The 269,155-nt window shown below is 44.2% G+C and overlaps 2 protein-coding genes and 1 non-coding gene across 21 annotated transcripts in view; 2 read left to right on the top strand and 1 right to left on the bottom strand.

Annotated features, from left to right (window-relative positions):
- Positions 1-99,703, top strand: part of KIAA1217 (KIAA1217 ortholog) — a 460,197-nt gene extending 360,494 nt beyond the window's left edge. For 7 of the 15 annotated variants that reach the window (XM_047755381.1, XM_047755371.1, XM_047755374.1 and 4 more), the window contains 16 exons: positions 27,085-27,914; positions 48,456-48,560; positions 49,059-49,108; positions 55,440-55,606; positions 67,067-67,242; positions 73,316-73,446; positions 74,089-74,236; positions 77,903-78,317; positions 82,982-83,165; positions 83,915-84,078; positions 84,766-84,930; positions 90,098-90,217; positions 94,912-94,989; positions 95,105-96,703; positions 97,227-97,349; positions 98,050-99,703. In XM_047755381.1, coding sequence (XP_047611337.1) covers positions 27,085-27,914; positions 48,456-48,560; positions 49,059-49,108; positions 55,440-55,606; positions 67,067-67,242; positions 73,316-73,446; positions 74,089-74,236; positions 77,903-78,317; positions 82,982-83,165; positions 83,915-84,078; positions 84,766-84,930; positions 90,098-90,217; positions 94,912-94,989; positions 95,105-96,703; positions 97,227-97,349; positions 98,050-98,544 — 4,950 coding nt within the window. In that variant the 3' untranslated portion in view covers positions 98,545-99,703. Of the gene's footprint in view, positions 1-3,029; positions 3,411-27,084; positions 27,915-48,455; positions 48,561-49,058; positions 49,109-55,439; positions 55,607-67,066; positions 67,243-73,315; positions 73,447-74,088; positions 74,237-77,902; positions 78,318-82,981; positions 83,166-83,914; positions 84,079-84,765; positions 84,931-90,097; positions 90,218-94,911; positions 94,990-95,104; positions 96,704-97,226 lie in introns of those variants that run through there. The other 8 variants (XM_047755375.1, XM_047755376.1, XM_047755383.1 and 5 more) reach the window with 7 other exon arrangements.
- Positions 99,704-117,199: 17,496 nt separating this feature from the next.
- On the top strand, positions 117,200-117,271 carry TRNAE-UUC (transfer RNA glutamic acid (anticodon UUC)). The gene has a single exon. It is a non-coding gene; the product is annotated as a tRNA-Glu (tRNA).
- A 9,485-nt stretch (positions 117,272-126,756) lies between these two features.
- Positions 126,757-268,352, bottom strand: ARHGAP21 (Rho GTPase activating protein 21). 5 transcript variants are annotated; one of them, XM_047755607.1, is made up of 26 exons: positions 268,035-268,352; positions 266,225-266,676; positions 215,344-215,523; positions 212,168-212,192; positions 182,528-182,620; positions 179,167-179,245; positions 176,307-176,361; positions 169,830-169,859; positions 166,607-168,500; positions 158,058-158,216; positions 157,814-157,916; positions 154,207-154,243; positions 151,177-151,302; positions 149,359-149,643; positions 145,870-145,934; positions 145,649-145,788; positions 143,412-143,554; positions 142,500-142,655; positions 142,323-142,401; positions 141,238-141,311; positions 141,071-141,160; positions 139,082-139,207; positions 138,846-138,887; positions 138,418-138,523; positions 136,453-136,484; positions 126,757-129,234 (listed from the first exon to the last, which is right to left on the bottom strand). In XM_047755607.1, the coding sequence occupies exons 2-26, from the start codon at positions 266,300-266,302 to the stop codon at positions 127,561-127,563; spliced, it is 5,871 nt and encodes a 1,956-aa protein (XP_047611563.1). In that variant the 5' UTR covers positions 266,303-266,676; positions 268,035-268,352; the 3' UTR covers positions 126,757-127,560. The 5 variants fall into 5 exon arrangements, with proteins under 5 accessions (XP_047611563.1, XP_047611565.1, XP_047611564.1 ...); XM_047755609.1 differs by having other exon boundaries at positions 145,649-145,785; XM_047755608.1 differs by lacking the exon at positions 268,035-268,352 and adding an exon at positions 267,490-267,512.
- Between the last annotated feature and the right edge of the window lie 803 nt (positions 268,353-269,155).

Below are 269,155 nucleotides of genomic sequence, written 5' to 3'. Positions count from 1 at the left end.
CTTTACATGTTATTGAAATTAGTCAACAACCCTGCAAAGTAGGAAAACTGACTCAGTTTTCACAGATGATAAAATTGAGGCCACTGACATCTTTCCCAGGACCGAACAGCTACAAAATGTCAGACATCAGATTTGAACCCAGTTCTTTCTGATTCTTTGTACTCAGCCTGCAGCCTCCCTTCCTTGACATTTCCATTCAGGTTTTGCAAGTTTAAAAAAAAAAAAAAAAAAAGATGCTCTTAAGATTTTAGAGCTCGTAAAATATCCTTTTTGAAATGTTTCACTTCTTGCTTCTATCATACATCTTGTTTCCTGGCATCTTTTTATATTTAACATGCTCCATTCTGTTCTTTTCTGACTGGGCCAAGAAAACACCCCCCCATTCCCCCCCCCCCTCAAAAAAAAAAAAATAGAAGCAAGCCAAGGAAGATCATGCCATTTAGTACGTGTGGCTGGAGTGGCCAGGCCGTTGGACTCAGAGCCCCCTTTTCTACAGGGCGGTGCTCTGGTTGAGCAGAGAGGTTGGGGGTTGGGGGAAGGATGAAATGGTCTTATAGAAATGGAAGACAAGAGAATCCTTTAAAAATAGAAATGTCAGAAAACACTCCTGGCTAATTTTCTTCCATTCACTCAAGCTCTTCCTTGAGCCAACCACCCCAGTGTCCCCTTCATTCACGATGGTGACAGAAGTGTTCATAACTAACATTCGTGATATGCCTACCTTGTGCCGGGTACCGTGCCAAGCACTGTGCTTGTTATCACTCTCACTTGGTTCAAAATAGCTTGGTGGGAGAGGAGCGCTAATGCTCCCTGTTTCAGATGTGGAAGCTGAGGATCAGAGAAGTTAGGGAACATGCTCAAAGCCACACAGCTCATCAGAGGTGGAGGAGCTCAATTCCAAGCCAGACAGGCCTCCTCCAGAACTGGCCTTCTCCTCACTCCAGTGGTCACTTCTGTCCTTCCCCACACACGTGTCTTCATGATCGGTGTCCATGTACCACCTGTTTTTGTTATTTGTTTCAGGTGTACAGCATCTGTATACATTGCAGAGTGATCACCACCACACATCTGGTTTCCATCCGTTATCATGCAGTCGACCCTCTTCACCCATTTCACCCTCCCTCCAACCCCTGCTTCTCTCTAATTACCACCAATCTATTCTCTTTATCTGTGAGTCTGTTTTTTTTTTTGTTTGTTTCATTTGGCCTGTTCATTGATTCTTGTGTTTTTGTTTGTTTAGATTCCACCTATGAGTGAAATCATTTGGTATTCATCTTTCTCTGTCTGACATTTCACTTAGCATAATACTCTCCAGGTCCATCCATGTTGTTGCAAATGGCAGGATTTCATTCTTTTTTATGGCTGAGTAGTACTCCATTCTGTGTGTATGTGTGTGTGTATGTATATGCATGTGTATATTTCCCGTCTTTATCCATTCATCCACTGGGGGACACTTAGGTTGTTTCCATTTCCTGGCTATTTATTGTAAAGAGTGCTGCAGTGAACATGGGGGTGCAGCTGTCTTTTCAAATTAAATACCCATAAGTCGAAAAGCTGGCTCAAGTGATATTTCTATTCTTCTATTCTTCTTTTTTTTTTTTTTTTTTTTTTTTGAGGACTCTCCACACTCTTTTCCGTAGCGGCTGCACCAGTTTACAATCCGGCCAGCAGTGTGCTGCCCATTTCTGAAGACCTAACTCAAAAGCCACCATCTTCATCAGGCCTTCCCCTCCCCGCTCTTGTCCCAGCCCCTCTCACCACTGTCCCTCCTCTGATTCCAAGGGCCCCTCACCTGCCCCCCTCCTCTTAGCACACTCACCTTCTCCTGTCTGCACTGTAGTGACTGGTGTTCATCTCCTGAGTTTTTTTCTACAGCCCAGGCCTATTCCATATTTCCCTGGGACACTGTCCTGCTTCGAGGAAATTCTCTTTAAGTGTCTTGGATGGAAAGGGGCTCACGTCAGCACAAACTTAGAGTGAATGCCTTCTCTGCTAAGACCACGACGGTGATTTGCACATGTAAACGTTTTGAGGTTTCCAGCGCATTCCCTTGTTTATCCCAGGAGTAATTCCTGACCAAAATGAGAAATAAGAATGTCTATTCTAACCAAATTACCCATCCTATAAATATAATTTTATCACAGTTAATTACCCTATAATTTAAGACGAGAATAACAGATTTGTCAGATTAAACTAAGTGACTGGGAGATGCACACATTTCTGCATTTTGTTTTCAAGAGTTAAATGAACCCGTGGGGGAAAGCAAGAAGATCTCTGGAGGACAAATTAAATAAGACAAATCTTTGTGTACAGTAGTTATCACTCAGCAGGACACGTCTAGCCTTTCAATTGAATTGGTAGCCAGTGTTTCAAACACATCCAAACTTATAAAATCGGAGTGATGGTTTTGGAACAGTTAACCTGCCTCAGGGATTGTGAAGTTTCACTAATTCACTCACCCAATCATCAGGCATTGAGTCCCTGCTGTGGTTCAGGCTCTTGTACAAGATTCCGAAGGGTAATTATCATACGCGATCGCTACAGCCATAACTACCCTCGCAGACCATACAGTCTAGTAGAGTCAGTAAGCGATAATGATATTTGTAATTTTTACAGCAGTTGCAGGCTTTGTGACATCTTGCCTCCTTGCTGTTATTTGCTTGAGTTAACACTGTGGAACTGGAGTATGAGGGAGGTGCCTAATTATGCCCCTTTTAGGATGAAACGACGGTTCTGTTGCAGTTTGTAAGGAATGACTCTTATTGAAATGGTTAGCTTGCCAAACCAGTTTTATTACAGTGGCTATCCAGAACAAGGGAGATATTTTCTTCCTTCCTTGCTGCTTCCAGCTCTATTTTATTTTTAAGACGCAAGAAAGAGTAATATATGCATATCTGATAGGCAGCCTCCTGGTGATACAGATCTCATCTTCCCTACTGTGTAGCTGCTTGCTTTTCCTCGCGCTTTTTTTCCTTTTTGTCATTGAGAGGTTATGACAACATGAGCCATATTGTATTTATAAACATCACGTGTTCCCTTGATATGGCTTGCAGTTTCTGCCAGACGGAACACATGGAAGAAACATTTCTCGTTAACTCAGCATTGGTTTTTAGTTATGCTGATTTCCGGGACAGGGAAAATGCCTTCCTACTCAGACTTAACTTTCATAGAGTGGAAACAAAACCTCTGAATGTCCGTGAAATAGTTTTAACAAGGGTGGATACTGCTCCTTTAAACCACATATTTTGACTAAAAGCTTCCTTCTGTACAAAAAAAAAAAAACCCAAGCCTTGCATTTAGTTACCATCAAGACAGGCAGAACTGGAAGCATTCGAGAGATGGGTGGTTTCAAGGTCTCTGCGAGTCTAGAAAGTTTCTTCTAGAGGAAAACGATCCGTGGAAGATGTAAGGTAAGAACTGTGTCTTTCTAACAAAATGTGATTTTCAGAATCTTCTTGGTCCTGCAATCACACTTTGACATCCAGGGCGGTCAACGTTTCAGTGCAGTGTGGAAGTGAAATTCTCGGTTTTGACTTTAACGTCTTACACACTGCTCGGAAGGAAGCTTCTTTGTTATTGGGGTTAGTCTGTTTTTTAAAATCCACTTAAGTTACGTTGGGCAGTCTCCAGTCTGTAAATCTTGTGATCTAGTTTCTGTTTAACCTTATAATTTAGAAAAGGACTTCAAGTGTCAACATTGTTTGCTAGGACAGATCTCGTTGATTTATGGGTTTTGTGACAATTTTCGGTGTTTTCACGAAGATGTTGACTTGCCTTCGGTTTCTGAGACAAATGAAAATTTGAAGGCGTGGTACAAACTGGGGAGGGGGGAGTGGGAGTTAGTGTTTGTCCTTTAACATTCAAGGGAAAAATTAGGTGTTGTTTTCTCCCTTGTGGAAGAAATTTTTAAATATAATAAAATACATATTTTAAATATAATATGCTCTTTTATCATGATTTTTTAAAAAATTATTTAAGAAGGATCAATTTAAGCTTTATGTAGAACCTTAAAAACATCTACAAGTTTTATATAATAGACATAAGCCTGTGATATTGGGTTTAATGATTGCCTGGGGAAAAAAATCTTTGGCAGAAATTATTTTTACTTGAGATAATGCTTCTGTCTTACTCTTACAGTAGTTCAGTCATCATATGTGCATTTATTTCTTTTAAAGAAATTTAATAAGAGCAATGTCCTTTTAAATCAGTCTGTTGCCCTTTAAAAGTACATGGGTGCATGGATCTGCTTATCTTTATCTCATTTTATAGAGGAGCTAATATGGATGAGAAGTTGTTCACCAGTGTGGTCTAAATAATATATATTAGTTCATGTAGTCATCATTATAACCCTAGGGCATAGGTACTCTCATACCCATTGTAAGGTTGGTAAACTGAGGCTGAGAACAATTAAGTGATACACCACACCCTAGTAAGGAACAAAGCTGGGACTGAGCCCAAGGCTGACCTTCTCTGTAGTTCTTGTGTTTGAACCCCACACTGGGTACCCTTCCTGACCAGTAGCTAAGAGCCGCCAAGTCCAGAGTCTATAGATACAGATAACTTAGCTTGAAAATAATAATATAAAGAAGCAGTGCTTATTTGGCTTCAAGAGAGATTATTTTGTACAATGTTGGAAATGTTTTTGTTTGATCTGTAGCATCCAGAGCCTAGTATCAGATCGGTAATTTAATCCAGGGACCTGGTTGCAACTTAACTCAGCGTGAAAAGCACGCAGTCAACGTCAGAGAGCGAGCGGGTCGCGAGAAGCACTGCGGAGGAACTACCGTGTCCTCCTTCCTGCCGCCTTCTTTGCTTCATGTGCTGTGTCACTCAGAAAAACCGTTTTCACGGGGCAGGGAGCTGATTCACAAGCCTGATTTGGAAGTGAGAAAGTGTCTTTGAATGGAGACTGCCTACATGTGCCTGCCTGCTGCCCTTCTGGCAGAGCTGTTAGAGGGACAGGAAGAATGTGTACATGGAAGGCGGAGGGTTCTGGAGGCAGGGCTGCTCGCGGAGCCACCCCAGAAGCAGAGAGAGACGTGCCCTCCTCAACGACCCCCACCCCCAATCCCCCGCCCAAAGATTGAGACCTCCGCTTGGCTGCAAAAGTATCCTGGTGATTTGCGATGCGAAGTAATTACTGCCAATACCATCAGCAGAGATGCAGCTGCTTATCACAGCCCTGACCTTGTGGGGCAGGATCAAGGCAACTTGCTTCCAACTCCATGGCTGCGTAAAATCCAGGGCTGGCTAACCACCAACCCATTGGAAAGTCTATCTGAACAGGACTTTCCTCTTCCTGTCGGCAGGTGCTGGGGTTGTTAAGCATTGCCAGGGAGCCCAGCAGAGGTTTACACCACACCCTCTGCCCTTTGAGATCCAAACCGCATCTCCAGGCTTGGCTCTTGTGAATATAGATGTTAGCGGAAATTGCCTCTGATGGGGAGCTTAAGTCCTGGTATTTTCAGGTTGTACCCTTTGCACTTGTGTGTTGCCTTTACCTAGGGTTTAGCTTTTCTGTCTCTCTGCGGGTCCCCGTCGGGTAGCCCAGACTGTATCGCGCCACTCAGCACGGGCTCCCTGGGCCCAAGATCCTCCTTTGTAGATGGCTTCCAGGGAACCAGCCTGTTTTTCTTTCTTTTTTTAAAATTAAAGTATAGTCAATTTACAATATTGTGGTAGTTTCAGGTGTACAGCCAAGTGATTCAATTATATAGAGAAATATATTTTTCCATATTCTTTTCCATTATCACAGGATACGGAATATAGTTCCCTGTGCTCTACAGTGAATCCTTGTTGCTTATCTATTACAGTGTAGTAGAATGTATGTGGGGACTATTCTTTACAATTTTTCTAAAGTTTCTCAGCATTTTATATAAATGCTTTTATGTAAATTGTGTTACATATATATGAGTATATATGTACATATATATACTTTTATATATATTAAAAAGTATATATACATATATGCTTTATATTTATATATGTATATATCCACATGTGTGTGTGTGTGTGTGTGTGTGTGTGTGTGTGTGTATGGGGGAAAGCACGTGTTAATTTTTTTAAAGAGAAAAAAAAAGCTATGTATCACCTAGTGCTAAGCCAGTTCCTCTCTGTGCTGCTTTTTTTCCCATGGGGTCAACATGTAATTTGCAGGAGTGATACCTTGGCTCCTGAGACACTTGTCCTGCTCCTGCGGATTTGTAGTCCAGGAAATACACCAGATTTGTGTCACTGATGTTACTTCAAGAAACAGACCTGGCTGACTTGGAATCCTGGGGTTTCAGAGGTGGAAAGAAAGTCTCACACGTCTTCTTTTATAACCCATTCACCTGTCAATTGAGAGTCGGGAAGCCTAGCGTGGATGGAGTGACTTGCTCAAGATAACAAAATAAGGAAATGACAAAAACAAGGCTGGAACCCAAGCCCCCAGTTCCTCAGACCAGCTCTTTCTCCATCTCCAGCACCTCCCTGCTTTTGTTCTCGCCCCACTGGGTTACCCAAGGTGTGTTTTCTTGGTTGATTTAGGAAAACCCTCTATATCTGACTTTCCAGAGCCATCCATTGTGGCTGTTAACTACGCCCAGGGTTCCCTTCCCGTCCAGATGCAGCACAACCTGCAGTGGGGCCAGAGCTCAATAATTGGAAATGCATGGGCCTGGACCAAAAATAAATGGATTTTGAACTAACCAGATTTAGATTATCCAGTATTTTTATTGAAGGAGAATAGGCCATCAAGTCAACTGAAAAAGAGCAGCTGCTTCAAATTATGAGATGCTTTGAATAAAGCAATCCTGGCTTAAAAGGGTTGGGTAGTAGTATAGCATTATTTGCAAAAGGCAGCCTCTTTGCTTAAGCAAATGGCTCCTACAATAACCTTGGAAAATTTCACGTATCCCTGTTCACAGTACTTTCAAAGTTATTCTTCACTTGGAACCAGTGATTTTCTACACACAAAGAAAAATACATTCTTACATTTTAATGATTATATGATGTTGCTGTATCAAACATTGGAAAGATAAGTAGCACCAAGAACTTGAGAGTTAATGAATATTATTGTTTGTCTAGACTAAGTAAGAACGAAAAAAGTCAATTTTTGTTTCTTTTTTACAGCTGCACCTGCGGCATATGGAAGTTCCCGGGCTAGGGATAGAATTGGATCTGCAGCTGCTGGCCACAGCCACAGCAATACCAGATCCAAGCTGCATCTGTGACCTACATCATAGCTTGTGGCAACGCCAGATCCTTAACCCACTGAGCAGGGCTAGGGATTGAACCCGTATCCTCATGGATACTAGGATGAAAAAAGTCAACTTAAAATTGACTTAAAGAGGAGTTCCCATTGCGACTCAGTGGGTTAAGAATCCCACATAGTATCCATGAGGATGCGGGTTTGACCCCTGGCCTCACTCAGTGGGTTAAGGATCCGGGATTGCTGTGAGCTTTGGTGAAGTTTGCAGATGCAGCTCAGATCTAGTGTTGCTGAGGCTGCAGTGTAGCCTGGCAGCTGCAACTCCAATTCGACCCTTAGCCTGGGAACTTCCATATGCTGCAGCTGTAGCCCTAAAAAGCAAAAAAAGAGAGAGACTGTGTAATAGTACAGCTGGTGTGAAGATGTGGCCAAAATGGTGACAGTCTCTTATAATTGAACAAGGTGGAGAAACCGAAGCTTTAAGATAAAGCCCAAGTTATGGAGGGGACAGATGAAAACATCACTAAAGATTATACAGTTGATAAACATAAATCATTTGACTGTCAGAGTAAAATCTAGTTCTTGTTTAAGAGTCCTCCAGACCTTTGGCATCTTGTTATGCGGCCCAAAAGAAGAGCTGTTCCGTGCGTCATTCTTGAGCCCACTTATTAAGACCTGTTCAGATAAAAGGTGTGGAGGTCAAGTGTACCCTTTAGCTGGGGCACCGCTTCCCGTCTCTCAGGCAGCACTAAGTCCCTCCATACTCTTGAAATCCAGAGAATATGTTTCCCCCAGTTGGTGGATCAACACGTGTACTTGATTTCTTTCTTTCTATTTTTTTCCTCTTCCTGCGAAATCAAAGGTCACGCTTTCCCTTGTTCTGATTGAACTCTTTGAACCTGTTTCTTTTTGTTTGCCGTTGACATGATAGCAAGATCTGCCAAAGAAAAACCCAAACAACAAATCGTAAGGATTGTCAGTGATGAGGTAATTCAGAATAGCAGGGACCTAATCGACAGCTTAAACTTCAGAGCATTTTTCTCATGAAGCACGCCTCTAAAGCACTGGGAGTCACGGTTGGAGTCTGATGTCTTCATCTAGATGAGCCTCTAGCGCTGTTGCTTGTGTTCACTTCCAAAGAGGAAGGCAACTGAATGGAACATTCTGTAGGTGGGTCCCTACTCCTTGCCAGAGGGACCAAGGGAGCATTCTGGATACATATCCACGAAGTGGATATCATTTTTGCTTGCCTTGAAAAGCAAATCTAAAAATATATTTCCTAGCAGCTGTGTAACTGCAAAAAAAAAAAAAAAAATCTGCTCTACTGCAGCGCAAATTACTCACTAGATATCTCCAGGGTTCAGATCTTAATGCTTCAGAAATTTGCTGCAGATTTTACTGTATATATTTAGACCAAGGAGCCTATTAGCTTGCGATCGGCTAGAACCTCTGCATTCACATGAAAATGAGAAATGTGCCACTGCTGGCAACCTCAGGCTATAATTATGTTAATCTGACCATTTTAAGACTGAAATATGTTGTTTTAAAATGTTTCTGTATTTTTTCTTATTTGTAACAATGATCTGAAGAAACCTGATGAGATGCTAATAGGTTTCTATTCAGTATCACTTTGTGACTAGAGCATAAAAATGAGTCAAGTGTGGTATTTCGATATTTTTAATTTGGGCAGAGAATTTTTATCTACAGATAGGTACTCATATACATACTGCATCTTAATAATATGAAAACTACCCAAATGTAGTTTTATATTTTAAATGTGGAGACAGTGGATACATATGCAAGGCCATCTTGATGTGTTATGCACAATTACAAAGCATTTCTATGTTTGCATTAAATCACCACACTTTGCTATACCAAAAAAAAAAAAAAAAAGGTCGAAAATTACTTTTTGAGTAACAACTCAAGATAAATGCTTTTCTATCTAGAATGATTCTAAAGCACACAAGTCTCTGTTTTTAATACAAATGCAGGACAGGATTGCGTAGTTGAAATTCTGAGCACATCCCAAAACTTGTCATCAGCTAATTGGTTCAGCTTCCTCCTCACCCACAGGCAAGTGATGACAAGCATTCTCTTTCCGTTCCCCAAAGAGAGGTTTGCCCGGATGATAAGACAGGAAGGGAAAAGAAAGATGAAGGGAATCGCCCATCCCTTAATTGTTATAAATAATTAATACTTGCATCTTCTAATTGAATGGGTATAAAGTGGATGGGGAGGCTTATAGAGCCTGATCTGGGCTCAGGACCACCAATTCATTTGGGAATGAGAATAAGTAAAAGCACCTCCTTGAATGATAGCCTATAATTGGACTTTTTTCTCAAGGATGAGGTCTGGGGGATTTCATACAGTGTGGTGTTCTGATGTTGGTTGCCTTCAGAATCTTCATTCTTTCATGAGCTCCCGTCTCTCAAGAAGAGAATCACACTCTTCCCCCTCCTCTTGTGCATCTGTGAAAGTGGGGGTTATCTCTTCTGTTTGTTTTGCTCTCAGGGTTCACGGAGTGAGCCCGAGAGCATTCATTGGTGATATGAGTGATCCCGCATGTTGACACTGCTCTTCTGCCGCCCCTGACATGCAAGGATCATTTAGCTTATTTGAGGTTCACAGCACCAGATGGGTAAGAACAGGTGTTCCCCAACAAACCCAGCAGCAGAACCAGAGGCTCAGAAGCACTGAGTGACAAGACCACAGCCCTGGCCATGAGACCACAGCCCCAGAGGGTCCCCAGGAGCAGAAACCAAGTTTCTTCATTCATAATCCACTGTTCTCTCCACCACACCTCACTCTTTTCCTCCTCTATCATGTGGGGAAGGGTACTGATCGAAGAGGGAGGATGATTAAATACTTAAAAAACAAACTTCGGTTCTCTGGTGGCACAATAGGTTAAGGAGCTGGCTTGTCCCTGTCACAGTGAGGAATCCCCTGGCCCAGGAACTTTCATATGCAGCCAAAAAAAAAAAATTAAGATGTTCCCACTGTGGCTCAGCAGGTTCAAAACCTGATGAGGTCTCTGTGAGGATGCAGTTCGATCCCTGGCCTTGCTCAGTGGGTTGGTGATCTGGCATTGCCACAAGCTGTGGTGTCGTCTGCAGATGCAGTTCGGATCCAGTGTTGCTGTGACTGTGGCATAGGCTGGCCACTGCGGCTCCGATTCCACCCCTAGCCTGGGAAATTCCATACGCTGCAGGTTCAGCCCTAAAAAGAAGAAGACAATCTTTGAAAACTAATTTGTAGGCTTCAGCACATCATTGAGATGGGTCTTTGGAATCAAGCAACATCTTCCAATTTTAGAAGATGTTGTTTAGAAGACAAAGATCCCTTTGTCTGTTTATTGACCCATATCTTCCTGTCCTCTCTGGGAGAAATTTTGCCCCTGGGTTGCTTTTCAGAGAAGGGGAGAAAAGGAAGAGAAAGGAAAATACAAAGAAGTGGGGGGAAATGGCTGGAAGTTGGATTGGACGATGAGGGAAAATTAGCCACTTTGGAGCCTCTTTCTCTTTTTGTTTTTTGTTGGGTTGGTTGGCTTGGTTTGGTTTCTTCTTTCCTTTTTTATGGCTGTACTTGGCCCCTGTGGAAGTTCCTGGGCTAGGGGTCAGATCAGAGCTGCAGCTGCTGGCCTATGCCACAGTCACAGCAACGCCAGATCCTTATCCCACCAAGCAAGGCCAGGGATTGAACCCACATCCTCACGGAGACCATGTCAGGTATTTAACACGCTGAGCCGCAATAGGAACTCCTGGAGCCTGTTTCTCTTTGAAGTGAATTGCAAGCTCTTGCTGCTAATCATGAACCTTGAAAGGCGCTCTGTAGGTGATGAAGCATTTTTGTCACCTGCCTCACCCACTGGGGGACAGGGGATCCTTTCCTATCAGGACCAATGTTTGAGGGTGGGGACAACTAGACCTGGTCTGCCCTTTTGCCTGAAGTGGGCATTTTGTGGTGTGGAGATGACTTCCTTACCTACTGGTCCAGTTGCTGTCCTTGTGGTTCCTGTGAGCTACTCTGTGTCAGGAATGCAGGTGTCCCTCAAGCACGGGGATGCTCAAAGGCCTGGTGGTGTGTCCCCAGGATGCAGGGAAGCAGAACTTGTCTCTGGCAGGGAGGCTCCTGGCAGTGTCAGAACCTGGTCGGGAGCAGGGCCCGGACGACGACTAGCCAAACGCCCCCAGCTGTCAGCACAGAGCAGGGCCTGGCAGGGCGTGGGCGACAAGCTGGCCAAGCTCAGCCCCAGGGTCTGCTTGACTCCCAAACCCGTTGTCTTTGAGGCTGTGATTTATCCAAATAAGGAGAAGCAGTGGTTTTGCTGACCATCTCAGATTTCCGAGCCATATCCACTGGCTGGCTGGCTGGCTTGATATTTGAACTGAAAACACAGAGGTATTCCTTTGAAATGGAGCACTCTTGTGGGGCTCCTGAATGCCCTGGGGTCATCATTTGGAAGGCGGTTTGGCCCCACATTTGTAGATAACAGTAACATGGTCTGCTCTATGTTACTCTCCTCTTGTGCCTCTTGCAGCATTCAATCCAGATGACTTTGTTCGAGTATTTCTGGACCTGATTTTATTAGAATAATACTGACCTTAGTGATGCTTAAACCACTGCCCTCCTTTGAAGAGTATTCAGAGACGGCCAGGTCTCCACACTGATGTCTTAACTCTAGCGTTTGAGGTTGTTCTGGCCCTGTTATTTGCCTTTGGGGCCCCAGTTTCCTCATCTGTCAAATAGGGATTATATCGTTGATCTGAAGAGTATGTGCTGGGAATTAAATGGGAATTTTGGAAAGCATTTGGTAAGTAAGAGGGCTCCAAAAATATGAGTTTCCTTCCCCCAGTTCTACCTTCTCCTGGCAGATTCAATTGAAAATAGTTACAGGGGGAGTTCTCATCATGTCTCAGTGGAAACAAATCTGACTGATATCCATGAGGACTCGGGTTCGATCCCTGGCCTTGCTCAGTGGGTTAAGGATCCAGCATTGCCATGAGTTGTGGTGTAGGTCACAGACACAGCTCAGATCCTGTATTGCTGTGGCTGTGGTGTAGCCTGGTAGCTACAGCTCCAATTCGACCCCTAGCCTGTGGGTGCAACCCTAAAAAGACAAAAGACAAAAAAAAAAAAAAGACCAAAGAAAGAAAATAGTTAACAGCAGTTCCCCTGGCATCTCAGTGGGTTAAGGACTTGGTGTTGTCACCATGGTGGCTAGGGTTCGATCCCTGGCCCAGGAACTTCTGCTTGCCTCCTGAGTGCACTACCCCCACTCAAAAAAGAAAAAAGAAAAAAAAAATAGTTGCAGGTAGAGAAACTCTAGGTAATTATAATGGTCAACCAAAGTTTAGTGAAGTCAGCTTTCTGAATTAGGATTAAACCTAGCCCACAATAGAATGGAGATTTTGATGTGAGATTACCTCTTTCTTTCCTTTACTCCCCAGAGCAGTTTTTATCAGAGTGGTCCCTGGGTCAGCAGGTCAGCATCATCTGGGGACTTGTTAGGAAGGCAAATTCTCAAGCTCCGCCCCAGTCCTGTTAACATTAGACACTCGGGAAGTGGGTCCCACTGATCTGTGGATCAGTAAGCCCTCCAGGTGATGCTGATGCAAGTTGAATTGTGTTGAATGTGGAGAACCGCTGCCCTAGAATAATTTGCTGGCTAGGTCAGAAGTTTGTCCATCCCCCAGGACACTTGGCCCTGCTCCACCCCTTGTCCGAGGCCGTGCCTAACTTCCTGCCTGAAATACCTAAGAGAAGAAACTTTTTTTTTTCCTTTCGTTTCTTAAGGGCTACACCCACGGCATATGGAAGTTCCCAGGCTAGGGGTTGCATCGGAGCTGCAGCTGCCGGCCTATACCACAGTCACAGCAACGCCAGATCCAAGCCGTATCCTTGACCTATGCCACATCTCACAGCAGTGCCAGATCCTTAACCCACTGAACAAGGCCAGGGATTGAACTCCCATCCCCATGGATACTAGTCAGGTTCTTAACCTGCTGGGCCACAACAGGAACTCCAGAGACTCTTTCTTCCCTCCTGAAATGCTGCTATGGACTCCCTTAAATCCTACCTCCTCCGAGAAGCGTACCTCAGCTCTCCCAGCCGGAAACATCTTAGTCTTCCATCCACTTGGGTCAGAGGATGTGTCCATTACGCTCATCTGAAACTTGCCAAAGTTATTCTTGCTTTTGTCTTATTTTTAACATTCACATACATGCCTCATCTTCTCTGCTCTTAAAAGGTAGGAGCCATGGCTGAAAGATTCTTTTCCCTTCATCAGCCTTTACCCTGGGCTTTTCATTCCTAGTGACTATTCAGTGACCCACTATTTCATGGACCCACAAGAGGTTGTGGTTGGAATGGGCCTCTGAGAGGTCAGACATCCTGCTTACAGGTAAAGAGCCGATGTTAACTCCTGGATCAGAAGGCAGGCTCCATGATGCTGGGTTGAGTGTTCTTCCCCCTCCTCATGCTACATTGACAGGTGAGAGATACCTGGATGGGGGCATCCGGGCCACTGGCCTGGCCCAGACGAGCAGATGCTCTTTTTCTCGCCAGCCACTTTAACCCAAGAAAAACAGATGGGTTTTCAACTGAACATTCATATCATTTATAAATCTGGATTTTCATTCTTCCATAATTAATGAGAACGGGAGAAGTTTGGGAGCCTATATAATAATATATCAAATAGCATCTATTTCCAGTCGTCCATGAGGGAATTGTCCCGGTTCACATACTCAGTGTACCTGGGATCCCCACAGAACTTCTTTTCCTTCTGAGTTGCTGTTCAGAGGAGAGAAAGTGGCTCTTCTGAACCCAGGAGTAAACTTGGCGCAAGGGCTGTTTGGATCTGGATCACCAGCATTGTTTTCCCACCTTTATCATGAAGGAAAGATCAAACTCATGGTCCTTCGATGTTGTCCACTGGGGCTGTTTCCTCACCCTTTCTTCCTTGGACACATTGGTTCATATTGCTCAGCTGAGGATCCAAATAATGGCGCGACTCAAATGCCTTTCATCTGAAGCCACCCATAAAATTCCCTTTAAAGCTGGCTCTGCTGCCACAGCTCCTCTGGTCTTTGCGGCTCGTTCTATGACCAAGTAATAGGAAGATGGGAACACAGAGCAGGATGCAGGTGACGGGATGATTCCTGGCGAAGAGCCACGGTCATCACCCAGTGTGGACTCCAGAAAAGCTGTGAAGGAAGCGGAGGAGGCACAGTGGGGCAGGAAGCAGGCCTGAAAGGGTTAAATCTATCAGGGACCCCTCTGGTGAAGAAAGCCAGGCTGCTTGAAGCCCTGGGAAAGGGGGTGACATAGATTTGAGCAGCTACATTGTGAGAGGACAGTGGCAGCCCAGCAATGAAAGACCATTTGTTTTCCAACTTTCCATCGTCTACCGTCTAGTCGCTCGTTTGTTCACCAGCATTTTCTCTGATGGTCTCTGAAGGGTATCAGTCCTTTAAGCTGCAGCTGGAGAGCATAAAGTTCTCGTTTGCTGTTTCAGGGTAGACATGGTGAGGCTATGTTATATCGTCAGACGGAAAATGTTTACATTCTTACACTGTTATGATCGTCCTAAAGCTCTAGAATATTGTACCAGCACTTTTTCACTTAAGCATAATCAACTGGATCCGTTTCCTTAATGAAAGGTAAGAGGGGCAGAGGGCACAGAGGCAGAGATGGAATGCATCTCCAGGAGGTGTGGTCAGTCCCAGGAGTGTCACCCAGGAGCGGGACCAGGGCTGTGATGGTAAAGTATGCTAATCAGATGAGGCCCAGATATTTTCTTCCGTAAGTGATCTGGTGTCTGTGACTGACGAAGACATGTCTGTGTGTATACATCGACATATGTGTGTGTATACACATATTTACACATATATGATTTGTGATGTAGTGAAACCTATGTAGTGAGACTTAACCTGGAGTATATAATACTGGAGTATATGTAAGTAAATTACATATAATCGGAATATGTCCTAATATGTATATGAGTTAAGTACACCGTAGAGTTCATTATATAACTGATTTTGAGGCAAGAAGATAAAACTAAATAGTAGTTAAGAGAGTACCTGGATAATTAGTTCGTAAACCCACCAAGATGTCCTGTAACTCAAAGTGGAGCAATTGAGGAACTTCTCCAGTGGCATCCGCCAGACCGTCTGCTCAGGGTCAAAACTCAAGCGTATAAAACCTCAGGAATCTCCACAGGGAAGGCCTTGGGAGCATGGGTCCTCTCAGAATTGCTCAGTGTCCTGGGAGACACGAGAGTTCACCCTTAAACAGAGAAGAAGCGACAGTGGTGAGGCTGAAGATGTGAGTCCTTGCTGTTCTGCTGCTTGATACTGTCTGCACTCAGGCAGGGTGCTTATCTGCTTACACCTGCACTTTCTAAGCATTCAGATGGGGATGGTGACATAGGACCTGTGCTTTTCACTGTTCTGAGACCTGTGAAATAAAATCACAATTGAAAGCACTGTGTAAACTGCAAACTGCTGGATGATTAGATTCTGTGTGTGTGTGTGTGTGTGTGTGTGTGTGTGTGTGTGTGTGAGTGTAGCCATCTAAAATCATTCGTAGGATAAAAAATGTTATAAGTAAATAAATAGGAGCTCCTGATGCAGCTCAGTGGGTTAAGAACCTGACATAGTGTGCCTGAAGATATGAGTTCAGTCCCTGGCCTTGCTCCGTGGGTTAAGGATCCAGCGTTACTGCAAGCTGCAGTGTAGGTTGCAGATGTGGCTCAGATCCGGCATTGCTGCAGCTGTGGCATGAGTCAGCAGCTGCAGCTCCAATTCAGCCTCTAGCCCGGGAACTTCCATATGCCCCAAATGCATCACTAAAAGGAAAAAAAGGGAGTTCCCGGTTGACGAATCCGACTAGGAGGTTGCAGGTTCGACCCCTAGCCTTGCTCAGTGGATTAAGGATCCGGCGTTGCCGTGAGCTATGGTGTAGGTTGCAGACGCGGCTCGGATCCTGCGTTGCTGTGGCTCTGGCGTGAGCCAGTAGCTATGGCTCCGATTGGACCCCTAGCCTGGGAATCTCCATATGCCGCGGGAGCGGCCCTAGAAAAAAGGCAAAAAGACAATAAATAAATAAATGGAAAAAAGAATGGTAACAGTTTAAAAATAAATAAATATATATAGAGAGGGTGATAATAGTATATCATATATTACAGAATGTATGCTGATTAGCATAGGAGTTTTGGAGAACTGTCTTAAAAAGAAAAACAAAATCTCAGGCACTGAAAGTTTACATTTGGGTGACGGAGATGGCTTATCTAGAAGCACCAACAGGGAGTTGTGTATAAAAGTGTCTGTCCAGGAAATGGGTGGATATGCAGAGAGATGGAGATAAATAATGAGGAGCGCTTTGTACTGTCTGTTGCAAGTGGCAGCAAGAAAATATCATTTTGCAAACCGTAACTATTTAGATATAAAAGGAGGTTGTCCTTGGCCTGGATAATACAGGAGTAACGCAACAGAAGGTTGGGTGTTGGTGAGAGGAGAACATTTTTCTTTTATCTGTGCAGCAGCTCAGCACAGTTAGTGATTGTGGCTTGGAAGTTAAATGATTTATTGAATGCTGACTGGTTTATTTGTTTCCACATGGAGATCTTGAATCACCTTTGGGCATAGTATTAAGTCAGCCAGCAGGTCTGGACCTGGAGGGCTCAGCAGAGGTCACCATGTCAAAATATTTGCGGGAATAACACTCATCTTAAATATAGCCATAAGCTAACCATCTCTTGCCTGAGAATTAAATAATTTTGGCAACAGCCTGTCTGTCTCGTGTCTGCAAGCCATTCCATTTGTGACCAAATGAAACATTAATAGGTTAGCAAAGACCTCCCAGACGACCACCTTTCCAATTTTAACAATGGAAGCAAGATGAAGTTGACATTTGTCCAGCATCCAAATCACTTCCCCAATAGTATCTTCATGTCTACAAGAACCATTTAGATTTTCTTTTAGCATGTTTTTTTTTTAAATCCAATAAAGAAGTGAATGCAAATGGGGAAATAAGAATAAATTTCACAAAACCTTTAGCCTTACTAGAGCATAAAAAAAAAAAAAAATTTCCTGTTGGAGTTTCCTTGTGGCTCAACAGGTTAAGGATCTGACATTGTCACTTCAGTGGCTTGGGTCACTGCTGTGGCGCAGGTTCAATCCCTGGCCTGGGAACTTCTGCATGCTATGAGCATGGCCCCAAAAAAGTATTTTCTGTCAAGGTAATGCTGACTATTTATTAGCATATCGTTTCTTAAGCCTCACTAGAAATAAATTCTTGTACTTTGCTTAGCATGCTGGTCAACAAAAAGAACCAAGAGAAGGAAGGATAAGATGCTTAACACACCACTGGGAAGAGCAGGTTCACAAAGGGTGGAGCAACCCAAGGCAGGTGGAGTTAGGAAAGCCGGGCCTGAGATGTTAGTGGTTGGGGGCACCCAGAGTGAGCCAAACTTTGCTCTAAGTTGGCCTGAAAGAGCCATTCTCTAGAGGGCAATAGCCACCCAAGTGAAGCTGAGTTCTAGGGCCCCAGAATATTGTGGAGGAAATTAGCTTGCCTGGTCCCCCAGCCAGCTCGGGGTTCCTGAACTGCCCTCTCTTCTGGATGAACTGGGTGTTGAGTCCTTGCTAGAGAGCCTTTAATTCCCCCTGATTCACTGCAGGACTGGGCCAGCTCTCCAACTCCTGAGAGCGGATGCCTGCTCTGGTCCTGACAAGCGGTGCGTGTCCTCCCCAGACGGTGCGCTGAGGCATCTTGGAAGGGAAAGGAATTGCTCTGACCATGGCAGGGAGGAGGAGATGGGAGAGGTGACCAGGACCATCCATCCCTCCCCTTGGACCCGCTGCCACCCTCATTAGCAGTCCGCAGAAGCACCTGCCTCTAAAGTGGCTGATGTGGACCTGAGTGCTGAGCTTGGCGGGGTTCACGGAGCCAACAGCAGTGACAGCGCAGTGCTTCTATTTCCTGGAGGTGGTGGCAGCGGGGGCTCAGAACCCAGACACCTCACATTCATTCGCTCCCCAACAGTCCTGCACGTATAAACCAGGGTAAGCCAAGTACAAGAGAGGTGCCGGGCGGGACATCTTGTGCCCTTAGAATGGGGGCTTTGGGGATGCAGCAGGCTGGAATCACGGCGTAATCAGAGCAGGGAGGCCCACCTCTCCCTCCCCTTTCCGTGAAAGCACGCGTTTAACCAAAGGGACAAAAGCTGCCAAATGCAGACCAGATGCGTCAGGGGCCGACACCGCGTGCTTCCCATCCTCGGGTGAGAAATAACAAACTCTTGCCGATTAGATTAAAAATCCAAACAAGGCTTTTCACATTCCATCTCCTCTTTTCCAACCTCTTCAGTGCATCTGTTACAATCTCTTGGTCCAAACATTGTTTCAAATGAGATGTCCTGATGGGGGCAGGGGCGGGACCGGGGGTCGGGGGTGCACGGCAATGTCCCGAGCTCCAGGTTCTCCCTCCTTTAATACCGCAGAGCTTTTCGATGGCAATAAGCAGTTTGGGGGTTTTTTTAGGGAAGCCTGCAACGCTCCCTGGATTTGAACTTAAGAGACGTCATGGAATTCTTTTGGTCGGCAAGGACCACCTCTAAAGGCCCTAAAAATGTCTAAAAAATGCACTGGCTGCCCAGAGCGTGGTCGTGGGGTGGCGGGCGGCCAGCGGGGCCTCTAGCCCAGAGTTTTGAGTCATTTCTCACCGGATTCCCACTGGAAGGGCTCTCTGCTCTGTTCAGTCCCTGAGGGCACAGAAAGCATGAGGGGGATTAAACGGCCTATCTGTGAGCTAAGGAAAGGCTTCCTTTTTCTCGCACCTTTTGTCAGCAATGTGTTAATACCTGTCTCCGTGGAGGGCTGTGCATGCCGCTTCTTGTTGGGAACACCCGCCTCCCCCACCCTGTTCCCCTGGAAGGAAATAGCTGTGTTAACAGCGGTTGTGCATGGATTGGGGGGGGGGGGCGGGGGGTGTCTGGTGACTGCCCTGGCCTTCTCCTCCTCTGTCTTTTTGGGTTTTTTTTCTTTTTAGAGCCAAACGAACCTGTGGCATGTGGAAGCTGCAGCTGCCAGCCTATGCTACAGCCACAGCCACACCAGATCTGAACCACATCTGTGACCTACACTGCAGCTTATGGCAATGCCGGATCCTTAACCCACTGAGCGAGGCCAGGGATGGAAGCTGCATCCTCATGGATACCAGTTGGGTTTTTAACCCACTGAGCCACAATGGGGGGAACGCCCTCCTCTTCTGTCTTGTCAAGGATGGGGCAGAAGGAAGGGCTCTGGTTATACCCTTCTGGAATACCTTCTGTGCTTAGCATTGGCTGGCCCTCCCTCCCCGTCGCTCTCATTTCAGGCATGTTTTCGAGACTAATTGAAGTTGCTTGCCTGGTGCTGCATGGGACTGATCCGTGGCTGCTACTCAAAGTTCAGCTCGGTAAAGCCAGCCTGGTTAATTAATAGACAGCCCTCCTGTTTTCCCTCCAGGGTTATAAGCCCAGGGAAGAGGCTCACATTTCCTTTGGTTGCCAACCCACGGACTTCAAAAGTCTGGCAGCAGAATGGGTGTTGGGCGCCAGCCTATCTGGGTTTTCTCAGCAGCCCCCAGTCCCTCGAGAACACGGATCTGAGAGTTGGTCCTGTGGGTGCTGAGGCTGTTGGGTTTTCTGATGATTTCGTTGGCTGGCGGCAGGTCGTTGGCTTGTGCTGGTGATCCTCTTTGCCTCAGTAAGCTCTGCTTTGTAATATTTCCTTCACTGTTCACCCATTTACCTAGGCCTCTCGGAGTTCATTTGTTGGTGTGTGTTTTCCGGGTAAGCAGTTGCTGAAGTTCTGAGTCACCAGCCTGTGGTTGGATGTGGCTGAGGTTATTCAGTGACTAATTTCCAAGGGGAGGAGAAATTGGCTTATCATAGGGAGGGTGACTTTTTATCCACGCCTGGAGCAGCTTCGCTCGGAAGACTGGGTAAAGCCAAATGGTCTTTACTGGTGGTGGGCACTCAAACTGGGAAACAACTGAGGATCTGTGGGATTTTTTGGGGGGAGGCGGGGTGATTTCTTCTGTGAAGAGAAAGCTGTCTAAAATATCCAAGTGTGGAACTGAGGATTTAGAGGAAGCCAGCAGACAAAGGAATCGCTTAATTGGGAGCTCAGCCAATGTGCTTTTTCCCGGCGTTTAGTTATACAGGTGATTTTCTTAAGAAAAAGTAAGTGGCTTTAATTCTTTGAAGTTGAAAGAGTCTCCTAAGAATCATTTTCAGTTTTGTCTGGTGACTCCACTAGATGGTCTGATTGAGTGGTGTGTTTACAAATTCTAGACTTGGAAGGGTGAGGTTTAAAATACAATAAACTGTACATCATATTCCCCTTCTACAAAGGATATGTATATTATTTATATATATTTATAAGAATATATATATATTCTATATGTAATACATATATATTTTTATAATGCTCCACAAAGAGACATGATTACATGAGACAGTTTCCCAAATGACTTGAAATCAACATTTTTCAAGCTAGATTTTTTTTTCCAGAACCAGTTTAAATTTTTTCTCCCCTTCTGATCTTATATTCAGGAAATTTGTAAATGAGTGATATTGGGTTTAACTTATGGTGTTTGGGGAAAAACCAAAGGTAGAGATCCGTTAGGATTCCTAACTGAAACTTCAGGTGGTGACTACCCCAGATTTTTTCTGGTCTTTGGGAAGGATGCGCCCACACAAGGTGTTGAGCTGTGTGCTGTGGGGAGGGTCAGCAGCATCTCAGCGGGGGCCCTGGTGCAGGGGCTCTGGAAGAAACTCTGCTTTTACAGGAATGGGAAGGACTCAACCCGGAGCCGGCAGTGGTTTGGGCAGCAGTGAATGGAGGGAGAGGGAGATGATGCCGAACGCAGCAGGTGAAGGATGGAGATCAGCCTCTTTCAGGCACTGCCAGTATATCTAGTGCAGATAAATGGACTTTTCCTTTGTCTGGGCCAAGGTTCAGGCCAATAAATATCCGTATTGTGTTCCGGGAAGGTGTTAAAGCCTTTTATTTGGGTGTTTAGGTCATCTCTTTCTTGCTATAAATGAAATTCTTTAAAGCTCACATAAAGACATGATGCTTGAAATCTTCTGGGCTCAAAGGGTCCACGGCATAACATATCCAGATACTCTCAGCTTTCTAAGAGCAATGAGGTGATAGAGAAGATTGGTGGCATCAGAGAGACTGGTGAGGAAAGAAAGGATTCAGATATATTAAGGTGAATAGTAACTGTGTATAGGGGTGTGTGTGTGTGTGTGTGTGTGTTTGCTTATTTATTTTACCTTTAAAGTTTAATTTCCTCTTAAAAGGCCTGAGTTTTGAGTAATAGTATAGGAAAAACCTAGTGTGGATTTAATGCCATTTCTTTTCTCATTCACCAAAACACTATTAAAAAACAAAACAAAACAAGACTACGTAGGTGCCTGATTCCAGGAAAATATCACCGTGGGAAGAACAGTAACGTAAAAGGCTGGGCTTTTTTTCTAAACTATGAATATAGAATTTTTTTTTAATTTTTTTTTTTTTTTTTTTTTTTTTTTTTTTTTGCTGTTTAGGGCCGCACCCATTGCATATGGAGGTTCCCAGGCTAGGGGTCAAATCAGAGCTACAGCTGCTGGCCCATGTTACAGCCACAGCAATGCCAGATCTGAGCTGAATCTGTGACCTACACCACAGCTCACAGTAACGCTAGATCCTTAATCCACTGAGCAAGGCCAGGGATCGAACCCGCAACCTCATGGTTCCTAGTCGGATTCGTTTCTGTGGCGCCACAATGGGAATTCCTGAATATAGAATCTTAATCATCATCCTGGTTCAGTCAATCAACCAGTGAGTATCTCCACTGGTTGGAGTCTACTTTTTTTGGGAATAGCAAGTGGTCTCCTGGGAGATCACGGAAGATTTGAAAAAGATTCTTTTCATCTCCCCAGACCTTCCACCTCATCCTAAGAGTGAGTTGCCTTTGGTTGATCTGTACCCTTTGGTGTATGAACCCCAGCTTTCTCATTTTAAAGGTTTATTCAAGTGGTAGATTTAAAACATTTTCCTACTATACCGCGGAAAGATTATATCATTGTCTTCTTGGGCTGCATATAGAGCCAAGGATGAAATTATCAAGGTTCTTCTCAAAACTCAGTCTTAGAAAGTCAGGTCTAGGTTGGCAAACCAACATAAGAATTTTGCCAAAAGGGAGTTCCCGTCGTGGCGCAGTGGTTAACGAATCCGACTAGGAACCATGAGGTTGCGGGTTCGGTCCCTGCCCTTGCTCAGTGGGTTAACGATCCGGCGTTGCCGTGAGCTGTGGTGTAGGTTGCAGACGCGGCTCGGATCCCACATTGCTGTGGCTCTGGCGTAGGCCGGTGGCTACAGCTCCGATTCGACCCCTAGCCTGGGAATCTCCATATGCCGTGGGAGCGGCCCAAGAAATAGCAACAACAACAACAGACAAAAAGACAAAAGACCAAAAAAAAAAAAAAAAAAAGAATTTTGCCAAAAGCTTCCAACCTCTGTGTTGCCTAGATTGATGGAGACATCCAACCTTTGATTACCTGTTCTATCTTAGCTGAATACTTGTATTCGCCTCTGATGTGGATAACTCTAGTGGACAGTAATTCATTCTGTGACTCTGTTGGATGATGGCAAGATTATTTGGAAGTGGACCAGGCAGGGCTGACATACAGCATTACCATTGGGTATGTGGTGCTGGTTGCTTACAGCTACCATCCATCCTTGCTGAGGTCCCATTCTTGTTGGCAGGTACCCATGTAGTACTGGCTACTGGACGTTATTTTGACAATCACCTGCATTCCCCTTATGAAGGCCCAGTGTATCTGAATTATTGTTCATTAATTGTTACATTCTGAATTTATCTGCACACGACATCCAGAAAGTCTGAGCTTTTCTAATGACTTTTGCCGCCTGTGTTTTATTTTAAACTTTATATAACTTCATTATATAATCTCATTTCATTTAGTTACATAACGTGCCTCCTAGCCATGTCTTTTTCACATCACCAAACATATTTTTAAAACACCTATGCTCACCTCTGTTGTTTTAAAGGAAAATTCGAACTTTTCGTTAATTAAAGTTAACCTTACATTTTTCTTTCGTGAATACTCTTTATTCTTCTGGACAGTTCTGTTCTCCTTGGAATGTTGATGTCTCTTTTTATTCTCTTGCCTGAAAAGGCCAGGGAGGGGGGTAGTTTCCCCTGTGTGTTAATTGGGGTCAGGATCCTTCAGATCAGGATGTGACCTTCAGCCAGATAGGGAGGAAAAAAGAGAACAAGGAGTGGTGACTAACCCCATTAGATTATTGTTCATCCTAAGTGGGTTCTAGGCCTTTGAAACCCTATTCTTTTTTTGGAGTTAATAACAATAATGACCATAATACCCACCGTTTGTTGCACCTGATTGGCCTTGAGGGCCGTGTGATGCCTTCTACACAGTGGCATGTTTGAATTTATCCTGATGTTTGTTTGGGTTGTTTATTGCATGGTGTGGCCTGATTGGGTGGGGGATTTGGCCAAATAGGTGCTGCTTATATTTTATCACTTGTGAAGCCCTGCCTTGCTTACCACCGAGCTGGACCTTTCTTTTCATTGAGCCCTGCATTGAGGCAGGCAGGGTAGGAGAGGTATTTATAGAGGACCTCGTTGATCTGCTGCAAAACTCTGGTCATGTGGTTGCCCAGCCATTCTGGAATGAGGATCGGATATATTATCACACAGTGACCTTGGCAATACCCTCTTGGTTGGAGGCCCTGAGCCCTTGAGTTATGGAGGTACGTGGGCTGGAGCATCAGGACTGAGTCATGTGGAGCAGACACACCTGGAGCCTGACCTTGACCTCAGCCTGGGTGTCACTCCCCAAGTGCTAGGAAATGGGGAGAGGGTCCTGGGATGAGAACAGCTTGAGCATATCCCGACTCCAGTTTAGAGCGGGGAGAACAGACTGGCCTATTGTGATGGGAGAGAGAGAGAGAGAGTGTGTGTGTATGTGTGTTGGGGAGGCAGGTGTAGTGGATAAAACCGTCATTTCAAGCAAGGAGCCTGCATACTCTGTGGTCGCCACAGGGGGCTGAGGAGCCAAGTAGTGCTCAGATACTGTACCCCCCAAAGGACTCTTTCAGGTTGCTTCATAATTGCAATTCGCTTTCCTTTTTGGTTGGTCGTTTCTATCATGAAATCCACCATAGCAAGTAAAACTGCCAGGGTCAGGGATTCTTCATTGCTGGATCCTTCCAGAAACAAGATAGGGAAGCCGTGGGAGTCGGGCCAGTTCATCCCCGGCATTCTCATGACCCGATGTAGGCAAGAACGTATCCTCTCAAGAGCAGAAGTTTCCCCTCAAGGGCAGGAACTTCCGGGGCTTGTTTAGAGCTGTGTCCTAGAACCATGCTTGGTGCCAGCAAGTGCTTGGTCCATACTGTTTACTAAGCGAATGGACTTATGAGATAAGGAATCGGTATGTATTCAGGGCTCTGGGCTCGGCTTCCTTTGCAACCTACTTCTGTTGCCTCTTTTACGTCTTCGCTCTTCTCCCACCACCCACGCTCTGGGTCTCTCAGCTGTTCGTCTTGGTTTACATCCATTTGAGCCCACCTCCTCACTCCTCATTCCCTACCTTGCCCACCCCGCAACCGTTTACACCCTCCTTGTCTGTCACGTCTTCCAGAAGTCCCCATGGGAACGTGGGCTCCGGGGATAGCACAAGCAGGACTTAAAGACCGGGCTTGGGAGGTGCCCCTGGCAGTCTGTCCATCCGTCCCTCCCTTGTAGCTATTTGGAGAATTTCCGTGGTCATGACCTTCTTGGACTCTGATCAAAACAGAAAGTATCAAATACTCACATCCTGAATTAATTTGTATTTTTTATTCTTTTCCTTTCTCAACCAAGTAGTACAGATGCAAATTAGTTTCCCCTTTCCTGTTAACTCGATTCTTTTTTTTTATTGAGATCTAATTGATACATGACAGTATATTAGTTTCAGATGTACAACATAATGGTTCAATAGATGGATATATTGCAAAATAATCATCACAGTAAGTCTAGTTGACATCCGTCACGACACATAGTTACCATGTTTTTTCTTGTGATTAGAACTTTAAAAATATATTCTCGGAGTCCCTGCTGTGGCACAATGAGTTAAGAATCTCAGCAGTTAGGAATCCAACTGGTTTCCACAAGTTTGCAGTTTCGATCCCTGGCCTCGTTCAGTGGGTTAAGATCTGGCGTTGCTGTGAGATGTGGTGTAGGCTGGCAGCTGCAGCTCAGATTCAACCCCTAGCCTGGGAACTTCCATATGCCACAGTGGCAGCCCTGAAAAAGCAAAAAAAAAAAAAAAAAAAAAAATCTGACTGCTGCAGCTCAGGTCGCTGCAGAGACTTGAGTGTGATCCCCTACCTGAGAACTTCCATGTATATACACTGGTATATATATTCTCTTAGCAACTTTCAGATACAATAGAGCATTCTTAACTGTAGTCCCACATCCCCATGACTTATGTATTTTATACCTGCAAGTTTGTCTCTTTGGACCATCTTCCCCCGTTTCACCAGCACCCCTGGCCTCCACCAATTTGTTCTCTGTACCTATGATTCTTGAGTCATTGATTCTTGAGTTTCTCCTGAAGGCGAGTTAGTGGGAGACCCTGTGGGAGTCCCTCCTCTCCTGACCTGGGTGCTAATGACACAGCCCGGAAGTCACTGCTGCCTGGGCAAGAAGCACAGGGCTTTTGATGGCCTATCCGGGCATGCTCTTCAGCATCACAGGGCAGCCCAGAGGGCATATGGTCAGGACTGTCCTCCCCACCATGCCTGGGGTGCCCGCCCCTCTTCTCTCCCTTGCCATCCCCGCTCTGAGTTCGCCTCCAATGGCACTCTTACCTCCTGAATCATTACTATCTCCCGACCTCTCTGAGCTGGTTTCTCATGGGCTTGAGTAAAGCATCAGCACATCAGTGAGACTTCCCTCCAAGGTCTTCCCATGCATCCCTTTTCCCTCTCTGCCCATGGCCCTACACTGCATCCACTTGGAAAGATGGGGAAGATGCTTACCCTCTATTTTCCAGGGCGAAGACTAGAAAAGGGTGCCTGAGATGAGCTTTAGAAAACATGGTTTTAGCACTTTTGATACATCAGACCTGCAGTTTCTTCGTGTCTCTAGGAAGTTGTGGCCTCAATATTTAAACCACTGCACTATTTTTCCCTCAAACTCCCCAACGTGGAGCTCTATGTCAGGTATATTCATTGCCTGTGGTTGCTATGATAAATTACCACAAACTTTGTGGCTTGAAACACCACACATTCATTTACTTTCCAGTTGTGGAGATCAGAAGTCCAGAATGGAAACCCAACAGCGAGGTATTGGCAGTGCCCCACTCGCTCTGATGGCTCTGGGGCAAGTCCTTTTTTTTTTTTTTTTTTTTGCCTTTTCAAGCTTGGGGGCGGAGGGCGGCTGCTGCCTTCCTTGGCTCAAGCTCTCTCCTCCATCCTCAAAGTAGGCAGCGTGCCATCTTCCCCAAACCTCTCACTCTCTCTGATGCTGCTTCTCTCATCCCATCTTCCATGATTCTGACCCTCCTGCCTCTTTCACATATAAGGACCCTTGGGATTGCATTGGGTCCACCTGGATAATCCCAGATAAGCTCCCCATCTCACGTCCCTAACAGGGGGCCTTGCAAAGTCCCTTTTGCCATGTAAGGGAACATGGCTTCAGGTTCCAGGGACTAGGCGTGGACATCTTGCAGGAGCCACTCCTCAGCCTCCTTCATCAGGGCAGCCACACTGAGATGTCTCTAAAAGCATGAGTCTCAAAGTAGATTTTCTAATCTCTTGTTTGACTTTCAGATGCAGAGAGAACTTGTTTATGCGAGAGGAGATGGTCCTGGTGCCTCTCGACCAGGACCTTCCGCTGCACCCCACGCCATTCCAAATTCTCCCCCGTCCACTCCTGTGCCCCATTCCATGCCTCCCTCCCCATCCAGAATCCCTTATGGAGGCACCCGCCCAGTGGTTGTTCCTGGGAACGCCACCATCCCCCGGGACAGACTCTCCAGCCTCCCCGTCTCCAGATCCATCTCGCCCAGCCCCAGTGCCATTTTGGAAAGAAGAGACGTCAAGCCAGATGAAGACCTGAGCGGCAAGAACCTGGCGATGTACCGAAACGAGGGTTTCTATGCCGACCCTTACCTTTATCACGAGGGGCGCATGAGCATAGCCTCTTCGCACGGCGGGCACCCGCTGGATGTCCCCGATCACATCATCGCCTATCACCGCACAGCAATCCGGTCCGCCAGCGCTTACTGCAGCCCCTCTTTGCCAGCGGAAATGCACATGGAGCAGTCCCTGTACAGACAGAAACCCAGGAAATATCCAGAGAGCCACTTGCCCACTCTGGGCTCCAAAACGCCCCCAGCCTCTCCTCACCGAGTCGGCGACCTGAGGCTGGTGGACATGCACGCGCACCACAATGCCCACGGGCCCCCCCACACCATGCAGCCGGACCGGGTCTCGCCCAGCCGCCAGGCCTTCAAGAAGGAGCCTGGCACCCTGGTGTACATCGAGAAGCCCCGGACCGTGCCGGGACTCTCCGGGATTGTGGACCTCGGCCCTCCTCTAGTTGAGAAGCAAGTGTTTGCTTACAGCACGGCCACCATCCCCAAAGACAGAGACACCAGGTAAGGCGGCGCCGGTGGCCGAGGGCGGTCTGGGCACACGTGCCGGGGCTCAGGGCTGCTCTGCAGAAGAAAAACCAAGAGAACTGTGGTCAGCTAAACACTCAGGGTGAGGGGAGTTGGGGAGTAGGGTCAGAGGCCATCCTTGTCAGCAAAGAGTCTCTAAATCTTGGCGTTCTCCTCTGGCTCAGTGGTAACCGACCCGACTAGTGTCCATGAGGAACGCAGGTTCAGTCCATGGCCTTGCTCAGAGGGTTAAGCATATGGCGTTGCCATGAGCTGTGGTGCCGGTCGCAGATGTGGCTCAGATCCTGTGTTGCTGTGACTGTGGTGTAGGCCAGCAGCTGCGGCTCTGCTTTGACCTGTAGCCTGGGAACCTCCATATATGTCTCAGGTGTGGCCCTAAAAAGACGGGGGAGAAAAAAAGAGAGAGAGAGAGAGTTTCTAAATCTGGTGGTCAGGTGAGGCTGGCCAGTAGCCAACCTAAAAGGCAGGCACGGACGCCAACAAGACAGGTCAGCACCGGCCTCTGGAGTGTGGGTCTAACTGAAGCGTCGTTAGTATAAATCTGGATAATGTGGAAGAAAATCCTGATTAGGAGAAACCATTCAGACAAATCCATCAAGAGTCAGTAAGAACTGATGTGGAAATTAGGAGTGCGTGGTCCTCGTGTTAACTGTTTGAAATGGCAGGTCGTGTTTTTCCCCCGTGGGGTGCGGTTTTGTTTTCTCATCTGGTTTTGGGAAATGGAATGAATGTGTCCTTGTCCGTCATCCAACGTGATAAAATATGAGTCTGTGTGACCGTAGGATGGGTTGATGTAATACTCATTCAGGAGTGACGCTGAGATCAGCACAATTTTTCTAGTGGATGAGACACTCGGGTAGCTCATTTCTTTTTTAATATACATGTTTTTACAATTTACCAGCCCCTAACCTTCCTACGACATTGTGAACACCCTCCAAAGTTCATAGAGTAATAGAAAAGCTCAATTTGATCGAGGAAATTCCTCTATCCTGAATCGGTTGAACGAAACCAACGTGATAATTATAATCGTAAAAATCTACTCAAAGAAACTGAGTCCGCTGCACCCCACACCATTCCCCACGTTTTGACCTTTATCATATAAGAATTCAGAAGAGAGGAGAAAAATAAAAGTCGCATATTCAGCCACTCAGTGCCTTCCTGGAACCACTCTTCCCTCCTCTGTACCACAGGGATCATATCACTTACTGTTACATAACCTTGTAAAAAGAAGGCCGGAATTCCAACTGGAAAATGTGTATATCTTACTGTCTTACCTTTCACACAAATCAAAAAAGCTCTGTCCTCCATTGGGAAAATTTTAGCATGAAAGGGCCACCTCTTCTTATCTGGTCACAGAAGAAAGATTCCAGAAAGATGGGAAGAGAATACACATGGAAGTCTGGGGTCATTAATGCACCCACGCATTCTCACCTTCTGCACAGCTTTAAAAACAGCAACAGCGACAAGCCCGCAACTGGTTTTTTGGGACCAGCTTCATTATGCAGGACGAAGAAAATTGAAGAATTGGAGAACAGTATTTATTCTCTGCTTTCCAAAGTCCTTAAGAAATGAGATTTTAAGAATGAAAGAAAAGGACACTTGGAGTTTCCTGGTAGCGTAGTGGTTAAGGATCTGGTGGTGTCACCGCAGAGGCTCAGGCTGCTGCTGTGATGCTGGTGCAGCTCCCTGGTCCGGGAACCTTCTGCATTCCACGGACACAGCCAAAAAAAAAAAAAAAAAAAAAAAGAAGAAGAGAAAGGGATATTTCCCATGACCACAGGAAACTAAGGGGTATGGGATACATACTGAGGCTCTTTGGAACAGACCAATGTCACAGCTAGAGGAAAATCTACCAAGATGAGCCTTAAGGCTAGGACGCTTACACCCTGCGCTTCTAAGAAAGGGTAACACATCTGTTGCCTGGGCAGTGAGGGACTGGTTGGGAAATACGTGTCACTGATAGGATGGGACTTGGAGGTGTAAGAATTTAGTCCAGGAAACAATAAAAACTATCCCTCTCCACGGCCAGAATCCATCCTACCCACCAGCCCCCACCCACCCCATGCTGACCTCTCTCTTGGGTAGAAGGATTGTGAGCTTGATCCCAGTGTGTTTCACATTAGGCTCTTTGCACCCTGCTGAGGTCCAGGCACGTTTTGGCCAACAATGGTGTATGGCTTCTCCCTCAGCACCTAGTTGACTGTCATGTGTGCTATTATCATGTGTACATAACTGAACATCACTGAACCCACTTCCCCGATTGGCTTATGGGTGGGACAAAAAGGAAGGCCCCTCTGCTGCCCCCTGATCAGAGTCTTGAAGAATTTTAGCCTCTAGTCGTCTCAATATTTTTTCAGTGCCTCTGCTTCCTCAGAGGTTTCTGTTTTACGGAAGCTCCGAAAATGCTATGGATTCCTGTCTTTACGTGTTGTAGAAACCCCTTTTAGAAAATCCAAATGATCTGACTTCTAGAAGAACAAGTATTAGAAGAACTGACTGAAAGGATTAATGTTCACCTAAAATATGCTGTCACGATCACTACCGTCCTCTGACATGTGGTTGTAATTTCTAATGTGATTTCGCATTTTCACTTTTTTTTTTCATTCCCGTCAGTGTGAGCTAGCAGAGGAAGAATTTTATCTCATACTTCTTGCTTAGGTAATCCCTCACCTGTTGATCAGCTTATCTCCAGAGGGTGGAATTGGCGGAGTTGGAGTGCTTGTTTATACGTGAGCAGGCTAGCTTCCCTACTTCCATAGCCCCAGACACACACACACACACACACACACACACATACACACATACACACACATACACCCCTCTCTACATTTAGAGTTGCTATAACTGAAACAGCTAAGCATCCCCACTGACTCAGCCCAGGCACATGACAAAAGTACATAAAGAACGATTCTTTAGTAGGAGTTCCCGTCACGGCACAGCGGAAACGAATCCAACTAGGACCCATGAGGTTGAGGGTTCGATCCCTGGCCTCGCTCAGTGGGTTAAGGATCTGGTGTTGCCATGAGCTGGGGTGTAGGTCGAAGACACAGCTCAGATCCTGTGTTGCTGTAGCTGTGGTGTCGGCCAGCAGCTGTAGCTCCGATTTGACCCCTAGCCTGAGAACCTCCATATGCTGCAAAAAAAAAAAAAAAAAAAGTGATTCTTTAGTGAAAAGAAATTGAATCTGGACCTTCTGTTGTCAGCCCCTTTGTCACCCCCTCCCCTTTGTTACCTGGACAGGTAAGAATGTGGGGCAAAGTGAGAAATGCCATCCTTCCTCCTCTTCAGTTGCAGTCCTGAACTCTTTGGGAAAGCTTAATGACTAGGCTGAAATGCAGTATTTCTGGGTAATATTAGAAGAGGAAGACTGATGGTAGCTATCATTTATTGAGAGCCTTTCATGGGGCCAAATGTTAAGTCGTTTCCATACATCATATGATGTAACCATCATGATGACCCAGTGAGGGACCTACTGTCATCATCACTATTTCACAGATGCAGAAAGTGAGCTCAGAGAAGTTAAGTCACTTGCCCAAGGTCACAAAGCCAGTAAGTGGCATAGAAAAAAAATCCATACTTTTTTTTAACCGCCGTGCCACATTCTGCCTGGTGAGTGAAAGCTATGAGCCCCACCTTCACCCAGCAGAGAAGTGAATTCTAAGCATTTTAACCAGGACTAGATGCTAAGTAGCTGCTCTGAAAGGATATTTACAATCATAAACATGGTATAATTTGCATAATTATGCTGCTAAATATATACATGTCATTTAAAATATAACTGCCCCAGCTAGTATATTAACACAATTATGCAGAAATAAGAGAAAAGGAGAACATTCTTGGTAGATTTTGCTTTGCAAAAAAAAAAAAATGTGAGCCCTATGTCAAAGGAAAATTTTAAAGACAAGAACGCCAGAAACAATTACTGAAACATAAAATTATAGTCCATTGTTTTACCTATACTGTGGTGTTATTTTAGATATATTTTAATCTGTGCAAGTAGTTTTAAAAAGTTTTCAACCCCTAAAAGTCAAACTGCATGAGTACAGGGTCTTCTAAAGTGCCAAACTAATCTCTGTTGTAATTTCATAATTTTAAAAGGCAACTAAATCTGAGTGCTTTTTATATAAAATTCTCAAGTGAAATTTTACATCTAAGATGTGAAGCTACAAAAACACAGGAAGGAGACTGAGAAATCCGTAGAGATGCTTTCTTTGGGGCACTGCTGAATTCAGATGCTCTTCAGAAGGCCGCTTCTATGAAATAGCCCAAATAACTGCGGGATATTCAAAATCAGAGAGAAAATTTTTCTTTCTCATCTGTACTCAGGAAACTTCCAAGAGTAGTCTTTTTGGGGGTTGTTTTTTTTTCTTTTTTTTTTTGTTTTTTGTTTTTTGGAATCTGATTTTGCAACAGCTCTATTGACTTGAAAATGAGTTACAGACAAAGTAAATGTCATCTTGATTCTTGTACTAGTTCATGTGCCCTGATTTAATGAATTTGGCACCTCTTATAAACATACTTCCACACAGCATCTAGTGATGACAAGTTATAGATAGGAGATCTGGAAAAAGTAATGTAGAACATATATGATAGCAGCATTCTGCTCCTAAGATGGCCATGGACTTTGGGCTGGGAGCGGATTACAGCTGCTTTGACTTTGGGGGTGGCACAGTCGTCCATCAGTATCCAGGAGGGGTCGGTTCCAGGAGCTCCCATGGTTACCCAAATCTGCTCAAGATGCTCAAGTCTCTTATTTAAAAGGGCATAGTTACAGAGTTCCCGTTGCGGCTCAGTGGTTAACGAATCCGACTAGGAACCATGAGGTTGCGGGTTCAATCCCTGGCCTAGCTCAGTGGGTTGAAGATCTGGCGTTGCTCTGAGCTGTGGTGTAGGTTGCAGACACAGCTCGGATCACACGTTGTTGTGGCTCTGGTGTAGGCCTGTGGCTATAGCTCCGATTCGACCCCTAGCCTGGGAACCTCCATGTGCTGCAGGAGCGGCCCAAGAAAATGGCAAAAAGACAAAAAAAATAAAAAATAAATAAAAGGGCATAGTTGGAGTTCCCATTGTGGCTCAGAGGATTAAGAACGCGACCAGTACCTATGAGGATGTGGGTTCAATCCCTGGCTTTGCTCATTGGGTTAAGGATACCGCATTGCCACGGGCTGTGGGGTAGGTCACAGACACAGCTTGGATCTGGCACTGCCGTGTCTGTGGCGTAGGCCAGCAGTTGTATCAGCTCCAATTCGACTCCTAGCCTGGGAACTTAAATATACCAAAGGTGCTGCCCTAAAAAAAAAAAAAACAGAAGAAAGGGGGGAGGGTGTAGTAAGTCATCCTTCCTTACCGGAGGTTCCACATTCACAGATTCAGCCAGTCTGAAAAATTAGATGTGCAACTGGTTGAACCTGGGAAGCAACACCTGCAGATATGGAGGGCTGACTATAATTCTCAAGTCTGAGCTTCTAGAAGGAAAATGGCCTTGAGTGATAAGGTGGGATTTTAGCCAGATGATTTTGCTTCAGCAAGGACTCCACGAGGAGAGTGTGTCAATGTGACCATAAGGCCCTGCACAGGGGAGACGGTGTGTGACAGATGACTTAAGGCATGAGGCTTTGTCTTCCCCCAGTTATAAAATTACTTCATTAAACAGCATCATTATCCCTATCCATGGCACATAAAACAGCCCTTAAGCATTGTAAAACTCTCGGACATTTATGTTTTGCTATTTTCTATTTATAGTTTGGCTCATATAACGTGAAATAGCTCTGTTGAAATAACACTCAAAATTCAAGGGTGCTCATTGCAAAGTGACTAATAGCTCTCCTTCCAAATATATAACAGATCCCTCCTAATGCCGTATTTTTCAGCACATGGGAGACTTGAACTGAGATCATATTTTTACACTGTCCTGCCTCTGCAGTAACTAAATTCAACAAACGTGTCAAGAATCCACTTGGGAGCAAATTCTTGCCTATCTGGGCACCTGTATCTGGAGAGAGGCCACGTGAGATCTGCCATGATTCCTAAGGCATTGCAGATTTAGAGAAGTAGAAGGCCTTGCCTTAGAAAGAAAGGGAAAGAAAATGAGTAGGTACATGATGAAGCCTGTGTGCTATCTGGTAGCTTGTGTCTGTGGGTAATCATTTATATTGCTTTCTCATTTTAGGAGGATTAAGTATGATTGTGCTGATAGCTTTGAAGGCTAGGAAGCATCCTTGGTTTACCAGTTGTTTGGGTGAAAGTGTAAATTCCAATTTGTGTCATTTAAAAATGTTCAGTGACCCGCAGGCCTTTGGAGGTCTTCTTTCTTCTTTCTTCTTCTTCTTTTTTTTTTTTTTTTGTCTTTTGGGGGCCAAATCTGCAGCATATGGAAATTCCCAGGCTAAGGGTCCAATCAGAGCTACAGCTGTCAGCCTATACCACAGTCCACAGCAATGCCAGATCCTTAACCCACTGAGCAAGACCAGGGATCGAACCCCCATCCTCATTGATATTAGTTGGGCTCGTTAGCCACTGAGCTACAATAGGAACTCTTGGAGGTTTTCTAAGCTGTGCTGAGTACCCTGCTGGATGAGTGAGTCTGAACGTTGGAAAAGGAATGTTTCATTTTTTTCCCCTTTTCCTGAATGAATCATTCAAAATAAGCCATATCAGATCTCTCCTAAGTCTCAGACTTGGGGTCTTCCTAGAGCAGTTTTCTTAACTTTTGCACTCTTGATACTTGAGTCTTGTCCTGGGCATCATAGGATGTTGAGCAGCATCTCCCACCTCTACCCCAGTAGAGGCCAGTAGCAGACTCCCCTGAAATGCAAACTCCCCGGTCATGACGACCAAAGATATCTCCAGACATGGTCAAATGCTATCAAATCCAAAACGTGGATTTTGACGATTGTTACCTCAGTTCTGCCCTTTCCTTCTTGGTAAAGCAGCTTCATTATTGTTAAAACTTGCTGTTGTTACTTTGGGTTCAGTCAACCTGAGATCCACCATTTATTGAGAGGCAGTACTGTGCAGTCTTTATGAACATGGTCTCAAAGCCAGATGGCCTGGGTTCAAATCCCTGTTTGACTTGCTAGGGATCAACCCTTGCTAGGGCTTGGACACTTGGACTGATCACTGATGCCTGCTCTGCCTCGGTTTGCTCATCTGTAAAATGGGGATGGTACCTAGCTCATAGGAAGGTAAAACTGATGACAATTAATTGCCTTGTGGCATGCCTGGCATAGAGTAGGTGCTGGAGAGTTCCATCTTCGAGCAAAGCACTCTATTAAATGCTGCTAAACCCAGAGATGAATTACACAGAGATGGCTGGGACAGAGGACAGTGACGGGGAAGCAGGGAGATGAACTGTTAAAGCAGAGAAGAACACAGAACAGGTGGAGTTTGGGGGGAGAATAAAAATACGTGTGCACAGAGAATGGAATTCACTGGGATTAAAGATCCACATTAGAATGTTTAGAATATCAAAGCCACTTCTCATTTGTTTATTTATTTGGCTGCACCCAAGACTTATAGAAGTTCCCAGGCCAGGGATCAAACTCACACCACAACAGCGACCTGAGCTGCTACAGTGACAATGCTGGGTCTTTCACCCGCTGTGCCGCAAGGGAACTCTCCAAAGCCACTTTTAAGTCCATTTCAGGAGAGTAGTGTGGGGGTGCACCTTTTTTTGGGCCAGGAGCAAAGAGGCCAGCCTGAATTGCAGGACACCCAACCTGGTAGAGCTGAAATTGTTAGGTCATCACATACCTGTCTTGATGCCTAACAGTGCCTGACTGATTCAGCTGTCGTCTAAACTGCTTTTCCATGTAGCTCTAATTAGGGATCAATAAATGTTTATTGAGCTGCTCTTTATGTGCTTAGCTATAGACTGGATGCTTTGCAGGGTACAAAGAAACTCAGATGTGTCCTCACCTGCAAGGAATAAAAACCAGGAAGATAGTCATAAAACATTAAAGCATCATATGAACGTGTCAGCTGTGCCACGGTTAAGCACAGGAAGTTTCTGAGCTACGAATGCTTACCGAATAACTGGTTTTCAGGGACAACCACCACAATGGGATTTCATTCATAAGTGATCCCCAGGTATGCTCTTCCTGTCACCATAAGAAGGGCAGTGTCTCCTAGTGAAGCAGAGAGAAGGGAGGAGGCCATGCAAGTCATTAAGGGGAAAAGCGCCTGTCTCCAAGGCTGGAGTTCCAGGGCCGGCGATCTGTTCCCAGCATCTCCAAGTTCAGCTGGAAAGTCAGGACACGTTTTCCTCGAAAACAATGAGGAACAATGAAAGGACTAATAATACACTATAGGTTAAAGAGGCTTCCATGGGCCAGCTGGAAATCCAACCACCATTTATTCCAAGTTCTAAACAATGAAAGTAGGAGAAAACTTTTCAATTACAAGCCTGCCATCATTTGGGGACGGCTTGTCCATGATTAATTCCAAAGAAGTGATACAGACCATAATTGCTGTGAATTCAGAAACGGGTGCACTTTGCTAAACTTGTGCCGGGCCGGGAACTTTCATGAGAATGCCAAGAGGGACTCAAATTTAAGAAATTTACATAATGGAATGAAAAGATTCCATTTGGAAAGACAGATTGATCTCTCTCCAAAATTGTGTATGTCTGCCATGATGCTACCTATAAAAATGAACATCTGGATATTTCACCAGTCCCAGAAGTCAAATAGGTGCTGATAAATTGAATTATGATTTCATTCACAGGAATGTAACTTCATGACTAAGTAATATTTGCTAATCATTCCTTAGGCTTCTGAGTTCAGTCAAAAGCTGTCTGATAAACTTGACATTCAGCCAACTGACAAATGTATGAAGATAGCCCCACTCTTAACACGAGAGATTCTATCGAAAATACCCACGGGATGATTGTCACAAGATCTGTGTGATGGAAACAAACCAGTGTTTCAAAAGGGAAAGCCATCGTCTGTCATTAATTAGATGAAATTCAAATGCACCCCTGGATCTCTTTTGAATATTCACGAGGTGTATCAATCAGATGCCTTGGGTCTGAGACCAGAAATGAAGTCGGAGTAAGCTAAATCCTGTGAGATTCAGTTAAGCCCCTTTGCTTGTTGACTAGAACTCTTTCTTCAAAGAGAAGAAGGAGTTTCCACCGTGGCACGAGGGGATCAGCAATGTCTCTGCAGAAGCAGGGATGCAGGTTCCATTCTCGGCCTGGAGCCGTGGGTTAAGGATTCAGCATTGCCACAGCTATGGCATAGGTCGCAACTCTGGCTCAGATTCGATCCCTGACCCTGGAACTTCCATATGCCATGGGATGGCAAAAAAAAAAAAAAAAAAAAGAGAGAGAGAGAAGAAGGATAAAAGTTTAAGGTCAGGTCCAGTCCAGCCAGGCAAGATCACCTCACTGCAGAGGCATTGTGGCTTCCAGCCAGCCTGCAGGTGGGGCTCAGCTGGGTCATCCTGGACTGTCATGATGTCTTGGCTGTTCAGCCTCTCCTGAGCTTCCTTGTCCTGGTGACCGGTGGAATTCACAGAGGTAACGTGTGTCTTCATTTGAATTGGGGGCTTCATTTTTCCTGAATGAATGAGTCAACAATCTAGCCAGGTCTAAGCATTAATTCAAACTTCCAGAAACAGCAGGTCCTAAAAAGTCTGTATTGACTCTTTGTAGAACCAGCTCGCATCACCAGTAACACCTCCTCTCCTTCCCCGTCCATCTTCAAAGATGAAGCTCTTAATTGCTCTTAATGAATTAAGATCCCAGCTCTTAATTGCTGCCTTTTAGAAGGAGAAAGAGACGGGACACTTCCCAAAGAACCTGTGACTGCAGCGCCTCTGGTCAAATGATGTTTTCACTCTCATGCTGTCTCAGGTTTTGGTTTTTGGTTTTTGAAGGTTGTTTTGTTTTGTTTTGTCTTTGTAGTAGAGGCGGTGTGTCCTAACTCTTCCAACAAGCACAGATATCTAAGAAGACAAAATTAAAAAAAAAAAAAAAGGGAAAGAAAGGAGGGAAAGGAAAGGGAAGGAAGAAAGGATGGACCGGGGAGAGGCCAAGTTTAGGACACTGGCTTCCTTCTTTTCCCTAAGAATCATTCTCTTACTTTATGGAAAGAAGTCGGGCCTGGGGAGCTGCCTTCCACAGCCTCCTTAGGTCGCTCAGGAGACCATCTTCGGTAGCCTCTGACACCTTTGCTCTTTGGAGGGTAAATTACAGGTATTCAGGCCACCGGAACATGAACAAACAGCTATGTATACTGGTTTGTACCTGCACACAAAAAAAGAGAGTGCTGTCACTTTCAGAGCAGGAATATTAACCATTGCCCTCAGGGAGGAGAAAGAAAATGCAAAGTAGGTGTTTCATAAGGCAGGGTGTAGGCTCGCCCTGGGGAGCAAAGGCGCTGTCACCTGGGAAGCGAGCCTCACCCCAGATGGTCGGTGAGTCACAGGAGGCAGCCCAGAGCCCCACCGGGAGCCCTGGGCCGGGGAGGGGCGCGGGCGACCCGCTGAGTTTCCTTTGACCCCGCCTGGCCAGGAAGCCTCAGGGTCCTTGTCGTCACCAGGGGGTCGCAACTAGGACCTCCTGAGGGTTCTCTTGAAATGAAAATGGGTGTCAAATCGCTCTGGGAGCTGGAAGTGTCTCCATCAAAAAGAATTTTTGCTCCACCACCATGAAGCCATCAGCCCTTTGCCCGGAGGAGCAGTCGCACGCTGGCCACTTGGGGGCTGTGTCTGAGACACTGTCCAGCGGCTGACTCGGACCCTGTTCTGGTCTCAACCGGGACGGCCTGCCCGGGAAGTAGCTTGTGAAATAGATTAAAGGCGACCTGGAGCTTCCCCAAGTGCAGTTGCCGTGCTGGGCGGAGCCGTGTCTGGGCGGCGGAGTCCTTGTTGGTGCCCGTGGGGAGCACAGGCCTGGGTGTGACTGAGCATCGCCCGGCAGCCTGCCCAGCCCACCACGCCTTTCTTTCCTTTTTTTTTATTTTTATTTGCTTTGTGCTTTAGTCAAGATCACCAGAATGGAAAGAAACTGGCGGGATCTAAAAAAGTTCCCTCCAACTTGAAAATTGTGTGAGTCTAGAATTGTGCGTCTGGCAGGATTTCAGGTGTGGTGTACCTTAGTTAGTGGTGGGTCTGAGAGCGCGGGCCCTGTGTGTCACATTCATTCAGTTTCTCACACTCGCCGCCGTGAGCGCCTTCGCTGGCTTCCCGTGTTTGAGCTTGTTGGGACTTTCCTCTCTCTGGGATCTTGCTGTCGCCCTTCCTCTGCCTCCTGCATCTTCATCTGCTTGACCAGATCCTCCTCAGCATCTGACCATCAGCTCAGTGAGGCCTTTCCCGACCATTGTATTTGAACTTGCAGCACCTACACACACACACACACACACACACACACACACACACACACACATAATGGTATAATTAATACATTACTAATAATATCTATTATAAATAAGTAATACATGTATAAGCTTACATATATTTTTTTAACCTATTTAGTTTGTTGTACCATTACCCTCAACCCCCAGAATGTAACTTCCACCACGGTGATCCCTTTGTTTTATTTGTCACAGTTAGAACTCTGCCTGGCATAGTCGATGCCAGAAAAATGGTTGTTGAATGAATGAACTTGAAAGGATCAAAGGAAGCCTTATACATCCATAACGTTGGGCAGCTTATCGTGTATTTGGATGTGTATTTTCTCCTTTGCCTTCCGTCCCACGTCCCTGTAGGAGGACAGGCCTGGGGGACAGGTAAGGCAGTTGTTACCCTAGTTTGACGGTTTTGGAAACTGAGACTGAAAGACATGAAGTGATGTAGGGGTGCTGATTCATGTCTCTTCTTGGATGTCTGTGGGTCAGCTCAGCTTGTCCCAGAACAAACTCCCGGATTTCCATCTCAGGCATGACAGCGTTTCATCCATGACTTGGGCTGAGGGCCTTGGTGTCTTATTGATGTTCTCTCTTATTCTCCACACCAGACACCAGAAGATGCGCCGATCTGTATCCACAGACCTCCTGACCCCAGCCCTTGCCCTTGACCTCATGGCCGCCATGGCTGTGGTATGGTCTGCAGCAATGGGCTCCCACGTGCTCGCCCCACTCTGTCTCTGCCCACCCGCCATCTGTGCTCAGCAGAGAAGCCAGAGTCATCCTGCTCAAATGCAAGCACCTTCACGTCTCTCCTTGGCTCTGACCCCCACGGTGGCTATGTCACATCAGAGTCAAAGCCAGAGTTCCTGAAATGGCCTGCGAGCAGGGAGAACGCGCCTTCCCAGATGGACCGGGATGGTTCCAGTCTACCTCCTTGACCTTCCATAGCAATCACTGGCTCCCCCTTTCACTTTCAGAAGTATCCTGGTTTAGAAGCTAAGTTAATTGACTGCCCCACAAGCCCTGACGAGGCCCCCCCTCATCTCCCCCTACCCTCCTCTCGTTTGCTCCACTTCGGGCACACTGGCCACCCCCCTCAGCTGCTCCGCAGCCCAGTCAAGCATATTCCTGCCTTGGGCGCACACATCGGCTCCTCCCACAGCCTGGAACGTTCCTTCCCTGGATAATACACCTGTCTTGCTCCATCTCTTCTTATGGGTCTTTATTCAGAAATCACTTTCTCAGTGAGGTCCTCTCTGGTCACCCTACATAAAATTTTAAATCTCCTTCCCATTCCCTGTCCAGCTTTGCTTTTCTCCTTCATATCATTCGTGTCTAAGGTTAATTATTCATTTTGCGTATTGTCAGGAGGACAAAACCTCCATGTGGGTAAGGATTTATTCACTTCTGCCACCCCAGGGGCCGCAGACCCTGCCAGGTACACAGTAGGTGCTCAATGCGTGTTTGTTGAATTAGTGGATGAAAGAACAGTCACACCCCTGTGAGTACCCCTGTGAGTGATGGAGTCAGAGCACAAATCTAGGTTAATTCCTGGCCCAGCATTTCGGCTTCCACAACACTTTATTTGGTCTCAGGCTTCTGCTCTGACCTGGAGCTCTCCTTACTCAGAGCTCCATTCACTGCTCCTTTCCCTTCTCCATCCAGCTAAATCCTGCCATGCGTCTCAGCTGCATTCGAAAACCTCCTCTGGAGTTCCCGTCATGGCACAGTGGTTAACGAATCCGACTAGGAACCATGAGGTTGCGGGTTCGGTCCCTGCCCTTGCTCAGTGGGTTAAGGATCCGGCGTTGCCGTGAGCTGTGGTGTAGGTCGCAGACGCGGCTCAGATCCCGTGTTGCTATGGCTCTGGCGTAGGCTGGTGGCTACAGCTCCGATTAGACCCCTAGCTTGGGAACTCCATATGCCGTGAGAGCGGCCCAAAGAAATAGCAAAAAGACAAAAAAAAGAAAAAGAAAAAAAAAACCAAACAAACAAACAAAAAAAGAGATTATTAAAAGAAAACCTCCTCTGCCCCAGCCGACTGCCCTGCCTCCATCATCCAGGAGCCCTTGACCCCTAAGAGCACAGACACCCCTCAGAATCCAGCCACCTGCGCCCATCTGAGCTCAATCCCCTTAGACCTGGGGTCCAGAAAAAAGACTGGCAGCATCTCCCCCAGTTGGTCTCACAGTGCTCACCCTCAGTAGCGGCTGCTGCAGGGAATTGAAGTTGCTGGTGATCAGACCGTCAGCGGAGGCGTTCAGGGTCAATGCCCTCGGTCGTTACGGTGCGAAGAACTGCTTATCCCAAGAAATACCATCATCTCCATGGCAAATACCACAGCAAAACCTCTTCACATCTCCTTATAAACTTTCCTTCTCTCAAAGCCTTGGTGAATTTAAGAAGAAAAAGTAGAAGTCGCTTTCCGGCCCCCCCCCCCAGATACTTGTAAACAGGGCTCCATTTTTGCCAGTTTCTGTACAGAGCGTCATTTGACACTGTCTTCCTGGATCATAACTAAACTGCAGAGCATTCCAGACGAACACTGCTGCTTGGGTCTTCGTCGCTTTCCTGACTTGGGGAAAACCTGGTTGCCAAGGAGATAGAATTCCCCCCTCGATCTCCTTGAAGTGTCACCGAAAGGAAATGACGGGCAGAAATAGAAAGGGACACCAAAAGGCCATTTCTTCTCATCTGTTCCCCTCCTCAGTCAGTCAGAAGCAGAGTCGTACCAGCAGAGGGTCAGCAAGGCCGAGACAGAGGCCAGAGGCAAAAGAATCAGTCAGGACATTGGAGAGAATGTGAGGGGTTCACCCAGTAAGGAGCAGGAAAATTAAAAGGAATTTCTTGACATGACTGATGGCTGGGGTGGAGGATGTAAGGCCAGCACGCAGGCAAGGGGCTGCTTTGTGTGAATAAGGAAACGAAAGACAATCAAAGATTGCTATACTTCAGGGGGATTTTGGAATTTCCAATCTAGAACCTAAAACCATACCAAGTAAGAATTTAAGGTCCCAGAATGTCTGGAGAGGAGTTTGAGGATCTAGAGTGCCAAATTTTGGAAAGGGTTATCACACGGCTGTTGAAGCTCTAAAGGATGATGGATTGGGGTGTGGCAGGCAGGAGGCCAGCTTCCCCTGTGCTGAAGTCATCCAAGGATGTGAGGGAATTTCCTGGATGCTGGTGGGGAACTTAAGGATGAGTAATTCAGAATTCAGAAGCAGGGGAGACGTTGAGAGTTTGGACAGATGCTGGATTAACATGCCAAAGGGAAGACAGAACATCCCAAGAGGAGAGAGAGCAGCCTTCATGGTCAGGGTTCTAAATGATGCTTCTTCATGACTTTCCATGGTGCCCAGTCCTCATCTAAGGACTGAGGGTGCAAAAAAAAAAAAAAAAGGTTCACGATGGGGTCATTATCTCTAAGGAGCATGCAGTGGGAGCAGGACAGTATTAATGCCTGTGAACTATCTGGAGGTACGTGTCATGGTAGCCCCATTGCAGTTAGCACCAACTCCATCTTTATCGGCTCAATCTAGATGTTTCAATGAGAGGTTAAATTTATTGGGTGTTTTTGGAAGAGGGTCTTTATTTACACAGCTCTTTCACCAATAGGGTGATGTTGGGCAGAAATAGAAAGTTCATGGCTCACAGTCCTATTTCAAGCTTGACCACAAATTCAGATCCTTTGAATTCCAGTGTTCTGTTGAACTCATCTAAAAACAGTGTCTTTAATTACTCTGGGTTTTGTTTTGTTTTTTTCCCCTCATACCAAAGAATCAAGACATGAACAAACAAGGGCATAGCCTAGCTTTAAACCTGTTCACTATTCAGTTCTGGAAAAAGCCTTTGGCATTGCCAGACTAAAGAGCTTTAGTTCACTTAGATTGCTCCCAGAAAGAAATTGACTTGGTGAAAGGAAGGCGTCACTTAAGTATGATGATACTTTATTCACTGTCGGGTCCACGGCAGCTTGCCTAGTGCCTAGCACATATGAAGTGCTCAGAAATGTTTGGTGTTTTTTTGTTTTGTTTTGTTTTTTAATTATAGTTGATTTACCATGTTGTGCTGATTTCTGCTCTATAGCAAAGCAACTCCATCATACATAGATATACACTCTTTTTTTTAATATTCTTTTCCATCATGGAGTTTGGATATAGTTCCCTGTGCTGTATAGTAGGAACTTGCTGTTTATCCAGAAATGTTTATTGATGACTCCTTGACCATTGATCACTTTCTAGTGAGAGAGAGATAACAGAGAATGAGCAGGAACCAGAAAAAGAAAATAAATCACAAAATATTAGAACTAGAACTGAATGCTGGGAGTTCCTTTTGTGGCTCAACAGGTTAAGAACCCAACTAGTATCCATGAGGATTTGGATTCGATCCCTGGCCTCTCAGTGGGTTAAGGATCTGGCGTGGCTGTGGCGTAGGCAATCGGCTACAGCTCCGATTTGACCCCCAGCCTGGGAACTTCCATGTGCTGCAGGTGCAGCCCTAAAAAGAAGAAAAACAAGTGAACGATGGCTCACCTAGTAAGTACTCTCAGAATGCCAGCTCTGGCTACTGCAGTTGGTGCTAACTGTGCTGCACCACTGGGCTCCAAAGTTAGTTACTAGTTAGTAACTAGTTCACAAGGTGAATGCAGACTGGGAGCCTAATCAGCCAGCCCCCAGCACTGCTTTTATATCTTTAAAAACATCCTTAGGGATTCACTATAGGGGAATTACTAGTTTCATACTCCTTTTTAATAGCCATTAATTCACCTAGATACACAATAACAAAGACTTAATTCAGGCTTAATGAGACCTCAGTCAGTCCAAAGACAAATCCTCAGTCAAAAAAAATGTTGAAGGTGAACACTTGAATCAAAAAGTTGCATGAATGGCAGTTCCCATCCTGGTGCAGTGGTTAACGAATCTGACTAGGAACCATGAGGTTGCGGGTTCGATCCCTGGCCTTGCTTGGTGGGTTAAGGATCCAGCGTTTCCATGAGCTGTGGTGTAGGTTGCGGGCGCAGCTCAGATCCCGCGTTGCTGTGACTCTGGTGTAGGCCTGTGGCTACAGCTCCGATTCAACCCCTAGCCTGGGAACCTCCATATGCCGAGGGAGCGGCCTAAGAAATGGCAAAAAGACCAAAAAAAAAAAAAAAGTTGTATGAATGGACTTGGTAGCTAAAAATATTCCCCCAACTGCAGGTCTTTGGGGGTTTTTTTTCTTCCTTCCTGGACTCTGCAGACAGAGAACAGACCACGAGCAGTCTGGGTTTTGCTTCATCTTCATAGACAGACATGGGGCTTGCAGGAAAGCTGGTTGTAGAAGCGGGAATTTAACACTGGGTCAGCATTTTCTCTGGGTTGGATTTGAATTTTTTATTAATATTACTCTTGGGCCCCCAGAAGATTCATTCAGCCAGACCGACATATAACACTCAATGACTAGTTAACCATACATGCTAATCACATAAATATGGTTTATGGAATGATATAAAATGGTTTATGAAATCACTTTTAAGCCATCTTTTCAACAGTAATTATGCCAGCCCTGGAACCTTAAACCAAGCCATATTGGCAAGAATTAGCTTGGGCATCTTTAATATTCTGATGATTATCGTACAAAATTGCCACTGCAGTAAAATGACGGGGTCGTTTTAATTTCTCTTCTTCCACTGCATTTCTCTTCTTTCCCCTTTCACATTAAAACATACTTCATAACATTTTATCATGGCCTAAGTTTCCAGTTGCTGTAATTTAGTTAAACCATATAATTGTTTCCAGATTACCAACCATGAAATGGAAAGACAATCTTATTTATGAATTTATAAATCAGATAATCTCCCTCCAGTGAATCCTGAAACCAGAAACACTTTGATGATTAAACAGGAGGGAAAAAGTGCTCTCATTACCATGTGTCAAAAGAGTTGTGTTTTCAGAAAGTAGTCTTGGCTGAGTCAGTGGAACACGCATGTGCAACCTGTGTTTGCCTGGGGCAGGCACGGTTCCCCGGGCAGGGGGAGAGCATCACTCCCCCCGGACCATCGCAGCTCAAGGGTACTGAACTGCCAAGGTTCTGACCAATCATGTCTCCTTCCTGGTGGCCCTCCTGGTGACATAGCCTGGAGGAGGCCACCCAAGCAGCAATTTCCCGTCCTCACGGATACAAAAAAGAGAACAGGCATGTGGATACCTGGAGCGATGCAAGGCTTTTGCTCCAAAGCACCCAAACCCTCACCCTAGGTGGTTCTGCAGTTAAGTCAACATCGCCCCTGGGGAGTCAGGAGATTGGGGTGCTGCTGTTTGGGCGTTTTCTTTCTCTGCATCGTAAAAACCATCATCTGGGGGAAAATTAGTGAGAAGCCAAATTACCTACTGAGCCAAGGAGCATGTAGGAAGCTCCAGGGATCCCCGTCTAGAGACGATGCAACCTGTGCTGTATCATTTGAGCATCTCACTACAGTGATGAATCCATTGAAGATCCATGTCCTGGGTCTGGAATGATTCTGGTGCTTCGTTTCGGTTGTTAATGCTGCCACCCTCTTCTGTTAGACCAGACAATGAAAGCTGGTGGGCCGAGAGGGACCAGAAAGAACACTGACTTAGCCCGAATGAGGACCGTGCCCAGGCCAGCGTTGGCATCGAACCCTGTTTCTTTACCAGACTGTTGCTTATCCTCTGCAGCCATGGACCTACCTACTGCTTACAGCTCTTCACCTTATGGTCTCCTGAGTGTCGTTAGGTTTTCAGCATGCCTCCCTTTCCTGTACTCCAGCCTCACAGAACCCATTAAGTCACTTCCTAACCAAAGCAGTCTAGACCCTTAAAAGGCCCTGCCACTTTAAGAGAGAGAAAAAAAAAAAAAAAAAAAACCTTTGCATGTGCCTGGGGTTGATGAGTGGTCGCTCTTAGGGCACAAGGTTGGCTTCCAGTATCACTGTAGGAAGAATGGGGGCTCTGGACAGCATCCACCCAAGTCCCCCCACCCCCCAACCCCCGGAAGTGGTCCATTTCCCAAGATCCCATCTGTGTGAGTCTCTACCTCCCACCCTTGGAAACCAGCCACCACCCATCATCCCATCATTTCTGAGCTGCCTTGTGACTTGGGTGTGATAAACCTGGACTCTCCAATAGGTATTTACTAACCTACTTTCCTGAGGGGGATTTCTTCCTAATTTTTCTCTCTGGCACATGCACTGCTTTATGGCATATGGAAGGCCAAGATCACAGGTATGGCGTAAATGCTCTGTGGCCTATAGGTTTAGCATTTGTGGCAATGCCTGGAAACACTTGGAAAGTCACTCCAGGTAGACATGTATCTCTTCTCACTGTTCGAGATTTCTTCTTTCCACGCTATTGAACAAAGAGATCATACTGCGACTATTTAACTCTCCCCCCCCCCCCCAGTGGGATGATCACCATTAACTCTCCAGAGTACACGATGTACTTCCAGGAAACTCAGTACTGTGGCAGAACCATCCATTCTAAACTAAAGAAAATGCATGGAATTCTGAAGTCAGAAACTTGTAATTGTGAAACGGATCTCCGTGTTTTATACAGCACGGAAGGTTCTATTCCTAAGGCAAAACGCAAAGCCAAAAAGTTGGGCATGAACAAAATTACCCTTGAAAATCCTCTTGATTATGAAGTTCAAGATACAGACATAGCATCTCTCGTTAAAGCCAACCTAACCAGCTTTTTTTGTCTAGTGAAAGAACAGAGCACTGTGACTTTTTCCATTCGGTACCAGATAAGGTAGTTGGCTTGTATTTAAAAGCCACAATGTCTGAATATGCTGTTTGTAGCCCAGGAATCCTCACCATTGCTCCCACCACAAGAGACCCACGGGACGGAGACCCCCAGGGAAGAGTGGGGTTCCCTCTCTGTATCAGGCCTGCACCAGACACTTGCTGATGGGGTACAATGCTAATCCAGGCATCCATCTAACTCTTCTCCCCTCCCTCTTTAATGGTCTTGCTACCCAGTAAGTTTAACTGAATTCACATGCTGTGATGTGTTTGGTGACTCTGCCCTTCGCCGGGGTCCCTCTGCCGTGGTGGTGACTTTATAATGTGGTGGGGAAATTGGTAAGAGTTCCACGAGACTACCAGTCATCAGAGGTACAGAAAGGTGACTTCATTTCAAAAGCCAAAAGAATTGTGTATAGCATTAGAGAGCCCCGGACAGGTGTGATATCTGTGCGTCATTTAAACCTTGGGAAGAGTTCTCATTCACGTCTTGAGGTAACCAGGTGGTTAGGGGTATGTGTTTTCCTGCCCGATCCTGGAAAAGCTCCCAGGCTCCCATGACATTGCTTTGAGCACCCTCTACCCTCAAGTAAGACGTTGACGTCAATCATACTTCTCTCTGCCCTCAAAGGACATTCCCTTGCGCTGCTCTTGGGCTGTGAAGCTTGTTTTACTCACTCACACCGTGAACATCTCCATCTTTTACGCCAAGATCAGTCAGCAGCCTCCCAGCTTCGCAGAGGAGTACAGCTCAGACGTGTGTGCCCTGCCCTGTCCTTCCCCCCCCCCGCCCCACTCCCCCATCCCCTAGCCCAGGCCCCGCTTTCTGCAAAAGCAGAGCGGAAAGGCTCAAAAACACAAAGATGTGCAAAGAGAATTATTCCCAAGGGAGAAGCTTCTCCGTTTTCCATGAGGCCTCTGTCAGTCTGTCCAGCGTCTTTTCAGTAAGATCATCAGGTTAGGAGTTCCCGTCCTGGCGCAGGGGAAACGAATCTGACTAGGAGCCATGAGGTTGCAGGTCTGATCCCTGGCGTCGCTCAGTGGGTGAAGGATCCGGCGTTGCTGTGAGCCATGGTGTAGGTCGCAGACACGGCTCAGATCCTGCATTGCTGTGGCTGTGGCGTAGGCCGACAGCTATAGCTCCAATTAGACCCCTGGCCTGGGAACCTCCATATGCCTCGGGTGTAGCTCTAAAAAGCAGAAAAAAAAAAAAAAAAAAAAAAGATCATCAGGTTAATACTCTGACCATCCAAGCTTGAGTTCCGTGGGATTTGCAGGCTCTTTAGCTTCCCCACGTGAGGTTGGGGTGAACTTTGGTGGTCTGCTAGGTGGAACCTTTTATAACCCTCAGATGATCATTCACCTAGACAAACCAGTCTGAAAGTCAACAGAGCTTTAACAAACAATTCTCTTGTTTTACAGAGAGAGGATGCAAGCCATGGAGAAACAGATTGCCAGTTTAACTGGCCTTGTTCAGTCTGCGCTTTTTAAAGGGCCCCTTACAAGTAATAGCAAAGATGCATCTAGGTAAAAAGAAGAAAGCGAGCCAATTCAAAATAATTCAGTCTGTTTCTCTTTAATGATTAAGATAATTCATTCATTCAATCATTTTCTTGTAATCATTTCAAGGCTGAAAATACCCACCTCTCTATGAATCATGGTTTGTTTGTCTCTTTCTGGTAATTCTTGGTCAAAGGTAGCACTTTGGCCCAAGAAGGGTAAATGGGCTTCCCAGTGCATGTGGCTTAATGGACCACTGCCAGTGCTTGCAACCGCCATTCACACGTTCCCCACATCCTCCATTGTCTGAAAGTCACCAGTGCGCCTCAGCTGCATTCCACCAGCAGTGTCAGATGCACACCTGGGAAGCCTTTTCCATCCCGGCCAATAGTGGTGCTGATGCTAAAATACCTTCATTGCTTAAGACCATCACTAGCTGCTGCTGATTGCTTAGAAAAGTGACTGGAAGCGGGGGGAGAGGCGTTGTGGCAGCTGCATAGCTGACTCTCTTTTTCTTTTCTTCAGTGAGAAAATGATGAAAACCACAGCCAACAAAAACCATGCAGATGGTGCAGGTAAGTCTGCCTTAAATGAGCCCAGCTTGCTTCCAGACCTACTAACCTCTCCCTAAGTCACCTATTTGGTGCAACTTTAGAGGTTTCTGGGGTAATTGCTTGTACCACCCCTTCCCTGCTTAATGCTGAAATACCAGATGTCATTGCTGGGGGGGAGGGTAAGTCCTTCAGTCCTCTTCCTTCAGTCTTTATTCATTTATTCACTTCCTCATCCATTTTTATTCATTTATGAGGCCAAACATCCAACAGATACCTATGTGCCTGCTATGGAGCAAGGACAGTGGGCGTCACTCCGTCAGGGCTGCCTATCTCCTAACTCTAGGCAGAAAATGGATCTGGGGGAGTTCCCGTCGTGGCGCAGTGGTTAACGAATCCAACTAGGAACCATGAGGTTGCGGGTTCGGTCCCTGCACTTGCTCAGTGGGTTAGCGATCCGGCGTTGCTGTGAGCTGTGGTGTAGGTTGCAGACGCGGCTCGGATCCCCATGTTGCTGTGGCTCTGGCATAGGCCGGAGACTACAGCTCCGATTGGACCCCTAGCCTGGGAACCTCCATATGCCTTGGGAGCGGCCCAAGAAATAGCAAAAAGACAAAAAAAAAAAAAAGAAAATGGATCTGGGACGGGTCATGCTGGATGTTAAGAAAGAGTGCAGGAGTTCCTGTTGTGACTCAGTGGTTAATGAATCTGACTAGGAACCATGAGGTTGCGGGTTCGATCCCTGGCCTCAGGCAGCGGGTTAAGGATCCAACATTGCCGTGAGCTGTGGTATAGGTTGCAGACATGGCTCAGATCTGGCGTTGCTGTGGCTATGGCGTAGGTGAGCAGCTACAGCTCCGATTGGATCCCCAGCCTGGGAACCTCCATGTGACATGGGTGTGGCCCTAAAAAGAAAAAAAAGAAAAAAGAAAAAAGTGCAACGTGCAGGTGAGTTTAAGCTGCAGGTTTAGCTTTGACCAAGGACATTTCCCTGAGGAAGTAACACAAACTGAGGCCAAAAGGATGAAGAGGGGCAGAGCCATCCAGGTACAGAGCAAAGCATGGGCAGATGCCATGGTGAGGAATTTAGATATTCTTTCTAAGTGCAAAGGGAAGGCACTGGAAGGTTCTACACTGGGAAGGACCTCAGCCGAGCTGCAGTGTATGAATGGATGTGAAAGGGCTGTGAGCTCGTAGGAAGCCCTCAGGGATGCAGGAAAAGAAGGTGTACTTGGACCAGGGCCTGCTTTTCAATGCCAGCATCCCCTCCCCCTCAAGAGGCCCCACTTATATTCCCTGTGGACTTTCCAATATCCAAGTGTATTTGATGTACATATTATCCTGCAGATTCAAGGGAGGCTTCTCTCAAGGATCTGAAGTCTTGGCATTCCCCGATAGCCTATCAGTCAAGGATCCAGCATTGTCACTTCTGTGGCTCTGGTCACTGCTGTGGCACAGGTTCAATCCCTGGCTTGGGAACTTCTGCATGCCATGGGTATGGCCAAAGCAACAACAACAAAAGACTATTGTTTTCCATTGGGTTAGAAAGAGAAATTGTTAGCACGGACATGTTTGACTACTAAATTACTCAGGAAGCATGGGGCAGGTTGAGTGACACTCCTAATTTGGGGAAGCCACGGAGTACAGTGCATCATGGTAGAACAGTCAGAATTGGGGACTTGAGTGTCTGATGGTCCTGGTTCTGCACTGGCCACGTTCCGGTGCTTCAGCTGTAAAGCCAGCAGGTCTGGTCCTCCAGCAGCCCCAGTCCTCATGGGATTGGTTGGTTTACTTAGAAACCAATCAGTGACTTTGGCTACAGCCAGAGAATTATTTCATGGAAATTACTACTGAGCCTATCTTCAGAGCAGTTGCCAGTTTGCTTTGGAGATATTCATTTATTTTCTGATCTGTTATGAACTTACAGAAGAAAAAAAAAAAAGGTACTCACTGAACTCATGGTAACAGCGTGGAAGGGTATTTGTCAGGAGTGGGTGGAGGGAAGGGCATGGGAGATGTTGGTCAGAAAGTACAAACTTCCAGTTAGAAGATGACTCAGTTTTGCAGAATCCAACGTGCAGCATGGTGATTATAGACAACAATCCTGAACTATATACTTGCAAGTTGCCAAGAGAATGGATCTTGAAGGTTCTTACCACAAGAAAGAAGTGGTAATTATGTGATGGGATGGGCATGTTAGGTAGTAATCATATTGCAATGGTGTTACATTGTATCAAACCCACACATTGTACACCTTAAAGTTACACAGTGTTGTATGTCAATTACATCTAATAAAATGCAGGGTGGGGAAGGAAGCTACCAAACACTGCAACTTTCTATTCTTCTGGATTCTATTCTAGAAATGATACCAATGTTCTAATCACTGTGTACCTACTGTTTTGTATTTGTTATTCCTTTGCACCTTGGATGAAATGATAATAACAATAATAGGAAGCACTTAGCGTTTCCTCCGTACCAGCCACTGTTCCAAGTGCCTCTCCACACAGGAGCTCGTTAACTCCTGCTTCATGGAATGATAGGTCCACTCATTATTCCCATGTCCCAGAGGAGGACGCTGAACACCTGGCCACACACAAGTGGCACACCTCAGCATCTCCACCAACCTGGCATTATGGCTCATCCTTTTGTGTTAAGGGGCCTCGGTCCCTTTAAAGAAATGTAGGCTGTTTCCGTTCTTTGTTTTGAAAATGTTTTGCAAATGTCTATTTTGAAGCATGGGATAAGGGAAGGAACAGGTGTAATTTCTTTAGGATGCATTTCCCAAAGTAGAATCAATAAGTCCAAAGGGACCAACAGCTGAGTAGCTCTGGCAACATGCTGCCAGTTTTCTCTCCCGCAAGACTGAGCCAATTTGCAGTGCCACCGGCACCATGCGTGTGTATGTTTGCTCCCCTGCGTCTCTGCTGAGTTTGGTCTTTCTCATTCTAATGTGTCAGGGCTACATGTGGTCCACAGGGCTTTCGTTGCCATAGCAGCCTTGTACGGTGTGCAAAATATATTAATTCTTCCAGAATCCTAGGAAGGAAGCAACAGACTAGAAGTATCATCCTTGCTCAGTGGAGAAGTACCTGGAGTTGCGTAGTTAGTCTAGAAGCTCATTTGGCCAAGAATATAACAAAAAGGGTAAACCCAGATTTCCCGTTACTTTAGGAATATTTGGTTTGCCATGGATATAAGAGAACAGAAGGAACTTCCCATTTCAAAGCCATCATCTGGGTTCTACAGTGTTTTATATCATTTAAACACATAATCCTGTAAGGAAGATGTTAGTCACAGAGCTGGTATGATTCATGGCCATTCTGGCCAACCCCCAAACGCAGGTTCCTCCTATCACAACAGGACCTATGAAATTCCCAGCAAATGTGTGCTTGATGAGATTTATATTAAGATACACCTTGACTGAAGTAAATAACCTAAGAGGAGATTTGGTAGGAAGAAGAAGAGGCCATTGCCTGGGAAGGGTGAAGTATGCAGAAGGAAGGCTCTGAGGACTGGCTGCAGGTGAACACCCCTCCCCAGGCTAGGGTGTGCCCACTCCACCTGTGGGTTCAGAGATCAGACCCCAGGGTCTGTGATTCTAATCTGAAGGGGAACCTGTTTACCCCCTGGCGGTCCAGCTCCATCCATAGATTTCAGGGCACCTGCCTGGAGATCTTAGTCTGTCACTGCTGCCACCTGCTGACACTCCAGGTGGGGAGGGGGAAGGCTGGCAGGGAGCCCTGCCTACTTTGCTTAAATAACAACCACAGCTCACCACAGCAGGGTCCCTCCATGCCACACGCCGGGCTGAGAGTGGATATGTGGTAATCCCATCATCCTGCACAATCACCCTTGTACCCATTTTACAGAGGAGGGAGCTGAGAGCGAGATAGACAGCTTAAGTCACTTGCCCAAGGTCACATCACCAGGAACTGGGTACTGAGAGTGATTTCCAGGTTTCTGGTATAAGGAGTTGAGTGGACAATAGTGCCCCTGGCTAAAATGAGTTCAAAAGAGACAGAGGTTTGGGGAAAATGGGCAGAAGTAATGGCTTCAAGCTGATTGTAGAAAAGTCTTGTAACATGAAGGTATGAAGAGAATCAGTCGTGTGCTGGAGACAAAGGTGTTGGCGACCTTAGCAGGTTGCAGTCTTGGAAGTGACCTCCCTTGAAATCATGTCCAGTGAGAAGAGAAGCAGCCCAGGATTCCAGTGGTTGGCCAAGGAAGAAATTTGAAAAGAGGTTGACCAAGATAGGCAGCAGAGTCAGACAACCACAAGGGAAAGGAAAGTCCCAAAGTGACCAGGAAGGAACAATGACCGCCAAAGCCCAGTGTCACATCAGGGTGCTGTCTTGGCCACCTTATAAAGGGCCATTGCTGCGAAAGATGGAGTCAGAAACCAGATTTCGTGGATTACGAGGTTATCAGTGAGCAAATTTATAAATGAACAGAGCTTCCATAATGAAATTTTGTTGTTACTTTTTTTTTAACCAGGGATGGGTATGTAACAATACCAGTGTGTGTTATCGGTACGTAACAACTCTCGCGGACAGTATGTGACTGTGAGCTTCTCCTCCATAGAGGATAAACGTGTGCCTCCATCGGGCTGAGGAATTAGCAGAGCAGTTCTTATTTTTAAACAGGAGTAGCTGGCTAGTGTGGTGTCACTCTTTTTGGAGAAACACCTCGAGGGCATCATTTGTTACACAAATGATGTTGTGTGGTGTGAATGTGTGTGCATGTACACACATGCCTAGGCCTGAGGATGTGGAGTGATGATAAAGTAACTTGGCCGATTCTTAAAGGGAGACTTTGAGTTGATTGTCATCCCCTCAGAAGACTTGGTCTCGAAGGTGCTAAGTTAACTGGGACCTGCTGCTCTTACTGGAAATGTCCCTGGGTGTCCTTTCCCTGGGGACCTTCACAGTCAGAGACTATCCTTTGAAACGGCTGCAGCGATGGCAAATCTTGCTCATTTGAGGATGATTTTGATGGGGTGTGGTGGCCAAAAGTTAATCAGAGTCATGACTGGTGATAAGTGCAGCCAGTTGAGCTCGTAAAGATAGCAGAAAGCTCACTGCCTGGACCATTGAGGTCCCTTTGTAAATCCTTAGCATGCATTCTTCTCTGTTCCCCCTGACTCTCCAAGGGGTCCATGAGAGCTGGGAGACCAGTTCCGTTGGGATGGGCACCCAGGGTGAGTGCCATCAGCTCTCTGTTGGCATTGCAGAGTCCAAGCAAGTAAGAGGACAGCTCCGAGGCAGTCCTCACTCACTGTTGTACTACCCACAGCCCATGGCAGCGGCTCTGTGAGGCTTGCAGGGCTGCACAGTCTAGGGAAGGAAAGGCTTCTGTGGTTGCTAAGCCCAGATGGAAAGAGGGTTCTGTCATGCAAGACCAGCTGGGAGTTCCCTTTGCAGCTCAGCAGGTTAAGAACCCGACATAGTGTCCATGAGGATGCCAGTTCAATCCCTGGCCACACTCAGTGGGTTAAGGATCTGGCATTGCCTGCAAGCTGTAGTGTAGGTCCCGGATCTGACGTTGCTGCAGTTGTGGCATAGGCTGGCAGCTGGGACTCCGATTTGACCCCTAGCCCAGGAACTTCCATATGCCTCATGTGTGGTCCTAAAAAGAAAAAAAAAAAAAGTTGAAAGACTAGCCTGGACTACTGCAAACCTTCCAGTTTATCCCTTGCAGGAAAGATAGCTGAACAGCCTTTTCAGATGTCAGAGAGAGAGAGAGAGAGAGAGAGAGTGTGTGTGTGTGTGTGTGTGTGTGTGTGTGTGTGTGTTCCTGTCTACTCCTCTGCTTGAAGCCTGTTCCCTAGAATTGCATTGTCCTAGAAAGGAAATAGCATGTCCTTTAGACTCCCACACCTTGCTGATCCTGTGAGTGTTACTTCGAATCCTTTGGAGGGGATGGGGGATGGAGGTAGATGTGGGTTTTTTAAAGCAAACTTGCTCAATCAGGCCCTTCCAGGATGGACTTAGGAAATCATGAGGGTGATAGAAGTTGGACTCTGGGAGCAAGTGTTTATGGCAGTGACAAAACTGTTTAGAAAGTGTTTCTTTCTGCTGCCTCTTTTGATTCTTCTCCTAAAGAATATTTGCCAAACTTCTAGAACATGACTTCTACAGACTGCCTACTCTAATATTGCATGAATGTTCCGAAATTTATTTAAAGCCAGTTCCATCTTTTTGCCCTTTAGAGAATCAACATCATTTAAATTTTTTTTTTTTCCTAATGAAGGAAACAGGCATTTTCAGGGTTACCAGTAGTCTGCGTTGGGATGGGACTTACAGCTTAGACTTTCCTTCCTGACATCCTCAGTGACTTTGCTGCTCTCTTCTCCTAGGAACTCCCCAGGTGTCCGGTGGGAAGACCCTTGGTGCTCTGGAGTCCTCGGGGCCACCCGGGCAGCCCCTGCCTGCCGGCGCCTCTGCCATCCATATGAGCCTGCTGGACATGAGGCGGAATGTGGCCGAGCTCAGGCTCCAACTGCAGCAGATGCGACAGCTCCAGGTACAGACCCCAATCCCCGTGGACCGTGTTCTCTGACTTAGCTGCCCAAAGTCAGCTTCCTCCTCCTCCTGCCCATCTCCTGCCTTAGCCCTAGCCCCACAGAACCTTCCTGGGCTTCTTTTCACCTTCCCTTCATAGGGTAACCAAGGACCAGGATACAAGCACCATGCATCACCCTCTCCCCTCTCACACACATGCCCTGGGTCTAGAGCCTTCTGCTGCAATAAGAGTCTTTCTGTAGCCACTTTGTTAAGCTGTGCATGCTTTTACACATGAAAAAACCATTAAGCATCTGACTTTTGGAGGAGAGCTGAAAGCAGAGGAGCCCCGTGGAGCATTCTAATAGCCAGTTATGACTTTCTGCTTAATAGTGTTTGGCTCTTTGCTCTTCTCCAGTGAGCATGTGCAAAGGTGCTGCTAAGGGTTTTTGCAAAAAACTATGTTATATTTAGAAATAGGAGTTTGGACCAGAGGATGAATTCATTCATGAATGATTTGAGAAAAACATCTGCACCTTTTTTGGATGGTGTGTGTGTTCCATCATATTTTTCTTACCCTTTCTCTTTGGTAAGAAATATATGAATCCAAGGGCAGGGAAAATGACCCTTGGTGTCACAGATCTTGGTGAACAAGTCCCATAAACCTGACGAGGCCGCGTAATGTGTGTCCTGGTTCAGGGTAATAAGGAAGAGGGAGGGGTGTCCCTTTATGAGACCATATGTCTGTCTGTTGTGTGTATCAGCCTCACACATCCCTGCCTTTGGTGGTCATTGGGGATGTAGTGCTGACGATACCCAGGCATCCTCCTTGACTTTGAGAAGCTCATCATCCAAACCCACCCAGGAGCCCAGATAGCCACACAGGCATGGCATCCTCAGTGGGACACAGGCATCTGCTGAGTCCAATAAGGAAAGGGGTTCAGGCCACAGCTACACCCCCTTTGGCTCACGGATGCATAAGCCCTGTACCCTCGCCCCTGAATTCAAGCTAAGAAGATCAGGTCCTCTTGCCCTCTACCCACTGGAGACCAAACAGAAGGAGAGGTAGCTTGAGCACAAAGTATTGTTAACTTACCATGTCATGTTAGCTTCAGGTATACAGCAAAGTATTTCCGTTTTATATATATATATTGGCAGTTATACACAAAGCCACTCTAAACAGTCATATCCAGGTTTTTGTGTGAACATATGTATTCACGTGTCTTGGGTAAATAACCTGGGAAGGGGGTGCTGGGTTGTGTGTTAAGTGTGTTTCATGTTTACAATGGACTGCTGACTTTTTTTCCAGAGTGGTTGTGCCATCACAGATCACGCTGCTCCCACTCTGGTCTCCAAGGGCTGCTTGGAGCAGCATCTCAGGCTCCGGGACATCCCTTGCAGATTCCCTTACATCCTTCTCTGAATCATGTCACCAGGGAAGTTCCCTACCCTTTACTACAATTCACTTTTCCTGGCTTTGCAATTTTAAAGACGCTCGGGAGTGAAGCGAAGTGTACAGGTTGGGCCAAGGCCGCGTGCAGGGTGACAAAATCCAGTGCCCGTAGTGTGCAGGCAGTCACTTAACAAGTGAGCAGATGAGGGACAAGGGCAAGCTGGCCCCTCTAAAGCACAGTTGCCACTCTGCTCCAAGCTGCGCTTCTTAACCTGCTAGAATTAGAGCCTGGTGTTTCTAGATGTTTCGGTATTTTAAGAGAATTTGGAAATAGAGGTTTCATATGAAGTTACCTGTATTGGTTCTAAAAATGACAGAAGGTAATTTTAAAATCAATTATTTCATACTCTGCCAGCCAGAGAGAGCCTGTGAGCTCCCAGGTTCTTACCTGGGGGGTGCGGCAGTGAAGCCCCCCTCACACTCTGTGTCTGCCTTTTAGTGCCACCTGCTGGCCATTTGGAAACTGTGCACTCCTAGTTGGACCCTCTCAAGGAAAAAAAAATTCCCTATGTGTCTTTTGCTTGGTAATACCTACCAGCCAATGGGATCAGTGGCATCTCTGCAGCACTAGGACACAGGTTTGATACCTGGCCCGGCAGAGTGGGTTAAAGAATCCAGCATTACTGCAGCTGTGACATAGGTCGCACCTGGGGTTGGGATCTGATCCCTGGCCCGGGAACTCCATAGATCACAGGCAGCCAAAAAAATTTAAGAAGTGGGGGGGCATTTGTTTTTATGGGGCAGAGGTTGAAATTCCCTGAAGTGTGGGGAATTTGATCCTCAGGCCATGATTCGTGTGGCTGCCGCATCACCCTGCTGGTGGCTGGCAGGGTTGGGTCCCACACCTTGCCACTCCTTGCAACCCTTGAACTCGGGAGGCTCAGGTACAGAATCACAGCTTCTCAAACAAAGAGGTTCCACAGTCAGGTCTGGGACACTATCTTAACCACACAGGCTCTCTTACTGCCCCAGAGCTGCTCAGCTTTCCTGCTTTGGGGGTAAAGAACCCAGAGCAGGTGTGCTGTGGCCCTGAGATGCTGGGAAACTCAGACAGGTGGACAAAGAAAAGCACTTTGTTTCCTAGCTTGAAAGTGCTTGGTTCTACCTCAGTCTTTGGATCCTTCGTGCCTCCATCAACTTTCAAGGGGAGTCTATTTAAGATAAAATCAGTTTAGAATAATTAAACCGCCTCAGCACCGGTTCCCCTCAGTCCCTGTATCATCCACCCAAAGTGAAGTGCAACCCCAAAGTGACGATAAGCCCCATAATGGAGCGATCGTTAGAGATCTCCAAAACTCTGGAATAGTCTCAAAAGAACAAAAACTGAATTAGAAATGCAAATGTTCTTGAAGCTGTGTTATAAAATAGTGAAAACGAATGAAGTCTTTTTGTGCTTGGAAGCCGGCTTCAGTAATTAGATAATTGAATCAATGGGGGGAAATCCTAGACTCTTTGAGCATTTCATTTGCAGAATTGATGGGTTCTGCTCAGAAGTAGAAATCTGATGCAGACACAGTGGAGTGGTTTAAACAGGGTAGGTTTAAACAGGGCCAAAGGAGTGTGGAAGGAGGCGAACGAGCCTGAGAAGATGATCAAGAAAACCATGGAAAGTTGGCTCCGGTCTTCCTGCGGTCCAGTCACACATGAATTATCAGTCTTAAGAGGACGTTTCTTAATCCTGGCACCCAGGGGAATCACCTGAGTGATATGGACAGCTGAGTACTGCTGCCAGTCTGACTTCATTGGTGTGGATCAAAACCCAAGCACTGGTGCTTCTGGAATGTTCCAGGGTGGCAACTCCTGCTCTCAGATATTGTGAGCCTCAGTCCATTGAGATGGCCTCTTGGAAATTGAGATCTCAGTCAGCTGTCACCAGGGGTGAAGCAGAAGCACTCCCAGCGGGGAATACACACCCAGTGACTTCAAAGCCCTGACGCTAAACAGTGTGCTTCCTTCCCGGTAGCGGATCAGATGTGTCATAACTGATGCAAGAGCTGTGTGGAACTTTATATTGTGACGTGCCCACTCCCAGGTAGGGGCTGCACCTGCAGTTAGGTGCCAACAGTGGAGAAAGAGACAGGGGGGAGGTCTTGCTCCCAGTGGGTGTGTCCCTCAAAAGATGATTGTCTCGGAGTTCCCGTCGTGGCGCAGTGGTTAACGAATCCGACTAGGAACCATGAGGTTGCGGGTTCGGTCCCTGGCCTTGCTCAGTGGGTTAACGATCCGGCGTTGCCGTGAGCTGTGGTGTAGGTTGCAGACGCGGCTCGGATCCCGTGTTGCTGTGGCTCTGGCGCAGGCCGGTGGCTACAGCTCCGATTTGACCCCCAGCCTGGGAACCTCCATATGCCGCGGGAGCGGCCCAAGAAATAGCAACAACAACAAAAACGACAAAAGACAAAAAAAAAATAGATGATTGTCTTTGTCTATTACCGTCTCTGGTAGGACTTAGGGGAAAAAAATGATGAGCTACATCTTTTTTCCAAAATGGCAACAATATTTAGGTTTCACCAAGATCAACCGGTATCCATAGAAGTGGCTGCAGTGCTGCCCCTCTCAGTGGGCTGAGGGGAACGTGAAGATTCTGGAAGAGATGGTTCATGTTCCATGGGCGGGAGAGACTTGGCCTAAAGAGAGAAGGGACACATCCAACTTATCCAGTTCCCACATTTTTTTTTTTCTTGGTCCCTTATCTCCTTCTTCTGCTTCCTGATAAATTAAAAATTGGATTCTTCTGAACATAGTGTTCCATTCTGAAGATGACCAAGAATTTACCATGTCCTCCCAAGAGAGGGAGGAAATAAAAAACATCAACATAAAGAAGAAACATAGCGGTACCCAGAGCCCTTGTGTTCGAAATGATGTAATTCAGTACAATTATCCTAAGGTGTCTTTTTATAAGATAGCGCCTCCTAGAAATGTGCCAGAGTCTCATTTATCTTCTGACATTCAAAATAATAGTCATGGGAATGTGTATCCCTGAGAAAAGCCCGCAAGAGGTTGGCCCATGCTGAGCAGAACTCTCCCCTCCGTACCCCCGTCCCCAGGCAGAAACAGTAAATGAAAGGGGCACAGGAGTTGACCATCAGGCTGCCCTTCAGGGTACCAAGCCCTTGATAGAGCTGCACATGGAGGCTGAGATGGGGCGATGGGGACATCTCCCAGATAACATGTGGTTGTGACCAGGCACCCTATGCTTTATCCCCTGCAGCCTGGGGACCTTCCCCCAGGTGGTCAGGGGTCCTTCTGGGGTCTGGCGATCATCATGAAATTTCCTGATGTGTTGTACAACCACTGTTTACTGTCACTGCCAGATGGCAAAATCGGTTCACCTCACCTACACTGTTGGCAAAATCGATAGGCTTAGATTTTACCTAAGACATCAAGATGGGTATGTGAGGTACAGATCCATTTTGAGGTGGGTGGAAAGAGGCTCAGGCAGTTTCCTGGCTGCTCCAGGAAGCTGATATGGATAACGTATTCGGTCCAATTAAATTTGTAATAGCCAAGAATGTACCTCTGTCTGGGTGTTTTTATAAAAATGCCAAGACATGGCATTCCCAACAAACTTAAGTTTCCAGAAGTGAGGGGATAACTACAGCAGTACTTTCCTTCCTGCTGTGGACAACTGGAACATTGAAAAATAAATAAATGTATGAAAAAACTCTCTTCACACAACTTGGAATAGATTTACAAGGAGATCCTGCTGAATAGCATTGAGAACTTTGTCTAGATACTCATGTTGCAACAGAAGAAAGGGTGGGGGAAAAAATGTAATTGTAATGTATACATGTAAGGATAACCTGACCCCCTTGCTGTACAGTGGGAAAATAAAAAAAAATTATAAACAAAAGAAAAAACTCTCTTCAGACCCTGGACCACAGACAACACAGGAGTGGGCTCCTTAGGAGAATGGAAGGAAGGAAGGTGAAGAGGGTCACTGCCCTTCCCTTTCTGTCTGGGGACACGTTAGGTTGTGATGCAGAGAAGGATATCCCAAAGAGAGCACTGGCCGTCCGACTGAGTTGAGGGTAAAAAGCGGAAACATCTAGAATTTGTGGAGCGGAGTACCAAATAAGAGGAAGCTCTGCAAAGAAAGAATTATATAAATCTGTGCATCTATTGGCAACTAATAAGCCAAGCATGCATATTGTGAATGACCACATAGCCAGGCACAAAGTGGGAGGCTGTAAGCTAAAAAATTCCCAGAGCTCACACAGAGCTGGGAGATGTTTATGTCTTGACTAGCAAAAATAAAGAGGTTTTACTGATCCCCTGAGGCATTCAGTAGCCATCAGAGAAAGGCCATGATTCAATCTTAGGACTAAACCAGCCCTAGAGTAAAAGCTGCCCTGGGTTCACCCTGACAAAGCTTAAACACAAACTTCAAAAGGACAAAAGTGAGGAGTTCCCTGGTGGCTCAGTGGGTTAAGGATCCAGCGTGGTCACTGCTGTGGCTCAGGTTACTGCTCTGGCATAGGTTCAAGCCCTGGCCAGAGACCTTCTGCACGAACAAGAGTGATCCACAAAGAACTAGACTGTCTGCCAAAGAAAGTCCAACATCTGTAAAGGAAAAGAACAAAATCCAGAACTCCATGTCCAGCACCCAACCAAAAGCTTCTGGACATGTATTGATGGCTGAAATGTGTGACCCATGTCATAAGAAAAATCAGTCAGTGGAAACCAATCAGAAATGACAGGGGTAATGAAATCATCAGCCGTGGACTTTGAAACAGCTCTGATAATTATTCTCAAGGATTCAAAAGAAAACATGAACAAAAATAGAAGATAAAATGGAGTTCCCGTTGTGGCTCAGCAGAAACGAATCTGACTAGCATCCATGAGGACATGGGTTCGATCCCTGGCCTTGCTCATTGGGTTAAGGATCCAGCATTGCTATGAGCTGTGATGTAGGCTGGCAGCTGTAGCTCCTATTCAACCCCTAGCCTGTGCCGTGAGTAAGGCCCTAAAAAGAAAAAAAAAAGGTAGAAGATAAAAAAATTCCTAAGTGGAACTTCAGAAGCTGAAAAACACAGTATCTGGACAGACTTAAAAGATTAGTCACTACTGAAACAAAATATCAGTCAGCTTGAAAACATAGCAATGGAAGAGTCTAAACTGAAGGATAGAGAAGAAAAAGGCTGAAGAAAATGAACTGAAACTTAATGATTTAAGAACAATATTAAATGGTCAAGGAGGAAGAGAAAATTACTAGAAGGACTAATGCCTGAAAATTTTCCAAATTTGATGAAAGCTATAAATCCGCAGACCAAAAAACTCAATAAGCTCCCTGAAGGATAAGCACAAATGTAACCACACCAAAGCATGTGGCAAATTGCTAGAAACCAAGAATAAAGAGATACATCTTGAAAGCAGCCAGGGAGGGAGTGGGGGACACACAAACTTACATAAGAATTAACACTGACTTCTCAGAGACAAAAGTTAAAAAACAATGGAATAATTCTTTAAAGCACTGAAAGGAAAAAAATTCCTTCAGAAAATAGAGGACATTTCCCAACTCATTTTATGAAGGCAGCATTACACTAAGAGCAAAACCAGTCAAAGATATTATAAGGAAAACCGCAGACCAATATGCCTCATGAAAATATATGTGACAAATCTTTAACAAAATATTAGACAGTTGAATCCAGCAATGTGTAAAAAAGGATAATATATTATTCTGGATTTTATCCCAGGAGTCCAAGATTATTTTAACATGAAAAAAAAATGAATCAATGTATTTGACCTTTTAGCAGAATAAAGGAGCAAAATCATATCATTTCACTAAATGCAGAAAAAACATGACAAAATTCAATACTGATGATGAAAACAGTCAGCGCTTTCAGAGTAGAAGGAAGCTTCCTTAAGCTGATAAAGGATGTCTGAAAATCCTACAGAAAACATTATAGTTAATGGTGAAACAGTACCATATTCTCCATAAAATCAGGACCAAAGCCAAAGAAGCCTTCTCTCACTTCTCAATATTTACTCTGTACTGAATATCCTAGCAGGTGCAGTAAGGCTAGAAAAAGAAAGAAAAGGCATACAGATGGAAAAGCTAAAAGTACAATTGGCATTACTCACAAGTGACTTCCCAATCATGATTGTGTACATATCAAATCAAAAAGATGCCTCCAGGAGTTCCCGTCGTGGTGCAGTGGTTAACGAATCCGACTAGGAACAATGAGATTGCGGGTTTGATCCCTGGCCTTGCTCAGTGGGTTAAAGATCTAGCGTTGCCGTGAGCTGTGGTGTAGGTTGCAGATGCAGCTCGGATCCTGCACTGCTGTAGTTCTAGCATAGACCGGCGGCTACAGCTCTGATTCAACCCCTAGCCTGGGAACCTCCATATGCCTTGGGAGTGGCCTAGAAAAGGCAAAGACACACACACACACACACACACACACACACACACACAAAATACCTCCATAAATAAGTAAAAGTAAGCAAGATGACCAGAATCAAGTCAAAAGGCAAAAACATAAAACTGTTATTATATACCATGTACTATATCCATCCAATAGAATACCATTCAACATGAACAATAATGAACTACTGAAACTCCCAACAGCATGACTGGATCTCAGAAACAGTATGCTGAAGGAAAGAAGCCAGACATAAAAAATTTTATATTGTACCATTCCATTTGTATGACATTTTAGAACAGGAAGAACTAATCTAGAGGGACAGAAAGCAGATTGGTGGTTTCTTTGAGCCAGGGGTGGAGAGATTGAATGCAATGTCATGAAGGAATTTTCTAGGGTGAGGACAAATGTTGTCTACCTTCTTAGGGGTGCTTTCATTGATGTATACGTTTGTCAAAGCTCATTGACCTGTGCACTTAAAATGGGTATGTTTTATTGTTTGCAAAGATAGAGTTTAAATTAATTGAAATTTAGAATCCCTGCTAAGCAAAAATAAGTGTAATGATTTGATGTGCTGGTGACTAATTTACTTGAAGCATTTAGTGAGAGATGTTGAGCCACGTTCTGCCTTCAGCACTGCATTTTACCTATGCCAGGAGGAAGTCCTAGAGACAGCAGCAAAAACTCCAGGCAGGAAGGATGAAGGATCAGGGGACAGTGGAAAGAGAACCTATGCACGTCTTTATTTCTTCATGTTAACTCATTGTTGCCCATGTGCCAGCCAGTGTGCTATGGAAAATTCCCTGTTTGGTCTCTCTTGCTGGCTCCAGTAAGCCCCGCTTTCTGGGAAGGAGAATCGTACAGACTAGAACTCCAGGCAAGTCTCTCTTCCCCTCCCTTTTGAGTAGAATAATTTGAATGTGATCTGACCCTGTTACCAGTTGAAGAATTTGAATATTGCACACAGTTTTGTTCTTCTGATATGTCCTTAGACTTCTCAGAAATGTTGTACATATGATCCATGGGTGATTGAATCCATGGATACGGAACCACAAACATGGAGGGCCAGCTGTAAAGTTATACCCATTTTTGACTGTGTAGAGGTTAGGCATCCCTAACCCCCACATTATTTTCCAAGGGTCAGCTGTATTGTCATTCACATAGCAGACATGTATTGGGTACCTACTATGTGCCAGGAAGTATGCTTGTGGCTGGGTATAAAACAGACATTGCTATGTAGTACTCTCTATCTCACAGACAGTGATTGGAAAACTACTAGGTTGAATTCAGAAGACCTGGTTCTCATGCCGAGTCGGCCCTGTACCTGCTGATATGCTCTAAACAAGTCACCTAACTTCTCAGGCCCTCACTTTTCCCCTTTCAAATTTCCATTTTAAGAATTTGAAGTATTTTAGCAATAATGTCCAGCTTGATAGGCACTGTCAATACCCACTGCTGAATGGACCATAACTTGATTAGAGCTTGACTGTGAGATTTGAGGAGGTGCAGAGGGCTGTGCCACACAGCTCATCTATCCATTCAAGAGCCCTTTTCTTAGACCACCATGCTTATCTTTGGTGATGCATCAAAGTCATCTGGGGAGGTTGAAAAACTAATGAATGCCAAAGCAGCATCTGAGGCCAGTTAAATCAGGATCTCTCAGGGAGAGACCTAGGCATCAGTCACTTTGAAACACATTTAATTGTCTACTTATTTATCCTTTACATACCCATTCATCCCCAACCCTCAAAGGAAATAGGTCTGTGGGATCCGGCATATGGTATGGAATTTGAGCGTACCATTTTGACAACAGCTAGTGGTGTTGTGTGTGTGTAACAACTGTAGTCAGAGCAAGTCAGGCCATTAGCACTGAGCTCAAGGCATAGCTGAGCCCATGGGTCATCCTGTATTTATGCCATCTAAGAAAGAATTTGGGATTCTCCATTGTCTGTTATTACCAACTTTATTGCCTGACTCAATTCATGCATTCAACAAGTATTTATTGGATGCCTGCTGTATGCCAGGCTCTGTGTCCTGGAGGCTCTGTGGAGAGCAGAAATTAACCAGGTGGGTAGAGGGAAGAGCACATGCAAAGTCCCTGTGGCAGAAAGGAGGTGGGCCAGCCAGAAGAACCGAAAGGATGTGGCTATAGCAGAAAGAACTCTGGCTGCATACAGTGCCAGGAGGACAGCAGTGTGGGAAAGGGCCAGACCACCCCATGCCCCACACCCTACCCCATGCCAAGCTGCAGCTGCAGATGGGAGGAGGCTGTCGTGGGTGCATTGTCTCCAAACGTGTTGCCTTTCAGCAGTAAACTGAGTGATGGTAGGACCTCAAAAAGAGGCTATTAGCAAGAACAGTGTGAAAGCATGGTCATGAGTCATATGGAGATGGTAACCCAAGACTGACACATTTTTCTTTAGTTCCCTCCCAGGCAAAACCACAAGCCCCACCCCCAGGGCCATGCTTCCCGATAAGAATAGCTCATAGGCGCTGAGACCTAGGTGCGCGCCAGGCCCTGTTGTTAGCACTTTATTGCCTCACTGAATCTCCATTACCAGGCTATCAGATAGGTACTATTATTATCCCTTTTTATGGAGAGATGTGAGAGGTTAATAACATGCTCACGATCACACAGCTACTGAGAGGTAAAACTAGGAAAAGAACCTAGACCGTCTCTCTCCAGGTGGTCAGGCAATCCTAGAGCCGTGTTGATGTTGGAACATGATGGTGGTTCTGCTTGGGGCTCATGTTGAAATGTGTTCTCGTTATTTGGAGACAAGGGAAGCCATCGTGAGGTTTCAAGTGGGTGGGAACACAGTCAGATGGCATTTCCCCTCCATTTACACAGAAAATGGACAGTTGACCAAGACGCCTTCACTCCTACGAGCTGATACACAACCCACGAAACCAGAAAACAAAAGAAACAATAACGGCCGGTTGAAATTTCAGGGGAACTATAGATATAATAGGTATAATATAATTTCTGGTTTTGAGGCTGCTCGAGTGAATTCACTTGATGTATGTGCTGTCAGAAAATTGTCCTGCCCCCAGCGAAGTACTTAACACCTTCTTGGAAACAGGACTCAAGTGTTTGGCTAGATTTTTGTGAAGCCTTCATTCAGACTCACCTCCTATACCCTGGAGTGAGAAACAAGTGGGCCTTGGAAACTGCATGGAAAGTTATATGGAAATTGCAGTCTTACATATGCAAGCAGCCTCCTTGTAATCCAAGGAAATTGGTTAATTGCCAGGAGCCTTGGGCTCAGCTGGAAATTATCATTGCCGCCATCAACACCCTGTACTGTCTTTTGATGGTCTGTGATTACATGGTATTTGGGACATGGACCCATGAACACGAGGGACAGAGTCTCTTTTAACTCATGCCCAACTAGTCTGTAGTCAAATCAACATTGGTTGAGTACCTTTCTATAGCAAACAGTATCTCATTCAATTTTCAGAATGGCCCTGGTCAGGGAAGTGAATCCTCACCCTTAGAGATAAGGAATGTGCTTAGACAACCCGGGCTTCCTTCCCTTTCTCATTGAAACGAAGACTCAGCTTCCGGGCTGTTCATCCAAACTTATTCCCAAAGATTGCCTGGCGCTCCAGTACCACCGGCTCTGCCGAGGAGAGGCAATGGAGCCTGATTTCTTTTGTCCAACAGCTGCAGAACCAGGAGCTGCTGAGGGCGATGATGAGGAAGGCTGAGCTGGAAATCAGCAGCAAAGTGATTGAAACAATGAAGAGACTGGAGGATCCTGTGCAGCGACAGCGGGTCCTGGTGGAGCAGGACAGACAGAAATACCTGCAGGAAGAGGAAAAGATTGTCAGGAAGCTGTGGTGAGTTGGGTCCTTTGTTGCAGGCTTAGCTGTTTAGCCTGAAGAGTAAACCAGTCTGTTCTCACCCTCTTTCTTCATTGGGTGCCTACCACGTACAGTTAGAGTTTTGCTGGTTTGGGTTATATGGACCCTTAGCCAGTGGCCCCTCCATCCAGACTCTGGAAATTGAACAGTCCTCAGGATCTGAGCCAGTCGCTTTCAAAGCTGGAGCATCACCCAGTCCTATAGAGCTTGGCAATGCAGAACGCTTAAAGGAGCCAATGGCACAGCCCGGTGATAAATGGGAAGTCTGTGTTTCATCTCAGTAAATTAAAACTAATAACCAAAATTTTAGTGGCGCTAAAATTATCCCCCTCTTACTCAACCGTAGTTAAAATCATGAAAGAAGAATTTAAATGTGAAGTGTGTCTGATCTGGAATGAAGGATGCTTCCTAGGATCTTACCCATCTTCTCTAAGGTTCTTAGTGAAAGCATCTATCAAGTCCCACTATTGAAATGAGCGAAAGTTTATGACTCCCCAGTCACTGGGGCAGGCCCGTCTTTTGTGTTAATGTATGTTTTGTTAAGCAATGAAGATTTATCATAGAACAGTTTCACCTTTTAGTATAATGAATAGTCATTGGGTTCTTCTAGTGTTAGTAATTCTCTCTCTCTTTTATTTTTTGAGTTTCACAAAGCCATTTTTTAATTAGTTAAACATTTTATTTTTTATCCAGTTTTTAAAAGTGACACTCCATTTTCAATTATGATAAAACATTGGCTCTCTTCCCCGCGTTGTACAATACATCCTTGAGCCAATCTTACACCCAATAGTTTGTCCCTCCCACTCCCTCATCCCTATGCTGCCCCCCCCCTAAAACTGGTAACCTCTAGTTTGTTCTCTGTATCTGCAAGTCTGCTTCTTGCTCCTTTTTTGTTATAATCACTAGTTGGTTATATTTTTTAGATTCTACATATAAGTGGTATCAGACAGTATTTGTCTTTCTCTGTCTGAGTTATTCCACTTAGCATAATGCCCTCCAGGTCCATCCTTGTGGCTGCAAATGGCCAGCTTTCATTCTTTTCTATGGCTGAGTCGTTTTCCATCATATATAGGTAATTTCCTGGATTCTTGGAACGCCCCCAAAATGGGATTGTAAGGAAGCAAACCTTTCAAATTCTTTTCATGACCAGAATCACCAGGAGGCTACATGATGGCGAGTTTTGGGATCTATCACCTCCTTGATATTTGAGCTATAGTTTGTCACCTCAGATGCCAACCCAATGTGTCTGATTAAAATTAGAATGTCCCGAGAGTTCCCTGGTGGCCTAGTGGTTAGGATTTGGTGCTTTCACCACTGCAGCTTAAGTTCAGTTCCTGGTCTGGGAATTGAGATCCCACATCAAGCCACTGCACACTGTGCCCAAAAATAAATAAATACAATGAAATTAGAATGTTCCTCTCAGTAGCAGTCTAAAGAAAAAAATCAATTGGGGTTATTATTTTCTTAAAGAATTAAATTTGACCACTGTTCATCAAGATCTCAAAAAAAGCCTCTAAATTTGTATTTAGCTCATGCATTTATAGGCAGTTAATGGCCAACCATGAGCTAATAAGACTATTATTTGTCCAGAATGTTTCTGTGACAGCCCAATTGTGTATCGCTAGGACTCAGTGTTCTTCTTAAAAACTTCTTTTAAATATGTAGCCTTTCGCACTCCTTTTGCAGCGCAGTAGGTTAATGATCCATTGCTGTTACTGCAGCATCTTGGGTCACTGCTGTTGCTCGGGTTCTGTTCCTGGCCCAGGCTCAGCCAATAATAAAAATCATAATAATGATGATGATGTAGTAAATTAAAATGTGGCCTTTTGGTAGTTTTATAGAATTTCCAGTTGAATTATGAAAAAGCAAATGTCCTTCCTTTAAAATGGTATTTATGAGTTAGCTGAGATAGAACTCTTGCTTCTGACCTAGAAAAAGCATCTCTAATCTCAATAATATCCTGAGACTAGTAGTCGAGCATAGGAATGAGTTAGGACGGGGAGTAGAACAAATATATCTTGAGAAGACTTGACATGGTTGGCTCTGTGGGTCAGTCACACCACAAGATGTGCAGCGGGCACCTGAAGTTCAATCTGGCCACGCAAAACATAGGAGTATGTGAGAGCACAAAACAGGTAATTTCCAGGGGTCAACTGCATCTACACAGAGGAGAAATTGCTTCGGGCCCCAGGGTTCAGGAAGACACCCTGAGTTCTGCCTTGCTTCACAGGCCCCCAGGCCAAGGGAGGTACCCTATGCACAGTAGAGCCTTACAAACGGTTTGCTAAACTGAACTGAGATGGCCATTACGCCAGATGGGATTTTCATCAGTGGAGGCTAGAGAGGGGGGCCTCCCAGGCAGAAGAACCCAAGGACCACTGTTTCAGGACCAGGGACCTTCAGGACATCCCTGCAGCATTGGGCATAGACCAGTTGGGCGGGAGAGTTGAGTGCAGGATACTAACCACGTCTGCTGCTTGGGTTGGGCCATTCCTGTTTGCATGGTGCCAGCCCATATTTAGATCAAACTCACTCCAGCTTGATAATCTGCTTGGCCTGTGTTTACCGAGATTGGAAGATCACACAACAGAAGCCTGGATTTCTGGCTTTTTGTGCATGTTCCTGGGTCCAGTGCCCAGATTCAGTATTTCTCTGGATGGAACTTAGGAGTGTGTGTCTTACAAGGGTGCAGGCGAGGTTCAAAAGCATCTTCTCATTTGAGAATTCCTGTCTGGTCTGGTGAGGAGGTCCCTGGATCTTTTTTTGATCAATGAAGTAGGAAATCAGAGCTGTATTTCAGATGCAAGCATGTGCAGGACTGACTGGGGCAGAGAGAGATTGGAATCTAGGAACGCATACTGGAAGCAATGATAACAGTCCAGACAAAATCCAGTCAGGCCCAAATCAAGCAGTAGAAATAGGAATGGGAAAATGAACCAAATACATGATGGACTAATGCAGTGGATCAGAGTGACGAGAAAGAGCAGGTTATAAAAGACACTGCAAATTTCAACTCTGGTATGTTAGGAAGGAGTTCTCTTGTGGCTCAGTGGGTTAAGGCTCTGGTGTTGTTTCTGCTGTGGCTGTGGTTACAGCTGTGGTGTGAGTTCAGTCCCTGGCCCAGGAGCTTCTGCATGCTGCAGGAGTAGCCAAGAAAGAAAGAAAGAGAGAAAGAGAGAGAGAGAGAAAGAAAGAGAGAAAGAGAAAGAAGGAAGGAAGGAAGGAAAGGAAGAAAGAAAGAAAAGAAACGTTAGGAAAACATTCAGTCACATATCCCCTTTCCCCATCCCCCTCCTCCTCTCCGTGTTCCTCTCCTTACACACACACACACAAAACTAATTTCTCTTGGGAATAATGGAAGTTGCTGGTGAGCCATTCAGATGGCAGAGAAATTTGGGTCTACAACTATGGAGAGAAATTAGATCAAGATGATTTCTCTTTGGTAGGTGGATACCTAGGATGTAATAGTTGGGCTTCTAATAACAGACAAAATCTATTTCAATAAATGAATGCTGCTTTCCAAAGTAGCATGGAAAGCACTTCAATGAGTGGAGTGGATTTACCTATAAACCATAGCATCTATAAACATCTAAGACTCTTGGGGGCAAAGTTTACACCTCGAAAGTCCTATTGATGACTAAGATGTTGAAAATGTATTCTCAGACCTCATTTTAGCTCCATGGCCTCTTTTATCACATTTTGGATGAATGTATTCCATCTGAATGCTATGTCTATAAATAGACACCATAAATACACAAATAGAAGTGACACTGTGCACACAGGAATACCCACACACATTTCTGAATGTTCCATGAGCAACAAACAAAAAGCTTTGACATTTACAGTTCTCCTGAGGGCAGGGTTGTGAAATCCAAGAGGCACATTGTGGAGAAGAGATTAAAACAGAATTTTAGGCAGACTGACTTTGGGTCAGGTGACAGCTCCTTGGAGTATTCATTGCAACTTGGCAGGCTTGTGTGTTGTTAATGGAACCACAATAATATATGAATCTTAGCTCTCCCATCCAAGCTTGGAAGGACTGGACAGTGTGTCCAGTCTATACAGTAAAACGATTCTGTTTGGTCATGAAAAGAACTTTTCCCCACAGAGGTACCATATTTGGGCTCTTATGATAGAGAGAGCACCTTCTTTCCAGCGAGGGGATGCAGTAGCCTTGGGAAATTCCCTCTGGGCTGGGAGCCTCTCCATGGTTTGCAGATGAGGACAGATGAGTCTTTCCCTTTTGGTCTTGACATCACAGCATCTCACGGGAAGGGGTCATGGGCAACTTTGGTCCATAACAGAATCAAAGACATCATCAAACCCTCCATCCCTCTCCTCAGAGATAGATGAATTTGTTGTTTGCCTGTTACTCTTGTTGGATACATGACATCCATCCTGCCTAAACCTCTCCTGCAGCTGCCACACCACCCATTGCTCCATCCACTTCTCCACCTGCTGGGCGGAGTCATCTTCCTGGTATCCGTGGTGCCTTCCTTTCTCTTTTTCTTCCCATTTTATTGAGATGTAATTGACATACAGCACTGTACAAGTTTAAGTACAGCATAAGAATTTGACTTAGACACATCACGAAATTATTGCTACCGTAAATTTAGTGAACATCCATCATGTCATATAGATAGAAAATTAAAGAAGTGGAAAAAGATATTTTTCCTTGTGATGAGAACTCTTAGGATTTACTCGTAAGAACACTCATATTTAACATACAACAGAGTTAATTATATTTGTCACATTGTACAGTACATCCCTAGTTCTTATTTTTCTTATAACTGGTTGTACTTTTCTCAGCCGGTAGCCCATTTCATGCTCAGAGCGCCAGTGGCGGCATAGCTGATCGCTTACTGCCACCTAGTGGCTCTTCAAATCAAAGTTTTTGTCCCGGGAGTTCCCACTGTGGCACAGCAGAAAGGAATGGGACTAGTATCCATGAGGATGCGGGTTCAATCCATGGCCTCGCTCCCTGGGGTCGAGGATCTGCGGTTGCCATGAGCTGTGGTGTTGGGCGCAGACACGGCTCAGATCCCACGTTGCTGTGGCTGTGGTGTAGGCTGGCAGCTGTAGCTCCAAATTGACCCCTAGCCTGAGAACCTCCATATGCCATGGTTGTGGCCCTAAAAAGCAAAAAAAAAGTTCTTTTCCCGTTTCTTTATGAATGATGTTTCAGTTGTCAGATTTACAGGCACAATGTTCAGAGTGGGGTTATTAATGTGCCAGGAGATAGGCTGTTCTTATTGGTGTTGTTTATTTGTTGAACTGGAACACCTTACCTTAGTTCTATTGGAACTGGCAGTACCCTAAGAGGGGGTGTGTGTGTGTATACACACACACCCCCCCCAGAAAGCAGGTTTGTGCTCATTTCCTCTCTTTGTAGCCTGGAGAGGACACTCAGTCCTTACTGATGGATGGAACCATCAGTGTCAACCAGAGGTTCTCAGGCAGGAGCAAGTTCGTTCCCTTGCTGTCCCCCAGAGACATTTAACAATGCCTGGTGACATACTTGTTTGTCACACGTTAGGGGCGGGTGCTACCCACCTCTGGTATGTAGAGGCTGGGGGTGCTGCTAAACATCTTACCATGCACAGGACAGGCCCGCCACAACAGAACACCTGCCCAGCCCCAAAGTTCAAGAAGGGTGACAGAAAGCACCTCCTGGTTTTGCTCCTTCTCCCCCTCTCTTTCTCCTCTGTCGAATCACAAAGCGCACACACCCCTTCCTTGGTTGGCATCAGCACCCTTGAAAATGAAGAGCAAAAATCAGCAGCTTTGCCTGCCAGGCGGCCAACCAGGGCTTCCCATGGACAGCCCTGGAAAAGCTTGTACCCTCCTTGCACCTCAACAGACTATCCTAAGCCAAACCAAGCTACTCCCCTCCCATGGGATCCCACCACCTCGGTGGGAATGGAGGGAGCTTCCAGGCCAGTACAGGAGGGGTGGCCAGGCCACGAGGCCCAGGGGAGCCCTTTGCTCCTGCATGGTCCTTACTGGAGGTCTCAGCGCTCACTCTCTCTGTGGTCTGCCTGTCCCCCAGCGACCTGGAGGACTTCGTTGAGGACCTGAAGAAGGACTCCGCATCAGCCAGCCGCGTGGTTACTCTGAAAGACGTGGAAGATGGGGCTTTTCTCCTGCGCCAAGTGGGAGAGGCTGTAGCTTCCCTGAAAGGTAAGCCGTCCTTCTTGGACAAAGTCTGAAGCCCGTTTCCTGGGTTGTTAAAAAAATCTGTCCAATAGTGAAGGAGTCATTCACGCATGTGTGCAGCTGTTCCTCCAATACCCACGTGTGCCAGGGGAAGGGGGTGTGTCCCGGGAAGGTTGGGGGTGGAGCTTTGGGGCTTCCGGCTTCCACCACGCTCCTATGTGCGGCTATTCAACCAACACCCACGCGTGCCAGGCACGGCTCTGGGCATTGTGGAAATATCACTGGACAAGACGGTAAGCGTCCCTGTCTTGAAGCCAATAGTTTAGTGGGTGCTGTAATATTTAGGACACATGATACTAATAAGTTTCTCTTTCTGGGCACTTACAAAGCGCCGGGCCCCCTGTGCTAAATTCATTAACCGCAACCCAAGGGACGCTTGAACTTATCCCAAATATACAGACAGGAAATGAGGCATAGAGAGCACCCCGCCCTTGCGCAAGGTCACATTAAACCCCACTCCGCCTTCCGAAGATACGTCACTGTGGCAGATGAACCCCAGGCTTCTCAACCCTGTCCAAGGTGGTCCGGAGGCGGGGCGGGGTGGGGGGGAGGGCTTGCTGTTCTGGCTTTTTCTTCTTCAGCTCACCAGCTGCTCTTGGCCCACAGGAGAGTTTCCAACCTTACAAAACAAGATGCGAGCCATCCTGCGTATAGAAGTGGAGGCCGTGCGGTTTCTGAAGGAGGAGCCGCACAGGTTGGACAGCCTCCTGCAAAGAGTGCGCGGCATGACGGACACCCTGACCATGTTGAGGAGGTGACCTGAGCTTCGCGAGGGGCGGGGCGGGTCTGCAGCGGGGCGGGGCCTGCATGCGGAGTCCGTCCCAGGAAGGTTGGAGGTGGAGCTTTGGGGCTCCTGGGACCAGTCTTCGTTGTCACTGCCTGTCATCACAAGGTATTGCCAGCGTTGAAAATTCTGTTGCCATATGGCTTGAGCTCCTGACTCTTCAGCACAGGCTTGCTGCCTTTGGCACATCCTAGGGCTTAAAATTAGTAAACACAGTAAACATTTTTTTTAAAATCATTTGAATGATCCTAAAAAAAATCATTTTTCATAACATTTTGAAGTTGAAGGATGGGTCGAATTATTTTAGCAGCCTCCTTCACTCCAGGGGCACACAGGACTTCAGTGAGAAGGCACCAAGTGGAAATAAAGAGCCTTTCTTGAATTACCTACTGAAAGAGAGATTGTTGGCCCCACTTAGAAAAGAGAAACACACCTCCTTAGGTGGCACCGGCCAGTCACCCTTACCGAGGGTGTGCCTGCCCACGAAGGAAGACACAATGGAGCAAAGACTGAAAGAAATCACTAGCCCATCATGATTTTACTTAAAAAAATTCCGGAGTTCCCGTCGTGGCGCCGTGGTTAACGAATCCGACTAGGAACCATGAGGTTGCGGGTCCGGTCCCTGCCCTTGCTCAGTGGGTTAATGATCTGGCGTTGCCGTGAGCTGTGGTGTAGGTTGCAGACGGGGCTCGGATCCCGCGTTGCTGTGGCTCTGGCGTAGGCCGGTGGCTACAGCTCCGATTCAACCCCTAGCCTGGGAACCTCCATATGCCGCGGGAGCGGCCCAAGAAATAGCAACAACAACAACAACAAAAGACAAAAAAAAAAAAAATTCTTAAAAAAAAAAAAAATTCCACAACTTCACACCCACATAAAAAGTGCTGTCAGGGAGTTCCCGCTGTGGCACAAAGGGATTGTGGCATCTCTGCAGCACCAGGATGCAGGTTCAATCCCCAGCCTGGCACAGTGGGTTAAGGATCCAGTGTTGCTGCAGCATAGGTCAAAACTGCAGCTCAGGTCTGATCCCTGCCTGGGGAATTCCATATGCCCTGCGGAGGCCAAAAAAGGGGGAAAAAATTGCTCTGGCAGAAGAACCATGATAGACTCCGTCTTTGAGTGACAGATCTCCTTCTACATCTGTGAGTGCTTTCCCTTTACACGAATTATTAGCACATTCAGTCCTCACTGACAATCCTGTGGTGGAGTTCCCTGGTGGTTAAGGTTTCTGCATTGTCACTGCTGTGGCACAGGGTCGATGCTGCCCTGGGAACTTCCACATGGCATGGGCCTGACCAAAAACAAAAAACTACCCAAAACCCTATAGGGTAAGCACTGTTATTTCCATTATGGGTAGACTCAGAGGTTTGGGGAGGCTCACCACACAGCTCAGAGGAGGGCCTGGGATGTGGAATGATAGTTTGACGCCAGAGTTATTGCTGGTTCTGACTCACAGTCAGGCAGTCCGGAATATTTGGACATTTTGTCTGTTCCAGCCCTGGTGCCGGGTGTCAAAGATATAATTACAAACCAGACCAAAAGGACCCCTCCCCTTATAAAACTTCCTTCCCCCTGTGGGAAATAGACATAGCTGCCTCGAAGAAACCACATCGCAGTAATGGCAATTCTGAATTTTCCATATATTTTTTTAACAGAACCAGGAAATGACAGAGATGTTACCCTTTAGCTCTCGGACCAGATTTGAAAGGAGGTCACGAGCAGAAGTAACCTATGAGAAACTTTCTTGGGAGAATCGTAATCACTAACTCTGATCTTTTGATCCAATTTGTAGGAGAAATGTGTTAAATGTGCCCTTGACTTTTAGATGAATTATTAACCCTAAGGAGCAAGTGAGATTTTTCTAGTAACAGTGACCTCCAGAAAGAGCCTCATTTGAGATACGAACACTATAAAGTGCTCTATAATTGCCTGCATAAATTTCAGGATCCCCAAAATCATCTGAAATAAAACAACAATGGCCTCCCCCCGCAGAGACTACATCTGCCTGGGTCCAGAAAGAAACTGCCTGGAGTACGTGTCCTCATAGGTTCACTCATTTTAAATTGCTGGAGTGGGCTTTTTCTTCCACTAGGACAAAAATCTGTTCAAAGAATTCTTTATGAAGCTTGTCAACTAAATATGACCATCTGTCCACAAAGCCTGCAACAAAGCCTCCTTTATTAAAAAGATAGCAGACTGGCAGGGAACACTGCCCGCCGTCCCTTCTCTTCCCTGAAAAACAATTTTTAAGAACTTTTAGAGCCAGCACAGATGAAGCTCAGTATTTGTCTTATCTCTATCTTTAAAAAGAAAAAAGAAAGGATTGTATGTGTTTACTGTTATAAGAGTTTTTGTCTCATAAATGCTCAGTGGTGAGAATGATAAAGCCAGTTAAGTAACTTTAAAAATAAAACTGTAAGTTCCCATCTTGGCGCAGCAGAAATGAATCCAACTAGGATCCATGAGGACATGGGTTCAATCCCTGGCCTCTCTTAGTGGGTTAAGGATCCGGCATTGCCGTGAGCTGTGATGTAGGTCATAGACATGGCTCAGATCTGGCATTGCTGTGGCTCTGGCATAGGCTGGCAACAATAGCTCCAATTAGACCCCTAGCCTGGGAACCTCCATATACCTTGGGTGCGGCTCTAAAAAGACAAAAAACAAAAAATAAAATAAAATAAAATAAATAAAAATAAAACTAGAGGAGTTCCCATTGTGCCTCTGCAGAAAGGAACCTGACTAGTATCCATGAAGATGCAGGTTCAATCCCTGGCCTCCCCCAGTGGCTTAAGGATCCAGTGTTACTGTGAGCTGTGGTGTAGGTTGCAGACCCAGCTCAGATTTTGGTGTTGCTGTGGCTGTGGCTGTGGCTGGCAACTGCAGCTCTGATTTGACCCCTAGCTTGGGAATTTCCACGTGCCACAGGTATCTCCCCCCGCCCCTCCCCCCGCCAAAAAAAAAAAAAAAAAGAAAGAAAAGAAAATGAATTAGAATATAAACCACCCTCCCAAGGTGTGTGGCAGGGACAGGAAGAGAGAACTGTGCATTTCTGATACCTGCCCAAACCCGAACTGGATGCAGGAGTTCCTGTTAGAATCATGCATTCACTTTATGCCACCATCACCCAAAAGGTGACAGAATTGTGTCATTCTGGACACAACAGTGCAAGTGGAAAGGGAAAGAGAGACCATCTCCTGAGGGGAAAAGTCAGAAAGCAGCTATAGAGATAACTGGGAGGTGATTAGGTTGCTATGGAAACCCTCAACTCTAAGCTGCTACTCCGTTTCAGAACATCTTAATTTTGCAACAAAATCTAGTCTGGCTTTGGGATGATACAGCTCTCACATAGACGGTAAAAGTAAAGCGCCATTCACCTATTTCAATGGCTAATGCTGTGAGTTCTCTGACGGCCTTGCGGGTTGAGGTTCCTGCATTCTCACCACCGTGGCTCTGGTTGCTGCTGTGTGCCCCAGGTTCAGTCCCTGGCCCAGGAACTTCCACATACCACCTGTATGGAAAAAAAAAAAAAAAAAAAAAAAAGGCAAAGAGAGAGAGAGAACCTGAAATAAACATTGCAACTCTCATTTAAAAAAGAAAGAAAGAAAATTAGCTAATGCTGCTGTGCGTGGTTTCTCCCAGGCATGTCACTGACGGGCTCTTGAAAGGCACGGATGCTGCCCAGGCCGCCCAGTATGTCGCTATGGAAAAGGCCACAGCTGCAGAAGTCCTAAAGACCCAGGAGGAGGGCCAGCCCCTCCCCAGCGCAGGCGTGCCTGGTGATGTGAAGTCAGAAGTGGTACCCTTGACTGTTCACCACGCTCAGAGCTCTCCTGTGGTCATCCAGCCGTCCCAGCTCTCCTCCGCGCTGCTGAACCCTGCCCAGCACTTGCCCGGGGGCATGGGTCCTCACCCGGCCAGCCCTCCTGCTGTCACAAAGGAGGCAGCACCAGCTCCTCAGTCCCCACAGATGCCGGTGAATGGTTCCTCCATGCAGAGCCTGTTCATTGACGAAATCCACAGCATGAGTGCCAAGAACAGGGCAGTGTCCATCGAGGTAGCGTCCTCTTTGCTTTGTTCCTAATTCCGTGAAGGAGGGAAGGTCATGGTTCTTTCCCTCCAAGAGTGTATAGTCTGGTTGTAGAGATAATGCATGTATGTATCAAAGATGTATTTTTATCAAATGTATATTCTTATCAAAAATATACATAACTTTTCAGGGCGTTCCCATCATGGCTCAGCAGTAACGAACCCAACTAATATCCATGAGGACGTGGGTTTGATCCCTGTCCCTGTTCAGTGGGCCAAGGATCTGGTGTTGCCTTGAGTTGTGGTTTAGGTCACAGATGCAGCTCAGATCCTGTGTGGTTATGGCTGTGGTGTAGGCCCTCAGATGCAGCTCTGATTTGACCCCTAGCCTGGAAACCTCCATGTATTTAATATAGAAATATATATATTATTATATATATATAATGCAGATATGATAGATTTTTCAAACTGTCAATGGGTTTCAATGGCCAGACGAAGAGAAAGGCCATCAGATTTCAGAGACGGGTCAGACACCCAAGCTGTAAGAAGAGGCAGTGGAGTACTGGTAAGTATTTAACAACTGGCTCTCTGATGGGAAAGCCCTAATTTATAGCACTTGCCAGTTTCCATGGTGAAAATCCTCCTATCATCGCTGACTTGGAGCTATGAAGTGACACCACTGAACATGCCTTGGGAAGAAGGGTGGCCATCAGCCCTCCTGAGCCAGTGCGCAGTGCCTCAAACCTAACAGTGGTGAACGCAGGCCTGCGGAGGGTTTGCCGGTGATCTTGAAAATGAAGTAGAATCTGGGGAAGCAGAGAAGGGTGGTGAGGGCATTCTAAGATAGAGGGGTCCTGGGACAAAGGCTGGACCTTGCGTGAACCTGTTTAACTGCAAGAAGAAAGAGGAGGCAAAGCTGGCAGAACAGGGTGGAAGCTGTGTTGGGCGAGCTTACGCACTAGTCCCGGATCGCTGAGATTTTTTGTGTGGGTGTCAGGGAAACACTGCAGCTGTGACCAGTGATTAAAAAAAAATGGCAACTTCAGAAAATCTGGAAACAGGAGTTCCCGTCGTGGCGCAGTGGTTAATGAATCCGACTAGGAACCATGAGGTTGCGGGTTCGGTCCCTGCCCTTGCTCAGTGGGTTAAGAATCCGGCGTTGCCGTGAGCTGTGGTGTAGGTTGCAGACGCGGCTCGGATCCCTCGTTGCTGTGGCTCTGGCGTAGGCCGGTGGCTGCAGCTCCGATTCGACCCCTAGCCTGGGAACCTCCATATGCCATGGGAGCAGCCCAAGAAATAGCAACAACAACAACAACAACAACAAAAAGACAAAAGACAAAAAAAAAAGAAAATCTAGAAACAATATGCAGAACTTACTGAGGTGGTGCATCTCAAATTAAGGGTGCGGGATAGGAGGTTGTTGTAAACATCTCAGAAGAAATGAGAAAGCTAATCTCAAGGTCACACAATATAGAGAGGAGCTCCTGTTGTGGCTCAATGATAATTGAGGACTAGGATCCTCAATTATCTTTGAGGACTAAACCCGACTAGGATCCATGAGGATGCAGGTTCCATCCCTGGCCTCGCTCAGTAGGTCAAGGATCTGGCTTTGCCACAAACTGTGTGCTGTGGGTCATAGACGCAGCTCAGATCTGGCGTTGCTGTGGCTTGGTGTAGGCTGGCAGCTGCAGCTCCAATTCAGCCTCTAGCCTGGGAATCTCCATATGCCACAAGCATGGCCCTAAAAAGACAAAAAAAAGAGAGAGAGAAAACTTGCTATGTTTGGGGATGGCAGGGGAGCAAGTTTTCGCCACACCCACAGCATGTAGAAGTTCCCGGGCCAGGGACTGAGCCCATTGAGCCACCAGGGAACTCCAAACTTGCTTTTTTGTTCTCTTTTTTGTCCTTTTAGGGCCTTGCCTGTGGCATATGGAGGTTCCCAGTCTAGGGGTTGAACTGGAGCTGCAGCTGCCAGCCTACACCACAGCCACAGCAACGCAGGATCTGAGCCGCATCTGCAATTTATACTCTAGCTCACAGCAACACCAGATCCTTAACCCACTGAGCGAGGCCCGGGATTGAACCCGCATCCTCATAGATCCTAGTCAGGCTCGTTAACCACTGAGCCACAAAGGGAACTCCTCCACTTGCTATGTTTTTAAATATTCTTTTCATCAAGAGCTGGTATCAGCGCTCAAACAGCACGTTTCCCTCCCAGCTCTCTCCTTCCTCTTCCCGACAGGGTTCCCCCAGTCAATACTGTGTCCCCAGCCGCCTGGGCCTAACCATGCCTGCCCATCTTGCAAGTCAATTGGCAGTGGGTAACCCTGGTTTTGAGAGATGACCTCTTAAGACGGCTAAGGCCACAGTCATGGCCACTGGGCCTCTGAACAGCAGGTCGCTCCCCTCCGCTCCAGAGACAGTGGCTGTGTCCCTAATCCGAGTTAGCTGCTTACAGAATGCGCATTACAAGAAGGGGTGAAATGTGATTGGCTGTGATGTTTGTGCCTATCAGAGTGGGGGAGGGCACTGAAAACACACTTCCTCTGAGACTTGGTGGACCTGCCACCTTAAACATCTCTGCATTTAAAGGATGTCAGTAGGATGACTCTTTTTTAAAAATCTGTTCAGGCTCAGCAGTAATAAACTAGACTAGTATCCATGAGGACACAAGTTCGATACCTGGCCTCCCTCAGTGGGTTAAGGATCCAGCCTTGCCATGAGCTGTGGCGTAGGTCACAGAGGCACTCAGATCTGACATTGCTGTGGCTGTGGTGTAGGCGGGCAGCTATAGCTCCAATTCGACCCCTAGCCTCTATATGCCACAGGTGCAGCCCTAAAATAAAAAAAAAAAGCAAAAAAAATAAAAATAAAAATCTGTTGAGAACCCACTAGGCAGAGTTCCCACTGTCGTGTGTATATTTTAAGGTTTTTTCGTTTTTTGGTTTTCGGTGGTTCGTTTTTGTTTTTGTTTTGTTTTGTTTTTCAATTTTTGGCCACCCTACAGCATATGGCGCTCCCAGGCCAAGGATCAGGTTTGAGCCATAGTCATGACTTAGGCTGCAGTTATAGCAGTGCCAGATTCTTTAACCCACTGTGCTGGGCTGGGGATCGAACCCTCATCCCAGTACTCCCAAGAGGCTGCTGATCCCATTGTGCCCCAGCAGGGGCACCTATATTTTAAGTTTCGATGGCACACTTACAAGTCACCTCTGAAAAGCCCTGATCCAAAGTAAGCAGACCTAAGTCTCAATGGCCAGCTCTGCCACTGAGCTTCATTCACTCAAAGGATGGCACTGAGCCCCAGTGTGTGCCAGCCCCTCACAGGCTCTGGGGGAGGCAGTGAACAGAAGGGACCAAGCCCGGGCCCTGGTGAAAGTAAATGGGAGGAAGGAAAAATAGACGAGGCTAAGGATGGTGACAGTGGTGGCTCTTATTCACATGGAGTGGACCTTGGGAAGAGCCGTCATCTCAGTGGGCCCCAGTGTTCTCATGTGTAAAATACATTGATTCTGTGATCTGCTGGGCCTCTTCCAATTCTTAAATCGTGGTTTTCCTCTCTGAGCACCCTGGCTCTCCTGGAATGATTCCTGGAATCTCAAAATCATGGGAATATATTCTTTTAAAAAATAGGTATTTAAAGGGGCTTTTAAATATTTCTCCCTATCATAAAACCTGATGGAGCTCAAACATCACCCCCATGGCCCCCTCATTTTGTCCATTACGAAAACGTGACCCAGAAGGTACAACAGCAACACTTTTTTTCTTGTTTAAGTTTTATTGGGCTCTGATTATTTTACAGTGTTGTATTGGCTTCAGATTTACAGCAAAGTGAGTCAGCCATACATACGCATCTATCCATTCTTTTTTTTCCCATATGGGTTATCCCAGAACACTAAGTAGACCTCCCTGTGCTTGCCAGTAGGTCCTTTCATTTAGCAATTCTCTGACAGCCATGGAACTAAGACAGAGGATTAATGAGTGTGTCAGTGTTTGTTTCTCTTTGTTTGAACATCTCCTCTGTGATGAAAACTGCATTTAGAAATCAAAAAGTGAGTTATGGGGAGTCCCCATTGTGGTTCAGCGGGTGAAGTAACTGACTAGTATCCATGAGGATGCAGGTTCAATCCCTGGCCTCCCTCAGTGGGTTAAGGATCCAGCATTGCCATAAGCTGTGGTGTGGGTCAAAGATGCCACACGGATCCTGCGTTGCTGCGGCTGTGGGGCAGGCTGGCAGCTGTGGTTCTGATTCAACCCCTAGCCTGGGAACTTCCATATGCCACAGGTGTGGGCCTAAAAGACAAAGCAAACAAACAAAAAAACCCTGAGTTATGGGACATACACCTTTGAAAGCACGTCGGTGTCCCTTTCTGTGAGTGTTGGTAGAAGTAGGGAGTACGTGTTCAGAAATAATTCAATGAATGAGTGATTGGGGTTCTGAGCTGGCTTCTCCATAAATGGACATCACTTGGGCTTCAGTGGCAGCCTGTTTATAGGGGTAAAGCTGGCAGCACCAGGATCAGCTTGGGCTGATGTGCAGAAGTGCTCCTGGGCTGGGAAACCAGAGTGTAACTTTACCAATACGTGAAGTGTTACACTTCCTCCTCCCCCCGACGTGAACTCTCCAGACTATCCATTAGCCTTTCCCTCTTGTGTTTAAACTTTCTTCATTCACTTGCTCTTGTCCTTCAGAAAGCAGAAAGGAAGTGGGAAGAGAAAAGGCAAAATCTGGACCACTATAACGGGAAAGAGTTTGAGAAGCTCCTAGAAGAAGCCCAGGCCAATATTATGAAGTCAATTCCAAACTTGGAGATGCCACCAGCCTCGGGCCCTCACCCGAAGGGTGATGCCCCAGTGGACAAGCCTGAACTTTCAGGTAAGGAGCCACCTTGCAGAGCTGTGTGGGCTGGCTGCACGTGTGCCCGTGGGGCGTCACCCACACGGGCACATGTTGGCCAACAGGACCAGCCTCTCACTTCCTGAGAATCTTATAAATTAAAATAAATAAATAAATAAATAAAATAATAAAAGGGGAGTTACTGTCATGGCTCAGCAGAAATGAATCTGACTAGTATCCATGAGGTTTCGGGTTCGATCCCTGGCCTTGCTCAGTGGGTTAAGGATCTGGCGTTGACATGAGCTGTGGTGTGGGTTCAAGACTCAACTCAGATCTAGTGTTGTGGTTCGGGTGTAGCCATCAGCTATGGCTCTGATTCGATCATTAGCCTGGGAACCTCCATATGCCATGAGTGCGGCCCTAAAAAGCAATAATAATAATAATAATAATAGATAATACTTACATAGCACTTACTAAAAGCCAAACACAATTCGCATTGCTTGCTGTATAGCAAGCCGTTTAATCTTCACAGTCCTTCAGGGGAGGCAGTATTATTAGAATACCCTTTTAACAGGGGAGAAAATTGAGGCCGAGAGAGGTTAATTAACTTGTGCATGGCCTTTACAAGACTTCAAACCAGTGCAGATCAGGGCCTGTGTCATTCACTGTTGCACTGTAGAAAGAAAAGAGAAGGTTTTAAGTCAAGTTGCCTCAAGTTTACAGAAATACACTGGATTCCCTGGGCGCTCTCTTGAAAGATGATTTTGCAATGACATGCTTTTTTCCAGAAGACTCTCCAAATTCAGAGCAGGACTTGGACAAGCTGGGGGGTAGGTCCCCTCCTCCTCCTCCCCCACCCCCACGGAGGAGCTACCTGCCAGGATCCGGGCTCACCACCACGAGGTCTGGCGATGTGGTCTACACCGGCAGGAAGGAGAGCACCACCACTAAGGTCAGATGAGTTAAGCCCTGGTACACAGTGTCTCAGTTCAGATGATGCCCTTCGACCAGGTCTTCTCTGCTCTCATTTAGAACGTAAGACGTAGCAAGGCAGAGAAGAGACGGAGAAGAAACTAGATCTCCAGGGAGGGAACGCAGATGGGAAAATGTCAGCCAGTGTTATTGGACTAGACTCAGCCCAGAAGTTTTATCCTTACCTGACTTTTACCTGCCACTCTATGAAATACAGATCACCAGCTTCTTCCCCAGCAAAGCATCCTAAGACTGAAAGTGGGCATCCGAGAGGCAAGCAGAAGAAAGGTCACCTTTCAGGGGCAGCTGAGATGAGCTGACACAGCTGTGGGAGTGTATCCAGAAAGAGTCCTAGCGAGCTTTAGCTGCCGCTTAGCCTGGCACGCTTTGTCATTTGTGTTAAATGTAAAATGCAGCTTCCTAGGAGGGCCTTTTTAAAGGCATTGAAGTTGAGAGGTTACAATTTTATTCTAATTCTTCAATCCGTTCACCCAAACGACAACTTGGGCAAAGAAAAACCCAAAGTGAACGTGAGTAGACAAGACAGCCTTTCAGCTCGATTTGAAGAGCTGGGAAGCCCACACCCCAGGCAGTGAGGGGACAGATCCCTTTTTGTGCCAGCCCCTGGAGGTGTTAAACCAGTATCTATGGTTTGAATCTTCTGCAGACCAGCAGTGAAGATGCGGGACCAAGCCCACAGGCAAGAACCACAAAGGGTCCAACAGAGGAGTCTGCTTCAGCCTGGACCCCATCACCGCCACCTGTCACTACTTCCTTCTCAAAGGAGGAGGAGGAGGAGGAAGAAGGAGACAAAATAATGGCAGAACTTCAGGTATGTGGACCAGGTGACTGCCTGTGGCTCCCTGCCCTTCCCACCTGGGACTCTGGCTGCGTCTGTCACAGATTCATTAGCTAGAGGGGCTGGGGGAGAGCCCAGTGACCCTGGGCCATGTCAGCTGCATCTGTGACCTTGGCCTCCACTTGTCCAAGATGGCGCTGAACTGGCTCTCGGTGCCTTTAAGACATGTGAGAATGACCGTTGCACACTACGAGTTCGGGAACCCTGTGTGTACAAAATGATCAACTGCAAGCTTTCCTAGCTCTGGCTGGTAGGATTTCCTCTCCTTTCTTTCAGTGTGAATAGTCGCTGCTTCATTTTAAAAAACAAATTTAAAAAAAAATAAGAAATCCAGAGTTCCTGCTGTAGTGCAGTGGGTTAAGAATCAGATTGCAGCGGCTTAGATCACTGCAGAGACTCAGATTCAATCCCCAGCCCAGCACAGGGGGTTAACGATACAGCATTTCTGCAGCTGTACCACAGCTTCGGCATGGATTCTGTCCCTGGCCCAGGAACAGCCACCAGTGCAGCCATAAAATTTAAGAAAAAATTAGGAGTTCCTGTTGTGACTCAGCGGATTAAGAACCCAACTAGTGGGGTTTCTGTCTTGGCTCAGTGGTAACGAACCTGACTAGGATCCATGAGGACGTGGGTTCAATCCCTGGCCTCTCTTAGTGGGTTAAGGATCCAGCGTTGCCGTGAGCTGTGGTGTAGGCTGCAGACGTGGCTCAGATCTGTCACTGCTGTGGCTGTGGTGTAGGCTGGCAGCTGTAGTTCTGATTCAACCCCTAGCCTGGGAACCTCCATATGCTGTGGTTTTGGCCCTAAAAAGCAAAAAAAAAAAAAAAAAAAAAAAAAAGAAGAAGAAAAAAGGAAACCCAACTAGTATCCATAAGGATATGGGTTTGATCCCAGGCCTCACTCAGTGGGTTAAGGATCTGGCATTGCCATGAACTGTGGTGTAGGTCACATATGCAGCTCAGGTCCCATGTTGCTGCGACATAGGCCGGCAGCTGCAGCTCTGATTCAGCTCCTAGCCTGGGAACCTCCATGCGCTGCAGGTGTGGCCATAAAAAGATTTTTTTTTAATTAAAAATAAAAATAAAAAATAAAAAAATGGAGTTCCCATTGTGGCTCAGTGTAAATGAACCCAACTAGTATCTCTGAAGATGCGGATTCAATCCCTGGCCCTGCTCAGTAGGGTTAAGGATCCAATGTTGCCATGAGCTACAGTGTAGATCACAGATGCGGTTCAGATCTGGTGTTGCTGTGGCTGTGGGCAGACCGGCAGCTGCAGCTCCAGTCAGACCCCTATCCTGGGAACTTCCATATGCCGTGGGTGTGGCCCTAAAAGACAATCAATCAGTCATTCAAAGCAAAGCAATTAAGATGAGGATTAGACATACCAGCTATCATCCCAGTCTTCATACTGACTGACGAAAGCCCCCTTCAAGTGGGATCCCAGGTCTTTGGCTCTAATTCTTAGAATGACAGGCCCGGAATCATGGGGCCTCCTGTCTTCCAATCCAGGTCCCCATTCAGTGTCAGTGTCATCTTTCCAGGTATTCTGAAAAGCTGAATCATGTTGTTGCCCATTTCCTTTGGTCTATTTGAGACATGACACTTTATTTATTTTTCGATTTTTATTCGTTAACGAATCGGCACCCTCTACTCATAGAATTGAGGATGGGGTACAGGGCTCTACCCAAAGCTAATCCCACATTCAGCCACATTCAGACCACGGGTATGAATCTGCTCTGGGTATACATTCTAGAACATTAATCTGTCATCAACATGGTTCCTAGACCAAAGTCGGTTCCTAGAGTATTTGGTTTTGATCCTTAAATTAATGTAGGATTTTTTTTTTTTCTCATTCGATGGTCAGATCCCAACCTCCTTAGGGCTTCAAAACATGTTCACTAAGGTGCCAGTGGTTCTGTGCAGGCCCAGAGGTCTGCATCCTTCAGCTGGAGGAGGGAGAACTTTCAAGCCATGGCATTTCCACCTCAGCTCTTCTGCCCTTTTATAATGGAGCTGCTTGCATTTTTCAGGGAACACAGGGCTGCTGGTTGCTTTGTCGCATGCATTAGCCCTTTATAGCCCCATTCAAACTCAGACTGGCCTGAGACACCCCCTCCCTCAAACAGTTTCTTACAGATTTTGGAACTGGTCAGAGAATTTCATTCATAGGAACCACAAATTTATATAGATAGTGACTCATGAAACAGTTGAGAGCAGAGAGGCTCCATCACCCGGTTATCTGAGTGAGAACTTCTGACAAAGACAGTGGTGTGTCAAGGCTGCTTGTTGCAGGGCAGGTTCTCATCCTAAGATGTGTAGGCAGATGCTGGAGCCATTAGTTGTAGCATTTGTCTGCAAATTATGATATAAATAACAAACACATATAAGTAATAAATAAATCATGGCATAGGGAGTTCCTGTTGTGGCTCAGAGGGTTAAGAACTTGATTAGTATCCATGAGGATTCAGGTTTGATCCCTGCCTTGCTCACTGGGTTAAGGATCTGGCATTGCCGCACCCCGTGGCAAAGTTCGCACATGTGGCTTGGATCCAGCATTGCTGTGGCTGTGATATAGGCTGCAACTCCAATTCCACCCCTAGCCTGGGAACTTCCATATGCTGCAGGTGCAGCCCTAAAAAATTTAAGATAAATAAACCATAGTATAAATAAATGATGGCCCAGTTTGGTTCGATGGATGACTAAGCACTACATCATTTCTAATCTGTGAAAAGTGAACCATCACTATTAATCAAAGAAGTGGAAGCTTTTAGGCTTGTGAATACCCTGGACTAGCTGCTCAGAGCCCATAACTTGAGAATCTTTCTTCCCATCAGAGTCTAAACACCTTGGATGCCCTCTGTGACTTAAAGCTTTACGAAGGGCAGAGTGTCTCGCTTCCTGTGCTGTCCCTTGGGGGTCGGGAAACAGTGGTGAATGTCATGCTCTAACCCTCGGGTAACCAGACCTCATTAGCCTTCCAGCTGTGGGGAGGGCCAGTGTGCTGCGGCTGAAGTCAGCCAATGACTGTGCTGATGCCTTGACTTCCGAAGGCTCTAGAGTTTGACACAAACACTCGCTTTGGCAGGACAAGGAGCAGTGGCAGCCTCCTGAGTGTAATTGTGAAACAGCTTTCCTGCCCTGGGTCACCAGGCACCAGGAGAAACCACAGGCTCCAAAGTCCAGGGTCTTAACAGCCCAACAGCGACAGCAAGTAGCCTCAGTCAGCAGAGCCCAGGGCATCTGAGGGCCACTGAGGACCAACCAGGGTCTCTACCGGGAGAACCAGCAAGGCTGGGGAAGGCCCCAGCCATCCACTCCACTCGCATTTTATTTTATGTATTTTATTTTATTTTTTGCTTTTTTTAGGACTGCACCTGCCACATATAGACGTTCCCAGGCTAGGGGTTGAGTTGGAGCTGTAGCTACTGGCCTACACCGCAGCTCACAGCAGCACTGGATCCCCAACCCACTGAGCGAAGCCAGGGATCGAACCCACATCCTCATGGATACTAGTGGGATTCATTCCACTGCGCAACAACTCCTCCACTGGAATTGCAGAACCTGGACTGAAATGGTCATGGGGGGTTGGGGGGCAGAGGCGGTGGGCGTGGGTGATTCTTTCTGCCTGCGATTATTTCCAGATGACGGCATTTGACATTAAGAAGTACAAGGTGATTATTTGAAATTATTCACTTAAAATAACTGGTCTTTAATCCTTCCTGCACAAAGAATAACTACACATGGAAGAGCCAAGCGGTTTTTGGTTTGTTTTGTTTTTTTAAGTCCTGTATCCCTGAGCGTCTGACTTCTTTATTCTCAGAGTGAAGCCTGGGTGAGAGTATTTTTTTCCACTGAGTGTCATAGCCTGATGGAGACCTGCTGAGTTTGGGACATTTCCGTGCTTGGGTTACCATCTCTCTCACTCTCAGGATCATGTAACTCGTCACTGTCTTTCTGCCCCATAGACACAGCCGATGCTTTCTCAGTGTTCCCGTGAGTGGCCGTGGGCGCCTATCACTCTGATCAGTCAGAGACAAGCCTGTGGGGCCAGGCAGCTCCCAGGCCACTCAGAACAGCCTGCAAGGTGACAAGCCTCAGTTAACTCCGCATGAGCCTCAGAACAGCTATGTTATGACGTTGCTGTTGCCGACGCTGAACGGTTGACAATTACTTTCATTTTACGGTTTAAAGGTTTGCAATACCAGCTGCCCCTTTATCTATAATCACAATCAAACTGGTAAAGAAAATGAAGAGCAAACAAAAGGAAAGAGAGCTTCTTCTTCCGTCTTAATGCATGGACACACCCAGCTCTTTTTAAAGGGCAGAAGCCCTTTTGGAGTTCCCTGGTGGCCTCGTGGTTAAGGACCTGGTGTTGTTACTGCTGTGGCGAGGGTCACTGCTGTGGTGCAGGTTCAATCCTGGGCTGGGGAACTTCTGCCTGCTGCAGGCACGGCAATAAATAAATAAACAAATAGAAGCAGACTCTTGAATAGAGAGAACAGACTTGTGGTTGCCAAGCGGGAGGGGGAGAGAGTGGGATAGACTGGGAGTTTGGGGTTAGTAGATGCAAACTATTGCATTTGGAGTGGATAAGCAATGAGATCCTGCGGCATAGCACAGGGAACTATATCCAGACCCTTGTGATGGAAACTGATGGAGCATAATTCTCCGACAAAAAGAATATATGTGTGTGTGTGTGTGTGTATGAATAACTGGGTCCCTTTGTTGTACAGCAGAAATTGACAACATTGAAAGCAGCTATAATAAAAAAGAAAAATTATCAACCTAACAAACAAGTAAATGAATGAACGAATGGTTTTGCCAAAGCCCTTTAAAAGAAGCCCAAACTAAGCACAAATCAATTTTACCAGAACAGGAAAAAGGGGTATTCTTTTCAAGGGCTTTGTCCATTGATCTTGACCTGGCCCAGGAAATAAGGTTCGTGTGCCCTGGGTTTTGCCAGCCTGAGGTCATATGCGGAGCTGGTTTTCAGGGCCGGTGGGGCCTCCCCAGCCCTGGCATGACCACGTGCCGACCCGGGCCGGGGTCTGATGGGGAATCCTCTGGACTCCCTGCCTGTTCCCTCCGCCCTCCTCCCCACACTCGGATCCCCGTTAACCTCAGTATTTTAATTCCTCAGGCATTCCAGAAGTGTTCCTTTACGGATGTAAATTCAAACAGTCATGCTGAGCCGTCCAGGGTCGATGGTCACATTAAGGACACTAGGCCGGGGGCCACAGTCCCACCCAAGGAGAAGAAGGTAACGTGGCAGTTACCCGCTGGCCACCATGGACCCTCCTTCTTTCCTGGCTCTGACACTAACACTGCTCCTGTGCTTGAGCTTCTGTGCCTTCTCTCTTTTCCTCACCTTTTTTTTTTTTTTTTTTAAACTAATGGAGACAGAGCGTGGGGTTTCACCCGAGATCTCTGGCTGGGGTTTCCAGAGCAAACGCTGTGTTCCTGCACTCGGCACACGATGCTATATGCAGAATTTAGGCATTATGTTCCCCAACCAATGATAGATACCTTTCAAGATTTTCTAGGACAGTTCTGGGGGGGAGGGGAATGGGAGCACTTTTTCTAATTTTTACTATGTCTTCTTGGAGTTCCCGTCGTGGCTCAGCAGAAATGAATCTGACTAGCATCCATGAGGACGCAGGTTCAATCCCTAGCCTCACTCAGTGGGTTCAGGATCTGGTGTTGCCATGAGCTGTGGTGTAGGTCACAGATGCGGCTTGGATCCTGCATTGCTGTGGCTGTGGTGTAGGCCAGAAGCTACAGCTCCGACTGGACCCCTAGCCTTGGAACCTCTATATGCTTCGAGTATGGCCCTAAAAAGATTAAAAGATGCAGCTTGGATCCTGCATTGCTGTGGCTGTGGTGTAGGCCAGAAGCTACAGCTATGCCTCGAGTATGGCCCTAAAAAGATTAAAAAAAAAAAAAAAAAGTCTTCTGAACCAAAGACAGCTACGTTAAAAGTAGATGAAAGCTTTAAATTCCATAGCAGAGATGTATACCTGCCAGCATCCACAGGTGTATCCATGGAAACATATACTTGTATATTTGCACACATATTCAAGGATGCCAAACTGAGGTCTTGTTATTGTTACAAATTCTCAAAGCGTACCTTCCAAGGCAGGAAGTTCAGTATCGTTTTCATGCTTTGTGCCATTCTCATGGTATCAAAACAGATGTCCAGACTCTGGAACAAAGGTCGCTCTCATGACATAAGGACTTTAGGGAAAGGACTTTGCCTTGAATGTGTGAATTTCAACTTTGGAAATTGAATCTAGGGCTTTTGTGATTTTTGGATCTGAATGAAGCCTCTGTCGAAATTTCAGGAGTTCCCTCGTGGCCCAGTAGGTTAAGGATCGGGCATTGTCCCTGCAGCGGCTCGGGTCACTGCTGTAGCACGGGTTCGATCCCTGGCCTGGGAACGTCCACCTGTCATGGGCACCGAAAATAAATAAATAAATTTCAGGATAAAAAGCTTATCATGACCAAGTCTTAACTTTTTTTTTGCCAGGACCTTAAACCTCAGGATTCAAAAGTTCTAGCAACCCTTAAATAAAGTCAAACAAACCAGCCCCCGTGTATAGCCTAACAGCTCCTCCAAGTCGGTACCTCCATCCAGGAATTAAGTCAGCTCAGTGAAGGAGATACGGGATCACGAAACCAGAGGGCTCTTCTAGCATAATCCTTCACAAGATGAGGTCCTGGGGCTCCCGGCTCCCAGCCTGCAGCCCTGCTCTAGAGGCTGACCTGCTCCTCCCTGGTTCACAGCCTCCTGTAAACTCATGTATCTGGTGAATGAAACTGACATCCAGGTGATGGGGGATCTCTTTCTCTCTGCACCAGGGGAGATGAGGGTGTTATTGGTGATAAATCTTGCTCTTAAAGAAAACCTCCTATTGCAATTCCTGTTGTGTAGTTCAACAGGTTAAGAACCCGACGCAGTGCCGGTGAGGATGTGGGTTTGATCACTGGCCTTGCTCAGTGGGTTAGGGATCCGGCTTTGCCACAAGCTGTGGCGTAGGTCAGCAGCTGTGGCTCCAGTTTGACCCCTAGACGGGGAACTTCCATATACCGCAGGTACAGCCCCCCCCCAAAAAACCTCCTGTTACTGGGAGCTGAACGCATGATGATCCCATTAGAAGTTGCTTTTTCAGTCTGTGGGATTTCCTTATGTGGCCTTATTAAGACCAATTTAATGGAAGGCCCTGGTGTACCCTGAGTTTCGTGCTACGCTCCAGCTGGTGTGACTTCTAAAAACTGACCAGAAGCTTCTCGAAAATTCCTCCAGAGATAATCATCATTTCATTGTAGAATTTTGCTAATGTGCTAAAATGCTGCCTGGGATTTCTGGTCCTGCAATTAGAAATGCATGTCCCTGGAGTTCCTGTTGTGGCTCAGTGGGTTAAGAACCCGACGAGTATCCATGAGGATGAGGGTTCAATTCCCGGCCTTGCTCAGTGGGTTAAGGATCTGGCATTGCCGTGAGCTGTGGTGAAGGTCGCAGACATGGCTTGGATCCCACGTTGCTGTGGCTGTGGCGTAGGCTGACAGCTGCAGCTTGGAGTAGACCCTCTATCCTGGAAACATCTGTATGCTGCAGGTGCTGCCTTAAAAAACAAGAAAGAAAGAAAGGTCGCGTTTATCACATTGGTCTCAACCAAGGGTCCGTGAGATACTGAGCAGGTCTAAACTGAATACCCTGCCCTAGGGCATTAAATGCTGGGTTTAATTATAGGTGCTTTTTCTGGATAATTATACTCAGTAGATCTACTTTATAATAACCATGACTCTCAGACCTTTCCCCAAATTGTTGTCATTTTTGATGTGTTCCTGTGCTCTTCCTCTCCTCTGGTATAAATCACGTGTTTCCTAAAGTTTTCCTCTTCTCATGCAGCACCTGCCTCGTACTTACTTTTATGCAATTTTTCTGTAACTTAGGTCTCTCATTTCGGTTTATTGTTCAAATGCATATTGTTCCAACTTTACAAGCTGTCTGAACAACTCAAATCGCAGGGCCCCAAAACAGATATTAATGAGGCTTAATAGGTAATTAACTCCACGCAGAGTCTTGACTACCTGAGACTATGGAAGATATCGTTGTGAAAGTGTGTAACACTTGTGACCAGGGTGCCCTCATTAAGGTAGTACGCTTGCTTTGATCCATGCCTTCATTTTTCTAGCCCAGCATCCAAAATGCCAGGTCATGTGCCACCCACACTTGACATCTTCATCTTAGTGGCTTTCCACTGGAATATTCCTGCTACCAGATCCATGTTAATACACATGTGCTGCTGCGGGCCATGTGAGATATTTAACAATGAGTATGACATGGGCCCTGACCCATCAGGACAGGTGCCGCCCTCGCCTCCCAGTAACTGGGGCCAGCAGAGCAGCAGCCCTGCTGCTGCCAATTCCTCCTTTGATTCAAGAGTGAATTCGCACTCAGGTCCTGGCATAACATTGCTGCCTCCCTGCTTGGAGTTGAAAACTCATTTTTTTCCTTGCAAACTTTTACTTGATGCGTTGGTTGTTAAATCTAAACTTAAAATCGAACAAAAGAGATAGTGTGCCACCACAGCAGCTGCATTAAATCCCATTGCACTTGTTTGGGGCCTGATGACGAGGGGAGGTGAAACAGGAGGTGTGGGTGGCTAATGCACCCCGTATCCTGTGTCAGATTTTCTCGTGATTAATACTGACTCTGTCGTCTCTGGGTGTAACCCCTTGAATGTTCCAATATGAATATTCTTTCCATTTTTTTGCCAGGTGCTAGGATTGCTCTGGGCTGTCTTTGGTAGGGCCTAGGTTCTCGTGCTCTGTTATGTTGTTGTTGCTTTGGGATTGTGTCCGGTCCTGCTCTGAACCACCTCTTCCTCTTGGGCTTCTGCCGCAAGAAAAAAGGACAGTAGTGCCTTGGAAGTGACAAGGCGTGGCTAGCATTAGTATCGTGCCAGGGCCCGGAGCAACCCATACACCCTTTTGCCTGGTGGAGCATTCTTTACACCTGGTCCTCACTGCTGGGTTCTCACCTTCTGAATCTGGGTGAGACCCTCAGAAGTGCATCTTCCGTCTGCCTGATAGCACACAGAGCATCAGAGCTGAATCCTGATGTCACAGACAGCACTTAAGCCTCAAATATCTGTTTTGTAAATGCTTAGATGCCACTTTGGCCTCGTTGTCACTCCAAATCGGGATTGGATCCTCCTGGCTATGATTAGTTTGAAGGTCCTTTTGACACTACTTGGCAAATGCAAATACAAACTGCAAGTACATTTTCAAATCTGGGTTTTGACCAGGGAAGAATAATGTAGTTTTCTTTTTTTCAGTCTCCAAGTACCACACCCAACCATTGCAAAGTCCTTAAAGGACAATCCCCACAAAAGAAGTAGAAATCAGACTGAAATAATGAGATGGCACAGACACGAAAACTTTCCTGGTCTAGTTCCTCAGTTTATAGGCAAAAAAAAAATTTTAAAAAAAAGGCCCAGGGAAGTAAAGTGACTTGCCCAAGTGAAGTGAAGTGACAGATCCAGTTTAGAATCGAAATCTGCCCGCAGAGGTATTGTACTTTCATCTATTCCCACCCTAGTCGTCCGTCTGGCGAGTCTGCTAAGCTCCCAATCAGATGTTGAAAAGAGGACATGTTGGTCCAGAACCAGCCCCTTTATTCTCTTAAATGCCCGCCCCCACCAAAATCTGAAATCCTTGAAGCATGTGAGCTAATTGAGCTTTCCATCTGGCGCAAACACAGGGCATTTTTGGAAGCTGGAGAGCTTAGCAAGCCAAGGTAAACAGAGCTATAGGTGTTGGACTGGTGGGTTAACAACTGTGCTCGGCCCGCATGTGTTGGATGTGTAATGAAAGCAACAATCTAGTTAGAGTCCACTTTGGGGGGGGATGTGGTTTTGTGGAGTAACGTGTCCTACGCTATTCTACCAGAATGTGGAATTTTTCCCAGAAGACGTACGGAAATCTGAGGTTGAATATGAAAATGACCCCCAAATGGAATCCCGAAAGGTGAGTTTGCCAGCCCTGTGTTCCCAGTGGTACCCTGCCTTTGCAGATTAATTCGCTTCCTTTGCAGATCCGTTTCTGATCACTGTGTGGTTTCCTCCTCCACTCTTGCTTTCAGGTCACCGCGGGGGCTCTCACACCTAGTAACCCTAAGTGGGAAAGAGGAATGGAGAATAGTGTTTCTGATGCAGCAAGAACATCAGAATACAAAACTGACATCTTAATGAAGGAGAATTCCACACCCACCAAGAGTTCACTCAGAGATGGTAGAAACTTTTCCCAGAAAAATGTGTCTAAGGTCAACGCTAGTTTTTCCGGTGTTAGTCCATTAGAAGATGAAGTCAATAAAGGACCTAAGATCTCAGGGCTGCCGTCCCCCGTATCTGACCCTGGGAATCAGAAGATGAATTATGGGAAGACCAAGGGGGTGAGTCACCAAGGGCAAGAAAATACAGAGAAGTCTTACCTTCCCTCGGCCCCAAGACCAACCGAATCGACTCTTCGGGATGTCAAAACTCAAGACCAAGAGGTGCCCAATGCGGAGTCTGGCCAAGTTGTCCTGAGACCCAGGGGAGCAAGGCATGCTCACGGGACCTCTCGGGAGGAAGGGGAGACCACGCCAAGTTCTCCCACCGAGGACAACTCCACCACCGACAACATTGCCTTCATGATCACCAAAACCGCGGTCCAGGTCCTCTCCACCGGGGAGGTCCTCGATATAGTGAGCAAACAGGGGGAAGAGGTGCAGACGGTCAATATTGACGCCAAGAAAGAGGCGGCTTTCCGGCCAGCAGGCGCTGAAAACGAAGAGCCGGTCGTGTGCCTGGACAAGAAACCCGTGATCATCATTTTTGACGAACCCATGGACATCCGGTCGGCGTATAAGAGACTGTCAACCATATTTGAGGAATGCGACGAGGAACTGGAGAGGATGATGATGGAGGAAAAGATAGAGGAGGAGGAGGAGGAGGAGAGCGGAGACCCTGCGGTCCAGAGCAACACTGTCCCCAAGCTTCCGAAGGAGGTGGCCTGGGGTGGCCCCGGAGCCGGGCAGCAGGCTGAGAGCACATTCCAGCCACCCTCCCATTCAGGGGAGGCCAGAGCATCAGGGGGCCGGGAAGTGAATCAAACCGAGCAGGGCAACGCCAGCCAAGCCCATTCTCCAAGTTCAGAGAGCCAGGCTGATGGGACCGATGACCAGTTTGAAAGCCCCAAGAAGAAGTTCAAATTCAAATTCCCAAAGAAGCAGCTCGCCGCCCTCACACAAGCCATTCGCACGGGAACCAAGACGGGAAAGAAGACCCTGCAGGTGGTGGTTTACGAGGAGGAGGAGGAGGACGGCGCCCTGAAGCAGCACAAAGAAGCCAAGCGCTTCGAGATCAGTAGGTCTCAGTCTGAAGACACCCCTCAAAACACGCCTCGGAGACCCGACCGGCCGGGTCTGGAGAGCGGGGCTCTGACTTCCAGAACTGATGAAATCAGAAAAAATACCTACAGGACACTGGACAGCCTGGAGCAGACCATCAAACAGCTGGAAAACACCATCAGTGAGATGAGTCCCAAAGCCTTAGTTGACACCTCGTGTTCTTCCAGCAGAGGTCCTGCTGCGAGCTCGCCCCACCTGGCCCAGGAGGCCTGTCCCCAATCCTTGCTAGCTCTGGATGAAGCTCCCACTGCCCCAGAGCCCCCCTCATCTATACCTTCAGCGTCACGTAAGGTATCTTGGTCTGATAGAAAAATGACCAGAGCCAGCCGCTTTCTTAAATCTGCCATAATCACCATTAGCAAAAGGTGTCTTGTGATTGACGCGCTTCCTTTCAGGTGGCTCGTTTTGTTGTTGTTTTTTTTGTCTGTTCACCACAATCCCTTTCTCTCACACTTTCTCCCTCGCCTCCCAAACAACAACAACTCGGTGTCTAACAGCTCCTTGGTTCTGTTTTTGCCTCTGTTGCTGATTGGTGTTGGGAAACCCGCCAGGATGCTGGGTCAGCCGTTTGCCGTTGAGGTGGTTGCTCTGATACTCACATTAAAATCCGTTTGATCAGTAGTGGAGCAGTTTTATTCTGTTTGATTCTTCGAATTAACCCCAGTGGTGTCTCCTGATGTCCGTCTCCTCGATCTGTCCTGCATGTAGGGCTATGGCTTCTCACGTTGAGCTTCTCTGCACACAGCAGGGCGGCCTCGGTGGTACCCACTCACAAGCATCCTTTTTCTCCCCCCTCTCGCTGCTCCTTCCACAGGGCTCCACCGGGACCCCCCAGACAAGCAGGATGCCGGTTCCCATGAGTTCCAAGAACAGACCCGGAAGCCTGGACAAACCTGGCAAGCAGTCCAAACTGCAGGATCCCCGCCAATATCGTCAGGTAGTTTTACCTTAAACCCAATTTTGGACGGACACTCTTGCACTTACGGAGCAAGTCGCTGACTTAGTTTATACCAAATATTGCATTTGTAAGATAAACGGTTTACGTTAGACATCCTGGATCTGGGGGCATGAAGAACGTCTAAAAAGCCTTTGTCGAACTTCTCACCACGCTTTTGCATGCTCGCAGTAAAACATCTTTTACTTTGTGACGCCAGCGTTGACCTGTTAACACAAGGCGCCAAGGTGGCTCTTCTTGGGGGAGTGTGGTGGTTCGGTCAGAACCCCTTGGAAAACTGAGACGAACCTGCCCAGAAAGTCACCTGTACTAACATGTGTGTTGACTGCATCGCACTAGAGGCTCATTAACTCTCTCCATCACGATGCCCCCACCACACCCCAATAACAGCCCCCACGCATGGCCCCCCAGCACCCGGAACTGGTAGTAGAATGATGTGCCTGTTCTCACAAACGCTCTTCTTCCTTCTTTCCTCTTCCGTACGTCCTCTGCCCTGCACTTTGGGGGTTTCTCCCAGGTCCAGGTCTGCACCACGAGACTCACTTAGCTCAGGCCTTACACTGGTTTGGTTTGGTTGTGTCTTTGATGTGATGATTCTCAGAAGGGCTGTGTTGCCAGACCCTGTGGATTGATGGAGTTACTGGCTTTCTGACAGACTGTCTCCCGCCGTCTTTGTTTGCAGGCTAATGGAAGTGCTAAGAAAGCTGGTGGGGACTGTAAGCCTGCTTTCCCCTCCTTACCTGCTTCTAAGATTCCAGCCCTTTCTCCCAGCTCTGGGAAAAGCAGTTCTCTGCCTTCTTCTAGTGGTGACAGCTCTAACTTCCCTAATCCACCTGCTACTAAACCATCGGTTCCTTCTAACCCTCTCAGCCCCCAAACAGGACGATCTGCTCCCTCTGCCTCCCTCATCCCCTCTGTCTCTAATGGCTCCTTAAAGTTTCAGAGCCCCACGCATACAGGTAAAGGTCACCCTCTCTCATTCTCACTGCAGACTCAAAATGGCCGAGCAGCCCCCCCTTCCTTCTCCTCCTCCCCCCCCTCCCCCGCCTCCCCCACTTCACTGAATCAAGGTGCCAAGAGCATCAGGACCGTCCATACGCCCAGCCTCACCAGCTACAAGGCTCAGAACGGAAGTTCAAGCAAAGCCACCCCATCCACAGCAAAGGAAACCTCTTAAAGGCCACAGCCTATTAGGCGCAAGTCGGAGTTACGTTTAAGGAAAAAAAAAAAATTTTTTTTAACCGTCTTCGACAGCTGTTTTCCCAAGAGAATGTAACATATTGCTGTATGTTTGAAGCTTAATGCCAAGTCCTGGGCTAACTCTCGGATTAATAGATTTCAGTAAAGCTTGTTCCTTTGTTTTTCCTTTGTTGCTGTTATAATTACATAGTGTTTACCGTGTCTATTCAATACCTATTAAATGAAGGAAGCATGTGTTACCCAGAGAGCGTGTGGCAGGAGAGAAGAGTGTGTGTGAGACAGGAAGAAAAAAAAAAAAAAACTGTATTAAGCATGTAAAACATGTACGATCCCAGAATTTTAGTATGTTTTGTATAAAAATATTTTTCATTACGGAGACTAGATGTGAACAGAGAAATACACGAGTGTGACTATACAAATTGTAAAGCAGATACTATAATATTTCCTTTTATTTTAGTGTTATTTAGCTTTATTACAGATTTCTATTTTTGTCAAAACCCTCATGGTTCCTTTCGAGATCTTTTTTGCCAAAACATTTTGATACTGTAGCATTGTACATGTGACCGTAGTGTGCTAGACAATAAAGCCAGTGAACTTCTGCACAAGCCAACACAAGGGCACACGTAGAAGGCAAATTATCGACCTTACTGCACTGCCGTGGAAATCGTGTATAATAAGTTGCCAGCCCCAGCAAGCTCGTTTTCTTCCCTTTTTTTCTCTTTTCTTTTTTTAACATATTGGGATTCTACAGTTGTTTTCTTTGCAGTATCTAAATCCTTCCTTTGTTGTCCGAGACCTGGTAACCCACACTATTGCATTGTGGATTTTAAAATGGACACTTCTGTACGGTTCTGTAAACTGATCCATTTTTGTAAATATATAAATAGACACCAAAAATACTGTATGGGACAGCACATAGAGTAGTTTTCCCACACCAAAGTTAATTTTTAGGCATGCTTTAAACATATATATTGGGATGGGCAGAAATGGGACTTCCCGGACATTTTTAAAAAGCAACCAGTTTGCACAGCTAGAGCGTTTTTGTAAATAAATGTATTTGTATACCACAGTCATGTAATATACAGAACTATAAGCAGAGACTTTGCAAAACTAAATAAAGGGCTGCATGCTTATTATTTTTTGTACCTTGTCCCTATAACTACTTCCCAGTGAAAGAACAAATGTTACTGTTACCACGTTCAATGGTTTTGGCTTTGAGGGCCTAAGTAAACATGTAACCAAACGCCAACAGATGTTCTGAAAGCTTGACGGTGACTCATAATGAGTTCCTGATGAGTCATCCAAGTGTGGTGCCTTCCGTGTCACCTGCTGACTCTCTTCTCTGTGGCTTCTCAAGGTGTGGCTGACGGCAAGCAACCCCAGACGTGTTTCTGTCCTCATTTACCAGACCGGATCTTATCCCTTTCTCTTTCTTTTTCAAATTGCCAATAGAAGTAAAGTAGAAATAAAATGCCTTTATCACTAGATTTTTTTTTTTTTTGAGTTCTCAATTTTAAAAACTATTGTTGGTCTAGGTGTTCTCCCTGTGGTCCAGTGGGTTAAGAGTGCAACTGAAGGGGCTCAGGTAGCGTTCGATTCCGGGCTCAGGGCAATGGGTTAAAGGAGCCAGCATTGCCACACCTGTGGCATAGGTCGCATCTGTGGCTCAGATTCAATCTCTGGCCCAGGAATTTCCCTATGCCTTGGGTGTAGCCATAAAAATAAAAAACAGAAAAAAATATATATATTGTTGGTCTAGAGGAAAACAGGCTAGCTAACATTACATGGTATGTATGCATTTTTAAAACTGGGAGAAAAGCTCCTGAAAATAATACCAAGATCATGAATTGACTACCAGCAAGCTCAGGAACCTGCTTATTATTTTTTGCCCCGCAAATACCTAACTTGATTTGATGTAAAGTACAAATATTACCATTACTTTAGCACCTGACAATGTTCTCAAGCTTGAGGTTTATTGAGCTGGGATGCCTTTACCAGAAATGTGTTATTATGTCTCTGCTCATTATATGAATTGTAATCACACGTTTCAGGGCACACTCAGGAAAGGCATTCTCTTTTCACCACCCCCCCCCCCCCTTGCACGCGGTCTTATTGAGATGCAGTTGACACACAGCACTGTATAAGGTGTATAGTGAAATGATCTGGCTTACATACATCATGAAATTTGACCACGATAAGTTTAGTGATCATCATTTCACACAGATACAAAATTAAAGCAATAAGAAGAAAACTTATTTTTTTTACGTATGAAAGTTTCCAACATTTCAATCATGTCCCATAATCTCAATGACTACATTTGATAAATTATAATGTATATAGTATAATGTATAACTACAATATAATGTAGTTAAACTATACATACAAGCTAGCTGTTCATGTCCGTTTATTTGACCCGGTGTGTGGACAAACTGAGAATTCTGTGTAAGCAGCTAAATACAGTTTCCAGCTGAACTTCAGACTTCCAGAGCACTGGCCAGGGTGCACAGGTGATGGTCAGTTTCGCCAGTATGATGAAGGCTAGAGCACCGGCCAGGTAAGGAAAAACTCGGCATGGATCCAGGTGTCACCTTGCCCAAGACCCAGCCAATTGCTTCGGCCTCTGCCAGAAATACGAGGGGGAACTTCCATGATTGGAGGAACTGAACCTAGGTGTGTAGAGCTGCCTGTGAGAACATTAACAAGAGGCACCTGGGTTCCTCTAAGTCTAAAGTGAGTGGTGTTAGGTAGAACGAGCTCCTGGGTTTTCAAATTTTGTTTATCCACTATTAATGGACTCACTATTGTGATCTTTTAGGCTTGTCATCCAACCAACAGCTTGTTGCATATAAGAAAGATGCTTAGGGAGTTCCCTTGTGGAACTCCCCTTAACAGAGGGTTAAGGACCTGGTATTGTCACTGCTCTGGCACAAGTTCAGTCCCTGGCCTGGGAACTTCCACATGCCGAGGGCACACACAGCCAAAAAAATAAGAGAGAGAAAAAGAGTTTTAGAAATAAACCACAGGGGCCTCTCATAGTCATTCAACAATCCTTCCATCAACCAGTGCCACTTGTTGGCTGTGCACCCTTGGGCTCCTCTTGGTTTCCTCATCTGTTGACCTACCTCCCAGGACCATTGAGAAGATTAAATGTGACATAGTACAGAAAACTCTTAAGACCCAGCCTGACACATAGCACACCCAGTAAAGGGTAGTTAGGGTTGTTTTCATCCTTCTGATGCTGTGGTTATGAGTGGACACTGTTCCTGCCCTTGGGGAGGCATCAGGGCTGCTGGGGGAGGGGTGGCACAAACACACAGGCGGGCAGTAAGGCAAGTCTGTGTCTGGAGGAGTCAGAGGGGCGGTCGTGTCTTGGCAATGATGGCCTTTGACCCCTGCAGGTACAATACAGAACTTGTAATAGTGCCACAGAATTACAGAGGTGCTTTTGTTTTCATTCTTTCCAAGGTAAATAAATACTTATACAGACTGAGACAAGCCACAACCCTGGAGTGGTGGCCTCCTCCAAAACCTGGTCCTTTTGTGAGATCTCTTGCAATATCAGGCTTGGGAGAAGGTGCCTCCCAGTTACCCCACCCAGGTACCTCGGGGGTCTGGTGGGGGGGGTGCAGGGGGGAGGCAGTGGTGGCCAGGCCAGAGCTGAGGGCTGGAGCAAGACCTGTAAGGGAAAGTGGACACTTCTGCTGGGGCCCGAGCGCAGGTTTAGCCACGCCCTCCCCGGGCCAGATTCAGGGCAAACCCAGGTCGCTCCCACCACCAGAGCTGAGAACTAACTTCCTCTCATCTAGGTGCTTCTCTAAATGCATAGGCATTGGAGGGCAACCAGGAAGCTTTTTTGGAGGGAGTAGAGGAATGAAAACTGCTTCAACTCAAAATTCAAAAGTTAGTTTTGCAAAAGTAACCAGGTGACATCACCCAGGAAAACACACCACTGGCCGCAGGCAATTGTGCCCTCTCTGACCTAGCCTCCTCCATGGTCAGGCCACTCAGGGATGGCTGGTCTCCTGCTCTCTGTCCATCCCCAGCCCGACCCGTGCCTGCCTCACCTGGACCCTGTGCCCTTGACCGACCTTCCCACAGACTTGGCCCCTGGCCCAGCTGGAGATTGTTCTTACCAAAGGGGCGGTGAGGGCCGTGCCCCTCCCCGGTTTCCCTGGTAACCAATGAGCCCACCTGACCCGAGTTCCCCCATAACTGGCAATAGCCCCTCCCCCTCCGGAGCCAAGCCTGCGGCCTTGTTCTGCCCGCCCTCTGCCATCCACCACGTACCGTGGGGTGTCGCTTCAGGAGCTGGCTGCGGACCAGACGTGTAAGCTCCCCCATCCACTAAGCCACTGATGTCTCTGTGGCTGACTCCGGGCTCTTTCTTCAGTCGTAAACCTGGGCAAGCACAGACCTTGCAGGCTGTGGGGTGCAGCCCAACAATTGGCAGAGCAGCCGGGAGACTGAGGAAATGCCCATGAGTGCGGGATGTGGGAAACAGAGGGGGAATGGCAAGCATCTGGGGCCGTCCACTAGTGTGGGGTAATCCTGAAAGTTGCGAGTGTGATCCCCGGGCGGCGGTCCACTAACACGCAGGGCCTGAAAGTTCCAAGATTGATCCCAAAAGTTGTGGGGGAAGTCCCAGGGTGGCTCTGCTAGTCTGTGGGACTCTGGGGTGACTGTCCTTGATGAATGGGGCTGCCCAGAGATTAGGAGAACTGAAGCCCTAATGGCTCTGCTGTGGATCAAGGTGAGCCTTCGTAATTGGTTATGGCAGCTCTCTGGAAGGAACTGATGTTTCCCAGGCTTTTGAGATGTAAAGGCTCTACCTGGGCTTTCTGGAACTTTAGTCTTTTGTGATCTCTGCAAGCAAAGGAGAACAAAGAGCTTTGACGCAAACGCTATAGAAAGAATTATATTTGGGGAATGTCTATCTAAAATAGTCTCTCCAGGAGTTGCCACTGTGGTGCAAGGGGATGGGGGGGGGCGTCTCTGGAGTGCTGGGATGCAGGTTCGATCCCCAGCCCAGCACAGTGTGTCGAGGATCCGGCGTTGCTGCAGCTTACCACCTAGATCGCAAACAAGACTCAGATCTGATCCTTGGCCCGGGAACTCCAGATGCTGCAGGGTGGCTGAGAAAACAGAAAGAAAGGAAGGATTTTGGTAACTTGAAACTAAGTCAAATGAAGAGAATTCATTGACTATCTGGGTCATTTCAAATAGGATAAAATAATAAAACATTGAAACATTAATTGCTGGGTGGGCCTAAGTGTACCTACTTTTGCCTTAGGAGAGGAAGGCTAAAGCATAAGTCTCCCAGTCAAAAAATGCTGGGGAGTTCCCACTGTGGCTTAGCATCCTCATGAAGATGCAGGTTCCATCTCTGGCCTCTCTCAGTGGGTTAAGGATCCAGCATTGCCCTGAGCTGTGCTCACAGCTTGGATCTAGCATTGCTGTGGCTGTTGGCCTAGGCCGGCAGCTGTAGCTCTGCTTGACCCCCTAACCTGGGAACTTCCAAGCTACAGGTGTGGCTACTTTAATAAAAGGTGGGGTGGAGCAAATGCCGGTATGGGGAGTGCTCTGGTGGCTCAGCATGTTAAGGGTCCAGTGTTGTCACTGCAGCGGCTTGGGTCACTGCTGTGGCGTGGGTTTGATCTCTGCCCCAGGAACTTTGAACACTGTGGTGTGGCCTTAAAAAAAAAAAAGGAAATGCTGGTATGACAGAGTTCACTATTCTTGTAAATCTGCTGCTAAAAGCACATGAAAAATGCTTCTGTGACAGTTGGGTGTCAGTGATAAAATGTATGGCCAATAAGTATTTCCCCATTAACATATCTCAGCCTCTTCATGAGATCTCATTAGTTTTCCCCCAAGGTGGGTGACTAGGTGAATATAAAGGGGTCCTAGCACCGAGGGATTTGATCTAAATCTGGGGTAGAGCCAGCATCCCAGCATCACAGGACAAATCCTTTGATCTTCAGTACTTTCTATTGAAAGATTTGCAATTAAAAAGAGGTAAAGAGGGAGTTCCCGTCATGGCTCAGTGGTAAACGAATCCAACTAGGAACAATGAGGTTTCAGGTTCAATCCCTGCCCTTGCTCAGTGGGTTAAGAATCCGGCGTTGCCGTGAGCTGTGGTGTAGGTTGCAGATGAGGCTCGAATCCCACGTTGCTGTGGCTCTGGTGTAGGCCGGTGGCTACAGCTCCGATTAGACCCCTAGCCTGGGAACCTCCATATGCCACGGGAGAGGCCCAAGAAATGGCAACAAGACAAAAAAAAAAAGGTAAAGAGGAGTTCCCTCTCTGATGCAATGGGATCTGTGGTGTCTCTGGAGTGCTGGGACACAGGTTCGATCCCTGGCCAGGCACAGTGGGTTAAGGATACAGTATTGGTGTAGCTGTTGGGTAAGTCCCAACTGTGGCTCAGGTCTGACCCCTGGCACAGGAACTCAATATGCCCTGGGGAGGCCAAAAAAGAAAACGAATTGGAGGGCAGGGGCAGGGGAATTGGAAAATTCTGTAGTATTGAGGTATAGGGAAGTCAGAAGTCTTACACACATGGTTTAATTTAAATTTGACTCAGCAGAGCAGCCAGTCTGTGGATTTTACATCTGCTTTGGCCATTGAGGAAGGGAATGCATCTGAGAGTCAGAATGGAGTAACTGTGGTTCAGACACGCAAGGTGAAACGAGGTGGCTATTGTAGACACGATCTTAGACGTGTTCCGTATTACGGAAAAGTTGAGTTTTCTGAACTGTCTTGCAGACCAGGACAAAAACCACTCGCAAGCACAGTAATTATCTCAGAATGCAGTTACTACTTGTATTTTGCTCCCTGGTCACGCTCTCCCCTGTGCTGTGCCTGTTATATGTCTTACATTTTGTCCCTAGTCTGAGTGAAGGGAATCTATTCAAGGGCTTTCAGCAACCCTGGTCTCACTGTGACACGAGTCTAATCGCTGGGTCCACAGTGAGGTGCCCTTGTCGTCCTCCTCTGGACGCCCATGAAAAGTCAACCTGGCTACTGGGACTGTGTGGGGACCCCTGACCCTGAGGGGAAGACTCACACGACTTTCCTGTCTCTCGTGCCAGTACATTAGAAGGCCCCCCGTTGGTAAACATCACTGCACACCTGACTGCCCTTGACACCCCCTGCACCGCACCCTGAGCTATGCTGTATGGAGTGGAATAGATTGGCTTCTGGACACACAATTCCAATTATTGGGACTAACTGGGTTTTGCGTTTTTGTTTGGAAAGACTTACTGGGTCCATCCCTATGGCACTGAACGTAACATGGGGGGGCAGCCCTGCCCCCTGACTAGGCCACCAGAATGTTCCTTTTACAGCCAGAGCGCCTCTCCCTGTGGGCGTGGCTCTGGGTGTGTGAGAACCAGGTGATTTTCTGGATAGTATGCGTGGTCTCTGGATGCAGTGGCCCCTACATTGCTGACCCCAAGGATATTGCACAAGGGGGGCGGACCAAGATTGTAAGGGCGTGCAGTGTATGAAGGGACGGAGTGTCTGGTTGGGCCACTCAGGATGGCTGTTCGCTTACTCTCTGTCCATCCCAGCCCGACCCATGCCTGCCTCACCTGGACCCTGTGCCCTTGACCAACCTTCCCACAGACTTGGCCCCTGGCCCAGCTGGAGATTGTTCTTACCAAAGGGGCAGTGAGGGCCGTGCCCCTCCCTGGTTTCCCTGGTAACCAATGAGCCCACCTGACCCGAGTTCCCCCATAACTGGCAACCTCCCCTCCACCTTAGGAGCGAAGCCTGCGGCCACGGTCTACCCATCATCCACTGCATACGGTGGGGTGTGGATCCAGGACCTGGGTTCGGACGGGTAAGTTCCCCCGTTCATTAAGCCACTGATGTCTCTGACTCCAGGCTCTTGTTCGGTTTTAAAGCTGAACAAGTACAGGCTTTGAAGGCTCTGGGTGCAGCCCAAGAGCTCCTGAGGGAATGCGGTACAAGAGAAAGTAATTACAAGGGCGCTTTTGAGGAAAGACTCCCAGACTCTGCTGGGCTCCAGAGCCATTTTAGAGATGAACTCATCCTGAGGGTAGAAATGTCAGGTTATGCCCCACAGGTCCACGAGCAGGCAGGGTTGCTCACAGTGCCGCCCTTAGATTGACACGACATGCTTAATTTGTCTAACGGACTCGCATATATGGGAGAGACTTTAATCCTCAAGTCTGTGACCACATCAACAACAACTGCCATCTGTCGCCTATCGTGGGCCAGGTTATGGGCTAATGCGTTTTGCATATATTTCCTTTTAAGGCTCACGAAAGCCCTGTGAGAAAGTTACTGCCATTTCCCTGGCCGTCACGCTGCAGAACACACAGGCTGGGGAAAGTGCAGGACGCCTGTCTGGGGGGGCGGCTGAGGTGTTGAGTACTTGACCATTCTGCTCAGTAGGTGGTTTTTCATTCCTGGAGCTAGCGAATACCCAACACGGAGAAAGTCGTCCCATTCGGGATTACTAGATGGCAAATGTGGGCTGCCTCATCTTCAAAAGGAGGGGTAGGTAGAGAGGCAATCAGCTCGGGGAACCAACCTTCCCATCTAGCATTGTTGGAAGGCAGGTGAAACTGGGTCGGGAAGTGGGATGGCAACTCTTTCCCCCCTCCCAAGCCCAGGTGGGTAGAGCTGAAACCCGAAGGGCGTGGGGCAAGGACCGCTGAGACATTCAACCTCCGGAGGCCCCGCCTCTCTCGACCGGGCCCCGCCCCTGTTCCCACGCCCAACCCTGCGGTCACGCCCAACCTGCGGCCACGCCCTCTAGACCACCCCTCTCCGGCAGCCCCCAATCCTGGTACCTAGCTGAACTGCTCCCTCTGCAGTCCCAGGGGTAAGAGGCTCCTAAAAGACGTTTTGGGGGGTTTTGCTTCCAGAAGCTTTCCAGGCATAGATGTGAGTGGGCAGTTCTGTCCTTCAGAGAGAGCCTTCGAGATGCTAGGATGAGAGAGGCTTCAGAAATGCTGAGGCTTGGGTCCTATCTGCAGAGATTCTACGTCAGTGCCTGAGGTGCCACCTGCGCGGGGGATTGGCAAATCTTTCCAGGTGATTCTAAGGAAGCCAGGGCTGAGGATCACAGCCTCACACTAGGAAAGCAGCGGTGCTAGGAGTATTGAGAAGATGCCATCTCTTAAAAATAAAAGGTGATTATTACCACATGACAGCAGATTCACCCTTGAAAAGGATGGCAGCCACCACCACTGATTTTTTTTTTCCCAAAAAAATTTTCCAACCGTTTAAAATAAGTTGGTGGAAATTATGGACATTTTTTCCCCCTCCCAACAGATAATTTGTGTCACCTGGTGCTTTTTGGAGTTTGCTTATGTTTTGATACTTCCAGTGCTGTGGGGGTTCCAACACTGGCTGAATTAGAGCTTGTGTGGTTTGCAGGCAGCTAACATGTACTGTATCCAAGTGCTTTTGCACTTGGATTAATTGAAGGATCTGACGTCAAGAAAACACAGCTGCTGGAGTTCCCATTGTGGCGAAGCAGAAACATCCGACTAGTAACCATGAGGTTGTGGGTTCGATCCCTGGCCTTGCTCAATGGGTTAAGGATCCAGTGATCCGTGAGCTGTGGTGTAGGTCGCAAACACGGCTTGGATCCTGCATGGCTGTGGTGTGGCATAGGTCAGCAGCTGTATCTCCCATTCAACCCCTAGCCTGGGAACCTCCATATGCCACAGGTGTGGCCCTAAAAAGCAAAAAAACAAGAGCGAGAGAAAGAAAATATAGCTGTAGCTCCTGCCTTAGCATCTGGAAATCCTGGAAGTCCCCACAGTGGTTCGCTGAGACATTTCAAGTGCATTTGATGGTGAATATCATTTTGGTGATTATTTCAAATGTTGCATCTGGCTCTCGGATGTATCAATTATGAAAGTAGAACGCTGGAAAGCAGAAGTGCAGAACCACTCTTGGTGGGGAGGGGGCCTGTGGGAGGGTGGCTCATGAGGACATGAAAACGATTTAGGTGACATAGGGTCTGGGCACAGGGCAGGAGGGTTCAGAAACAAGGACGCCTGCAGCAAGCAGAGAAAGCCCTGGTGGGAGAAAGCCTGTCTCTGATCTCTGGTAGAGGAAGAAGGTGGGGAGGGTGCAGTGAAATCTCCCAACAGCCCCTCACCCTCCCTTAGTCCTCAGAGGTTCAGCTCTTCCAGCGGCCCTGCCCGCCCCTCCCACAGCCACTTCACCTGGAATCCTTGGGTATAGAGACAGGTGCCCAGCTCCTTGCCCCTGCTCCCAGTTTCTCTCTTTGCTTCAGAGAAGACCTTCTGCAGAGCCATGTCTGGGTCTCCCCCTCATTCCCACCCCTTCCCTGGAACCTCTCCGTCTAGTGGTCCCCTAGTGGTCCATATTGCCACACCCAGAGCTCGTCCTTCAGTCCCCATCTTGGCTTGATTCACAGGCTTTACCTACAAATATTGCATATTAGACAAATAAGATGAAGTCCCTTTTCTATGAGGACGGGCAACAGAAAACAATCTGTACCTTTGCCAATAGGGCAGTAGAAACACAGATCAAGCAGCGTGTGGACGAGCACAGTCCTGCATTAACTGCTTCTCCATAGCGGCTGTTTAATCATACTCTGTTTGAGCCGGCACTTAAAGGGGTTTTCAGTGCTGCTCCTTAAGGCTGATTATGAAACCAAAGCACCTCTGACTCAAACCCAGCCCACACCTAGACTGGGACGTGAACCCATGGTTTTTTTTTTTTTTTTTTTTTAATCAGAATCACTCACCTGCTGTCTGTATTTACTGAGGCTCAGGTTTGTTGTGCCTCAGTGATAGGCAAGAAATAGATTAAGATAGAGGACACTTGTGAGGGATGCAAGCGGGCAGGTGAGGAGGCTCGGCCCGGAGGATTAGGGGGGGCTACAGTTCTCTAAGCCAAGGGAAGGGGGAAGTGGGAAAAGACGCCCCTCTTCCTTATTCTTTGAGTAGACGTCAGGCTTACCTTATTAGTGCTCCTTTGTATCGGGTAAGAGACTTTTTTTCTTTTTTTTCTTTTTTTTTGGTCGTTTTACCATTTCTTGGGCCACTCTCGCGGCATATGGAGGTTCCCAGGATAGGGGTCTATTTGGAGCTGTAGCCACCGGCCTATACCACAGCCACAGCTACACGGGATCTGAGCTGGGTCTGTGACCTACACCACAGCTCACGGCAACGCCGGATCCTCACCTCACTGGGCAAGGCCAGGGATCGAACCCGCAACCCCATGGCTCCTAGTCGGATTTATTAACCACTGCGCCATGACGGGAACTCTGGGTAGGAGACTTTTTTGACCTATGAGGTCAAACTAGGACTGTCATTGGTGCTTCCCCAGATCAGCAGAAGGGTGGTAACAGATGCTAAAATATGCTGAATCATCTCGGGTTTCCCTATAATGAGGGTCCCCTATTTGGAATGTCCTCTTTGCCTTAAATTCCTGTCCAAGGTCCTAAAGATCATTATCCTGCTGAACTCGAATGCAGGCCCCATTTGATCTTCCATGTAATGACCTGAGGCATAGCTCATGCTTTTATTTATGGTTTTATACTTAAGCAAGCCTGCTTTGTTCTGATGGATTTCTTGAACAATTATTAACTCACAGTGGTCTCCCAAAGTTCCCGAGGTCTCCCTCTTTATCTATGGTCCCCCACTGGGACTCCTACAACTGCCTGTGTAACTAGCCCACTCCATCCCTATCAATAGATTTAAAAGGAGAGGCAGAAAAGGGCCTTTCAGGCCTGGTCCTTGCTCTTTCTGAAACAGAACCAGTACCTTGAGAAGTGCTTTTTCGCCCTTGCCATCAGCTCAGGTAAACCAAGCCAAGAGGGACTATTTTACACTCAAAGAGTTCATGCACCTGGAGATGGAGTCAGGGAATGAGACTTTAGGGAATACATAGGTCCTTGTACGGTGGCTGCAATCAGACAATCATTTCTACCAAGGAACAGGGTCACGCAGTGGAAGGAGCCTGGCCAGGTTCTAGAGGAAGAATGTCCTTTCAGTGAGGGACACCAGAAAAAGTGCTCTGCCCTCCTTCTGCCCCATTTGTCTAAAATTCTTCAAGGAGACCCTCTCAAACAAAGCAAGACATTCTTGCCCTGCGGGATCTGGCTATTACCAGCCCTTCACCTCAGCTCAGACCACCTGCCAAGGCGCTCCCTCTGTTCCAGCTGCCCTGCTGTCTGGTCTGCCCATGAAACAAGCCCCAGCCACAAACTGCTCCTCTGCCTGGAATCCTCTCTCCAGAAACCCTCCATCAGGGGCCCTGCTCTGAACACCCTCCACTGTGTAATCCTCGGGGGAGCTGGCACTCCCCCAAGTGGTGTGAAGTAGTCAGTAAAAATTTCAGTGCAGGAATTAAAGTCCCTGTACACACACACACAGGAGCCCAAAGGATCTTCCACAGAACATGAGACACCATGCTTTTCCATCGACCCTGGTGGAACGGGGTGGGAGAATCGCAAATTTCTGCCACCCGTGACATCCAGAGCTTAAAGAACCCCTTGAGTTGTTACATTTTAGGAAACAACTGTTCACTTGCTGCCACCTGGTGGTCATGTATGGAACTTCCTCCAAGAGACAAACTGCTCCTCACTAAATCCAACTTCTTTCATCTCAGCTTTGCCCACAGCTGTACAAGTGTGCGGGCGCACACACCCCACCACATTATGCGTCCCATGGTCCTGGATGAATGTGTTAGGTAGATAGCATTTGTCTTCTTTTCAGGGCCTCCCTGATGGGAACTACTCCCTATCTCCCATCATTCCTATTTAGGGGAAAGTGATAAAAGCACTAGAAATTAATGTTTTCTCCATCCCTTTAGGGCTATAGGAAGAGGGCAATGTTTATTCAAAGGGTAAAGCATCCAGTGGTGGAATTCCAAGTATTAGAGGCCAGACCTGTATGGACTGAATACTGGTGTCCCTCATAAGTTGGTGTATTGACGTCCTAACCCCTGTTGTGATTGGTATTTGGAGGCAGGAGGTAATGTGGGTTGGATGAGGTCATGAAGGTGCAGCCCTCATGTTGGGATTAATGCCCTTCTAAGAAAAGACACCTGAAGAAGGTGGCCATCTGCAAACCAGGAAGAGCTCACACCAGATCCCAACCAAGCTGGCACCCTGGTCCTGAGCTTCCAGCCACTAGAACTGTGAGATTATAAATGACTGTGGCCTTTGTTACAGATGCCAGAGTGAAGAACCAAGGTGGATCCCCTGGGCACTCAATCCCACGGGCAGGAGTGGGAATCCATGCAAGGCAACCCTCTCTCCCGCGGCCATACTGTTCACTCTCCTCACCGTGAGCTTGATGCCTTTTCATTTCCACTTGCGGGATCTCTGGAGGATGTTGCACTGCCCACAGCACAGATGAAGGCCCCCAGAGCTGCAGATAAGTGGGTGGGGAAGGAAGCAGGGAACTGAGGATGACTTGGGTGAGTTCACCAAAGCCAGGGTTCCACCTAGGAAGAGTAGTCAGCCAGCAGGTAGCAGTGTGTTTTAATCAAAATCTGAACCTAAGACTCCAGGCTCCTACTCCCTCGAGAGAGGGTTCCCGCTCTTAGTCTGAAGATGGGGTTTCTATTTGAGTCCCCACGGCTGCATCAGATTCTGAGCACAGGTCACTCTCTGGCTGTCAGCAAAAGCCCTGGAGCCTTTTCCACGTGTGTGGATGTCAAGCTGCCCATCTCTGTCCTATGTTTGTGCAATTGATAATTTGTACTCGAGTGATTAATCCACCGTGACTTTCTGTTGCATTTCCACTTACTGGTGTCAACAGCTCATTCGGGTGCATTGAAGTAAAATCCAAACCCACTGCTGTCACCCCCACCCCCCACATAGCTCCTGCAAATTCTCTGCTGACACTTGTGCCTGAGCACAAGGAATGCGAAGATGTTACCTCTGTGTTTAAGGAACTCTCAGCTTGTGGGAAACCTTGCCTGTGCCCCCAGAGCCACATGAGGACAGTGGAGGAGGGTGTGGCATTTTTGTCTGCAAAAAAAATGTCATGTTGTACCCCCAAAAAAAGAAATTCTACCCTGGCATCTTTTTTTAATTTTTTTTTTATTTTTTTTAACTTTAAGTATTCTAATTTATTTTTTTAATGATTTTTATTTTTTTCATTATAGTTGGCTTACAGTGTACTGTCAATTTTATACTATACAGCAAAGTGACCCAGTTACACATACATCCATATACATTCACTTTCTCATATTATTCTCCACCATGCTCCGTCAAAAGGAACTAGATATAGTTCCCTGTGCTATGCAGCAGGATTTTATTGCTTATCCATTTCAAAGGCAATAGTTTGCACCTATTAACCCCAAATTCCCAGTCCATCACACTCCCTCCCCCTTCCCCCTGGTAACCATAAGTCTGTTCTCCAAGTTCATGAGTTTCTTTTCTGTGGAAAGGTTCATTTGTGTCATATATTAGATTCCAGATATGTGATATCATATGGTATTTGTCTTTCTCTTTCTGACTTACTTCACGTAGTATGAGAGTCTCTAGTTCCATCCATGTTGCTGCAAATGGCATTATGTTGTTCTTTTTTATGGCCGAGTAGTATTCCATTGTGTATATATACACCACATCTTCTTAATCCATTCATCTGTCGATGGATATTCTGCTGTGGCATCTTTTTAGAGTGCTTCTACTAGGATATGCCTGTGAGCACGGAGCCTGGGGTGTTCTCACTGAGCATGCATGGAGTTTCCTGTTGATACCACTGACACCCCCGTGGCCGAGCCAATTCCCCATCTCCTGGCGACCAATAACTCTGTCTCCTGGGATGATAGAGGGGATTTGCCTCCAGGAGACAGCCTGGAATGTCTGGAGATAGTTTTGGGGTCTCCCAGCTGGGGTCCTAGGGGTGCTCCTGGCATCTAGTAGGTAGAGGCCATGGGTGCTCAGGCAGGGGCCAGGGTGCTGTCCTACAATGCCCAGAACAGGCCTTCACAACCAAGAATGACCCGGTCTGAGTGTCAGCTGTGCCGAGAAGCACTCATCTTGGACGGCCTTTATGTTGGTCTCACAGGACAGGGCTCGGTAAGGACCGCTGGGTTGCACTGGTGCAGCCCTTGGCCTTGGAAGATTGTGGGTTGTATTCCACTCCCCCCCGCCAAAGCCACTCCCTTTCAGGGCAGCCCCTATGTGGGCAGGTGACCATGACACCATGGCCTCTAGGGGCTGAAGGAAGAGGTGGTCCAGATCCCCGTCACCAGGCCGCCTTCCTCAACCCTTGCTCCCTGGCTCCCTCTTTTGTGCCCCCACAATTTAGCTTTTCAGACTCTGACCCTTAAGGCCCCCTGTCACAAGTCGGGTCTGGAAGCAGGGAGAAGAGGCCCCGGCCATGGCAGGCTGCAGAGTGCTGCCCTCACAGCCGTGGTCTCAAGCGTGGGCACCCAGAAGAGGTAACTCTGGGGCTGAGGCCAGGGCTTTGCTGGAAAAGTGCACCTGTTGGTTCTGAAGCTCGGTGAGGCAGGAAAGGCCTGGGGTGACGGGGGAGCCTGCCTGGCTCCTCCCCTCCGCAGGGTGTCAGGGACCTGCCCTTTGAGCAGGGTGCCTGGGGGTGGAGGGGCCGTGGACCTGAGACTCCTTGCTCCCTCAGCAGCAGGGCGGAGGTGGGCGCTGAGCAGGAGCCCCTGTGAGGAGGGCCATGTGCCCACAAAGCTGTCAGGCCTGCTGAGAAGGGGCCCCAGGAGATAAGGGTGCAGATGGATGGGCCTGAGTCCCTGGCACCGCCTCTGTCCCCAGCAGCTTGGAGGCCCAGAGCCAGTTTTGAAGCACCTGCCGCATTTTTCTGAGACAAACGGGGTTCTTGCTCCCACGCTGGAGTCCAGCCTGACACGCCCACTTCAGAAAACCCTGTTCCCTGAAATGGTCACTCCCTCCCGGGAGAGAAGCTGTGCTCTGTGGGGAAGCTGTCATCGGAGCTATGTTGCTGGGCCAGTAGTTGGGAACCAGGCAGACAGGTGGATACGCAGGACCCAAGCAGCTGCCCTCTTGGGAGCTGCCCAGGACTGGGCTGGGTGTCCTGGGGGCACAAGGGGAGCGGGGCCCTTGGACGATGTGCTCAGGGCCTCTGTCTAATGATGTGTGTCTGTTGTTCTGGCCCTTGGCCCTTGAGGAGGCGCTGACCACAGCCGCCTGGAATTCCTTGGGGTTTTGAGAGGGTGGCTTCTGCCACTGCTGACCTGCCTCTCAGGCACAGAGCCTGCAGCATCACTTAATCTCATTGTTACCTGGCAACTGCGTGAGGTCCATGGGGGGAAACTCAGCCCCTGTCCTCAAAGAACTCAAAATCTGGCAGGAGAGGTGGGACAGCAAATAGGCACAAAGCCCCCTGGAGCCAGAGTGCCCGGCAGGGCCAGGAGGACGGCGCCAACCCCCTCCGCCCCCGCAGGCAGGGGGCTGCAGGAACAGGGCCGGACACATGCTGTTCGGTTGGGCTGGTGCCTGAGGGGAGAGGGAGAGGTGATTCTGAAAGTAGGTGGGAACCAAGATAAGAAGGGCCGTGCTCACTGAGCAACAAAGGTTGTGATGTTTCTCGGAGGCAAAAAGAAAGCGTGAGAGGATTTTGAGCTGAAAAGTGACACAATTTGCAACTTGAGAAGCATTTTGGAAGCGGGAGGGGGGGAGATGGAGGCTCGGAGGTGAGCGGGCTCGTGGGTGTGACTGCAGCCGCACAGAAGCTCAGGGGACAGTTCTCGGAGGCCAATGAGGAAGGACCGAGGTGTGGTGACTGTATTTCCAGTTGGCCCAGAGCCTCACTTCTCTTGCCTCTTCGTTCCACCTCTGCCTTCTGCAAAATTAAAACAATCTGCTTGCCCACGGATGACATTCACGAGAAGGAAATCTCTGAATTCCATCTGTGTTAGCCATTGCTCACGCAGCCAAGCACGCAGCCCTCGTTCTGTTGCCATAGCAATACCAGATGCTTCTGGCAAGATGGAGCACTGAGAAAAACTGACAACATTTTTTTTAAAAAAAAAAAGACTTTTTTTGGGGGGGAGGTGTAAATCATTTTAAAAAATGTTTTTATTATAGTTGATTTACAATGGCCTTTCAATTTCTGCTGTACAGCAAAGTGACCCAGTCATATATGTGTGTATGTGTGTATTATTAGGTGTGTCTATGTGTATATATATATATATACATAATAATATATACAAAATATATATATACTTTTTCCATACTATGTTCCAAACTGTTTTTTTAACTAGAGACCAAGGATTTAAAAAATGAGCTCAGTTACTGTCTAAGGTTCAGTCCCACTAAAGCCTATGACACGCCTTGACACGCCCCCGCTGTCCCAGGGAACCAGCACTGTGGGGGCAGCCACGCTGTCCACCACCCCGCGCATGAATCCTGCCCCTTCATGGTCTCTGCAGAATGGTCCTGCTGCAGCTTCTTCCAAAGAGGGTGCCACCCACTCCTGGTTCCCCCCGTGGTATGACAGCCAGCTAGTTCTGGGAGAAGAGCCAGTCCGCTCAGGTAAAGACCTGCACAGGCTGCAGCCTGGCCGACAGCAAGCAGCACACAGGTGACGCCAGCTCTGGGCCCACCTGGAGCTCAGGCTGCCCTCCCCTCGCAGGGACAGCCACCGGAGCAGGAGGGGATGGACGTGGCTTTCTGTCAGACCATCTTCTTGCCATTGAAGTAGCAAAGTCAGGGAGTTCCTGTTGTGGCTCAGCAGGATCAAGAACCCACCTAGTATCCATGAGGATGCACGTTCGATCCCTGGCCTCGCTCAGTTAAGGATCTGGCATTGCTGTGAGCTGTGGTGTAGGTGCTTGGAACCCATGTTGCTGTGATGTAGGCTAGAACCTGTAGTTCGGATTCGACCCCTCGTCTGGGAACTTGCATGTGCTGTGGGTGCAGCCCTGAAAAGACAAAAAGCAAAGGCAGGGAGCTTCTCTGAGCAAGTGGCCCTTCAGCTCCCCTCTCCCCCCAGACCTTTCCTCGCATCCTTCCCAGTGGGAACCGGGGCTGGAAAATGGTACCTAAGGGGAGGTGGCCAATATTCCAGAGATAAGGAGAAGGTGGCTGAGGGGACTGCTGAGAAGAGATGAGAGGGGGGCTCGAGGCTCTGAAGTCGGGGGGATGGCACTGATGTCAGTAGGCAGCTTCCAGAAGGTGGGAAGCGCCAAAGAGGCAGGAGACATTGAGTCGAGGAAGAATCCAGGCGTCATCTGCAGAGCCAAGGGTTTGCTGTCCGAGAGAAAGCCTGGAGGACACAAGAGCAACTGCCCTAGAACATGGCAAGGGAACGAATGCCCGGCGCTCAGTGCCAGGCTGTAAGGATCTGGTGTGTTCTCTCTGTTTCATTTTTGAGAGAGAAAAAAAAATTGTATGCCCCAAGCTATCGTTTGGATTTCAAGTAGGAGTTGAGCTTGGCAGTGTGGCTGGGTTTAAAACATAGAAAATACGTATTTTATTACACTAGGAAATGGATTTTGTTTGTAGAAAATAAAACTACTTAAAGAATTTTTTTTCTTAAGGGAGTTTTACTTCTCAGAGCTCTTTCTCTGATTTTGGCTTTCCCATGGGAAACCGAGATTGCTTACGGAAATGGCTCAGAGTTAGTATTTAAAAGCACGTTTAAATTTTCTATGTACGAGGGAGTTTCCTGGTGGTCTAGTGGTTAGGACTCAGCGCTTTCACTGCTGTGGTCCAGGTTCAATTCCTGGTTTGGGAACTGAGATCCCACATAAGTCGCTGGACACTGTAATCCCTCCCTCAAAAAAAAAAGTGTTTAAGAGAGATTGACTGTTTAAAATTGAAAATTGTTTTCTGATGTCCTGCATATTTTCTTTTTGATATACTTCACCCAGTAAATTCTCTCATTTTAGAAAGACCTCAGGTAGAAAGAAAAACCTTTGATATATCACAATCTAAAATCCTCAAGTGACTTAAGTTTTATTCAGATGCATAATACTAACCTGTTATTTTTTTATTTACTTTCGTGCTCTTAGTTCATTGTAAAGAGATAGAAGAATTCCCTGGTGGCACAGCGGGTTAGGGATCCAGTGTTGTCTTTGCAGCAGCGTAGGTTGCTGCTGTGGCGCTGGTTTTATCCCTGGCTGGGGAAATTCAACATCATGCCATGTGTGTGGCCAAAAAAAAAAAAAAGAGAGAGAGGGAGATAGAAATATCTAACTTTTTTTCTTTTTAAAATCTTTTTCGGCCTCGCTGAGGCATATGGAGTTTCTGAGCCACAGGTACAAACTATGGCAACACCAGATCCTTAACCCACTGTGTCAAGCCGGGGATCCAACCTGCATCCCAGTGCTCCAGAGAGGCCGCAGATCCCATTGCCCCATAGCTGGAACTCCAGAAATATCTATATTTTATAAGTTCTAAAATTCTGCATTACTCAAACACTGGAATCACTGGAGTCCCTTGGATGAATCCCAGTGCCATTGTCGTGTGGGCACAGGTGGGCCATCTGGTCGGGGTGGAAAACCATTTGCATTCCTAGCTGCCAAACCTTGGACCAGTGACCGAACCGCTCTGCCTCAGCTTCCCCATCCGGAAGAGAGGGATGTCATAGTTTGGCATCATCTGGGACTAGGTTCAGTTGCACATGATAGAAAACCCAAAATAAACTGGAAAGCAGTCTGTCCCATTCCCAGGCCCGGGCCTCCCGGAGGTGGGGTCCACAGCTGGGGTAGCAGGCAGTCTGCGGGGTCAGATGTGCAGGCTGCCTCTTGAGGCTCTTGTCTCTGTCACCTCATGGCTCAAGACGGCCATTGAAGCTCCAGGTGGGAAGAGGGAGGCAGGGAGAGGCATGCATTCCTCCCTTTAAGGTAACACTTGCTGGAAGTTGCATGACCCACTTCTAGATGATGGGCCCCACCTAGTCATGTGGCCACACCTGCCAGGAGGCAGGCTGAGAAGTGTAGAAGCAGGACCATGCATCACCTCTGTTACACAGGGCATCTGTGCCAAGGCAGTGTTGAGGCATAGAGAACAGAATTGGCAGTGCCTGGCAGCCTCCGCACCCCGAGTGAGCCTCTGCCATCACACGTGTGGTGGCAGAGGCGTTGAGGAAATGTCCTGGCCAAGAACCGCTCCTCGGCTATGTCTTGACAATTCTTTCTTACCTCTGATTTTAGACACTGGGATTGGGGTTGGGAGAGAGGCCACAGCTGTACCTTCTTTATTCAAGGACATCTGATTCACTCCATTCTGGAGTCAGGGTCCACAGTGGCCTGTGCACTGGCCATCGGCCTCTTTGAGGATTGAATTCATGAGCCGCTGCAGCTGCCAGCCCTCAGCAGCCCCTGAAATGAGAAGTGAGGCCCTCTGTGCTCTGGGAAAACTTGGCAGAGCGGGTCTTGAGATAGATATTTTCAGACGATTTGATGAGCTCATTTCTTGCATCTCCTCATATCTCGTAAAAGCACTAAAATCTTTCATGGTGACACCTGCTCCTCATGATGAGCCGTAACCTTCACAAGACTCGCTGTGACCTTCTGCGAAATGTGTTCTTGACGGCATGTGCCTCCCCCTTCGCCAAAACCTCATGTATACGGCCCTTCCCTCTGCCTCTTTGGAGTGGTTTTTCAGAGCTCTCCGAAATGCTGCCTCCTGGGCTATAGTCCTCATTTTGCCCCCAAATAAAACTTAACTCTCAACTTTTAGATTGTGCATATGTATTTCAGTTGACAGTTGGGGGTGATGAAAAAGGAGCCAGAGTAGACTTCTCTCCTTTGCCTGAACTCTATGAGGACTCAGAGCCTTGGTACCCGCAGAGGCCCTTGTGCCCAGGGCACATCCTCAGGGAGTCCAGATGAATCTGGGTGAGTCTCTTCTGGCCCTCAGATCTTCTGTATTGGTTGATAACCCTGGGCTGTATTTGGCAGTGTGTAGCAGCTAGCTGCCCCTAGTTGAAAGACATGGGGCAGAGGCGAGGGCGGGGTGATGGTTGAAAGATACTGGGGGTGGGGGGTCCTGTCGTGACTCAGGAGAAAGGAATCTGACTGGCATCCATGAGGACGCACATTTGATCCCTGGTTTCGCTCAGTGGGTTAAGGATCTAGCACTGCCGTGAGCCGTGGTGTAGGTCACAGATGCTGCTTGTATCCCGAATGGCTGTGGCTGTGGCCTAGGCCAATGGCTATGGCTCCAATTCAACCCCTAGCCTGGGAACCTCCATATGCTACAGGTGCAGCCCTAAAGAGACAAAAAAAGAAAAAAATATATACCAGGGGGAATACCCCCTCAGTGGAGCTGCTGGGGGGCCTGGTTGAGAGATACTGGGGATTACCCACCCCGTGAAAGATACGGGGTGGGTGTGGGGGCTGGGTAGAGAGATACCAGGGTTTACTCTGTTGAAACAGACTGAGTGGCTTGGGCTGAGTGTTTAGGTAAGAGGCTGATCTGAAGCCTTCCCTCAGTTCCGCTGCCTTAATAGAATTTGTCAGGCTGAAGGAGAAGATGTTAGGTGAGAGGCTTTGCTCCAAAGAAAAGGGACAAAACTCCTCCCAGTGGGTCACGGCTTTCTCAGGTGACTGAGACATTTATGGAAGTGATGGAGGCTGAGTCCTCGCACCGTGCAGGGGTCTCAAAGGGAACCCCACTCATTAATTCACACCTACCCAACTGGGGACGACTAAGAACTGGCCATTCTGCCAGTTGTGTCCTGTATGCCTGAGACCCGCGAGAGGAGGCTGAAAGAACTCTGGGCAAAAACCCAGGGAAGTCAAGCTCTCCAGAAGCACAGTGGCCCACCATACAATGTCCTTGGTAAAGCTTATCCCTGACAAGTTCAACTTTAAAATAAGAAATAGAATCTATCAAAAAAAAAAAGGGGGGGGGCAGGAGTTCTGCAGTGGCGCAGTAGAAAGGAATCCAACTAGGAACCATGAGGTTTTGGGTTCAATCCCTGGCCTCACTCAGTGGGTTAAGGATCCAGCATTGCCATGAGCTGTAATGTAGGTCGCATACGTGGCTCAGATCCTGTGTTGCTGTGGCTGTGGTGTAGGCAGGCAGCTGTAACTCTGTTTAGACCCCTAGCCTGGGAACCTCCATGTGCCCCAGGTGCAGCCCTAAAAACCAAAAACCAAACCAAAACAAAAAGGTAGGCACTTGCAGGTGTAAGTTTTGTTTGTACATAAACCTGGCTGAGGTGTTAGCGGGAAGATGGCTTTCTGATGCCCCTCTTCTTTGGGGGGTGGGGGGGTGTCGTTTCTGCTGCGCCACGACGGGAACTCCCCCTGCAAGTGTCTACTTAATTGGGTATTAAAGGAAAAAAGATGCCCTAAAAGTAGCCCCAAATGGGCTCTTTTATTGTATATGCAGTGGTTAGAGAAAGCTAGCTTGAGGCGAAAAAAAATCTTTTCAGAATTCCGACCCTGAGGGAACAAGTCCTACCAGGAGAATTTGTTTTCTCGGAGTTTGTTTGCAGAAATGAATCCGACTATTATCCGTGAGGATGTGGGTTCAATCTCTGCCTCGCTCAGTGAGTCGGAGATCATGAGCTGTGTTGTAGGCTCAGAGCTGTAGCTCTGATTCCATCCCCTAGCCTGGGAACATCTATATGCTGTGGGGGTGGTCCTAAAAAGCAAAAATAAATATGTAAATTAGGGGAGAAAAAAAAAAAAAAGAACTTTCTTCCTCTCCCTGTGCCCTGAGACCAGGGCTCTAAGGATCTCTTATCTAGACCATCTCTAATTCCTGAGACTGTGGGGAAAATGGGAAAAGCAGTCTTTTTAAAACTTATTCCAGGCATTCCTGTCATGGCTCAGTGATTAATGAACCCGACTAATATCCATGAGGACACGGGTTTGATCCCTGGCCTCGCTCAGTGGGTTAAGGATCCAGTGCTGCTGTGGCTGTGATGTAGGCCAGTGGCTATAGCTCCCATTTGACCCCAAAGTCTGGGAACCTCCATATGCTGTATGTGTGGCTCTTAAAAAGACAAAAACCAAAACCTTATTCCAACTGTTATTTATAAAGTAGTGAGTTGCACATTATCACATCCGATTCATAACTAAGCTTAGAAAGTGAATCTATGAAATCTCTGGTTGTGTCTGTCTATACATGTGTGCATTATATATGTCAAATTTTGGATGGTATTATCAAAATTATCTTGTAAATGAGCTCTACTTAATTGGCTTAAAGGAAATTAAGCATTTATATAAATTCTCAAAAATACAGAAGGTAAATGGCCAGAATTAATTTTATGTTCACATGAACTGGGAAATATTTAAATTAGTATCTGGTGTTAAAGTTAATTTTTGTTGATATAATTAATATAGACATGACTTTAGAGTCATCAACCTTAAGTATAATATGTTTATTTTACCTGGGCTTAATAGAAGTTAAATAAGATCTTGTTATAACTGTCACAAAATTGCCACCAAGAAAAATAACTTGGTATGATAAAGTTTTTATTTTTTATTTTTTTATTTTTTAATTTTTTTCCCCACTGTACAGCAAGGGATCAAGTTATCCTTACATGTATACATTTTTCCCCCACCCTTTGTTCTGTTGCAATATGAACAGGTTCCCAGGCTAGGGGTCTAATCGGAGCCGTAGCCACCGGCCTACACCAAAGCCACAGCAATGCGGGATCCAAGCTGCGTCTGCAACCTACACCACAGCTCATGGCAGTGCTAGATCCCCAACCCACTGAGCAAGGCCAGGAATCGAACCTGCAACCTCATGGTTCCTAGTCGGATTCGTTAATGACTGCGCCACGATGGGAACTCCTGCTGAGAGGTTTTTAAAAACTGGTATTTTTGATGAACTTCGTATCAAATTCTGGTTAAAGTTCTTTTGACATCAGCTAACTTTGGGATTTTTCAGAGGGCTCCTAGGCACCTCACAGGGGGAAAATGTTAAATTAGTGAGGATTATTTGGTATGTCAAAATACACAGTATTATCAAATAAGCCTCAGATTATGCAGTATGAATAAATGTCACTAACAAACATTCTAGAAATTCTATAGGTTTTGAAATTTGGATATATCCTGATACTATAATTCTAGTTATTAGCTTAAAATGTTATGCCACAGAAGTAACTATATTTGTCAGTTTCATTGTTATCAGATTTTTTAAACATGCCTTCTTAAGTCTTTTGTTATTGTAGACAGTTAATGGCTTTATTCTGATGCCTTTGCAAAAATGCTTCCTCTTCAAAAAGAGCCATAGAAGGAGTTCCTGTCATGGCTCAGAGGTTAGCAAACCCGACTAGCATCCATGAGGACTTGGGTTCGATCCCTGGCCTCACTCAGTGGGGTGGGGATCTGGGGTTGCCCAGAGCTGTGGTGTAGGTTGCAGATATGGCCACGTGGCTGTGGCTGTGGTATAAGTTGGCGGCTACAGCTCCGATTCAACCCCTAGCCTGGGAACCTCCATATGCCACGTGTGGGGCCCTAAAAGACAAAAAAAAGACCAAAAAAAAAGTAATAATAAATAAATAAAAAAGAGCTATGGAAGGGACTCTTTGAAAAGTACAAGTGTCTAATTTTCAGACCATAATGCTGAGCTGGGTAATAAATTAAAGAATTCTAATGGGAAACCTGTTGGCTTCATAAACTGTTTAAAAAAATTTGTTACATTGGACTGAGTGAACTGGTGAATATGGTTATAATTTTTAGGGTTTCTATCTGAAATAGTACTTTAAATCTGTGTTTTCCAGGTATAAAGAAACTCTTCCCCTCAAGCTAATTATGATCTACAGCAATTTGGTAAATTATACCTTTGTGAGCAGAACTGAAATATTTCACGTTCCTCTGTACCTGATCCCTCCAGAGATTGGAAACTCTAAGGTTCCCAGCAGCCTTATCAGATAAATTAAGAAGGCCACCTCACAGCTGGACTGCAGGCATCGAAAGGTATTTGGGGGACCTTAAAAGGGGAATAATTCACCTAAATATGTAAGGCAAAATCTCTGACAAGCATTTGGTTCTGACTTGCCGTGCTCTGAGAGGCCTGTGAAAGCTCAGTCTGAGATTCCTTATGAAAGTTCTAGCAAAGGCAATTTTTAGAAAAGCCTACAGGATCAACTATATTTATATAAATCATCAGGCCAAGTTTGTTGAGATGACTTAATTTGTAAATAAATTAATTTGGCTGTTTTTGATAAAAACGAGAGGTTTCAGTGGACACCTATTAATTTAATTCTGGTAATTGCGGTCTGTATTCACAAAGACTCACTTCCCAGAATAGTTCTTTGCTATTATGTTATATTGTAGCAAAATTTAACTGAGCTTCTAAAAGGAGATTCTAAGCTTGTTTCTAAAGCTTACCTCAGTCATTTATCTTTGGATGAAGATCAGATGCCCCAGGACCTGCAACCAGGGGATTATGCGTGCTGGAAGAGACATTACTTATGGGACTATTTCCAAGCCAGGTGGAAAGGCCCTCACCAGGTACTCTTAACTAGCTCACGGGCAGCAAAACTAAAGGGAATTGATTCTTGAATTCCTATTTTCCACTTAAAAAAGGGCCCCTGCACTGGACTGGTCCATAGAGAGGACTGCTGACCTCAAAACCATCTTAAAACAGTGCTCATGTGGAGGAGAAACTACACCAGGATGAGGAGATGACGACATCAGGAGCAGACAGCTGGACCAAGATGCTGGACCTGACTAGTAGGATTTATGGTGTTGTTTTGACTTCTTGGACTTCTGCATATGAATCGAATGCTTTTCTATGGTGAGCATGATCCTATGCTAATTTAAAAAATCCAGTTGTTGCAGTTGTGGCCAATTACCTGTGTCCAGTACTTGTAGGTTACTTGGTGGATTTCTCCCCTCCAAGGCTCTGATTGGATAGCCCTTAGGAAATTATTACTAGGTTAGGGTTTTCTCACCTGACCAATTACTATTACCTGCTCTGATCACGACCATAAATACAAGTTTTCTTTGATCTAAGTCTCAAAACCTGTAACCTCCTGTTTATTAGAAGGAAACCTCCCACAATTGTGGGATGGATTTATGCGGTTAACACCAGGCTATGGTCATTCAAGTTTACGTTGGGGCCAATTGTACTAAGGATGATCAGCTTAGTAACATGAGGGAATCCGGCTGGGTGCCTTATGAGCAATGCTTACATACTGTTACCCTTAGAGATTGTGATTGGTTTAGAACAGACTGGGTCAGACAACTAGAGAGTCACTGGGTTGCACCTAATGGAATTCAGTGGATTTGTGGTGCTAACTCATGGCCTTGGCTTCCACTGGGATGGATAGGAAGATGCACCCAAGGATTCCCTTGGACCAAAGGCCATATTGATTAACAATTTAAAGATGACCCCAGCCAGTCCACCACTGGTATGAGCCCAATGGGTCAAGAGATCTGTATTCTGCTGGTAGGACCATTTAGCAGCTATTTCTGTGCCTTCAATAGGATTGGAGAGTATAATGAGCCATACTGAAGACTTAACAAAACTCACTCAACATATTTTAAATGATAGCAGCTAGGCTATTAGCCGCCTGAATTCTGAGGTCTCTATGCTGCTTTAAATAATCCAACTCCCTAGTTTGTTTGTTTTTGTCTTTTGTCCTATTAGGTCCGCACCTGTAGCATATGGAGGTTCCCAGGCTAGGGGTCAAATTGGAACTGCAGCTGCTGGCCTACACCACAGCCACAGGAACGCCAGATCCGAGGCATATCTGCAACCTACACCGTAGCTCACGGCAATGCTGGATCCTTGATCCACTGAGCGAGGCCAGGGATCAAATCCGAAACCCCATGGTTCCTAGTCAGATTCGCTTCTGCTGCGCCACGACAGGAACTCCCCAACTCCCTAGTTTTGACAACTTCTTCAAAAACTGATTTGGCATAGGAGGCTCTTGGCGTAATTATTGCAACTCTGCTAATGTCATTAGCTCTAGTGTTTCTATTTTGCCTGTTTGACAAGGTCGCTGTTTGTTGTATTATCAAATGTGTGACTGAGCCGCCAACAAAAATGATGACGACTAGGCAACTTGAAGCATTTGATCAAATATGCAGTTCTTTACCAGAGCAATGATTGTAGCAGTGTAACTCTAGATATGGGAAGATGCAACAAGAGGGAGTATTTTCCTGGACCACACCAGACTAGTAAGACAGGTGGTTCGGAGACTTTTTGTTACTGTTAATAAGGCCTCATCCAATGATAGCACATGGAGTGACCTGTCAATGAAAGCATCACAGGGCTGGGAATGAGCATTCCTGGCACCATGGGACGAAATGCCTCCCCAAACTGTGCTCGAATTTGTGACCATGGGGGAGCTCTGTGAGCTGGAGACTGGCACTTGCCATCTGCCTCCACCCGGACTGAATCATGAGCCACTGCAGCTGCTGACCCTCAACACCCCCTGAAAGGAGCTCAGGGAGGAGATCAGGAGTGAGGCACTCTGTGCTCTGCGCAAACTGATAGAACAGGTCTTCAGATATTTTCAAAAAATTTTCTTGAGTCCAATCCTTGTATCTCCTCCTATCTAGAAAAGCACTAAAATCCTTCATGGTGACATCTGCGCCTGGTGACCAGCTGCAACCTTCCGCAAAACGTGTGCTTGGTTGCACGTACCTCTCCTTTGACCAAAATCACATATACACTGACTTTCTCCCCTGCTTCTGGGGAGCCGTCTTTCAGAGCTATCTGAAATGCGGCCTCCTGGGCTATAGGAGCAGTGTCTCATTCCAGTCTAACAACCCTAATGACAGATAACTGTTATGGTCATTGTTTATACAAGGGACTAAATTCCAAGTTTATTTATCTAGGAAGTATAGAACTGGCTTGACCTCCGAATGCATGTTCCCTTCACATGTTCTCTAGAAAAAGGTACTCAGCATTAAGTTATTTCAGCTCGAAAAGTTACACATTATCTGTGTACACACAGACGTTAGGCCAATGAAGGCATTTACAAGAGACCCTTGTCAGACATGGTCAAAAAAAAGGGGGGATACAGAGAGTGATTTTGTTTTGTTTCTGGTTGCGCTTGCAGCATGTGCAAGTTCCTGGGCCAGGGACTGAACCCACACCACAGCCATAACCAGAGCCCCAGCAGTGACGACACCGATCCTTAACCCACTGAACCACTGGGGAACTCTGTAATTTTTAAAAGTCAGAACCAATTAAGGCAGTGCTGAGTGGATGGCATTTATATATATAATATACAGACACATATACATATATATACATACATACACACAATATATATTAGAATAAGTTTCGAGCCATGCATTGTTCACCAAAACAATTTTTATTTCCAGTGTTTAATTGGGTATGCACACAGGCATGACACAGGTTTGGATCCATGAAGTCCTCATGCAGAATTATATTCTTCTCCATAAAGAAGCCAGTTCCATCCAGGTCACTATCTACACACCTATGTTACAACATTTATATCAAATCTGGTATCTGAAGAAAAGATACACATATAATATGTTCATTTAAGTTACGTATTTTACAGAAAGATTAAAAATTCAAGTCACACAAAACTCAAAAACTGTATTAAAAGTTTGAATATAAAACTCAGAGATCCACCTGGAATGACTCAAGAATGGAAGTTCTGTATCCACCTGTGTTAAAACTGGTAAATGTAATGAAATTTGTTACCAATAAAACGCATTCGTTGACTCAATGTAAGTTGTCTAATTTTAACAATATGGCACCCTAAAAACCAAATGTATAATTTTATGATGAGGCACTTTTGTTAGTGATGAGACCAAAAGAACAGATTTGCTGCATACTAATTAATGCCAGCTACTTTCTCTGGTAATCTTGGGTGTACACTATGCAGTGAGTTGCAACAAATACCTTGCTCATTTGTATACAACTATCCAATATATTTTTAAATATATATATATATAATATATGTTCTTCTGGCTGTTGTAATGCACTGTAAAGCTATTTCACAGTGCAAAGTGATGAAACCAGCCCAAATGAAGGCTGCATAATAACAATTCTGGTACAAGAAAAATATTTACAGGGTTACTAGATGGTGTAACAGTAGCTTGTATTCGCTAGAGTGGAAGTACCCCCAGTTTAAAGACAGGGATGGCACTGTGCTTTAGTGCCTGGGGTTTCGGACAGTTTATGAGGTTGGGCAGCCGCTGCAGAACCAGCATGGTGGATCGTGTTCTGGAAGCTTTCTCCATTTATTTGGTCAGGTGACTCCGGCGGTGTGGAAAGAAGGGCCCTGTCAGCTGAAGCCAAGGTGCTGGAAGGACCGACTGCGTGGGGCTGAAAGGACAGAGGTGGGTCAGCGGTGGGTATTTCTAACGTGCCAGCGCGCTCGGGCTGCGGGTCCCCCGCGTCGGCTGCACTGGTGCGCGAGCGCTCCCTGGCGAGCCAGTCCGAGATGGACAGGTCCTGGGCTGAGCACTTGGGCTTCAACCGATTCACAGCCGAAAGTTCGCCCTCTCTCTCCCCGCTCTGCTCCTGCGCTTTCCAAAAATTCAAAACACTGATTTCGGCAGCATCTCTGTGCCCTCCTAGTGTGTGTCTCCGTTTGATGTTTTTCCTTTTGGCAGGATCCGCGTTGGGTTTTTGATTCCCTACCCCAAACATGTCATCTGCTGGTGCTCTGGACCTCAGTTTTAACCGATCAGCTATTTTCGTTTTCCAGGTGGGTTCCTGCTTCTCGGGTTCGCTCCTGGTTGGGGCTGTCAGTAAACTCCCTGTCGATTTTCCTTTTTTCATAACATCAAACACTTTGGCGATGGAAGGCGTTTCCTTCTCATTCTTGGCATCTCCCAGGCTCCCACTGTCAGACTTGAATCGAGCCGACTTCTTCCTGGACAGGGTATCACATTCAATTAGTTTATGGGAACTAAAGAGCTGCCTCCGGCTTTCTAAACTCGGTGTTAAACTTCCCTCCGTACAACTGACTTCACTGCCTTCGGAGTTTCTCCGGCTTGTCTTGGCGGCTTCTTGTAGTTTTCCTCGTAAAAGCCTCTCCGAGGTCAGAGCTGTGGGGAAAACGGGGAAATCGCTCTCGCTGTCTGTCTCCACTGGCCGCCCCTCGCTGACCAGCTCACTCCTCTCGTCGTCGGCTTCGTCCCCCCTACTCTCGGCCACCGACTGCACCTCGGGGCTCAGCCGGCTGGAGTCCAGGTGGGACCAGTAGGGCACGGGTGATGCTGTGGCATCATCGGAGGTGATGGTGATGACGGTGGCCAAGAACTCGCTGGGTTTCGCGTCGGGGCTGGTGGATTTCTTCGTGGGAAACCTTGCCAGGGAAGCCTGGGAGCAAGTGCTAAGCAAAGCACCAGAGTCGGACCCTGTCTCTTCAAAGAAGGAGGACTTTGGTGCCACGAGGGGCTTGGGGCTCTCCCTCAGGACGGTGAGGCGACGGCTTGGAGTGGGCGACTTTGAGCAGGACGGGGCCGAGGGCTCCCCGGCCGGCGCGCTCTCTCTCTGCCCGGCGCCCTGATCCTCTTTAGCGGCGCTGGTGTCCTTCTTGGTGTTAGTCTCTTTGGAAGTGATGACCCTTTGCTTTCTGCCCACTGTTTCGCTCTCTTTTTTGGACTCTTCTTTAATATCGTTGGGACACTGCTCTGCATTTTCTTTCTTAAAAAATACATTGTCCAGTTCATCTTCTGAGCTGCTGGGCTGGGCTTTCTCTTTTGGCTTTTTCCTCTTGCGACTGGCGGCTGCGAAGATGGAGGATACAAGCAGGTCCCTGCTATACTGATCTTTTCCAGATCCCCAAGAACCCTGTGAAGCAGAGAAAGGAGACTTGGAACACAAGAATATTCCTGAGTTCATTTTCTTGACCTTTTTTCTTCCTTTTTTTCCTTTTAGGGCCAGACCTGTGGCATATGGAAGTTCCAAGGCTACAGGTTGAATGGGAGCTACAGCTGCAGGCCTACACCACAGCCAGAGCAAAGAGATCCGAGGCTCGGAGCAGCATCTGGAACCTATGCCATACCTTGTGGCAATGCCAGATCCCTAACCCATTAAGCGAGGCCAGGGATCGAACCTGCATCCTCATGGATACTAGTCGGATTCTTAACCTGCTGAGCCATAATGGGAACTCCTGAGATAATTTTCTGAAACAGTTTGCCCCAAAATATTTTTTTAACTACTAAAGCTAGGTATAACAGAATGTGGTTTTTTTAAGACCTCCTTTTAATTTGTACCTGAGATAACTATTTATCAGCCAAGTCACAGCTCTGGCTTTCAGGGATACATTTTGTGCTGGGAGTCCTCCGCTCTCATTCTTTTTTCTTATTTTTGATCTTTTTAGGGCCGAACCTGCGGCATGTGGAGGTTCCCAGGCTAGGGGTCGAATCAAAGCTGTGGCCACCAGCCTACGCCAGAGGCATAGCAATGCTGGATCCGAGCCGCATCTGCAACCCACACCACAACTCATGGCAACGCTCGATCCTTAACCCACTGAGCGAGGCCAGGGATTGAACCCATAACCTCATGATTCCTAGTACTCCTTTTTTTTTTTTCCATTCTTCACTTCCCTGAATCTATGGAGCAACCCTGCCTCTGCAATGTTCCGAGGCTCCTGTGGCTCTTTCATCCGGAACACAGGTTTCATGAGTCAACACACCGACATGTGAATATAAGATTCTTATACTGGATATTAACATTATATGACTGACTTCAATTTTCCAGTCACAGATATCTCACAGAAGAGACACTGTCGCAGACATGTGCATCAAGGTAAGGGAACTCTTGGGTTTCCCATTAATTCAGAGTGGCTGGGTCTTCAGAGACTGGCCTTATGTAAATCAGGTTGGTCATGTGTTTGCTGATTTCAAGTAACAGCAAAATCAGAAGTTCACAAAACATAAGGTGAATTAAAGACTTTAAATTCTGGAGTTTCTGCTGTGGTGCAATGGGGTTGGCGGTGTCTCCACAGCGCCAGGAAGCAGGTTCAATCCCTGGCCTGGTGCAGTGGATTAAAGGATCTGGCACTGCTACAACTACGGCAGAAGTCATAGCTGTAGCTTAGATTCAAACCCTGGCCCAAGAACTTCCATATTCCATGGGTGTGGCCATAAAACTTAAAAAATATATATATATTTATATATACATCAAGATTTACCAACTGATAAATCTAGGGCAAAAGGTTTGGGTGCTACTGCTCTAGTAGCTTCTCTGTACAATTAAAATTTTTCAAAAGAAAATGGTGTAAAAAGATGGTAAAAATCACAGTATATGTTATGGTGGATGATAGCACATTAAAGTATTGTGTAATGTTTCCTGCAAGAAACTAATGTTTAACACATGTAAAACTCATGTCTCATTTCCAAATCAAACAATGTTTTTTTTTAAACTGTTGTTGGTTGGTTTTGGCAGCGCCCATGACATACAGAATCTCCTAGGCTGGGAAGTGAGCTTAAGCCACAGCAGTGACAACACTGGATCCTTAACAGCTAGGCCACCAGGGAACTCCTAGAACAATATTTTAAGAAATTTACTGAAGATTCCAGACAAGATGGCAGAGCGAAAGGACTCGAGGACTCCTCGTCTCATGAAAACAACAAAATTACAACTGCTGAACAACTATCAACAAAATAGACTGGAAACTACCAAAAAAAGACGAAGAAGAAGCCACAGGAGATGGAAGAAGGGGTGCTTTCACAATATAAGAAATCCGATATCTTCCAGGTAGGCAAACTGGAAAATAACTATATCACGGAGGCTCTCTCATAGGAGTGAGTTCTGAGCCCCATGTCAGGCTCCCCAGCCTGGGGGGAGCATTAGGAGGAAGAGCCCCTAGAGCATTTGGTGTTGAGGGTCAGTGGGGCTTGAGCACAGGAGCTCCACCGGGGGCAACAAAAACTCTACTCATGGTGGGCGCATGTAGGGGTTCATGTGCAATGGATCCCAGGCAAAGCAGGGATTCCATAAGAATCTGAGTCAGAGCTACCTGTGGCTCTTGGAGGGTCTCCTGGAAAAGCAGGGGGCAGCTGTGCCTCACTTTGAGGGAAGGGCATTGGAGGCAGAGGTCCCAGGAAATAATTGTCAGCACGAACTCCCCTGAAGGCAGCCATTCTGGAAAATTCTGGCCCACCCCATGAGGGCTGAGAAGCCCCAGGTCAAACAACAAACAGGGTAGGAACACAGCAACACCCACCAGGAAACAGGCTGCCTAAAGTCCTCCCAGGCAGAGTTGCCTCTAATCACACTCAGAGACAAAGCCCCACCCACCAGAGGGACAAGACTCAGCTCCCTATCAGTGGACAGGCACCAGTCCCTTCCATCAGGAAGCCTGCTGCAAGCTCCTGTATCAACTTCACCCACAAAGGGACAGACATGAGAAGCAAGAGAGGCTACAACTCTGTAGCCTGCAAAAAGGAGATCACACAGAAAACCAGACAAAATGAAACAGCAGAAAAACATGAAAAAAAAAAAAGGAATAAGACAAACTGCCAGAAGTGAAGTGGAGGTAAGCAACCTACATAAAAAAGAGTTTAGAGTGATGATAGTAAGAATGATCCAAGATCTCAGGGAAAAACTAGCGATAAGAACATATCAATAATTACCTTAAAGGTAAGTGGACTAAATGCTCCAACCAAAAGACGTAGACTGGCTGAATAGATACAGAAACAAGGCCATATATATTTTGTCTACAAGAGATCCACTTCCGTTCTAGGGACACATAGAAACTAAAAGTGAGAGGACAGAAGAAGATATCCTACGCAAATGAAAATCAAAAGCAAGCTGGAGTAGCAATACTCATATTGGACCGAACAGAATTTAAAATAAAGATGGGTACAGGAGAAAAAGAACACTATATAATGATCAAAGGATCAATCCAAGAAAAGACATAACAATTGTAAATATATATGAACCCAACATAGGAGCATCTCAATATATAAGGCAACTGCTGACATAAAAGGAGAAACTGTCAATAGCACCAAAACAGTGGGGGATTTAACACCGCACTTAGAGCAATGGACAGATCAACCAGACAGAAAATCAACAAGGAAACACAGGCCTTAAATGAAGCATTAGACCAGATGGACCTAATAAATATTTATAGAACATTCGATCCGAAAGCAGGAGAATACACATTCTTCTCAAGCGCACACAGGACATTATCTAGGGTAGATCACATTCTGGGCCAGAAGTCAGGCCTCCATAAATTTAAGAAAAGTGAAATGATATCAAGCATCTTCTCTGGCCACAATGTGGTAAGACCAGAAGTCAACGACAAGAAAAAAAACTGCAAAAAATACAAACACATGAAGACTAAAACAATATGCTACCAAACAACCAAGGGATCACTGAGGAAATCAAACAATACCTAGAGACAAATGAACACACAAACAATCCAAAACCTATGGAATGCAGCCAAAGGGCAAACAAATTATAGCAAAAAGCTCACCTCAGGAAACAAGAAAAATCTCAAACAAGCTAATCTTACCCCTAACTCAACTAGAGAAAGAACAAACAAAACCCAAAGGTAGTAGAAGGAAAAAATTTACAAAGATCAGGGGAGAAATAAATGAAATAGAGATGAAGAAAACAACAGGAAAAGATCAATGAAACTAAAAGCTGGTATGTTGCAAAAATTGATAACAAAAACAAAATGGCTACACCCTTAGCCAGACTCACCAAGAAAAAGAGGGCTCAAGTCAATAAAATGAGAAATGAAAAAGAAGTTAGAACAGATGTCACAGAAACACAAAGGATCATAAGAAACTACTACAAGCAACTATATGCCAATAAAATGGACAACCTAGAAGAAATGGACAAATTCTTAGAAAGGTACAATCTTCCAAGACGGAACCAGGAAGAAATAGAAAAGATGAAAGGACCAATCGCAAGTACTGAAATTGAAACTGTTTGGAGTTCCCATTGTCTGGCAGGAATGAACCCGACTAATATCCAGGAGGACACAGGTTTGATCCCCGACCCTACTCAGTGGGTTAAGGATCCAATGCTGCCATGAGCTGCGGTGTAGGTCCGAAGACGCAGCTCAGATCCCCACATTGCTGTGGCGTAGGCTGGCAGCTATAGCTCCAATTAGACCCTAGCCTGGGAACTTCCATGTGTTGTGAGTGCAGCCCTTTTTAGACCAAAAAAAAAAAAGAAAAAGAAATTGAAACTGTGATTAAAAAACTTGCAACAAACAAAATTCCAGGACCAGGTGGCTTCACAGGTGTGTTATGTCAAGCATTTAGAGACGAGATATAACATCTATCCTTCCAAAACCATTCTGAAAAAAAAACGCAGAGGAAGGAACACTCTGAAACTCATTCTGATACCAAAACCAGGAATAGATACCACAAAAAATAAAGTCACATATCACTGTGCAAAAAATCCTCAACAAAGTAACAGCAAACTAAACCTAACAATACATTAAAAAGATCATACACCATAATCAAGTGGCGTTTATTACACAGGTGCAGGGATTCTTCAATATCTGGAAATCAATCACTATGAACCACTACACTAACAAAATGAAGAAGAAAAATGATACAATCATGTCAATAGATGCAGGAAAAGCTTTTGACAAAAATCCAAGCTATGATAAAAACCCTCAAAGTGGGCATAAAGGGGCCCTACCTCAACATAATAAAGGCCATATATGATAAACCCACAGCTAACATCATTCTAAACAGTAAATAGCTGAAAGAATTTCCCCTAAAATCAAGAACAAAACAAGGATGTCCACTCCCTCGACTTTTATTCACTATAGTTTTGCAAGTCCTAGCCCACGGCAATCAGAGAAAAAGTAAAAGGAACTCAAAATGGAAGAGAAGTTAAATTGTTGCTGTTCGCAAATGACATAACACTAAACATAGAAAATCCTAAAAACACTATCAGAAAAGTCTAGAACTAATCAATGAATTTGGTAACAATGCAGGGTACAAAATTAATACACAGAAACCTCTCAGACTTCGATACACTAACAACAAAACATCAGAAAGAGAAATTAAAGAAATAATCCCATTCATGATTGCATCAAAAAGAATAAAATCTCTAGGAATTCACCTATCTAAACAGACAAGAGATTTACACTCTGAAAACTCTAATCAATGATAACATAAACAGATGGAAAGCTATACCATGCTCTTGGATTGGAAGAATCAGTATTGTCAAAATGACTATACTACCCAAGGCAATCTACAGATCCATTGCAAACTCTGTCAAATTACCAATGGCATTTTTCACAGAATTAGAACAAAAAAATTTGAAATTTGTATTGAAACACAAAAGACCCCAAATAGCCAAAGCAATCCTGAGAAAGAAAAATGAACCTGGAGGATTTGGGCTCCCTGACATCAGACTATACTACAAAGCTATGGTCATCAAAACAGTATGGTACTGGCACCAAAAAACCCAGAAATATAGATTAATGGAACAGGAAAGAAAACCCAGAAACAAACCCACACACCTATGATCAATTTGTGACAAAAGCGGCAAGAACATACAATAGAGAAAAGAAAGTCTTTTCAATACATGGTGCTGGGAAAATTGGACAGCTACGTGTAAAATAATGAAATGAGGACACTCTAACACCATACACAAAAATAAACTCAAAATGGATTAAAGACCTAAATATAATACTAGATGATATAAACTTCTCAGAGGAAAACAGAGGCTGAACACTCTCTGGCATAAACCACAGCAGTGTCTTTTCAGATCCACTTCCTAGAGTAATGAAAACAGAAAAAAAAAAACCAATAAACAAATGAGACCTAACTGAACTTAAAAGCTTTTGTACAGCAAAGGAAACCATAAACAAAACAGAAAAACCAACCCACAGAATGGGAGAAGATATCTGCAAATGAAGTGACTTACAAGGGATTAATCTCCAAAATATACCAACAAATCGTGCAGCTCAATACCAAAAAGACAACCAACCCAACCAAAAAACAGGCAGAAGATCTAAAGAGACATTTCTCCAAAGAAGACATACAGATGCCCAAAAAAACATAGAAAGAAGCTCAACATTGTTAATTATTAGAGAAATACAAATCAAAACCACCTTATACCACCCAGAATGGATATCATCAAAGTCTACAAACAACAAATGCTAGAAAGTGTGTGGAGAAAAGGGAACCCTCTTACCCTGTTGGTGGGAATATTAATTGGTACAACTACTATGGAAAACAGTATGGAGGTTCCTCGAAAAACTAAAAATAGATCTACCATATGATCCAGCAATCCCACTCCTGGGCTATACCCAGAGAAAACCATAATTCAAATAGATACATGCACCCCAGTGTTGACTGAGAAACTATTTACAATAGCTAAGACTTGGAAGCAATCTAAATGTCCATCGACAGAGGAATGGACAACCTAAATGTCCATCAACAGAGGAATGAATAAAGAAGACGTGGTTCACATATACAATGGAATATTACTCAGCCATAGAAAAGAATGAAATAATGCCATTTTCAGCAACATGGATGAACCTAGAGATTATCATAGTAAGTGAAGTTAGTCATTCAGTGAAAGACAAACATCCTTACATGAGGAATCTAAAAAAGGAGTTCCCCTTGTGGCTCAGTGGTAACAAACCTAACCAGTATCCATGAGGACATGGGTTCGATCTCTGGCCTTGCTCAGTGGGTTAAGGATCTGGCATTGCTGTGAGCTGTGGTGTAGGTTTGCAGCTACAGCTCCAATTCGATCCCTTGCCTGGGAACTTCCATATGCCACAGGTGTGGCTCCCCCAAAAAGAATGAGGAGTAAAAAAGCCTACTTCTTTGTGTTATGCTAAGCTATGCTATGCTGAGATAAGCCCAATATCCCAACTCAGCAGTATTCTTCTATCATATCCTATTTTAAGTATTCATGTTTCCTTTTATAAGACAAGGAACAAGGGTGCATCTACATACAAATTATATCAGCCATCCAACTATAATGGAAAAAATTAAAAATTTAAAAAAACAACACACAATCAGCCACAAAGCAATCCCCCGCTACAGTATTTCCAAGTTGTACAAAACAATTTACCTTAGATTTTGTTGAGTCACTAGTAGCTGAATCTGTGGGAAGTTAAATTAAACATGGTCAGTATTGGTCAGATTCTTTACTGCTTTCAACAGACAACGCAAAACTTATGGAAAAGACAGGCACAGAACAAAATGTGAAAGCCAAACTCAAAAACAATAGACCACAGTGGATAGTCAGAGCTCACAAAGATGCAAGCTGCACCACAGAAAGCCACCGCCATGAAAGGATGCTGTGAATTGTAGGCAGAATCAGCTCAATGATAGGGATGGCAAAGGAGCCCTGTACTAAACAAAACAGAAACACTAGTGTTTATTCAATTTGCTCAGTATTAAGTCTAGCAATAAAGCAGCTCGAAGACCTTTTGCAGAATTGCACTCTGTACCACATCCTGTATCTGAAACTGATACACAATGTAGAACTTTTTAAGATTGTTGGCTGCCCTCGCTACAAATTGAGACACTCAGAATTGGGTGCATTTAAGTTGGTTTTTGTCAGACTGTCCATCTTCAATTTCAGAAGCATACAATGTATGCAATATGGATGCATTAGGAGAACCCGGCTTCTAGGTCACTTTGGTTTTTATGTGTTAAATGATGATCTGTGTGCTGAGGACCCGAGTTTCACATCTGTGCAGTCAGGGATCCTTTTGTCTAGTTAAATTGCTACCAGTTTTGCAGTTATCTATTTAACATTAAATGCTATTATGGAAATGGAAAAATGGAGAGCATCATTTTACTGTCGGGCAAAAACTCAGATTATACAAGTATAAAGAGGGTAGGAAGGGGCTAGCACTCTTCAGGATCACCCAATTTTGCAATTTTCTCTTTCAACTTTGGGGAAATGGATTTTTCCAAGTTAATGAGCTGAGCCCCATGCCACGCCCCTTTCAACACATGGCTCGATGCTGTATGACTTTAAGAACTGGTAGACCATACCATGCTATTTCTCCTCACGGTCTGCTTCAGAAATAACAAGAAACAGCAGAGAAACTTTTAAGAAAGTAGTAGTGATCTGTTTACAATAATCGTAAGAGAAAATGTACACCACAGATCAACTCCGTTGGCATTTACAAGAATCGGGGGTTTCTGCAGACAAGGCAGCTACAGTGTGGACAGCAGTCATCCTTCTTCCTACAGCTCCAGCTGTCCAGCAGGGCCACCACAGAATCCACTAGCGACATTACCGTGTGATAGACTCCTCCCATCTCGCCTGTTCAACACCAGTATAGATTTGCCTGTGTCAGTAAGTGCTGAAAACAACCCTTTAGCGCTACAACAAGAACTAGAGACAAAGGGAGAACACGGTATAAAACATGCCAGGTTAGTGCAACAGTTTGGCAGGAGAAAAAATTGCAGCGAAAGAGTCTATAAAAACTAATACTTCCCCGAACGTTAGGGTGGCGAGAGAGAAACAGAAGAAAATGTCAGAGAGGTTGACTTTTTACGGTGACATCGGTAGTGACCAATAATACACTGTATTTATGGGTGGGAAGGGTGCCCGGGAGCATATCAGATATTGAACTTGCTGCTTTTTCAACTGAACATCCAGCCTCAAGAGCGAGAACTACTCATACAGTCTAGATCACACTTTCTGCCATCACAGCAACCACACACCCAGTAGCGTGTATCTGTTTTACCTTGTGATGACTATTACATGGAAACTGTGAATTTAAAAAAAAAAAAAAAAAAAAAAAAAAAGAACAAAACAGTGGTTTGCATGCTCATTTTCCCTCCAATTTCCTTTCTGACAAGCATTACAACTCCATGCACTGCCAATGGCATTATAGTCACTGGAAGATAATTCAGATTAATCGGAAAAGGAAGATCACATTTTTCATTAGTGGAAAGGGGAAAAAAAAAAAAAGAAAAGGAAAAAAATCATAGTGAATTGTTACTTATGATTTGCTCTTTCATGTTAGAACTTAGCTGTTAACCTAGAGATCAGTTCTACCCAGGCAAGCGTTACCTGATACATCTCCGGGGGGCACTCCTGTCCTTCCAATGTTGGTGAGTAAATGATCTATGTTGGGCACTGGCTGGGAGTCTACTGTGCTTTCCTCCTGCACTGTTGTCTATGGTTAATAAACAAAGATCTCTTCATCATCTCTTCAAAGATATTTTCTTTAAAATTCAAACAACATTTAGTAAAGAGACACATTACTGAGTGGAGGACAACGTGCTTCATTTTTTCATACTGTTTGCATGTCATTAATTACCAAACAAGCATCAGACTTGGAGTTTCATGAGCTCAGAAACGGAGGTGCCATGGACCTGCTTCCGGGGTGCAAAGCAGACGCTAGCGCACAAAGCAGGAAGTTGGCACTGCTGTAGGGTCAGGATCTCGTGTGTCCCAAATGATAGTAACAGAGACGAACACTGACCAACGATACTTACAAGAGGTTCTTCAGCACCTTCTTCTGTGAAAAACCAGTCATGCTAAAATTTAAAATAAAAAAGGTGAAAAAGAGAAAGTAAATAACCCCCTAAAGAGATCTATATTTTGGAGGATAGTATAGGAAAAAAGGTAATTTTCTTAGGAAAAAAAACAAAACAGCAACCAAATTCTGTCCTACCAAGTATCAGTGGCTCATAAAAAAGGATTTTCTCAACAAGATGAAGCCTGGACTTACATGCTGGATAAGTGTCTCCACGATCTTGTACTGGTCGGGCATATGAGTGACCATGTGGGTCATGTTATCCTCGGATGTTCTCACCAGAGTCGGGCCGAACACTATGGCAAGGTTTCTTGGTTCCATCTGAAACAAACGATCCATTAGAAAACATAACAACTTTATTTTTTGGCCGTAACTGTGGCATGCGGAGGTTCTGGGACCAGGGATCAAACCCACACCACTACAGCGATCCAAACCACAGCAGTGACAATGCTGGATCCTTAATCCACTGAGCTACCAGGGAATACCCACTTCTCTTAAGAAAGGTGGCTTAAATTCCCCCTGCATGTTCAGCATTTTATTTCTGAAAGAGTTGATGAAAAAGAATTCAAGAGTTCCCGTCGTGGCTCAGAGGAAACGAATCTGACTAGTAACCACAAGGACGCAGTTCTATCCCTGGCCTCACTCAAGTGTATTAAGGATGTGGTGTTGCCATGAGCTGTGGCGTAGGTTGCAGACACGGCTTGGATCTGGTGTTGCCATGGCTCTGGCATCGGTCGGCAGCTACAGCTCTGATTCGACCCCTAGCCTGGGAACCTCTAACATGCCATGGGTTCGGCCCTAAAAACACCAAAAAAAAAAAAAACAAACCCAAAACGAAACAAAAAACAAAACAAAAACCCCCTCCCAAACCCCAAAAGGATTCAAAGAATGGTTGACTCAATGTGTTTTAAAAAAATTATGCTTCCCCGTTAGGATTTCCATAAACCTATCTATATGTAAATGCTCTTTCTTGCTTTAATGACAACATACAATACTTAATCGGCATTCATTTTTTTCTGGGAACTCTTTGACTGAAAGCAATTGACCTGGTTCAAAACTACATTTACCAGAGCTCGATTAACTGGCAAAAATATTAAAATCAAGGGGAATAAAACTCACCAAAGAAGAGGGAAACCCTCTCCCTTCAAATACTAAGAAAATGGAGAAAGACACATAAAATTTTCCAAATTTGCCTGAGTAGTACATTAAGAATACTAGTATGCAAAAACTTAATGTCTGAAAATACTTTTTTTCTGGCCGCACCTGCAGCATGTGGAAGTTGCCAGGAACGGGACTGAACCCTCATCACAGAACTGACCCAAGCCACAGCAGTGACAACTCGATGTCCTTAACTTGCTGAGCCACAAGGGAACTCTGTCTACTCTATTCTCTGTATCTATGTATAGTTTTCGTTTGTTTTTTTGGTTCATTTTGTGTGTGTGTATATTTTATTCCACATGAGTGAAATCATATGACATTTGTCAAAAAGCCATTTCTTTAAGTCAAAACTTAACATGGAAAAACTAAACACAGAGCATTAGATAATACTGAGAATATGTTTTGGTGTGTATGATAAAGGTAATATGGTGGTGTTATCAACACCCCCCCCAAAAAAGAAAAAAGGTCTTATCTACTTAAACCTAAACAGAGCAAAACAAAAAAAGAAAATGTCTATTATTTTTCACTGTATACCAGTTACTATATTTTTATTGCTGTTTTGTGCAAATATTACCCATCCAAAATATCAATATACAGTAAAAAAATAAAAGAAGAAAAATTTCTGACTTTTTCATTTTTCTTGCTGGATAAATGTAAAAAACAATGTCTTTAAAAAACAAGAACTGGAAGATCCTGCTGGGGTGCAGTGGGTTAAAGATATGATGTTGCGACTGTGGTGTAGGTTGCAGCTGTGGTTCAGATTCAATCCCTGACCTGGGAATGTCCATATGCCATGGGTTAGGTCGTATGAAATATAAAACAAACAAACAAGAACAAAAGGATGGATATTCTGGGGATCTCCTGCTTTTAAGGGTGCTCTCTAGAGGGACTTATCACCAATATGATGTGTTTTAGAGCTGTGCTGTAATTATGACCTATTTTTGACTATTTGGCAGGTCACGGTGAAGCATGGCTTTTCAGCTAAAGCCAGTGAAAGTACAGTACCTCAATAATCAGTTTACATACCTTATTTTTTTCTGAATTTTCTGCCACTGTCTTCAGATGAGCCGAAAGAAACTTGAGTGTCTCATAATGATGTTCAGGCAAATCGTGAATCTGAAACATATTATTTTCATGATGGATTTAAATGCTGAACTTTTGTTGTACCTCCAACAATATAAAATAATACCTACTAGTCTTTTCAATGTTTTCAGACGATCTAGAGGATCTTCCTTACGATTGGCTTCAATGAAGTCGGCATATTTATCTGACAACAGTAACAACAAAAAAACACGTTCATCTTAAATTGTTTAGGTGAGCTGTAATCTAGTTTTAAGGTTCAAATTCTAACCACAATTAAAAAAAAAAAAAAAAAGTAGAGACGATCCCAAATAGCCTTTGAAATTTTTTCTCTAAAACTGCTAGTTTATAATCAATCTCTAAGTCTTATCAAATAAAGGAAATTACCTAAAACATAAGTTCTCTGAGGGTACTTCCTATCCTTACACAGTGTGTCCACTTTGTCCCCTGACTGCAACATCTACTATAGGGTCTCATATAAGGTCAAATAGTTGGCTTGGCTGAAATAATGTTTTTCTACTAATTGTACCACATTATATTTGAAAGCTTTTCACTGAGAACAATAATAACTTTTTTTTTTTTTGCTTTTTAGGGCCACACCCGTGGCATATGGAAGTTCCCAGGCTAGGAGTCGAATCAGAGCTATACCACAGCCACAGAAACGCAATACCTGAGCTCTATCTGTGACCTATACCACAGCTCACAGCAACGCCAGATCCTTAACCCACTGAGCAAGGCCAGGAATCGAACCTGCATCCTCAAGGATCCTAGTCGGGTTCGTTACCACTGAGTCACGATGGGAACTCCAATAACATTTTTAACTTGGCTATCAACATGAATGAACACATTAAATTCATAATTTTACTGAACTTAATTTTTTATAAATTCTATTTTTCATTGAACTGTATCAGGAAGGAAAAAAAACCCAAATGACAAAAGTAGTCCATAATTGAAGCTCTCTTGTGGCGAAGAAGGTTAAGCATCTGGTATTGTCATTGCATCACTGGAGCGGCCCAGGTCACTGCCGTAGCACAGGTTCGATCCCTGGCCCAGGAACTTCCGCATGCTAAGAACTAAACAAAATCTATTTCCTTTGACAAAAATGTTTTCTCTTGGTTCAATTTATGTTCTATGGTTTCCTAAATAAATGTAATATTAAACTGTTCCATCTGGCATCTCTGGTGGAAGATTAACTCACCATTTGTGAAGAGAGGTTCAGGGAGTTTTCTGAAGAAGGATTTCAGTAAACTGCTTATGACATTCAAATCTCGCCATTTCTACGTATGCAAAATAAAAAATGCAGTATTTTTGTAGGCAGTACCACCAAAGGAAAAAAAAAAAAACAGACTAATTACTCGAACAGAAGCAAACTTACGTCATCCTGGATATCGATATCGGCCATTCCCTTGTTGAGTTCCTCTTGCATGCTGGAGATGGCTGCATTATTTCCAGGAACTCTATAAATACCTGTATACTCAAGACCTCTTTCTTCAACTAATTTGCAACATATGTCAACTATTAATGGAATATACTGCAAAACAAGAAATAAAGGTTTCACTTAATAGACCATGAATGTTTACCTTCAGTTATTAGATGTACATCATAGCTATAGGGTCCTTTTCAGCCAAAAGGAAACAGAACATAAACTGCTGTTAAGTGATGGAGAGAAAATGAAGTCTAGAGACACTGCAGAATGGGAAATAGATAAAACCAGGAAGAGATATTTGAGTCAGTGGAAAGAGAACAAATAGACCAAGACCAAAAGAAGAGGATCTATTGAGAGGCGAGAGTCTAAAGAGGAAAAAGGGCAGAAAAGGAGAATGTGGAAATAGTGCAGTTGGATAAAAGAAGGGGAAGGAGGAAGAACATCCATCCGCTCAGGATATGAATCCTAACACGGGTGTTTTACACACACACACACAATTTACATTTATTACACTTTCTTAATCAGGTCCCTGTTCCCAACTTCCTTTAAAGATGCTAAAAGCAGAAACACATGATTTGAAAATGAATTCTTACCAATCATTTCAGATACATTCCTAGAGGCTGAATAATTATTCTATTTCAGAGTCGATACATTATTAGAAAAAAACATTATAGATACAAATTACTCATTATCAATGAAATTTCTGACCTTACAGGTCAAAATGGTTAGAGAAACTAAAGTCTGCTAAGAAGAAGTAAACACTCGGCAGAGCAACAGACCCGCCTGGTGATCTGCAAAGCTATGTGCTCAGTCCTGCTACGATTACGGCTTCAGGAAGCCCGGCCAGCCGGTGTCTCCTACCCGATTAGTATGAGCTGGTGGGCAGTCATCCAGTCTGACGCCGAACGTTCCTGTAGCAGTCGGCTTTTTTTCAAATGTCTTCCTCATAATACTTGGAATGCCTTTTCTCCATGTGCCTTTGTCTTTGGGGGGACTGGTGTCATCTTTTGATTGTTATTCAAAAGAAAATGACATAAGAAAAGAAGACGGAAACAAGCTTGTTTTAGATCATGACTTTAAAGATCCTTTATCAATATTTATATAAATCAGAGTCCTTACTATAAATAATGTAGCCTTTATTTATCAAACATACGCCATTCTCTTTTTCCTAACATAGTATTCCTTTGAACCTTCCATATCATTTAGTAGGAATCAATAAATGCTCCTTTACCCTTTGACGATCTGTACCATGATGTTATTTTATTTTTCTTTCTTTTTATGGCCACACCTACAGCATATGGACGTTCCCAGGCTAGGGGCTGAGTCGGAGCTGCAGCTGCCAGTCTATGTCATTTACAGCAGCATGAGATCTGAGCCACACTGCAACCTATACTGCAGCTTGTGGCACCACTGGATCCTTAACCCACTGTGTGAGGCCAAGGATTGAACCCGCATCCTCACAGACACTATGTGGGGTTTTTAACCTACTGACCACAGCAGGAACTCTCCATGTTTTTCTTTAAAAGTCAAGAAAAGAGAATTACAAGGTCTTTTGTGGCACAGAAGGTTAAGAATCCAGTGCTGTCACAGCAGCTTGGGTCTGCTGTGGCACAGGTTTCATCCTTGGTTGGGAATTTCCACAGGCCATGGGCACAGCCAAAAGGAGAAAGGAAAAAAAAAGAATCAAAGAATCAGTGTGACATCTTTATAGTGAGATTTTAGCAAAAGGAAACATAATGGTTTTTTTTAAATTACTCAATGAATTTTATTACATTTATAGTTGTACAACAATCATCACAACCCAATTTTATAGCATTTCTGTCCCAAACCGCCAGCACATCCCCCACCCCCCAATCTGTCTCATTTGGAAACCATAAGTTTTTCAAAGTCTGTGAGTCAGTATCTGTTCTGCAAAGAAGTTCATTGAGTCCTTTTTTTTTTTTTTTTTTAATTTATTTTGTCTTTTTGTCTTTTCCAGGGCCACACCCACAGCATATGGAGGTTCCCAGGCTAGGGGTCTAACTGGAGCTGTAGCCGCCGGCCTACACCGGAGACACAGCAACTGGGAGTCCAAGGCGCATCTGCGACCTACACCATAGCTCACGGCAACGCCGGATCCTTGGCCCACTGAGCAAGGCCAGGGATCGAACCCACCATCTCATGGTTCCTAGTCAGATTCGTTAACCACTGAGCCACAACAGGAACTCGCTTTTATTTCATTTTCGTTTTTTTTTTTTTTTTTTTTCTGCTTTTTTAGGACCGCATCCATGGCATATGGAGGTTCCAGGCTAGGGGCTGAATTGGAGCTACAGCTGCCAGCCTACACCACAGCCACAGCAATGCCAGATCAGAGCTGTGTCTTCAACCTACACCACAGCTCACGGCAAAGCTGGATCCTGAACCCACTGAGCGAGGCCAAGGATCAGACCCACAACCTCACGGTTCCTAGTCAGATTCATTTCCACTGTGCCACAACGGGAACTCTGTGTCCTTTTTTAAGATCCCACATGTAAGTGATAGCATATGATGTTGGTGTCTCACTGTCTGACTGACTTCACTTAGCATGATAATTTCTAGGTCCATCCATGTTGCTGCAAATGCCATCATTTCTTCCCTTTTAATGGCTGAGTACTATTCCACTGTATGTACCACATCGTCTTTATCTACTCCTCTGTTGTGGACATTTAGGTTGGGAAATATAATGGTTTTATTTCAAAATGAAAGCACTTGGATCCTCTGAATTTATTAAACTGCTACCTTTTTTGGTCTGTTTTGGCTTTCCTATGTCACGCGGAAGTTCCTGGACCAGGGACTGATCCCTGGCCACAGCTGTGACAACACCAGGTCCTTAACCCACTGAGCCACAAGGGAACTCCCCCAAATAGCTATTTTTAGATGTAGACCCATGTGTTGTATTTTCCTTCAATTGGTCTTTATTACAAGATCCAGTGTCTTGTAAGGGCAAGGCCCCGCCAGCCTCGACCAGGCCCACATCCTGAGCTGCACTCTGCAGTAAAGGCACAGCAACACATGAGAAGGCCTCTACAACCCAACTTTAAAGCCTCGATTGATCTATGAACACAGACATCCATCAGTACCTTTACTGAGAAGCTTCCTTTCTGACTCTTCCTTGGGAGAGTGTGGACTTTGAGTCCGAGGCTCTGCTTTGGCACCAAGCAGAGTCTGTCGGATGCTGAGACTCTGGCGAGGGGTCTTTGGCAACTGCTCTGCTTTGCTGCTGAAAAAAAGGCACATTTTTGCACTAAGTACATATTTCCCATTCCCACCCCTTGCAGGCCTGGGGGCAGGGGACTCTTACCTCATCAGACTGTTATACTCTTTTATTCTTCGACTGATCAGATCCCTGTTCGTAACTCCGGTGTCCTACAGAAGAAGCACAAAGTAAAATTAGAAAGTCAATTCTAAACCCAAATAGGGATTCTACTTTGGGGGAGGGGGCACTCTATATTGTACGACTACTTGTTTAATATTATGGAGTTGTTTTAAAACCTCTGTTCAAACCCTGGGCCAACAACACCACAGGAACAAATGTTCCAAGTGCCCCCTTGCTTCCAAAAGTTTTCCGTTTCTTTTCTGTAACCCTGCAATACCTAGACTAGTACCAGCCAGTAGCCTGTGTTCCAACTTACTGAACTGATCTGTCATTTCAAATAAGTGACTGGGAAGCAGAGAGCCAGTTTTTTTTTTTTGTCACTAATACCAGAAAGAATGATTAGTGTTTCAAAATACTACAGGTGGATAAAAAAATACTGCCAAACTTTTTGATTAATTTGCAGAGCAGTGAGATTGAGGATCAATTAGTATCAAAGTGGCAGATTATCAGAAAAGAAAAGCTCAAAACTGGTTTTTTTTTAACCTCAACAGGTTAACTTTGATAACATGCTAAATGGAAAACACAGAGCTGACATTAAAGGGATGGCTTCTTATCCCTATTGATTCCAATTATATATTGACATCTGTCCTCAATTTTTTTCCTCCTTGTCTCACTTTGAGCATAATGAACACTATAATTTATAAAGAATAGAGGCTTTGGAGTTGAACAATCTCAAATTCAAATCAATTCTTCTCCTTTACCCACTGAAAGAGTATATCGTTAAGATCTAGAATAATCGCCTGGGTTTAAATCCCAGCCCTGGCACTTTGGAGCTATGTGACCTTGGGGAAATTACTTAACCTCTCTGTTACAATTTCTGATTGGAAATGTGGTGGTGACGATTAAAGACACATTCATAACAGCTGCTGATATTAACTGATGTAAAATGCTCACGAGAGTGCCTGCCCTATGGTATATGCTCAGTGCATTATTCTTTATCTATAAAACTGGGTGAAAATCCTTGTGTCTTGAAATTAGATAATAACGATGATGCTATATGGCTGACATTAAGTCAGTGTTTATGATCTGCCAGGCACTAGGCTGCATTCTTTGCAAGCATTACCTCATTCGGTCCTTAAACAGCCCTGTGTTTCAAAGATGAAGTCATCTACTGCCTAAGAGGACGCCTGGCACATGGCGGGTGATTATTAAACAGGAACCTCTTTGAACTGCGACTTGAAGCTGAAATCTACACCCAAGTTCTTATTCTATTTACTTTGCTTGAATCCAGGTCTGATGTCTCTTTATAGCGGTGGTTGCAGGACAAAGGTTGTATTGATATGGGCCTGGTATTCATTTTTAATGACAAGGCAGAGTATAAATTAGTGGAGGAAAAAAAGCACAGGCGTTTTTCCCCATGGCTCAAGTTTTCATAATTCAAATTGGATATAATGGAAATGACTAAATTGAAGAATATGATTTGTATAACTTCATAATTAATGTAGGTGTCCCTGGGTAAAGGGAAAGCAGGAGAAAAAAAATCTTGTGTTCTTTTTTGTCAAAACGATGGGTACAAAAAGGGAGAACAATATCTAAGAAAACCTTGTGAATGATATGAAAAAAGGTACCTTTGAACAAAAGCTAGATCCAGTCACTGCTGGGTTTGTTCTGTAAAGTTTATACTTACATAGTCTTTTTTTTTTTGGTCTTTTAGGGCTGTGCCTGTGGCATATGGAAGTTGCCAGGCTAGGGGCCTAATATAGCTACAGCTGCCAGCCTACACCACAGCCACAGCCACGCCAGATCCAAGCCTCATCTGCGACTTACACTGCAGCTCAGGGCAACTCCAGATCTTTAACCCACTGAGCGAGGCCAGGGATCTAACCTACGTCCTCATGATTTTTTCCGCTGAGCCACCACAGAAACTCCCTATAGTTTTATACTCTTAAAAAGAAATCTTTGGCGTTCTTGTTCTGGCTCAGCAGGTTAAGAACCCGATGTCTCTGTCAGGACGCAGGTTTGATTCCTGGCCTCTCCCAGTGGGTTAAGGATCCAGGGATGTTGCTGTGGCTGTGGGCTTAGCTGCAGCTCTGATTTGCCCCCTAGCCTGAAAACGTCCATATGCCACAGGTGGGGCTATGAAAATTAAACCAAAACCCAAAAACTTTACTCCTGAAATCCCCGCTATTAAAATGTCTTGATGGTGAGTTAGAAACTCAAGGCCCTAAACATCACTCCTTATTGAAAAGAAAAACTGGCTTACAACATCATTTCTGAGAATGCAAGTTTCCTTAGCCACCAATCACTATATTACGAAGCTGTACTGTATTCCTGTCTGCATAAGTCCATTAACAAAAATCATTATCAGTATCAGTATCTCTGCGTTTACACACAGTGATCTGTTTTGAGAATCATTTTCGCTGTAACTTGAGCCCCACAACAATCCTGTTTTTGCCCTAGAGAAATAGACCTGGAGTTACTTAGTCATAAAGGTAACGACCAGGACTAGGAACCCAGGTCTCCTTTGGTCTGTTTAGGAAAGACGGATTGTGGTGAAAATTGTTAACGTAAAAGTGATAATTTAGTTCTAGCAGTCTTTCTGATTTCCCTAAGGTATTCTAGAAATAGCTACGTCTATAGGAAAGCGTGGTTTAGTTGCTGATTTTTGCAGGTAAGTGCAAAGGAGAAACAGCCTCGTGGATGTTCTGTGTAACATTTGCCTTCAGCCTTCAAAATGGAATGAGTTTGAGAAATTCAGAAAGTATATCTACATAATCTTGATGTTCTTTTATAATAATTTGTAGTCCAAAAGGCTGCATTTTTAAACAGGTTACTATTAATGCACTGGCCCATGCAGCAAAAAGATACTTGACTAGCTCACAAACTGGTAAATACCCTAAGTTGAAGAATATCTGCATATGATCGCCCATTATCTGAAACTGAAATAGTATTGTGGTTCTGTATATTACGTTAAAAAATTAAAAATATGGAAACCTTTCTTTGTGTATAAACGTTTGAATTTATAAAGCAAAGTAATGGAAGAATTGATAAATGAAAAAAAAAATGTGAATAATCTACTTTTCTAGCTCAATAATGGGCATTTCCCAGTAAGTGAAAATCACATCAAATAGGTACATGTGCGTTTCCCTTTTGATCAACTTTTTTTTTTTTTTTGAAATGGCCACACCCCGGGCATATGGACGTTCTCAGGGCAGGGACTGAATTCGAGCCAGCGCTGTGATCTACACCACAGCTGCAGCAACACCGGATCCTTTAACCCCCACCTCTGCAAACGGCCAAGCCACTGTGGTCAGATCCTTAAACCACTGCACCACAGCAGAAACTCCTTCGTCAACTATTTTCGAGTGAAAATGGCATATTACAACTCTTCCGTAACAGAGCATCAGGTTCTTTTCGTCTTTACAATCATGATGTGAAAGTGCCGGGTTCATCGACAGTGTTTCGGACACCTGCCTCCTCGTTCAAGGTGCTGCTCTCCTGGATGGTCTTGATCCAGGCTAGCATGTCGTCCCGGTCTTCAGCCTGAAACAGACACTCGCAGTCGGACGTGGTGAGTCGGAACACATTTTTCCTCTTGGTCTCGCTGTAAGAGATGTCTATCAAGCATGCATTAACACTGATGGGCTGCTCCTCTTCGGAGGGAGCCGTCTGCTCCCGTTTCTCTTTGTACAGGTACAGCGAATGGCCCCGCAGTACAACATACATCTGCTTCCATGGCCGAATACTCCCACCAACGCGCTGGAAAACACGAGACGGGGTCAGGGTGCTTGGTACTTGGTGGCGGGACAGACTCACGAGGCCACATGGCTAACAGGCATAAACGTGTACCCAAGGCTGCAGGTGCTGCTCTCATCAACATGTATTTGTTCAGGGAGGGAAAAAAAATTGTGGAGCATAAACCAAATTGGACAACGTATTCCTATCAAAATCCAGGCTCGTGAAATCTCAACTTTAATTGAGTTGGGAAAACGGAAGGAACAATGTGACAAGGATACAGCAAGTGGGGCAAAACATCCAAAAAAATGCTAAGGGACTAGGAAACAGGGAAAAGGTCAGTCAGAAAATCTGTCATGTGAAAGCAAGGCTTAAGACAAGTCTTCGGTCATGCAAATGACAAGTAGAGCATGAGGCGACCCCCAGACAAGATGTACAAGTCATGAGCTTTGTTAACAAAATTGATCAACTATACACGGTCAAGCAACAACATACACATCCAAGGAAAGTTCTCCTGAGAAATTCAATACTCTTTTATTTTGCTTTTTAGGGCCGCACTTGCGGCATATGGAGGTTCCCAGGCTAGGAGTTGAATCAGAACTACAGCTGCTGGCCTACACCACAGCCACAGCCACGCCAGATCCGAGCCGCATCTGCGACCTACACCACAGCTCATGGCACCACCGGATCCTTAACCCACTGAGTTAAGGCCAGGGATTGAACCCACAACCTCACGGATCCCAGCAGGGTTCATTGACCGCTGAGCTAAGAAGGGAACTCTGAAAAATTTAATATTCTTTTGACGTATTTACGAGTTATCTTATAAATAAACTGCCCAAATACCGTAGGAAATTTCCTGGCAAAGTTTTATTATATTGTTACCTATTTAATGAAGAATGTTGATATTGTGGCATTCATTTATGTAACTCAGTATTTATAAAATAAAGGGAAACCAAATTATAAAGGCAACTTAAAAGAATAAACTGAGAATGTTCAATAAAAAATTTTCAAGTATTACCATGGAGAAATGCCACTCTCTAAAGGACTAGTCTGTGATGATCTATGGTTAATAAACTATTTAATAAGAAAAGCAGAGTTCCTTCTTAAATACTTTGATGTCTCTTCTGCATTGCATATCCCATAGGTAATCGATACAAAGGATGAAAAAGTATAAAGTTAAATCACTAATTTTTTAAAATTAAACTTCCTTTATGTAGAAAAAAGATACTTATAAATGATGTTTTTCCTCTTTTTTCCCTTTTGGCTACACCCACAGCATATGGAAAATTCCAGGCCAGGGAATGAATCCAAGCCACAGCTGCAACCTCTGCCACATCTGTGGCAGTGTGGGATCCTTAACCCACTGTGTCGGGCCGGAGATCAAACCCAAGCCGCCATAGAGACAACTCAGTATCCTTAACCCACTGAGCCACAGTGAGAACTCCTTGTCTTCCACTCTTCTCTGGATATTTTGCTGTTTTATGTATACAGACTTAATGCTTTATTTTTTAGGGCCTGCATTTCGTACGCTCACAGCCACTGGGAACAATGCACTACCTTGCCCTTATCGGTGACAAGTGGCCTGAAATGAAGCCACCCTTCCTTGGCAGCATCACTGAAAACCTCTGAGGAAGAATCTTTTCTGGATCCAGAGTCTTCTGATGACTTTTGGCTGTCCATGATCTATAGAAAAGACCGAAGAAAACATAGCAAAACGTCAGCTTTGTCCTTGACAAGTGTTCACATGTTGAAATTGCTTTGCTGAAAAAAGTCTTTTACTTTATCTTCCAAAGGAAGGGCTATTCATGAAAAATCCTAACTTTACCACCTAACTTTATCAATTACATTAGAAAAATTTCTGGTGTTTAAACAAGGGGCGGGGGGGATTACTGAGCACCACCATTTTTTTTTTTTTTTCCTTTTCTGGTCACCTAGTGGAATACGGACTTCCTGGGCCAGAGATCAAATGTGAGCCGCAGTTGTGACCTATGCCATGGCTGCGACAACACCAAATTCTTTCCCCACTATGCCAGGCTGGGGGTGGCATCTGCGTCCCGGTGCTGCAGAGACGCCACCAGGAGGAATTCCGTGACCACCAGCATTTTTTTAAAGTCACCCAAAGGAACTTTTTAATCATTAAAAAAACACTATTAGCATAATTTCATAATAATAAAATAGCATAATTTTCCTGCTCTCAAGAGCTCACATTTTTGTGGGCAAAGACAAAGAAGAACACTGAATAGAAAAGCTGAGAAAATGATCAGATCATGACGAATGCCACTTGGAGGAGGAACCAATGTGATGACATGGGCAACAACTGAGCAGCAGCTATAAACTAGTGGTGCTGAGGTGGGGCCTCCCTGCAGAAAGAACATGTCAGATGAAATCTGGAGAAGCAACATTCCCAAGAGCCACTTATGAAAGGTCGGGGGAAAGGAAAGTTCAGGAAGAATGCACAGCTAAAGAAGGTACACCGTTACCATTTTAAATAGTCACTGTTCATGGGAGTGAGAGAAATGGCTAATTATATAGGTTGTTTGGGATCCTTCAGGCTGTGGCAGGAAGTGTGAGGGGAAGCCGGGAATCAGGGGAGTAACAGCATCGGATCACACAGCTGAAAGGTCGCCTGCTTGCTACCTGGAGAGCAGACTCTAAAGGGACAACCAGGAGACCAGGGGGGTCTCGGGGCGGTGTGTGTGTGGGGGGGGAGGTTACTGCAGGATCCGAGACGAGGGACGGTGGCAGCCCAAGTGCAGATGGAGAGGGCTGCAAAGGTTCGGGTATGTTTTGGAGGTGGAGTGGGTACCTCTTGAAACGAAGACACAAGGCTGGGCACTAATCCCTAGACTGGGCACTAATCCCTAGACTGGGCACTTCGACTGGTGAACTTGGTGAGATGGAGAAAGAGGAAAAGACACAGGTCTGGGGGTCCTCGAAGTCCACTGGGCCGTGTAAACCCTGAATTGCGCAGTAAACCTCCAAATGGAGACAGTGCCCAGGCCGGAGCCCAGGTGAGCTGCGGTTCGGGGAGATCAAGGCTGGCAACACGCACCAGGGGAGATCTCTGGATAAGATCACGGAGGACATCGGGGCAGACCGGGAGGAAAGGGGTCAGAACCAGCTCTAGACATTCCAGCATTTCAAAAATGAGGCAGAGGCAGAAATGGAAACCACCAGAAGAAAATGTTTCAGGAAGTAAGTGGGAAACTGTTAGATACGATGGAGGGGTCAAATAAGTAAAAAAAGTCCAAGGAAACCCGAGTGTCAGCAGTAACCTTGGCCTGAAGAGCACCTTTCTGACGTGTGGGCTGAGAAAGATGGGATAAGGGGAACTGAGAGCTATGGACAAATTCAAGGAATTCCATTGCAAAAAATGGAAGAGTAAATAGGAGCAGTAAATGGGGATGTGTGGATTCAAGGAAGGTTTTTCTTTTTTTTCCTTGGGAAAGGAATTTTATTTTTTAATTTTTTTTTATCACAGCAGATTTACAGTGTTCTGTCAACTTCTGCTGTATAGCAAAGCGACCCAGCTACACATACACACACACATATATATATATACATTCCTTTTCTCATATCTTCTGTCATGTTCCATCACAAGTGACTGGATATAGCTCCCTGTCCTACACAGCAGGACCTCATTGCTTATCCACTCCAAATGCAACGGTTTGCATCTACTAACCCCAAACTCCAGGTTCATCCCGCTTGGTTTTTCTTTTAAATACAGGAAATAGTAGAACGTGCTTGAATGTGCTTCTATATGATGGTGACTGAGCCCCAGGAAAAAGTGACTTTGCAGGGGAGAGAGAGTCTTGAAAAAGTAAACAGTGATGGAATGCAAAGAAGTGCGGGTGTTCGTGTTTAAGAGGATAATGTCAAGACAAGGGTAAGGAAGGCAGAGAGCGTGGGTATAAATGAGGGGTACTGATATTTTTGGAGAAGGTATAATAAGGAAATTCCTGTCTAACAGCTTTTCTTTTTCTTTCTTTTTTTGGTGCTTTTTAGGGCCGTACATGCAGCATTTGGAACTTCTCAGGCTAAAGGTTGAATCAGAGCTACTGGTCTACACCACAGCCACAGCAATGCCAGATCCAAGCCGAGTCTGCGACCTACACCAAAGCTCACGGCAATGCCAGATCCTTAACCCACTGAGCAAGGGGAGGGATCCACCCCGCGTCCTCATGGATAACGGTTCGGTTCGTAACCTGCTAAGCCACAATGGGAACCTCCCACTTTTATTTTTCCAATGAGGGAAAGGTAGGAGGGTGGGTGGGTGGAGCAAGGTGTGAAATAATTTTGAGGACAGAAAACAAACTGCTGGGTAGTTAGATATTCGGCTGTAAACTTGTAAGAAAAATCAGCACAATGTATATAAAGTATTGTATATTTGATGAATGTGTTTAGAAACACAATTTACAGTAATCCAAATGCACTTGAAACTTACAGAATAAAAGGTTATGCTACTTAAATATGAAATACCTAATGGATAAAACAAATAATTCTTTATGAAGAGCTAAAGTAAATTAAGGTAAAAAAAAGAAACATTTGTCATTTGCTGATGATATTTTAAAAATATTGAACACCTACCTTGATTCCCTTCAGGCTAGATACATGCTTAAAAGACCTGTTGGAAAAGAAGTCTATCAATATTTGCAATAAATGCATAAAACACCTTAAAGATGCAAAAATAATGTGACTTTTACAACTAACCTTTCCTCGATAAGCTAACATTTCATTGTTACCACATTAAAGGTTCAGGGTTCAAGGGAGTGAGGAAAAGGTAACTGAATGCTTTCTTATACTGTCAATCAAAACTGTCTCTGCATAAAAGGTGGGATTTTATCTTTAACAATCAAAGAAAAGCTACTTAGACTAAACATTGGACTTTATTAGTTACCCACAGTTTTAATGCTCTAAGGATTTCCAAACTGTCACTAACAGTAAGTGGTCACCTTCAGCGGTCAGATACAGAGAGAAGAGCGTGTCCACACCTGTCCAGCCTATGGACACGGTGGCAGGAAGTGCAGAATAAGGGCTGGTCCCTCCAACCGTGTTCTGGCCATTTCAGCAAGAGAACAAGAGCTGCCAGCGAAAAGGCTGAGGGCTTCAGAGGACAAGTTCACATTAATTATTCAAAACAATTTAACTTTGGGGGGACAAAGGTGTTTTGTTGTTGTTTTAATTCAAAATTCATTTAAGGAACAACGTAATCAGAAGTGGAGACGCAAACTCAATCTTCAGTAACATCAGGAGGCACCTGTAACTCTGAAACTTAACACATGAGGAAGGGAGGTTAAATGCAAGGAAGTAGATACAGGTAGTGGGCCACCACCGGTTGCGCATCTCAAAACTGCAGAGCCCTGTTTTCTGAGAGATCAAAACCGAGTTTCGGAGTTCCTGTCATGGCACAGCAGAAATGAATCTGACTAGGAACCATAAGGTTGCGGGTTCGATCCTTGGCCTCGCTCAGTGGGTTAAGGATCCGGTGGTGCCATGAGCTGTGGTGTAGGTCGCAGATGCGGCTTGGATCTGGCGTTGCTGTGGCTCTGGCATAGGCCGGTGGGAACCTCCATATGCCGAGGGAAGTGGCCCTAGAAAAGGCAAAAAAGACAAAATAAATAAATAAAACCAAAAAAGCCCCCCCGAGTTTCCCTATGTGGAAAAATAGAAACTGGGGTGCTGGTGACAGGAGCCTCATCTATCACCAGGCAGTGTCAGGGGAGGCGAGGAGGAAGAAAGAAGCACATCATCCTGCCATCTTTGCAGGAAGCCATGTGTAGCTGGGGTAAAGTGAAGCAGACTGACAAGTGGCTGTTACTGGTATCTTTTACTGAGGGAGAATAAGGGCTAAAATAACTCACACATCCACCCCTGCGTCATTAGAAACATCTCTGCCAGCCACTGCCACTGCCAAATGGCACACAAATGCCCCTTAGGCAGCTGGTCCAGAAAAAAAACAAATTGCATTAAAATATGAATAATAATCAAATGGAAGCCTCATAGATCTGCAAAAATACTACAACAAAAAGACAAAATATTCCCCTTTTTTTTTGGCTGCATCTGAGACGTATGGAAGTCCCCAGGCCAGGGATTGCATCTGAGCCACAGCTGTGACCTACACCACAGCAGTGACCACGCTGGATCATTAACCTACTGTACCACCGTGGGAACTCTGACAGATTATTCTTTGACAAAATTTTCAATATCATAAAGATGTCAATATTCCCTCAATCTGTAAATTAAATGCTGTGTCGATTAAAAACAGCCATAAAAATTTTAAGAAATTGAAACATTTTAAAGTTCAAATAAAAACAGCCAGGAGAATTCTGCAAGACCATAAAGTAATGAGGGAAAAGAGCCCTACTAGATGGTAAAAATATCACAAAACCACTTTAATGAACAGAACCCAATGTACATGAATAAACAGACGTATTAACTGACTAAAGTCTGAAAACAAAACCAAAGACATATAATAATTAACTTTATAATAAAGATGATAATCAGTGAGGAAAGTATAACATTCAATAGATTTTTGGGACAACTGAGAAGCCACTGAATCAAAGTTGTAAATGAACACAAAAGAAAGAGAAAAACATAGAAATTTGAGAAGTAAACAGAAGAGAGAGGATTTTTCAGTATGACTCAAGACCCAAAGACCATAAAAAAATAAAATTCCTAGGAGTTCCCATTGTGGCTCAGCAGAAATGAACCCAACTAGTATCCATGAGGATGCAGGTTCGACCCCTGGCCTCGCCCAGTAGGTTAAGTATCTGGCATTGCTGTAGCAGCGACGTAGGCAGGCTGCAGCTCTGATTAGACCTCTAGCCTGGAAACTTCCATATGCTGTGGGTGAGGCCCTAAAAGGACAAAAAACAAAACCCAACATAGTCTCCATGAGGATTCTGCTTGATCCCTGGCCTCGCTCAGTGGGTTAAGGACCCATTGTGGCTGTGGCGTAGGTCACAGATGCGGCTCAGATTTGACCCCTAGCCTGGGAACTTCCATATGCTATACAGATATGGCCGTAAAAAGGAAGGAAAAAAAAAACAAAAAACCTACCCCTTGACTTAACGATCCTTTTTCCAACCTTACACACTCAAATATATGCTAAACGAACCATGTACAAATATAGTTGCTGAAGTATTATTTACTGTAGCATAAGATTTGAACGATCTAAGTGTCTATTAACAGAATATGGAATACTGGTTAATAATAATATACTGTGGTGTAACTACTCAATGGAAAAACAAACAATCATGAAAAAGAATAAGCCAGGAATACACACAGAGAATGCTCTCCAAGATCAGCGTGTAGAGCACCTACCATTTGTTTGTAAAAATAATCAGAACACATACACACACGTAAGCATATGCAAATGTGTGTCTGATTTTATGCATAGAATAGCTCTGGAATTATGTAAGAGAAAAGGTAACACAGTTATGACTCAGGGTAGAATCAGGTGGCTGGAGGCCTGGAGGGGGAGTGTTTATTTACTATGTATATTTATATGCATTTTTGTATTATATTTGTGTATTACTGATTTTTAATAATATTTTTTAATTCAAGTGAATGTATTACCACGTAACAATTCTGTTTTGTTTTTTTGATTTTATGGCCACATCTCCCGCATACGGAAGTTCAATCTGGGCCAGGGATTGACTCCGAGTTGCAGCTGCACACAACGCTGATCCTTTAACCCACTGTGGACGGGTCAGGGACTGAACCTCCTCAGTGACCCAAGCTACTGCAGTAGGATTCTTAACCCACTGCAAGACAGTGGGAATGCCACAACTCTGATTTTTTAATTTGCATTTCTTTTTGTTTTTCCTTTCTTTTTTGCTTTTTAGGGCTGCACTCGAGGCACATGGAAGTTCCCAGGCTAGGAGGTGAATCGGAGCTACAGCTGCAGGCCTACACCACAGCAACACAGGATCCAAGCTGCATCTGTGACCTATACCACAGCTCACAGAAACACCGGATCCCCGATCCACTGAGTGAGGCCAGGGATTGAACCCGCATCCTCATGGATACTAGTCAGATTCATTTCCACTGCACCACAACAGCAACTCCTAATTTGCATTTCTAAGGTCATAAAATTAGAAAATATAAGATATCATTAAATTCAGGATTTATATGTCAATGTCGTGCTAAACACCCACTAACCAGAATTTAAAATAACACACTTGAGACCTACAGTTTCGCATCTTCTCTGTAATCATCCAGGCCCTCATCATATGATTTTGATCGTTCTGTCTTTGAGCTGGGCTGGGCATCCAGGCTGGGAGGTCCAACAGATTCTGCAATTAAAACCCAACATTTAGACACGGGCAAGTGGTTTCCAGACTCTTTTGGATGGCAAGAAGATCACAGTGTCATAGTGTTCTAAATGGAAAGCTGACAATGTGAGACAGTTCACATAACCACTCATTGAAACGTACCCTGGTCATGGGAGAGCTGACGTCGAATTAAAGGAGCTGAAGTTGTGAGGCTGGGAGGGACCGTTGCTATGGAGGGTACCTGGGAGGTAGAGGCGGAGATGACGGCAGAAGCAGGGATGTGTGAAATATCGTGATCAATGCTGGGGCTAGTTGGCTCATCTACAAGATAAAATGAAAATAAGCACTGGATGTGCAATAGCCTAATTATTATTCATGATAATAATGACAAAATAATCAGTGTTCATCATTAAAAGGACCAGGTAAAGTTTTGAACACGACCACCGAAATAACAATAATTGACACGGTTGGTCTGTTAAAAATCTACTTACGCAGTTATTACTCTAGTAATTCCAAATAATTTCAAGGATATGGTCTAAGAAATTAAATGAGTTGCTGCTTCTCCTCAACAATTAATACCTTCACTGAACTGATAGTCAGATAACAAAGTTAATAAGTGTTCAGAACCTAAACCTAGTAAAGCAGAATAATCATACACCACCCTAAGAGAATTTGCTCTCCAAATTTTAAGTGTATTTCACATTCTTGTATCAGGAAGCCCAGCAAGATGATTTGGCTGAGGCTTAACTTTCAAGGTGACAAGTCCTAAAACCTACATCCTCCACTGCCACCAAACAGACAAACAAGTGTATCTTCAATTTTTATCCAAGCAGCTACAGATTCTTTCAGAAGAAGTTACTCACTATCGAGGCCACTGCTATGGATGGAATATCTGTGTCCTCCCAAGATTTCTATGTGGAAACATAATCCCCAATGTGATGGCGTTAGAAGGTGGGGCCTTTGGGAGGTGAGTAGGTCATGAGGGTGGAGCCCTCCTGAAAGGGATTAGCGCCCTTACAGAAGGCGGCAGCCCCTTCCACCATATTAAGACATACTGTCTATGAACCATGAAGTTGAAAATAATCTTCCACGACCCGTGAAATTATCAGAATTTTGGGCATAGACTATGGCAGTATAATTTTGCTTTTTATTTCACTCTTGCTAAGGAAGAAGTAATCCCACTCTCTCCCCAAATGATGGCATAATAATTTAAGGCATGTTAATGCTATAATATTCAATGATGAAGTAAATCATATATGACAAGGGGAGCAGTAAATTTGTATGAATTAGAGGAAATGGTGACTAATATAAAAGCTTATATAAAAATATGTATCATTCCCCAAAATAAGTCTTTTACTAGAAATATGGAAATTAAATACACTGTCTGTTCCTAGGAGAAGGGGCATTCACTGCAAATGACCTAAAAACCCCTCAAGTGAAATACAGTCTATAAAAAAAAGAATAAAAACTGTTAACGGATTCTTTGTCTTAAGAAGAAATTCAAGTTGGATAAACATTTCTTCTCTTTTCATTTCTTTTTTGGCCAGGCCTGCAGCATGAAGAAGTTCCCAGGCCAGGGATCAAACCCATACCACAACAGTGACACCAGATCCTTGTCCTGCTGAGCTACCAGAGAAATTCCTAAACATCATTTCTTTTTATTTGCCTTCTAAGATATAAACATTCAGGGGAAATCAAAGGAGATGAGCAGTTATATTAAGTTGAAGTGTATCTTCAATAGGGAAGCATAAGCCCTTTATACATAACAATTTATTCAAAGGCGTTATTTTTTAATCTCATTTAAACCCAATGAAATAAGGTCATCTTAAAAAAAACTAATCTCTCTAGACAAATTGTACTTCACCCCATTAGTACTAATTACTGACCATCAGGTAAAAAGTTTTGAGCTTCATAAAAATGGCATGCTCAAGAAACTCCACTTATACTAAAAAGATATGGTTAGAAAGAATGCTTAAAAATAAGCCACTAAGGAATTAACATGTGCTTCTAAGGTCTGAAACTGATCATCAATTGACATATCTCTCTATAGGCTCAGGAACCCTTGTCACTAATTATAAACAGCTTTCAGAACAGATTACCTGTTAACAACTGGGAAGGGGGTACCATCACCTGGTTCAATTATCCCCGTTTTTAATAATAATAACCCAACTCCTTATGATAATGAACATCTGGTTTTTAAATTAAGACCAAGCTTCTTTAATAGCCAGTTCAATAAACATGCATTTAAATTAACATTTGGCTGTTTGAAAGTCATTTTGAGATTGGGTTATTTCGATAACCTCAATTAGATACAATTAGGTACAAAAGGTTAGAAAGGGGGTAGATTTTTGAATAAATACTTTATTCTTTCTACCATGACCATATGGCCACACGTACAGGGAGTGGGGCTGTAAATCTAAGGGGAACTGCCCTTAGAGTAGGTATGAGAACGGCAGATGATGGATTTAGAGCAGAGGCAGGAATGTGTGAACACAGTCCTGGGGCTGTCAGCTTGTCTACAGGGCAACAGCAAGAGCCTTACATTTTTAAAAAGGCAAGTAAAAGCACTGCTTTCAGATTTGCCACAGGTAGTGGGTCACAGTCACTTGGCTGAATTTCTGCAGTCTCGTGGGTCAGACAAGTTAAGTAGAGGTTGTGAGGTTTCGTGGGTTTATGTGTGTGTCAGCAATACGTGTGTACGGAAGATGACCCAGCTTGCCAGCTGACAAATGCTAGAAATATTAATTTCAAGGAATCCAACATTTACCTTAAAGGAATTTAATAAATATTAGGCCCTGATTTCACAAGTCCATCTTTAGAATGATTAATTTCAGCACATACACCATAGTCGGCTATTAGGGATGGGGGAGACTGAAGAGGGGGTCAAAAAACTTAGATCCTGTCTGGTTGGATTTTGTGAAAGCCACTGAAGTCCTCTGGATATTAAATTCATTCCCTATAAAGAAACTGGACTAGGTTCATGAGAAGGGTCATTTCTAGCTTAAGAGGACTACAACATTAAATCCACTAAAGGGGTAAAATTATCTGTTTAATTTATGTAAGGATACAAAACACTTTGGGGTTTTCATAAGCCAGGGATTTTTTTAAAGGGGCTTTTGAGATTTGAATTTATTTTAAAGTGACTGACAGATCTGGCTGACAGAGGGCAGTCACCACTGGATCTATTTTCAACATTGAAGGAACTAGCTGAAAATCTAGAAAGTCTGCTTTACAGAAACAATTCTATCATTTTTACAAGTGCAAAGTGTAAAACAATTTATTTCCCTAAGCAAATAAGTATGGCATTCTACAAGGTCGGCTACAGATAAATTTGAAATATTTTAGGATAAAAGCTAAAGTTACTACCAAAAGGAAGAAGAGAAATGGACATTTAAAATTATTCTGTTGTGAGCAGTTCTGTTAACTTAGAACACATACATTTACCTAGGAAGAAGATGCCAATTCAAACTTGGGAAATCTGAGCTAAGAAGAGTGAATATTCAATTCAGAATTATCATGTAGTCACCCAGCCACCCAGTTTCCATCCCTTTTAGGTAAATTTCATGTAGCCAAGTACCCCTGTAGAAAAACTGTTAGCCAGCTATTTCCTACAGGCTTCTAAACTTCTAAATTGGTGTCAAATGCCAGTGCAACAAGGTTGCACCAATCCAATTCAACTTTAGTTATGCTAATGCTAAAACTAAGTACACACATTTTGGCCAGCTTTGGGGTGAGAAGAACAAGAAGTATTAAAAATATAACAAAAATGAGAGGAAAGCAAATTTGAGATGAATGCAATGTGGGTGACAGACTTCTTTATATTAATAGTTATGAGTTGTATAAATTAAAGAAACGCAGAAAAAGTCAGGATTGGAGAGTACATTCATACCTGCTACTAAAGAACAAATTACTTATGAAATAATTTTGCGTTTACTTGCAAATGTTGAAATTTATTTTTAGGACTTTGAAGCCTCATAAAGTGTGTGTGTGAGAGTGGGTATAAACACAGTACTATTAACCACTGCTATTCCTAATTTACAAACAAAATGGTTTATTTTCTTCATTTTTCTAAGTCTTTGTGACCCCAAAGGAATATTAGATGTTAATGTATAACAAAAGGTTATAAAATTTTCTTTTTGTATGACATTTCAGATGAGCTCTGTATTACACAGATAAATGAATTGGCTCCATTCTCCGATACTCTGGGAATAAAGCCAAGGCACTTACTTATTTTTTTGCATTGGTTAGAATGTTTTCAAGTGTCAAAAATAATTATCAAAATCACAGACTATAAGACTCTGGAGGGTCACATTACAAAAGCAAGCTTTAATTCTTTTCCTCCTTTTAATTTAAATGTTCCACCTTCTGTATAGCACAGGGAACTCCACCCAATATTCTGTGATAACCTATATGGGAAAAGAATCTGAAAAAGAACGGATGTGTGTGTATGCAGTATATGTATAACTGAATGACTCGTTGTGCAGCAGAAATTATCACAACATTGTAAATCAACTATACTTCAATAAAACTTAAAAACAAAAAACAAAAAAGTTTTCCTAGAAAAAAAAAAAAAAGAAAATGTTCCATAAAAAAAACACAGAATATGGATCAACATTCTCCAAAATGTATTTTATAGCATACTAAATTGTAATACTCTAAATAAAAGAAAGAATTCATGGTTAGATATTTTTGAGACAAATGTACTCTATCCTGCCTAGAAAATTCATAATATATAGGAGCATATTAATGATTCTGAGAGTTTTATGGTGAAGACAAACTAAACCTAACTTTTTTTGGTCTTTTTAAGGCCGTACCCACAGCATGTGGAGGTTCCCAGGCTAGGGGTCGAATTGGAGCTGCAGCTGCCAGCCTATGCCACAACCACACCAACGCCAGATTTGAGCCACATCTGTGAACTACACTGCAGCTTGTGGCAATGCCGGATCCTTAACCCACCAAGTGAAGCCAGGGATCAAAGCCACATCTTCATGGATACTAGTTGGGTTTTTAACCCACTGAGCCATGACAGGAACTCCTAAACCTAACTTAAAACTCAATTTATTTGATCACTAATCTTTGTTTTTTTCCCTCCCTTAACTAAAAGGAATTAATGTTCCTAAGAAACACTTTGGGAAACACTGCAAATAGTCTCTTTGTATTCAATTTCAATGCTGGTGCCTACTGCAGTAAAACATATTCTTTTTTGGAGTTCCCATCATGCACAGCAGAAACAAATCTGACTAGGGACCATGAGGTTGCAGGTTCGATCCCTGGCTTTGCTCAGTGGGTTAAGGATCTAGTTGTTGTGAGCTGTGGTGTAGGTTGCAGACGCGGCTCAGATCCCGCATTGCTGTGGCTCTGGCGTAGGCTGGTGGCTACAGCTCTGATCAGACCCCTAGCCTGGGAACCTCTGCATGCCACGGGTGCAGGCCTGAAAAGACCAAATATATATATATATATATATTATTTTTAAAAAGAGCTAGATTGGAAACACAAATATAAGATAAGACTTTCAACATTAAATTCTGGAACTTAAGAACACAAACATCCAGGAGCAGCATTCCCATTTGAAACACTGTAATCATTTCTGTGTTCACATCTAGATTCTTTACTCCACCCTGTTCCACTGGTGCTCTTCAATTGATAAACCAGAGTAATTGTATTCCACATACACATTAAGGTCCTGGGAGGCATAAAGGAAATAAATGGATTAATAAGGACATTTCTATGATGGATGACCTTTTTTTTGGCCACACCCACAGCATACAAAAGTTCCCAGGCCAGAGATCAAACCTGTACCACAGCAGTAACAACGCTGGATCCTTAACCTGCTGAGCCACCTCCTATGCTGGGTAACTTTTAAGTCATAATTCACAAAATAAAAGATGTCATTCACCAGCAACTATAAAGGAGACTCGTACTTCAAATAGAATCTGATCAAAACTGATTAGTGAGTATTTTAATTCTTAATAAACAAATGTTCTACTTTAATCATTTTTTTAAATATTTATGTACAGAGAATTATTTAGATTTTTGTTTATATTTTAGCCAAAGTTCTCTCTTCAATGACATAATTAACCTTTTGTCTTATTCCTGTACTGAGTAGTAACTAGGAAGGAATATTAACAGATATAACTAGCAAACTTTTTATTACTCCAACATAATCTGATTATATTATTCTTATTAAGTAGGAAGAAAATACAATGCCACTGTTCTGGTAAGATCTCACAGGCCTGTGAATTTTAGCCATGGGTTATAGGGCTTTTTTTATGTTAAAAAAAACACAAAACAATCATTTCTATAAAATATCTATAAGGTTCCATCTACAATGAAGTTCTCCTATTCTCTGAGAGCCTTAAGTGTACAGATATGAGTATAATTTGGGCTGAGATTCCCCACAAGGTTTACAAGTTGAATATGTCATATTTATAAAAGCTATAAGATACGTGGAACTTTTTTTAAAAAGCTGATCTGTGTCACCTGACAGTCCAATAACTCAACAGCTTTAAAAAGTTTCTCTGGAAAAGAAAAAGTCTGAAATATTTCTCAAAGAGAAACATATTCTAAAATTATGGCAAACTCTTCCTGAACCTATGGTGCAACAGGTTGACCGAGAGCATGGCCTTGGCCTCAAAGCATGGATGGCCCTGTGTCACACAAGTCCAGAGTTACTCTTTACATCACATTCTGTATAAATGGCGCCCCCTGGAGTTGTGCTCTGTGATGAAGCTGATCAGGAGAGTCTACTGCTTCCTGTGTGACTTTGGGGAAGCTATTTAATCTCTCAATAGTTAAAATTTCTCATCGATTAAATGAAGCTAATACTAAGGCCTGTATGATAATCCTGTTAGCAGACAAAGTCTCAGAGCTGCAGAGTAATTATGATGAGAACATTTTGGGGGGGGGTTGCTGCACATTTAACCATCACCTCAAAATTATCACTCACCTAATTCTTTCAATAAATACTTATTGAAAGCCTTCTACAGGCCAGGCAGTGGTTCTAGGCATTAAGGACACAGAAATGAACAAAGGATCTAAAACCCTGGCTCTCACGTAGCTTATGTTTTAGCTCTACAGAGAAATGTCTAATAAACAACAAATACAAATGTCAAGTGCAAACAAGTGGCATAAAGATAAATCAAGTGGCTTGAGGAGATAGAGAATGCCAGGTTCTGTGTATGTGTGGAGGGAATCTATTTTAGATGGGCTGGTCTGGAAAGACTGCTTTGATAAGGTCATATCTGGGCAGAGACCTAAATGCTGAGAGGAAGGGAGGCTCGTGAATATCTGCGGAATGCATTCCAGGGCTGGGAACTGGTGCCAGGGCCCTGCAGCAGATCATGCTTGGCACATTCTGGGGCTGTTGGGAGGCCAGCGCGCACAAAGATGAGATGCTCAGGAAGATGGGAGACGGGGGCAGAGGGCTGCAGTGAGGCTGTGGGGCAGACTGGGGAGGGCCTGAGCCACTGCCAGAGGCATTTGTATTCTATTCTTAGTAACATGGGGAGTAAAAAGGGTTCTGATCAGGAGTGATGTGGCCTGATTTACATTTTTAAAACATCATACCGGCTGCTTTGTGGATAGCAGACTAAAGCCGCAGTAAACATGACAGGTGTTCTAGATCGGGGAACATGCTTGTACTTTAAGTAACTTTCCCTCATCTATTCCAGGATTTATTCTAAGACAAAGTAATGTGACAATGAAGAGGTCTTTTTGTTTGGCCCAAGTTAAATTTACAAAGAAATAATGCTTTAGAAAGTAAAAAGCACTGTTTAAATGAAAGGCTGATTACTAGTGATCACAACTGTTCCACTTGGCTTTTTTCTTTTTTCCTTTTTTTTTTCCTTTTTGCGGCAGTACCCAAGGCATATGGAAGTTGCTGGGCAAGGAAGCAAATCCGAGCCAGAGCTGTGACCCTTGCCACAGCTACAGCAACACTGGATCCTTAACTTGCCAAGCTGGGCTGAGGATGGGGCCGGCACCTCCACAGGGACAAGCCAGGTCATTAACCTGCTGTGGTACCGCAGAAACTCCTCCATTTGGCTTTTGATTGGGCTGAATCAACAACTAAGTCCAATTTGGTCTTAGCTGGGGTGTTACGTATATTTAAAAAAGAGTATTGAGTATGTTAAAAAAAAAAAAAAAGAAAGAAACTATGAGAATATAAAAAAAAGGTACTGAGTGGGTAAAACCAAAAGGGGGGTATTGGAGTTCCCGTCGTGGTGCAGTGGTTAACAAATCCGACTAGGAACCATGAGGTTGCGGGTTCGGTCCCTGCCCTTGCTCAGTGGGTTAACGATCCGGCGTTGCCGTGAGCTGTGGTGTAGGTTGCAGACTCGGCTCGGATCCCGCGTTGCTGTGGCTCTGGCGTAGGCCGGCGGCTACAGCTCCGATTCAACCCCTAGCCTGGGAACCTCCATATGCCACAGGAGCGGCCCAAGAAATAGCAACAACAACAACAAAAGACAAAAAAAAAAAAAAAAAGGGAGGGGGGTATTGAGTATGTTAAGCTTTAAAAAAAAAAGGGAAAAAAAGGAAGGTTGATAATAGAAATAATTTTTGGCGCTGGTTTTAGCAGAGGGTAGAAAATGCTGAACGAGTATTTTAAGATCATAGTGTACAATGCCTATATCTGTTGAAATAGCAATACTTTGCTGAAAAGATTTGTTAAGTATTCAAGCTGTTAGCCAACGACTGTTCAGGGGGCTCACCTATAAATGGGATGGAAGCCAAGGAGTCACCGGGGGGACTGGTACTTGAGGCCTTCCTTTCCTCCATCCTTTTTATATGGACTTCTCGGCGGGCATCATTAGGCAGCCAGCAAGTGGTGTCTGACCCAGTCTCCTGGTCGTTCACTGCCAAGATGTAAGACTGATGCCTTAAAGGCTGTGGTGTTTGGCGACCAGATGGAGGTTTTTCTCTTAGGATGACAGTGTCTTTATTATCTACAGTATTCGATTGCTGAATTTCAGCCTCTTGTAAATTTAAATCTTGATTCCTTTGTGTGCCAGATAATTCTACATCTGGAGTGCCAGCATTCTCACTCACCGGAGGGATGGGCTTAACAGAAGCTCCGGATAGAGAGGGGGGCTTCCCAGTGTCCACCTGGTGATCGGGGGCACTTTCAGTCCTTAACCATGTCTGCTGATTCAACAGACTGTTCTGATGCAAGTGATTGACTGGTCTTTGGTCTTTGACAGAAACAAATGAGTTCTGGCTGGAGGGGGGTTTTGTGACATGCGTAGAAGGCGCTTTCAGAGAATTACTTCGGACTTTCACAAGAGGGGACCTGTCTTGTGAAACCCCTCGAGGCTGGGACATTCCACAAGTAGTTTGAAAATTTCTATTTGGCTGCAGTGTTTTTAGCTCTGGCGGAATTTTTTTGAACTGAGACACCGAGCCCACCCCTCTGCCGCTCACTCGCCTGCTGTCAGAATTCACCATGCTCGGGGCCACGGTAAAATTGGAACCTCGGAAAGATTTGTGAATTTCTTGCTGCCGGGGCCTTTCATGAATGCCTCGCCGATCGTCCTGTTCGGTAAATCCACTCCACTTGTAGGTGGGCTTTCGTTCTCCACTGGAGTCGGGGAGCTGGTGCTCCGAAGGGGTGTTTTCTAAGGTTTCACCCTGGCCCTCGATATAGTCCCACGAGCGAGTTCTGTGGTTACTAAAACTAATAGACGGAGACGTCAGTGCTCCTTGAGACGCACTCCGTGGACAGTACTTCATTAACACGGAGTCCTCCAGCCTCTCCTGGGACACGCTGCGTTGCCGGATCTGGATGGACTGGGGCGCTCGGTCCTGAGAGGTGCTCCGGCGTCGTACCTGTAGGGCAGTGCGGTTCAGTACCACCGGGTTATAACCTGCTGTGCTCTGAGAGGCAGCCCTCAAACTATCCAGTCTTTCCTGAATGGTCCGACAGCCCATGTGCAACCGCCTGTTATCAATATACTCTTTGTAGGTTTTGTAGTTTTTCCAGTCTATGTGCTGATGGGAGTTTGGAGAATAGTGATTAACAGAGACGGGAGGAGAATCCACAGCTGGGGCTCTACTGCTGGACAGCCCTTCTGAGTGTCCACTGTAATTGCCAGATTTAAGTAAAATTCCGGAGGGTTCCAACGACCTGGAGCCGGTCTGATGGATCAGATGGGCAGTGGGAATGGATGCCGGTGGTGATGTGGTTCTCGGCACCACTTTTAAAGGGGTCTGCTCGTTCCTGCCATACCGCACTTCTTCGGTTCTGTGGGAGGGAACTGTGTGGTTGTTTCTATTGGGTAACAAATCTACCACCTTCTCAGAAGGTACAATGACAGTCCTTACACTTTCGTTGCAGACACACACTGCTGTGTTTGACTTGGCCACATCTGGGGGTGACGGAGGCACTTGTATTTCCATTCTGTAGGCCCTACTGGGCTGCGTCAGGACTGGTGGGCTGGTTTGCTGCTTGCTTGAGGGTGAGTCTGCAGGAGCTGCTTCAGCTGGCTGCGCCATGGCAGAAGGGGCGGAGGGCAGCCAGGGGTAGCAAATTGGTGGGGGTTCAGGGATGTTGCGTGCATTGCCACTGTAGGCTTCATTGCCTTTCAGGTAGGCATCTTGAGAATACGCCTACATGGAGAGGAGAGAAAGGGGTCACTTTAAATTAATCAAAGGAACACTCATTTCTGTTCTTGCAAGGCACTATTTTATTTTATGGTCCCCTGCCTTGTTCCTGAATGGCATTCACTAAAGCATGCATGCAAATGCAAACATAAGGGAACTCCGCAAATTCAGAAAAGGGCAGGTCTGTCAGAAATCAAATAAATTGTAGAATTTGCCAAAAATGTGAATTACAATTGCCTGTTTTCTCAAAAGATCTGAAGTGCACCAAATTCCTCCCCACCATCAATTAGATATGGATGTCTTGCTTTTCAAATGTCTCTCCTTGCAAGTTGTATGATTTTTTTTCAGCAGTTGGCAGGTTAAACATCTGCCTAATAAATTTCAGCCAAAGGAGATGCTGATCTTTTGCCAGAGTGAAGGAGACAATACTAAAAATCTTCACCGAATACATCTCTATTTTAGGCACTACTGCTATCATAAATAATTTGTTGAACATTGTCTTGCCAATTAATGATTACTGAGTGGCCAAAAATAATCCATTTTGATTAATTAGGTCCTCCAACAGCCGTGCTAAATATTTAAATATTTAAAATGGAGATTATGCACATTTAGGAAATTAAGCACATATCACAGGCATAAAATATGGAAAAAGGTAATTCATCTTCCTGCATATAGTTTATATTTTTGATTTTACACAAATGCAAAATTATATTATACAAATTTATTTGGTCTCTTTTACCTATTATAAGAAGACATTTATTTCTCAATTACTAACAGGCAGGCATGCAGCTCGAATTATTTGTTATCAATAATTTATGAAATTATTTGGTGATACTCTTTAAAACTTAGAAATAACAAATACAGAGACTACAAAACAGAGCTAATCGATGTAATTCTGGACTCTGTTCAACAGCTGAGACAGTTAGGTGTGGTGTCATATTACATATCCTCCTCTAAAATCAAAACAAGCTTAAGTCCAGACTACCATCACACCCTGCCTCTCTCTACAGCTTGCAAAGCTCAAGTGCAGCCACAAACATAACATAACAGCAAGTACTAGGAGAAGAGAGAGGGTGAGAGGCTTAAAAAAATACAGATGCAGATAAATGTTATGTTTTAATGCCAGTTATGTACAAGATAAAAAGACAACCAAACATAAAAAGGAAAAAGAAAGAAAGAAAATAATACATCACAAACACATTCTGCAAATTAGTAAGATTAACACCATGGAGAGATTCCTCTAAGCACACTTGCAGTTTTAATAGATTGGCTTATTGCAAATCTCTACAAAACATGACTTAAAAAGCAAGGAAATGGCTTCTGTGCATTTCTTACCAGAGCTGTGACATCCTTTGTAAATTGTAGCTAGCAGAAAATAGGAAAACATAGTAGAAGCTGCTTACTGATATAAAGACACAATCATGTTGTCATATTGATGCTGGAAAACAGCAAGCTAAAAACACATCTATACTCATTCCTCTGGAAGGTACCAAGAGAAGTAAAGGGCAGTGAGGCGCAAAGAATAACTTCAGTATCCTTCTGAGCGTCTTTTTCTCAGGCTTTTTCTCTGGTTCTTATTTGATCTGTCCCCCATTCTTGAAAGCAAAATACATCTGGTGACATGCAGTCCTAACAGATATTTTCTTCAATATGCACGGCGGTCTGATAACATGCTACAAAGCTTCCCTTCCACGAGAGCAACATTGATGCCTCTCATTTCCCCTGAGCTTCTTCCATCTCTGCTTCCAGATGACGAAACGAATGCTCTATTATGCATTTAAAACAGTACAACCTCCTCCTTCCCCTGTACATCCGAGCATATCCACAAGCCGTCAGCTGACTGCAGCTGCCTTTACACTATGATGTGGAAGGAATGACTGTTTTATTAAATGGGTTTCCCTCAAAAATTAAGATCTTTCGATGCTGTACCTATGGTCCTGTGTTATTAGCTTCTTTTTAACTTACAATGAGTATTACAGAACCTAAACCTGGATGAAGTGATGCTAAGTAGATGAAAGATGCATGCCACAATATTTTTAAGGTATGAATACAGGTGACCAAAATAGACATTTTAGGTAGGTGCCACTGACATTTGCACAAGCCTATCTTTTTAATGCTGGTTACAATCACACCAATACAGCTGCATGGCAAGACAACTGTGAGTAGGGTGTGGACTCTCTGGTACAGTATTTCCCACAGTGTGTTTGTGTAATTTTAGTTAGCTCCACCTGAGAGGCGTAGGGGGAAGGATTCCTTATGCTTGATGAAGTTAGAAGAGGTTGGCTAGTGGGCTTCTTGACTTTTCAAAACCTTTACTACATTAATGAACACTGTAGGACTTGATGTGAAATTACACACTTATTTGGCCATGCAACCCCCTTTTTTCCAGGGGTTTTCAGAATTTCTGAGAGTCCTGGAGAATTTTTCAGAATTTCTGCTGGGAAATTCTATTCTAGAACTAATAAATTAGAGATACTTCCTTTATTCAAGGGAATAAAAGGAAAAAAATTTTTTGTGGCCACACCCATGGCATATAGAAGTTCTGGGGCCAGGGATCAAACCCATGCCACAGCAGCAACCTGAGTCACAGCAGTGACAATGCTAGATCCTTAACCCAATGAGCCACCAGGGAACTTCAGGAATATTATCTTTTTTTTTTTGTCTTTGTTGTTGTTGTTGTTGTTGCTATTTCTTGGGCCGCTCCTGCGGCATATGGAGGTTCCCAGGGGAGGGGTTGAATCGGAGCTGTAGCCACCGGCCTACGCCAGAGCCACAGCAACGCGGGATCCGAGCCGCGTCTGCAACCTACACCACAGCTCACGGCAACGCCGGATCGTTAACCCACTGAGCAAGGGCAGGGACCGAACCCGCAACCTCATGGTTCCTAGTCGGATTCGTTAACCACTGCGCCACGACGGGAACTCCCAGGAATGTTATCTTTTAATAATAAAAGTAAATGACCAGAACTATTAAATACTTGAAAAGGTATTTGACATACTTTAGAAAACTCTTCGATTCCTATGTTGCAACTCTAAATACTAAATAGTCTATATTCACGGGTCCCCACTTCCGGGTAAAGTTACGGCAAAGGGGTCCTTAAATATACACACACGGGCCATACATGAACAGTGGACAGTATCTTACACGCACAGTACTACTGCCTAATGTGAGCAGATATAGTCAAAATAAATAAAATATGAATTTATTCACTAATATTACTGAGTTTGGTCACATAGTCTCTCAGTTCATGGACACTAAAAAAGCTTGTTTACCTGCCTGTCTGCCTATTTAAAAGTTCCTCATTCTCATAAAGCTTGGGAACCAACACCATTCACTTACATCCACAGGGAAATCGGTAGGGCTCTAAGGCCAGTGCAGCTCTGGGTTTTTGCTTCATTTTGGTTTTGGTTTTGGCTATCCCCACGGCATGCAGAAGTTCAAGAGCCAGGAACTGAACCTAGGCCACAGCAGTGACCTGTGCCACAGCAATGAAAATTCTAGATCCTTAACCTGCTGAGCCACCAGGGAACTCCAGGCCACTGTATCTTTGTATGTGTTCCGGGTAGGTCATGGGAATAAATTTCTATGGCTATGCTGAGAGGTGGCTAAAGACACAAATGAGCTCCAGAGTAAGTTTAGGGAAGTAAATTACAACTAGACAATATGCATTTTAAGGAGCCCCCTTCTTCCACGATGACTTTTTAAGTGTTCCCTTAGAAAACAAACTGCCTACTAAGGAAAGCTGTGGGCCAGGCTTGGGCCAACCCTGGGATGGATTACAACATTCAACTCTTTGGGGTGAACACGAGATCAACTGACAAAGGTTTACACTCTGAAAACACAATTTAAAACTCTTTAAGTTGCTCAGAGCTGTGACTGTGGCATGCTCTCTCTTGAGTGCTTGGTCTGAATGTACCCAGTCTCTTAATGAAAACTCGTGGTCACACATTTCAATGTTTTAACTACCCACTGGGTATTTGTGAATTGCCTATGGGTACCAATTAAATAGCACAAAATATCACTTAATTTTTATTTAATGATATCAATTTATGTTCTTTTCTAATGATGTCAAAATCATCCTGTATTGAATAAGTCTGTCTGAAAGGGTATGGCCTAGAAGTTTAGGAAACCAATGTCATAAGAATTGCTATTTCTCATAATAATTGTTATTTTTACATTGAAGGCCAAATGGATACTCATCATACACATTCAGAAGTTTTGATGGAATGAGACAACACTCACGTTTTTTTCTGACTGATTATCACTTGGGAATTCAATAGGTTATAACGAAAAAAACTTTAGCCAATTTTTTTCACTAGTCCTTTTATATATCATGCTACATTCCTTCTTAGATTTCCTTTACCCTTGTACTTACAGTAGTTTGAAAGTTTCTGTTTTAAAATTCAAGCCACATCTAATGAAAATAGAAGAGTAGCAGCCTTGTCATGCCTACAGATCCAAAAGGTTCTTTCAAGTGAGAAAGGAGGTTTGAGTAAGGAAAAATAACTCACAGAATCCTTCATTTGGAATTAGAATTGTAAAGAGCATTTAAATAAAGTTTAATATTAACAGTTTGGGCCTTGATTATAAGTACAGTGCCTAACAGTAACTAAATAAGCCTAAAATAATCTCTCCGTTCAGCTTTAGCAGAGTTGCATCAAAATCACCATTACCATATCAATTACAATTATTATACCATGTTTACCATCTCATAAATAGTAAAAACAAACAAAAAAAATACAGAATAAATAGGCTGGTAAGATTAAAACTCCTGCCTACCAGTTTACCATTAAGAGGCTGACCTGTTAGTTTTAATACCACTGTCTATGATAAAAGCAAAAATAACTACATCTCGGAGTTCCCGCTGTGGCACCACAGGATTGGCAGAGTCTTTGCACCATCAGGACACACGGTCGATCCCCGGCACAGCACAGTTGGCTTGAAGGACCTGGCACTGCCGCAGCTGCCACACAGGTCACAACTGTCGCCCGGATCTGATCCCTGGACTGGGAACTCCATATGCCGTGGGTTGGCCAAAAAAGAAAAACAAACAAAAAAGACTGCCTATCTGTCTGTATAATTTTAAAACATATGCCAGACATGCCACAGTGGGGCGCGGGGGAAGGGGGTGGTGTGGATATTTTACACCTTTCTAAATTATTGGAAACTTTTCTAATTAGCATATACTAATCTTATAATTATTAAAAATATACATTTTTTTAAAGAATAAAGTAACTGCTTCGAATTTGCAAAACATGAAGGAAACTTCCAGAATTACTACTCTTGCTTCCCTCCTTTAAAGCAAGACCACCTGGATCCAGATGTGACAAAAGGACACCAAATTTTAAACAGAATAGTCTACTGATTGTGGGACATGGTAAATAATTATCTTGAAAGTAATTCTAACACATCTAAAGATAAACTTGGCTTATGTGACATTTTCCGGTCTATATCCCATAGACACGGAGTGGTGAATAGAGCCATGGATGCAGAGTGACGGTGAGTTGGTGTAACAGCTCCGACACTGACTGGCCATGTGACTGAGGTCAGCCACTGGACCTCCATCTGCACCCAATTCGATCTGCTTCGGTTCAAGTCCTACCACCATCACTTTCTTCCCAGTTATGCTAGAAAACCTGGCTATGTTTAACGCAGAATAAGAAGAGCACAAAGGGGGTTTCAAATGCCCTGGTCAAACATTATATACACCCAGGAACCTCCACAGCAGTCAGAACTGATCGACTAAAAATTTAGTTGGTTTTTTTGGTTTGTTTGTTTTTTGCTTCTTAGGGCCACACCTGTGACATATGGAAGTTCCCAGGCTAGGGGTCTAATTGGAGCTACAGCTGCTGGCCTATGCCACAGCCACAGCAATGCCAGAGCCAAGCCATGTCTGCAACCTACACCACAGCTCATGGCAACACCGGATCCCCAACTCACTGAGTAAGGCCAGGGATCGAACCTGAACCTTCACAGATACTAGTCAGATTCATTTCCGCTGAGCCCCGATGGAAACTCCTGTAAAATTTAATTTAGAATCTGAGCAGTCAAAGGCTTAACAAAGTATCTGAGTCATGCATGGAAAAGAACACCCAGTTCTGATGCTCTGATCACGAATCCCTCCGAGGAGGTATTTTTTTTCGTTTTTTCAGTCAGCATCACTGTTTAGGCGACTTGATGGGTAGCACTACTGGATCCTTACCCACTGAGCAAGGCCAGGGATCAAACCTGCACCCTCATGGAGACGATGTCAGGTCCCTAATCTGCTAGACCACAACAGGAACTCCCTTATGGTTTTTTGAAACCCCGTATTCTGTGTTTTATAACAGCTTTTATTTATTAATTTGGCCACACCCACGGCACACGGAAGTTCCTGCGCCAGGGATCAAACCTGCACCACAGTTCTGGCCTGCGCCACAGGGGAGGCAAGGCCGGATCCTTAACTCACTGTGCCACACGGGAACTTCCTGTAATAGCTTTTTCTTTTCTCTCTTTTTAGGGCCGCACCCACGGCATATGGCAGTTCCCAGGCTAGGGGTTGATTAGGAACTGCAGCTGCCGGCCACAGCCACAGCCAATCTGAGCCTTGTCTGCGACCTACACCCCAGCTCATGGCAATGCCGGATCCTTAACCCACTAAGCAAGGCCAGGGATGGAACCTGCGTCCTCATGGATACTAGTCAGATTCATTTCCGCTGAGCCATGACAAGAACTCCTAGGATGGTAATTCTGAGGTTGACTCCCTCCTGGGCCATTCTGTGAAATGAGCTGTTCATTTCACTGTTCTAAATAGTGTCCGATCAGTGCCTGCATCTTGGCAAGGGAAGAGGATCACGAAGAAGAGAGGCCAGTTCTGTTTGGAAGGGCACCGTCTCTGAGTCATGAGAATGCCAGGGGTGAAGGCGGAGGCGTCACCTACTTGGTCCCCGCGTCAGTGCAGCACTGGAGAAAGAACCCCTGTTTATTTTCAACCTAATGACTTCCATTGCCCTCTGTGGTCGTGTCCTCATGGTGCTGAGTTATCAGGGTAGCACCTCTACAACTAGCCCTACCGGACAAAGAAAATCACCGTGGATGGGGATGCATTCCTTGCTGGGACACCCCAACCCCAACAAAACTGTGTACTTAAGAAGGGTAATCTGGAAGTTGCCGTTGTGGTGCAACAGAAACAAATCCAACTAGGAATCATGAGGTTGCAGGTTCAATCCCTGGTCTTGCTCACTGGGTTAGGGATCCAGTGTTGCCGTGAGCTGTGGTGTAGGTCGAAGACATGGCTCAGATCCTGCATTGCTGTGGCTGTGGTGTAGGCTGGCAGCTGTAGCTCCAATTACCCTAGCCTGGGTACCTCCATATGCTTTGGGTGCAGCCCTAAAAAGCCAAAAAAAAAAAAAGGGGGGGGGTACTCTGTTACCAGGAGAAAAGTCACTTTGAAGTAAAATCAGCATTTCTTAAAAACACAAGGTTGAATTCTGTGGATTTTGGTTAATTAATTTTTACGTGTTAATGATTAAACTGAATCATTAAGATCAGCTTTAATGATTTTTTAGGTAAACAAAAATGTTTACAGAGATTATTTAGGACTTTTACTGTGCTAAGTTCAAATTAATGCCTTACGACTGAAAAATGGCACTGTTTCCACTCCCATCACGAAGATTCCCTAAGTTCTGGGTAAGAAAACATCAGTGACAACAGCTATTCGTTAAAAAGAGTTTTTTAAAAAGTTGAATCCCAAAAAAGTACATTCACCTTTAAAGAATTTTTATTAACGTTCATGACTATAAAACAATCCATATTTGAATAAGTAAAACTTACCACTTGTAGAATGTCTTCATCTTTTGGCATAACACTAAGTTCCAATGTTGTATCACTGAAATGGAATACACATACACTATTTTAGGGGAGGCAGAAGTATACAAGACAGACATAAAGGAAAAAGAGTTAACTCAGACGTATTTTTTAAATTGCTTATGAGTTGAATTTGGGGGTTTTAAAAATCTTTATTTTTCAAATAAAAATCATTAAAATGAAAAGAAGTTTAATATATAAAAGAAGTCATATATATATATATATATATATGACTACACACACACACACACAAGCTAATTATGTACAAAAGAGGGCATGCTGTCATATGTTTGAGCTATTCATAACTGGTCAAGTGTTCTTTATAACATGTTTCTACTTTAGAAGTATGAGGTGTATCACTTATACTGAATACTCCTGGAACAAAACTCATCAATATGTAATTATGTATATTTTACGTCAAGTCACAGAACAAATTACAAATTTTTTACCACATATTTTCACTGTTCAAGTTAAAAATACATTAACTTAAAAATAACCAAAGAACCCTCAAATTTACCATTCTAATCAATATTAAATCTCCTAATTTTGAAATATTCCCTGTTGGTGTCAGAGAAGGAATTCAGAATTCACCGTTACAACCATCAAAATGACTCGATTTTTAAAAATCATACAGCATCTCAACTCTTTGCTTTCTTCTCCACGATTTAATTTTAGAGCCTTTACAGGAATAGTTCGGTCTCATTTTATTTTGGTATTATTAAGTGTTGTGTTAGAAATAAGAGAGCAGTTTCTCTAGGTTTAAAAAAGGTCAAAGGAATAATTACGTGGAGTCCTGTGATCCAGAATTTTATTTAGATAAGGCAAAGATAGTGGAGCTGTCTCCAGCAAGTGCTTCCATATCTAACCTAACAATAGGGGGCAGGTTTTCCCCAATACAATCCAGATATCAAGAAACAAACGACAACAAAAAATCCAAAATCTAATAACTTATTCATGCCTCTATTTGAACCCTTATTTTTAGGTTCATAAATGCTGAGAGAAAAGTAAATCGATAAGAACCACAGGTTCAAACGAATTCTACTAAGAAAATATGTAGGTACTTATATTTCAACACTTAAGAGTTGGTAGAAAATACATACTGATGCTTAGATAAATTCTTCTGCAAGGATACATTTTTATATTAATACACTGCAGAATCTCAATAGCTTTGTGCTACATTAATCCATTTGCTACCAACTGCAGACAAAAGGAACACAATTTTTTTTAAAGAAAAATAAGGTCATGAAAAAAAAACGGTATTTTTCAAATTGCTTTACTAGTTGAAAAATTAAGACTGTCTTTCCAAAGTGTTATTATTCTGAAAGATGAAATGCACCAGTGACCAAAAAAAAAAAAAAAAAAAAATTTAAGGTAGATTTTAAAGGAAACCAAGTTACAGTTGCTTGCGAAACTGTATTTTCAGAGAGATGTTAACAAACACACTAAAACCCTGAAATTACAGGCTGACAAAACATACTGGTATATTTATCACGACCTAAGTTATTTTCAGTAAAAGGAAATCTGGGTGAATCTCCCCACTGCCTCTGGAGAGGCTGTCAAGTCTTCACCAGTTCCCAGGTGTCCTTAATATTTAAGATTAAACAGGGAGTTCCTGTTGTGGCACAGTGGTTAACGAATCTGACTAGGAACCATGAGGTTGCAGGTTCAATCCCTGGCCTTGCTCAGTGGGTTAAGGATCCAGCGTTGCCAGGAGCTGTGGTGTAGGTTGCAGACTCAGCTCAGATCCCCCGTTGCTGTGGCTCTAGTGCAGGACCGCAGCTACAGCTCCGATTAGACCCCTAGCCTGGGAACCTCATATGCCTCAGGAGCGGCCCTAGAAAAGGCAAAATGACAAAAAAAAAAAAAAAAATCAAACAGGTATCACTGTCAGGAACACCTAGGTTCCCAGAGGAAGGAGAACACTCTGAGATCAATACATCATGACTATATCACCCAGCTGTAAAAGCGACAATGAGTTAGGGCATTTGTGAAAATAACTTAGATGATAGCATGCACTGCTTTAGACACGGTTGGAGGAGCTTGATTAAAGTCTTCAGAAAACAATGGACTTCGATTTAGTTATAGACAGGTGAGTATGGCTAATATGAAGCAACGGATAATCCAAAAGTATCTGAATCTGGGAAGAACTTCTTACAATGGTGATGATGATCTAGAAATCGGACCACAGAGTCATGGTCTGTCTACTCTTGACAGAAATTTGATACGGTAACCTCTTTGGCTTCTGGTTTCTTTATTTGAAATTAAAAAAAAATTCTAGGTATGTTATAGAGAGAGGGACTAAATTATCTCTAGTCTGTCACTCTATAAATATTTCTCTATAAATATTTATTTACCTTTAGAACTCAAAAATCCTATTAACTGTAGGCAGCCAAATGGATTAAAAGAGAATTTCTCGCTATCTTTGTTAAAACAAATGAATTTGAGCCAAGGATATTCAATAAGCCACTTAAAGATAAATTATCATAGTAAGCGGTTTCAAAATAAATTATATGTGCACTTATTTATATATTTATTATAAACAAATTATAAATGTTATTGTTACTTCTAGTTAAAGAAAGAAGCTTAACATATGCCTCTCAGGTTCTAAAAGATTTTAATCACAAAACTGATAAAACTGCCAAAACAAAGCCACCAAATAAGCCATCCTCAGGGATAACTTTCAAACGAGTTTTCCACTTTAAGGCAAAGTTCCCTATCTCCCCATCACATCAATTCCTCATAGGAATACAATACTGTATTAAGCCTACTTGCTTCCTTGATTTATAAAACCCATCTTTGCCCAAGATTAATCATAGAAGAATCTTACCTGTTCTGGATTAAAGCAATTACTTGGGAATAGGTTTTTCCAATAACACTTTCTCCATTGACTTTTATAATTCGGTCACCTTCAAATCCGAGTTTAAAAAAAAAAAAGAAAGAAAGAAAGGCACATGAGAATTACTTTAACAAGTCACTGTTGAGTACTTTTGAAATATTCCTTGAATAATACACTTATTTTTGATATATCCATGTTTTTAAAGGATCTTTCACAAAGGTGGACCTAAATGTTAATATGTCCAGCTTCCTATGAAATAGGACAGTTTTAAATAAGAGTTCAGCCACTGATGAATTTAGAAACTGCTTAAACTATAATCACAAGTGACCAAAGCTATACTATTTATATTTCTGCCCCACTGCTTGTTTTCTGAGTTGCAGAACTATTAGTTATTCCTCTGTTTACCCTATCATTTTTTTTTCTTTTGTGGTCGTCCCATGGCATTTAGAGTTTTCCGTCTAAGATCAGATCTGAGCTGCAGTTGCATCCAACACTGCAGATGCGGCAACGCCTGGTCCTTTACCCACTGTGCTGGGCTGGGGATCAAACCTGTGTCCCAGTGCTCCTGAGACACCTCCAATCCCGTTGCACTACGTGGGAACTCCTACCATGTCATTTCTAATAAAGAAGCATTATTTAACAGGCTTAAGCAACTGATTGCTTTTGTTATCTGTGTCCTTTTTTTTTTCCCCTTTTTTGGGCTGCACCTGCAGCATACAGACATTCCCAGGTTAGGAGTCTAATCGGAGCTACAGCTGCCATCCTACACCACAGCCACAGCAACACAGGACCCAAGCCTCGTCTGCAACCTACACTACAGCTCACGGCAATGCCGGATCCTGAACCTACTGAGCAAGGCCAGGGATCGAACACTCATCCTCATGTTTACTAGTCAGATTGTTTCCACTGAGCCACGATGGGAACTCCTCAGTGTCCTCTAATTTTAATCCAACTGATTTCCTCATAGTATTCTCCCAATCTATTTCATTTATTTATTAATGCTACCTCACAGCTCTTCAGTATGGGTATGCACATGATTTTGGTGCCATATATATGAATTTCTTCATTTTAATGGGAAAAGGACATTTGGATTACTCAGAAAAATTCTGTGCAGCAGCAAGGAAATAATGAAAGTAAGGACAAGGGAAAGAGGAAAATATTAAAAATTTACTTTGTGTGAGGAGTTCCCCCATGGGACAATGGGATTAGAGGCATCTCTCGAACACTGGGACGCAATTTTGATCCCCAGCAGGCCCAGTAGGCTAAGGATCCGGCATTGCTGTAGCCGAAGCATGGTTCTGATCTGATCCCTGGCCTAGGAACTCCATATGCTGCAGGGCGGCCAAAAAATAAAATTTTTTTATTTATTTTATTTTATTTTTTTGTCTTTTTGCCATTTCTTGGGCTGCTCCCGTGGCATTATGGAGGTTCCCAGGCTAGGGGTCGAATCAGAGCTGTAGCCGCCGGCCTACGCCAGAGCCACAGCAATCCCAGATCCGAGCCGCATCTGCAACCTACACCACAGCTCACGGCAACGCCGGATCGTTAACCCACTGAGCAAGGTCAGGGATGGAACCCGCAACCTCATGGTTCCCAGTCGGATTCGTTAACCACTGCGCCACGACGGGAACTCCAAAAAAATAAAATTTTTTTAAAATAATGTACTTTTTTGAGTACTTAGCACACTCTCTCTACTTCATGTGCCAAACCTTGAGAGGCTCAGAATATGGTAGGTGATACATTCTAGGCAACAGAATCCTGTATGTTCTATATGTTCACTGAGATACATATTAAATGTATTAATGACATAATAAATGATATTGATATTAGACTTGCTTTAATTGTGACAAAAAAGGTAATAAATTAATGCCTAGAAGAAAACTTTTTGGGAGTTCCCATCATGGTTCAGTGGTTAACGAATCCGATTAGGAACCATGATGTTGCAGGTTCGATGCTTGGCCTTGCTCAGTGGGTTAAGGATGTGGTGTTGCTGTGAGCTGTGGTGTAGGTCACAGACGCGGCTCGGATCTGGCATTGCTGTGCTGTGGTGTAGGCCAGCAGCTGTAGTTTTGATTCCATCCATAGCCTGGGAACCTCCATATGCCTCGGAAACAGCCCTAGAAAAGACAAAAAGTCAAAAAGTCAAAAAAAAAAAAAAAAGACAACTTTTTGATTGTTTATTTGCTTTTTAGGGCCACAGGTGTGGCATATGGAAGTTCCCAGGCTAGGGGTCGAACTGGAGCTGCAGCTGCCAGCCTAGGCCACAGCCATAGCAACTCAAGATCTGAGCCACGACTGCAACCTACACCACAGCTCATGGTGATGCTGGATCCTTAATCCACTGAGCAGGGCCAAGAATCAAACCCACATCCTTATGGATACTAGTTGAGTTCATTACCACTGAGCCACAACAGGAACTCCAAAAAAGATAATATTTTATTCAAAAGGTAGCAAAAGATAGTTTTTCACTAATTCCCATTTTAAATTGTCTCATTTTAAAACAAGAGAAAAGAGTAACTAATTTAAAACAGTGTGTGTTAATCTAAACTAAATCTGACTTATTTTTTATTAAAATCACAAATCACAAAATATTTCAGAACAAACAGCTATCAGACTCCATCCACTGACATGTGCAGGTAAAGCTGGAGCCTCAAGCGTTGCTTCACAGTGAGATTAATTAATTCACCTCCAGCAGGTCAGGCACTTCCAGAACTTGAAGATCCAAGAAGATGATTTCTACCATATCAATAAACATCTTCATCACTTAGCTATTTTGTAAATGTTTATCAAAATTAAATGTATCCAAAATAGGCTGTTTCAAAGGGTCTCTGAGAGATCATTCTCCGAATGATAACTAAAAGTGTCCATAATTCATCAATTTATATTAGGTTATTTCTGCCCAAAACCTATCCATTTGGGTATCAAGAAACATATAACTAGGAGTTCCCCTTGTGGGCTTAGCGGAAATGAATCTGACCAGTATCCATGAGGATGTAGGTTCGATCCCCGGCCTCGCTCAGTGCGTTGGGGATCCAGCATCGCCGCGAGCTGTGCTGTAGGTCACAGATGCAGCTCAGATCCCTCGTTGCTGTGGCTGTGGTGTAGGCTGGCAGCTGTAGTTCCAACTCCACCCCTACCCTGGGAACCTCCATACGCTGCAGGGCACAGCCCTAAAAATGTCAAAAAAAGAAAAGAAAAGAAACATATAACTAACTCAGTCTCAAAAATAGCTACAACTCATGTGAAGAAAAAGAAACATACAGAAGAAGCGAGAAAGAAAAATATAGAAAACAAAATAGAAAGAAATGAAGGCAAAAAGGAATGAAAAGATGTTGAATAAGAATATCAGCACCTGTGCATAATCCAGCTTCAAAAGCAGGTCCTCCCTCTTTAACCTGTTTAACGAAGATGGTATCCATGGGTTCCAGGCGGTTTCTTTGTTTTCCTGTGGAAGACAAGAGAGCCAAGGCATGATTTTACCTTATAGTGTTTATTCTTAAAATAGCAAAATATGAAATGAAATTTAATTGAGGAGTTCCCGTCGTGGCTCAGTGGTTAACGAATCCGACTAGGAACCATGAGGTTACAGGTTCGATCCCTGGCCTTGCTCAGTGGATTAAGGATCTGGCGTTGCCATGAGGTATGGTGTAGGTTGCAGACGCGGCTCGGATCCCACGTTGCTGTGGCTCTGGTGTAGGCCGGTGGCTGCAGCTCCAACTAGACCCCTAGCCTGGGAACCTCCAGATGCCGCAGGTACAGCCCTAGAAAAGGCAAAAAAAAATAAAAATAAATAAAAATAAAAATAAAATAGAAATTTAATTGAGACAATTAAGCACAGATTTTTTTTTTTTTTTTAAAAGAAGTGTTAAATACATATCCTGAATTTCGGAGTTCCCATTGTGGCACACTGGAAACGAATCCGACTAGGAACCATGAGGTTGCGGGTTCAATCCCTGGCCTTGCTCAGGGGGTTAAGGATCCAACACTGCCATGAGCTGTGGTGTAGGTCACAGACGCAGCTCAGATCCCTCGGTGCTGTGGCTAAGGTGTAGGCCCTCGGCTACAAACTCCAATTGGACCCCTAGTCTGGGAACTTCCATAAGCCGAGGATGCGGCCCTAAAAAGCAAAAAAAAATGTAGCAGAACTACTTATTCAGTTGTCCAGCTTTACTGAATACAAGTACACAGCCCACTTACAACTAATTTAAAAGGGAAAAGAAGTTTATTTTCAATACAAGTTACTTAAAATGCAGGTCCTTAATTCCAGTCAAACTGGTAGTAAGCTAGGTCCTTATGTAGCAACTCAACATTGACAACAGTTGGTATTTAAGGAAAACCACCTACGTTTTCTTGGCTAGAGATGTGAAAGTTTAATAAATTTTGCTGCATCAAGTCAGGGCTTTCATGGAAAGATTTACGTAATAAAACAAAGGACACATTTTTAAATAAATATTTTCTAGTCTACTATGTCCCAAAGGTGATTATACCATACTTATACTTAAAAATACAAAACGTAAATGAGCATTAGTGAATTCTACAAAATAATAAAAAGCTGGCTGGGTAGTGTTTTCTGAAAGTTCTAAGAGGAAATTTCACTTACACAGAAAACACATAGTCTATAAAGGAAGTACTAACTTTGCATGACTACCGTCATAAAACCAGAGAGACTTTGCCACTGACAAATCTTTGACTACACTATCCCTGAAAACACGTGAAGATGGAAGAGACTAAAAGCAGAGCCAATCTTAACAGCAAGCACTGTTATATCTGCTGAGAGCTGTGCTTTGATTCTTCTTGTTCACTTTCCTTTCTGGACTTTCTCCAGAATTCTGACTTGCTATTACTACCATCAAGATGTTATCTAATTCCTTCTGGACAATATCCCTTCATGACGGCATGTTTAACTAAAAAAACAAATCCCTCTTTCAATTTTAATATTCCCTGACTCTGAGTCTTGTGTTAAACACGCTGCTCATTACTTTTAAGAGTGTCTTTTTAACAAAAGCTGTCTGCTGGGACTGTGTGTTATTCTGGAGTTCCTGCTCTGGTGCAGCAGGTTAAGGATCTGACATCTATCTCTGTGGCGGCGTGGGTTCTATCCCTGGCCAGGCACAGTGGGTTAAGGATCTGGCACTGTCTCTGCAGCAGCTCAGGTTGCAGCTGTGGCTTGGATTCAACCCCTGGACTGGGAATTTCCATATGCTGTGAGTGCAGCTGAAAAAGAAAACGAAGCACGTGTTATTCAATCTCTTATGTCTTTAGTTTTTTAAAGTCAACTTCTAGATATGCAAAATCAGAAGTCTGCTCCTGAACTGTGGTAATTCATCAGGAAAAAGCATTCCTTACTTTCCTGTAGGATCATTTGGCAGAGCCAGATAACTTCCCTGGTAATTCTTAGTAATAAAACCTCTTTCAATTCTATTTTATAATTGCTCATTTTTGTGAGAACACATAGGACATGTTCAGAGAACTGCTAAATACCTTATTCAAGGGTCATTTCCTTGACTTTATCAAAGGGAAATGTGTCTTTTTAGCACACACATAATTAAATATTTCTGTATTTAAGAAGGGGAAATAAAAAGAACGACCTTACATGAGTGAGAATGGCTAAAACGACAAGGTACCAAAAAAGTCCCACTTTATGCTATTTAATATATAATTAGTCAAGACTTAAGAAGGTATAAAAAGTATTTATGAATTTACTTGAAGCTCAATGTCGCACATTTTCGGAATATTGGTCCAGGGATTGAATCTGAGCCGCGGCTGCAACCTATGCCAAAGCTGCAGCAACTCTGGATCCTTTTAACCCACCGCGCCAGGCCAGGGATTGAATCCAGGCCACAGCAGTGACGACACTGGATCCTTAGCCCTCTGTGCCACCAAGGAATCCTGAATGCCACACTTTGAAATTAGTAAGAATGCACACACCTTTACATTACAGTAAATATAATCAGGAAAAATGTTTTCAACTAAAAGTAATAACAACATATAGATGGCAGCTGCCATTCAGATACCGGAAGAACACCAGGTAGATGCGATTTTTATTCTCCATACACACTATAATGCAGTAGTTACAGACTGAGCCTGATGACCAAATTACATGGTTTAAAATCCCAGCTCTACCATTTATTTTTCACGTAGGATTCCTGGATTTTGCAAAAATTATGGTCTATCAGAAATTCAAATTTATCTGGGGATCCTGTATTTTATCTGGCAACTCCATTGCCAAGGGATTTTAGGCAAATGATTTATTTGTGCCCCAGTTAACTCATCCGGAAAGTGAGGATGATAATAATTTATTTTTGTTGTGAGGATTACAAGAGAGAATCCATTTAAATACTTCTACAATACCTAATGCTAGCAGGTATTTAATGAATGTCACTGCCATGCTAGTCTGATGCTAAAACTTAGGTTTATGTAGAGATCAGGGTTGAATGAGGCCAGGGGACACCGAGCTTGTCACACTGCCAGGGCTTCATTCAATAAATACTGGCCCAAAGAGAAACTATACCAACTTGACTATCATATTACAGGGAAGCTGAACAGTAGAAAACAAAGGTCAAAGAACACTGAAGGAAAAAAAAAGTAGAAAAGTAAGAGAGGGAGGTCTCCAATGGCTCAGTGGGTTAAGGATCTGGCACTGTCTCGGCTGTGGCTCAGGTTACTTCTACGGCACAGGTTCAATTCCTGGCTTGAGAATTTCTGCATGCTGCAGGCATGCGCCCCCCCCCCAAAAAAAAAGTTTTTTTAAAAAAGCAAGAGAGACTGTACTAAAAAAACTCCCAGTAACTCTGACACAAAGTACACATTTGTCTTCAAAGAGACCAGTGTCCAAAAGCCAGAGTGCTCCAATAACTCTCTTCTTTGGGGAATCCAAAACTCCAAATCACCTGCAATGTTTAAATTGTTTCAAAATTTGAAATGCTAAGTGTACAAAGCAAGCAGACAAAAGCAAATAGATTACTTTCAGAAGCAAAATATTCTCAACTATAACCAGTTACCTAAAAAGACCTGTAAGGAAGGTACAGAGAAAAACAAATAGGTAGAGATCAGAGAATCCTATCCTAGGGACCAAAGAAACATATATCTTAACAGAGTTAAAAAAATTAGGAGTTCCTGTTGTGGTTCAGCAGGTTAAGAACCTGACTAGTATCCATGATGATGTGGATTCAAATCCTGGCCTCTCTCAGTGGGTTAAGGATCCTGCACCGTTGAAAGCTGTGGTGTAGGTCACGATGTAGTTCGGATCCAGGATTGCTGTGGCTGTGGTGTAGGCCAGCAGCTGCAGCTCCAATTCAATCCCCAGCCTGGGGCTTCCATATGCTGCAGGTGCAAACCTAGAAAGCAAATACATATATATTTTAAACAAAGAAATACCACCTTATACTTTAGCCAAAAGCAAAGCTGAAGAAAATAATGGCTGTTACTGAGACTGAGTTTTTTTTTGTTTGTTTGTTTTGGATTTTTTTTGGCCACGCACAAAGCATATGGAAGGAAGTTCCCAGGCCGGGGACTGACCCCTCACCTCAGCAGCAACTGAGCCACTGCAGAGACAATGCCAGATTCTTAACTGGCTATGTGACAGCAGGAACTCTGAGATTTTAAAAAAGTTTTTCCTTCTCTCTCTGAGTTATCATAGGTGCTATTGGACAGTTTTCTTAATGGAATCAAATCTTTTGTTTTTAATGACAGTATTTTTTAAGCATTCTTTTTTTTTTGTCTTTTGTTGTTGTTGTTGTTATTTCTTGGGCCGCTCCCACGGCATATGGAGGTTCCCAGGCTAGGGGTTGAATTGGAGCTGTAGCCACCGGCCTACGCCAGAGCCACAGCAACGCGGGATCCGAGCCGCGTCTGCAACCTACACCACAGCTCACGGCAACGCCGGATCGTTAACCCACTGAGCAAGGGCAGGGACCGAACCCGCAACCTCATGGTTCCTAGTCGGATTCGTTAACCACTGCACCACGATGGGAACTCCTAAGTATTCTTTTTTATTGATTTCTTTGTTGTAAAACAAAAACAAAAACAAAAAAACCCCCTATCTCTACATTAGAAAAGGCTGTTGAGGAGTTCCTGTCATGGCTCAGCGGTTAGGCCACCCGACTAGCATCCATGAGGGCTGCGGTTTGATCCCTGGTCTCACTCAATGGGTTAAGGAACCGGCGTTGCTTTGGCTGTGGTGGAGGCCAGCAGCTACAGCTCTGATTTGACGCCTAGCCTGGGAACCTCTGTATGCCACGGGAGTGGCCCTAAAAAGACCAAAAAAAAAAACCAAAAAACCAGGACATGGAGAACAATTTATTGAGCTTTGGGATTGAGGATCTAATAAGGCAAAAAAACAGAGGAAGTAATAACCCCCAAATTTCAAGCTAACCGTTACCTCTGGGGAAAGAAAAAAGAAAAGGAGCTAGAAGGGCCTCGACCATTTCTAATCATTTACATCCTAGAAAGACAAGAGGGGGAAGGGGGGGGGGGTTAAATGTTAAGATGACAAAGACAGGTGGCAAGCATTTAGAAGCCACATTTTTCCCTTTATCTTCTGTTTGCCTAAAAAATTTCATAGCTGTTCTTTAATAGTTGAAAATGGGCTTCTAATTTGGGGGGAGGGTTATATTGATGGCATACAAAACTAACTTCAGAGCCCAACAGAGACACACTGCCCAACATCAAAAACCCATATGTATCATAAGATAAATACATCCTACATGAGTATTAAGTAGAATCCAATTTAAGACAACTGTTCTGGCAGATTATTGAGTCCATTTTTCCCTTTGGTAAGGGAGAAGCACTAAGGAAAAAAATGCATTCTAACTTTTAAAATCTAGGTGTTCCTAAATTTCCACTTAAAATGCACTCACTTCCAGAGTGATGGCTAGTACTTTAAAATCGTATCTCCCAAGCCTCCAATCTGTAGCTCCAACAATTCTAAGCTTCAAAATCCAAAGTTCCAATAATCTCTAGACAATGTCAGCAGAAAGTCACCTGTCAGTTCTCGATCACATTTCACCTACTACAAATAAATACATCCTTGATACTCAACCTCTTTTTCAAGTAACATCAAATGGAACAAAGTGAAGTCCAAAAAACTGCTAAATATTAAAAAACAGATCAGGGAGCTCCTGTCATGGCACAGTGAAAACAAGTCCAACTAGGAACCATGAGGTTGAGGGTTTGATCCCTGGCCTCGCTCAGTGGGTTAAGGATCCAGCGTTGCCATGAGCTGTGGTGTATGTAGGTCAAAGATGTGGCTCGGATCTGGCATTGCTGTGGCTCTGGTGTAGGCCAGCAGCTACAGTTCTGATTAGAGCCCTAGCCTGGGAACCTCCATAAGCCACGGGTACGGCCCTAAAAAGCACAAAAAAATTAAAAATTAAATAAAAAACAGATCAGGAATTCCCTGGTGGCTCAGCCAGTTAAGGATCTGGCATTGTCACTGCAGTGTCTCAGGTTGCTGATGTGGCATGGGCTCGATTCGTGGCCTAGGAACTTCCACATGCCTCAAGCGCGGCCAAAAAAATAAAAATAAAAAGCAGATCATCTTCTAACTTGATGACAAACTTTCTTTCAACCCACACCCATCTAATTTTTTTTGGTTTACTTTTTATAAAGTGTGGAAAATGTCCAGCATAGAAGTAGAGTAAAACAGCAGAATAACCCCCAGGAATATAGCTTTTTTTGGGGGGGGGGACCTCTTTAGGGCCACACCCACAGCATATGGAGGTTCCCAGTCTAGGGGTCGAATCAAGAGCTGTGGTCGCCGACCTACACCACAGCCATAGCAATGCCAGGTCCGAGCCACATCTACGACCTACACCACAGCTCACAGAAATGCTGGATCCTTAACCCACTGAGGGAGCCCAGGGATTGAACCTGAATCCTCAAGGATACTAGTCAGATTTGTTTCCTGCTAAGCCAGGACGGGACTCCCCCCATGAATATAATTTAAACAATTACTAAAAATCTGTCATCTTGTTTCATTTACGCTCACATTTTTTTCCTCAAGTATTTTATTTTATTTTATTTTGTCTTTTGTTGTTGTTGTTATTGTTGTTGTTGTTGCTATTTCTTGGGCCGCTCCCGCGGCATATGGAGGTTCCCAGGCTAGGGGCCTAATCAGAGCTGTAGCCACCAGCCTACGCCAGAGCCACAGCAACGCGGGATCCGAGCCGCGTCTGCAACCTACACCACAGCTCACGGCAACGCCGGATCGTTAACCCACTGAGCAAGGGCAGGGACCGAACCCGCAACCTCATGGTTCCTAGTCGGATTTGTTAACCACTGCGCCACGACGGGAACTCCTCCTCAAGTATTTTAAAGCAAATCCCAAGGATCAGGTCAATTCATTCATAAATACTTTAAATGCCTCAATCGGCATCGCTAACAAATAAGAACTTTTACTTCATGAAGGAAAGACAACAAAATCCATTCACAGTTCTCCATATTGTGTAGCATTCTGCACAACGTGGATCATCTCAACCGACAAAAAACCGAAGCCTTCCTTCTAACGTTCATCTTCCTAAAAGCCACCAGAACAATAATGAAAAGCATTCAGGACACAGAAATGGTAGCACCAAAAGCTATGAAATAAATTTAGAAATTTATTTAGAAATCTCAGGGGTAAAATCACAATAGAACCCTAAAATTAAGTTCCAGAACAAGTTTTCCCACTCCCAGGGGAATGCTCTGCCCATGTATTCAAATCCACTGAGATCAGATATGCAGGAGAAGACACATCATATGAAGATCTCTGGCCCACAGTGTCTGGCATATAGTGGATATTCAATAAATATTTACTGCTGACTGATTCAAACTAAAGTCCTAGTAAATGCCAACAGCAAGACTGCCCAAAACAAACTCAGAGACTTGTTTCAGGAACAATGTGATTACTGTATTGCTACTGATCTGCAGGATTTTCCTCAAATAGAAGAAAAATGCTGCCACTTAATAGTAATTTGAATATAATACACTAGGTGTCAGACGTGAGCCAAAATTTTCCGGCATTATAAACTACCAAGGCAAGAAAGGCTTTGGAGGGTGTTATTCATTCAACAAATATTTACTGAGCTTGTACAAAGTGCCAGGAGCTGATTACCCTGCAAGGAACAAAAGAGTCCTGGGATCTGTCTCCTGGAGTATTTGAAGTTTACGCAGCATCTTTTTTTTTTTTTTTTTCTTCTCTGAAGTTTCAGGAATTTCACAAAATATGTACCACGTGTGGATTCGCAGCCCTGCTCTTCCAGTTGTGCTAGATTTCTGGGCTCTCTGCAAACCCAGAAGCATTTGTTGCAGTGCTATACCCACGAGTTATCTTTTCACCTCTGACCTTACCATCGGCCAACCCCACAATTAAACCTGCCCCTCATCCTTCTCAGGCCCTTAAGTCCTCTCTGGCCTTCGAGACCATCAGCCTCCCTCAGAAATCACTCTGGCAATAGTGCAGCCAAATTCACCCACAACCTCAACTTCCTTTCCCCTCTGACCTTCCAACGCATTCCATCTGCCAATGTCCCACTATGGAGAATTCCAACCAGACCCTTCATCTCTCTTGCTTCTTGGCCTGAGGTTTCAGCTGAGTAAAACTGCATAACCCACTGCATTAGATTCCCAATTCAGCTCAGGGCTTGACACAACTCACTGGAGTATTTTAATTCCATCCCCTCAAGGCTGCTGTCTCAAGCTTCTAATCACCTTCTTGGCCTTGCTCTGCCATCTTGATTTCTTCACATGATTGGATAACCTTATTGCTTACTTGACGCCATCCCAACTGCTGTGTTCTCATTTTTTAAAAAACCTCCGCCTACCCTTACTTCCCTTTGCTCTTTCTCAGGTGACAACCTGCTACCAGCGTTCTTCGGGACTTTGCTCCCCAACGGTCTCTTCCCAAGTGTAAAACTTCAGCCAAACTCTCTTCTCCTCTCCAGATCTGACAACACGCAAAAGCTTCTCAAACTTCAGAGTAAAATGTCACCCTTCCCTGCCACACAGCTATCCTCTCTCTCATTCTCCATCCCCTCATTCTCAAACTTCTTGAAGAATAGTCTACACTCAGGTGCCCTCATTTCTTTTAATTCAGGGTTTCTCAGACACTGATGAGCACCCACCCCCGGGACAGGAGGGTGTGTGTGTGTGTGTGTGTGTGTGTGTTTCCCATCCATTCTCAGCTCTAATTTACGTCACAGCCCCTGACACTTGGTTTCCGGATCCCCTCTGCCCACAGCACTGGAACTGTTCTCCATAACTTTACAATTTGTTACTTCTCAGGTCAAGTTCAACAGTATCCTTTAGTGCCCATCCTAACGAATTCTCTCAGACAAATGACAAGTCATCCACCCTCCCCTAAAATGATCACCTCTTCATTAGCTAGCCATCAGCTCCCCGTGTTATCTTCCTACCCTCCAAAACCCTGTTCTCAGATTTCCCTTCTGATTCTTCATTCTCTGACCAGCTCTTAGATGTGGCCTTCCTTGGGGCTCTACCTTGAGGCTGTTCGTCTTCCTGCTGTCTGCGGATGGTGCTTTATTTGTGCACGGGGCTTGATGATAAGGCCCATCATCGTATATGATGATGACTCCCCCCAAGTCTGGATTCAACCCCACCTCTCTCTACGAGCTCCACACCCAGACGTGTAATGAGGAACAGTCTATCGGCATCAGAAACGTAACTCATTCCAAACGGAAGTCACTTCCCAGGGGAAGGAGGTGGATGTGCTTCCCTTCCAGCATCTATCTGCTCACCTCCGTCTCTCCACTCACTCGTGCCAGAAAAGCTAAGCCCAGTCCTCCATGAGTCATCTTTAACTGGGGACATAAATCCACTCCCAAGTCCTACCACCAAATCCGGGCAAATGGAACTTCTAAGTACCTCTGAAATCTGTTCTGGAATGCAGTTTTTCCTTCATCCTGATGAAATCCCATTCGGCACAAAGCACAACCCATCTGAGAAACCCTCCCCGTGGTAAGGTGACTCGCTGAGCTGTGACCCAGCCATGACTGTACAAACCTCTGCTGCTGCACTTCTTACAATTATTTTGCACCTTCATCTTCTACCACCCTGTGTACACATTCAATGAATGTACAGACGCCAGGAACTGTTGTAAAAAATAAAGGTCCTGGAGTTCCCATCGTGGCGCAGTGGAAACGAATCCACTAGGAACCATGAGGTTGTGGGTTCGATCCCCGGCCTTGCTCAGTGGGTTAAGGATCCAGCGTTGCTGTGGCTGTGGCGTAGGCCAGAGGCTACAGCTCCAATTAGACCCCTAGCCTGGGAACCTCCATATGTGGCGGGTACGGCCCCAATAAGATAAATAAATAAATAAATAAATAAATAAATAAAAATAAAAATAAAAATAATAAAAGTAAAGGTCCTATCCAAATGAGGCAGGAAAATGTTCAAAAGAAATAAGTAGTGTGGAGGATGGTGAAAAGTGTCACAGAGAATAATAAGCAGAGTGAGCAGGGCAGGGAGAGCTGGGGGCAGGGCTGCTAGACTATGTCAGGGAAGTCCTCTAACAGGTGACATTTGAATCACTATCTCAAGGAAGTGAGATTACAGGCCATATTGCTCCCTTCCCAGCAATTAGTTTAGTGACTGGCTCATAGCAGTGACTCAACAAATGTTTGCTAAGTGAACGAATAAACAACAGGAAATATATTTCTAGACTTAACGCACTTAGCGTTCACATGAAAACACTTCTATTGCAGTTCTGCACCAAAGATGAAAAGTTACCTGTTAAATTTCAAGAGCCAGGACCATCACTATTAGAATTCACTTTTATTAACTGGATCTATGAATCACATATTCTTAGTAAGAGCAACGATGGTGGAGGCGGGGAGAAAATGGGCCTATTCAACGAAGTGGTGAATGTGATCCAGGTCTTAAGTTATGGAGCGGCTGAGAAAAGACGGCTTGAAAATCACCTAATTACAGGTCAGGTCTGGACCATTTTCCAGGGAAGTGATTTCCAAGACTGGCTAGAACATTAATACTCACCCAGGTACTTTCCTGGACTCTCACCTTTACAACCCTATCTCCAATTAGTTCTCTGAAATCCTAGATTTCCTATTTCCTAAAGGTCTTATAACCATTAGAGAGATTTTTTTAATCTCATTTATTCTCCTGACTGCCAAACTACCTTCATGCCATGTCTTACAAAGTCTTAAAATCTACTCCAAAAATCGGATTTGTGACAACATGTACTTTAATGCAATCAAATTCTCTTCATTTGAGATTACTGTAAATACGGTTTCCTGGGACCATTCAAGTTAGATTTCTTTTTTAACCTCTCATCTAACTTGACTAGAATGCCAGTTTATTTTACAAAGTCCAGGGTCCAGGATCACTGCAGTTTTTTGGTTTTTCTGTCCTTGCCTGTGGCATTCGGACGTTCCCGGACCAGGGAGTGAACCCACACCACCTCAGTAACAACACCAGATCCTTAACCTGCTGCACAAGAGAACTCCAGATTACCGTGTTTTTGTTATTAGTATCCCAGCTTACACACTTAGCAACTATGTGAAGTAAGATTTCTAAATTTAAAAAGTTATCACTGAGGAGTTCCTATTGTGGCGCAGTGGAAACAAATCTGACTAGCATCCATGAAGATGTGGGTTTGATCCCTGGCCTCGCTCAGTGGGTTGGGGATCCCACGTTGCTGTGGCTGTGCTGTGGCGCAGGCCAGCAGCTACAGCTCCAATTCGACCCCTAGCCTGGGAACCTCCATATGCTGCAGGTGCGGCCCTAAAAAGCAAAAAAAATAGCTGTCACTGAGACTTTGTGTTAAAAAGTCTGATGGGAGAAAGGTGGAAGAAAAACAGGAAGGCAAGAAGGAGACAGTAGTTTCCTCCTCAACACCTGAGGTCAGATACCAACACACTAACTTCTGCAGCTTTGGGGACAGTCATTGGGGAACTATGCCAAGTGAAGGTACCTTTATTCAACACTTTTACTCAACAAACACTTGCATTCCTACTATGTACCATGCACTTAGTGGGCACTGAAAATGAACAATGAAAGACAGTTTCCACTTTCAATGATCTTCATTCTTAAAGTAACACATTAAAACATTTTTTAATAACCATAATGGGAGTTCCCGTCGTGGCGCAGTGGTTAACGAATCCGACTAGGAACCATGAGGTTGCGGGTTCGGTCCCTGCCCTTGCTCAGTGGGTTAAGGATCCGGTGTTGCCGTGAGCTGTGGTGTAGGTTGCAGACGCGGCTCGGATCCCAAGTTGCTGTGGCTCTGGCGTAGGCTGGTGGCTACAGCTCTGATTAGGCCCCTAGCCTGGGAACCTCCATATGCCGCGGGAGCGGCCCAAGAAATAGCAACAACAACAACAATAACAACAAAAAAGACAAAAAGACAAAAAAAAAACCCATAATGAATAGTCCCAGTATGTAGGTAAGTTTTACTTCAAACATTCTAATGACCAATGCTTGATAAAAGATATACTCATCCTGCTTATTTTTCCAGTTTCCTGTATCAGATCTGCGTTACTGCCATCACCTCCCAGGAACAGGTAAGTGTATTAGGAAGCAGAAAGTCTCCACCCGTTTACTGCAGTTGCTCTGCTTCACTGTCTCCGAAATATCAGCAGGGGTTTTCTGGGAGAGCATCTGGCAAAGAGCCCAACTGCATCTTTCAGCAACTGTGAAACAGCGACCTACTCCACCTTATACAAAATAATCCTTTCAAACACTTGAAAACTTGAACATACTGAAACCTATCACTTGCTCCCCCTAACAAAAAGTTTCAAGTTTTTTCAACCTTTCCCAAAAAAAATCATAGTTATACACACATACACATATATATCCTTGTCATCACTGTTCTTTCTTTCTGGGGGTCCCCAGTGTTTCATTTTGTCCTATTTACTCAGAGGATCCTGGAGCCCTTCCTGCCCATGTCTCTCAACTGTCCAATTAAAAGGAACAAAATAAATATATTCTTTTAACCTGTTACTGGCAACATATAGAACCATTTGCAGTTAATTTTGTGTGTACGTGTATACACGTATGTATTTTTTTATATTAGGAAACACTGCCCATAATAGCAAACTACAAATAACTTGGTAATTTTATTACAATTACTGTTGATAGAATACAGTTATTTTAATAGGACAAACACACAGGCAGCAAACCATCCAATGAAGTAGCCACATACTAGCAAAGTGAGTGTGTTTAGGGGAATGCATAATTTACATTTCAGCCATGGTACATATACGTGTCAAATCTAGCTACTGGAAAATTACATCCCTTTTGGGGACTCTTAATATCATAATATGATATATGTCCAGGGTACTGAGCATGAGCTTCCGCTTTAAGGGTTTCTCCACACAGCAGCAGAAGAAAAAGCCCAGGTCCTGCCCAGTTTGGAATCTGTGAGGAGACCTTCCCCGCACTGAAGAGAAAGGCTAACTGGAAATAAAGCGCCCGCCAACCCAGAGGCTACCATTGTGCAAACTAAACAGAAGCAGGGGTGGCGGGTGGGAGGACCCATCTCTAAGAAGTGGCTAGAGGCCAAACTTCACAGAGAGATAAAACAACCACCACCTTCTCTCCAAGATCTCAGAAAAATCTCCGGTAATGATATCTGAAGGTCAATAAACACGAAATAGTCAAACATCCGCATAATAATAATAATAATACCAGAGAAACCCCCATAAAACACTGAGCTAGAACGAGCAGAAAAAAAAAAAAAAAGAAGAAGAAAAATGGACCCACAGGACTCCTGATAACAGAATCACCAGAGATTATAAAATAACTCTGCTTATCATGTCTGAAGAAACTTTTTATATAAGCATAAAAATGATAAAGAGGAAACTGTAAGAAGTGATCAAGCATATCTGATGCACTACCCTAAGGAACTTTTTTAAAAAATTAATTTCTTTTCTGCAGGTATTCTTTATTTTATTTTTTATAATGAACTTCTAATAATCAAAATTTAACCATTAAAAAAAATAATAACCCTAGGAGTTCCCATCGTGGCTCAGTGGAAATGAATCTGACCAGTATCCATGAGGCTGGAGGTTCGATCCCTGGCCTTGCTCAGTGGGCTAAGGATCCAGCGTTGCTATGAGTGTGGTATAGGTTGCAGATGCAGCTCAGATCCCTAGTTGCTGTGGCTGTGGTGCAGGCTGGCAGCTACAGCTTTGATTCGACCCCTAGCCTTGGAACCTCCATGCCATGGGTGCGAACACACACAAAATAAATAAATAAATAAAAGAAAAATTAAAAAAAAAAAAAACCACCAACAGCTAAGAACAGCTAAGAAGGAAATTATTGGATATATACAGGAAGAAATTACCTAAAATGTAGCCCACAAAGACAGACAGACAGACACACATATAGAAGGTAAATTTAGGAGCCATGCATGTAGAACAAGAAAATCGAACATACGTTTAACTAGAGCCTCAGAAGACTGCATTGAGCAACAGAGGGACACAGGTAATATGTGAGGAGATGCTGACTGAAAATTTCCTAGACCCATGATAGACATCCATCCCCAGACCCAAGAGGCTCAACGAACCTCAAACAAGAAAAATAAGAATAAATCCTTGCCTGGAATCATCATTACAAAATAGCCAAACATCAACAAAACAGAGACAATCTTAAAAGTAAATAAATGTTTGCCTTCAAAGGATCAATAAACCAAAAATACGAGAAAGAAGTCCAGGGAGCCCCCCATGTCTAGCACTGCTTTTCGCCTTGAGGCAAATGCTACTTCCGAAGTAAAGGCTGAGACTGAGAAGCTGTGCACAGCCTCCCTTGGTCTCAAAGGATCCGGGAGACAAAAGTGGGTGCTGGGGCCAGCCTGTGCTTCCCACTGGGGCCTCCAAAGGAATACAGCCTGCGAGCAGGGTGATGAGGGAGAAGCCCAGGGCCGTCAGGATGCCAGCGAGCTGCTCAGACTGCCTCGGGAGAACTGCACAGGGACAAAGGTGACTGGCAGCCCCAGCTTGCACCCACCACCGCGTTCACAGAGGGGACACACCGCTCCCCGCCCGCAGCAGAAGCCCTTTATTAAGGGGCAGTGCAAGTTTGGGCACGCCTCTCTGGCCTTCTCAGAACTGTGCTGCCGTCTGAGGTCCTTCCGACCAAGTCCTTCCTTATCTCTCTTCTTTCAGGGGTGTCAGACCTGCACCACAGGCGGAAAGCTTCCTCCTCCTTCCCCGCTCCCTTCCACCGGCACCCCCTCAATAAATCTCTGCCGTGTCTAATTGTGTCTTGCCACTGCTTCCGTCTTGGTATCTGCTTCTCAGAGAACCCAAAGGGATACGCCAAATACCAGAAAAACCAAGGTCCACCTCTATGTGAAAGCATTCTCTGAACAGAGATGCAAAAATTCTAAATAAAATAGAAAATCAGATCTGGTAATATATAAAAAGTAATATGCTTTAGGAAGAATCTTGGTTTATGCAGTAATGCAAAGCTGGTTAACATTGAAAAAATAAATCAATATAATTCACTATATTAAGAGATTAAAGGAGGAAAAAAAACCAAAGGATTATCCCAAAGGATGCAGAAAAATTCAGAACTCATTAATGGGAGAGATACACCACATTAATAGATTGGAAGATTCAATATCTCATATATCTTCACATATTCAAATACTTATAAAAGATATAGTGCCAATCAAAAGTCCAGCAAGATTTGTGTGTGTGTCTGTGTGTTACTGTAAATGGATAAGAACAGCCAATTCAATCTTGAAAACAAAATAAGACTTACTCTACCTAATAGCAACACTTATTATATACCTACAGTCATTAAGATCACAGCCTTGTTGCAAAGAAAGTGACCAATGGAACAGAAGAGAGTTTGGCAGACTCTCCTATAAAGGGCCAGATGGTACATATTTTAGCCTTTGCAGGACTTGTATAGACTCTCACATATTTTTCTTTTTTTAAAACAATCCTTTAAAAATACAGAATAATTCTTAGTTTGAAAGTTGTACAAAGATGAGCCACAGGCCAACCCCTAGCATAAAATAATGTCCAGAAATAGACCTGTTACATACACAGACACTTTATGATCAAGGTGCTATTCCAGAGCGGCAGAAAACATACAGACTTTTCACTAAACAGTACCAGACCAGATGCACATGGGGAAAAAATTAACCTTGCTCCTTTATCACATGTAAAAACCATCAATTACAGCTGAATTATAGGTTTAATTGTGAATGACAAAAAAAATGCAGCATCTTGGAAGCTAACACAGGATAAAACCTTTATGACCACGGAATAGAAAAAAAATTTCTTCCATAGCACTCAAAGTATTAACTATAAAAGGAAAGACTGATAATTTGGACTACATTAAAATTAGGAACTTCCCATTATCAGAATTACTAATAAGAAATTGCAAGGCAAGTCACAGTTGAATATCTGCTATACATATAACTAACAAAATTTTCATTAAGAATAAAGACTCCTATAAGTTAATTATTTTAAAAAGGACTAATAATTAGCAGCAACTGGAATTCTCCTACCCCGTTGGTGGGTGTGTGAACTGGTATAAGCACTTTGGAAAACTTTTCAGCAGTATCTACTCAATTGACTCTATGCATACCTGTGACTTGGTAATGCTGCTCCTAGACATACAACCAGCTAGAAATGAATACATACATGCACAAAGTACATGAAATAAGGGTGTCACGGTTGCACTGTCTGAAATAGCTAAACACTGAAAAAAAAAATCTAAATTTTCATCAACAGTAGACTGAATTCCTAAACCGGATCTGGTCTTCTTGTTTTAAATCAACTTTATTATAACTTACCCAGGATAATGTATACCCACATTTAAATGCACAGTTCGTTACGTTTTGACACATACACCCAAACAGCCACTGACACAATCAAGATAGAAACCATTTCCGGCAAGCCAAGAACTTCCCTTACGCCCCTTCCTAGTCAATTCAGGTGACCATAGATTTGTTTAGATTTACCTTTTACTGAGTTTCACATAAATGGAATCAGACGATATCACTAATGAAAATGAGGTGGATGGGAAAAGCATGAGCAATAAAAGCAGGTAAATTAGATTTCATCAAAATTTAAAATTTTGTGTATCAAAGGACATTATCAAGAAAATAAGGAGTTCCCACTGTGGTGCAGTGGGTTAAGAACCTGACCTCAGTGGCTCAGGTCACTGAGGAAGCGCAGGTTCAATTCCCCAGCCCAGTGCAGTGGGTTGAGGATCCAGCATGGCCACAGCTGCAGGTTCAGATTCACTCCCTTGCCTGGGTACTTCCATAGGCCACAGATGTGGCTATATAATTTTTTTTTTTTTAAGGGAGAAAAGAAAGAAAGAGGGAAAGAAAGGAAGGCAACCTATAGAATGAGAATACATACGCAAATCATGTATCTGATACGGACCTAGTGTCCAGAATATATAAAGAACAGTTACAACTTAAAAACAGAAAGACGAACAGCCCAATTTAAAAATGGGCAATGGATTTGAATAGATACCACTCCAAAGATATAAAAATGGCTAAGAAGCCCATGAAAAGATGCTCAATGTCATTCGTTATTAAGGAAATGCCAAGCCAACCAAGATGAGATAGCACCTTACACTCACTAGGTTGGCTGTAGTACACAAATGGAAAATAACACATGCTGAAGAGGATGTGGAGACACTGGGGTCCTCATATCCTGCTGATGGAAATGTAAAAACGGTGCAACTGCTACGGAAAACAGTCTAGTCCTTCCTCAAAATGTTAAAAACAGAATTACTGTATGACCCAGCAATTCGACCCCTAGGTATATACCTCAAAGAATTAAAAACAGCAACACAAACAAATACTTGTACATGCATGTTCATGGCAGCGCTAATCACAACAGTCAAAAGGTGGAAAGAGCTCAAATGTCCATCAAATGGATGAATGGACAAACAAACTGTGGTATACAGATACCATGTAATATTATCCAGTCAGAAAAAGGAATGAAATATTCATATCGGCAACACACGGACAAACCTCAAAAACATTACAGTAAGTGGGAGAAGCTATATGAAAAAGGTTACACATTCTATGATTCCATTTATATGAAACATCCAGAATAGGTTAAGTCCAAGGGGACAGAAAACAGGTCAGTGGTTGCCAGGGACTTAGGGGAGAAGAGAACAGCGAATGACTGCTCACTGGACATGGGTTTCCTTCTGGGGTGAAGGGATGTTTGGGAACTAGATAGAGGGAGCACACTGCATACACGTACTTTCATTCCGTACTAGATGTCACTGAATTGTCCACTTTAAAATGGTGAATTTTAAAGTTCCCATTGTGGAGCAGTGGTTAACGAACTGGACTAGGAACCATGAGGTTGCAGGTTCGATCCCTGGCCTTACTCAGTGGGTTAAGGATCCAGCGTTGCCGTGAGCTGTGGTGTGGGTCGCAGACGCTGCTCGGATCCCGAATTGCTGTGGCTCTGGCGTAGGCCGGTGGCTACAGCTCTGATTAGACCCCTAGCCTGGGAACCAACATATGCCTCGGGAGCGGCCCTAGAAAAGGCAAAAAAAATAAATAAATTTAAAAAATAAAATAAAATGGTGAATTTTATATTAAGTGAATTCCAACTCAATAAAAGAAATGTTTCTGAGACTGATGCATGATGCCGTGTATAGTCCATTATAAGAATATACCACAATTTGGTCATCAATTCATGGGCTGATTAATATTTAGGTCTAATCAATCCAGTTTATTTAATATAAATAACCAACTATGAATATTTTTATATAAATATTTTCAAAGGCATGTTTCACTGATTTGGGGTAAATACCTAAAGGTGCCTCATTTCACAAAAATAAGTCTAAAAAAAGTGTTATCAGTCTTAATATAACTGAAATCAAAGCTGAAAACCAGATGCAGGCATTAAAGCAATGATGCTTTAATCCTTAAGTTCAGCAGATTCGAGACAATAGTACATGTTCAATTACAAAGATAAAGAAGAAAACTAAACAACAAGGATGATATGTTAATACTATGTTAGCAAAACTATTATCTGAAAATTGAATCAGTCATCTTTTAACTGCCTTGATTTTCAAGGGAACCAAACTCTCTTTCTCAGGCATTTTCAGGAATGAATTACCTGAGAGTGAAAGGGTTATCTGAGAAGCCGGGGCAGAAATTGAGAGGAAACCCTAGAATGAGATTGCCTGAATTTGTAGTCCAACTATGCCACTTGATAGTTACTTAAACATGTTGGCCCTCCATTTCCTCATCTTAAAAATAGGTGATAATATCTACCCCAGAAAGTTGTTCTGATGATCAAATGAGTTAATCTACAGAGTATGCTGGAACAGCGTCTGGTGCCTTATGAGCTGGCTACTGCCAGCATCACCTGCCACCGCCGCCACCACCATCGTCATTGTCATGGATCGTCAGTCATGACTTCCACATTCTAAAATATCTTTAAGGAGTTCCCTGGTGGCCTAGCCATTAAGGATCTGGCATTGTCATTGTTGTGGCTCAGGTCACACTGCTCTGGCACAGATTTTATCCCTGGCCCGGGAACCTCCGTCTGCCACGGGAGCAGCCAAATAAAATAAAATATCCTTAAGACAGTTTAAGATATCTGTGGTTGTTCAACTGAACAGCACTGAAAGTTAACAAAAACATGCAACTATTAACAAGAACATACTATATTGCACAGGAAAATCTACTCAATAGTTTTTAATAACCTATATGGGAAAAAAGAATAGACATATTTATATGTATGACTGATTTACTTTACTGTCCCCCCAAAATAACACAACATTGTAAATCAATTATACTCCAATAAAATTGTTTCAAACATGCAAGTAATTCGGGTATTTTACCTAGCTACCAGAGAAACTCAAAACTCAAATAATTTACTGTCAATACAGTTAAAAATGGATCCTTAGGAGTTCCCGTTGTGGCTCAGTGGTTAACGAATTCAACTAGGAACGATGAAGTTTCAGGTTTGATCCCTGCCCTTGCTCAGTGGGTTAAGGATCCGGCGTTGCCATGAGCTGTGGTATAGGTCGCAGACTCGGCTTGGATCCCGAGTTGCTGCCGATGGCCATGGCTCCAATTCGACCCCTAGTCTGGGAACCTCCACATGCCGCAGGAGCGGCCCAAGAAATGGCAAAAAAGACCAAAAAAAAAAAAAAAAGGATCCTAAGAGGTTCAATTAATGTTCCTTCCCAAATATGGCCTAAGTTCCATGGAGCCTACACAGTTAGCTTTGCTACATTTCAAAAGTAACGTGAACACAGTTCTGACAATCCACCCCTATAGACCTCAGACCTACCCAAAATAAGAATTTCTTCTTCCATCCGATTTTCAGGTCCCTATTTTAATGTTCTATTATCCTGAGGGAACAGGTTCCCAACCTAATAGTGGAAATCAATAGCATAAAGTAGACCCAATTTTCTCAGCTTTGCAGAACTTACCTCTTCATTAAACTGAGGAACATTTGCTCTCTAAACATAGCGAGTGCTGATCATTACATGATGAACTAGGCCAATTAGATTTCTTTCCCGGGAACTGGGAATTATGATGGTGAGAGAGGAACGAGGAAGATATAGTCAGGGTTGTACTGCCTACACTGGTCAGCACCTGGGACAATCGAGTACCATCAAAATCAACTGTGAAAATCATTTAAATCATTCTGTAAACAGAAGACTTTGGGCCTCTGGAAGACCATATGCCAAGATTATTTTGTTGTTGTTGTTATTTCTCTGTATTTATTTAATAGCTTTCCAGGTCCTAATTCTGGTGTCTTGAGCACCCTGGGTGCTCTAGAGCACCTGACTTTCAGTGTGGAGATGCCCTGTAGGATTTTTAGGATTAACACATCTTTCCTCAGGTGGCTTGAAGGAGGAGTTCTATTTCTTGCCACTAAAACATCGTTCATTAGAAAATCGTAACACAGACTAGACAGCTGTTTGGTTAGAAATGACTGCAAACACAAAATAGAAATGTTTCCTACCGGAGTTTCTGCTGTGGCACAGTGGGTTAAGGATCTGGCATGGTTTCTGCAGAAGCTTGGGGTTGCTGCTAAAGCACACGTTCAATCTTCAGCCTGGAAACTTCCATAAACCACAGGTGTGGGGCGGGGGGGAAGTTTACTAAGAAAGTTTACAGAATTCTCAGTTTTCTTTTCCTATTAACATGCTTGAATATAAACTTTTTTTTTTTTTTTTTTTTAAGAGCCACATCTGTGGCATGTGAAAGTTCCCTGGCTGGGGGTCAAATCAGAACTACAGCTGCCGGCCTACACCACAGCCACAGCGACTCGGGATCTTTAACCCACTGAGCGAGGCCAGGGATGGAACCCGCATCGTCATGGATCTCAGTTGGGTTCGTTAACCGCTGAGCCACGGAGGGAACTCCCGCTTAAATATAAACTTTAACGCAAATGTGGAAATCCAAGTTATTAAAGCACCTAACAAAATAATATACACATTTTAGAAATAATGGTAGTTACAAACCTTCAATTTTTCTTTTTTTTTCCTTTTTAATGGCCACATCCTTAGCATATAGAAATTTCCCAGCCAGGGACTGAATCCATGCTTCCAACAGTGACCAGAGCCACTGCAGTCAGATTCTTAACCTACTGCGCCACACTGGGAACTCCAACCTTCAATTATTCTTTTTTTTTTTTTTTTTTTAGGTTCCCAGGCTAGGGGTCAAATCAGAGCTAAAGCTGCCAGCCTACACATGCTATAGCCACAGCAATGCCACATGTGTGACCTATGCTGCAGCTCATGGCAATGCCAGATCCTTAACCCACTGAGTGGGGTCAGGGATCGAACCCCTATCCTCACAGATATTAGTCAGGTTCATTTCTGCTCAGCCACAATAGGAACTCCCAACCTTCAATTATTCTTAATTTGATTATTTATGAATTTGTGATTTAAGGGATAACAGGATGTAAGCAAGACAGCAATTATCCATCAGCATTATTATCAACAAGAAATATTTTTCTACCTTACTGGCCTTTTTTTGGTAAACAATATCTGCATTATAGTGCCAAAAACTAACTAAGGAGGAAAAAAAAAAATCTTTAAAACACAAGAGAGTACACCCACATATAAAATAAGAGAAATAATATATAACAGAATGGAAAAGTTGGGTAAAGAGAATAGTTAGAAATCAAGTGGCAAAAGAGATTCCACTACGTTGCCAAAAGGAAAAAACACCAAAACAATTTCTTTAGACTGTTGAACAAAATTTTGGCAACCAGTAGGATCTCTTAGGAGCTTGAATAAAATTCTGGCAATTATTTTCTCTCCAGTGATTCTAGGCTCTGATTTGGGTCATTACACTGGAGGCAGGGATTCCATTTCATTAAAACAAAACTCATATGAAAGAATTTCATAATCTCAGTACACTTGAAAATACATCAGAAAAGGAAAAGAGACTGTAAAATAAATATCTAAACATTCAGTTGAATCAAAAGATTACATGAAGTCTGTTTTCTAAATAGTTTGTGTTTTAAAAATGGATCTATAAATAATTGCTCACAAAGAGTTCCCGTTGTGGTGCATCGGAAACAAATCTGACTAGGAACCAAGAGGTTGCAGGGTTCGATCCCTGGCCCCACTCAGTGGGTTAAGGATCTGGCATTGCAGTGGCTGTGGTGTAGGCTGGCAGCTGTAGCTCTGATTCAACCTCTAGCCTGGGAAGCGCCATATGCCACAAGTATGGCCCTGAAAAGCAAAAAACAAAACAAAGACCACCCCCCCAAAAAAAATTGCTCACAAGTCAAAAGAAATTTTTTCACATAGAATATGTTCTGATAGATGATCTGATCAGTTGAATTGAAATGGAATGAATCAGGGGTTCTAAACGTTAGCCTGTGCCTCCTGCTGCCAACTGGGAAGACAAAAGCAAGCCTGGCCGGGGGTGGTGGGGGGGGGGGGGGGGGCAAAAGGACACCTCACATGAGGAATTCTTTATTTATTTTTGTCTTTTTGCCATTTCTTGGGCCGCTCCCGCGGCATATGGAGGTTCCCAGGCTAGGGGTCCAATCGGAGATGTAGCCACCGGCCTACCCCAGAGCCACAGCAACGTGGGATCCGAGCCGCATCTGCAACCTACACCACAGCTCACGGCAACGCCGGATCGTTAACCCACTGAGCAAGGGCAGGGACCGAACCCGCAACCTCATGGTTCCTAGTCGGATTCGTTAACCACTGCGCCACGACGGGAACTCCAGGAACTCTTTAAAGGCACTTAACTTTCCAGATCCACTGCCAGCCACGTGTTCAGAACTGAGTAACAAGCAACGGTTGCTCCTGTAAGGTGTCGGGAGCGGGGCAGGGGGCTCTAAACTTAGTGTTTCCCTGACATTTGTGTGAATTCCTTGCCCTTAAGTCTTCACAAATATGGAACAGGTTTCCTTGTTTTTAACTTCAACATAGAGACATCTCACAGAGTTCATTTCCTAACATCGTAAATATACCCTATATTTATCTCCTAATTCTTGACGCTACATAAGTCAAGCTATTGTTTTAAGTCAACAGAAGTAAGATGGCAGAGTACAAAGGAGATGGATTTCAGAGCCGTGCATGCCTGATTTCGAAGTCCAGTTCTGTCACTTAGCGGTGTGATCTGCGACAAGTTACTCTCCACCTTGCTCAGCCTCAGTTTACTCATCTACAAAATGGGAACCCTATCTCACACCTCTCAGCATTACAGTGAGGCTTAAACAGGGTAATAACATATATTATGATTCCTGGTAGAGATTAAGTCCCCAATAATATGTTAATTTCTACCACCCTTCAAAAAATAAAAAACAAGCTGTTCTCCTTCCAAGTATGCTGAAAGTATATCATATTTTTTAATTTATTTTATTTATCTCTTTAGGGCCGCACCTACAGCATATGGAAGTTCCCAGGCTAGGGGTTGAATCGGAATTACAGCTGCCATCCCACGCCACAGCCACAGCAACTCAGAATCTGAGCCACTTCCACAACCTACACCACAGCTTGTGACAATGCTGGATCCTTAACCCACTGAGCAAGGCCAGGGATCGAATCTGCGTCCTCATGGATGCTAGTCAGATTCATTTCCACTGAGCCATGACAGAAATTCCAAAAGTATATCATAAAATAATTTCTTTAGGCATTTGCAGAGCTTTTCATATTCTTCTTGTTAGGAAGAAAACATACAGATGTTCTGGACTTTATAATCTTACTTTGATGGACCTTGTTTCGCAGGAGTTAAGCTGCTTGAATTTGCATTTCTCTTATGTTAAAACCTTAGTTATCTTCAATAAGTAATGCTGGGAAAACTGGACAGCTACGTGTAAAAGAATGAAATTAGAACACTCTAACACCATGCACAAAAATAAACTCAAAAGGGATTAAAGACCTAGACAGAAGACCAGATACTATGAAACACTTAACAGCAAAGGAAACCATAAATAAAACAAAAATGCAACTCACAGAATGGGAGAAAATATTTGCAAATGAAATGACTAACAAAGGATTAATCTCCAAAATATACCAACAACTCATGCAGCTAAATATATTTAAAAAATAAAACCCAATCAAAAAATGGGCAGAAGAAACTAAATAGACATTTCTACAAAGAAGACATACAGATGGCAAAAAAAAAAAAAAAAAAAACCACATGAAAAGATCTCAACATCACTAATTACTAGAGAAATGCAAATCAAAACAACGAGGTACCATCTCACACCAGTCAGAATTATCAAAAAGTCTACAAACAAGCAACAACAACAACAACAACAACAAGACAAAAAAAAAAGTCTACAAACAATAAATGTTGGAGAGGGTGTGGAGAAAAGAGAACCCTCTTACACTGTTGGTAGGAATGTACCCTGGTGCAGTCACTATGGAAAACTGTATGGAGACGCCTCAAAAAGCTTAATATGGAACTACCATATGATCCAACAATCCCACTCCTGGGCATCTATCCAGAGAAAACCTCAATTCAAGAACATGCCTGCACCCCAGTGTTCACTGCAGTGCTATGTACAACAGCCAAGACATGGAAGCAACCTATGCCCATCTAGAGGAGTGGATAAAGAAGATGTGGCACATATATACAATGGAATATTACTCATCCACAAAAAAGAATGAAATAATGCCACTTGTAGCAACATGAATGGACCTAGAAATTCTCATACCAAGTGAAGTAAGGCAGAGAAAGACAAATACATGAGATCACTAATACGTGGAATCTTAACAAAAAAGACACAAAAGAACTTACCAAACGGAAACAGACTCAGATTTTGAAACCAAATTCATGGTTACCAAAGGGGAAATGTTGGGAAGCGGGGGATAAATTAGAGGTCGGGGATGACATATACACACTATTATAAATAAAATAGGTAACAAGCACCTATTGTATAGCATAGGGTAATCTACTCAATACTATGTAAACCTGCATGGGAAAAGAATCTGAAAAAGAATGGATATATGTAAATGTATCACTGATATACTCTGATGCATGCCTGAAACTAACAGCTTTCTAAGTCAACCATATTCCAATAAAATTTATTCAAAAAATAAATAGAAAACACTGTACTTCAAAAAAAAAAAAAAAACCCGCCTTAGTTATATTGTGGATTTTGGGTTTTTTGCTTCTTAGGGCTGCACCTGCGGCATATGGAAGTTCCCAGGCTAGGAGTCGAATCAGAGCTACATATTCTGGCCTCCACCACAGCCACAGCCATGCAGGATCCGAGCTGCGTCTGTGACCTACAGCACAGCTCACAGCAACTCAGGATCCTTAACTGACTTCGAGAGGTCAGGGACTAAACCAGCATCCTCATGGATCCTAGTCGGATTTGTCTCTGCCACAATGGGAACTCCCAGTTAGATTGTGTTTATTTTAATTCTTCTATTAGTCTTTTTCATTTTTTTGTTAAGGGCCGCACCCTAGCTTGACTCCCAAGCTAGGAGTCAAACTGAACTGCAGTGCTGGCCTACACCACAGCACAACACCTGATGTAAGCCATGTCTGAGACCAATACCACGGCTCACGGAAAATGCTGGATCCTTAACCTACTGCAAGGCCAGGGATCAAACCTGCATCCTTAAGGATGTTAGTTGGCTTCGTTACCGCTGAGCCACAATGGGAACTCCTATTAGTCCTTTAAATTAAGTAGTTTGTTAACTGAGCTTATAATTATTCTCTCCCCAATCTGGTTAGATTCCTGATGCTAAGTTTATTGCATTTCAAATATTTAATGTTTTAAAACCTTGTAAGCTATTTTCTAGTTTCTCTTGTAGTTATTAATATATTATTCTTCTTAAGCTGTAATGTTTGTCCTGCTTATCTTTATTCCTTCATTGACAACATGCAATGCCAAGAGAATGGTTAACATCAACTATAGTGGTAACTCTAATTCACATCAAAAGTTTGTTCTGAAGGATAATAATCATTAAAAACCACTGGAGACAAAAAAAAAAAAAAAAAAGGAGTTCCCGTCGTGGCGTGCAGTGGTTAACGAATCCGACTAGGAACCATGAGGTTGCGGGTTCGGTCCCTGCCCTTGCTCAGTGGGTTAACGATCCGGCGTTGCCGTGAGCTGTGGTGTAGGTCGCAGACGCGGCTCGGACCCCGCATTGCTGTGGCTCTGGCGTAGGCCGGTGGCTACAGCTCCGATTCAACCCCTAGCCTGGGAACCTCCATATGCCGCGGGAGCGGCCCAAGAAATGACAAAAAGACAAAAAGACAAAAAAAAAAAAAAAAAACACTGGGTATGTAGTCTTGAATATCTATTCTTCTAAATGGGCTGAGTATCGTCACCAGATCAAGCCAGACTCTTGGAGACGTGTACACCTGGGACAACATTTTGGTGCCTATCACTATAATCCAAGGTTTTTCAACTCTGATACTATTAATATTGGGGGCCAGATAATTCTTCGTTGAGGGGAGGGGAGCTGTCCTGTGCACTGCAGGACTCCCGCCAGCATCTCTGACTGCCCCCTCCTATGTGCCAGCAGCACATCCTCCCTCCATCCCCCACATGTGACAATAAAAAACATCTACCGACGTTGCTATGTGTTCCCTAGGGAGAAAACTGTCCCCAGTTGAGAAGCTCTTTACATTAATTGGACCATGGGGTTTTGAAATCAGCTTACATTGAAGGATGTATTAAAAAAATAGTCACGTAAAGGGATGCTATTGAGGATATTATCTGCTATGTTACTCTTTGTTTTTCATTAGGAGGAACCATAGGAGAAATCTGTCTCAGACTTCGGTGCAAACTGGAAGTTGCTTATTTATGGATGATGTGTGTCCTTAAGTTATTATCTTCCCTCCCTCCTTCCTTCCTCTTTTTTGCCACTGCAAAAGCTCAAAAGCAAATTTATAGCCCATCTTTGATAAGTATAAAATCTACATATGCACTCAGGTATACACAAAACCTCCAGAATATCATTTAAATTCATCTCCCCCCATGAGCTTTTTAATCTCATTTTTATCTTCGCATGTGACTACAAACCCTTATTTTGAATAAGATTAAATATAAATTAATAGGAGTTCCCGTTGTGGCTCAGCAGTAACGAAACCAACTAGTATCCATAAAAATGCGGTTCAGGAGTTCCCGTCGTGGCGCAGTGGTTAACGAACCCGACTAGGAACCATGAGGTTGCGGGTTCGGTCCCTGCCCTTGCTCAGTGGGTTAAGGATCCGGCGTTGCCGTGAGCTGTGGTGTAGGTTGCAGACGCAGCTCGGATCCCACATTGCTGTGGCTCTGGGGTAGGCCGGTGGCTACATCTCCGATTGGACCCCTAGCCTGGGAACCTCCATATGCCGAGGGAGCGGCCCAAGAAATAGCAACAACAACAAAAAAGACAAAAGACAAAAAAAAAAAAAAAGCGGTTCAATCCCTGGCTTCATTAGGTGGGTTAAGTATCCGGGGTTGCAGTGAACCGTGGTGTAGGTTGCAGATGAGGTTTGGATCCAGCATTGCTGTGGCTATGGTGTAGGCCAGCAACTGCAGCTCTGATTCCACACCTAGACTGGGAACTTCCATATGCTGTATGAGTGGCCCTAAAAAGCAAAATATATATATATACATATATATATAAATTAATAAACACAATAGTATTTAAATAGTAATTTTCCCCAGATGACACCCCTTAGTCTCCCTTTATCCTGCCTCTCCAAACCTCCTTCTGTTAGATCTAGATCTTCAAGTTTTCCCTTACAAATGTTTAAGTCTGTTCTCTCCAATCAAAGCATATAACGAAATCTGCTCACTTCAGTGAGCTATGCCAGATAGAGAACCATCTGCATAGTCAAGTTTTACAACCAAGTCCTTCTACATTTATTAGAAGTACCGTCCTCCCAGTGGAAACTAAAACATGGGAGGCGTGAACCTCTAGGTGCTGTGTGTCTGGTAGGTTGTGGGGCATCGGGACCTCATTCTGTGGGATAAGGGGGAGATAAAGGACCCACATCTTTCTCTTGTTGATACAGGTTTTGTCAGCTTTCCCTTCCCCACCAAGGCCAAGGAACATTTGGAATCCATCCTGAGCCTGGTGTGTGACAGATGGTGACACAGGAGTGGCCCATCTTGCACAACGGTAACAACTATAAAATAGGGTCCCACCCGCCCCCCCACGCTCAGATTATTTTTGATGGTGCTAAAAGAAACCATTATCCTCTCATTTTAACCCTCATTTTAACTATTCTAAGACCTCAAATCAGATATAGGTATTACAAAGGTTCGTCTACAGAGGACTAGATAAACAATTTATGGTACGGTCTTGCAAGGGAAAACCACTCAGAAAAAAAGAGAAGGTAATATTATTAGTACCTACAGGTACAATATGGTGAATATCAAAAATATGCCAAATGAAAGATACAAGAGTATACATTGTATAATTCTGTTTCTAAGAAATTCTAGAGGAGACAAAACTCATCCATTGTGGCAGGAAGCAAATCAGTGATTGTCTAGGGCCAGCAAAGTTTTAATAGCAAAGCTGCATGGTGGAACTTTACAGAATGATGGAAGGGTTCTCTTTGGTATCACGTTGTGATTGGAAATGGCAGTTTTCCAAGTTATGTATTTATCAAAACCAAACCTTAACAGTACACTTAAACCACGTGCAAATGTGGTATTCTTGAAAAAAAATGCCTAACTTCAAACTAATGATAACGTCAAAACAAAACCCAATTGAAGGACATTCTACAAAACAACTGACCAGTACTGCTGGGAAGCATCAAGGCAGTGAGTGACAAGCCAAGGCCGAGGCGCTCTCACAGGCTAGAAGCACCAAGGTCACAGGACAAGTGGATGCCATGCGGGACTCGGGAACAGCAAAGGGGCAAAATCCAAATACATTCTGCAGCTTACATGTCTTAATTTTGTTAACTGAACCATAGTTCTACGTTGCCGTGAGCTGCGTCTACGACCTACACCACAGCTCACGGCAACTATGTTCTAATATTAATGGAAACTGAATGAAAGCTACATGTAAACTTCACTATTTTTACACTTTAAAACATCTAAAGTTATCAAGAAATAAGTTTTTAGAATGGATGTGTATAACTTTTAACTATTAAAGTTCATATGAAATTAAAACCAAAAAATGGCAGTTTTTAAGAAATAACCCTATCCTCAGGCTGATTTTCCCTTTAAGTTCATTAAATATAATGTTTAAATCAAGAGTAAAACCAATATAAGAACCAAAACACTCTACTTCTCAATATTTGAATGAATAAATCAGATAAAACACACACCAAATTTTTTTTAAATCACTAAATTTAAAAGATTATCAACTGAATACAAATCTCAGAATTACCTCTCTCAGAATCATAGGACGTTTCCTCACATAATACATACCTGATGATAAAATCATTACGTGTTCATCTGAGGAGACAATGGAAAGCAGAAAATTTTGGAGGCTACAGTAAATACACTTAATTTTCATGGCTCTCACATCGAAGGACTGTTATATAAATGGACTCCAAAACTATAGTATTTCATTTACTTAAAGAACGGAAGAAAAGCGGTAGAGAAACATTCAGAGAAAAATTAAAACTTTTATAACATACCTCCTCTGTTCCCATTTTCTTCATCCTACAAAATAAAAAAATACATATTCATGTATGAATATATTTATAACTGGTGAAGGCACAGCAAGGCTCAATTCAATTCGAACTGCTCTCCCCAAAAGGTGCCAACTGCAATCTTGTAACAGTGCCTTTTGCCAGAAGAATCAGGTTCTCACAAATGGTGGCAGGAAGGTTGTGGGTAAAGCCAACTTACGAGGGGGACCCTGGAAGTTCAGTTTCTGACATACTGAGTCTAAGATGTCTAAAACAGACATTCAAGGAGAGCTTCCAGGAGGAGGCAGCTGCACAGATGAACCTAGTTTTTGGAAGAGGGGCCCAGGCCAGTCATCACTTATGTGCTGTATCTTAAAAAAAAAAAATGTGTCTTTAGGAATTCCTTGGTGGCCTAGCAGTTAAGAATCCTGTGTTGTCACTAGAGTGGTGCAGGTCACGGCTATGTTGAGGGTTCAATTCCCGGCCCAGGAACTTCTGCATGTGGTGGGTGCGGCCAAAAAAAACATGCCTAGATGGGCTGTTACAGGACCCAGAATTGTCTTGGTATAAATTGGTTCCAAATTGCTATATACTTAATTTCTTGTAGTCGATGTTGAGTTTTATAGCTCACTGCTACCAGGCTGTCTTGCTGCATGTTATCTACCTCTAGGTGGGAAATGAGAAAAGCAGCTTTGAAAAACTAGCATAAAAATACATTTATTCAAATATTTGTTGAGCCTCTATCAAATGAAAACTATAATGTACTATGGAAAGAAAAACACATCTAGTGAAGGGCTGATAATTTGTTACATAATTTTTGACCTTTATTTTGGCTGCTCAAATATATATTTTTTTTCCTGGTTATAAGCTCTCTTCTGAAACTGCCAAGGTTGCTAGCCATGTAACTATAAGAAAGACATTGTTGTATTAATTGCACATTTTCTGAAAGTTATACAGAATTAATTTTTATACACTCCTTTGAAAAGAATGAACATATTTTCATAATTGAAAAGATTTCATTTATATTTTCCACATAAAATTTATAAGACTGAGACCTATTTTCAAGAAACCTGTGCTAAATAATAGCATTAATAGCTGAGGTTTCCTGAGCAATTACTGCCTGCCAAGTCCTGTCCTGTTTTACACGCATTGTTATCACTTAATCAACACAACCGCCTGTAAGGAAGGTGCTGTCTCGGTCTGTTAGGAGACTCACCCAAGGTCACAGAGCTAACAAGGACCAGAGAAGGGACTCAAACCCAGGCTCTTTTGACTGCAAAGACTGTCCTGTTAACAGTTACATGGCGCTACTACAATTTCTAGAGATATTTTCCAGTAATAACATTTTATACCTGTGTTTGGTAAAATTATCATAAAAATTTGTACTATATATATGTCATCATGACCCAGAGCTCTTCTTCAAAACAAAACTAAAGAACAAAGACAAAAAAAAAATTTTAATATGCAATTAAAGAAAGGGACTTATTTATTATTTATTTTTCAGCTACACCTGCAGCATATGGAAGTTCCTGGGCTAGGGATGGAATTGGAGCTGCAGCTGCAGGCCTACACCACAGCCACAGCAATGTTGCATCTGAGTCACATCTGTGCCTTACGCTGTAGCTTGCATCAACACTGTATCTTTAACCCTGAGGGAGGGAGGCCAGGGATGGAACCCGCATCCTCATGGATACTATGCCAGGTTCCCAAACCACTGAGCCACAATGGGAACTCCAAGAAAGGGACTCTTAAAAATTTTCAGTTACTCTCTTAAGTGACCTAAAACCTAAGTAATACTATTTAAGGCATTTAAGATAAAGTAGATTCTTAGGGAGTTCAGTTCAACTCTTTTATATATTTCAGGAACACCAAACTGGTACATTTTAATTCCAAAGCTAACAATTATTCATAATTCTTTAAAACTCTTCAGTATTTTTAAAAGCTTATTAAGACATCTTACTGGAAAGAAATATTTAGCAAAGATAATAAAAAGAGTGTGCTCTCCAGAAACAATTTGACATTACATTTTAAAAGACAGCCCTAAATTCAAAGAGTTTTAGAATTAGAAAGGATTTTGTGTTTTCTTTTTTTTCTTTTTCTTTTTTTTTTTGGCTTTTTGCCATTTCTAGGGCTGCTCCCACGGCATATGGAGATTCCCAGGCTAGGGGTCTAATCGGAGCTGTAGCCACCAGCCTACACCAGAGCCACAGCAACGCGGGATCCGAGCCGCGTCTGCAACCTACACCAGAGCTCACGACAACGCCAGATCCTTAACCCACTGAGCAAGGCAAGGGATAGAACCCGCAATCTCATGGTTCCTAGTCGGATTTGTTAACCACTGAGCCATGACGGGAACTAGAGGATTTTGTGTTTTCTAATCTTCTAGCTCCATTCCCTCAAATTAGAATGGAAATCTCGAGGCCAAAAAAAAAAAAAAAAAGTGAAGGGGCTGGGCCAAAGTCTCCCAAGTCTTCTGAATGTCATTATGTCCATTACACTGCTATCTAATGATTAAGCATTAGGCATTCACACTGGCCAAGTTCAAATCCTTGGTCCACCACTTACTCCATATATGACTCAGACCAGTTTCCACATCTGTTACATGGGGCTAAAAATAAAGTGAGATAATGCTCATAAAGAACCGTAAAGAGAAGGGAACAAGTCTCAGTATTTCAGCTGCCATTATGATTATTCCATGCCACCTCTTATTAGACCCTATTACTATATGCTGAAGCATATTCATGTCATTCAGTCTAGTGACAAGCTGTGTTTTTAAACTCTGACTTGCCATCATATTAAATGATACTGAAAGTATCCATCTAATTCCAGTAACTTTTTATAATTGTCCAAATATTTAGCAAACTATTTCCTCTGCATAGTCTGCTCAGAAAACTCACCACCCTTCTAGATGCTAGAAAAATAGCTATGTACTAGAAAAAACAGAATCAAGTTTAGAATTAGACATTCTTTTAAAAAAGATTTGGAATTCATAATCAGTATGATCTTTCAGAGGAGATTAAAGTGTTTGGTTCAGAGAGTAGAAAAATACCTAAAAATTTGGAAAAATATAATAACAGTGTAAATACAAACTAATTCTTTTAAGACAGAAGGAAAGCAGGATGAGAAGAAGACAAGAAGGAGACAGGAATTGCCTTGCATTCTGCTTTAATTACTTCTCTTACCTTATATGAAAATTGAATTGCAGACTCTGGGGGATAAACAATAAAATGCCTCAATGTGAAACCGAAGCCTTGAGATGTTCTTTTCAACATAACTGTTTTGGGACCTGGCCAGGAGAATGTTTCATCTTCGGATGGTGATACAGTTTCACTCTGTTCTTTTCCATCTTTACTTTTTGATACCTAAAGTGAAAAGATGATTTAAAGTTAACTATAGGACACAATATACTTCATCACTTGGGGGAAAAAAATATGTGTAAAAATATAATACCTGAGGCACAGACAGAAACTCAGTGGAGAAAAAGAACCATATTCTGATGCATATGTGGTATAACAAGTCATAAAGAAGATCAAAAAACTCAACTTTTTTTCTACTAGAAAGGGAGGCTATAAAAAGTTAATCAGAAGCAAGAAAGAACTCTTGAAAATGAGAAATATAATGGCTAAAATGTTAAATGCAATAAAAGGAATGAAAGATAACACGAAGAAAATCTCAGAGAGCTCTAAGGACTAGGAAATAGAAACTATGAAAGAAGAGACAGGAAACTCTTGCCGAGTAAGAACACAAAAAACTGTTATGAGTCCAACAGCAGCAAAGGATATTACAAAGTAAGAGATAAGGCTTTGGGTTCTGAGCACAACCTCGGTATCCACATAGATAACCCTTCTAATATTCTGAATTTCCAGTTCTTTGCTCCCCCCTAACCACCACCACCCCGGCCCTCACGGCCCCCTGTCCTCACTTCCCTCTTAAGCCAGTTTCGACTCAGTCCTTTGCCTTTCTCTCACTTCCTCAAAGTTGCCTAAGAAAACCCAAATCAACATCGTCTGCCCTGGACCTGCATCCAGGCTGTCGAATTTTTTATGCAGAAAAACAAAAAATTAAGCCAACTGCTTTCACTCTAAGTTCCCGATGGGGAGTTCCCTTCGGGGCTCAGTGGTTAACGAACCTGACTAGTAACCATGAGGTTGTGGGTTCAATCCCTGGCCTCGCTCAGTGGGTTAAGAATCCGGTGTTGCCGGGAGCTGTGCTGTAGGTCACAGACGTGGCTCAGATCTGTGCTGCTGTGGCTGTGGTGTAGGCGGGTAGCTACAGCCCCGATTCACCCCCTACCCTGGGAACCTCCATATGCCCCGAGTGTGGCCCCCAAAAGACCAACAATAATAACAACCTCAGGAGAGTCTTAAGTGTGGTCTGGCCATGCTAACAGGGTTCTCCCCATCCCTTCATTCCAGACGACCGTTTCTTCCCTTCCCCCACCCTCACTTGTAGCTAACAACCCTGCTTTCATTGCACAAAACCACGCAAGCAAGAAAACGAGAACTTAGTGACCAGCCATCCACCCTGCAGCTGGACCACGCTCTCTGGTTTTCCCTCCGGACAATGGCTGAGCTTCCCATTGGCCCACAGCCCCACCACTTACGTGCTAGACCCCGTTCCTCTTCCTAGACCAAGACATGGTCCCAGCAAGTCCCCCCCCCCCCCCCGCCGGCTCTCATGCATCATATGTTTGCTCTTCGCTACATCATTCCCATCCCCTGTGTGTACATTTCCTAAGTTCTTTCATCTTAAAACACCGACAGAAATTCTCTCTTGACCACAGCCCTCTCCAGCTTCCACTTTGTTGTTCTGCTTATCTTCAGAGCAAAACCCCTTGAAAGTTGTCTACAGCTGCTATCTCCAATTCTTCCTCTCCCATTTATCTCGTAAATCTCCTTAAATCAGACTTTGGCCTCCATAATTCCCTGGAACTGCTCTTGTCAAGGTCAACAATGGCTTCTACATCGCTGAACGGAGTGGTCACTTCTCAGCTCTCGTCTTCCGTGACCTGTCAGGGGGTAAGGGATTACTTCCTTCTTGAAAAACGTTTCCATGGGACTTCCTACACTGATCTGAATTTCCTCCTACCCCTGGGGTCCTCCTGCTCAGTCTCTCTGTGGCGTCATCTGCTTGACTTGTGAGTTTAGGAGCACCTGGGACTCAGCCCAGGGACCCTTCTACCTCGACTCTGGCGGGTGGTGATCTCCCCAGTGTGCATCTCTAGCCCAGACACCTCCCCAATCTAACAGACACCTCAAACTTAACATGTCTACTTTGCTGCTCAGATTTTGTATTCAATTACAACTCCAAGTTCACCTCAGCAGTTTTGAAATGTCACCTTCATCCAATGACAAATACTTGAATATGCTTGATTCCATTACATTTTAAATTACACTCCACTAATGAATCATGCCTATTCTTCCACAATGATTTACTTTAGAAGAAGGTGTTTAAACCTAAATAATTCTCCTGGAGGCAATTTTTCAAGAGACTTCTAAATCCTGAACACTTTCATCGTAAGTCAATACCTAGGCTATTACTAGTGAGCCATTCATCAACTTCATTTTCTTTTCCATTTGGGAAGGCAGCTAGATAGTAATATTTCGCCACCAAACTTGCAGCAGAAGAAGTTGTAGCTGAGTCTTAGTCAATGGAATGGAAGTATTATCCTTTTTCTTTTTTTGGTCTTTTTAGAGTTGCACCGAGGCATATGGAGGTTCCCAGGTTAGGTGTTGAATCGGAGCTATAGCTGCTGGCCTGCACCACAGCCACAGCAACGCAGGATCCGAGCCACATCTTGGACCTACACCACTGCTCACATCAACCCAGATCCTTAACCCACTGAGCAAGGCCAGGGATGAAAACTGAGTTCTCATGGATGCCAGTCATATTCATTTCCGCTGAGCCAGGACGTTACTCTGGAAGTATAATAAATATCTAAAAGTGAACAGCATTTCTACCTACACATGGACAATACACTTGGAAATTGAAAATTTTAAAATACCACTTAAAATGTGAAATACTTGGAGTTCCCGTCGTGGCGCAGTGGTTAACAAATCCGACTAGGAACCATGAGGTTGCGGGTTCGGTCCCTGCCCTTGCTCAGTGGGTTAAAGATCCGGCGTTGCTGTGAGCTGTGGTGTAGGTTGCAGACGCAGCTCGGATCCCACGTTGCTGTGGCTCTGGCGTAGGCCTGTGGCTGCAGCTCCGATTGGACCCCTAGCCTGGGAACCTCCATATGCCGAGGGAGCGGCCCAAGAAATAGCAAAAAGACCAAAAAAAAAAAAGTGAAATACTTTGGGATAAATGTGACAACAGATTTGTCAGACCTATAAAGTGGAACTCCAAAGCACTGCTGAGGGATTAAAGAATATCTAAAGAGGAGTTCCCATCGTGGCTCAGAGGCTGACGAATCCGACTATGAACCGTGAGGTTGCGGGTTCGATCCCTGGCCTTATTCACTGGGTTAAGGATCTGGCATTGCCATGAGCTATGGTGTAGATAGGTCGCAGATGCGGCTTGGATTCCGGGTTGCTGTGGCTCTGACGTAGGCCAGCAGCTGTAGCTCCAATTCAACACCTAACCTGGGAACCTCCATATGCCTCGGGTGCAACTCTAAAAAGACAAAAAAAAAAAAAAAGACTATCTAAAGAGGGTATGCCATGTTGGTGGTTCAGAAGATTCAGTATTGTTATAATGTCAACTCCCCAGACTGATCCACATTCCATGAAATCCCAATCAAAACCCTAGGAGATTTTTGTGTACAAGTTGATAAGCTGTTTCTAAAATTTACTTTGAAATGAAAAAGACCTAAATAGCAAAACTAACTTTGAAAAAGAACAGAACTGAGGTACTTACACTGCAAGACTCCAGATAAAGCTACAGCAAACAAGACTCTGAGCTACCGAGGGAGACTCTGTACACTTGAAGCTCGGTTCTCATAAATGCATTTTACTCTGTCTCCCCTTCTAAGATTTGGAGATTTGGAGGGGGAGGGGGGAATAATATCAAAAACCACCATGAGAGAATCACGTGGAGTCTCGAAGAACTGCAAAATCAATCACATGACCTGGCAGAATTTGTACCATAAAAGTTGTTACTCTAGGCTTAATTAGCCAAACAGTTTAGCTAAGCTCTAGGGAGTGACTGGATCCTTCTCTGAAGATCCAAATGAGGGAATTGTTTTATATATGCACGCAAGTTCATTCTCTTTTCCTCTCTCCCCGCCCCCACCCATTCAGTAAATATTTACTGACCGCCACTATGTCCTCAACACAATGGGGATACAAGGATGAATGAAATACGCAGTTTGTTTAATTAAGCTTCTTATTTTTGAGCTAAGCATAGATTCCCAAGCAGTTGTAAAAAAAAATAAAACAAAGAGACCCCATGGAATCTTTATGTAGATTCTCTCAAGAGTTAACCTCGTGGAAAACCACAGTACAGTATCACAACCAGAATTCTGACATAGATACAATCCATCCATCTTATTCAGAGTTCATCAGTTTCGCTTGTACTCATGTGTGTGGGTGTGTGTGCAGTTCTCTGCAGACTGATCACATGCGCAGGCTTGTGTTTCCACCACAGGCAAGATACAGAACACTTCCATCACCAGTGAAGAGCCCCACTGCTGTCCCTTCATCACCATGTCCACTTGTCACTTCACCTCTCACCCACTCCCTAACCCTAGACAACAACTAATGTGCTCCACATTGCTATCATTTTGTCATTTCAAGAATATTAGATCAATGGAATCATACAGTCTGTAAACTTTCGGGGTTTTTTTCCCCACTCAGCATAATTCCCTAGAGATTCATGCAGCATGTTGCCTGTATTAATAGTTTGCCTCTCTTCGTTGTGGAGTAGTAGTCCACAGTATGGATGTACCGCAGTGCATTTTAAGGACATCCAGATGTTGCTGGTTTTTGACAATTATGAAAAATGTGTTGTGAACATACACGTACAGGTGTGTATTAATGTATTTTCCATGTGTCTGGGATAAATGTTCAAGAGTGCTGTTGCTGGGTTTTATGTATGGTAATTGCATGTTTAGTTTTTTTAAGAAACTGCCCAACTTTCCCAGAGTGACTGTTTCATTTTAAATTTCCACCAGCCATGTATATAAGTGATCCAGTTTCTCTGCGTTTTTTTTTTTTTGCTTTTTAGGGCCACACTCATGGGATATGGAACTTTCCAGGCTAAGGGTCGAATCAAGCTACAGCTGCCAGCCTACACCACAGCCATGGCAACGCAGGATCTGAGCCACCTCTGCGACCTACACCATAGTTCACAGCAATACCGGATCCTTAACTCACTAAGCGAGGCCAGGGATCAAACCTGTATCCTCATGGACCCTAGCTGGGTTCATTAACCACTGAGCCATGAAGGGAACTCCCTCTCTCTGCATTCTTGATGGCTTTTGGTATTGTCGTTATTTCACCAGTGTGATAGGTGTGTGGTGATATCCTGTTGTGGTAATATTTGCGTTTCCCTCATGGCCAACGATGAACCCCTTTTCATGTGCTTCGCTGCCATCTCCTTATGTAATTTCACAGCATGAAAGAATTTTTTTTTTCTTGTCTTTTTGCCATTTCTTGGGCCGCTCCCGTGGCATATGGAGGTTCCCAGGCTAGGGGTCTAATCAGAGCTGTAGCTGCCAGCCTATGCCAGAGCCAGAGCAACGCAGGATCCGAGCTGCGTCTGCAACCTACACCTCAGCTCACGGCAATGCCGGATGGTTAACCAACTGAGCAAGGGCAGGGATCGAACCCGAAACCTCATGGTTCCTAGTCGGATTCGTTAACCACTGCGCCACGACGGGAACTCCACAGCATGAAAGAATTTTTAAGATTTCATCAGAGTTCCCATTGTGGCAGAGTTCCCCTTGTGGCACAGCGGAAACAAATCTGATTCCTGGACCTGCTCAGTGGATTAAGAATCCAGCATTGCCGTGATCTGTGGTGGACGTCACAGATGCGGCTCGGATCCTGTGTTGCTGTTGTGTAGGCTGGCAGCTGTAGCTCTGATTCGACCTCTAGCCTGGGAACTTCCATAAGCCGAGGGTGCGGCCCTAAAAAGCAAAAAAAAAAAAAGATTTAATCAATATAAGCAAACCCCTTCCTATTACACTCGAGGATGCTGAGACCCAGATTAGCCAAGTGATTTGTCCAAGATTACTGCTGGCTACTATCAGGATGAAAATTAAAGTCACGGTTTCCTGAATCTGAGGCTAGAATATTTCCCCTGAGTCACATTATATTTCATCATTTCTTCTACTGTGTAGTCTCCATCGTTTCTTCCCAATAGCTCTTTGATCTAATTTTAAATTTTATTTTTCTGCAGGACTCTAATTTTACAACTTGAAACATCTTAGATGCATTCAATTTATTTCTATTGTATTATTATTATTTGGCCTCACAGCCCTGAAATGTCGTCAAGGTTCCTTTCCTTTTCCTTTGAACCACATAGATAAGGTTCTTGGATCATAGCGTCATGCTTCAAGTTTCTGAATTGAGCCTGCTGTGTCCTGTTCTACTGAGTTCTTTACAAAAATGGAGAAAATTAAAGAGTAAGCAATTTCTTTTTTTGCTCCCTACAAACTAAGATTTTTTTTGATGCAACAAAGCTCCGGCATCTCAATTATTTCACCCTCCCAAGAAGGCCCACTGAATCCCCTCTAGTCTCCTACCTTTTCCCTACAGGGAAGAAGGGAGGGTTAAAATTCATTCTGCATAGAAAGAGAAGATGAAAAGCTAGACATACGCGCCTTCCTCCCTCCTTCTCCTCCCAACCCGCAGAGCCTCTGATCTGTTAGGTTTTATAACAAGGACGCACTGCAGGCACACCGTGAAGGACACAGCAGTCAGGCTTCTCCACCAGAGGAGACCCTTCACTTTGTCTCTCTACACATGTATCATCTCCCCACCACGAGCACCAGTTCACGTCCCCACAGCATCAGGGTGTAAGAAGCCAGGAACCGGCTGGAATCACAGTAGTTAAATTCCTGCGGACAAACAACTGTCATCTGATTCCCTTAAAAGACTTCATAACAACGTCACTCGATTGAATTATAATAACTCAAGGTTAAAAGAAACCAAAATAAAGGATAAAAACTAGATATAACAAACTAGACAAAGCCAAGAGGAGGAAGAGAAAGTAGGAGGGGGAAGCATTCATCATATAACAATAAAAGTAATAAAAACCTCACGGAGGGGATCACACGGACACCACAGCACCTTTGGGGATAATGAAAATGTCCTAAAAGTAGACTGTAAAGAAAGTTTCACAACCATGTAAATCTGCTACAAGCCACAGACACATACACTTACAGTGAGTGGAGTTTACGGCATGTAAATTACACTTCAACAAAGATATTTAAAAGAAAAAAAAAAGTACAAAGTCTAAATGTTTGCCAGAGGTCAAAGATGCAGGGCTGTCCTGAAAGCAAACACAAGAGAGTTAGGAAAGAATCCCTGTACACACAGCAACTATGTAACCCTTAGTCTTTTATAATTACTTGTACTTTAAATAGAACGGGGATGGCTTCTTAGTATATTCCAGGAATTGTTCATGATAAAGCCTAAGAAAGTAGTATACGATGTTCATCCTCAAGAATCCTAATATTGATTCCATCAATAAATTATGATACAGCTACTAAAGCCAGAATTGGGGGGGGGGGGGGAATCTAGGCATGGGGAAATGCCCAAAATACAATACTGAGGGGAAATGGTAAGAGTAAAATGTTACAGAATGACTAAAATTATCTTAATGAATTAATCATTCTAGCAAAGCAACTTAACACTTTGAAACCCAAAGTGAAATTTCACCCACACAACACACAAACCATCTGGAATAAGGGGGCATGTTTCTTTTTGCTAAACAATTCAGATTTTCTGTAAGGAACAGGCATGAACAGGAACATTCGCATCGACCTGCACTGTGGGGCCCACCCCCTTGCTGACTAGTTGTGTGTTGAAAATTTCATCTGTGCTAACTGAATAACCCATTCCTTCCTTGGACACAAAGTGCCTTAGAGCAGAATCTCCCAACCAGGACGGCAACACTCAGAAGCGGTTTCCCAGGCCCTGTATCTCACAGAGCACCTGCAGCATAGGATGTACCCTATTGTATTATAATTACTTGTTTATACATCTATCTTCTCAATCTTAGACCAGCTTCCTGAGGAGAGAGGGGATCTAGGTCTTCTTATTCTAGGGTCCAGTATAAATTCTGACAACAAGTAAGACACAAAAAAGAAAGTAAATTTAAAGGAATTAATAAGTTTGCATAAAACAAGGATAATAGAAAAAACCAATTATGTTAAAACTTTGCTGGGGAATGACTCGCTTTACCTACTTCCTCATTTTTCTCATTTGAGACAGTAAGTGCATATAGTTCTATTTCACATCAAGTAGACAATGATAATGACACAGACATAAACTCAAATACAGACGTCTATTTTTTAACACATATTTTCCGATAAAGAGGCTCTATGACCAAATAATAGTTATTTTCCAGAAGCTACTTATTTTGGGATAGGAATAAAATTTTATTTACTCTGAATCAGAGAAAAGGTTGTATTTTTAGGTTAAAAACAATCACCTCCCTATCCTTTGGGCAGAAATCACCTCCCTATCCTTTGGGCAGACAGAAATCGCCAAATTAAGAGGCAAGCTCAAGTTTCAATTCATCCTAGCTACCAATGAAATGATGCAGACAGAGAGACAACGAGCGTGCACACAGGCACAGGGGTCCAGAAGGTTGGACCCGTATCATGTGGTTTCACCATTCTGCTTGAAGCACTGTAATGCCCTAGAATGTCAGAGGCTCATCTCATTAAACGTACACACAAGTAAGTTTTCTCAGTCTCTGTTGATTCTGGATTATCAAAGGCACTACACTGGCAACCAATGTCAAGAGCTGACTCAATTTCACGAGCCTGAACTGTGGACAAATTTCACAGACTTTTATGAAGCGAGAAGCAAACGTCGAGATAATACAATCCAGCTTGGTCATTCCCCATTTTATAGAACACTGAGTAATGCACCCAAAGTTACACAATTCTTGGTGACCCAAACTATTTATGAGGGTCCAACAAAAGTAGGACAGACCAGACAAAAAGCACTACTCCAATGGATCAGGAGCAACTGGGAAAATGGGTCATAAAGGATGCTGAAATGGTTTTCTAGATCAGTAAACATACAGGCTTCTGTATGGCAGTTAGGGTGAAGGCACCCCACATCATAGGAAATCATGATTATTTACTTATTAGCTCTCAGTGAGTGTAGGCTACCATAGTCAGCTGTTTCCAGGAGGGCAAGGACCTCCTGCCACATACGGTAAGCTCTGCCCTACAAGAAGCTTTCCCTGGTGACCGGGAAGAAGGTGGAGAGCTTCAAGGCGGTCACGTCGAATAGACATAGAATTACCGAACTGTGGAAATGGGATAGTTCCTCCACCCCTTTGCCTTTTCCTGAAACAGAAGAAACTCAATATACAAAATATCAAATACCCAGAGTGGTTCTCTCTGGGCACAGAGGAAGAGTTTGTACAGGAACTTGCTGCATTTTGCTGGTTCCTCAGAAACTCTTAGTCTGCGAAGGAGTTGAAAAATCAGAGATGTAGTTCAACCAATTTATTTCACAAATACGAAAACGGGGGCCCAGAGGGACTTGCTGATTGATGACCGCACAGCTCATCAGTGACAGAGCTTAGGCTAGAACCTAAGTTTCCAAGCTCCTGACCCTGGACACTCCTGCTGTCCTACATGAACACACTGTTACTAACTTGAGAGTAAGAGCTACCAGGTCATGTCCTCTTTTTTTTTCCCTTTACAACCAACATTTGGTAGATACATAATTTATCTTCATTAAAGACAAATTAGAAAATAAAGCTGACTCAAAAAATACTAATAATTTAACTTATCTCCTATTACCCCCTAGAGAAGACTGATGCCGGTATTTTGATAGATATATATAGTTTGATATGTATCTTTCCAGACTTTTTCATATGTAAATATATACGAATACACACTTTACACTCATTTTTATTTAATGTTATGACTTTCTTTCCATATTAATATATATTCACACACTATTTTTTAAAGACTGGATGGTATTTCACCCTGTGAATAAATCAAATTTTATTTATTTGCTTTTGTCTTTTGTCATTTAAGAAGGCACACTGTTGGAGTTCCTGTCGAGGCTCAGTGGTTAATGAATCTGACTAGCATCCATGAGGACACAGGTTCAATCCCTGGCCTTGCTCAGTGGGTTAAGGATTCAGCGTTGCCATGAACTGTGGTGTAGGTCCCAGATGTGGCTCAGATCTGACATTTCTGTGGCTGTAGCTGGCAGCAACAGCTCCAATTTGACTCCTAGGCTGGGAATCTCCATATGCCACAGGTGTAGCCTTAAAAAGGCAAAAAAAAAAAAAAGGCAAAAGGCACACTACTCCTTAAGCTTCCCCCCGCCCCCAAACTACCACATCTGCAGCATATGGAAATTCCCAGGCCTGGGGATGACTCAGAGCTGCAGCTGCCAGCCTACACCACAGCCACAGCAACATAGGATCCCAAATGCATCTGTGATCTGTACCACAACTTGTGGCAACACCATATCCTTAATCCACGGAGCGAGGGCAGGGCCCGAATCCACATGGAGACAACATTGGTTCCTTAATCCACTAAGCCACAATGGAAACTCATCTTAACGCTTTTTAATACTACTTATCATTGCTATTATTATTACTACTGCTACTACAACCACCTGTAGACCAAGCTCTGTGAAATACCATGACTACATCATTAGGATAAATGCCTAAGAATGGAGTTGCTGGATCCAATCATTATGTTTTGTTTCTTTGTCTTAAAGTTTTATACACAAAATGTCCAAGGGCCATCTATAAAACGGGGAACCAAGTCACAAACCTACTGACAGCACATCAGACGGCTATATCCATATTCTAGCCAATACTGGGTAGTTATTCTTTAATCTTTGCCAATAAGCTAGGATGAAAAATCGTTCTTACTGTTTTAAGTTTTCTTTCATTAGTAGTGAAGCTAATAAACACCTTTGCCTGTAACACCAATTCTTTTTTTTTTTGGGGGGGGGGTGTCTTTTTAGGACCACATCCACCGCATATGGAGGTTCCCAGGCTAGGGGTTGAATCAGAGCTGCAGAGGCTGGCCTATGCCACAGCCACAGCCACGTGGGATCTGAGCCACCTCTTCGACCTACACCACAGCTCAGGGCAATGCCGGATCCTTAACCCACTGAACAAGGCCAGGGAGTGAACCCATGTACTCATGGATCCTAACTGAGTTTGTTAACCGCTGAGCCACAGCAGGAACTCCAAACACCCAATTCTTAAGGACCTATAATATAAATAATATAGATAAAGATATATAGATGGACTCAAGTTTAAGAATGAATTACAAAAGAACACTGGAGTTCAGAACACGGTTCTCAGACAAAATGAGGGTAGACAGATGTCTTCAAACACAGTAGTAGAAACCAAAGCAAAAATCCTAAGAACTAGAAAGGGAGCTTAAAATACACAGGAACCCAGCGGTGACGACCTGGCGAAACAGACCCCAGACCTCAGAGATGACACAAGCCCCCACAAAGAAGGAGGGTCAAACCGGTTTGGGTTCAGATTGCTCTGAGCACTGAGACGCCCCTCACATTCAGGCAGGGACACCGGAGCAGATCCAGCCAAGGCAGACGACATGAAGGGGGCCAACTGCATCCATGGTCCCCGGGAGGGTGGAGATGGGCTTGGAAAGGGAGCACCTCAGCTGCCATCCGGTTCCTAAGGTGGTAAGGTCTGTGCACACCCTTTCAAATGCATCACTGATTCTAGGTCCAACAAAACTGTTTCTTATTTATTTCAAAAACCCAGCTAAGTAAAAAATTCTCAGTGCAGGAGGTCTTTGTTTTGTAATTTGTTCATTAAAAGTTATGATTAAATATCAAGAAGTATTCAGTACACATTTTACAGGCCCTGGTGGAGCTCACCATTTAAAAGCAATAAATTATTTTAATCACTCCATAATTTATGTCCCATAAATACAACTGCCTTTCAATACAACATTTTTCTGGAAACTACATTACAAAGTGAATCACTTGAATAGATAATATTTTAAGTAGAAAAACATGGTTTAATTGGCTAAAACACAGAAAACAGACACAGAAATGTGAAGATATAACAATTAGAAACCTCTCAAATCATTTGCAAGTGCAAACTGTCACTTAAATAAGCATAATTATCCCAGCTGGATATGGCACAAGAAGGAGTTTAAAGTATTATAAAGTACATATGGCACTCACAAAAACACAAATCCAACATGCCATAAATTTTACTAAAAATTTATAAGGTAGAAATAAGAGCCATTAACCATTCAGATCAGCCTGAACAGCCAAAAGGGAATTATATATTAAAAGAAATATACCCCCTTTATACGCCTTTGCTTTGGCTATTGTGCAAGGAGTTTATGATTGAGATGGATGCCACAGGCTATTTATTTCTTTAAATACTAGTTGGCTGGACTATCTCCCAAACCAATTTCCAGATTTTTGTTAGTGACATTGATATTGTTGTTATTACTGTTGCTGAATTAATTCAAATTTGATTAATTATAATCTTCACAGGAAGAAACAAAAGTTTTCGTATAAAATTGTCTTATTTTTGGAAAAACTGCTTTCCCCACATCCATTTTAGCAAGGCTAAAATGGCAGTGCCCCTCGCTCTCTGCACATTCTATCTTTAAACATCTTTACGCTCAAGTAGATATTGTCAATGCAGGCAATATTTATTAAGTAGTTCTTAAGGACACCAGGAAGATGAAGTTGCTTGAAGGGTACGAACTTGCTTTGGATACTCAAATAGACTATTCAAAAAAACTGAAAAGTAGATGGCATTATTCCTATTTTATGTATTTCTAACACTGAACTCAAAGAAATTAGGTAACTTATCCAAGTTCTTACAACTAGCAAATGGTGGTTAAAAGATCTGAACACTTTACAAAAGAAGAAATCCAAGGAATTCCAGCTGTGGTGAAGCGGATTAAGAATCCCACTGCTAAATTCCCACTGTGGCTCAGGGAAACGAATCTGACTAGCATCCATGAGGACACAGGTTCAATTTCCAGCCTTGCTCAGTGGGTTGGGGAATTGGGCATTGCTGTGAGCTGTGGTGTAGGTTGCAGACAGGGCTCGGATCCCATGTTTGGTGTAGGCCAGCAGGTGCAGCTCTGATTCGACCCCTAGCCTGAGAACCTCCACATGCTGTGGGTGTGGCCCTAAAAGGACAAAAAGGACAAAAAAAAAAAAAAAAAAGAATCTGACTGCAGCGGCTTAAGCTTGCTGCAGAGGTGGCAGATTCGATTCCCAGTCCTGCAGAGTGGGTTAAAGTATCTGGTATTGCTGCAGCTGCGGCTCGAATTCAATCCCTGGCCTGCAGGGATCCATATGCTGCAGGTGCAGCCATAAAAATTAAATAAATAAATAGAAAAATCCAAGTGGCACTCAACCTCCTTAGTCATCAGGCAAATGCAAATCAAAACCTTAATATGATACCATGACACATAAAATGGCTAAAAAAAATATTTTTTAACTGGCCGTCATTGAGAAGGATGTAGAGTAATAAGATTTCTCAAATACTGCTGATCAGAGTGTAAATTGGTACCACCACTTCAAAAAACTGCCTGATATTTGTCTGTCAAAGGTAGCCCACAAAATGTGCACATCCCACACCCCAGTAACTCCTATCCTAGATAAACTCTCAACAGAAACTCATACACATAAAGCTATGTGCAAAAATGTCCATAGCTGCATTATTTGTCACAGCCAAAACGGAAAACGAGCCAAATGCCATCAAAGGTAGAGTGGATAAATTGCAGTATATTCCTAAAATGAATTACTATAAATACATGTGTTTGTTTTTTTTTTTTTTTTTTATGGTCACACCCCACGGCATATGAAAGTTCCTGTGCCAGGGACTGAATCTGAGCCCCAGCTGCGACAATGCCGGACCCTTTAACCCAGTTCACCGGGCGGGGAAGAACCCGTACCTCTGCAGGGACTAGAGCTGCCACAGCCAAATTCTTAACCTACTGCGCCAAGGCGGGAACACCTATAAATATAAAGCTTATAGCTAATGCAACAACATGGATGAATTTAAAAAATAATCCTAAGTGAAAAAAGTCAAACACAAAAGGGTACTTATGGTACGATAATTTTCATAAGAAAACCAATGGTGGTGGACACCTAGAGAGTTATCTTTGGAGGCAAGGATAAGAACTGCAGGAACAGGGCCTGACGGGGGCTACTGAGAGGCTGTTGATATTCTACAGCTTGATTGAGGTAATGACCCCTCAGGGGCACTCACGCAGTAGAGTTCATCAGGCTGTATTCACGATTTACGAATTTAGGGACTTGCTACACTTCTAAGTGACAATGTCTACACGCTTGTTAAAATGTGCTCCCGTTTAAACATCAATCTGGCTATGTCACCGTCATGCCAAAAAGCCTACAACAGGCTTCCCATCACACTGGGAAGAAACTCCAGAACTCTGTCCTACAGACCCGCCAGGCCCTGGTCCTGGACATGACTCATTCTCTTACTCCTGTCCCTCTGTTCACAGACTCCTGCCACACCAATCTCCCGGCTGCCTCAAGCCCTCTCCAGTCTCAGAGACTTCACCTCTGCGATTCCCCCACCCTGGGGTGCTGCTCTCTGTGTGGCCTGCTTTCCTAGTACATTCAAGATTCTGTTTACACACCCTCGACTCAGAAAAGTGACCTCAGAGGGATGGTTCCTGACCACCTTTATCTAAACTAGTCTCCCTATCACTCCACCCTGCTTTATTTTTCCTCAAAGCACTTATAACAATCTGAAACAATCCTGTGTATCTGATTATTATCTGTGTTCCTCCCCACCCCATCAAAATGTAGGGCAAAGACTTTGTTTCATTCATGCCAGAAAAGTAAGTAGCACAAAGCAGGTACATAAAAAAAAATTGTAGTGAATGAATAGAAAATGAGCATTTTCTTTTCCTGTAAGAGAACGTTTGTATTTATAGTTATATATTTATTTCTCTTCGTTTACTATCTCTCTCCTCCACTCAATTATAATCTCCAGGACCACAGACTTATGACCTATCTCACCATTTTATAGGCAATGCCCAGCGCAGTAGCTGGGCAAAAACCAGGCACTGAATAAATATGTCTGGAAGCACACTGATGCACCACTGAAACTCCAGCTCACTACAAATACACACTGGAACAGCCTCGTCTGGATCTAAATGTTCGGATTACTGCCCGAGTTAAGCTCCTTTAACCTCCAGGCCTTAAAAAAGCACAGTATCCTCCTCCTCATCAAGCACAGGCCCAGAATCATCAATTGAACAGAACAGTTCGGCTGATCACCATTATTTATGGTAAACCTATCATATTCCTGTTCCTTCCTGTGCAAAAAAGGTTAACATGGCAGGCCTGAGGCTGCCATCCTCAGAAAGGCAGGCTTATGAGCTCAGCTCTGGGTTGGCGTCTGGGAACTTGGACTTTGGAGGATCCCCCATTCAATAAAGACAGGAGGGGCCCACTAGGCCTCCACTGTCGTTACAGACAAAGTGGTTTGTGCTGGACACCTGTCTTCCTTCTGAGAGCCAGGAATTTTGGCATATGCTGGTCAGAAGGGGCTCACACGACCAGCCCCCAGTGAAAACCTTGTCTGCATGAACTTCCCTGGCAGACAGCATTTCACATGTGCTGACACAGTTTGTCGCTGGGGGAATTACGTGCATCTTTTAGGACCCCACTGGGAGAGGACCCTCGGAAGCGCGTGCCTGGTCTTCTCTGAGCTTTATCCTGGGCGCCTTTGCCCTTCGCTGACTTTGCTTTGTATCCTTTGCTGTCCTGAATCTCTGTTCTGAGCACCACTGCATCATGGGTTCTGTAAGTCACAGAACCAGGAGGTGACCTGCCTCCCCTGCCCCATCTCTCAGTTGGAGGATGATCAATCACAACTGCAGCAAAACAAAAGATGAAAGAAAACAGTGACCGGCCTTCTGGTATTCCTGCCTCTGTGCCGCCCCCTCCCCTTGAGTGTGGGCTGGACCCGATGACTGGCTTCTAATGGATGGAATTCGGCAAATGCGGCGGATGTCACTCCCAAGATTAGATCACACAGACCGAGACCTGGGCCTGGCCCATACTCTCTCGGCCTCTTCTCTTCTCCTGCTCCTTTATGACGTCAGAATTACTTTTTGTCAAGACTGGAAGAAGGAGGTGCTGACAATCCTCTAATCGGTTTGTAGATAAGAACGCTAAACCCAGAGAATGGACAGAATTGTTCAGAACCAAAGGATGGCAGGGTGGACACCTGCTGGAGCCTCTCCTCAGCATCCAAGCCTCTTTCCACCAGACCATCCAGCTGGCCAAGCAGTTCTCCCCAGACCTGGGGTGGAGGGAACATCAAAGCTAATATTTGGAAGTGCTCTTCTCATAATCAAGTCCAACTACCATCACGACAGACGGTCTGCCATTGCATTCTCCCACATGCCATTGGGTCTGTCCTTCTGAAATCTGCCTTTGCCTTCCGAGAGTCCTATTTTTGTCTTTCTCACTCAATTAAACCCGACTTCACCCACCAGAAGCTTCCAGGCAGAATACCGAGGCCAAACCCAAGCAAGACAGAGTCAGCGTCTGGGGCCTCTGAGTTACAGATCCAGAGGCAGCCAGTGGTGACAGCTTGATGTCAACAGTCAATATGAAGTATTTATACAACTAGCTCCTCATTCTAACTTAACCACTTTTCAGCTCAAGAGCAATTATGCGCACTGCTAGAGGGCAATAATGACATGACTGTTTTGTTTTTGTTTTTTTTTTTTCTTTGTCTTTTTAGGACCACACCCGCGGCATACACAAGTTCCCAGGCTAGGGTCTAATTGGAGCTACAGCTGGCGGTCTATACCAGAGCCACAGCAACACCAGATCCGAGCCGCATCTGTGACCTACATCACAGCTCACAGCAACGCGGGATCCTTAACCCACTGAGCAAAGCCAGGGATTGAACCGGCAACCTCATGGTTCCTAGTCGGATTCATTAACCACTAAGCCATGACGGGAGCTCCCTCGACCCCACTTTTTAAAACATTATTTCAACATTAAACTCTGTTCACATAGACTCAATGTTTCTAACAATATTGCTATTAACATGGTCACCAACTCATAATATGTTTATGTGTATGTGTGTATATATATATATTTTGTCTTTTGTCTCTTTAGAGCCGCACCTGCGGCATATGGAGGTTCCCAGGCGAGGGGTCAAATCAGAGCTGTAGCTGCTGGCCTACACCACAGATCCAAGCTGCCTCTGCAACCTACACTACAGCTCACGGCAACGCCGGATCCTTAACCCACTGAGCGAGGCCAGGGACTGAAGCCGCAACCTCTTGGTTCCTAGTCGGATTTGTTTCCAATGCACCACAACGGGAACTCTTATATTTATGTATATTAACAATGCTAGAGTTTCTGTGTCAGAAGGGCTAAGAAAGTGACTTATTAATGAATCCACAATGACAAAAGGCACCTAAACCTCACCACCACCACTAGTCACTGAGAAACCAAATGCTCCCTTTTTGTTTTCTTACCTTTCTTAGCCAGCTCTTGGCCCTTTTATCTCGCAATCCTGTGTATCCATCATTCCAGACATTCCTAGCCCCTTTCCCCCTTCCCGCTCCTTTTCCTTCCTTTTTCTCTACCACTCCCTAAACCAGCCATCAACTGGAAATACATATACACATACATATGTATAAATATATATTCCAATATATATAATTTTTTATCATTTATTCTACATTCTTAATGCAGCTTTAAAATTATTAGTTTTAAAAGCCTGTGAGTTGAATATGTTATCAAGTCCTTCAGCAGTGTGAGCAGTAGGGCAGGGACTCCAGAGTTGAAGCCTCATCTCCTACCCTGGGTTTGCACCCCATTCTGCTCTGCAGCTTCTAGGCTATGCATCCACCCTCTTACCCACACCGGGAGGTGGCGGGCAGAAACTTAACCCCTGTTCCATCACCTGTAAAATGGGAATATGAAAATAATACCAAGTCTGTAAGATTGTTATAAGAATTAAAGGAGGTTAATTATAGTTACATGGCTGACCTATGTAAAGTGCCTGACACATACTAAGTGATTGTTACCTATTTTTCTCTCACACAAGATTGCACTAAAGTTTCTTATGACCTTTTTTCAGCATTTTAGAGGCTTGGTGTTAAAAGGCTAGTCATGGGGGGTAACAAGGTTTTTTTTAAATCTCTTTTTGCCTGAGACCAATCATTCTGGTGAGATGCAAAAACAGTCTACCTGGATTTCTCCTAACTATGATTAAGAGGCTTCTCTCCTGGAATTCTCAGGCCCCTGGCTTCACCTGCAAACTCTACCTGTGGAAAACGAGGCATCTGTGCGTTTTGGCAACTTTAACAGACCCCACACTCACCTTGCCCAGCAGCAAGCTTCTTCCAGCTGGTATCAACCACCCATCTCCAGGACCAGGCCATGTGCATGGGAGTGGACAGTGTGCAAGAGCACGCCACAGGGCTACATAGAGCCATGAACTGGAGGTCAAGCCGAGAAAATTGCCATTTACACTATCATGCCTCTCAAGGCAAAAATCCTCAGGGTCCTTAAACCTTTAGGTCCTCGTTTTGAGATTACTTGAATTAAATAATAAAAGGTAGAGGTTTCCATCATGGCTCAGCGGAAGCGAATCCAACTAGGAACCATGAGGTTGCGGGTTTGATACCTGGCCTCACTCAGTGGGTTAAGGATCCAGCGTTGCCGTGAGCTGTGGTGTAGGTCGTAGATGCACCTCAGACCTGGCATTGCTATGGCTGTGGCATAGGCTGGCAGCTGCAGCTCTGATTTTGACCCCTAGCCTGGGAACCTCCATATGCTGGGGATGAGGCCCTAAAAAGCAAATAATAATAATAACAACAAAAGTTAAAGATGGTTCCTTTTTCTTTTCTTCTATGATAACAATGAAGCATAAAAGAAAAGCTGAGCTCTCGTCTTTATGTTCGGGTATTTTAGATTAACTGGTCTCTAATCACTTAGATTTTCTTCTATAAATTTAATATTCCAACAATCAAGTAAATGATAGGTAACACCATAATGCTGGGCATTTGCCTTAATTCTTAAAGGAAGATACAATGTAAGGAAATATTTAAAGACAAACAATTAAAGCAAGCAGCTCTTAAACAAATAAACCAAAAAAACCCAGCTTAACTCTCTTTCCAGACAGAGCTTACCTATGGAAAAATTAAGGAAGATCTTATTAAAATGCAAATTCTGAAGTCTGGACCTGGGACCCGACAGTCTGCATTTCTTAGAAACTCCCAGGCAGCACAGACACTGCTGGTCTGTAGGCCACACAGAATAGTGAGAATTTAAGATACCTTATGCGGCAAAAGGCCTGTTCGCAATTTCCTCGTTTATCAAGTGGAAGCCTCCTTCGCCTGGTGTGAGAAGCGGCAGCTTATTCCAACAGCTCTCAGAAACGAAGGGAGCCCTAGGCTACCAACTGCTTCCTAATAAAAAAGGACAGGAGCTTCAAGGGGGAAGCAATTAAAAAAGAGAAAAATTCTCTGCCAGCCTCTCGGGCTTCCATTTGGTTTCTGCGAGGAAGAGAGGAAAAACGCGTGCCTCCATAGGGCTCTCTGCTCGGTTTCTAATTCAAGGAAACAATCCAGAGGGCCTCTCTGGCTCCCCTTCCTTGAAATGGACAGAACGACTATTTCTGCTCAGTGGCTCATCACTTTACAATTTCCTTTCAGAGAAAAAATAAATAAATCTATCTTCTCTAACGGTATGATTATTTTTCCCCCTCATAATGTTTTATAGTAAATTTGAATAGAACACTTCACCAAAAAGGGGTGACGTGAGTAAAACCCTAAAGGAGGTGAAGCAGTGAACCATGCAGAGATCTGGGAGAAGAGCATTTCAGGAGGAGGGAACAGACCGTAAGAGCAAAGGCCCTGGGGTTGCACAGCAAGGAGCCCCGTGTGGTGAGAGGAGTGGGGAGAGAAAGATCTGAGAGTAAACAAGGCCATGCTGATGAAGGAGGGAGGGGGACAGATGACTTAAGGCCTTTGGATTTTATGCTGAGTGACCTGGGCAGTCTTTGGGGGACTTTGAGCAGAGCTAAAAAGACTGCAGACTGTACGCAAATCTATACAATGATAATGTCAGGATCTCGCAGGCTTGGGGCTTCCCTGTATTCTTTTGAGTGATGCGCTATCAGCTGTCACTCGATTTGTGAGAAAACCAAGAAGTGGGTGACAGGCTATGTGAGAGACACGAAGCTTTAAAGCCCAACTCCTTGTATCTGACTCCCCCATCACCAAACATTCAGCCCCTAGTTCTAAATACTGGTTACCACATTTGAAATGTCTCACCTACCAACATGGAAAAAAGAGAAACATGGTTTTGTGGGAATTGACGGTTATTTCCATCTATGAAATTTAAAGCATCACTCATCTCTCGCCAACTTTAAGAATACCTCTCCTTTCTAAGGCTTTCTTAATATAGAAATGTAGTTTGTAAAAGTTATGCTTTCAAAAAATGATCTCCCTGACCCAGTTAATTTTGCTTCTGAGATTGTATCCAATGAAAATAATCCTAAACAGAGTTCCCGCTATAGCACAAGAGGCTAAGAACCTGACTGCAGTGGCTAGGGTCACAGCTGTGATTTGGATTCAATCCCTGGCTCAGGAACGTCCATATGCTATGGGTGTGGCCATAATAATAATCTTAAACAGGAAAACTTTTTTTTTTTTTTGGACTTTTTTGGGCTGCACCAAAATCAGAGGGTCGAAATCAGAGCTACAGCTGCTGGCCTACGCCACAGCCACAGCCACAGCCATTAATATAGGCTTGTTTCCACTTAGATCTTTCTCTCCCCCACTCCTCTATGACCACGCCGATTCTTAACCTACTGTGCAGGGCCAGAGATAAAACCCACGCCTTAGTGGTGACCCAAGTCACTACAGAGGCAATGCCAGATCCTTAACCTGCTGTGCCACAGTGGGAACTCCTCACCATACTTTATTTCTAATAGCAAATAACTAGAAGTAATTTACATGTTCAATAGATAAATTTATTGATAATATAGGTAAAATATTAAAGATGTCACATGTGTGTATATACTAATCCTTTAGCTAAACAACTATGGAGCTATTAAAAATGATGTCACAACACGGCAAAAAGTGGGTCATATGATCACAATTTGTAAAATACATGCAGAGGGAAAAAAACCTGTGCGAGGGGAAAAATCTAGCCATGTATATAAAGTATTAAAAGAGGTTGTATTGAACTAGGTAAATCAATTTTAATTTCTATTTTCCAATCTTTACATGTGACCACGGCATTTTATTTACAGGACTTCTTTTTTTTTTTTTTTTTACAGTTTTAAAAATTAAATTAATGCAATCCCTTTACTCCCATCTTTTTCTTTCCAATATAATTCTCAGAGCATCACCTCTAAATATACTGTATTAGCCTAGACTATATTAATAACAGCAAGCCTGTATTAGGCACTTATTGTGCCAGGCACTGTGGGAAATGCCGTATCTCCTTTAACCCTCACAACACCTGTGACACAGGTATCATCAGAAATGAGGAGGCAGAGGTGAGTGAGCGATGCCAGAGGGATCAGAGAACCAGCTCCTTCCTCTCCTATCTTTTCATTTCCTCCTCTCATTTCTCTCCCTTGTTGCCCTACCAATGTCATAAACCTTCCAAAGGCTATCTAGTAGCGTCCCTGGGCACTGCTCAGTTTCCATAGTAAAAGTCAAATGAAACTGGCTGCTGCCCCAAGGCTTTGTATAAATCAGAAGTTACACACTCTGGAAGCTGAGAGCCACAGCTGGCCACAGATGTGTTTGGCTTGGATCTCAGGATTTTGAAAAACGTGAATTAGTCATCCCTTGAAAATTAGGATGAATGTACATAAAAATGCAAAATTTTAGTTTCTCTTGAAAACTCAATGATTTGACAGCAACAGGTCCAACCTGGCATCCATCTCGTGAGGCTGAATCCCCCAGTTGGCCACGACCGTCCTATACTTGACTCTCTTCCACTCCTTTCACTCTTCTATGGTACCTGCCTAACTCCAAATGCACCGAGTCAGTGACTTCCACCAAATACTTTTGAGTGATGACATAAAAGCCACAGGAGATGTGGTCACATGCTATTTTTACTTCATGCTAAATTCTGCAAACTCTTCTTCTAAGAGATGCTAGCAACCACATGGCTTATTGTCAGACCTAAACCACAGGGTTAAGCAGCAACAGCAGTCCTGCAAAACCCCAGGCCAAGGCATGTCCCAAAGCACTTTCTCTTGCCGGCTTACTGGATCACTCACCCCTAGATTCTGCTGCAACCCAAGTATTCCTTTGGGATTAGCTAGAATGAAGAAGTCTTGACAAGGTCCTGGATCTCAAACCAGAAAGTTTTCTGATGAAACTATTAAGTGTAGTAATAGAGGCAAAACTGGTTACTAAACACGGAATTTTCCTTTTAAGTTTCAGCTCTGGTGGGTTCCTGATATTATGAATTTTACATGCCAAGATAATTGCAGTATCTATCTTCTTTTATTCTCTAAGTAGCCATTCAGAATCCATATTTTCAAGGTAATGTAAATCCATTAGGGAAAGAACTAGAAAGTACACCGAAGAATCAATCTCTTGCTGGAAGAAATAAAGACTAAGTGAGCTTCTTCATCTCTAATTTCTCTGATACATCAGTCTATGTGCCAAACATAAACTATGAAACTACCTTTCCACCATTCTCGAATAAAAAGAACAAGACATAAACAAAAGTATTAGAGACCCAGAAGTCCCACTTGGATCTAAATTCATGTCTCATAAACTTCTGTTCATGTTGTACCTATGGGGGAATGAGAAATGGCAGTCAGTGTCTGTGTGTGCGTGTGTGTGTCACTGCTTTTAATACTTTAAATTGAGTTTTCCTTCCAAATTTCAAACAATACTAAAGAGCTTTTTTAAATAACAAAGATGGAAATCCACAAAGCGACTAATAACCCTACAAGGTACATAATTCATAAGATTCACCAATAACTGGAACAAAAGATATCCGTCAGGTTTGTAATTTCTAAGAGAAGCTTTTGTGCGAAATATGTACAACATTACATACAAATTACAAAAACAGGCTGTACCTGATAATAACAATGTTGGCTGAAGGTTGGAGGGAGAGGTAGGAGCTTCTGCTTCTTAAGAAAGAAAACTCAAAGGCATATAACTATCATTTAAAAAAATACCTGGCAAAGTTTCTCTATTGCAAAATGACTATTCTCAAAAGCCAACAATTCTAGTAACAGATTTCAAAAAAGAACTTACATTTAATCCCATAGTGAAAGAAGTCAAGAACCATATTGCATTAAAAATGACAAACTAAAAAGCAACTCATTCCAAATCTTGCCTACCTCCTTATGAATATAATATTAAATATCTCTAAAAACATAAAACATTTACTAAGTCTTAATTGTATTGCTTTAATTTTTCCTAGTTTAATAGTAATTCGTTCTAACTTCCCCTCCCCCACCACTCAAAGCTCTACAAATTAAGTCGTACTGTGCAGCTTTAGAGTTAATTCTTCTAGAGAAAGTCATATGGTGAGCATTGAGATATGCATACTAAACAAGAATTTCAACAAAGTCAGAGTCTGAAGGTTACTTTTTTACTGCTCTAGGAAGACAGCGATTTCATAGCCAGCCTTTTCACTGATTTTTTTTCTTCCTTTATACATTACAGCAGTTTTGAATTAAAAAGCCAAGATATATACATATATATATTTATCAAACAAACCTGACCACTCCATGCACAATACAGATTGCACAAAAAACTCCAATTATGGTTGCCCATGCAGTCTAAAATCCTGAACTGGGCCATGTCGGCCTCTCCAGCAGCCTGCGCGTCTTCTGACTCAGCTGTTGTCAGCACCCAGCGCTGTTAGCAAGCTCTGCACTGAGGCGAGCTGCACAGAGCATCTTCCCCTCCCCTTCCCGTCCAAGCAGCACCAGCTACCTGGCAGGGCAGCAGGCAGCATCTTCCCAAGCACCGGAACAGTCCAACTGTTACGTCATAAAGGAGAGACTCTTCCTAGAAATCTCATTCTGTAGCTCTTGTTACTTGCTTTTTTAAAAGCTCATTGCTTTTTCCTTCTTTCTGGGTATCACAGGCTACATTTACACATGCAATGAAATTACACTGGGGAGTGGTACAATAAATCAATTATGCCGACTGCTTCCCATAATGAGCCCACTCCCAACACAAGCCAGAGCATCATCAGTGACCCTGACATCATGTCCAATCCAAACTCCTGGTCATCTCTCAGGACATCGTACACTGCAACAACCCCTTCAATGTGTCTAAACTCTCTCAGTTTTCTTCCTACCTCTTTAACCATGCCTTCTTTGAAAGAAAGCCTCAACTTTGGCAAGACTTCATTTCATATGCCCCCTGCAAATATATGACCTGACTGGGAGCTAATGGCTTTACCTCTGAGCCTCAACTCATTCACTTGTAAAATGGAGACAATAACACCTACTCTCATGGGGACTTTAGTAGGAAATAAAATAATATCTGTAACATACTTGAAATAGTATGTAAGAGACACCTAACAAATGATTACTACTATTCTTGAGATGGGCTTCCTTTCCGTCTAAATTAGAATTGGGAGTTCCCGTCGTGGCGCAGTGGTTAACGAATCCGACTAAGAACCATGCGGTTGCAGGTTCGATCCCTGCCCTTGTTCAGTGAGTTAAGGATCCGGCGTTGCCGTGAGCTGTGGTGTAAGTTGTAGACGAGGCTCAGATCCTGCGTTGCTGTGGCTCTGGCGTAGGCCGGTGGCTACAGCTCCGATTCGACCCCTAGCCTGGGAACCTCCATATGCCACGGGAGCGGCCCAAGAAATGGCAAAAAGACAAAAAAAAAAAAAAAAAGAATTGGACCACCCATATCTTAACATCAGCCTTAGATGGTGTCATCCTCTAGACTTTTAATTATGAATTATTTCAAAATGCCTCTTCAGTCCTACCCCTTCTCCCAAGCTCTAAATCTGCATGTCTGAATGCTGGCTAAACACACACACCTAGATACCCTACCCTGCGTGTCCAAAATGGAACTCATCTTCCCTCTCACCGCTGGCCCCAGCTCTGTATCACCGCATCTGCATAAGCAGCACCATTCATTCTCTTGGCCACGCAAACAAAAACCAGTCACCGGACTCCCTACCCTCTTCCTTCCTCTCACATCCAGTTACCAATTCCTGGCACTTCAACTAAAATCTATAGTGACCCATCTCTTTGTCATTCCCACTGTCACTGCCTATACTGAGGCTCCCGTTAGCTTTCTCCTGGGCTCAAGCTGGTCTCCCAAACATCCTATCTCACTCCCTTCCGGAATCCCGTCCCCAGAGGACCACTGTAAGAATCTGAAACCTCAGTGAGGCAAAGTCTACCTGCCCAAATCCCTTTGGTTGCTCCCTTCTGCCTACAGCTGCATTTCCAAAAGAAGGTTCCTGTTTCTTCTACAGGACACAGAATATGAATTAGCTAAGTTAAAAAACAAACCAAAAAAAGCCTTCAATGGCAAGTAAGTGCAAAACGCCTGATTAAACAAAAATAAAATCGCAAAGGAATTCTCTTGAGACGCAGTCAGTTAAGGATCCAGCGTTGTCACTGCAGCAGTGCTGCAGTGCAGGTTCGATCCTGGAACTTACACGCCCTGGGAGTGACAAAAAAAATAAAAGTTAAAAAAAAAAAAAAGTTGCAAGACTGCTCAGTGTCTAAGTAGAAAGGTCAGATTTAAAGGCCTCAAAATCTAAAAAGTGAGGCTCCTGTAAAACTTGCTTTCAACTAGTTTGTTATCCTCTCTCTTCTCTTCCCCTTGATTGCAAAAGTGGTCCCTAAGGTTCTAACCTTGGCCCTCTTCGTTCTCATTCCTTTCAATGACCTCATCAAGCCCCCACACTATAACTACAGTTGCTGTTGGCTTAACTGACCTCTGCCCAACGGACTTTGCCAGATAAACCAAAAATTCTCAATTCCTGCTGTATGAAATGCTGACTGGTCCCATGGCAGGCTCACCTATGTTTGCGAAGTCATTCTCTAGCCATCATTTCTGCTCCCACCAAATCAGACTCACACTTCACACGGTTTATTTTTGCACAAACCACTTTGTGTCACTTTTATTTGGGGTACTTTAATTATGTAGCTCAGGTGGTATGGAAACTGGATGATATGTGATTGAGAATGAGAGTTCCTATTTCTATGAAAGCTTGAATGCTTTGAGAAGGCCCAGTGAAGACTAGTGCTCACCTTTCTATTTTTCTCTTCCTTGGTCTTACACATTTTTCTCCAGTGAGATAGGAGGACTTCTCCCCAGCTGGAGCCCCAGGGTATGTTCAGAAACTAAGCATGTTCCCTCTGCCTCTTTGGAGCTAACTTCTACCTGACTCAGCCTGAATACAACCTTGCCAGGAAGATTTTCGCTGATCCCTACACTACGTGAGGTCTGCCAGCTGTATGTATTCGTAGTGCCCTGCAATCCTCCTAAAATAACAGTCACTGCACTCTATTAAGTTGCTTGTTCAATTGTTCGCATTTTCCAATATCCAAGTACATCCACGAATGCAGAGACCAGACTCTGCTTGTGTTTTTTCACTGCTGTATCCCCAGTGCCTGGCACATAGAAGGTGCTCAACAAACATTTCTGGAATGAGTTAATAAATATGGAAGGACAATTCTAAGTATAATAGGAATCTCTGGCACTGGAAGCAGCAAACTTGACTCATTTTAAGACAGAATATTTTTTATCTTGGAGTCTAAGGGGGTCATTATCACCAGTTGGGAGCAAAATATAATTGCTTCTCTCCTCAACTGATTCCATCCACTAAGCTGTTGGAGCAGATGGGATTCTAGCAAAATCCCTAAATACTTCAACTGACACCATATAGTCTTATCCCCATCTTGAGGTTCTGAACAATTCTGGAAGAGGGGAAAAAAGATTTCAGGTACTGGATTTTCAGAAGTTCTCAGGTGACTCTGAGAAATCTTACTGGTTAAGAACCACTAAAGTTAATACCCAGAAAAAAAGGACTTGGAGACTAAAGGCACAGCTATAATCAAGCTTTTACAAATCATCCCTAAACACAGTGTATAATTTAATAATAACAGTGTAGCAATACTAATTTCCTCGTTTTGATTACTGCACTATGGTTATTTAAGATGTTTACTTAGGGAAGTCTGGATGAAAGATATAAAGGAACTCTACCATTCTGCAACTTCTCTGAGTTTCAAGTTATTTGGAAATAAAATGTCAGCATGAAAAGGACCATGAACATTTGCAACCCAGTAGCAATGAACATCTCTAACTTCTAGACATGATCTTGCATAGCATCTACCACAAAAACAAAATTAAATAAAATAAAAAAAGAGAGAGAGATAAAAAATAAAAAGCAGGGCTTCCTGGAGGAATGGCTGATTCCAGGTCTTGGGCAGGATAAAAGACAGGCTGGAAAATCAGACTGAACAGTAAGGAAGGTACCAAAGATAATGAGGCTCATGTGTAAAGGACTCAGAATAAAAGTTTGAAGAGGTGGCGGCTAGTCGAAACTGAGACAACTGGAGCTACAATAAGAAATGAAACATACTGGGAGTTCTTATCGTGGCTCAGTGGTTAACGAATCCAACTAGGAACCATGAGGTTGCCGGTTTGATCCCTGGCCTTGCTCAGTGGGTTAAGGATCCAGCATTGCTGTGAGCTGTGGTCTAAGTCGCAGACGTGGCTCGGATCCTGGGTTGCTGTGGCTCTGGCGTAGGCTGGCAGCTGTAGCTCCAATTAGACCCCTAGGCTAGGAACCTCCATATGCCATGGGTGCAGCCCTAGAAAAGGAAAAAAGACCAAAAAAAAAAAAAAAGGAAAGAAAAGAAATGAAACATACTAAGTGAAGTAAGTCAGAAAGAGAAAGACAAATACCATATGATTTCACTTATATCTGGAATCTAATATATGGCACAAATGAACCTTTCCACAGAAAAGAAAATCATGGACTTGGAGAAAAGACTTGTGGGTGCCAAGGGGGAGGGGGAGGGGGAGGGACTGGGAGTTTGGGGTTAATAGATGCAAACTACAGCCTTCGGAATGGATAAGCAATGGGATCCTGCTGTTCGGCACTGGGAACTATGTCTGGTCACTTGTGAAGGAGCATGATAATGTGAGAAAAAAAGAATGTATACATGTATGTGTGATTGGGTCACCTTGCTGTGTAGCAGAAAAGTGACAGAACACTGTAAATCGGCTAAAATGGAAAAAATAAAAATTACATAAAAAAAATGAAACATCTGGAGTTCCCATAGTGTCTCAGCAGAAATGAATCTGACTAGTATCCATGAAGACGCAGGTTCGATCCCTGGCCTCACTCAGTGGGTTAAGGTTCTAGTGTTGCCATGAGCTGTGGTGTAGGTTGCAAAGGTGGCTCAGATCCCGAGTTACTGTGGCTGTGGTGTAGGCCAGCGGCTACAGATCCAATTTGACCCCCAGTCTGGGAATCTCCATATGCCGTGGGGGTGGTCCAAAAAGACAGGAAAGAAAGAAATGAAATATCTATCAGCTACTCCCAGATAAAGAGATACACACACAAATACATACACACATAAAACATGCCTAAGTCACCTCTGAAGGTGATCAGGGGACTGATTTATTTCTAGAAGTAAAGGGAAAGAATGAAGTAAAAAAAAAAAACATAGTGTCATATGATTATCAGATATTTTCCCAATATACACAGTTTGTACTTCTTTTTTTTTTTTTTTGTCTTTTTGCTATTTCCTGGGCCGCTCCCGCGGCATATGGAGGTTCCCAGGCTAGGGGTTGAATAGGAACCGTAGCCACCAGCCTACGCCAGAGCCACAGCAACGCCGGATCCTTAACCCACTGAGCAAGGCCAGGGATCGAACCGCAACCTCATGGTTCCTAGTCGGATTCGTTAACCACTGTGGCACTACGGGAACTCCCCAGTTTGTACTTCTAAAAAATTAGGTATTATATATCTACAATCTTACAATGACACTTCCAAAAATTCAAACGGCTCTGAAAGTTAAAACATTTTTGTGACTCACTGATAACAAAACCTGCCCTGCCCTGACCTGACACAGAGCTCTTTCTCAGGCTTTATTTATTAGTATAAATAGTCATACATTCGCAGCAGAAATTACTACTCTGAAAGCTACGGGCTGTCCCACAACCTGCATCACCATACATTTCTAAAACCTGAAAACCCCTGAATTCTGAAAAACCCAAGGCTTTTGGATAATGGATTACAGATCTGCACAAAGAGAACTGGAAATAAGGGTAACTAGACAGCAGGAGGCCAGAAGGAAGACAAAAAGAACAATCGAATGAGGAGCAGAAGACTTCAGCGAGCAAAGACTAGCTGCCCCAGGACTAGGTGGGACCAGCTTCCCTACCTACAGTCACTCTGGGCACAGAAGGCTTCCTGAGCAGGTGAACTGTGAGCCAGACTTAGAAGGAAGGATAGGACGAGACACGGGAAAGGCATTTCAGACAAAATGAACATGAACCAACATGAAAACACTTCAGACTTCATACGTATTCGAGGGACAACAGGTTGGCCATTTGCTCTGAACGGCAGGTTCATCCTGGACAGTAAGACACTCATGAAGGAGCACGTACACCTTCACTCCTGTTATGGCTGCTCAGCTTGAAATGAACCGATTACCAATGGCTAATCTACCACTCTAGAGAAATGAGAAACAGAAACTTTTTTAAACACCTCCAGAGAGTTAGCTTCCAAACCTCAGTCTTCCAAGACCATTGTTGAGATGCCAGAGAATCAGCACATGGCTTCTGCTCACTAATTTAACAGACTGAGGCGACAGAAGCTGTCGGTCGTGTGTATATCATAGGCTGATATACATATATTTTTTTTTTGTCTTTTTGCCATTTCTTGGGCCATTCCCGCAGCATACGGAGGTTCCCAGGCTAGGGGTCAAATTGGAGCTGTAGCCATCGGCCTGCACCAGAACCACACCAACTCAGGATCCGAGCCGAGTCTGCAACCTACACCACAGCTCACAGCAACACCAGATCCTTAATCCACTGAGCAAGGCCAGGGATCGAACCCGAAACTTCATGGTTCCTAGTCGGATTCGTTAACCACTGAGCCATGACGGGAACTCCCATAGGCTGATATTTTAAAGACACCAAGTCATCAAGTTTCCTGGTTTGCCAAGAGACAAGAGAGGGTTGACAAAATTTTCAAGGTATTAAACTGTTTACAACTTAGCTAATCAAACACAAACGATTTCCATTTGGTGAAACCAGTAAATTCAGATCAAAGTAAAGATTTTTCTCCCTGAAATTTTTTTCTTCCTCCTACTAGAGCTTTTATGGTCAACTTAACACTCAACCCATTAAATGTCTGTCTTCCCCTTCTGGCTGCGTCATCTTGGCTAAATTAATTAAACTCTCTGTACCTCAGTTTCCTCAGCTTTAAAATGGATATAATAATCGCACACTTCATGGGGTTGTTGTGAAGATTATTAAATAAGGTGAATAATCAGTGTTGTAGGATCCTTAGCCAGGTTCAGTGTTCCTTCTGAAAACTCTTAAAAAGTTTTCTAAAATTTACTCTACCTTAGAAAATGGACAGGACACTGTAAAGCAGCTGTAATGGAAAAAATAAAAATCATTATAAAAAATAAAATAAAAAAATTTTAAAAATAAAATTTACTATACTTCACTGCCTATTTCTAGGAAACAGACATTACAGTCTAACACAAACAGTATATTAGGATTCAACAAATGTTAAGGCTCGTAAATGTCAATAGCATAAACACTGAAATTACAACAGGAATAAAAAATATTAAAAGGCTGTGACACAAAACTGGAGACAGATACATATTGCATGCTGGTAATTGAAGGCTTACTTTTTATTTTGATTTACATATTTTTAGGCAAAATAGTCTAGACTATAAAACTTTATCGCCCTTTGCAAAGGCTTAATGACTCTTTTATAACCAGCTAATGGGAATCTCTTCTGATGGTCTGTATTTTTAGTCTAAGACCAAACCAAACAAAACAAAACAAAACTAGCCTCTTTCCCTACAAGGAGTCTGAGACAATCCTGGCAGACCAAGTCTTCTAGAAATACACATCGTTAATCTAACAAAAACAAATTCACTTTTCCTGACCTTGCCTGTTCAGACTATCTACAGAAAAGCAAAGCCACACCATAAAACCCCAGCAAATTTACAGGTTATAAAATAGTAGAGGAAGGAAATTAGCAGAAACAAAGATTAAATAAGTGAAGGCAGCTACAAAACCAGAATACATTAAAATACTTTAAAAGCGGAAGAAGTATTTCCTTTAAAAAGGAAAGCCCGAAAAAATATTATCACCTATACCACTGCTTCTCAGGATCCTCAGGCCCCTTTGCTTGTGAAAACTAACAGATTACTCAGGTTGACTTTGTAAAAAGTTAGAGCTAGCTAGATTCCAGTTTAAAAAAAAAAAAAAAATCAGACTCTTGACACAAAATATACTAGGTCTCCAGTGTAGAATTCTCATCTGTCAAAACTGGTCTGAACTAGAAAGAAAAGTAGCAGAAATAAGTTCCAGCCTCCAAGCACTAAAAATTGTATGTTGTACTCATACTATACATCCTTATTCAGAGGTAATGGTAGAGAAAATCTTATTTGAAAACTGATGTTAGACCACCAAGTGTTTATTTTATTTTTTATTTTTGGCTGCACCTGCAGCATGTGGAAGTTTCTGGGCCAGGGATCAAACCTGCACCACAGCAGTAACCCATGCCACAGTGAACTTCTGAGCCACCAGGGAACTCCTCCACTGTTTAATATGACTTATTCTTCCTTCATTTTGGGGCGGATTTCCTCCTTAATCATTCTCTCACACTTTGCTTTTGTCATACTGTTCTTGCTCCCTGAAACATTCGGCCGCCACCTGCTTCAGAGATTTCTATGAGTCGTTGAAGACTCCACTCAAGGGCCACCATCTCTGCACTCCTCTCCCAGGCTGTTAGGCTCTTCTGGCCATGCGTCGTGCACCCTTGGTTATCACAACACCCTAACTGCAGCTTTTTTTTTTTTGCTTTGCTTTTGCTTTTTTAGGGCCTTACCCATGGCACATGGAGGTTCCCAGGCTAGGGGTTGAATCAGAGCTACAGCTTCCAGCCTACACCACAGCCACAGCAACGTGGGATCCAAGCCTCGTCTGTGACCTACACTGCATCTCATAGATACTAGTTGGATTTGTTTCCACAGCACCACAGGGAGAACTCCCCCTTCTAATCTGTCTCTTCCCTCTTAACTTGTTGGGAGCTCCGTAAGGGCAGAGACTATTTTTTTCTATCTCTGTTCCCCTGAGAACTTCCTCGAATAGTCCTAAATCTTTAATATCTTTTTGTTGAAAAAAATGAATGAATGGATGCAAATAAGGCAGCAAACTACAACAGAATGAACATGGTTCTATAGTCACATAAACCTAAAGTCTGAATCCCACACTCCCCTGACACTTACCAACCTCACAGGACAAAGGACTTGACTTGCAAAACTCAATTTCCACAACTGTGATGGGATTAACGATAATCTTCTTTAAAAAGTTGTTTTAAAAGGTCGTTTTAAGAATCAAATAACAAAAGATAGTGTCAGAAACACAGCAGGTTCTCAATAAATGTTAGTCAACCCTCTTGCAGCAAATTTTTCAATTGTCATTTTGACATATACATTTAAGTGTAGCTACCCAGAGTATTTTTAACTACTGTAATATGTTTTAAAATATAACCACTGCATGGAATTTCAACAGACCCTAAACACTTCCCAATTTTAAAACTTAACTACAAAACTACAGTAATCAAAACAACATGGTATTGGCATAGGACAGACACATAAACCGAAAGAAAGATGAGAGAGCCCAGAAATAAATACTCATATACATGGTCAACTGATTTTCAATACGAGTGTCTCTCCCTGACAATCACCCCAAAAAGCTTTGAAATTAGATTTTGGAAATTACAGAAGCTGAAAGTATTTTGATGGAGTTCCCACTGTGGCACAGTGGGTTAAGAATCCAACTACAGCAGCTTGGGTCATTGTGGAGGTGTGTTTGTTCCCCAGCCCAGCACAGAGGGCTAAAGGATCTGGTGTTGTTGCAGCTGCAGTATATAGGCGGCAGCTGTGGCTTGGTTTCAGTCCCTGGCCTGAGAACTTCCATATGCCACAGGTGTGCCCTTTAAAAAAAAAAAAAAAAGTATTTTGATTTCCTTTTTTTAAAAAACATATGCTTGGAAGATATGAGAGTAAGGCAAGAAAAGTCTAATATTCTAGTTCTAGGTGAGGTATTTATTGTCTTATCCAATACTTTTAGTTTCGTCCTTTGGCTTCACGATATTTTAAGTTTTATCTCCTTCTTTTGCACTTTTTATTTTTCATGTTTAAATTAAGGCATAGATATTTACACACACACACACACACACACACACACAGCTTGTAAGTATACAGTTCATGAAATGTCACAAATGCATCTAACTCCCAACTACACAAAGACAGAGACCATCTCCATCACCCCTGGAAGTTCCCTGGGTGTCCTCCTAGTCATTCTGAAATCCCCCTTCACCCACAGAGGCAATCACTATTCCGGTTTCTATTACCACGTTGGTTTTGCCTGTTCCAAACCTTCTCATGAATGAGGTCACACAGTGTGTGTACCCTGTTGTCTACCTTCTTTCATTCAGCACTTTTTGTTTGGCTGTTTGTTTTGGCTGTGCCCACAGCATGTGGAAGTTCCCCAGCAAAGGGTTGTTTGTTTTGGCTGTGCCCCCAGCATGCGGAAGTTCCCCAGCGAAGCGTCGAACTCAAGCCACAGCAGTGACAATGAGCCACTACAGTGACAACACTGGATCCTTAACCACAAGGCAACCAGGGAACTCCTAGCATGTTTTTTATATTCATCCATCTTGCTGCATGTATATCAAATTAGGTAAGTTTCCTTACATTTCCTGTCTTCTGAGAGTTTTCTGATGATGGAGTGTTTGTTACAGTTTGCCAGATGCTTTTTCTGCAACTGTTGAGATGATGGTACAAATTTTCTCCTTTATTCTGTTAATATGTTAACTAGTTAATAGGTTGCTGATATGTTAAAATTAAACTAATCTTTAATTCTTGAGATAACTCCAACTTAATCACAATGTATTATCTTTTTCATATACTGCTAGGTTTGATTTGCTGACATTTTGTTAAGGATTTTTACATCTACAACCCTGGTCTGAACTCCTGTTCTTATACTGTTTTTGCCTGCTTGTTACTAGGCTAATGCTAGCATCATAAAAAGAAGATGGGAAGTGTTCCATCCATCTCTACTTTCTGAGCTTGTTGGCTAAGGATCTGGCATTGCCATGAGCTGTGGTGTAGGTCACAGACTTGGCTCAGATCTGACATGGCTGTGGCGGAGGCTGGCAGCTGTAGCTCTGATTCGACCCCTAGCCTGAGAACATCCATATGCTGCCAGTGCAGCCCTAAAAAAAAAAAAAAAAAAAAAGGCAATACATATTTGGTCTTCATCCCCATTCCCAGTAGAGAGTTTCTAAAACTCCTGGAACTTGCTAAGTGATGGCAGCGACAATGGTGTCCTTCGTAATGTCAATGAGGTGACACTGGGAATACACCTGAGGATGAGGACTGACTGCCAGGAGAACCAACCAAGTGATTAGAAGATCAGAACATTCAGTCCTACCCCAACCCCAGGGGAGGGGAGAGGGGCTGGAAGTTGATTCAACCTCCAATGGCCAATGATTAAATTAATTGTGCCTATGCAATGAAGTCTCCGTGATAACTCAAAAGGACAGGGTTGGGAGAGCTTCCAGGTTGGTGAATACATGGGAGTTGGTGGGCGGGGGGGGGGGGGGGGAGTGCACAAGCAGAGGGCATGGAAGCTCCACACCTTTGCCCATACCTGCCCTAGGTATCCCCGCAGCTGACTGTCTCTGTGTTATCCTCTTTATTAATAAAGCCCGTGATCCAGTAAGCAGTATGTTTCTCTGAGTTCTTTGCGTCCCTCTAGCAAATTAATCAAACCCAAGGAGGGGGAAGTTGAAACCTCCAGTCCACAGTCAGGAGGTAAGAAGCTCAGGTGACAAGCTAGACCTCAGCTGGCACGCAGCCTTGCGGGACAGAGGGAGCCCTTAACCTGTGGGATCTGCCTCTCCCCACCCCCACAGAGTCAGAATCCAGTTGAACTAGAGGATGCTCAGCTCGAGTGGGAGAACCGCTTGCCGAGGGAAACCCACTGCCACCCCCAGCACCCCTCTCCATGAACACCTCTGAATTGGTATCAGAATCCTTACACAGAATTTGCCCATGTCAAATTCACTGGCATCAAGTTGTTGTTCCAACATTTCCTTTATATCCTTTTAACGTCTTTAGTCTCTGAATGACATCCCCTCTTTTGCTCCCGACACGGGAGATTTTATGTCTTCCCTCCGTGTTAATCACGTGTTACCATTTCCGACATTTGAAATCCTCTGCAGAGACGACTGTTAAGATCCCCGTCTGGTCTGCTGTCAACTCAAAGCCAACTGGAAAAGACATACTTTTTCCCTGACAAATATATGCCAAACATTTCACCGTGGTTGGTAGAAACCCATTCGCATTTGCTTTCTACACCATGTTTATGGGTATCCTTATGCTTCCTAAATAGCTGTATGTTTTAGGCTTTATATATCTGCCTTTTTCCTTGAAATTCCACTTGATCCAAACACAATGTTTCAGTAACTTATTTGAAAGTAATAAATAAATTAAAAGATTATGGTGATCAAGGACTCCCTGTCGTGGTGCAGTGGTTAACGAATCCGACTAGAAACCATGAGGTTGCAGCCCGATCCCTGGCCTTCCTCAGTGGGTTAAGGATCCGGTGTTGCCATGAGCTGTGGTGTAGGTCGCAGACTCGGCTTGGATCCCGCACTGCTGTGGCTGTGGCCAGCAGCTACAGCTCTGATTCAACCCCTAGCCTGGGAACCTCCATATGCCTCGGGAGAGGCCCTAGAAAAGGCAAAAAAAGACAACAAAAGACAACAAAAAAAAATTATGGTGATCAAGAGTAGCAATGGTAGCTAAGCATTCAGCAGGGAAAAACAATTCTAAGTTCCTCTCCTTAAGAAGGGAATTTGCATTCCCCCTTTGTCCAGAGCAAATGCAGTTCTAGTAGCCATCAACTATGAAGTTCTGTCAATAGCCTCAGCTAGGGATTGTCGTTTGGTTCATACCATCCCAAGGAAGATGCCAGTGGTACCCAGTCTCTCCTACCAAGTCTAAATCTAACTGTTCCTACTAGGGTGATTTTTAATCAGTTGCACATTTTGCTAAGGCATCATCGGCACTTTTAGGCAGCAAAGACTAGGGAGAGTCAGAAATGAACACAGCTAGGAAGTTCCCTTGTGGTGCAGTGGCTTAAGGATTTGGCATTGCCACAAATGCGGCATGGGTTGCAACTGTGGCGAGGGATTGATCCCTGGACTAGGAACTTTCACATGCCATAGCAATCAGAGAAGTAAAAAAAAATAAAATAAAAGGAATCCAAATTGGAAAGGAAAAAGTAAAACTATCACTATTTGCAAATGGCATGATACTATACCTAGAGAATCCTGAAGACTCTACCAGAAAACTGTTAGAGCTCATCAATGAATTTGGCAAAGTCACAGGATACAAAATTAATATACAGAAATTGACTGCATTTCTATATACTAACAATGAAAGATCAGAAAGAGAAATCAGGGAAGCAATCCTGTTTACCATCGCATCCAAAAGTATGAAATACCTAGGAGTAAACCTACCTAGAGAGACAAAAGACACTGAAAACTGTAAGACACTGATGAAAGAAATCAAAGATGACACAAATAGATGGAAAGACATACCATGCTCTTGGACTGGAAGAGTTAATATTATCCAAATGACTATACTACCCAAGGCAATCTACAGACTCAATGCAATCCCTATCAAATTACCAAGGACATGTTTCACAGAACTTGAACAAAATATTTTAAAGTTTGTTTGGAAGCACAAAAGACCCAGAATAGCCAAAGACATCCTGAAAAAGAAAAATGGAGCTGGAGGAATCAGGTTCCTGGACTTCAGACTCTACTACAAAGCAATAGTCATCAAAACCATATGGTACTGGCACAAAGACAGAACTATAGATCAGAGGAACAGGATGGAAAGCCCAGAATTAAACCCATGTACCCATGGCCAACTAATCTATGATGAAGGAGGCAAGAATACACAATAGAGAAGAGACAACCTATTCAATATGCTGGGAAAACTGGACAGCCACATGGAAAAGAATGAAATTAGAACACTCCCTAACACCATACACAAAAATAAACTCAAAATGGATCAAAGACCTAGATATAAGACCAGACACTATACAACTCTTAGAGGAAAACATAGGCCAAACACTCTCTGACATAAATGACAGCAACATCTTCTCAGATCCACCTCTTTGAGTCATGACAGTAAAAACAAAAATAAACAAATGGGACCTAATTAAACTTAAAAGTTTCTGCACAGCAAAGGAAACCCTAAACAAAATGAAAAGACAACCCACAGAATGGGAAAAAATCTCTGCAAGTGAATCAACTGACAAGGAATTAATCTCCAAAATTTATAAACACCTCCTGCAGCTCCATACCAAAAAAACAACCTCATCCAAAAATGGGCAGAAGATCTAAACAGACAGTTCTCCAAAGAAGACATACCGATGGCCAAGAAACACATGAAAAGTTGTTCAACATCACTCGTTATTAGAGAAATGCAAATCAAAACCTCTCTGAGGTACCACCTTACACCAGCCAGAACGGCCATCATCAAAAAGTCTACAAATGATAAGTGTTGGAGAGGGTGTGGAGAAAAAAGGAACCTTATCACACTGTTGGTGAGATTGTAAATTGGTGCAACCACTGTGGAAAACAGTATGGAGATTCCTCAGAATACTAAACACAGAACTACCATTTGATCCAGCCATCCCACTCCTGGGCATCTATCCAGAGAAAACCACAACTCACAAAGACACATGTACTCCAATATTCACTGAAGCACTATTTGTAATAGCCAAGACATGGAAACAACCTAAATGTCCATTGACAGAGGAATGGATCAAGAAGATGTGGTGAATATACACAATGGAATATTAGTCAGCCATTAAAAGGAACGAAATACTGGCATTTTAGCAGCATGGATGAACCTAGAAATTATCATGCTAAGTGAAGTCAGCCATACAGTGAGACATCAACATCAAATGTTTTCACTGACATGTGGAATCTGAAAAAAGGACAGACTGAACTTCTTTGCAGAACAGATACTGACTCACAGACATGAAAAACTTATGGTCTCCAGAGGAGACAGTTTGGGGGGTGGGGGGATGTGCTTGGGCTGTGGGATGGAAATCCTGTGAAATTGGATTGTTACGATCATTATACAACTATAGATGTGATAAATTCATTTGAGTAATAAAAGAAAAAAGAAAAAAAAAAGAACCCAGCTAAATAACAAATAATCCAATTTAAAAATGGGCAAAGGACAGGAACAGGTATTTCTACAAAGAAGACTTACAAAAGGCCAAAAGGTATATGCATAGGTGCTCAATCTTACTAATCTTACTAATCAACAGAGAAAAGCAAACCAAAGCCACAAAGAGATGGATCACCTCACCCTTGCAGAATGCCTATTGTTAATACAAAAGACAGCGGGCATCTGTAGGCTGTGGGGAAGAATGTAAATTGGCATAGCCATTACATGGAGGTTCCTCAAAAAACTCTCATTTGATCCTGCAATTGTACTTCTGGGTACTTATTCAAAGGACCTGAAATCTGGATCTTGAAGAGAGCATTATTCAGCCTGAAAAAAAAAAAAAGAAGAAAATCCTGCCATTTGCAACAACATGGATGGACCCTGAGAGCATTATGCTACGTGAAATAAACCAGATACAGAGAGAGATTTACGGTACACTCTCACTTACATGTGGCATCTGAAACAGTCAGACTCATAGAAGCAAAGAGTACACTGCCAGAGGCTGAGAAGTGGGGGAAATGGAAAGGTGGTGACCAAAGGGTACAGAGTTTCAGTTGTGCAAGATCAATTCTGGAAATTTACTATATAGCATGGTGCCTACAGCTAAAAATACTGCATAGGAAACTTAAAATCTGCTAAGGGGCAGATTTTATGATGTTACAATAATAACAACAACAATAATAGGAGTTCCCTTCATAGCTCAGTGGTTAACGAACCCGACTAGGATCCATGAGGATGTGGGTTTGATCCCTGGCCCAGCACAGTGGGTTAAGGATCCAGCATTGCCATGAGATGTGGTATACATTGCAGACACAGCTTGAATCTGGTGTTGCTGTGAGCTGTGGTGTAGGCTGGAAGCTACACCTCTGATTCAACTGCTAGCCTGGGAACCTCCATATGCCACAGGTGCGGCCCTAAAAAAAAAAAAGCTAAAACAATAATAGTAAAGAGAGTGGGAGGAAATTTGGGCAACTAACGAATATATTTATGGTCTTGATGGTGGGGATGCTTCCTCGGATGTTTACCTATCCCCAAATTCACTGAGTTGTGTACATTAAATATGTACAACTTTTTACATGTCAACTGTACTTCGATAAAATGATTTAAAAAAAAAAAGAAATGAAGGCTTCTGAAATATTCAGACTCGGAAATATCTGCGTATCTAAGCTATTACAGCAGCAGGACCTTTCAGGACGCTACTCCTGGACCTCTGTTTGAACAGCTTTACTTCCAAGTCAACTAGAGAAGCCAGGATTTTCTATGTACTCTCAGTGGCACTGTCTCAACTTAGAAAAAGAGAGCACCAGAGGAATCTGTGCACCGCTGGGATTCCTTCTTCTAGAGCCACACCCACTTCTTAGTGTCCAAAGGAAACATCCCCTCCTAAAAAAAAAACGACACTTCCCCATACATGCAACTGCCTTCAAGGACATCAGTTTTCCCAAAACCTTCTCCTAATCCTTCAAACTGAAATCCTCCACTTTTCAAGATGCCTGTCACCTTCGATGATGCCATCTTCACCTGTTCACTGACCACTTGGCCAGATCCTCTTCGGCAGAAGCTTTGCTCTTTCTCTAACATCCTATCTTCTAACTTTAAGAAACCCCGCTTCTTTTGCAGAATTGGCAGCTTGATTCTGTAATTAGTTTACATTGTCTTTGCAGCTTATTATCCAATGCATCTCACAATCAGTGCGATTAAAAGACAAGATGGATTCAATGGACTGAGAGTGTAGCTGTTGGTGTTCAATGAAGAAGGGTGTGTAAAGAGAACTATTTTGCCATGATTGGTTTATTACTATTTCTGTTAGAATGATTTATGAAACCCTATACAATGTATACTTAGGTAAAGGCAAACATTTTTTTCTTTCACTGTAATTTTTCCCACCTTTTTTTTAAATGGCTGCACCTGCCATATGTGGATGTTCCCAGGCCAGGGATTGACTCTGAGCCCCAGCTGCGACAACACCGGAGCCTTTAACCCAGTATGTTCCAGGAATTGAACCCGTGCCTCCTCCTCAGTGACCCCAGCCACCGCAGTAGCATTCTTAACCCACTGCTCCCTACTGCACAGTACAGGGAACTGTATCCAGTCTCTTGGGATACAACATGATGGAAGAGAACATGAAAAGAAGAATGTATATATACATATGACTGGGTCACTTTGCTGTATAGCAAAAATTGGCTCAACATCATAAATCACCTACACTTAAAAAAAACAAACAACAAAACCTCCACTACACCACAGCAGGAACAGGAGGGGATTTTTTAAAAAGCTAAGGTTTTTAGCATTTTGGGGGATGTCATTCCCAAGGATTCCAGTTCATTAATAGTGGGAACAAGAATCTGTAGTTTCAAAGGTTGTCCAGGTAATTCTAATGATCATCCAGCTTTGCCTGATTTAAATTTCTACCAAAGCAGGCATCCCTTCTGTAATCCCCTAACTGGAAGTCATTCCACCTCTGCAAAGAATATACTCATTTTCAGTTAACTTCTAATTAGACAAAAGATTTTCTTCCAAATTCTGAAAATTGGCCCATCTGTCCATCTGCTGATCCTAGTTCTGTCCCGCAGAGTCACACAAAATTAGTAGTGACAATCCTTGCAGATACCTTTGTATGGTACTCCTAAGAGTTTCCTCTATTTATAAAACTGATTTTATATATATATATATACACATACAGAAATATGTATATACGCTTACATATTTTTTATATGTACTTATATATATATTAATCCCTCATGAGCAGAGAAGGGTGTCTAAAATATAGCATTAAATGAAAAGTAAACTGAAAACAGTTTCCTAAAAGCATTATAATAAAGATCTGCAGGGAGTTCCCGTTGTGGCTCAGCAGAAATGAACCTGACTAGTATCGCAAGTTCGACCCCTGGTTTCTCTCAAGGTGTTAAGGATCCGGCACTGCCATGAGCTCTGGTGTAGGTCACAGACATGGCTCAGATATGGTGTTGCTGGTGCTGCTGTGGTGTAGGCCAGCGGCTACAGCTCTGATTTGACCCAAGCCTGGGAACCTCCATATGCCATGGGTGCGGCCCTAAAAAAAACAAAACAAACAAACAAACAAAAAGATCTGCAAATGGGGTGCCCAGGAGTTCTCACTGTGGCTCAGTGGGTTAAGAACCCATCTAGTATTCATGAGGATGTGGGTTTGATCCCTGGCCTCGTTCAGTGGGTTGAAGGATCACAGGTTGCAGACACAGCTTGGATCTGGCATCGCTATGGCTATGGTGTAGGCTGGAGGCCACCCCTAGCTTGGGTACCTTCATATCGCACGGGTGTGGCCCTAAAAGACAAAAAAAAAAAGAAAGAATGAAAGAAAAAAAACTGGGTACCCAGAGTACTTCTTTCCCTTCACATTTACTCAGTATGTAACACTTCCAGAAATCAATCTGTAGAACCAGAGGAAAACGTAGGTCTCACTCTTGTAAGCAAAGAGAAATTCTTTTAAATACAGTGTCTATATTTATTAGGAAAATAGTGGGGATTAAAGATGTCTACATATCTCAAGGTCCAAAAAAAAAACAAAAAAAAAACCCTATTAATCCCTAAAATCATGGCAGCTAAGTCATACCCAGAGGAAATGCAATCACAAACCCAGCTCTCCAGCTCCTGATATTTAAGGATATTCTCCACTTGAAAGAGAAAAATCAAGATGATCTCAAGAATAGAAGTCCTGTCAAGATATATTAAACATTAATGCAGTGAACAAAAGAGTCTTAGTCAAGAGACGATGTCTTCATCAGGTTATAAGGACAAAGAAGTTGTGGGATTAGAAGCAGACCACATACATGTCTCCCCTACTCATAACCATGCCACATTCAGTAGAGAGAGAAGCAAGGAGGGGAAAAGGCAATGAGTAACCAAGTCTGATCAAAAACACGCCCAGGAGTTCCCGTCGTGGCGCAGTGGTTAACGAATCCGACTAGGAACCATGAGGTTGCGGGTTCGGTCCCTGCCCTTGCTCAGTGGGTTAAGAATCCGGCGTTGCCGTGAGCTGTGGTGTAGGTTGCAGACGCGGCTCGGATCCCGCATTGCTGTGGCTCTGGTGTAGGCTGGCGGCTACAGCTCCGATTCAACCCCTAGCCTGGGAACCTCCATATGCCGCGGGAGTGGCCCAAGAAATGGCAAAAAGACAAAAAAAAAAAAAAGAAAGAAAAGAAAAAAAAAAAAACACGCCCACTACCAAGCAGAAGGAGGGTTCACCAGTAGCTGGTCTAAGGAAAAATAAACTCTTTTAACTTGCCATTTTTTGATAATAATAGTTTGTTCTGGTCTGCCTAAAAACTCTCCTCCAAACAGATGAATATTCAGAAATATCCCATTAGAGTTCTTAATCTATTCTCTTATTCACAAAACTACACAGTGGGAATTTTTTTCCATATTAACAGTCAACTAGAAAAAAAAAGGACTTAGAAAAAATAATTCCCAGCACATTTTCTTCAACCTGTAGTACAATATATCCGTTTGTCTTTCAGATTATCTTAAAGGTACGAAAGGCCATCTTTCAGATCTTGTTGTGAAATAAACTGCATAAATCTCAGGTTTTTTATTACAACAACTTAAACTAAAAAACGATTTCGGTAGAAGCAATCCAAAACAGCTTTTGAGTGAAGAAGATATCTTCCTACTTCAAACCAACAGAATGGAGATGGTTCATAATGTTTTTAATACATTTAATTCCTTACGTTCAATTAAAATGAAATAAATACTATCTTAGGCCAATAACCTTTCATTTTGCTCATCTAATCACATCAACCAGAAAGAAAAACAAGTGCCTACCATATGGTCTTTCTGTAATAGAAAATAGCCGCATTCGATAACAGCATCTGTGCATCTTCACCCAGCATTGCCCATACTTAAATCAGCATGCTGCTACAGATAACAAGATGACAGGTCCCTTCACAAAACAAAGAACAAGAGAAATTGAGTATCACTTTGTACCAGATTATGTGACCTGGTAGAAACAAGGAAAGGCTTAGAGAAGTCTGTAATCAAGGCATAAGGACTTCATAAATTGTTTCACCTGGAAGAAATGAATGCTAAGTCACACTAACAACGGAGGAGCAATCTTCTTGGACCTGGGCCCTCATATGGTTGATGGTTCTTATCTAGACAGGTCCCACTCAGGACCTCCAAAACCAGACTGCTGCTGAAATGCTGCTTAATGATACTGCTCTGCTGCCACTGCTGCTCTTAATTTCCAACAGGCTCCACTTTTAATCTGTTAACTCGCAGTATATAAAGCTTCTGACATGCAATGGTATTCTGCCATTTAGATTCAGGTGTATGAAGGAACACACAATTCAAGTTAACAGTGTTATATTACACTGTACTATAACTAGCCTAGAATCAATTTTCCACTACAGAAAACATGTTTCTATTTTTTAATGTTTGTTATTCTGAATAAGGTATATCCTTTACAAATAGTGTCTATTATTTTTAAGCAGTGTAGGTCTGCTAGAAACCAGATTTTCACAAGACTGGTAACATACAACCTTTTTTTTTTTTTGACCTCACCCACAGTATGCATAAGCTCCCAGGCCAGGGATGGAACCTGCAACACGGCTGCAATCTGAGCCACAGCAGTGACAATGCTGGATCCTTAACCCACTGCACCAGCAGGGAACTTCCTATATTACCTATATTTAAAATCTGTACGTGCGGAGTTCCCGTCATGGCGCAGTGGTTAACGAATCCAACTAGGAACCATGAGCTTGCGGGTTCGGTCCCTGCCCTTGCTCAGTGGGTTAACAATCCGGCGTTGCCGTGAGCTGTGGTGTAGGTTGCAGACGCGGCTCGGATCCCGCGTTGCTGTGGCTCTGGCGTAGGCCGGTGGCTACAGCTCCGATTCAACCCCTAGCCTGGGAACCTCCATATGCCGCGGGAGCGACCCAAGAAATAGCAACAACAACAAAAAAGACAAAAAAAAAATCTGTACGTGCCATCTTTTTACTGTAATTTTGGAATTAAAAAAGAAAAAATATAAAAATAATTCCAGTGTTCTCACCATCCAGAATTAACAACTGTTAACATTTTGCCATAGTCAATGTTGTGATCATTTTTTTAACTCATAATGACATAATTATGACATTAAAAAAATTAAAAATACAAGGAACATTCATACACTGCCCAACTGTTTTAAGAAGGAAAACATCAGGAGTTCCCATTGTGGCTCAGTGGAAATGACTCTGACTAGCATCCATGAGGATGCAGGTTTGAGCCCTGGCCTCGCTCAGTGGGTTAAGGATCTGGCATGGTCATGAGCTGTAGTGTAGGTCAAAAGAGGCGGCTCTGATCCTGCTTGGCTGTGGTGTAGGCCAGCAGCTGCAGCTCCCATTCGACCCCTGGCCTGGGACCTTCCAAATGCCACCAGTGTGGCCCTAGAAAAAGACACACATACACACAAAAAAAGGAATGAAAACATCAGACCTACAGTTGGCCCACGGTATCTGAAGGTACAGCATCCATGGATTCAACCAATGAAACATCAAAAATATTTGGGGGGAAAATTCCAGAAAGTTTCAAAAAGTAAAACTTGAACTGGCTGCACACTGGCAACTATCTAAATAGCGCTTAGATTGTATTAGGTGTTGTAAGTACTCTAGAGATGATTTAAAGTGTTAAGCTGTGTAGAGCATATGCAAAGAGCCCATCTTCTATGAGGGACCTGAGCATCCAAGGATTCTGCTCTCCACAGGGTGGGGGGCCTGGAACCAAAGCCCTGTGGATACTGAGGGATGAGGGTATGGCCTTTTCATACTTTGCCACCAGTCAGATGTCCCCTCTCACTAGTCTGTTAATTACCACTACCTCACCTTAGGGCAAATACATACATTTGTATTACAAGTGCCTTGGTTACTGTTACTTGGTTACCAGCTTTCCAAAGGTAAGAAAGATGAAAGAAAAATGTGAAAAGCCATCCTAATGGAGACGGAGGTCTAAGGAAGAGCCTACACTTCACACCCTACACGATATATCATCTAAATGAGGGACTCACACGTTACACATGTTCCAGATGCAAGCTCAAGAACATGTGGGAAATTTTTCTTGTCTTCATACATTCATTCAAGAAAAAAATTATGTGCATGCCTACTACGTGCTTGCCTGCCTTCCAGGCATGAGAAATACCGGGTGAACAAAACAGACTATGTTCGACACTTGCATACTTCATCTGTCCACATCAGTACCTGAGAAGCACGTCAGACAGAGTAAGTGACAGGGAGAAAAATGTGGCAAGGAAGGCGGGCAGCTGTGTCCTGGGGCACAGGGAGGGAACGGCCAGCGAAGAATCTCCCAGGAGATGACCTCTAAGCACAGCTGGAGGGGTCAAGGAAGCAGGCCCTGCAGACACAGCGGGAAGAGTGCTGCAAGGAGAGGGTGCATTATTGGGAAGGCTCTGGGGACACCAGGCTCATGTGTCCAGGACAGCGTGAAGGGGGGAGAGCCCCCAGGCGAGGCTGTCCAGGGTTCTGCAGGTGTGGTGAGAACTCTGGCTTTTCATGCTGAGGGAGATGAGAAGCCACTGGAGGAACTGGAGCAGAGGGGTGCCAGGATCTGACTTCTCCAGGCTGGCCAGGACTGGAGCTGCCCAACTTTGGTGTGATGCATGAGAGAGACCAAGAAGGATCAAAGGTCACTCCCCGACGCCTGCCTGGAAGGGTGGAAGGGCTGTGGCTTAAGATGAGGAGGCCGGGGAAGCTGAGCTGGGGAAGGGATGAAGAGAAGGAGGAATTAGGTTTGGGATGTGGTACATCTCATGCATCAAGTGGGGGTGCCGAGTGGGCAGGTCAGCTGGATGCAGGAACCTGAATTCAGGGGAGAGGTTACAATGCAAACACAACACGACACACACACGCTCAAGTACACATGTAGATATGCATGTATAGGAATGACCACTGTAAACCAGATATTTAAAACCATGAAACTGGGACTGGAGAGAAGCAAAGAGGGTCCAACCTGAGCCCTGAGGCACAGGAAGACTTAGCAGGTTGAGGCGCTGAGGACACGTCCACGATCAGGAAGGAGGGACGGTGAGGCATGAAGACAATCAAGATGATGTGTTTGGAAGCTACGTGAACAGTTAATAAAACTAAACCCTCTCCTGCGTGTTCACGCATTGATCTGACGTATTTCTGGAGCACCTGCTATGCGCCTTGTGCTGGAGAAACAAACCTGTTCCTCGTTTTTCTGAGAATACAGATAAACTCGTAAGTGCGCTTCCTGATAAAGCCCAGTGTGCGCGGGTAACGCTCTAGGACCAGCTAACCTAGCCTGGGAAGGTCAGGGGAGGCTTTTCGGAGGAAGTGATGTTGAAGAAAAGACTAGAATGATGGGAAACAAGAGCCAGGAGAGGGGTGGAGGTGGAGGAGGGAAGACTGGCAGGAAGAGAGAGGAAAAGAAAAGGATTTCTATGTAAAACCTGAAGTGAAGAGAGACATTGTGATGCCCTGAGCACAACTGGAAGTATAGAAGGAGGTCACTGCGGCCGGAGAAGGGCGGGCCAGAAGGCGTCTAAGACGCCCCTCGGGAGCTGGAGCCTTACTCCAAAGGCAATGGGAAGCTAGAACACTGTTTCAGGCGGGGGAATGCAAAGATCAGCTTTCTATTTCAGGAGGAGCACGCTGGCAGGTCCAGAGCTGGAAGGGGCAAGGCGGGGACGCTAGTTGGGAGCCTGGTCCATGATTCATCAGCCCAGATGCCACAGACCTGAAGTCAGGGCGTGGCAGGGGGATTGGGAATGTGGACTCACCAGGGACTTAGACAGGAGCAAGGAGGAGAGGGAGGGGTCAAGGATGGGAGCCTGGCTTTTGACCTGGACAGGTAAGTAACTGGTAGTGCTACTCCCTAAAACAAACAAAAAAGTACAAGCAACAACTGTTTGGTAAATAGGCGATTGGCTATCTGGGTCTAGAGAGCAGCCATAAAATCTGAGCTAGAGTTGTAAATTAGGAATCACGGGCATGTAGATTAAAGCCCTGGGAGGGTGTAAAATGAAACCCAGGGAGTGAGAAAAGGGCAGAGGAATGGAAAGGCCCGGACCTGGTAAAAAACCTACAGGAATGAGGCAGCAGAGGAAGAAGCAGCCTAAAGAGAGAAGATGGAGGGAGAGAGAGTCTGTGATGGAACTAGGGCGTTTGAGATAAAAGCTAAGTGTGCAGGACTCCAGAAAGAAGAGCCCAAGTATGAATTTTCATATGGATGAATTCATGCACAGAAAACCAACTAATATTTTTCATCAGCTTATAATACATTTCATCACAGGAATATCTTAGCCAAAGGGAAGCAGCAAAACATAAAATGAACTCCATCAATTAGCATGAGTAAAGAAGTTTGTTTTACTAATAGACAGTCCAGTGCTAAACATTTGGACAACCCTGTGGACTAGAGATGAAAAGTGAAATAAATGTTAGAAATGGGAAAAATAATGTGGTCTAGAATGCTTCGGGAAAAAAAGCAATCAAAGCAATCATAAAGAAGAAACACTATATGTATGACATGAAAATGGCTGATAATACCACAGGCTGTGGAGTCAATACAAAGTTATTTTGTGAACAGAGTTATACATGGCTAGGTCACAGGTCAGATGTACACATACATGCACCCAGGGGAGAAACACACGCACACACGCGCGCACACATACACCCAAAAGACTCTGATCGGGCTCAGAGTGAATGAAATCAATTTTGAAAAATGCATCTTTAGATGTGCAAAGAATATCATTGTGTGTGAATACACTGTGCTAGCCTTACTAAACTGTCACAATTCTTTATTTGAAGACTTGGTAATCTGTTCGTTTTTGAAACTTCTCATATAGTCTTAGAGGGTAGTGCCTACGTTTACTCATACAGCCACACAATTCGATTCTAATACTTAAGACAGACAAGAGACTGCCAATTGTTTTTCAACAAAGCAGTAGACCTTATTCATAGAAGGTGAAGTTAGCCAATTAGCTAAGGCATAGAACAGGGACTCCTTTAATTCACTATATTGATTTCCTCTGTCCTACAAAGTTAATTTTTGGCTAATACCATTCATATTAAAACATATGAGCTGGTCTCTTGGTTATGCAAAAACACACACAAATGTATTATTCAAGTACACATATAGGAACATAGCTTTTGGGGGTTTGGGGTTGATTTGTTTTTTAGCTGTTGGGCTTTTTATTTTTAAATTTTAAAGAATAACAGTTCTACTCTAGAATATAATTCTTCTCATAAAATTAAGCACAAGAATTAAGTGCAAGATTCCAAGACTTAAATATCTATCAACCCAAAGTTGATACCCCAAGTATTCCAGTGGCGACTTTCTATTTATTACCAATAAATATCCAACAAGAGTTAATGTGCATCGACAGTATCAGTAAGAGACAATTAAACAGAGGCAGTAATTATACAGGTTGCCTTCATGCCTTATCCTGGAATCTTAAAATATTCTGTAACAGCATATAGCCCCTTTATTTCTATTTCCACAGAGAACCTAAGCAAACTATCTGCCTAGGTCTTAAAAAGCCAAACACCACCACAGCTTAATACCAAACTCAAGGACTGTACAGAGTGTCTAAATGAGCAAAATACAGACAATACAATGTTTTCTTGGCCCCCAAGCTAGAAATACTAAGGCTATGCCAGCACTAAGGTCCAAATGAAAACAAATTTCACAGCCCTTGAAAAAAATTCGTAACTGTCATTGTTAATAAAAGCCAAGTTTGCAACTGGGAACACTGCTTTCTAGCCAAGGACAAGATGCGTCTACTGTAAATTCTTGGTTTCCAGGATAGCTCTTAAATGACCAAAAATAAATAAATAACATTAGTGCTTGCAAATATAATGCAAATAGCATGCTAATTAAAGTATTCCCAAGACAATGACAAATAAGGCTTTAGGACCACAGTACCTGTCATTATGGAACAACAATACACATTAAGCAATCACAAAGTTGCAGGTAGGCCTTCCAAAGGCATTATTATGGTTCACCATGATCAGAGGATTGTGGTGTTACACTTAATCACGATTTTAGCTGCAAGCAGGTGTTTACAGGTGTCGAAAGGTAAAACACTGTTTCTTAAGTGTAAACCTAGCGTTCTAGCAAATTGTACAGTAAGGCACAGTGTACCTACCTCGCTGTGTTTTCTGCATAAACTCTCTAATCCAGAATGAAGTAGGCTGCAAGAAACGAGTTCCTCTGCCTGCTTTAGGAATGGAAAATTTAACTTCTGATCCATTTTTTATTAAAATGCCAACCACTCACACACTTAGAACCAAACCTTGTTTGAATGACCGCGAAGTCAAAAAGGAACATTTACGAGGCACCAAAGAATAATGTGACGGCTCACTGGAGAATGCTATTGTTATCTAAACTAATCTTCAACCTTTCCATAAAAATACAGGCAACTCAAAAGCAAAGTCTAAAGAAAAACAACATTCAGGACTCTCAGCAAGCAAATTACAGAAACCGTCAGTAACAAAGTCAACACGAAATCTTCATTATAGAAGTAAACTCCAAATATAAGGAGGAAAAAAAGATGTGAGAGGCAACAAGACACAGGGGTGCCACAGACCAATGGATTTTCTATTTCTGCCCTGCCTTACTCAAAAATTTTCAGAAAGCTTGGTGTAAAATCTACCGGGCCCTTCCAAAGACGCTGGTCTGAAGGCAATGCAATCCACCTGACAGCCGACGCTAAATGTGAGCCACCTGACAGCCCCGGCTGACACCTGCAGGACTTCGGAGCAGTGAAAGAGGGCATAAATAAAAGAACAGGAAAGCCGGGAGATTTTTAAGGGAGTTGGAATTACAGCTCCATTAAGCAGTTTTCCAAGGGTGTGCCTAAAAACTGTCCAAGGGAAAACACTTGTTTTTCTACCCAAAGTAGAAATCCACAGCAACAGCAATCAGCCAAGCCCGTGTCTCAGTATCAAAGAGGAGGTGGTCCAGGAGCCACCAGCCCCCAAGCAAACCCTGGCTACACCTACGAAATGCACAAAGCCACTCCCTAACCAGCCCAGCTCCAAAAATACTGGAGGATGGGGACTCAGGGAAAACCGAAGCTTGTAGCATTCCCAACCACCTAAAAAGGGAGAATTCCATGCTCTGAGATGACCAAGATGGAGGCATTTCAAAGTAAGAAAGGAAAAATATCCTTGGGGGGGAGAAGGGGGGAGCGGGGATCACTGGAAGTTCCTAGAAACAAAAATGGGCAACGTTTCACTTCTCTACTGGTCAAGCTGGGGTCCTCCCACTATCCAGCCCAAAGCCCCAAAAGCCTCTTCCTAGGCTGTGTGGCAGCTGACCCCCGCCACTGGCAGGACACCTCACAGACACAGGCCACCACAGACGGGCAGGGATCCTGCCTCAAGCGCTTACCTCACAGGTGGGGGACCCGCAGGCCTTGAGCTTGTCACCATCTCCCTCCGGCAGACCAGTCCGACGTGTGGCCATCATTTCATTTCAAACCACAAAGAAGGGGCCAACCCTTGGGAGTCCACATTGGGGGCGAAATGCCACCACACACCCAAAAGGTAAGAATTCCACACCAGGCTCCGCAGAAGGTGCAGGGCTAGTGAGACAAATAATGGGCCGGGGGATGAAGGTTTTGATGAAGCCCCTCCGCAATGCCCTGAAGATGATTTCTTCGGACTTCAAATGATTTCCCCGTCTTCGTCCATTTCTCGAGACGGAAAAAACAAAGACGACAGGTCTCCTCCTCAGCAGCTAGTGAGGCCAGCTGCAGAAAACGGTCCCCTTCGTCCTAGCGCTTCTCCCGACTCCAAGAGCAATCTGAGTGCACCGCGAAGCCTCTGCCCAAGAGATCTTTCCTAGAGGAGGGAAAAGTTAAAGGGCATGAACTTTCTCCAGACGCTGACCTTAGACTCGCCCACGTCTAGCCCAAGTTCGCCTTTCCAACACTCGGAAAAATAATGCGGTCCACGCAGATGAACCTCCGTATAAAAGAATCTATCCATACAACAACAACGACAAAAAAAAAAGAAAAAAAATCTATAAATCATGAAAAAAATGAGTAACATCAGAGCTGCACGGTGGTTGCGTCAAACATGCCTGGCTGTTGTGAAGCCGTCAAAACATTCCCTTTTCAAGTGCATTTTAATGAGCATTATTTTCTGGGCAGAAGAGGCGTCTCTGTTCTTCCGCATCACCCAGCTGAGGAGACTTAAGGGAAGTTTGCTCCCCACGAGTCTAAAATGGGATAATACATTTTCAAAAACCCTCCTTGCTCCCCGCCGCCTCCCCAGCTGGCCCAAATAAAAACAAAAAGCCAGGATCGGACTTAGCCAGCGCCTCGGCCGGCGTCTCGAGGCGGGCTGGGGGACCCGGGGCGCCCGCCCTCCGCCCCAGCCGGCCGGTGTCCCCGAGGAGGCGGCTGTTTTCCTTGGCCCGCGGCGAGGCTGGGCGGAGACGGCGCGGGGCCGGGAGGGGAGGCGTGCGCGGCTGCGGCGGCGGGAGGGACTCCCTCTCCCGAGCATTATTCCAGAGCTATAGAAATGAAGCCGCAGCCCCAGCAACTTTCATTTAGTTGCCGCGTCCCAAACAACGCCCCGACACGATATTCCCCTTTTTCCGTGTCCACCTTGGGTGGGGGGGGGAATAGGAAAAAGAAAACCACCACCCACCTACCACTATTTCCCCCGCCCCTTCCAGAGGCGGGTCGGGGATCTCGATCTCCCGGGAAGGGCGGCCCAAATTTGTACTTTCAAAAACGAGTGGGGGAACCCGAGGGAAAGGCCAAGAGCGAGGGGGCTCACCCGCCGCGCCCCGCCGGGCCCGGCTTCCGCGGGCGGCAGCGATTGGCGGCGGAGACGCGGGCCGGGCATGGGGCCCGGCCGGGACGCGCTAGGCCGCAGGCTCGGTTAATATTCATGAGCGGACGGGAGGCGCCCCTCCTCCACGGCCGGCCGGCGGGACCCCGGCGCCTGCCGCCGGCCTTTGTGCCCTTCCCTCCTCCCGCCGTCCTCCCCCGCTCCGCACACGCGGGTGCGGCCCCTACGCCCACGCCGGGCGCCCGCCGCGGCTCCCTCCGGCCCCGCGCCAGCGCCGGGCGGGGTGGCCCGGGGTGGCGGGAAGGGAGGGAGCCCGCGGCGAGCCCGGCTCTCCCTTTCCACCCGCCCGGCGGCGCTGCGCCGGGTCGGCCGAAGCAGAAAATAAAGCAGACACGCACCGGAGAAAGCGCGGCGAGTAGATCCGCACCCGGCCGGCCGGTGCCCGGACGGCACGCCCGGCGCGCACCGGACCCAGCGGGAGGACGAGCGGGCGCTGCCCGCCGCCGTCGCGCTCCGAGGCCGCCGCCCCCGGCCGGCCGCTCCCAGGCACCGCCGCGACCTGCCCCGGCCGGCCCCGGGCTCTCGGCCGCCGCGGGAGGGCGTGGGGCGGGGCGGCGGCCGCCGGACTCTCCCCTCGCCTCGCCGGGCCGGGCCGGGGCCGCGCTCGGGCGCCCGCGACCACCAAGTGACAGAAGTGCCTCGCTCCGCTGCCGCGCCGAGCTGTTTCCCGGGGGCGGATTTCTCGCTTCTTCCTCCCTGGATCCACCTCCTCCCACTCCACCTCCTTCCCCTCCCCTCCCCAGGGGAGGCTCCGGGGCTGAATATTTTCTGTCTTGAATAATACGGTCCCGGGAACCTACGCTGGAGAATGGGGATTAGCCTGGGGCGGGGTGGGGGGTGATCGCCAACCCCCTCCCAATGTGTGTCGGGACCTACAAGCCCTCACCGCCCCCAACACCTCCCCCAAAGCCAGACACACAAAACCCTGCCCGCCTTCGCCAATCTCTCGAGCTCAGAGCGGGAGCGGCCAGGAACCCGGGCTTCTGCTGCGGAAGGCTCGGTGCTCCGCGTCAGGGCCCGGGAGGGGGACCTTCATACAGCCAGATACCCAGAATTGGGGGATCCCAGGTCCCAGACGGCGGGGGACACGTCTGGGTGAGTTTTTGCCCCTTTCTGCAGCGGGAGGAGAGAGAAGCTGCGGTGCGATGTGGGACTTGAAGATAAGGGAGTGTCCTTTCACGCCCAACTGTAAAATAGCTTCTTGTTTGCGGGGAAAGGGGGTCGCAGCGAAGCGGTGTTCATTCAATCTCTTGCCCCTTTTACATATTCAGGGCAGTTGAACAATTCCGCGCGGCTAGCGGAACTGAGGAGAGAGGTGGCGGCGCGTCTCTACACCGCAGGTCGCCGCGGCGCGGGTCGGGAGTACCACCGCCGCCCCTCCTCTCCTGATTGCGGGGCTGCGCCCGGGACCCCGGCGGTTCACCCCGCCCCGCCGCCCCTCACAACATCTCCCGCTGCA

Source organism: Phacochoerus africanus, chromosome 12 (assembly GCF_016906955.1).
Source record: "Phacochoerus africanus isolate WHEZ1 chromosome 12, ROS_Pafr_v1, whole genome shotgun sequence".
In the NCBI taxonomy this organism is placed as follows: domain Eukaryota; kingdom Metazoa; phylum Chordata; class Mammalia; order Artiodactyla; family Suidae; genus Phacochoerus; species Phacochoerus africanus.
Note: the sequence above shows the minus strand (reverse complement) of the source record. Positions and strands in the feature narration are given on the sequence as shown.

Excerpts from the sequence above, each read along its gene's own strand:
- ARHGAP21 (XM_047755607.1), bottom strand. The coding sequence starts at position 266,302 with ATGATGGCCACACGTCGGACTGGTCTGCCGGAGGGAGATGGTGACAAG. Across the intron at positions 212,193-215,343 it reads CAATTCAATTTTCATATAAG|GATGAAGAAAATGGGAACAG; the intron begins GTAAGAGAAGTA and ends TTTATTTTGTAG. Across the intron at positions 158,217-166,606 it reads GGCTTCCATCCCATTTATAG|ATGAGCCAACTAGCCCCAGC; the intron begins GTGAGCCCCCTG and ends TTTATCTTGTAG.